The 233,324-nt window shown below is 43.6% G+C and overlaps 7 protein-coding genes across 18 annotated transcripts; 2 read left to right on the forward strand and 5 right to left on the reverse strand.

Moving 5' to 3' along the window:
• The first annotated feature begins 2,829 nt into the window (after positions 1-2,829).
• On the forward strand, positions 2,830-25,172 carry LENG8 (leukocyte receptor cluster member 8). 2 transcript variants are annotated; one of them, XM_020792725.3, is made up of 15 exons: positions 2,830-3,492; positions 10,112-10,289; positions 11,077-11,178; positions 11,687-11,800; positions 12,846-13,131; positions 14,427-14,568; positions 15,079-15,264; positions 15,864-16,187; positions 16,555-16,683; positions 16,852-17,140; positions 17,915-18,016; positions 18,319-18,387; positions 19,378-19,507; positions 20,593-20,800; positions 23,506-25,172. In XM_020792725.3, the coding sequence occupies exons 1-15, from the start codon at positions 3,455-3,457 to the stop codon at positions 23,666-23,668; spliced, it is 2,460 nt and encodes an 819-aa protein (XP_020648384.3). In that variant the 5' UTR covers positions 2,830-3,454; the 3' UTR covers positions 23,669-25,172. The 2 variants fall into 2 exon arrangements, with proteins under 2 accessions (XP_020648384.3, XP_020648385.3); XM_020792726.3 differs by lacking the exons at positions 19,378-19,507; positions 23,506-25,172 and having other exon boundaries at positions 20,593-21,506.
• LENG9 (leukocyte receptor cluster member 9) lies at positions 24,885-29,299 on the reverse strand. Its single transcript, XM_078377027.1, has 2 exons — positions 29,260-29,299; positions 24,885-28,426 (listed from the first exon to the last, which is right to left on the reverse strand). The coding sequence occupies exon 2, from the start codon at positions 28,401-28,403 to the stop codon at positions 26,856-26,858; it is 1,548 nt and encodes a 515-aa protein (XP_078233153.1). The 5' UTR covers positions 28,404-28,426; positions 29,260-29,299; the 3' UTR covers positions 24,885-26,855.
• A 9,080-nt stretch (positions 29,300-38,379) lies between these two features.
• CDC42EP5 (CDC42 effector protein 5) lies at positions 38,380-56,637 on the reverse strand. 2 transcript variants are annotated; one of them, XM_020792793.3, is made up of 3 exons: positions 56,515-56,637; positions 46,545-46,913; positions 38,380-40,951 (listed from the first exon to the last, which is right to left on the reverse strand). In XM_020792793.3, the coding sequence occupies exon 3, from the start codon at positions 40,949-40,951 to the stop codon at positions 40,250-40,252; it is 702 nt and encodes a 233-aa protein (XP_020648452.3). In that variant the 5' UTR covers positions 46,545-46,913; positions 56,515-56,637; the 3' UTR covers positions 38,380-40,249. The 2 variants fall into 2 exon arrangements, with proteins under 2 accessions (XP_020648452.3, XP_020648453.3); XM_020792794.3 differs by having other exon boundaries at positions 56,487-56,603.
• Positions 56,638-78,532: 21,895 nt separating this feature from the next.
• On the reverse strand, positions 78,533-126,478 carry EPS8L1 (EPS8 signaling adaptor L1). The gene is made up of 21 exons (XM_072976731.2): positions 124,127-126,478; positions 115,635-115,688; positions 114,654-114,697; positions 105,866-105,924; positions 104,338-104,499; positions 103,888-104,037; positions 103,655-103,737; positions 102,512-102,609; positions 101,443-101,495; positions 98,781-98,907; positions 98,039-98,127; positions 97,865-97,939; positions 96,684-96,832; positions 96,106-96,247; positions 94,686-94,714; positions 85,616-85,712; positions 84,593-84,757; positions 82,942-83,029; positions 82,066-82,237; positions 80,528-80,660; positions 78,533-80,031 (listed from the first exon to the last, which is right to left on the reverse strand). Exons 2-21 carry the CDS (start codon positions 115,649-115,651, stop codon positions 79,957-79,959), a joined length of 2,007 nt encoding a protein of 668 aa, XP_072832832.2. The 5' UTR covers positions 115,652-115,688; positions 124,127-126,478; the 3' UTR covers positions 78,533-79,956.
• A 3,221-nt stretch (positions 126,479-129,699) lies between these two features.
• On the reverse strand, positions 129,700-171,490 carry PPP1R12C (protein phosphatase 1 regulatory subunit 12C). Of its 8 annotated transcripts, none has more exons than XM_020792720.3 (23): positions 170,996-171,490; positions 156,333-156,463; positions 154,830-154,948; positions 153,819-153,978; positions 152,456-152,600; positions 150,724-150,798; positions 147,454-147,542; positions 146,145-146,287; positions 145,954-146,048; positions 142,704-142,892; positions 140,719-140,814; positions 140,083-140,177; positions 138,724-138,831; positions 137,880-137,970; positions 137,478-137,615; positions 136,305-136,395; positions 135,885-136,006; positions 135,657-135,715; positions 134,483-134,591; positions 134,243-134,347; positions 133,055-133,105; positions 132,505-132,555; positions 129,700-132,349 (listed from the first exon to the last, which is right to left on the reverse strand). In XM_020792720.3, exons 1-23 carry the CDS (start codon positions 171,383-171,385, stop codon positions 132,263-132,265), a joined length of 2,739 nt encoding a protein of 912 aa, XP_020648379.3. In that variant the 5' UTR covers positions 171,386-171,490; the 3' UTR covers positions 129,700-132,262. The 8 variants fall into 8 exon arrangements, with proteins under 8 accessions (XP_020648379.3, XP_072832833.2, XP_020648381.3 ...); XM_072976732.2 differs by having other exon boundaries at positions 137,472-137,615; XM_020792722.3 differs by lacking the exon at positions 138,724-138,831 and having other exon boundaries at positions 137,472-137,615.
• A 4,841-nt stretch (positions 171,491-176,331) lies between these two features.
• On the reverse strand, positions 176,332-200,820 carry TNNT1 (troponin T1, slow skeletal type). Of its 3 annotated transcripts, XM_073003655.2 has the most exons (11): positions 200,741-200,764; positions 195,474-195,506; positions 192,283-192,304; positions 191,461-191,521; positions 188,712-188,828; positions 185,681-185,758; positions 181,296-181,409; positions 180,061-180,170; positions 179,848-179,938; positions 177,112-177,152; positions 176,332-176,592 (listed from the first exon to the last, which is right to left on the reverse strand). In XM_073003655.2, the coding sequence occupies exons 5-11, from the start codon at positions 188,808-188,810 to the stop codon at positions 176,547-176,549; spliced, it is 579 nt and encodes a 192-aa protein (XP_072859756.2). In that variant the 5' UTR covers positions 188,811-188,828; positions 191,461-191,521; positions 192,283-192,304; positions 195,474-195,506; positions 200,741-200,764; the 3' UTR covers positions 176,332-176,546. The 3 variants fall into 3 exon arrangements, with proteins under 3 accessions (XP_072859756.2, XP_078233167.1, XP_078233166.1); XM_078377041.1 differs by lacking the exon at positions 195,474-195,506 and having other exon boundaries at positions 200,741-200,820; XM_078377040.1 differs by lacking the exons at positions 192,283-192,304; positions 195,474-195,506; positions 200,741-200,764 and having other exon boundaries at positions 191,461-192,253.
• A 22,025-nt stretch (positions 200,821-222,845) lies between these two features.
• FUT2 (fucosyltransferase 2 (H blood group)) lies at positions 222,846-229,255 on the forward strand. The gene is made up of 2 exons (XM_072976734.2): positions 222,846-224,418; positions 227,159-229,255. The coding sequence occupies exon 2, from the start codon at positions 227,179-227,181 to the stop codon at positions 228,271-228,273; it is 1,095 nt and encodes a 364-aa protein (XP_072832835.2). The 5' UTR covers positions 222,846-224,418; positions 227,159-227,178; the 3' UTR covers positions 228,274-229,255.
• Positions 229,256-233,324: the final 4,069 nt, after the last annotated feature.

A 233,324-nucleotide genomic window follows, 5' to 3' on the forward strand; every position in this document is an offset into this window, starting at 1 on the left:
ATTGAGCGGGGGCTGAGCAAAGTGTTTTGTGGTGTGTTCCCTCTACTACAAGTAGATCCTGGTAGGCTTACCAGCTCCAGTGGCAGTGCTACTACGGTAGGTTTAGGGGCAGTATGGGAAACTGTGTGTATGTTGAGGGGTTGATCCAGCCACCTGGCAGCACCAAAAGGTTCGTATTGTTTTGCTAATAATAGGGGATGAGAACCAGTGTGATGTAATGCATGAGAACAAGTGTGATGTAATGCATGAGAACCAGCGTGATGTAATGCACTTTTTCCATAGAGTGTTGGACTAGTTCTAAGGAGATCTGGTTTAAATCCTTGCTTAGTCATGGAAACTCAACTGTGGTGGCACTAATCCTATTATGGTCATTGTAAACCAGATGCAACTTGACAGCACATAACACATATAGAGTAGGCATTTGCAGGTTCTGGCAACTGACCAAAGATGCAAGATGCTAATGCTCCCCAAAGCTGTGCATGAGGGAAGCTCATTTTCCTTACAAGAGTAAGCAGCTTGTGGATTGGAAGGGACACAAGTTTTGTGGGGAGGTTGGACTGGGCACTGGTGGCATGGGAAGCGAGGCATAGATTCATCCCACCATAAGGAAAGTGCCTCATCCCAGAAAATTCTAGGAGCCACTGTCCCTCAGCTCAGATGATAAGTTGTTTATGGGCTTTAACAAAACACCCTTAATAGGATCCTTCTTGGCACCACTGTCTGCTACTTTTTGTCTTTCTCTAAGCCACTGGACATCCTCCAAGTGTTACTGGACTGAGCATTGACCATGCAGGTTAGGGCTGGTGTGGGCAGCAGTCCAGTGTCTGGAGTGCCACTTGTTGCCTTTAGAGATGGAAATGGCACATGTGCAAATACGTCCATTAAGACGTGGTCATCAGCAAAATCCTCACTACGGTACTTCATTAATTACATTCATAGCCTCATTTTCAGCCATGTTTGTCTCACAAAATAGCTCATGATTGTTTTTTCACACATCCAAAGGTAGCATCATCATTGACATATGTGGGGGTGTTACAAATTGCAGCCTGTTTTCAGTCCTAGGCAGCTGATAAGAATTCCCCATGTTCCAGGGACTTTCCTCTAGACTCTAGAGAAGGGGTAGGAGACACTGTAGAATACAGTAGATGGATTTGGGTTGGTTGATGACAAAGAAACGTTATGCCAGTCCTCTGCAGAAACCTCAAAAGATGCAGATAGCCATGGAAGAGGGTCTGCCTCATTTGAGATTGGCTAGACATTATGTGGCCCCCTGAAAAAGAAACAAACCCACCCATTCCTGAAGCGGTCCAAAATACAAGGTAAACCATCATCAGCTTGCACCCTTAATCTGACTGAGTTCAAGATCTATTGAAGTTTAGTTAGAGTGTTAAGATATGGGGGGAAAGATTGCATTTTGGAGTGATCATTGAGTGGTCTGGTGCACTGGTGCACTCTATTCCTCCGTGATCACACAGCGCATGAAGAACTGAATTCCAGTCCGATCAAACTGAATTGTGGCCAAACAAAATTCAGTTTGACCCTAGCCTTCCTCCAAAGGCAATGTACATGCTCATCATCCTCAAACAAACCCCCAAATGCTAACAACTTTAGGTTGGCAAAGGTGTCTGATTACCATTCCCATTATCCCTGGCAACCCAGCCAGTGCCACTCAATACTGGGTGCTGTAGTCACAACAACATCCAATGACTCAAAGTGGGGTTACACAGAATGACGGACTTAAGATCACATGGCATGTTTTGCCACCCAACAAAGACCTGAAACTACCGCAGCCGAGTCTCACCTTGCAATCCAATACTAACTACAGGGCTCTCTGCCTCTACTATTAATTTAAAATATTTTTACCCCGCCTTTATCCTTAAAAAAGACCCCAGGGAGTTTCCATCACTAAAAGGCAGTACCTCAAGGTAAAAACAGTATGTAAAGGATAAAACAAATGCCACACTAAAACACAGTAACCAAAAACACCACCAAAAGCAGTAAGGCACAGCCACCTATTTAAAAACTCCTCTCAGACCACCAATCATTAAGGGAAAGCCTGCCCGAAGAGGAAGGTCTTGTGGAATGCCAGCCCAGATGGGGTCAGCCTGACTTCCTGTGGGAGGGAGTTCCAAAGTCTGGGGGCAGCGACAGAGGAGGCCCTCTCCTGTGTCCCCACCAAGTGGCCCTGAGAAGGTGGTGAGATCGAGAGAAACGCCTCTCCGGGTGATCTTAGCGCCTGAGCAGGCTCATAAAGGGAGACCCGGACCTTGAGACAGCTTGGACCCAAGCCACCTAACCACTTGCTGTTGACACCACGCCGCTCCCTTGCAGAATTTGAGGGACAGATACAGCATCCAATGGCATAGCTGTCTTGTGCCGTTCCCCTCCATGACGTCATGGCGCCAGCCCTCGCGTCTCCTCTCTTCTCCCACCTCCCATTCTGACCTCACTCCGCCGCCGCGCGACCGGAAGGAAGGGAGGAGACTGGCTGGAACCAGACGGGGAAGGCTTGTTAGGCGGAGAAAAGTGGTCGGCCGCCATCTTGGAAGGCGGGAGAGGCGTCTGTTCTGGTTCGCCCTGTGCCAGTGGGTGGGATTCGGCCGACCTACGGCGTGCCCTGCTTCAGATTGCGGCGCCCTAAACTGCCGTCCCGTCGCCGCCGCAGCAGCCGCGGTGGAGCTGAAGCTGAGAGAGTTGCTCGCTCGATTTCATTAGGCTGAGGGGAAAAGAGGGAGGGAGGGGGGCGAGGAAGACCCGGATGTAAGTAGGCCGCGGGGAGCCCTTACCAGTTGCGGAGGAGCCAGGACGAGGGAGAGGAGAGCCGGAGTGTTTTTGTGGGGGGTGGAGGCGACGAAGCGGCGTTTGAAGGGGAAGAAGGCAAGGGAGGGTGGTTAGGGCTGTGGGGGGGGGGAGGGTCGTCGTAAATCAGAGGAGGAGTGTTTTTGGTGAACCTGGTACGTCAGGAGAAGGGGGGGGAATCAGGTCTGTATATACTTAGAAGTGGGTCTTTTTAATAGGAGAAAAGGACCTGCTCAGTGGTAGGGAGAAAACGTGGGTGAGGAAGATACAAGGCCGTAGGAAGGGGGCGGGGTGGCTAGAGTATTGAGCAGCTGCTGGCTCAAGGTTTTCTCCTTCAAAGGAATTCAGGGAGGAAACCCCTGACTGGAATTGCCTGCACTGTCTAGGAGTTTAGTTTCTTAAGATCCTGAGTTTCTACTGCGCTGGGTGAAAAGGGGCCACCCAGGAAGTGGGGATCTGAAGATGTGGCAAGGATGATCCCGCGAGGTGGCACTGCAGTTTGTTTCCCAGAGTGAGGTGTTCATGGTGGCCGGTTAACTTCCTTTGTTTGGCCTCTACCTGCGGAAGAAGAAGAAAGGCTTCTCGAGAAAGGGTTGCCCCTTAGAGCCCTCCCAGCCATTTGGCATCTACAGTTCCCAGTTCCATCGACACGAAGATGACTGCCAATATTGGAGACCAGCGTGCCTCAGAATGGTGATTGCAGTATTTTCTTTTAATGGGAGGGAGGGAGGGAGGGGGCTGTCTGAAGTAGAGCATAATGTTCCCTTTTGGGAGACATCTTATCTCCCACGTTTTAAGTGTGAACATTCTTCTGTGAAGTGATGTGGCACCAGCTATTTTTAAAAAAGAAACTTGTTGCAGGAGCCAGAGGGTTGCTCTTTGCATTGGTCACAGCTGATAATTGCTCAGGTTTAAAAGTGGAAATGAGGGATGGTAGACATAACTATGTTAATTACCTAAATCAACTAGATTATGATGTTGACATTTTATGGGAAATTCATAGGACCAATGGACAGAGGAGCTACTTATTGTGAGATTCATGTAGCTCTTAAAATAATTTCAGGTTATTACATCAGTATAGATTCTTTGAGGATTCCTTATCACACTGCCCATTTCATAGCCTAATCAGGAATGCTTTGTATTTTTTTCTCAGGATTCCTGGAATATTAGTATAAACTGGAGAATGGGTAGGGTTTCAAAATAAAATGACCATTCTAGTTTTTCAGATAATATTCAGTTTTCAATATATAGTTGACATTTTCATTCTTTCTTGGATCTACTTATTATTAGTTATTACTGGTTTTGTTCATAACAGCATTGTTTTTGTTAATGCTGTATTAGTTTGGCTGATATGATTTGAACCTAGGTCTTATAGGTCCTGACATAATATATTCTCTATTGGAATCACACTTTTTTAATCTGTAATGACTAGGTACCTGCTACTAATTGATACTGAATAATGTAGAATAACTAGACCAGGTTCATAAATCAAATGCCATTGCCTCTGACAATAAAATGTAGGTGTCCAAAATTCTTGTTTGGCTTTGACTTACCTAGCATCAGACAGAGGGGAAAAGTTAGGTTGGTTTTACTATGATTAGTTAATTTTGCAGAGCAGAGAAGTTGATGGGAGACTAGAAGTTAGGTTTTGTTTCTTCAAGGATGAACATCTTATATATTATTGAAGATTTGTGGTTGTCACAGCCATCTGAGACTCAGGATATTGTACTTGAGCCCACAAGAGAATATCTGAGAAATCAGGTTATCTAGTTCCACACATCCTTTATTGGGCAGGTGGAGTTTGACTCAAACATATTCCTGTAAGTCCAGATCTCTTGATTTTTTGTGTGTGTCCACCTTTGTTTAGTGCACAAGGGTTATATCTGGGATGGTCAGTCCAACAGTTTCTTAACCCTTCAGTCAGATTGCAAAAATTGCATTGAGTGATATCTGAGATATTTTCTGCCCCCATGGGAATTCTGAAGTTCTGGAGATAAATACATGGAATGATTTTGGGGTTACCAGGCTTAGTATTTCCTGAACCCACTAAGAATTCCAACCTCTAGTGAGGCCTGTGCACTGCTATCTAAAGTATGTCACTTCTGCTTCTTGTCATCGCACTTTACTATAAAACATAGCATGGTATATTTTTATGGCTTGATACCTTACATTGGCTGGGATGAAAAAGTAGCTCACTGGCTAAACACACTCAGTTTGTTGGGATCGTTTTTGTTGTATTTCCTCCTCTCTATTAAAAAAATGTACATGGCAAGAGAGTGAAATTTAGGGATTTTTTAGAGTTCCTCATGTGAGAGTGGTCTACAGAATTCACAGAGGTCTAGTTCTCTGAATTCTGCAGAAAAGCCTATTTCTGGAGTTGAAATACCGATCTCAGTAAGAATGTTTGTTACCTGTGATACCATAGGAAAATGTGGATGTTAGCAAAGATTGTACTGTTCGGCAGTTGGAAGTTGGAAGGAAAACACATTTAAAGCTAAGCATTGTTTTGAGACTGCTCAGGTTGAGGTCAGCATTTCAGCTGGTGATGTCATAATAGTGTGGATATGACCAACCTGTTACTGTTGCTCTGTTGACCACCAAGGTATTCAAGAGGAGACATTTGACAGGTCTGTTTTCAGGCCTCTGCTTCTTTAATCATCCAATGTTAGTGAGTATTGTATTTTTTTTTATTTGTCACCCCTGAAGAATAGAGCTGCCCTTGGACAAGTAAAAATAAAGCTTTGATTATATCATGTTGTTCAGTAGAATAGTTTATTTGTACTTTGTTCAAGTAGAATAATCTACTTATAGTTCAGTGATAAAAATCATTCTCCTGATTTTTTGGGGTTTTCCCGAGTTTGTAGTACTGAATTTCTTTTGTGTGTAAGCTCTCTTGAGAACTGTGACATACATATTATTTATAATTATTTTAGGATGCATTCTGTCTGTAGGATGCAAAGTGACTAAGAAGTCTAAAATAGGGAGGGGGAAGAGAAAAAGTTTAATATGTTATTTTAATCTTGCCTTTCATACAAGGTTTATCTTTCAAAGTTGTGTGAAAAGCCAGGAGCAAAAGGAGGCAGGCCTGCCCATCAGGCTTATGAACAGATGTAATGTACAAGAAAAAAGGAGTGGAAGGGAGAAATAGGTACAAAGTATTAACACTCAAGAAACCATTGATCAGTTGCATGGTGAAACATAGAAACGTAACAATGAATATGAGCGTAACAATGAATATATATATTCTCAATTTATATACCTTCCATCTGACTAGTAAGTTCACTCTGGGCAGTTCACAACAAAATAAAACATCAGTAACAACATTAAATCATAACATCAGAACAACAGAGAAATAAATAAATGTACCAATCAGTTAAACTTAAAAAGACAAAAACTCTTGAATGTTAAAGTTGCCTGCATATCATAATAACGACAGTTTCTGTGAAGCACACTTTATGTGCATGAACTTTGCTGAAGACAACCAAACAAACCACAGTTCATTTTCTCTATTCTGTTTCTCTCCCATTCTTTTTGTTAACAAATCAGGATCAAGATACTGTTCTGGGTTCATACATAATAATTATTTCATCCATTTATTTATTTAGAATATTTCTGCCCTACCTTTCTCCTTAAAAACAATCCTAGGCGACTTACATAATCAAAAGACAATATTTAAAATTATAAACAGTATATGTACAAATATTTTAAAAGAATCGAACAAATATCACTAAAATGGTAAATAAAATCAATACCAAAAACATATTTAAAGCAACAAGTCATAACATTCCATTAAAAACTCCTCTCAAACATCCAGTTACTAAGGAAAAGCTTGTCTGCAAAAAGGTCTTCATCTGTTTGCAGAAGGACAGCAAAGATGGGGCCAGCGTGGCCACCTGTGGGAGGCAGTTCCAGAGTCTGGGTGCAACAGCACAAAAGAGTTCCTCCCTTGTTCCCACCAACTGCACCTGTGAAAGTGGTGGGACACTGAGAAAGGCCTCCCATGGGCAGGCTCAAAAAGGGAGAAGCGGTCCTTGAGATTATTTTTGACTCAAGCTGTTTAGGGTATTATAGGTTAAAACCTGCACTTTAAATTGTGTCCAGAAACCAACTGCCAGTGATGGAACTGCTGCAACGGTTTATGTGATCCCTACTTTAAACACATGGGTTGTAACAGACTGACTAAAACTATGGTTTTGGATTATGATCTGAAGCTGGCTAACAAATATTTGATTGTGGGGATGTGTTCCAGCACAACAAGCCAGATTTCAGTAAACTGCATCCTGGTTATCTGTTATGTATATGTGAAAAACCAGCTGGTAAAAAATGTAATATGTAGTTTTATCATAGCATGAGATTTTGTGGAATAGAGTTCACATCATGTTAAAGCGGACTTACCTCGTTAAAACTTATACTACAATAAATAGATAATTCTTTAAAGTCCTCCAAAATACTATGTTGTAATAGATCTACGTATTATTAAAAATCTTGTAATAGATTAACATCATCTCCCCTCTCAAAAGATGATGGTTTGGCCTTTTTTTCCTCTCAACAGTAAGGTGTTTCTAAATGGAAAATGGATTATGTTGCTATGAATAGGTAAAGGTTCCCCTTGACAATTTTTGTCCAGTCGTGTCCGACTCTAGGGGGCGGCACTCATCCCGCTCTTCAAGCCATGGAGCCAGCGTTTTGTCCGAAGACAATCTTTCCGTGGTCACATGGCCAGTGTGATTTAGACACGGAACGCTGTTTACCTTCCCACCGAGATGGTACCTATTTATCTACTCACATTTGCATGCTTTCGAACCGCTAGGTTGGCGGGAGCTGGGACAAGCAACGGGCGCTCACTCCGTCGTGTGGATTCGATCTTACGACTGCTTGGTCTTCTGACCCTGCAGCACAGGCTTCTGCGGTTTAGCCCACAGCGCCACCACGTCCTTGTTATGAATAAAAGCCTTGAAATTTCTGGGTTGCAAGCTTGGCAAATGACCAGTCAAATATCAGGGTTACCAGTCATTTTAGCTTGTTGATATCAAGGAGTAGGGAGTTCCCCTTTTGTTAAACTCTATATCTTGTTAGTAAACCTTCTGTGGTCTACTGATTTTGGAACTTGAAAGCTTCCACAATAGCAGTTAACTAATTTGTTTTGGTAGGTAGTAGAAGCAGTGATCCTACTGAAGATTCAGGGTTTGTTGGGGGTGGGGATTTGCTAACAAGGAGAATGTTTTAAGAATGTATGGTCTTGATTCAATAAGAATTTGCAAATGCACTAACCAAATCTCTTTTGACTGATAAAATGTCCAAATTAGAGATGGGGATTTCGTGTTCATAAATGAATACGAAGCCTTGGCAGCACAAGTGGCTGGCCTGATTACCTCCTGCCCCCAGAACCTGCCAGTCCACTTACAGCGCATGGCCAGCATCATCAGCCCGCCAATCATGACAGTAGCCTGGCTGCCGCAGCCCCATCTCCCTGCTCACCCAGCCACTCTGGCAAGGGGGCAAGAGGACAAATCTTCCTGCTCAGCTGCAGAGCAGTGGACAAGGTTCCCCCTAAGCTGGGTGTTCATGCGTGCACACATGACTCTGCTTCCATCTGCGCAGCGGTCTCCCTCCACACAGTGGTCACATTGGGTTCCAGTGGCAACGGAACCCAGCGTGTGGGGGCGGAGTCATGCACACAGGGGCGAAGCTGCACATGCGAAAGGTGGAACACTGCCCAGCGAGACTTAACATTGGAGGGTACATTGGTGGTGGGGCAAGCAGGGAGACAGGGCTGCGGAAGCTCAGCTACTGCCACAGTTGGTGTACTGATGATGATGCCAGCCATGCATGCTGCACTGTAAATGGACTGACGGGCTCTGGGGACAGGAGGTAACTGGGTCGGCCACCTATGCCAGTGGGTTTGTATTTTTCTATGATTAGATACAAAACTCCTATCTCTAGTTCAAAGGGGTAGCTTTGGTGAATAAGAATTGTGTCCAGGAATCAAGTAGGACCACTACAAAATCTGATATTTGGAGTGAGGTTAGGTGGGCAGTAGATTATCGCTAATCACCAAAGACTTGTGAGTATGCAACTTGACTAATAGCTTTTATTGATAAAATTACAAAGCTAAATAAGAGGTACCATTAAAACAAAACAAATGCTGATGTATGTTGTATATGTTTACAGTGGTGCCCCCCATAACGAGCGATTCGTTTCACAATGAAATAGCGATGAGGTTTTTGCGATCGCAAAAGCGATAACATTGTGATGTTTTAGATGGTAAAACATCGCTTTGCCATGATCGGTAAGTGTTTCGCTTACCGATTTTCGCATAACGATGTTTTAAAAACAGCTGATCGGCAGTTCCAAAATGGCCACCAGGTAAAAAAATGGCCACCAGCAGTGTTTTCACGCCCTTTCCTCGCTTACCAGGCAGCAAAAATGGTGGCCGCATGGAGGATCTTCGCATAACGGTGAGTTTTAAGCCCATAGGAACGCATTGAAGGGGTTTCAATGCATTCCTGTGGGCTTTTTTGTTTCAGATAGCGACGATTCCGGATAGCGACGATTTTTCCGGAACGGATTATCGTTGCTATGCGGGGCACCACTGTATTTGCAAATAATTATGCTTGCAATTAAGATATTAATGGGCTCAAACATAGAAGAGATGCTAGGACAATTGGAACAGAGGCTTGCAGACACTCCATCTGAATGTAATCCATTTTAGCATTGCTGTTAGTCATAGTTAACCTGAAACATTGCGGAATCTCATTATTTCTGATCTGTCTGCCTTTGCTGCCTCTGATGATAAGATCTTTCAATTAACTCAATTGGTCTCTGTTGGTCTCAGAGTGAGTCAACTGCCTGGTTCTGTCTTACCTTCTGTTGTCATGGTCCTTTAGCGGCCTTGGATTCAGCATATCTGATGTTACACAGAGCTGAATCAGCTTTATCCTGCACCTTTAAAATCTGAATTCTGAAGCCCTTGGCGTATTACAATATGTCATGAGCTTCCTGGTAACACTTTTGGGCACAGTTCACTTGACTGGTCTTAGGTGCTTTCGGGTGTTCCTTATAAGATACATATGTGGCACATGTCTTACTGGCTGTTAAATAACAAGAGGATGATGCTCAGCTTGGACCTGACATCAAATCCTATTCAAAAATTACTCACTAAACAACTGGTGCTGCAAATTGCAAAAAAAGTTGATTCACTCAAGGAGAGGCAATAATTGGAAACATTACAAAAGGTAAATTTTATATTAATAATCAACAGAAATGTCTGAGCTTGGAAGTCACTAATACCTTCCCACTGTGGTGCTTGCAGGGTTCCTCAGTATACCTTGGGTAACGGAAGCACCAGAGAGAACGGAATGGATGGTCCAATGCATGAGAACCCTGAGTGGGAGAAGGCCCGTCAGGCCCTGGCTAGTATTAGCAAGGCCAGTGCTGCTGCCGCCTCTGGCAACAATAAAGGTGCCACCAATGGACAGGCTAATGCACAGGTGAGATGATGTGATGTTTCTTCACCTCCATTTTAATGTTCAGAAATTTCTTTGCCTCTTTAGTACTGTGCACACCTGCTTTTATTCATCTTTAGAAGTTATCTCCTTGCATGTCATCAAGAGCTCAATGCCTGTTCCAAAACTGTTTGAGGGAGGGCAACAAAAAACATATAGGCTGGAATTCTGTGGACACTCATTTGTGTGCATAAGACTAAAGATGTCACCAACTGTGGCTTTGTATCTTTAATTAAAAGTTTCCTATTCTCTGCACTGCCACCTCTGCCCCTTTCAGGTTCCAAGGCTCTCTAGGGATCCCTTTCAAACCAGGAAAGCTTTCGGGGAACCTCAGGAGGTGGAGCCTTTAGTGTCTGAAAAATTGCCCTCAGAGTTGTAAGGTTTTGTGAGAAGGGTACCGTAGTCTTAATGCTCAGGCTCCATGGGGGTGCCTCCCATAGAACTACCTGTCCCATGAAGCCTTGCAACTCCCAGGTAGCCTTTTTACTCCCAGGGCACACCAGAGCTGTTCCTTTCAGAGACAAAATGTTCAGAAAAGTATGCAGACAGGGTACACATTGAGGTATAGGAAACTCCTGTTTTGCTTTCTGTTCGTGGGCTCCATCTCCCAGGATTCTGAGCACGTTCTGGGAGCTGGAGTCCAAAAAAATGTAAAAGTCGCCTTGCTTCTAGGTTTGTTGGACATATAGCCAAGCTCCTTCCTTACTAGTAAAGTCAGATGGCTTGCCAAGTATCCTTTTATGACATGTATTTATTTTGTTTCTTTTTATAGTATTCAACCCAACAGGGGGAATCTCTCCAGCAGCAGCAACAGTACTACCAGTGGTATCAACAATATAGTTACCTCTATCCCTATAATTATTATTATCCTATGGTAAGTAACAGCAAATTGGCTGATCTCCTAGGTCCTCTCCCAGAATTGTCTCTTAGTCCTCAGTCAGGACGATGTCTCCATCAAGGACTCTAAAATTACACAGCATGAAGGAACTCTCAGATAGAGATGGATCCTACATGCCAGCTGGCCTTCATCTGTTCATCCCATGATCCCTATGCTTTAACAGAATTGTTGCACTTGCCCAGGAAGGTGTGCCATAAAAACAACCAGCTTTAGTTAATAGCTGTTGCATATGAGATAAACACAGGGTTTGAGAATAACATTGAGGCATGGCAAGCTGTCTCTAGACATCATGGTGGCTGAAAACATATTAAATAGAACGCATTGGTTGGGTGGAGAATGGAGCAAAGAAATAAGTCTATGGCCATTGTTAGTTATGCTGTGTATTTTCTAAAACATGGGGAAGGTCGCACCTTATACTTCTGAAGCTACAATTTTGTTAAATACCTCTGTACTAACCTGGCACTGTGGCATACCCTCTCCACAGAATGTATATCCTGGCTACAGCTCTTCTGGGCAATATGGTGTTCCAGGCTCTTACCCGTCTGCAGCACCTCAGCAGCCACCAGCTCCTGGACAGCACCAAGCAAGCATGAACCAAGTAATGATACCTGACTGATAGTTCCCTTGATATTTATCATACCCCCAAGTACCTTTTCCTTCTGTCAGTTAAGAGAAGGGAAAGCATAGTCATGTCAATCTGCACCAGTTCTGAAATATTTTCCAGAAAAACTCAATACCATCTTAGCATGTTCAAAATGAAGATGTTTGGTAGGTTACAGCACGCTTGTCAGGGGGGAAAATGTGTATTTCTACTAAAGAGAGGAAGTGGAAGCAATCCCTCTGACTTATCTTCATCTATATAAAGTTCTCTTATCTTTGAGTCCACTATATTGTGACTTATGACTTATGGGTGAGGTGCCACCTTCATTTGTTTATTTAATTTATGTGCCACTTTTTTCCCCAGACAGGAATTTGGAGCATCTCATAACTCAGTTTAAAAACATATACTTCCTTCAGAGATTTGTAGTCATAGTGCAATAGTTAATGACTGGGAACCAATGTTTATTTTAAATTGCGCACATGCTTGCTTGCCCAGAACTTCCTTGAAGTTGCGCATGGGCAGCCAGCAGCCAATTTTTTTATTTCCTGTTTTGAATGAAGCCCTGCCCCCCCCAAATGCACACAGAGCAAGGCTCCTGCTCAGTGGGACAGAAACATAGAGGGAAAGTTGCTGGGAACTGATGGGGAAGAACTGCTGTCACTCCAGAGGCTAAACAGAAGAGCTGCTGGATTCTGACATGGCTTCCTGGTTCTGAGAAAGATTAGGTAGTTGTAGGCATTCAGTCAGGAGAATGAGACTTCATGAGCACAGAGGGATGGGCAACATGTTGGCCATCTCACCGTTTTTAGATTTGTGATGGATTGGAAATTTAAGCTCTTGGAAATTAGTGCAGGACTGTGGCCTCTGTTAGACCTAGCTGGAGTGGATTGTGGTCAAAGATGATGGGAGGTGTGTAGCATTATCTGGAGACTCACAGGTTGCTCACTCCTGGCTTATTTTGAACCTTGCACTCATAATGATTCCCATGTTGCAGAGTGAACAGCAATACAAACCTCTTTTTTTATTTTTTATTTTTTTGCAGCCTCCAGTCCCCGGCATGGAAGATGGAGGGATGTCATATGCAAGCCAACAGCAGCAAATGCAAGTTTCAAATCCACCACAGTCACCTATGCAACATCCCTCCCATCCTTCCCAGCATAGCAACCATCCCATGGGCTCCTTGGGGCAGCAGCAGCAGCAGGGTGGACCTACCGGAGGACCACACTCCCAACAAAACCAGTCAAATGCCTCCTACAACCAGCAGCAGCATTCCTATCAGGAGGCGCCCAAGCCCAAGAAGGGGCAGCAGCTTTGGAACCGCATGAAACGTGAGTTTGTGGGTGCCTGAGGGAAGAGGATGGGAGCTGGATTCTTAGGGAAAGGGAAATAAGACTTGGTTACTAGGTAAGAAAGGTGGGAGTTTTATTACCAAGTGATGTTACCAGATACAGTCAAAGAATCCATTGTGCAAAAACGTCTTGTGGTCCCCTTTGACATGATTTTAAGCTGTGGCTGTAACCAGGAAACTTCTATTAGGGCTGGCTAAAACAAAGGCTGGAGAAAAGGTATCTCGTGAAATTCTTTGGTGGCAACTCCTTTGCTTGTCACTTCCCATTGTATTGGGAGTCCAGAGATATATCTGCCAGTTCACCATTAGTAGCCATGAATTTACCTCTGGAAGTAAACAGAGAAAACCTTTAATATAATTTGTGATAAGGAATATAAAGTTCTTAAGAGCACAGTTGATAGGCAGCACCATTTTTAAAGAATAGCAGATTTTGCTTCTTTTGAAATGGCACCTGGCTTTACACAAACGTGTGCCAACTGCCTATCATTCCTTTTTTTCTGAGCATAAAAGTGGAGATTTACTGAATTCACTTTTCTTCAAGAAAAAAGCGAGCTGTAGGAAATATTTGCTGCCAACCCAACCCAGGTTTACCAACCCCATTTTATGGATATTTACGGGCATTTGTGGGCATGGATGCTGAGCAGTGCAAGTAAAGGTCTGTTTCTTCAGTCAGGTTTTCCCAAAGCTAGGGTTGGTGACGTCTCCATCTGTATGGGTGATGGGTGCAAGTGATGCAGCTAGAAAAGGAAACTGGCAAGAAACGGATTACCTTCTGGTCTATGTGGAAATCATGTTCATTTGCACAAAAAGCTCTTTGGTACTCAACTTTGTTGTGTCTCTGTGCTCCTGGGCTGGCTTGGATCCAGCCTCTAAGATTTTCAAAAATGGGCAACATCCTCCTTTATATTGCTGAAGGAGGATTTCTTTTTTTCATCTTAAAAGAAAAAAAGTGATTTTTGTGGATGAATAATTTTACTCATTAGCTTCTCTTGTCCCCAATGGGTGGGAGCACTTCCTCCATTTATAAATTGTTTAAATAATCTTTTGTTTCATTGTTTTAATTAAAAAAAACTATTTCCTGTGCAGTTTTAAGAGTTGTACAGTAGCACTTCCTCAGTAGCAGATTGCAGCGTTTTGTTTGCCTATTTTGATTGTGCAACCGAAACTAGATAGATTTTGTATGGTGGCATTGATGGCCTTAGAAATTTCCTTTTCAGTTGGTAGATATCTGCTCCTGTCAGAGACGGAAGGCTTTAATACTTTTTTCCTAAACAGAAGCACCTGGATCTGGTGGTCTGAAATTCAACCTTCCGAAACGCCCCTTTGTGGTAACAAATCAGAACTTCAACTCATCAGAGCAACAGCAGCAACACAACTTTGGTTCACAACAGAATTCTGAAAAACGGCACAATCACAGGTGTGCATAACATCCTCAACATTGTTTGTGTTTTGGTGGTCAGTAAGTGACAAAATGAGGTGGGGGTGGGGATGGGACCTATTGTAGGTTATAGAACTCCCTTAGCTCTACCTGTTTTTCAGACACTTATTTGTATATGTGCCAGTCAGTTTCATAGTCTACTCTTTCTGAGAAGAAACTGGAAATCGAGTTTCAAGATAAAGTTTTCTGAGAGGAAGAACTGAATTCATGTATGAAAGTAGTTCTCAAACTGGGGTCCCCAGATGTTCTTGGACTGCAACTCCCAGAAATCCTGGCCAGCATAGCAAGTGGGAAGGTTTCTGGGAATTGCAGTCCAAGAATATCTGGGGACCCCAGTTTGAGAACCACTGTGCTAGAAGACGGTGCTTCCGCAAAATCTTATTATCTTCATTTATCCTTAATCACAGTAAAAAGCCTCACAAAAGCTGTTCACGTTTATGGGTATATGTTACTGGGGCCTTAAGAATATTAATAAATTTCTGCCTGCAGTTCTTCAACAGGTAAGCCGGAAGATTGGCCACAAGACATGAAAGAGTATGTTCAGCGCTGTTTCACTGCCTGTGAATCAGAGGAAGACAAAGATCGCACTGAGAAATTGCTCAAGGAAGTGTTGCAAGCCAGGTTGCAGGATGGCACTGCCTATACAATTGACTGGAGCAGAGAGCCACTTCCAGGGTGAGGATCTGTAGAGCTAGAAATGTAAACAAGGACTTCTGAATTAATTGTTTGAGGGTTGCCTTTGGTTATCATTGTTGTTTCTTTTATTGGATTTATGTTGTGTCCCAAACTTAGTCTGCTCCGACCCGTTTTATTTTCACAGTAACCCTGTGAAGAAAAATTAGGCAGGGAAGTTGTGTGGAGCTGGAGGTTAAACCAGTGAGACTCAGTGAACTCTGTCTCCAGTCTCAGCCCACCAGAATAGGAGATGTGTAGCCCTTTCCATGTTCTTGGATTGCAGGCTCCCATTGACTCTGCTGGTCTCAACTGCTGGGAAGTGCCGTTCCAAAACATCTGGAGACTGCAAGTTTCTATTCCCTGCTCATAACTGCTCCATGTAGGTTCTCTGTATGAGTGTGGGTTTGCAAACACTTAACTTTCCTGAGTAGAAAGTGTTAAGCTGGTATGAATGTGATCTAGTAGACAAGAGTTGGGGCACGTTTCTTTCTTTTTTTTTCTTGGCAGATTTCCCTTGAAGCAGATCAGGTTAGCACATAAGGAAAGAAGACTTGAGCAAACCCCTTGGACATAACCGTTCTATTGCTCTCTTACTGCAGCCTGGGCCGAGACAATGTGGCTGAAAGCCCCAAGAAGAAACAGCAGCGTTGGGAAATGTCTTCTCTCCATTCGGGACGCCCTTCTATGCAGTCCACCCTTTCCCAGCAGCAGCAACAGCAACGGAACAGCAGTGGCAGCTCTCAGCCTCAGCGGGGAGGAGGCAGTGGGGGAGCTGGGGCTGGTCGGGCTCGTGGGAACAGCTTCCCTACCAAGTTCGGAAACCGCAATGTCTTCATGAAGGAGAACAGCTCATCCTCAAGTGTTGACTCACGTTCCAGGTCTCGGTCCTCATCACGATCTCCCAGTCGGCACTTTCGACGAAGGTAAGCATATGAACTAGTAGTAGTAGTAGAAGAAGCAGTGGTGTGTATTCGGTGCCTCAGGTTTTCTGCAGTTGCATTTCAGGTGACTGCTGTTGGTGTGCATGAGGGAAGAAAATACAGGATCTGTACAGTATTGTAGTTTCGCTTGCATAATCTTGAGAGTCCTGCATTTTGGACTACAAGTAGAAGCTTCATTTTTTGAGAAGCAAAAACAAATTCTTGGAAAATCAGTTTGTGTTTTGTACTTTTGCACAATCAGTGTGATGGGCATTGCAGCTTTTAACTTAATTGATCATATTTCACAGTACAGTGAGGGTGATGTGAGTAATAGAAATAAAACCACTTTTTCCCCTCCACTCTCTAATAGTGATTCAGATTCAGACAGTTCCTATTCAGGCAACGAGTGTCGCTTGGGTGGCAGGAGAAATACCCAGAAGAACCGGGGCCGTGGAGGCCACATGGATAGAGGCCGGATGAGAGCCCAGCGAGGAAAGAGGCAAGTTGCTTGTGAAACGGGAGCTTTACTGTGATTTCTGGCTACTTGTGGAATCACAGAGTAGGGAATGAAAGACCTTTAGAATACGAGTAACTGGAGATAATCAACTAGACCTTTTTGAGGTGTGGTCTTCCTTCCCTAAATGATTTCTGAGTTATTTTTCTGCAGGCATGATCAAGGGCCTTCCAAGCGCAACCGGAAGCGGAACACTATGGACTATGAAGATCCTGAGAAGGAGTTCAAGAAAGAGCGTCGGGCAGCCCGATTCCAGCATGGCACTCACTCCAAAAAGCTGCGTCTGGAGCCCCTTATCTTGCAGATCAACAGTCTAGATACCTCTGGCTCTGATGGTCTCGATTGGAATGAGCTGAAGATTGTGGGCACCTCCCAGGAGATCACCAAACATTACCTGCGCCTTACATGCGCACCAGACCCCTCCACTGTTCGGCCAGTCTCTGTGAGTAGTTGTTGAGCAAAAGAGTCTTGTCCAGGCCTTTCTAGCATCTTTCTGCTCCAGGGACTCTTGGCCTTTTCAACTTCCGTTGTTTCATTCTGGAGAAGAGACAGGAATTGGAGTTATAGTGACATTAAAAAGTCCTACGAATGAAAATAAGCAGGCTGGCATCATGAACAACAGAGAGGCCTAAAGAAGAGACGGGAAATTAGACAAAATGATGCAAAACAAACACAGTACAGTCCCCACTTTTTTGTCTCATGCCATGTGCAAGGAAAGGGAATGTGTCCTTGTTACTCCACTTGGGCTCACATCCTAGCTCAGTCCATTGTTTCTGCTCTATAGGTAGGCCAAGTAGAAAGCCCTTTCACCACATGATTGCTAAGTAGCAGTTAAGGCAGATGATAGATTGAAGGGCCAGAGAAGTCTCCTTTATACGCAGTCTCATAAGAAAGTATTAAATATGCACTACTGTCAGTTGCTTTGAAGATTGTTTAGACATGGAAATTGCAGGATAAAAGAGAACTAAGAGAATTGCATACTGTTGAGAAAACATAATGTTAAAAATCAGTGACAGCAGACATTGCAGTCTTGATAAAGATGCCCTCATTCCATAACTCAGATGGAGATTGAATTCAGCATCCTTGTCCCTGTGGTGAGGATGTTTCCAGTTGATGAGTACCTGCTATTTTCCATTACTTGTGGTTTATAAATATCTTGGAATTTGGTTGGCATTTGCCAGGTGTCTCTAAATTGCTCTTTGCTTTTTCTTCCCAGGTGCTTAAAAAATCTTTGAACATGGTGAAATCCCACTGGAAGGAGAAGCAAGATTATGCTTATGCTTGTGAGCAGATGAAATCCATCCGGCAAGACCTCACGGTAAGCCTCTTTAGCTGTTGGAGAGCTGGACTAAGGAAGGATGCTGGTGGTAGGTGCTAGAGAAAAGATCTTTTAACTGAATTGCTGCTTGTGTGAGCAGAATCTTTAGTTGTTTGCTATTTACACAAAGGAGTTTTTAGGAAGTAGTTAAATCTTTCAGTTAGAACAGAGTTCTTTGTTTGCTTTATACATTCAATATTCTGTATAATTATGAAATATTTTGCCATCCTCGGCAAATATTGGCAGTTAGTATACACCGATTTAAGCTGCTGCTTGTTAACACTCGCTCTTGTCCTTTCTAGGTTCAGGGAATTCGTACAGAATTCACTGTGGAGGTCTATGAAACTCATGCCAGAATAGCACTAGAGAAGGTAAGCCCTAGCATGGTATAGAGTAAGAGGCAGTACTGAGGAGATATAAATAAACGTGTTCCAGTCCCTATTCAGCTAAAAACTTAGTTGTCACTGTTTTTCAGCTTAACCTATCATAAGGGTGTAAGGATAGTGTTGAGGGAGGACCATTTATGCTGTATGAGTTTGTTGGTGGAAAGGTGATACATTAATGTAGCAAATCCAGTGAAATAAATATTCAGTACATTTTCTGTGAAGATTCTGTCATAGAACTCAAGGCAGAATATGTCAGTTCCTTAGGTGGTCTTGTATACATGCATTGATGCAGAACTTTTCAACCTCAGTGAGGTTGCTTCATTACATGATTTCGGACCACCCCACTGGAAACTTTCTGATCACCATTCTAGAGGAAATGTCGTGGGTACCAGGCTGTCAGATTCATGAAAGCGTTTTGGAAACTGCTTTTGCTTTCTAGAAAGAAAGAAAAATGTTTCCAGTTTTTTTGAATTGTAGGGGAAATTTTTTTTACCAGTAATTCTATAGCGGGACGTGATGGCGCTGTGGGTTAAACCGCGGAAGCCTCTGTGCTGCGAGGTCAGAAGACCAGCAGTCGTAAGATCGAATCCACGCTACAGAGTGAGCTCCCGTCGCTTGTTCCAGCTCCTGCTGACCTAGCAGTTCAAAAGCATGTAAATGCTAGTAGATAAATAGGTACCGCCATGGTGGGAAGGAAACGGCGTTCTGTGTCTAGTCGTGCTGGCCATGTGGCCACAGAAACTGACTTCAGACAAACAGTGGCGCTACAGCTTGGAGATGGGGATGAGCACCACACCCTAGAGTCGGACACGACTGGATTAATTGTCAAGGGGAACCTTTACCTTACCAGTAATTCTCACCCAGAGACCAGGCAATGCTCGAGAGATGAGTGGCAGTTCTTTAGCTGGCTGTTGTAGCAGTATAGGTTTTATGACAATCAGAACATCTTTGGTGATGACAAGTTACCTTTTCCAGGGTGACCACGAGGAATTCAACCAGTGCCAGACACAGCTGAAGTCTCTGTATGCAGAGAACCTCCCTGGAAATGTTGGAGAATTTACTGCCTACCGCATCCTCTATTATATTTTCACCAAGAACTCAGGAGGCAAGTAGTGGGTCACAAGGGATGCAGAGTCTTTAATAGGTTCACCTAATCTGTCAGTGTTTCTTTAGTACTTTGGGACTGTGGCATTTTTCTCCAGGATTACTTTTTTATAGCCTCTCTGGGACTGGGGGAAAGATGCAAGTCACTACAGGTTGAAGTTAAGAGTAAGACAGATCAGGTACTCCCAGGCTATTCCGACAAATTTGAGTGCTCCCTCTTCATCATTGCCACTTGTGAGGAAAGTGTTAAACCTTTTAAGAATGTGGATTTCAATTTGCTATAAATCGGATGTGGAAAACCTCCAAGCATCCCAGTTTAGTCCTCTAGATGGCTATACGTCAGCTTAGCCATGGCACCAATTTTGGTGGTTTTCTGTCTTTTTATACAGTTACCCCCCATTCTAAAAAATTGAAATGCTTCTAAGACTTTTGTTCCAGGTATGTTTCTGATATGCTTGGTCCCATCATTTCACCTTTGATCACAACTATCGCTGCAGTGCAGTCTCTTGAGAACAGAATAAAGAAGTATTAAATAGAATTATTTAAAATGTAATTTTTATTTATTTATTTATTTTCCGGCTTTTACGCCACCCATCTAGATTCATCAAATCTACTCTGGGCAGCTTATAGTCCAAGTATAAAGCAAAAATTAAAACAATAATATCAAACAAGATAGAAATAGGCAAAGTCCGAGATGGTAAGACTCAAGAAACTAAAAAATGGAAGGGGGGAAGGTCTGCCTGAAGAACCAAGTCTTCAGCTTGTTCTTAAAACCTCCCAGCGAGGGTGCCAGGCAAATCTCAAGGGGCAAGAATGAAGCCCTTGTGTTGAAATAAGTTGCTTCTAAATTTAGAGAGGTTCCTTGTTGGGGGAAAGGTGGCTCTTATTCCCATTTCATTATATTCATAGATGGAAATGGTTTTGCTGATAGGCTGTGGCAAAGTGAGATAAGTTTGAATGTGGAAGTAGATCTTTAATATCTAAATATTGAAGCCAAAGGGAGCCGGCAATGAATGTAAGCAGGAAACAGAGCTACAGTGTGATTGTGTGTCTTGGTGACGGTTCTTTCTCTTCTCTCCCTTGCAGACATCACCACGGAACTGGCCTATTTGACCAAAGAGCTGAAAGCAGACCCCTGTGTGGCCCATGCCCTTGCCTTGCGAGCTGCCTGGGCTCTGTCCAATTATCACCGATTCTTCTGCTTATACCGCCAGGCGCCCTGCATGTCCGGTTACCTCATTGACAAATTTGCTGAACGGGAGAGGAAAACGGCCCTCAAAGCCATGATCAAAACGTATGTGAAGCTGAACCAGGCACCCCTTGGGGTGAGGGATGGGGAGATGCCTTACATCTTCACACTTTCCTCCCTGCTTTCACCGTATAAGGTGGCACAAAGAGGGAGATAAATATCCTGTAGATTGGGCTCAGTAAAATGGGATTATATTTCCGTAGCCTTAGAACAGAGGGCCCTGCCTTTGACAGGTAAGTAGTAGCGTTCTGTTAGATCCGCTTTTGAAGGCATGTCAGGCATATTTTGATTCATCTTGAGAGTCATGTGAGTTCATAAGGCTTTGATTCAGAAGCATCCTCTATTGATAGGAAATATAGTTGGTATTTTATTGTGTGAAGGAATAAAGAGCTATTAGCATAAGCAAAAATACCAATGTTGTCTTGCAAAGGAAACCTCAGAAATAATAATTACCTGAATAGGCCTTAGACAGTTTGTATTTTGCCCCCTCATTTTTATATTCAGTACTTACGAATAGGAAGACCGTCCCATCCCTGCCCACTTGCATTATCCTAGTGCATGGCTTGATCCATCTAAGGAGAACAGTCTTATGTTGTCAGCCTTTTGTACACTTATATCTTTTCTCCATTGGGACCCAGAGGCGTTAAGTGGATGGGCTTTTGAGCATCAGTGCATGTCTCTGCTGCATTCCCTCCTGTGAGAAATCAGCTTGGATGTGGATTCTGATGGGGATGAAGTGCTGGGCCCATGTCCCATTGAAAACAGTACAGTGTAAATAAACTGCATCTGTCCTTTAGCATCTATCCAGTTTATCCCACAGACATTTAAATCAGGGTTAGGGAACGTTTAACTGTCCAGACATATTAGGATTGAACTCACAGCAGCTCCAGCCAGCATGCCCAGTGAAAAGGGATGATAGCAGTTGTAATCGAAAACATCTGGAAGACCAAACTTTGTTTGTTCTAGCTTGAAAGGAATGAAGGAGTTTTCCCTTCATATTTTATTTATATTTATTTATTTATTTATTCAATTTCTACCCCGCCCCTCTAGACAAGGTCTACTCAGGGCGGCTTACAAGCTCTCCTGTCTCTTTAAGTCCCTTCTGCAATTCTGGTGCCTTGCATATTCAGGTGCAGATGAGGATGATAATATTAAGCATTTAAAACATGTAGATGTTTTACATAGATGTCGCCTAAAAGCTTTTTTTTTAATCTGCCTAAAAGCTTGCAAAATATTTAGGTACTTGGATTCATTTCCTGCGATAGTGTGGATCTGATGCCGGGGGGGGGGGGGGGAGTGACCTGGGGTAGGCCAAGAAGGGACCAGCAAACAGAAATAGAGCATCCAGAGAGGATGATAGGCAAGATGTCTGGAATAAGTTCTATTTTGTCTCATAAAAGATGCAGACAGGGGCCAGGTGTAGAGAACTGGGTCCATTGAGCAAAGCCACTTGTCCAAAAAGATGTCCAAATGCACAGGTTTTTTAGTTTCATTACTGATTCTTTCCCCAATCCTGTTTGTGCCGTAGGGTCACACCTGAAATGCTACATGTTCTAGATTGACAGTTACAAGTGTATCCCTCCTAGGGAGAAGTGGTACCTTCTCACTCTCCTGGTTCCAGTCCTGGTGCCATGCACTGATAGACTCCGGAGTAACTCATGCGTCATGACTAATTTGCTGTCTTGCTGGACGGCTCTATTCTATCCTACTTCCCTACCATGTTTCCCCGAAAATAAGACAGGGTCTTATATTAATTTTTGCTCCAAAAATGCAGTAGGGCTTATTTTCAGGAAATGTTTTACTTTACACTTATGTCATTTTCTAGTTGCTGCACAAGGGTGGAGGGCAGGGTTTCACTTAACTGGGGCTTATTTTTGGGGTAGGGCTTATATTACAAACATCCAGAAAAATCATACTAGGGCTTATTTTCAGGTTAGGTCTCATTTTCGGGGAGACAGGGTAAGCAGTAAAAGAATCTAGATTAAAGTGGTTTATGGTGCTGGTAAGTGCCAAGAGGAGCTAATCTTTCTTCAGCATTAAGTGAGACAAATAAATTCAACACCACTGTGCTGGAGTGTAGTAGGATGTTTAATTCGGAATGTGTCATTTCTGTGGGACCATGTTTGACTGTAGTTTTTAAGTCACTAATGGAAACAGCAGCCTTTCTGAGCCATCTTCTGAAGATAGAATACTTCAGTGGCGGCCCCCATCCCCAGGGTCTTAGCAGTTGTGGTATAAATGAACATTCAGATATTCCAGGCTGTCCGAAGTCTTTTTTTCATATACAGTGGACCCTCGACTTACGGAATTAATCCGAATTGGAACGGTGACTGCAGGTCGAAAAGTCTGTAGGTCGAGGCTCCATTGACCTACAATGCAGTGAAAACCGATTAATCCGTAACTGGCCGTTCTTGTTCCATTTTGGTTTTTTTTTCCAGTCTGTAGGTCGATTCTTCGGCTGCAAGTCGAACCTAAATTTTGCGGCCAGAAAAGTCTGTAAGTGGAGCTGTGTGTAAGTCGAGGGTCCATTGTATTAAGAGTGCATCTTGCAAAAATCCCCTCTAAACAAACAAGCAAAATATACTGTCCCTAAGTATCATGAACCTTGAGAAAACCCTAACATCTCATCTGGTGTCGTCATGTTGCCAGGATGACTAATTTTAGTGTATAAGGATTCTGTTTGTCGTCTTAACCTGTCTTTCATCTGTTGCCTTTTCCCATTCACCAGTGTCTCTTTTTATCTCCCTCAGTTTCCGCCCGGTGCTTCCCGTCTCCTACGTTGTGTCAGAGCTGGCCTTCGAGAGCGAGGAGGAGTGCCAAGCCTTCCTCGCAGCTCTCTCCCTTGCGTATACTAGTCCCGACGCCACCAAGATTGACTGCAAGCAGAGCTTGGCGGTCCTGGCCAATTTTTGAAAGCACCCTCCCCTGCCCTGTCCTACATGTACATATATATATATGTATTTGTATGTATATATGTATATAAAACCAGATTCAGTTAGCTGCCATGGCATTCTGGAGCCTAGTTCTGCCACTCCTCCCGCTGTCCACACTGCACACGGATAGAAGAGGGTAAGATCCATGGACATCAGATGGCATCTAAGACCACCAGACCCAGAGAAGAGCAGAGCCTTTAACAATTATGATTTTTTTTTTGTCAGCAGCGGGATAGGGCAGTGTGTGTGGGTAAACAGGTTGCGATCAACTGTGGTTTCTTCTTTGTGTCAAGATGCATGAGAAAACACAGCTGCAAAATGCCTTCTGTCAGAAATTGGTCAGAAATTGCTGAGATAAAGAGTTGGGGGATTTGTAAATGAATTTCTGGGAGATGTGGATTTACCTGCTGTCTCTTCTGTTAATCTTCACATTCACAAGTGTTCAGGAAACTAGAGTATTTTCTCACTAAACCACAAGATTATGTTGTCTATTTTTCAAAAATCACAGCACTATCTTTCCAGAGAAATAATTTTTTCGATTCAACTTGGCAAACTTCTCAGAAGGCAGCAGTCCTTGAGATCAAATGGTTCCATTGTGTAAATATGTGGAATATGATTTTGTACAGAAGCTGCAAATTGTAAATAATGCTAGAAAATTGTTGTTTTCTAAGAAAATCCCCTTGCTTTTCTACTTTTATAATGATGAGTTTAACAAGTGGTTTTCTCTGAAGATGAAAAATCCAGGTTGTTTTGTGTGCACTTACTGTGTTCTCCATTATGCTCCTCAAAAACTAACACTGTCTCAGTTTTTTCCTCTTCCGAGCTACGACCTGGTTCTGAAAAAGCACGAGAGAGATGCCACCTCTCCAGTTGAGCAAAAAACCAGCCTGAGGAGGAAGAGCAAAGCAAAATCTGCCTTCACCCATTTCGTACCAGTTCAAAGACTTTTTCCTATGCAAAGGAGAATGTAAAAGACTTTTAAATTAAACCTTATATGGATAAGGCAACATGAAGTGAAGAGAATCAAATTAAAGCAATAAGCAGTGGCCGTGGCATCAAATCAACACACAAGATGATCCTTGCAAACTCCTGCTTTTCCTATTGTGTTCTGGAGTTGTCATGCTAAGTTTTTTATTTATTTTTTTCTCCCTCTGTCCTCAGTTCTTTACAGGTAAATTCAGAAAATGCACCACCCCATTTTCACTTTTCTTCGTCACATTGTTTTGCTTTTGTTTTAAAGTTTTGGAAGATTGTCCAGTTGTCTTCTTTTCCTCTTTCTCTCTCCCCCTTTCCTGCCCTTAGTCTCTCTAGCTCTTATAACTCCCTCCCCTTCTTTGCTCTAACTCCTCTTTTCTTTCTTTTTGTTTTGGAACATGTGTAATTTTGGGATGTTTTGGCTTGGGCTGGATTTTTCAAAGACACCCTTTTCCTTTTCAGAAACCTCTGAATTTTTTTCCATTTGATTAAAAAGAATTTTAAAAGAATTTGAAAGATGCAATTCTGGTGTGATGCTGTTGAAGTTTCAGTAGAGATCAGACTATCTTAAGGAATGAAATAACAGAACTGAGTTGACTTAGTGGCCCAGGGAGATGGAGCAGCAACCTGGCTTCACTTCTTACCCGGTCCAATTTTGAGTAACCTACTCTGAAACTACGTAAGGTCTGTGCCCCTCATTCTAAAAGGAAGTAGAAAACCCACTGGATTTGAAGGCTGCTTATGATACCATTGGCCTTCTCAGCCACACTAGATGTTGTTCCAAGACTATTTAGAGCACGTTACCAGTCTCTCAAGACTGAAGGATGCCTACATGATATCATTGCTTTATTTGCTGATTTCCCCCCCCCCCCCTTATTATTTTTTTTAAAAATTGCCGTTTTGGCTCCAGCTTCTTTCTAGCTATCATCTTTTCTCCTCACATAGTTCCTTAGAACCTTCTGATAAGTGTTTTGGGATGGGGTGTGCATACATATTACTGCCAGCTTCTAGTTGAGTTTTTGCTATTCTTTACCCTTACACGCATTTCACAGGAAGAAGAGTTTTAAGTTCAAGCTGGATTGGTGTTTCCATTAGAGAAATATATTGCAAAAAGCTGATTTAGGCTTTGGGGCATCAGTATTTTAGGCCTGGATACTATGAGCTTCAATACTGTTACAGCTGCCTCAAGCAAACTACATGAGCAAGAGGAGCTGAAGTTTCTCCCACTTTCTAGTCAATCTAAGGAACTAAACTGGATCTTGAACTTGCTCTGAAACAGGAGCCTCCAGAAGTTATGTTCCATATTTGTAGGGATAATGCTTGGCTCTAAGACTAGCGCTGCTAACTGCACAGATACTCATTGAATTAGTATCTGGCAGCAGCGGTTGGGAGTTTTATTCCTCATGGTACTTTCCAGAAGAGCCAGTCTTTGTAGCCTTAGGCAAGCTGCACAGTCCTAATACGCTGCCCACACAAGGGTCTGGTAAAGTACTTAATACCTAGGAAACCATAGTGAAGGTCATCCAGAATGGATAGCACATAAACCAGATGAAACCAGGATTGTTCTGTCAGGCTTCTTAAACCTAATTTCCTGTTTATGAGTATGTCATTCATTTGCACAACTGAGACACTTTCAAAGAGCCATAGTAATGACCAGCATTTGGATCAGGTTTATCTTTATTAAGAAGTAGTGCTTCATTTTGTTACAGTACATCAAAAAGCAAAGGAATTTTAACTAAACCACATCCTTCCTCTGGGAATCTTGAACACATCTTTTTTTTTAAGGAGAGCACCCAATCAGCTTATTAAAGAGAATGCATAAAGTGGCTTCTGGTGCCCTTATTCTGAACTACACAGTTGTACTTCACTTTTATCTATGTACAGGTACAAAGAAGCTGCAGAAATTCTGAGGTGGCATAACTCCCATCTGACAGCTTCTATCTTGGTCGTTGTGTCGAAATACATTGCAGTTGTATACCTGCTGATTTTCATCCTCTTTGCTTAAATGTGCTTTGAGGCAGCCTGACCTTAGATTTTGGCTTCCACTACTAAAAACTTCCTCAAGCCAGAGCCAGTCCACCACATTTTCTGAGTTTTCTGCTGTTCACAATGATACATTCACTTTAAGCAGCTGACGTGCTTCAACAAGTGGATCTTGGCTTGTACACACTCTTACCCACTGATAAGGAATTTCAGTATAATTTTAATTTCAGTACTGTAGTGTATGCCCCATCAGTCCTGTGCTTTCCTGCCTCACATAAGCATAGTGCCTCTACTGCCTGTGTTCCTAAATTCTCAATACTAGGAATCCATGAGGAGTCTGTTGGCAGTTGTGGTGCTGCCTTTGCAGGTGGTATCTTCACAATTGTTAAGTGGAACTTCCCTGTGTGTGGAGGTTGAATTACAGTCAACCCTTTCTTGCTAAAGGCATTCTCCAAAGTTTGGGCCAGTAAATCCAGGTCAGGTACAGATGCTGGAGACATATAGAGCACATGTGAGTGAAAAGTCTCAACACTACAGAAAGAAAGAAGCAAGGCAGGGGGCAGCAGGCGCCGGGTGTTGGCTTGTAGCTCTTGGAGAGCCACAACAGCTTTGTAAATCTCTTCTGGAGTGTGTAAACGCATCAAGCCAAGGGTGAGATGGAGAGAAGCCAAAGGCACACAAAACTTGGCTAAATCTGGACGAACTCTACAGAGGGCCTCTTGGAAAAGTTTCACTGCTTTCCAGATCTCTGGGCTCGTAACCGGGATAGCTACAAAATGAGTGGGACGGCATCTGGGACGAGGAAAGTACATCTCTCTGCTTTCTAAAGCTATGCTTCCTTCCATCATCCCTGGGCCATCTTCCTCTGAGCTGTGTTCGATCACCTTTTCCTTGGTAGAAAAGCTATTTGCAACTGAGAGAACTTCCTCTTGTTCCATCCTGTTGCTCGCACCATTTTCACTTAGTATGGAGCATGCATCCCCAACCAATTTCAGATTTTGCATGGATTCCTCAATCTTGTTGACTACACCCACCTCTGCAGTTGTCCTATTCAGCTGCTTTTCTCCAGCTCTAACTGGATCGTTGCCATCCTCTGATCCACTGTATTCGGCCATAACTTGCCCTATACTTGCCAGTTCATCCGCCTTAGGACGGCTGTCATTTTCTTCCTTGATAGCTTGAGCTGCCTCCTCTTCTTCCTTCATCACGTCCAAGATGGTTCTTCCACTTCCTGTAGACCCAAAGATATCATCTGTGCGATTCCCTTTGTCCCACACTGTACGATCCCTATATTTAAAATACTGGATCCTATGTTTGGGGATAGCCAGTACAGCAGGCCCAGCTGAAGTTAGATCCTCCCATGAGAAAGCATTAAAAGGTTGCTCCACTATCCCCAAGAATCGGTCAAGGTAACCAACAGAGAAGTGTTCAGCAGGCACCTGGGCGTCCCAGAGCAAACGAGAGATAACATCCTCTGCCGTTTTCATGGCAGGCTTCTTGCTCGGCGAAAGCTGTGAGGAACGCTTGGAGGTGGGGTTACGATCTTCAAAATGATGGGCATCACCGTCACTGGAGTGATAGTTTCGGCAGCGGACACCAAACCGGCAACGTCCTTCCAGGAAAAAGCGACACGGGGGATTGATCTCGGCAGACACTTGCTCTGTTGGAAGTGAAGTAGGATCTGCCAGCGGTTCTACCAAGGTAGCACAACCCAGCCTAGTGAGGTCCTTTTCAGGGGATGGAAGCAATTCAGCCATTGGCTGAAAAAGGTGATTTCTCTCTGTGTGAGAAAAAACACAACAGAAGCATTGGTAGAATGTGCTATGAAATTGCTGCTGACTTAGGGCAACCCTATGAGTTCATAACCTGTGAAACAGCCCCTCCTGAACAGCTCAGGTCTTGCAAACTGCAAGCAACATTTATACACCGCAGATTCTCATAGGCTGTTCCAAACACAATGCAAAGCTGTTACTGCAGTGGTCCCCAACCTTGGTCCTCCAGATTTTCAACTCCCAGAAATCCTGGCCAGCAGAACTGGTGGTGAAGGCTTCTGGGAGTTGTAGTCCAAGAACATCTGGAAGCCCAAGTTTGGGGACTACTGTGTTACGGGACTTTAAAAGTATTTCTGGATTACTGGAAACGCCAGTTTAGATAGTATCGTACTGAAGAATTCAAATGATTCTGGTTTGAGAAGTCGGGGGATGGAGAGAAGCACAGAGGCCTGGTTCAAACTGACCCAACCCCAGAAAAAAAGGTCGTGCGAACAGGAGGAAAAAAAGTGAAATCGCGTGTTTCCACGGGACGAGCCACAACTTGGTTGCAAAATTCCTCCCCGTTATTTGAAACTGTCAAAGTAGACGAACGCAATTTGGGGCTGTTTAAACGTAGTTTTCCCTCCAGATCATCCACTCTTCCTTCCCACGACTAATCTGCGAGTCCCTTTTAGCACAAAGCACTAAACAGAAGGAACCGCAAGCCTTTTGCGCGATTCGGCATCAAACCCACCTTCGGACGAAAAATGTCTGAAGAAGAGGAGTAAGAAATTAAAGGGGGGGGAATAAATACTTGCCTTCCCTTGACACCCAACCGGCAACTCCTCTCCAACTAGGATACCTTTACGCACGCCTTCCCTTCCCGTGAACTGGACTTCCTGGACAGGCGAAGGAGGGAATTCCCAGAAACAATCGAAAGGCATTATGGGAGACCAGAGTCTCTGGCGACAGTTCCCCACCGGTGCCAGCAGAGGGCGGGCGTCTTTCAATTTCTTCCCCTCGTGTTGGATTAATGTTTCTGCACGGAGTTCGTAATACTGTACAGTAGTTTGGTATCCTTAAGTCTCAGGGATCCCTCTCATCTCAGTGATTCCCAAAGGAGGAGTGGAGGTGGGGGGGAAGAGGAGAAATACGGCAGAATTTCTCGAACTACAGCTCAGGTGTGACTGTTGGCTGCTGGTCTTGGGACTTCTAGGCCAAGAACATCAGTTGCCCCAAAATTCAGGAGCCACTCTTATCCAAGAACTTATGTTGCCGCATGATCATCACAAAATCATATTTGTCCCTTAGAAAGCGTATTCCTGTGTTCAAGAGACGTATTATTACAGTGTCAGCAGAGGACAGACTTGGTGCCCCTCTAGTCCACCAACTGTATGCATTTACAATAAAAGAGAGAGAGCTCCTCACAGGATTGCATATCTGGCTGCAGAGCTGGAGGTTGGGATTTCCGGTGTGTCTCCTTGACCGGGGTGGACTCAATGATCTCTGTAGGGCCCCTTCCAACAACATAGTTCTAAGTTCTAACGGGTGAACAGAAAGAAGCTTGCAATCTAGTGCTGATCGCTGCATGATTTACATGGAGCCCAGATAGCAGCATTGCCTCTAGTCCTTTTAATGAGGGCACAGGGGCAGCTGAGGCCCTTTGCGGTTGGTGGGACAGACGGCAGAGTGCCCAGGGGTCAGCAGAGCTCGTGGCAAAAAATGGATCCACAGAGGGCAGGCAGGCAAGCGTTCGTTCTCATTTGGACAGACATACGCACACCCCACGGGCAGAGGCCCTCTGCCAAAGAGGGCTGGGCAAATGGCTAGATGGAGGCTGAAACAGTACAGTGCCCCCATTTGCTCTAATGATCAGCTGTCATGGTTCAAGCTAAGGGAAAAATGCTGTTTCAAAGACCCTAATTACTGGGGTGGGTGGGTTAGGGAGGAGAGCACTAAGCGTAAATCTTTGTTGGGGGAAAAATGAGGCTAAAAACAATTTCCAGAGTCAAGCAGGAGCTTGTAGGCAGGCTGTGCTTAATTCTCAAAGCATGGCTGCCCTCCCACCCTTTGCTACTATTTTATACCTGGCTTTAGTGGGACCTTGTGATTCTAATAAAAGAAACAAGTAAATCTCATAAGCCTGCCCTCTCCAATCTGAATATGCATATACTTTTAATGGAGTTTATTGTGTGCTAGGACTTACCATTGTCACCAAGGTGGACTTCATTTTTGTGTGAAGGAAGTTGCCCCCAGGCATGGGTAGAGTGCCATGTCTTCATTATGAGTAATCCACGGCCAATTCCCACACTTTAGGTGTTAAGGAGAAAAGTCTGAACACAAACAGTACAGTTCCCAAACCGGTTTCAGCCCTGACACCTCCTGTTTGTTTGTTTTAAGGAAACCAACCAACACGTTTAAACAACCTGGTGAAGTGAAGCAGAAACACAGATAAATGCCAGGAAGATGGACACATGCCACGCTTGCAGGATCTGCCCTCCTTGGTCCACCAGAGGCAGCTACTTCTAGGCCCTCCCTCAAAATTAATTCTGATCCACACCTTGTGTCTTGGCGTATACCAGACAAACGGAAGATGGGAGATACAGTTCCTTCTTTGCGATTTTGCTAAGCTCATCTCTCATTGCCTCATACAATAAAATATTTTCAGATACTCGTACAGTGTGGGGAGAAAGGGCCCATGATTAGGGCGTGAATGACAAAATTGCCATCAGAACCTCTTGAACCAAGAAGTAAGGCAGGAGTGTGGCCAATGTTCCTCCTTGAAAGATTTTTTGATCAGCCTGGATCTCCCAAAATATTCTGTCCCTTTTGTCGGGCACCTGAAGTCTTCTGGCGTAAGTCAGCTTTGCCTTCCCACAATGCAGGAAAAGCTGACTGGTGTTGCCTGGTGGAGGCAGAAGCAACAAGACCCACACAAGTCCTTCTTAGACAAGCGGGCATCACCCGAGACTCTGTGGAGGCAATTCTAGGCCGCAGAACAGGTGGATTTGAAGCTTGGTGTTTGGTAAACAGCACTGCCATATTGCCTTTCCTACATCATACCTTTATTTTGTCTTCTGCCGATTGGGAAGGGGGGCTTAGGCTGAGCCAAACCTGCATGCTTCCTTGCTGAGGAAGAAACTTAAGACTCCCTCATGGAGAAACTCATACGGTCCGCCATATATGCGTTTTGGAGAAAGGAAGAAAATGAACAGATCAAGGTAAAAGTTCCCCTTGACATTTAGTCCAGTCGTGCCCAACTCTAAGGCGCGGTGCTCATCCCAGTTTCCAAGCTGTAGAGCCAGTGTTTGTCCGTAGACAGTTTCCATGGTCACATGACCAACACGACTAGACATGGAACGCCGTTACCTTCCCACCATGGTGGTGCCTATTTATCTACTTGCATTTGCATGCTTTCAAACAGCTAGGTTGGCAGGAGCTAATGACTCAGTTCAGAAATTAGGGGGTGTGTGGGTGAAACAGTGCTCATTTTGGGGGCAGGATGTTTCTTCCCACTCCTCAGCTGAGTTGTGGCAGTGGATGGGGGAGAGGGGCTGTGTTTACACTTGCACTTACCTATGCCTACATGAATTTACCTCTGCGTGTGTGAATATCTGCTCCACAGACAATCAACTACTACGCGTTCCACCCCACCAACCAGAAGGGTTATCGGCTGCCACTGAATCTACTCCCTAGGTATTTCAAGCCAACTTACTCTGCCCTTCATTCTCACAGGGCCTATTTGTTGCTGAAGAGGGCATTCCTTTTAATCAGCGTTAGTGCTGCAAGGTGCCAAATTTGAGTTGCCCCTTATTTTTTATTAACAAACGCAGAGCATGAAGGTGTGAAGTAGAGTGAGCACCTGAAAAAGAGAAAAAGGCAAGTTCCATGGAGGAAACAAACCATGAATGCTACATCTTCTTCACCAGAGACTTAACTAGCAATACTGGCACCTGAGGCAAGCAGTAATGTCTGAGGCATGAGACTACTCTTCACCAAGAAGAAAAGGTGTGGAATGTGGGGTCCCCCACAAACACACAAGGGAAAGGAAAGAAGGAAAGTGATTAAGGCTGAGAGGCACTGCTGTTTATTTTCCCAGCATTTGCCAGTGGATTCACTTCTAATGTTTGTGACCTCTACATCTTGGTGCTGTGGGGCAAAACCATAGTTGTCCTGCCCTAGTTATAAACTTATGCCCCATAACCATTAAGGGTAGAGGACCTCTGTTCTCTTGTTGAGGTGGCCCCTCTGCTGTGAAGAGTCTTCTCTCTCTATAAGTAGCTTTTAATCTTCCTTCATTCTTCTGGGTTCTAAAGAATCCATTCCATCCATTGTTATGAGCTGCTGATGTTGTATATTCAAGAACTGTCACTGTTACATACAGGATATAACTATATGAACCTACACACCTTACACAAAGACCACAGACCACCCACCACCTCCTTGCCTCTTCAGACTGAGAGAAAAGCAGCTGTTGGACTATCAAAGAGAAAAAAAGTTTATTCACAGTACATGGTGGCTGAATTGAACAGACAAGGTTCACAAGATCAATGTTGCTCAACCTCTAGTCTTCCTGATGTTTTGAACATTAGCTTCCAGGATCATTCTCCCATCCAGGCCATGGTTTATGGAACTTTAAGTTCAAAATAGGGAGAGCAACCAGTATGGTAAAAGGTCTGGAAATCAAATCCTATGGAGAATGGTTGAGGGAGATGGGTATCTTTAGCCTGGAAAAGACAGAGGTAATATGGTATCCATCTTCAAATAGATGAAGGGTGGCCATAAGGAAGATGGAGTAATTTTTTTTCTATCACTCCAAAGGGTAAGATCCAAAGTAATGGATCTAAATTATGAGAAGAGAGATTGGGAAGAACTTCTTGACAGTAAAATCTGTTCAACAGTAGAACAGACTACTCTACCTTGGAAGGTGATGAACTCCCTTCCATTGGTTTCAGACAGACAAATCTCAGGGATACGTTGTCCGTGGATTTCCTGCTTCAGCAGAGGGCTGGGCATAGATCCTTGGGGTCCATACCAGTTCTGCTATTCTATGGGTTTTACAGCTGGAGGACCAAACTGTTGAGAACGACTGAGATAGGGTATGTAAGCAGGCACATGAGTTAAAGCAGCAAATGGCAGGTCTAACACTCCATTTGGCCGCATGAACCTGAACCACAAATACTTAACAACGATCCTCAAAACTTCAGCCAGCTCTTACCAAAGTGTTGCGCTCTTGAGCCCCTTTGAATAAAGCTGAAGAGGTAGGGGAAAGAGGAGACTACGGGATGAACGTCTCGGACAGTCAGAAGGCCACAGCATCACCGCCTGCAGAGTAAAAACGACTCCATTCTGAAGGAATTTGTTATGAAAAAATGTGTGCAGTATCTCTAAATGAGAATTATTCTGTGGCCTGTAACAGACACAGAGAGATACACACTCTCCAGGGTAGTTTGAATCCAGGGCTGGAGACTTCACAACAATTTTGACAATAAGGGAAAGTGGGTGGGCAAGAACTCCCCCAGCTGGTGTGCTTCACAAGTTGCCTCTGCAATGGTTTCCTTCATCCTGTCAGGCCTGGACTGTGTCAGAGAGGGCCCCTGATCTGTTTATCCTCTGGCAGGAAATTCACAGCTGGGATTGACCGGCAAACAGAGGCACCAGATAAGGCTCCAGAGACACACACATACAGAGAGACATTACAGCTGGAGTCAATTGTGGGGGTAGGGAGAGTGATCAACCAATGTTTTCTCTTTGACCCAATCCCTGTAGCTGAGAAGTCAAGCCTCTGGCTTCCCATCTCCTGTGGCAAACACTGAAACGTGGCCTCAGCTCATTTTTTTTCTGGGCCAAAAGCAAAGCCTGCTTTCGTGTTCCAATCTGTTCTACTTTGCCCTCCTGCGGCTCAACATTCCCTCTCCCACAGGGAAGAGGAACTGGGTGGAAATCATTAGAGTAAATCTGGGGTTGCCGACGCCTCAGCTTCTCAATTCCCGAGATTTCAGGGTTGAAAAATCGGGAGACCATGAGCAAACAGGCCCTTATGTAATGACGGCAAAACAGCATGTGTATGAGTGAATGAGACAGATCATTCTCCTTATATAAATATGTTGTGCATATATCCCATAAATACCATAGCCTTGAAATAAACAATGATGTGCACCACATAGATACTTCCTGCTGAGCTCAGCTGCCATTTCGGAGAAGAAAGGAGATGGATGCCCAGACATTGAAGCCACCGAGCACAGGAAGACCAAATTTTCTTCTCTCTCAGTACTATTCATCTCAATATTTTGTCTCCCTGGCTGGAGACCGTAGCAATTCCCTGAATTTCAGCTAGTTCCTGGAGACCTGGCAACCTTAGCTAATTGGGGGGGGGGGGTGCACAATCAGCCTCCCCCCCTCCAGCCACCTCTGAACCCAGCAGCAGATCCATACAATACACTGCTCTTTAACAGTGGTGTCAATAACAATTCATAGGACTCACTGTCAAATCAGACTTAAGTCATTATCAGTGACTCAACTGGGGATTTTTTTCCCAATGAGTCAGACTTGACTCTTCACTCTGAACCCATTCATCCCCTCCTTTTTTCTGGGGGGAAAAAGCTTGTTTTGATAGGGACTCTGATTTGGAGCTTGGGACTCAAGGCCTGGTACTAAGATGCAGACTCAAACTTGAGACTCAGACCCAAAGATTTGCCAACATTCCTGCTCAGCAGCATGGGACAGTGGCTGAAATCCTGTTACTTAGCTTGGTAAGTTGAACTAGAACAGACTCATTGAATCAGTGGGGATTTGGTGAGTCAGAGCCTCTACAGAGGTGATTCAAATGAGCTTCTCCTAATTGCAATTTACTTCAGCACTGTAAACTAGAGTAGGTTCATTGGATCAGTGGAACTTGTGGAGGAGTAAACTCACCAAATCCCCAGAGATTCAGTGCAAATTACTACAGGATTTTAGCTCTTCAGCAGTATGTTCAATAAGTGAAAGGGCTCTTTAATTTCAGGAACTGAAACCATTAATTTTTCTAATGGTAAAACACCACAGCTAAGAGTGCATACATGATGCAACCACACCCTTTCAAGTTTTGACCGACTAAACTCAAAGCATGCACCTAATTAGATTGACTATCATCTGGATACTCCCACAGTGTAATCCACAGTGATTAAGCTCGTCCATGTGCTAGGTAGAGCAACATGCACAATCTCCATGAACACTGGAACATGTTCAGTAAGGCAATTCAGTACAATAGTTATTCACAATAAAAAGGAGGAAAGCTGTATGGTCCCTGTACACAATCTGAAGGAAATAGTGACACCTTCATTAGATTACTAAAAAAATCACGAACAGAAGCTAGCTTTCAGTCCATCCAGTCTTCATCAGGCTGCACACCACCAGGCTGTGGAGAGTGAAGGGAAAGCTTTAAAAACTGGATCTGATACGTGCTAGACAATGAGCTAGAAGTTATTCAGCATGACAATCAACCCCACAGGGGTGTAAATTGAAACCTATACTCCTGGCTTGAGTTTGTATAGCTGCCACTTGGAAAGTCATCTTTAACAAAGGGACATGGCATGAGCTTCCAGCCATGATCTTTGCGGCTTTCCTGTGTTTTTCTGCACTATTCACAGCCCCTGCTTGTGATTCTTCAGCGGTCTAACAAAGGTGTCTCCTACCCTTGCCTTCAGCCACAATCAAGTGTTATAAAGAAACATGGATGAGGAAGAAGGAACAAGGAGGGGAAGAAAAGACTAAGAAAAGCATCCAAAACTAATTGTCTTTTAATTACAAGAAATATCAAACACTTTTTGGTCACTGTACAAATATTTTTTCTAGTAGGATAAAATTAACATAATGTAGAGAAGGGGGGTTATATAGACATTTTCTTACACAGAAAACCATAAAATGAGCTATTACAAAATAATAAATGTACATATAGACCCATTGTGCAGCAGCACTGATCACAGGTAGCAAGAGATCTAAGGAATAGGCTTCAGACTTAAATCACAAGTGTGGATGAATAAATGAGATGACCATGGGAGGTTTTGTCCTTCCTCTAAAGAAATGGAGATCAGAATCCGGCCCTGATCTCTACTGCACTGGATCCCAGCGATGCCTCCTTAGAACAGCTTTAAAAAATATCAAGAGGCAAACATGGTCACTGCAGGAATTCATTTTTTTTCCAGCTTTCTCCTTTTGAAACCAGAGATAAACAGCTTCCACAGGGAGAGGGAAGGACAATTTGAGGTTATAAAATAACTTAGGATACATAGTGAGAAAAAACTTTAAAAAAAAAAAAACCACTTGACCACAGTACCCACAGCTCTCCATTTTGAAGATTCTCACTCATCATCCAACAGCCATTATCCTGACTCTTCCCAGATGCAGTGCCAACCTTTAGCCCCAACCTATGGCAGATGCCATTCTGAGGATATTCCTACTCCTGTTGTGGCTTCTTGACATTACACACATTGCTTGAACAATTATTTCTTCCTCTCAGGGTACCCAGTTAATTGCAATATAGAAAGGAAAGAATGGTTATCAGCACTTAACCCCTAAACCATGATTCACAAGAGTGAAGGCCTATCGGCGTTGATAAATAGTTGCCAAATGGGTTCAAAGTATACATTAGGGGCAGGATTTTTAAACACTTCTTGGACTACAAATCCCATAATTCTCCATTCTGGGAGTTACACCTGACAGATACCTAAATGGGGCTCATCTAGGAGACAGGCTGCGGGAAGACTTTTGAGGCTTAGCTTTGGCCAAGCTTCTGGTCCTTGCCCCAGTGCTTGCTGGGAACTTTCTTTCTAAACAAGAAGCTGAGTCGAGTCAGGCCTAGCTCAGAGCCTTCCAGTAGAGGCTTTTCTCCTAGGTGACCCACATAAGGCAGATCTCCCAGAAAGGAGAATTATGGAATTTGTAGTCCAACAAATTGGAAAAACCCCACACCTAGCAGATAAACTTTGTCTCCCCTTCTCTCTACTACTTCTTCTGGTGCCACTGCACACTCGCTGAATGAAGGCCAATGTCCTAAAGCAATCTTCAGCTATGGATGGTGGTTGTGCCACTAGCTGGCCCACATCTGGTTGTAAATCATGACTATTTTCTGAAGCAGCACTGAAATTACAGGACAGGACAAATGCATCCTGCTATCCTTACTTTAATGAAAATGTCCTTAGCTACCAGTTTTAGGAGTGAGGGTGGGGAGAGAGATTTCGCTAAAAGATGTGCGGCTGGTGGATCCAATGATTCTACTCCACGTCCTTCCTTGACATCTCAACGAAATGCCTCTAACTTGACTTACATGCTAAGCTCCCTCTCCTTTGGAGGTAAGGAGGACGTCCATTCCCTTAAGCTCATCCTCCTCCCTAGCAAAATACGTTACACACCAAGTCTCTCTTAAAAGGTCCCAGCCCACTCTTAGCCCACTTCCACACCAGCCGATACCATACATAAAAACTAATGTTATGCAGCAAGTCTTCCCACTGCACAGGGAATATATTCAGCTAATATTCAGCAATTCTGAAAATGCAACCTTTCCCCTTCTTGCCTCAACCAAAGGCCCAGGCAGCACTTACTACCTTTTTCCAGAAAAAGGAGCTGGCTGGGCTCCCTGATGAACCTTGTTTCTGCACTGGCCGTGGGAGAGCACTTTTCCTGTAAGGCTGCCTGACTTACAAGTACACCTTTCCCATTTTGATTCATGTAGCTGGAGTAAATATACACAATACAAGTAAAAACAAACAAACAATGAGTCACTTGGCCAAGAACCTCATTCATAAGCAGATACCTAAGAAATTAAAAACATTCCCCCCCCCCCAACTTTTAAGTCATATTGCCAAAACGAGGGATCTGGGCTACAAAGTAGTTACAGACTACACTATTTCAGGAGCGTGGCAGATCAACCCATTTACACCTAAGGAACCGGTGGCAGCAACACCAAGAGGAGCAGTAAGAGAGGTGATGGGAGACACGCTGATGATTTGGTGAAGAGACAGATTAATTCCCAACTCCCTACCACTGACCTCCTGATAAAATAAATTTCTGCCAACTGTGTCCATGCAAATCGGCTTAGGGAGTGTCCAGGACGCCTGGGGAGGAGTGTCATTTCAAACAAAGTGCAGAGAAAATAACTCAGGGGCAAAAGGACAGATTGTTAAGTTGATGGATGGGGTTCTGGAATCACAAGGTTTGAGGCAGGGAAAAAATTCTGTCAGCCAGTAAATTCTCCTTCAGTTATCACCATATCTGATCTACTACATTGTATTCTCCTTTGAAGTGCCTTATTTAGAAGGCTGTCCAGTTCTTGTATGATGGAGATGCAGTCTGTTAATGCGACCCCGTTCTATCTCCATAGATTCAACACAAGCTCAAATTAAAAAGATCAAAAATGCATGTTTTCTTTACCTAAGATTCCCAGTTTTGTTCTTTAAAAATATAAATCGGTCCCACCCCACACAAATGTCAAATGGGTTGGGATTCCAATCAACTTGCCCACATATACCTTTGCCAATATATACTGTCACCTACAGATAATTGTTACAATCATATGGATCCAGCTAAATAGTGATTTAAATTCTGTTCAACAGTCAATTCACATTATGTCTCTAAACATTCGTCTTTTAAGATGGTAATCCTGACCATCTTCTCTTTCTTGCCTGGCTCCTTAAGGTGGTATGCCTGGATGTTCCTATCCTCCTTTTGGCCCCAAATATTTCCTTCCTATCTGAAAAATGTCAGTGTCTTCCTCCAGTTACAGAGGCCTTGCAGTCCTGCCATTGAGTATACAGATAACATTGATGCAACAACTGAAGAGAAACAGAAATGATCAATGAATTGATATGCGGACAGACAGAAGGGTAGCAACTGAGAAGAGACTATCAGCAGGTGAAAAAAAGATGGTTAGACATTGCTGAATATTACAATACAATTAAGATGGGTAGGAAAGCAAAATGAAGATTGGGGAGGTAAATAGATAAATTGACAGATAAATAAAAATATCTACATATTCATTCTTCTCTGTCCATCTTAAGTCCATTTTTCTCCATCCACATTTAACCAACACTTGGTATCCTGACGGAGAAATACCAGCCCATGTGTTCTTCCACTTCTTTATCAAAGAAGAAACAAAAAGAAAGACATCTGCGAGTTTAGAGATGAAAATATATCAACTGAATAAAGAACAAAGTGTAAGTGAAAAAGAAACAACAGAAGTGTGGAAGGTGAAATGGAAAGAGAGGAAGTTTTCCATAGCATCAGTGACATTTCACTTTACTGATTCCAGATGGATGAACGAGCTTGAAATCAAGATCCATTTTTCAATACATTGAAGGATTTGCACAATCCCAGGTCTTGAAAGGAATATAAGAAATTGAGCGGGGAGGGGAGATGCACTGTTGAGGGCAAACACTGCAATCCAGTTTTTCAAAGGTAGCATTCCATAATGCATCCTATGACTTGTCCTCTAGATAAACAATCCTCTCGTTGCCAGTCTAGGACAGACCACCGTTCTCTTGGGGAAAACCCCAGAGTCTGACACATTGCTTTTCCGCACATGGAAAGGAAGACAGCAACATTTACACTGGAGGTGCAATCTGCCTGCCTCTGCCTATTTTCCTCTTGGATTCAACTATGAGAGATTTTAAGGTAAAAGGCTGCTTGGTAGGGCACAGACAAGCAGTGGGGGGTCAACCTGCAGTTATTTGCAGGTCAGTTTTGGCCTATGGGTTGCCAGCGGCTGACTGCTCTTGGACAGACAGACATTCTGTAGAAGAGGACATGGAGGGACACTGGAGAAGGAAGAAGAGAAACCAAAGAATGGTTTGAGAAGAAACCAGCACCACTCTTCCCTCCTATAGCCCAATCTCTTCATCCTGTTCATCCTCGAAACTGTAGCCCTGCCCTTCGTCCTCCTCCTCATCGTCGTCGTCCTCCTCTTCTTCTCCTCCTCCTCCTCCTCCTCTTCCTGCTTCTTGGTGGACTTGCTCCACTGGGCTTGAGCTTTCAACTCTCAGCCTTTCCTCTTCTTCTCCTTGGAGACTGTCCCAGTCTTTGTCCATCACTCCCAGCACATCCTCCAAGATGGAAGGCCCCAAGTCCAACTGGAAAGAGAGAAGGGATTCAGCATGTTCCAAAGCGGGGCTCTCCAAGGAGAACTTCTGCTGTAGACTCCAGTCTTCTCCGTTAGGGGACTTCTGAGGCTGCCACTCTGCCATCTCTGGGTGCTGCAACACCACAAAGCTGCCATCAGGGGTCGACGTTGCTGGGCTCTGAGTGACACCATTGCCATTACCAGGGGAAGCCAGCAGTCCAAAGTGACCACTAACCTCTCCAGGATTAGAGAGTGTCCCAGGAGACATGGCCACTTCAGGGGGAAGCCCGTTGGCCTTGGCTCCTCCATGGCTGCTAAGGAAAGATGTGTCGCCAAAAGCATCTCCACCACGGCCGATGTGCATCGTGTGCCGGAAGTCACCCAAGGGGGCACTGATCATGGCCCGATCCAAACGGGGGCGCTTCTTGGAGTGGGAAACAGGAGACTGTTTGAGGATAGGCATCTGCAGAAGAAGAGAGAGAGAGAGAGAGCAAGAGTGAAACCAAGAAGCAGAAAGGCAGAGAACACTTCCATTCCGGTCATCGTGGTCTGCCAACTGGACAGCTCAACTGGGCTTTGAGTCACAACCCCTGCCACCGATTTGTCATTTAACCTCAGACAAGTTACTACAATGGCTTAATTCCTATCTTACACAGTGGAAACAAGGATATATTTTATACGGCCACTGTGAAAATGCTGTTTGGAAACTGGAAACAAGGGAAAACATGCACCAGGCACTTCATGAATTATTGTCTACTAAGATGGTCAACTCCATCATCTCGAACGGCACCTGTTAATTAATATATTAATGACAGGATGTTTGCATGACCACTGGTGGCTTTAACACACCTGCTATCATCCATATTCTTTACTTTTGACCTTATAGCTTACAGTTTCTTCCCTTCCAATCATACATGAGTGTAAGTGTGCTTTCAACTTAGGATAACACTTTATGGATCTCCGGAAATAAACTACAGTCTATAAACCCTTATGTAATAATGAATCTGTCAGCCTTTAATATTTTTGCTGCTATGCCCTCTGGAAATAATATCAAATTGATAGTTATTTTTGAAGCTGACTTTCATCTTGATCAAGCTGACTTATCCCACTGTTCCTCCAAAAAGTTCAGGATGGTCAGCAAGGAGTTATAGCATGTTATCTATATACCAACCCTAGGAGATGGTTATGTCATGTGCCTGACTTATAGTGACACCAATAGGGCTTTTCTTGGAAATGACATATTTAAGTAGTGGCTTTACCAGTTTCTCACTCCCAGTGAGCTTTCACAGCTGAGCAGGGCTTCAAACACAGACCTTCTGAGTCCTTGTGTGTCATTCTATCTACTACTACTCCACGGTGGGCATGTGGGAGATAAGATTACATTTCCTTTCCTTTCCTTTCTTCCTTCCTCTTCCCTTCCCTTCTCCTTCCTTCCTTCCTTCTTCCCTTCTCCTTCCTTCCTTCCTTCCTTCCTTCCTTCCTTCTCCTTTTCTTCCTTCTTCCCTTCTCCTTCCTTCCTTCTCCTTCCCTTCTCCTTCCTTCCTTCCTCTTCCCTTCTCCTTTCCTTCTCCTTCCTTCATTCCTCTTCCCTTCTCCTTCCTTCTCCTACCTTCCTTCCTTTTCCCTCCTCCTTCCTTCCTTCCCTCCTCCCTTCTCCTTTCCTTCTCCTTCCTTCATTCCTCTTCCCTTCTCCTTCCTTTCTGGGAACCATAGATTCCTTTCCTTCCCCTGCCCCTGCTTTACTTGAAGGAGAGCACTCCTTGGAAGGCAACGTGCAACGTATATTATTTTGTCTACTTCAACAGCCACCCGTGCTTGTGTCCAGACCCCATCCCTCCTCACTTGGCTGAGAGGGATCCTTTGCTAATAAAGAAAGAACAGTACCCTAATTGCACCACTGAGGGGGCCGAGACAGGGTTCTTTCTATCACTCCCTGTATATTGGTCGACTCTGGAGAACTCTCTCTCCTGCTCAAGGTGCGATGATCTAACAACCAGAGATGATTCATGTTTTAATGGGAGGAAAGGAGCAGCATCAGGGTAGGAGGGAGAGTCTGGGCAGGCACGGGGCAGGGGAGGGGAAAGGAGTCTACTTACTTGGAAGGCATCAGGCTGCCTTCCCAGATCAGAAAGTGCTGATGGAAGTGGAAAAAAGGGACCCAGGCAAGTCAGCACAGCACAGGTACTGAGAGGAGGAGCGCCCCAGCATGTCAGGCAGCAGGGAAAGAACCCAAGGACTCCCGACTCCCAGCACCTATTCCTTCTACGCCACCAGACAAATACTCCCTTTTCTCAGGAAAACCGGAAGCTGTGGCTATCAATCTTGGCAGTTAATCCTCCAGATGCCAAAGCTATCCTCGGGATCTGGAAATCGAGAACTCTCCTCGCTCTTCTCCTCCCAATTTACGGACTTTAAAAGATTAAAAGAATGCCGTCCTTCGCAGCCCAGTCCTTGTCAGGGAGGTTCCAGTGGAGAATCAAACTCCCAACCTCCGACTCCACCACCAAGTATACAGCAAATAAATACAGTATTCCAAAAGATCATAAAAAATTTTTTAAGGAATGTTAAAAGGCAGCCCTTAACTGTTCTTTTATTTTCAGAAGGAAATGGTTTTTGAGGTTTGCCTCTTTACTTCACCAGCACTGTTTCACCAGAATTCTGTCATTATACTCTCTAACTGGTGGGGCATTCTGGAACTAAGCCAGTCGGAATCTGCTGCCCTGTCTTCTTATACAAATTGTTGGGTTTGTTTTGTTTTTTGCTAAGTACTTCTGAAAACCATCAGATTTTTTGGGGGGGGGGCTGGAAAACACAGACCATCTAACACAAAAGCAGCATTCAAGTCAAAGACAGTTGTGATAGTGATTGGTGAATCAAATGGCAGAGCAAATTTGATTAGATCGAATGGCCTCATTCTCTAGAGGGGGGAACAGCTGTATTATCCCGATCACTACATTCATCCATTCGTTCTTTCCGCTTAATCACTTGCCTTTACAAATGTAGAAGACTGTGGCCACTATTATACCAGTAAAAATCAAAGAATGAATGCAAGGTTTTGTGGAATAAAAATCCACTTCTTCAGGCAGGCTCTGGTCACTTGTGATTAGTGCAGAAAAATTATGAATGAATGTCCCAGACAAAATTAATTGTTTGTTTTTAGTGGTCTAATAAAGGTGTGACATTCTTCTACATGTGTATTGTGTGATGACCATACAGCTTCCTTTAGATGTCATCAACCTTTGTCATACACTTCTAACTACCATGATGCAAATGTGATTTCCAAACTTTTCAATACTAAGCATCATTTTTTATTTTCAAACACTCTCATCCTTGAGTCCCCCCCCAAAATATTTTAAATCCATTTTCAAAGTTAAATTAAAAATAAAAATGTACTTTTTTGTTGTTTTAAACTAAATTAAGCAAATAGTTTTTCTTGTCACAAAAAGTTAATAAAAAGTGTAGTTTTTTCTTAAGACATGGCAGAAATAAAACAACTTTGAAAACAGAAGGTCATCTAAGATGATACAAATCTTTTTTATTATAAAAATCTTCATCTCATGACTGAACTTCAGCCTATCTTCATATCCCTCAGTTTAGGAATGAGTCATTTTAGACTGTAAATCTCTTGGGGCAGAGGCCTAAATTCACTGCTTGTGTTCTTCTTTAAGGTAGCAGTAGCTGTAAGGCTGATGCATCATATTACTGTTGTTATTCATTTATAGTAACTCTAATAGGATTTCAAGGTAAGTGAGATATTTAAGGAGTGATTTTACCAGTTCCTTGCCCCCAGTGAGTTCCTATGGCTGAGCAGGGATTCGAACCCAGGCCTCCCAAGTCCTAGTCGTCACTCCATCCACTACACCACACTGGGTATTCTGCTGCATCACGCGCTTTCTATGAAATGCCCTTTGCTAAACACACAAAAGGGCCCCATTCCAAACAAGCACTAGCCTTTTTAAAGTATCACATTTATAGGGCCCTGTAAAAAAGAAGATACGTAATTGATAAAACAGAGTCAAAGCATGACTAAAGGGATTAAAAACAACCCCACTGTCCTACTGGACTGTAGAAGACAGTGGAAATATAAGAAGTACAGATTGTACGGTATGTAGGAGAGATTAGAAAGGGGAGGACAATATGGTCAATATAACCTTGTTTAGATATGTGTTCACGTTCTTTTGATCTGGAGTACAGAAATACCGTATGTGGAAAAGAAATAACAGCAAAGTCTTGGGACAGGCGCCAGCCATGCTGACTATCAGATTCTGGAAGCTATAGTACAAAAAAAGGCAGCATTTCCTACACTCTGGGGTTGGGTAGATGTAGAAATCCAGAAGGGGATAGACGTCAATGCATTAAAATGAGAGAGGGCAATGCCTGGCTCTCTGGAGGTCAGCGGACTGAAAATCTTGTTATCCCTCATCCTTGACTGGGTCAACTGGCGCAGTCCAACAGGCACCTGGAAAGCTACAACTGGCCTTTCTTTTTTAAAAAAAAAAAAGCTGATGGGGAAACACTCTGACATTAGGGGTATAAAACGGAAATGACCCCAGAGCTCTGTACGGATAGCTGAATCACTAACAAAAGAAAAAGATTGAGGACTAGAAACCAGAAAGCTGCTTTGAGCTTTGGAAGAGAATACCACAAGACTCCCTGTTGACAGCAGGACAACATCTAAAGGAAGCGCACAAGAGACCATGTGTAGCCAAAGCACACTGAGTGTACAAGAACTTTGCAAGAGATGGGGAACAGCTGAGACTACTGGGGTCTGACATAGTGTTGGCAGGGGCCCAGGCAGGCTTAATGCTACAGCCTTTGGGGCAATATATCTATTCCCTTTCCCCTGCATGCTTCCCTTCTCTGCGGATGACAGATACGGTTACAAGTCCCAGAGGACAATGACGGAATTTCCTTCCCCAAAAAATTGGAATGAACTCCTTTGAAACGGCTGGGATGTAGCTGGTGTGAAAAGGAAACGCTAGGAGGCTCGAGAGGGGTGGGGTACACTGGCTCTGCCCACCAACAGGGTAGAAAAACAGGGTGCATAGCGGGGACCCAGACACCTGGAGTCTTGGGAAGGGAAGGGAAATCAAGGCAGAGTTGAAATATGAGCGCCATCACAAGCTGGAGTAAGGAAAGCCAGGCTTTCGAGGAGCGTAAGGGAAGAGGATCAGATCAAATGGGATTACAGCACTTGAAAACGGGGTGGGTATCTGAAAATGTTGGCTCTCTGGCAAGGAGAAAGTTGCTGGTGGATCACAGTGAGGAGGAAGTGGGTGGAGGAATTAGGACCTGGAGCTGATGCACTTACTAGCAGAGGAGGGGGAGACAAATCCACAGGTGACCAACTTTCTTGATGGGCTATGGAAAGTCTGCCATGAACTCCAGGCAACCGTCTGTCTCAAACTAGAGATCTGTTTGCTTTAGCCACAGCCCACGCCCTCCCTTGTTTTCGGCTGACTGCTGTTTGATTTACGTCCATCCTTCCTTCCCCCCTCCCCCAAACACACCCTTTCTCATTGCGCCAAATGTGGTTACTTTCCCACCTCCTCCTGTCATCAGGCAGGTGAGAATGAACCGTCCACCAGCGTCCACGGTGCCTGACCCCAGCTTTCTAGGAGAAGCCCATCAAAAAAAGCCATTTGGCTTCCACATATTCTGTTCAAGCCCATTCCTCACCAACACAATCCAGGCAAAAACATCTCTCTCTCTCTCTCTCTTCTCTTGCTGTTCCAAGCAAGTCCTGACACCCTACATCCTGAACTGCGATATCCCCATTCCTTTACTAGATCACCCAGGAATCTCAATTTCCAGTCTCCCCTCTTTAGATCCACTAAAACTCACTCATCCTTTTGCAGAGAACCCGAGAATGTGGGTTCCTGGAACACGCCTGTCATCACGGGCTCCCTCCTGACTTGACAACACAATCCAGAGGGATCTGTCATTTGCCAAAAGACATGACTTCCCCCCCCCCACAGCACCCAAACAGGAGCTGCCTCCTCCTCCTCCTCCTCCTCAGTGCCACAAAAAGATGCCACGGAATCGGCAAAGCTTACCTTTGCAAAGCACACGCTCGGAGCTGCCTTTTCCCCCACGGCTCTAGGTGACTCACAGGAACGTCCCGTCGCCTCGCTTCCTGCTTTTGTAGTCGTCCCGATCCGCTGCTGCTGCCAGGAGGCTGCGCCAAGTGAAGCAAAGCGGCAGAACTGTACAACCTTCCTGGTACTACTTTTGTGCAAGCTCTGTCCAGGAAGTAGGCTGTCGGTTCTCAGAAATCCTTCGAAATGGTCCTCTTTTCCTCTCCTTTCATCTGTCTGCCTCTCGCGCTCCCTTCCTCCAACTCCCTCTCCTTCATCCACCTCTGGGTCACACGCTTCCACTCCTCCCCTTCTTGGGTGGCAGCCTGGAATGTTATTTATTTATACCTGCATTGAAAAACGTAAATGTCAGACTCTAAAGCAAAACCCAAGAAACCGCTGGTCTGAAAGACAAACAAGAGAAAGACGACCAGCCCCAAATGTGACAGCGAGCCTGGGATTCAGAAGCCAAGACCAATATTATCCCAAGAAAAGGAGAAAGGAAATCTGAACAAACGCAAGTGAACACACACACACAACCTTCCATTGCCTTATAAAGTTCACTGCATTCCTTGACTTCCGGAGTAGGTTGATGTATTTGGAAACCAAGCTTATAGCACAGAATAGGAGATGGGAGGTGAAGAGTGGAGAGCAGGAAAGAGAAAATATTAAAGCCTGTAGCTTTAAAATAGGAGTGGCACAGTCTGAGGATGAGGGAAATTTGAAGCGAAGGGTGGTAGAGAGAGGCAGAGAAAGAGGCTGAAGGAAACCAGAGGGTAGAGGGGAAGAAAGAACGCCGAGGGAGAGTCAGGGAGGGGTGCATTAGGATCCTGTATAAATGATGGGAGGAATGGACAAGATTATCCACAGGCATCATCCTAGCAGAGGGGCAGAGCTACACAAGTACTTTTGCATGACTTGCATGCATAGTGCACAACACACAGCACAACACCAGTGTGTCCACCTCTGTATTTATTAAAATAACAAATTAAGTATTTTGAAGGGGCAAACCAAAGACTCATAATAATGGCCCTTATTTGGAGGAGCCAATAGGTTTATGCCCAGAAGGGCACGTACAAACTTGACAATGTTGTGGTAGGGAGAGAAAGGCTGATCAGGAAGCTTTATATAGATATTTCGGAGAGGAAAATAGTAGTCAGCCATAGGTAAAATGAATTATAGTCAAGATCACCAAGCATCAATGACCTTTTCAGGGTTTTCCAGGTAGGGAATACTCAGAAGTGGTGTATCATTCTCTTTTTCTGGGCCTGCCCTAGGACTGTGCATGGACCTTACCCAAGGCCACACAGGCTGGCTCTTCTCCCTGGAGACACAGTGGGGAATTGGAACTCCCAGTCTTCGGCTCTGCAGCCAGCTACCTAAACCACTAAGCTATTTTAATAAGCATCACCAATTATCCAGCCAGCTGCATAACACAAGCATCCATTTAAAAGTGAAAACACTCCAAGTTAATTCACCAAATAAAAATACAGAACATTAAATGCACACACAAGAAGCAATTAAAATGGCATCATTTGAGGTAGCATTCAAGAAACAATAAAAAATATCAGAAATTGCTGAAACCATAACATGTATGTATAAAGAATACAGTTCAGCCTCAATTAAATGTTGGCTAACACATCCAGGTCTTTAAAGGCTGCTTACAAATCGTGAGGGAAGGAGACACTGGTTGATTTGCATAATTAAAATTTGAGTTCACCTAGCACCTCATTTACATCTTCTTGGAGCATAACAATGTGCAAAAACTACGGTACATCTACACAGGAGAAGAAAATATGGACAAGAGAAATTGGGGGGAGGGATGTCTTGCTCTGTCATATCAGTTTCCAAACCTTTTCCTGCAAGCAGAAAATCAGGGAGAGAACAATACTGAAACTGTTACTTCAGATCTGCAAGCTCTATTCTTGCATGGACCTCTCTTCACTCGGAGCAAGAAGGATGTCACATATCAGGGAGGAATGATCAAATTTATTTACTTACAGACTTTCTAATCTGGCCTATATCTGTAGATCTCGGGGCAAGATACAATCAGTCAAATCACATTAAATCAATCCAGAGCAATTCAAGTAATTCAGAACAAATAAAAACACTTTACAACAATTTAACCATTGAAAACAATATACAGCATTATCAGATTCAAAACCAAGCCATGACCTCACTATTTGCCAAATACAGTACAGTAATTGAGCAAACTGTGAGCTTTTTTACTTCCCACTGAAATAATGGCAACGGCAACACCAATTTGGCCTCCAAGGCAAAAGCATTCCACAGCCTGGCAGCTACAACTGAGTCAGCAAGTCATTCTGCACATGCTCAGAAGCACTCTCCTCTTTGCTATGCCCCATACTCACAAGACTAGTCAGAACTGAAAACAAATTCTACACCTATAAACTGTGGCATCTACACCCTACATGTAAGTTAGCAGTTTTGTTTGCTGGAACCTATGGAGAATAGAGGTATACTTACCTCCGAGCATGTAAAAAATGTACTTTGTTCACTAGCGTTTATACAATGAGGACAAAAGGTTTTAAGACCAGAGGATGGTTCATTCCAGGACCTTTCCTTTCTCTCTAAGCTTATCAATCATAGCCTCAGATCAAACTAGACATACATAGGGGACACATGGAGCCCAAGAGTATCAAAGAATCAGGGTCATGATGGGGATAAACAGAAAACGAGGAGGAGGATCAGGAGAAAGATGGGTGACCGAAGGGAGATAAATGAGTTGGAAGGGAAGGGATTATTGCATGCAAGACTGATGAGCTTAACCACATACAACCCTGAAGTTTGGGAGATAGCTCTATACTGTACTGGATGCAAGGGTGAAAGAGGCCATTGTCAGTGCCAGCATAAATCTCAGAGCCCAGCACTTTTTATCACTATTTATGAGGGTCAGGTTCAAAGCTTAGGCTTAGCAGTGGACAAATATATGTATATGTATATATATATGGGCAGAGGTGGGCAACCCTTCTTCTCCTCTGTTTCTTGTCCACCATCACCAGCATCCTGACGTTTTCCTTAACCCTAATCAAAGGGTGCCTTACCCATGGGTAGAGAGAGGATTTATGTTTCTGCATGCTAAGTAGTGCAACCTGGATACATTTAAACAACAGAACATAGTGGTAAAATTCTGAGAACAGACTACCTACCACTTCTGGATGTAAATACAGTATAAGAGAGAATGAATGGCTTTTTTGAATGCTACTGAAAGAAATGCAAGCAGCAAAGCAGAACAGAAACACAGACAATTGGAATTGGTCTATCTTACGGGTACTACTCAGAGTGAGGAGGTTAAGCCAATGGGGTAGCGAAAGGTTAAAGGAGTGGAGGTTGACACTACCAAGTAATATGAATGCCCAATAAAAGGCTATACAATAAGATGCTTTGGTCATCTAAACTGGATCTCAGGTTGAATGGCTCATTGTTCTGTCTTTCAGTTTGTTTTCTAAACAAGACTGTGGGAGCTGCAAAAATCTAGTCTAAAATATTGTCTAAAATATTGAGCCAGAATAAATAAAAAGTATTGGTATAAAACAACAAAAAAGGAAGGTATAGGCATACCAAATATAAAAAATTATTATTTGGCTAATCAGTTGAGGTTCATTGGGGAAATTATATATAACCCAGAAAGGTTAATTTGGTGGAAAATGGAATCATCAGAATTACAGGTGGATATTGAAAATCATCTATTTGGTATGATTAAGAAATATAAAATAAGTGAAATTAATAACCCGTTTTTAAAGATGATGTTAAACGTCTGGTACAAGTATAGAGAGAAGTTATGTCCGTTTAACTCTCCATTAGGATTAGTGACTGAAATAGAGAATTTTCCTGCCAATATGAAAGTTTATGCAGAATTATTTAAAGAAAAAAAGTGATTAGATTAAAAGATTGGTTGTATAAAATGAGATCAAAAAATCAAACGAAACAAATCCATCAAAATAAGAATATATCATGGTTGAATTATATGCAATTAGAAAGTTGGACTAATGAATGGGTAAAGCAGTATAATAAAGGTAGAGAATATATAAAATATGAACAATTTCTATTATCATTTGAAGATATTCAGATGACCGATTCAATAAAGGGTGCAGTGAGTAAAATTTATAGATTCTTGCTTGATCTAGAAGAAGAGATTGAGAAAGAAGGATTGAAGTTAGTGTGGGAACACGACTTAAGAAAAAGAATAAATGATGAAGAATGGAGGAAGATGTGGAAAATGAGGGTTTTACGATTTATGTTGGGGAGAATTAAGAGAATTTTTTCAAATTAGGTTTAAGATGGTATTTGACACTGACAAAATTGAATAAAATTAACGCTAGTTATCTGAATGTCTGTTGGAAATGTGAAAAGGAAATTGGTACATACTTTCATATGTGGTGGGAATGTGAAAAAGTACAAAGATTTTGGAAACAAATCTTTAAAGAACTAAATGACATATGTGAAAAAGATACAGAATTTAATCCTGAGATAGCTCTGTTATCAGTATTTGAGAAAGTGGAATATCATAAGATGAGCAGAGAAATTATTACCAATTTATTAACAGCAGCCAGATTAATAATAGCTAGGAACTAGAAATCAAACATTGCTATAAATGCTAACTTATAACTTAAAGGTTAAGAAAGGAGAGATAAAAAAGAATAATTTCTATGATATATAGAGCAGATTTCTTGAATATGTGCTAACATGAGGAAAAGGGAAAGCTTCAAATCAAGAATCAATGCAGATCTGGAGAAGAGGACAATAAAGGAAGAAGAATGAAGAAGATAAGAGGAAGGAGAGGATTACTGCAAGAGGTCCCGACTATGGTGGTGGAGAACACAGTTGATTTGTATTTTGGTTTATGTATTTTATGTTTATGTTGTAGTTTAAGAAAAAAAAATTAAAAAGAAATAGTAGTAGTAGTAGTAGTAGTAGTACTATTATTACTATTACTATTACTATTACTATTATTGCACTCTATACCAGAGCGCATTCCAATAGTTAAAAAGAGTTAAAAAACAACCATAACATAATTATAATAATAAAAACATACAGTAAGCAATTATCATTCAATAAAGTGCTTCCCACCCACCTACAAGTTAAATAGAATAATTTATGTTGTCTGGGTGCCTTTAAAAATGAAGTCCCAACTACAGCTATCACCTAAGAATAATGAAATCCTTCTCAAACAATCCTGGGATTGAGTACAGGACCGAGAAGGCATGAATTCCAGCTCTAATTGAATAAAGTCAATGCCATTTTCCACCCATGGACTTTTCGGCAATCAGGGTCTTAGCTGTTCAATTTGCTGTTATCTGAAATGTTTACTTACTATTCCCCCACACTCATCCATTGATGTGTCAGTTAAATGATGCACTGCAATGTGATTCATTGATTGGTTTCCATCTGCTGGTGATGGGCTAGAGGGAGAGACCTCAGTCAGAAAAGTCTCCACTGAGAGTTCCAAGACTTGGTCATAAGTCTAGGGTGGTGTAGTGGTGGCTGCTGGCCTAGAATTTAGGAGAGCTGGGTTCAAATTCCGACTCAGCTATGGAAATTGATTGGGGATACTGGCGATGTTAAAACTACTGCTCGAGCATCTCCTCTACCTTGAAAATCCTAAAAGAGTCACTGTAAGTTAGAAGCAAGTTGATAGTGCACCCTAATTGATTTGAGCTAAAACACACAACCTCTTAGCACAGGCCACGCTGGGCTACGATGATGAGGTTCAGAGGCTTAAACACTGGAAAGGGACAAAGTACCCTTTGTGTAGCAGGTTCCAAGTGTTGGAGATGGTAAGGGTGGGGGCAAAGCTACAATCCCTTTGACCCTCCGGAAGAACAATGAGGTCTAGTCCATCGATCCTCGGGGATATGTTATCAAAAAATCTTAGACGGACATTATGTTATGTAAAGAAGCACATGAGCTCTGTATATAGATATCATCAAGAATATGCAAAACACAGATTCAGCTTGGTTGTCTGTTCATTGTACAACATGACAGGAGTAGAGGTGCCATTCCTGATTCACACAAGCTACAATAAGGGACAGTGCAAGTTTTATCTGATGGTGCAAGGACAAGACTTGGAAAAGGTACTTTTAAAGTCTATAGTTCCTACAATCCCTCATTCATGCTAGCTTGAAGATTCTAAGAGTTGTAATTCAAAGAACTAGCTTTTTTTTTTCAAGCTTTGCTGGGGCAAGAGAAGTTTTATTCTGGCTGTAATGTCACGTAAGGAATGGGGAATCTAGGAATCAGGAAGAACCCAAAGCATCATCCCACAAGCTACTGTAGGCATGCAGAAAAGCGACAATTAGAGTATAGCTCCGAGGCTTCCACCTACACACACAATTCTTGCACTTCCACGAGATCACATATAATCTGCCTCACAAGTGAATGCTTTCATACAGCAAATGTGTCCAGTGATGGTAATGTCAAGCACAGGTTCTAGTAAACAAACCATAAAGTCCATCTTGTCCAGACATGGTAAGAAACTCATGAGCGAGATAGGAAAGGTCTTGTTGGATCCTACAATGAGAAGCAACACGTACTAGGCAATGGTGAAGCAGAAGGGGTTAAACAAGGATGTGCAATTCTTAGTCTTTTTTTAACAGAGCTGTTGAAGCAAGAGGGCCTAATAAGTAAATGAGGTGATAACGAGACTTTCAAGTTTGAATGTTTGCTGTGATTGATAAGCATCAATGAAGTCACAGAATGGGAAGAATCATCAAGCACATGCTGGACACCTCTCTTTTGTTCTCTGGTGGGAAACCCACTTCTTTCTACTAGTTAAAATGTAACACTTATTTGCAAAATTGTTTGCATTTCAAGTTAAAAGCTCCCAGGACACATGATTTCATCAGGCTGAGAGATTCCTTTTGTTGAAGTTCACCGTACGGGAAAAGCAAAATACGTACGGTACATACAGTCAGAAGTAAACACCAGTTCCAGTGGAGTTCAGTCTTGTTTACACATGTATAAGACTGCACTCATGGTGATCTCATGAAAACAGATATTATGCTATGTAGTGCTGTTCTGTTGTGTGTGTGTGTACATAAATGGCCATGCACAAAGCATCATGATGAGCTCTTGCATTTCAACATTAAAAAACACACTTGGGAGTGGGCCATAGAGAGGTATGGTGGGTCAGGTGTAGTGAAAAGCATGATCAACTATATTGTATGTTCCTAGATCCATCTTATTTGTTTGTGGAACTCTTTTAAGTGGCATGTTTACTGATGGAGTTACATAATTAGGAAATAACCTGGCCTTGGTTTTAACTCCCTCTTTAGCCAAAGATTTGTTAGCCTCTTTGAAATTTATCTTTAGACTTCAGTTTCCCCACCCTTAATGAGGGAGCTGATCACATCATAGGAAGACAGGATTCTCTAGAAAAGACAATAATGCTGGGAAAGGCTGAAGGAAGCAGGAAAAAGGAAGACCAAAATACTGTACAAGATGGGTTGGCTCCCTAAAGGAAGCTGCAGGCTTGAGTTTGCAAAAGCTGAGCAGGGCTGTTGAGGACCGGATATGCTGGTGATTCATGGGGTTGCTATAAGTAAACACCAGGTGACTTGAGAGCAGGTAACAAAAACAACATGATGGAGTAACAGGGGTCTTTTTCCTTACTCAGGTGTTAACTCTCCTGAAAAGAAAATGTATGTTCTTGACTTGTCCTAATGAGATGTCAGCATGGGAATGATGTGACTTATTTTATATTATAGTGCCCAGAATCTCCAGCCAGCATACTCAGTGCTTATACTGGCCTGAAGATTCTGGATTTTTAAAGTCAAAAAGGTGACTTTCAAAGATCAAAGATCACATAACTCGATATAATAATAATGTCCTGTGAAGTCCATTTTTACTTATGGCTACCCTTTTTAGGCTTTTCCAAGTAGAAAATACACAAAAGTGGTTTGTCATTCCCTTCTTCCGGGGCTGCCCTGGGCCAGGGTTATTAGTTAAATGGATAAATAGAACTTCTCCATTCAGAGGCACTCTATCTCTGAACACTAGGTTCTGGGAACAAACAGCAAGTGGCTGTTTCCTTGGTGAGCAGATTATGAGCTTCTGCAGGTATGTGTCGAAAACAGGCTGGTGGAGTATGAAAGTTCGATCAGATCCAACAGAATTCTCATAAACAGAAACGTCACAAGAGAAGGAATTCCGATTTCTCTGGGAAGGAAGCAGAGCAAAACGTCTAAGGAATAAAAGTATGCCTAGAATAAAAGTCAGCTAAAGAATGAGACAATCATTTTTAAATCCAGCAGAATTAATAACAACAGCCGCACCAACAAGGCAAAAAAAAAAAAAATCAATGAACTAGACTAGCAGGGACAAAAAAAGAGCACATGATACAGTTCAATCAGCAGACCTGCAACCAATGACAGAATTCTGATTTATATAACAAGTTGAGGATCCATGGCACCCTGCCCCCGCCAATTGCCCTGGAAATCTGGAACACGCTTCCAACACGCCTCATGCCACGTGATGCTCTAGGAACAGCACAGGCCTATCCCAAACAGGGTAGGTTTTGCCCCGGGAAGTGGACTGGCCTTGCCAAATGCAGATCAATGACACTGCAGGCGCACTGAAAAAAACGTTACAAGAGAATCTACCCCTTTGCATGCAATCGCAACACCAGGTCGTTAACATGCAACTGCAAACTTGGCCTACTTTCCCCACGAACAAAGCTTAATGTCTCCCTCGTTCATGAAGAAAGCCTTGCTCCTCTGCTAATCGCTGCTCATGACACAACAGTCTTGCATACAACAATCAGCACATGAATCGTGGTGGCCCATGTTGCGCCGCCATTTGAAAAAGCAGTGTGGCCCTTCCTGATACACAAAACCCCTTGCAAGAGTGTACAGTGTTGCTGTGCGCCACAATTCAAACTTTTGTCACATCTAGGGCTACTCTCAAGCCTTTTCCCTTAAAGCTGAAAATCCCACCTAGACCCTATGTAGCCCTAGAACAGCAGCTCCTTCTACTCAGGTTTTTTAAATGGGACACCCTTACTGCAGGAGTATAGTTGGTTCTATGGGGCCTGTGGGGTGCATTTGGCCACCCCAGCGCACATGCATGCACAGCATGTGAGCAAAATACAGCCCAGTCTGGCCAGTGTTTGGAAAAAATCTGTTTTTGAACTAAAACTCCCAACAGGGATGCTAGAAGCTGAACCTCCAAAAAAAAAAAAAAGGTAATTTCCCAAGCTGTAAACTAACATTTGTTTCTTCTTCTTCAAGTGGATGTCACCTCCCATTTCATTTTGCAGAATGAGGTCCTCTCCCCTTGGCTTCCAATTACCCATTTTGCTTGCTCATAGTTGGTCATCCTTAGGAAACAGACACTTCTAATCCACACTTCCTTTTCCAACCCAAGCAGGAGACCGGGAATTCCAGATGGCTCCCACCCCTTCTTCCTGTGATCTTTTAAGAACTTCAAGGTCCCAGTTCACACAACTACAGAAGACTCGATTCCCCGGCTTCCCTCACCACTACACGACACTCCCTTCTCAAAAGAACCCAGGTGTCCCGGTGACCAATCCTGGAAACAAGAGTTAGATCTTCTAAGAGGGACCCACTAGTAGTCCATAGTACCCTAGTGTAACCCAATTCAACAGACCCCAGGCTGTTCTTCTCGCAGACACGAGGAACCCCCGGTGTCCACACACCAGTTCAACACCGCCACTCGTCTCCCGGAAAAACCAGTAATTCTACCTTCCAAAAATCTTTTTTCAGCCATTAAAACCCTCGCCCGCTTCTAAACCACTCGGCAATACTACCGTCCTGGACAACACAGAACGCTTCTCTCTTGGATCCCACCCCAGCCGTCTCGCCCATGGCTCAAAAGACCCAATAATGCTGACATCCCCCAATTATTCCCTCCCTGAAAACAAGCCCATCCATGCCAACCCACCGCAATTCTGCCATCGGGGCGCCCATACCGCTTTTCCATCGCAGGGGTTGCGTAGCCAGGCGCGCCTCCGGCTCCCACTAACTTCACTCCCCTAACCAACTCCGCTCCCTTGTCTAGCAAACCAGTGGTTAAAAGGGTGGGGTGTGTCCGAGGCCCCGCCCATCTTTAATACTCCCCCCCCGCTCTGCCCCACCCCTCCGGTCGTTTTCTTAAAGAGACAGCAAGCCCAAATGTGGCGGAAAGAGTTACAAAGACATAACTCTTTTTTTAAGAAACATGGTTGTTGGGAGGGGAAAAACGACTTCACCTCGCGTGTGTATATAGACGGCGAGGATGTAAAGAAGGAAATGTGGGGAAAGGGAGGTATAAAAGCAACTGGATGCTGGAAATGGGAGTAGTTTCTCCGCCCCCCCCCCCCCGCCCCCAATGGCTAACCCAGCCCTAGGATGGAATTTCCTGAAAGTTTCTTTCCCAGAGAAAGTAATCAGTTCCAGATGGCAAGGGAGGCGGGAAGGGCTGGTGAAACAGATAGAGTGTGTGTGTGGGGGAACCTACGGAAGAGGCGTGTGGGGGGGGGATATAGGTTAAGAGAAGTGATCAGGGAAGGAAATAAAGAAAATGGGCCAGAGGCTGGTTGACTAAAACTGAAGAAATACAGCCGAAAGAACCAAGGAAAGAAGGCAAGATTTACTGCACAGGAGCCCACCATGCCATGCATGTTAGAGCTTTGGAGTTCAACTTTTTGGACTACAACTCCCAGTAACCCCTGACGTGCTGGCGGGGGGGGTTGGATTCTGGAAGTTATAGCCCAATAAAATAACACTTCCAGGCTCTGATGCCTTCTGCAGGCACGTACAGTACTTCACAGCGCGGCACAGGGGTTTTGCCGACAAGTGCCGCCCAACCCGTTTTGCAGCCTGAGGCGGAGCAGCCTGAGGCGCGTTTCCCCTCGCCCAAGTCCTGGCCGAGGTGTTCTGGCATGCGGGGTGGAAGTACAGCTTACCTCTCCCCATCCCTGGCATTAAAAGAAAAATACAATTATTAATGCCAAAGATTTGCGGCCCATAAATGAAACTTGGAACATGGCTGGCCTGAGGTGCCACGTCTCTTGGCTCAATGGCACGACCAGTCCTGCCAAGAAACGGCTATAATAGCCAACGGCTTCTTCCCCGTTCGGGAATATGCAGCGTTCCCCATGCATGTCATATTGTATTACATAATTACTACGTTACCATGTTATATCGCGCCTTTTAAAGCTATGAGGGGAGTTTAGAAGAAAACGCTCACGTCCAAGCCATGTGTTATAAATTAATTTCCACACAGATGTGGCACAGTTACTCTCACAAATGTATGGCGCAACAGCCTGCAGGAGGGAAGAAATGTGGCCAAGGGAGAAAAAAGGAAATTATGGGATATGGAAGGGAAAATGGAGGAAAAAGTGTGAAGTGGCAGGTAGAAAATGAAATGAGGAAGAACAGGGCAGGGAGGGAAAGAAGGCTAAGTAAATAAAAAAAATCCATGATTGTTTATTTATTTATCTTATCTTATTAATTACATTTCTGTAATAATAATCGCAGAACTGCAGAGCTGGACCCTATGGATCATCAAGTCAAACCCTTGTCAAGGAGGCACAGGGAAGAATCGAACTCTCAACTGCAGCCAGAGCCCTAAACCACTGAGATATCCAGCAATTATGTTGCCCATCTAGTAACCAGTGTGGCTAATAGCAGCAGCAACAACAGCAAAAACAGAACTACCCACCCTCAACCCACAAAGACATAAATAAGGAGATCCAAACAATAATAACAACAACTACCCAAAAACAAAATAAGGCAACTGTGAATCAAAATCAACATCCAATGCATGGATCCACAAGGATGTCAAGAGGGAAAGAAGCTTCTAAAACCCTCTTCAAACTACAGATTTTATGCTTTTCCTTAAGGCCAGAAGGGAAGGGGTTGTATATCATATTAAAAGATAAATGAGTTTATAATTTTAGGAGTCTGAAACTATAACATGGACTGTAGCTTTCTCATATGGTTACCACCCGTCACCCTACACTGAGTGACATTCTCTCTTTTCATATGGAAAATATAACTGCTATAGCTATCTACTGTTGACAGAGCTGTCTTCCATGAAGAAGGCCGTTTCAAGATGCCCAGCAACCTAACGGAGAGCTGCAAATTGATTGCTCTCTACCAAGCTTTGGATGTAAATCACTCTGCACCCATCATGTTCTTTTGGCACTGGAGACACAAATTCAAGCAAGCAGCACTCTCTCCCTTCCTCAAACATAACAAATTAAACAGCAATCATAACAACTTGCTGCTGCTCCACAACAAGCAAGATCTGTTGTCTCACTTTGATTCGCGGGAGGGCTGGAGAGGTCAATGAATTTGTTTAATGCTGCTCTGCCTAAAGCCGAAGATCAAAAGTGCATGTCTTGTTACTAAAGTCCATCATGCAACTATTCATTTTCTGTAAGTCAGTCCTTTCTTTGGTCTTGAAAATGTAAATGTGTCATTAGATAACCTCAAGTTCAAGTATTAGACTGGATGTGTATGTTCCGGACAGACCAAATGCGGTAGTAGCTCTCTAGACAACAAGGCTTTTGTGCCTCTGTTTAAGGCAGTGGTTCCAATGCTTGGGTCTCCAGATGTTCTTGGACTACAGCTCCCCAAAATCCTGGCTAGCACAGCTAGTGGTGAAGGCTTCTGGAAATTATAGTCCAAGAACATCTAGAGACCCAAGGTTGGGATCCACTGCTTTAAGCTGTGTCATGCAATCTGAGAATAAACCCCTAGCTCAGAGGCAGATAATAATAATAATAATAATAATAATAATAATAATAATAATAATAATAATAATAATAATAATAATAATAATAATAATAATAATAATAATAATAATAATAATAATTTATTGCCATTGTAAGTATATACACAGTATACCCATACAACGAAATTCACAGACACCCAGAGACCAGACACATGCACACACATAAAATTCCCCAAACACTCCCCACCCACTAAAAGTCCCCACTAAAAATACAAACATCTACACCGCAGGCTCCATACAAAGCAGATGGTGCTTTGTATGGAGAAAGCACAGTATTAAGTTCCAGCGGAGAAACTTTGGTTCCTCTAAATGATTTGGACTACAGTTCTCATCATCCCTTGTCATTGGCCATGCTGGCCAAAGCTTCTAGGAATTAAAGTCCAACACATCTGGAGGGCCAAATGCTTCTCCCATCCCTCATTTAAAAGGATTTTAGATTTGAAGGGCTAGCAGAGCCACTACCAGTTGGAGAAGGCAAGCCTGATCTTACTCAGCAGGTTGGTAATTCCTGTGCCCAGGTGCACTCTGTTAGCATGTTACTTTCTGGTTTTACCACTCCAAAAAAGAAGTCCACACCATCTGAAATGAGTGTCACAAGATCTTGCGCTGTGAGAGATAATGATCTACTTAATATTTATAAGTGCTTCTCCTTCTGCCACCACCTCACATGCAGAAAGCATTTCACATGCATTATTAACCTCACCACAATCCTTTGTGGTCACCGGATCTTAATACCCCTGTAGCACAGATGGAAGTACATGAGCAAAATCATGACTACTTTAATGCTGACAATGAAGATACTGAAATAGTTAGAGGTTTTGCATACTTTGGTTGAATCATCAATCCAAAGGGATACTTCAGCCAAGAAATCAGAAGACTGAGACTTGAAAGGGCAGCAATAAAGGGACTAGAAAAGATCATGAAGTGTAAGGATGTGTCACTGGAGATGAAGACCAAGATCATCCACACTCTTGTATTTCTGATTACCATGTATGGGTGTGAAAGCTGGCAGGAAAATAATGGATTCATAGGAGAGCTTTCATGATACCTCCGGACTGCCAGAAAGACAAACAAGTGGGTCCTACATCAAATCTAGCCTGAGCTATCTCTGGAGGCAAATACATGTTGAAACTGAGGCCGTCGTCTTTTGGGCACATGATGAGAAGATAGGATTCTCTGGAACAGACAATAATGCTGGGAAAGGTGGAAGGCAGCAGGAAAAGAGGAAGACCAAATCCAAGATGGATCGACTTCCTAAAGGAAGCCACGGGCTTGAGATTTCAAGAAATACGTTTGCAAGAAATGTTTTTGAGGACAGGACCTATCGGAGATCATTCATTCACGAGGTTGCCGTAAGTGGAGGGCGCCTTGACAACACATAACAACAACAGGTGTTTGCTGAGGAACAGTAGTTTGCTGTAAGGCCTTCATGGTACCTAAGTTAACTTTCCATTAGGGCAGTGGTCTCCAACCTTGGGCCTCCAGATGTTCTTGGACTACAACTCCCAGAAGCCTTCACCACCACCTCTGCTGTCCAGGATTTCTGGGAACTGAAGTCCAAGAACATCTGGAGGCCCAAGGTTGGGGACCACTGCGTTAGGGAACCCTGAGTTGTGATCTTCATATTGTGGATGTCCATGTGGTTGGAAGAGATGGACATCCCAGGGCAGAGTAGTTGCAGATTATTCAGAAGCAAGCACAGCACAAGTCACTCATTATAAGAGAAGGAAAATCATTGTCCAATGAAGGTTTTTTAAACGCAGGATCATTGTGTCAAGGAGAGGGAAAATTAATCCTTTCTTATGTCATTCCAAGCCGTAGTCACCCCTTTCCCCCCCCCATTTCCTATTTGTCCAGGGAGGAAAACACATGAACCCAAATATAAGCTTAGATCATTTTGTCCCTCGTTACATCAAATTAAAATGTCCCAAACACAATTAGTCTTTCCTCCCAAAGAAAGTTATCTATTTTGGGAGTGGTACTGTTTAAAACCTTAAAACCGGTCTTGAACATGAACTCAAAATTACCTGCCATCTTCACTCCAAACAGCATTTTTTAAAAGAGTTTATAAGTTTGCTCTAACCAAAGAATCTTGATGACAGGCCTGTTTATTTATTTCTGTTTATATCACACCTTTCCTTCAATGAGCTCAAGGCAACGTTCATGGCTCTCTCTCCTCATGCAATCGGTGAGTGAACTGCTTTGTAAATTTCACCGATGTCAAAGGGCCTACTCTAGTTGCAACTTACTACTGGATTTCAGCCACAGTATCCTCATAACACCCTGTGAGGTAACTAGGAATAAGATGAATCAATTACTGTGAGAGCATCTGGGGAATTGTATGGCTTAGTGGTGACATGAATCTGGTTCTCTTAACTGCCGATCCAATGCTGACAACAAGACTTTAAGATAAAGAGATTGATTGATTGATTGATTATTTACATTTAATTTAATTTATATGCCGCCCTCACTACCCAAAGGTCTCTGGGCGGCTTACAACAATTTAAATACAGTAAAAAAAGATAAAACAATTAAAATACACTAAGTGGGCTCTAATCCATGAAGCTGGTCCTTAAAGCACCACGGGAAGTTTGAAGTTTTCTGTAACAGAGAAAAACAGTACCTTTTTGGAAGTAGCTTTCCTTACAAATGCATTTCACTGCTATAGTGGGCCATTAAGATCAAACATACACTGTAAAAATGCTTCCAATTGGCCCAAATGGGGCTTTGCTTCTTTCTTTGCCAGACTTTGCCAAGAAAATTGTCAGATTCTTCCACACATTATTAATCCATTATTCTGCAAGCTTCAGTTGGAAGATCTGATTATACAACACATAGGGCATTCTTTAATTAACTTGAGATCTAGAACCTGATTAATGCGATTGTTCAGCAATTAAATCAACCCACCCTTGTTAAAGCAATCAATGTAAATTAAGCAAAAAGTTGTGCAAACCCCTCTAGGCTTATAGGTGAATTTCTTGCCTCCCCTGTTGTCTACAGTTCTATACTGTAAGCTCCTTGGGCTATACTCTCTTTTTTTCATAGTTGTCATTTACAATGCAGAACACTGATGAATCTGAAGAAAAGGAAAATCAAATGTGATATGTCAGCTGAGTCCATAAGCCTATGAAAACATGAAAATGATATATAACCTGAGCTTCTGGGATCAATTGAAGTAGCCATTGATCATGACTCTACATAAAGGTATATACCTGTAGTTCAGTGGAGGTCTGGCATCCATCCTTTTCCCCTTCACTGCCTAAATTATTTTTCATAGCAAGCTGAAAAACACCATACGGGAGTTAGAAAAAGCAATGTTTTCAACATATTCAATGATTTCATTCAAAAGAAGGCAGTTTCATGTAGTTATAACAGGGAAGTTGTATCTTGGTATCTTGATGATAGACAAACTACCTGTTTTAAATCAACAAGTAGATTATGAAACAATTCAGCTGAATACCGGAAGCAAGTACTGGCATAAGAATGGCACTTTAGCTCCATCTTTTTGTTTGCCATTAGCTGCTAGAAAGCCTTAGCAATGTTTGAGCTTGTTGTTTCAAATGACTGATGAATTTCGCTCTTATTCCTTTTCAGTTCCCAAGAGGTAATAACCCCTCCTAGCACTGCAGTCATTCAGCTACCCTTTCTTTTCTCACCCAGGAACTTTCAAAATAGCTGATAATCTCAACAATGTATAGTCTGGGTGTGTAGTGAGAACAGCTTTATATCTGAGATTCCAGAGCTTTTAGTACTACAGCACCCAGAATCCTTAACCAGCATAGCTGGACTACAACTCCCACGACCACCACACATTGGGGACATTCTGGAATTTATGATCCGAAAAAAGTAATTCTTCCAAACTATACTTGGGTGCTTTTTAACCAGCTTGTGATTGAAAACAGCATTCAAAAGCCATTAGAATCAGTTAGAAAAGTCAAAGTTGGAGTTGTGTGAGAATGAAAGGACCTCAAGAGACATCACAAGATTTACAGTTATTTTAATTTTGTTATGAAAATTCATTTTTGAATCAATAACTGCTTCATGTGTGTAAATAAAAGATGTGTAGAGGTTAAGGTTTAAACATCCCATCACCAGGACATGGTGGTCTGGGTTCAGGCAATATATGCTTATTCTAGAGTTCAAAAGTTAAGAGATCTTTAAGAGCAAAAAAATGGCTCAATCAGATGGGCGTTCATCCCACTGTTTAGTCTGTTGTGTGGATAGTTTGGTTTGCTCTTTTTTCCAGCAATCACACAATTTATCGTTGCAGTGAACTAAACTATCTCCAGAGCAGTTCTTCCTGCAAATTTCTAAGTCCCTGTTAAGGCTTCTGCTTGTTTTTTATGTGTGTAGGATTGCTCTGTTTTGGTCTGTTTCCAGCTTGTGTGATCACTGGTAATAAACCAAAAGCAAGCCTTCCCAAAGTCAAGACTCCTTCCAGTTTGAATTTTTCCAATATTATGAACTGGCTTAATAAGTGAGCCCACTTCAAGATATCAACAAATTGAACACTTCCTCTGCAGAGAGGCAAGGGAAGTGAAATTTCTTTTAAGACTCTGGTAGACTATCACTGAGATACTGAATCACTTAAAAAAAAAAAAGAAACATATCTATATATTTAGTCTGTGAAGAAAATATTATTTTTTAAGTGATGCAATGCCCATAAACTGCAATCCATGAAAGCTTATACTAAATATAACTTGTTGAGTCTTTAAGGCCTTTGTTTTCATAGCAAGTGTTCCAAGTAGTTTAATCCTGAAGCTAACGAACATGCAACCTGAGCTAGGCATTCCACATTACAAGAGCTCAAGAGCATGAGGAGAAAGTGTGAGGGAAAATTACAACGTTTGGTGCCATCTGGCTTAGATAAAATAGTGGGTGGTAGAGAGACATGACAGTAACATACAAAATTACTCCCAATGGGAAATAAGTGGATAAAGAGGACTTTTCTTTCCTCACTCAGTGAAGCTGAAGGTTTTCCTAGACAAAGGGATTCAAGAAGTCATCACACAGCATTTAGATCAACTGTAGAATATACTTCCACAAGATATGGCCAGCGACTTAGATGGTTTCAAAAGGGGGCTGGACAGATTCATAGAAGATAAGGCCGTTGCAATTAATCATTCTATATTACCTCCAGGATCAGAGGCTGATTGCTACTGAAGAGATTGCAGTGAAACAACAGCAGGAAACACACATTGTGTTCAGGATCTGTCATCTGGAGACCTGAATAGTTTTTTAGTTTAATCCAGCAGCGTTCTTATTAGGTCTGTTCCACAAAATGCTGAATTCTTTTTTTGCCTGTTCAGCAGCTTTCAACTTCTTGAGATTTCAAGGCCTGGGACTATGGGGCCAGTCCTTATGATGTCACAAAGGTAGGGCAAGCAAGAATCCAGAGGGGTGCCAAAACAGAGCAAAGGGGTTTCTAGGTAAATGTACCCAGACTCTAGCTGAAACCTGGGTAATCAGGCAATATGTCAGTCCATAACCAAAGAGGGAAGAACAACAACAACAACAAAAAAATGGCAGACAAGCAGGAGGCAAAAGTTGCCCAGCAGCTGCAGTAATTGATGCCATTCCCTCTAAGGCTCACATCCCACGTGGCCTTACCTACAGCACACAGGATGTGTGAGGAATTTTCAAGGCCTCACACGCTGCTGGACCTTGTGAAAGGCTTGTTCCCAACCAGTGGGAAAGTTTTCCTCACATGGCCTGTGCTGCTGTTGCTGAGACTTGTGCACCATGGAGGTTCATGGGTTACGGCACTGTTGCTCTCTGCACTCTTGATGTGTCATCAGCATACTGGAGACATAGGCACCTACTTTCTCTCATTTCTCAACTTTTTGGACATACTATTTGTGCTGATGTTGCATAAGCAACATAAATGTGCACACAAAGACCTTTACAGTAAGCCCTGCCACCGTCAGGGAATGGTTAAAGATGGGTGCCTGGATTTTAAAAAATACCTCACACTCAAAATCCAGATGTTGTTGCTTGTCCTGAGATTTCTCTTTCCACCTACAAACTCAGGAAAGAACAAGGATTCCCTGAAATTTCAGCCAGTATCCTGAGATCTCTCAGTCTTGTGACACTAATTCCATATGGTACCTGCTCTGTCCTGCTGAGAACTGAAGATGTGGGCCATTTTTTTCTGTAATAGCAGTTGCCCTTCTATAGTGTCTGGGTTGGCAAGAGAGGGGCAAGGCAGTGCCCTCACACAGCGGCTGGGTTTAGCCAGCACATCATCACCCTGCGGACCTCCAGGAGAGACTCTGCACCGTTCTCAGAGATTACAAAGCTTGGGAGTTGTTGTTTTTTTTTAAAAAAAGAAGACTACAACTCCCCAAATCCCCAGCTAGGAGGGTCAGCTGCCAAACTATCTTGTTGCAAACCCACTAGATCTCAAATTCTTATGAGACGACCCAGGAGCCCTGGATTTGAAGTCTCCCTTCTTTGAAATCCATTTCTCTCCCAGAGAAATCCAGGGTTTTTCTTAATAGTAGATTTTCTGTCAAGATACTGTCGACTGAGCTGGGGAGGGAATATTTTTTTTCACTTTCCCCCAGTAAATCAATTCCTTCCAAGCAAAACCGAAGGCAGGAAATGCATTGCAGGCTCCCCTAATCCCCCCCCCTCCGCCCCAAGGCCCACGGATTTCCTGAGCTAGGTCTTGGCGGGCCTGGGAAGGGCTATATATGAGGATTTGAAGTAAGAGATACAGAGCTTGTGATTTAACCCCTGCTCGCCTGGAACACTATGCTGTTCAAGGAAGGAAGAGGAGAGCATTAAGGCCAAGTGGGTAATATTGGACAGATACTTGAAACTGTTTCCTCACAGAGAAAGGGGAAATGGAACGGATTAAAGAAGCCATAGGAGAACCATTGGAAGATGCTTGTAAATTTCACAGGGAGGCAATCTTTTGGCTTGAGTCACACACTAGCTGGCAACTTCATGAGTCAGTATATACAAGCCCATAAAAGCCGAGCGAAGAACGGTGTAGTCCACAGAAAGGGGCCGGGTTCAGATCCCTGTGGAGCATAACTGGCTTGCACTGAGCCAGTTACAAGTCCTTGATCTAATATGCCTCACAGGGTTGTTGTGAGATGAAAACTGAGGAAGAAAGACAAGGAAAACTGGGCACACCAGCAAGAGTTCCTTGGAGGAAGGCAACAAAAAATGTGACTAGAGTATATTAAAAGTGTTTGTTAGTTTATCTGCCCCTCCCTGTATAATCTGGACCAGCCATTTTGGATGTAAGAGGAAGTCTGAGCCAACATTTGTAATGTTACTTGGGGCATTTATTAATACAATCAGCACCTTCAGCATAATTTATAAGTCTAACTGGGGACAGCTCTTCACTCTTGAAGGGCAATGTAGAAAAGGGCCTGTTTTCCTGGAAAGGAATAGCTGTTCCCAGAGTCACCCACAGGTCCTCCTATAGCAGACCTGGTCAAAGTGCAGCCCAAGGGCCACATACGGCCCGCAAGCCACTCCTGTCCGGCCTGCAGACAGTTTTGAACATCAAAACCATCTATAGCTTTTTGTCTAAAGTTGATCAGTTGCTTATATTTAATGTAAACTTGGTTCGGCCCCCGAACACAGTTCAGATTTTTCATGTGCCCCCCCATAGAAATTAATTGCCCACCCCTGTCCTATAGGAATGTGTCATTCTTCTTGTGTGATGAGAGAACCAGTCCCAGGAGACCCATGGTCTAACTGGGAAGGAGTGTCACATCAAACGTTGCGGTGAACCTTTCGTAGGCCATGAGTGACTCCTATAACCAGGGCCGGTATCTTAGCCTTTAACAATGCTTATTGTGTGGCTCTTGTGACGGTGTAGAGTAATGGTTATTGGTAGCTACTGCCCACCAGGGATGTTGGCAAGTCTTTGGATCCAAGTCTCAAGTCCAAGCCTTTGGTACCAAGCCCCAAGTTCTAAACTCCTATTAAAAACAAGGTGTTTCCCCAGGAAAAAGGGGAGGGGTCTGAGACATTGCAAAACAACAACAACAACAACAAGTCGAGTCACCAGTGCAACTTAAGTCCAGCTTGAGAGTCCCGCAATTAGAGAGCCGCCCCGAGTAGACAGAGTCTAGAGGGGCGGGGTAAAAATCTAATAAATAAATAAAATAAATAAATTACTGTCACCATCCCTGCTAATCACATTGTTATCCTGTCATTAGCAAGGACCATTATCAGGCCATTAGGCTGCTTGTCATAAATCCAGTGATGCTGAGGAGTGCAAAATATTTATGGTCAAAGACAGCAAACAAGTAAACCTATTTATGTTTATGTAAATCACACTTCCGTAGATCTTGTGAATCAACTCTTCTGTAATCAGCAGAGATCTTGTCAATCAATTCTTCTGTAAGTTCCATTGATTCAAATGGGTCTACTCTAATTGCAACCTACTAGCCTAATCATTGCCATACTAGAAGCCACGTACTATGTCTTCGCCAGCTACAGACTTCAGTTTTGTGTACCTTCCCTCTACGAAATCTGGTGTGATGATGAAAGGTGCTAACAACGGACATAGTCACAAGATCAGGGGCATAGACAACCACCTCCTTATGTGACCACAGCCACCACACAGTGAACTATTAAATGGGCAAGATAGTCACTAGTCGTAAAAAGCCAACAAGAAACCAAAGAAAGCTACTTCCGAGGGATTCTATTACCTGACTCACTTCCATTAATTTTTTTGTTGAAATCTTCTTTACCACTTAAAAATATATATACACACAACACTTGGCTGGATTTATCTAAGAAATATGGATGTTTCCTTTCCCCAGCAGATCCTACAATTAACTTGCATCAAAACGCTGTAATTGTGCAGATTTAAAAGCTCAGAACATGCTAGCCAAGTTGCTAGACCTGGTTTGGAGTCACATTAAGAAGCTGCTAGTGATTTTCAAATATGCTCCAGCTATCAACGCCCTTTCAAGGTGGTTTGTCAGCTGAAGCAGATGCCGCCATATTGTGAAGAATTGTGGAAAATATTCTAACTAGGCTGATTCCTTTCATTTTGCTGATTCCTAGGCAAATATTGTGATATTTGTATAGACTCAGATATTGTACAGCTATGCAGATATATATGTGAAAGAAATATCATCTTATTGTAAACAATGACACAACACAAATGTATACAAAGATATGTATTCTCTGCATCTATAAAATTCCCTGTAACTGTCTGCATTCCTATGGATTATAGATACTGAGAGAAAGGCATGCAGATAAATTCAATAAACAAATTGGAACAAGTTCAGAGGAGGGTGACAAGGATGGTCAGGGGGCTGGAAATCAAGCCTTATGAGGAAAGGCTGAAAGAACTGGGCATGTTTAGCTTTGAGAAAAGAAGACTGAGGAGTGATATGATAGCACTTTTCAAATATTTGAAAGGCTGTCATACAGAGGAGGGGCAAGATCTGCTATTGATCATCCCAGAATGCAGGACATGGAAAAATGAGCTCAAGTTAAAGGAAGCCAGATTTCGATTGAATATCAGGAAAAACATTGTAACTGTTCGAGCAGTACGACAGTGGAACCAGTTACCTCGGGAGTTGGTGAGTGCTCCAACACTGGAGGCATTCAAGAAAAACTTAAATAATCACCTGGCAGAGTAGACATGGTCTAGAGGGGCGGGGTAAAAATTAAATAAATAAATAAATAAATAAATAAATAAATAAATAAACAAACAAACAAACAAACAAATAAATAAATAAATAAATAAATAAATAAATAAATAAATAAATATGCTTTGATTGTGTTCCTGCATTGAGCAGGAGGTTGGACTTGATTGCCTTGTAGGCCCCTTACAACTTCACTTTTCTATGATTCTAAGATTCTATAAATGCATAATTCTGATTATATATGATAAACACAGGAAGCTATCTTACTGCTAGTCCATCCAGCCCAGCATTCTCTGTTCCAACCAGCATCGGTCCCCAGAATCTTTGGCAAAGAATTCCCCCAGTTTTGCTACTTGAGATGCTTTAACCAATGACCGAATTAAGATTCATTGCATATAGACCATGTATTCTTTCCCTGCTACACACCAAATGTGTCAGCCTGTGGCTTGCATTGTGCATGTGCATCTTGAGAGAATTCTGGTTTTTCTTATGATGTTTCTTGATGGACTTCCCTTTTCCCATTTCAACCTCCCCTACACCCAATTTCAGGTTCTCCTGTGAAGAGTTTGTGAAGAACTTTGTTTTCTGATTAGCCTGAAGTCCCTGTCCTTCGGCTGAATATTGGGGCAGGACAAGTCTTGTATTCTATGGCAATGATTCTCAGACTTCCGTGCTTCTGGTGTTTTGGACCTCAGCAACCAGAAACATCAGCTAGCATGGCTTGTCAGTTTTGGAAGCTGAAGTTGAAAGCATATGGATGGGCAAAATTTGAGAAGTACACTCCTTCAGCACATTTGTATTGTATACAGGACCAGGCAGTTCTGTCTGATCCCAGGCAGAACATGCTCAGTGTTCACTGCAGGAGCACATTGTTAGGGAACACTGGTTGTGAACAAAAAGAAGAGAGAGAAAAGACATGGACTTAAAGACTGGCTCACTGATTGTACTATAAGCTTTCCTTAACCAGGGACCACTTCATCAGATATTTCAGCACTTATCCGAAGAAGAAGAAGAAGAGAGAGAGAAAGATAAAGGGAGGAAAGGCCACAAAAATGGCAAGAGATATTGCCTCTGATAGTGATACATAATGTTTAAAGGTATGCAAGATAAGCTTAAACTGCTGACTCTTCACATCCACTAAAGCAACAACACAGTCTTCCTAGCTTTGCTGTGCTAATTTAACACTTCAAGAGGAGATCCATCTATTGATGGAAGCCTAAACCACCAGAATCTGATTTAATGATTAATTTTGGATGAATCATCTCCTGTTAGAGACTTCTTTTGAAGTTCCTTCATTAAAGAATAGCAACTTTCAGGTCAGTAGCAGAGTGGTTTGGGAGCAGGAAATGTTCTTCCACTGGTTTCTGTAGGCTGCCAATTCTGATACTAGATTTATGTCTGTTTATTCTTTCAAAAACTGGATGACCTATTTGTCTGAGGTACAGAAAGTAATGACAATAATTTGAGGGGAGCAGGAAAAGCTCTGTGGCCCCTTGAATCTTTTTTTTTAATCTGTCTTTCTCATGCCGTTTTAATGATGTATTATGCCGATGCATTTCATTTATGCATTTTATTAGTATCACCCATTGTTTTACTATAATTCTTTGGCTAACTCCCTGTTGCCTAGTGTAATAAGATGTATACAGCAAGCCCATTGAATCAGTGGGGATTTGGTGAGTCAACTCCTACTTAAGTTCCAATGATTCATATGGACCTACTCTAGTTGCGATTTACTACACTAAATTCGGTTGATACCAAGTAGGCCCACTAAATTCATGGACCTTAAGGACGAATTGACCACCAAATCTCCACTGATTCAGTGGACCTACTCTAATTACAACTTACTACATCAAACAACAGGATTTCAGGCTTTGTATTTTTAATCTGGCAACTGTTCTGTGGGGCTAACAATGGGATACATATTTTTTCAAAACAATGTACAGTATGATTCTCTAAGGATGCTGTTGTGGTGGATTTCCTTTATTGGGAATCTATCACAATCTATTCCAAATCTAGGATTCTATATGAAAATAATAAAATAATTCGTATTTCGGAGCATTGAGCTAGTAAATAGTACCTCTGGTGATATTACAGGTAATATTGTAATTGTGAATGTTCACTACATTTATCTTGTATACGTGTACATTTTTAAATTGAACTGCAGTAGTCTATACTCTTGGGAGTACTGCTTCTTGGGAGGAAAGCAATGACAAACCTAACAGCATCTTAAAAAACAGAGACATCACCTTGCCAACAAAAGTACACATAGTCAAAGCTATGGTTTTTCTTGTAGTGATGTACGGAAGTGTGAGCTGGACCATAAAGAAAGCTGACCACAGAAGAATTGATGCTTTTGAATTGTGCTGCTGGAGGAGGCTCTTGAGAATCCCCTGGACTGCAAGGAGAACAAACCTATCCATTCTAAAGGAAATCAACCTTGAGTGATCACTGGAAGGACAGATCCTGAAGCTGAGGTTCCAATACTTTGGCCATCTCGTGAGAAGAGAAGACTCCCTGGAAAAGACCCTGATGTTGGGAAAGTGTGAAGGCAAGAGGAGAAGAGGACGACAGACGATGAGATGGTTGGACAGTGTCATTGAAGCTACCAACATGAATTTGACCCAACTCCGGGAGGCAGTGGGAGACAGGAGGGCCTGGCGTGCTCCGGTACATGGGGTCACGAAGAGTCGGACACGACTAAATGACTAAACAGCAACAAGTCTACGTATACTCATGTTGATAGAAATGTGCCGATGAACTTGCAGAGAGGTGCATGATCACACATACTCACCACATACTCTAATGCACCATGCTTGCGATCACATTTGACTCCCATTGGAAAGCCTGACATGTCTACATTTTAATGCACAACATCTCTTTCTCACTAACACCAAATGTGTCACACATGCAATGAAGTGGGCACTAGCTCACACAAATGTGTACAACTATACATCTGTGGGACTTTAAGGTACTCTTAGGCTGCAGAGCTTCTTTTTTCTTTAAACCGCCCTCTCCGGAAGTGATAAATAAGCCGTCTTTCAGGAAAATCAGACAGATATAATTGCTGTCTTTTTGAACAGGAACACCTGACAAAACATTTCGGCAAGTGCAGGGTTTTTAGGGGATACTGTTCGGGATCAGCTGTACAAGAGCAACAGCTAGACGTAAAACCCCATCTTTGTCACAGGGGTGGACAGAGGTTGAGAAACCCCCACTACTGCTGTCCTGATCTCTATGTAGATCTCTTTGGTAGCACAAAGTATATGATAAGGCTTTAATAAGCAGAGAGACAATAGAGGACTGGGAGGGCAAACTGGTTTCTTACTGTCCAGACAGCAGATCAGTTTATGACCAGTGATCAACAATGGTTCCTACCAAGACAGGTAGGCACCTGGAGGAAATGCCCACTCTTTAGAGCAGTGAGTTCTAATTTGCAAACTTCAGCCCATGTAGGAGGGGGAAAAGAGGAAGATTCACCTTTGTTTAGGAATGGAAACCATTGCTTTTTAAACGTACAAATCCCAGATTCCACAGTCAGTACTTTGGTGTCTGTTGGATTTGGGGACTTATAGTCCGACACCACCCCTGCCCCATCTCTACTTTAGCCTCCTTTTACCAACGATAGAATGGAAACAATGATAGTTCTCACGATAGTTATTAAAGTCCGTATACGAGGCAGCCAAGCACTCTGCAAATTAAAAGCATTATATGTAAATACCTTCACACAATGAGGGGCAGGGTATTGTTGATGGGAGATAAGTGGGTTCTTAAGGTGAGAGATAGAAACTGGGGTTTTTTGTGATTTTTTTTTTTTTTGGTAGGAATAGAGAATAACAGTGACATGGGAATGGTGCACAGAAAAAGACACAGTGCAACCTCTGGTGTCTCTGAGAAGGGAACCACCACCGTTGACTAGAAAAGAGTAGCGCATGGCCCCAAGATGTGCCTCCCACCATTCCTTTGGCTTGCACTCTTGGGTCAGGCTGGAGCTGATGGGATCCTATTTCAGAATGAAAACAGAGCCACTACAAATGTTTTTGGTTAAACACAAGCTTGCTGGCTGGTGCCAAAGGGCTCTGAAAAAGCAGCTGCTGCCTTTCCCTGGAGGCCTGAGTGAGATGCAGCGAGTGGTCGGGGGAGGCAGGAAGGAGGCTGCTTGAAGGATGTGCGCACACGCATCCAGTATTGCTTAACCTTGTCAAAAGTACATGGCCCACATGTGTGTGAGTGCATGCAAACAAGCTGTGATTTCTTTCTTTGGGCTTGTAAACTTGATTTATTCCTTGATTGCTGAATCAAAGGGCTGTGCTGAAACCTCTGATTCAGGGATCGGCTAGAGCTGGCGCCTCTTCAGAGGCTCAGCTGGTTCTCCCAAATGCCAAAGGCAAAGAGAGGGAGGAAGGGCTATGCTCACAAGACTTGCAGGCTGCTCGCTTTGTAGGGGGGAAGGAAATGGTGCCCCAGAAGGGCTGCTTGGAACATAGGAAGCTGTCAGACCATTCAAGTCTTGTTCAGTGCTGCCAGAGGTTTTGTAGAGTTTCACACAATCTATCCCGAGTCCACCCCTATCAAGATAGAAACTGGAACCTTTTGCAGGTAACACATGAACTCTACCATAAACGATGTTCCATTCCTCTAAGAAAAAGAGTTTTGGGGGTACACAGCATTCAGACATGCAACACTCCCTGATACACCCAATCTGCATTAAGGGCTGACAGCAAAGGCCAGCCGCTTTGGGACGTTGGTGAGACCTGCTCCTCCTCCTCCTCCTCCTTCCTATTGTTTCTTGCTTCCTTCAAAGATGTGATCTGCGACTGGTTGGACAAAGTAGACTCCTTGATGGTCTCTTCTTCTTCCTTGGGAGTGTGTGAATTAGGCTCAGAGAGAAAGAGGCACTCACCGGTCATTGTTCTGCCTCCCTCCAAGCCCAAGCAAGAAGTTGTAAGTGCGGATTAGCCAAGCAGCATCTCGAATGTTACCTGTAATTAAAAGCCAGACTTCCTTAATTGTAGGAAGCATTTTACTGTCACTATTCTCGCCTTCTGTATCTTGCGTGTGTGAGTTTGTTTTGTTTTGTGATTGGTGTTTGGGAACTAAACATGAACGCCATTTGCAAATCTGGCTTTTCAGACGTGAAAGTCTGCCTGAATCACATAGCTTGAGAACCCTGATGTGATTTCTCTCTTAATGAGATCCGGTAGCTAATCAAAAGTGACTCTTCTTTGCAATCATGTTATCTCTAGACCTCTGCTCTTCATAAAGGTGGCAAAGCAGAGTCCCACTTTTGATTATTCTTCCTTGCATAGCAGAACGTCCTCTATTTAGAAAACAAATGCGTCAAAGCGATTACCAGACGAGAACCCTGCTCCTTGAGGTGCAATTTTCTGTGGGCCAATTTGGAGGAGAGAGCAGAGAGGGAGGAGAATGCAGAAGAAACACCGTCCTGAAGTTCAAGCAGCTACGCTTGACGCACAACTGCCTCTGGGGACATCACATGCCTATTTAGGCAGACAGAGGATGGAATGATGAGGTTGCTGGCTTTCTTTCTCAGTCCTACCCTATTCCTGGCACCTTGTGTGGCTGCTTTTTTTCTCTCTCTCTCTGACTGCACAGAGAATGCAAATGGTTGTGAAACATATAGCAACAGGCGGGTCCCTGGAAGGGTGTGGGGATGTGTGGCAATGTACGGAATTTGGGGGCAGGACTGGTAGTTTTTCACGAGGGATTGAATAATCCAACCCCATCCCAACACCCTTAATTTACCGTGTTTCCCCCAAAATTAGACAGGGTCTTATATTAATTTTTGCTCCAAAAAATGTATTAGGACTTATTTTCAATTTTTATGTACAATGATCTACATTTATTCAAATACAGGCATGTCATCTTCTTCTGGTTGCTGCACACGGGTGGAGAGCGGGGTCTCACTTAACTGGGGATTATTTTTAGGGTAGGGCTTATATTACAAGTATCCTGAAAAATCATACTAGGGGTTATTTTCAGGTTAGGTCTTATTTTCAGGGAAACGGTAACACAGTGAGTACCCTCTCAAGCACTCAGCAATGTATCTCTCGCTACCTTTGGCCACTTTGCAATGCCTCCCAGGCTCTTGGGGACCCACTGCCACACAGCTGTGTATATATATCAGTGTGCCAGGTTGTGTTACGACAGAATCACACATCCCTTCCCTCCCTTTCCTCTGCCCGGCCTGTTGTAGTTGGCAGCTCCAACCCACACTGGGAGCCGCCCTCCGAAGCAGGCCGAGACTTGCTCTGACACGATCTGGGCCCTTTTTGTCAGGAATTAGAAGAATCTGCTCCATAAACACTGCTCACCACAACACTCCTGTTGCAAAATAACAAAAATCCCTCCCCTCCAACCAACCCATCCCAAACAAACAACTTGGTTCATCTGCCATCTGAGAGAAACGAAGGCTGACGAAGTCACAGCCCTCTCTCAGAAGTGGGTAGATTTGTGGGGAAGGTTGTCTTGATCACGAGTGAAGAGCCACTGAGGAAACTAAAAGGACAGGCAGGACACAGGGAGAGCGACCCAAAAGTGGAGCTAGTGCTGGTCACAAAGCAACTGTAAAAACGCCAGGTTAAATGGAAATTTGGGTGCTGGTTAAGGAACGTGTGTGATGGCGTTGCCAGACATAAAATTTAGAGCCTTTTGCATATAAAGCAGGAACATTCCCTCTCTGCCCCGTGACCTGTCCCTAATAATAATTATCGTCTGCTGTGAAGTCAGTTCTGACTTATGGCAACCCTTTTCAGGATTTTTCAGGTGGAGAATACTCAGAAGTGGTTTACCTTCCCCTTCTTCTGGGGTCAGCTCTGATTTTGAGCAGCCTGCCCATGGAGACACAGGCTGGTTCTTCCCCTAGGAGGCACTGGGGGGAATCGAACTCTCCACCTCTGGCTCTGCAGCCAGATACCTAAACCACTGAGCTATGCTGGGAGATAGTGGATGAAGTGGGAGGCCACAGTTCGGTTCCTGATTTAAAAACCAAGTGTGCTTTAACAGCCCCATCTCTCCAATGAACTGTTTCCCATCATACAAGGTAAATACAGGCCAATAGCATCACCTACTAACAATTACTTTTAAACAAACGTTTAAAAACTATACAAACAGTATCAGATCAAATCCTTTCAGTTAATCCTGATGCCAAACTGCTTTGGGTGGTTTTAAAAGACCAGCAGTATACTGTATAAATATTTTAAATTATCAACCCAACTGTTTCCCTCTTATCCCACACCTTTATTGCTGGCAAAAAAAATCCCCATCAAACTTAATCTGTCTGTGATTGTGCAAAGGAAAGCACATTATTAATTGCTTCACAGCATACAATATGTGCAAACATGTGACAAGGCAGACTAAGGTTTAAATATATTTATTTACAGATTTTTAAAATATGACAAACAATTCCCCCAGGGATGTCAAGCATGTAAGCCATGGCCACATTCACCTTCCGTCATGTGCCCATCACCACCACAGAAAAGCATCTGGGCGTCTCAGGAAGTTAAAGTTAAATAAAATCAGCATTCAGATTTGCAAGTGTTATTATGTGCATAGTAATGTGAACTCTCTTGTCATATGAATATAGAAAGTTGCCTGATATTGAGTCCTTTTTCTGCCTCATGTAGTATTGTCAGCTTCTCAGTGCTGGTAGCTCTCTGAGGTTGCAGGAAGGATTCTGACCTAGCCGTAGCTGGAGATTATGTTCCCTCATCCAAGTACCAACCAGGTCTGACCTTGCTTAGCTTTTGAAATCAGATGGTTTTGTTTTGTGCACAGTAGTACAGGTAAAAGGCTTAGCTAATCCAGTGTTTTGTTCCACAGTGGCCAAACAGTTGGCTATGGGCCGCCCACAAGCAAGACATAAAGGGTACATCAGCACCTCCCTTCCAATTCTCTAATAACTGATATACAGAGGCATACTGCCTCTGTATATGGTTGGAAATAACATACAAGGACCTGAACTAAGGGGCATTAATAATGTTGTTATAACTGTCACTTCTGATGTATGCCAATCCTATGAATTAATGGTCTCGAAAAAGTCCTATTATTAATGGTCCTGGTCAGGTCCTGCAAATTAAAAGCCATGGTTTCCTTCATTGAATCAAGTCACATTTTAGATCTTTCTCTTTTCCTTCTGCCTTTCCCTTTAATAATCTTATCTTCCATAGATTCTTTGAATCATAACGATTTCCAAAACAATCCAAAGCTAGAGACCCTTAAAACAGCACTGCATTAAAGGACTTTAAAAAAGAGTTGTTCCACCACTATAATATGGTTTGCTAAAACAATTGGTTCTTAGACTTATTTATACAGCTGTTAAGTGTGGAAGATTAGTTTGTGATTCTTATACAATCCACATGGAAGTATTGTGGCTATCACAGACTTCATACAGACTATATTTTCCATGTTTTAGAGTGATCTTTAAAATTTTCTTTTCTCCTTTGCAGGATTGTTAAAACTATTCAGAAAACCACATTGGTCCCAAAGACCATTAATTAATGACCCCCTACTACAAGGAAACATTCAAACTTCGTAGGCTCCTGCAGGCAAAAAAACAATGAAAATATCATTCTGTTTCTAATAAAACAATGGTGGAAGCCAATGTTAAATTAACATAAATATGCTTAAAATAAATATTGCTTTACAATAGATTTCTTTTGGAAGAACAGCTTTGGATGATTGGGCCAATTTTTTTCTTGAAAAACAATTTTGAGGCACTAATCTAAGGTAAACAATCTGGGGAGAACTGCTGGCAACATTCTACTTAAAATTAAACATCAGTAAGTTCAAATGGAAATGGCTTATGAATTATGGCACTCAACAGCATTGTATGTTACTCAACTATTCAACTATTTTTTTTAAGCAAATTGTGTGAAAATTTGTTAGGAATTGATCCACCAGTTAAATTTCTAACTTTAATCACAATCCCAACCCTAATTCTACCTGAAACAAATCCACCACAACGGGAAAACATCACAATGCTTCCAAACAAACTTTTAGAAAGTAGAAATACCACATTTTCTTGCACAAGACTTCTTGAGAGCAGCTGAATTAGTTCTGTTCATAGAGTTCTATAAAACATACACCCAGAGATGGAAAGGCCAAAGCAATTAAAATCTGGCAATGTTTGTAAGTATGCAACAAAGACAGGAAGATAAAAATAGGACATCAATCTTGGTTTGTTTCAGAGGTTGCCATGCCATCTGGTGCCCAAAAGTGGTATCACTGAACAGTCTCACCTGTGCCATGTGGTGAATATGCAGCCTTTTAGGTTTTGAGGGTCATAGAATCACAGAATAATAGAGTTGGAAAGGGCTTACAAGGCCGTTGAGTCCAACCCCCCCGCTCAGTGCAGGGATCCCAATCAAAGTAGATCTGACAGAAAGCTGTCCAATTTTCTCTAGAACACTCCCCATTGTAACTGGTTCCATTTATTCCAACAGTTAGGAGGTTTGTTGTTGTGGGTTTTTCGGGCTCTTTGGCCGTGTTCTGAAGGTTGTTCTTCCTGACGTTTTGCCAGTCTCTGTGGCCGGCATCTTCAGAGGACTGGACAGAGTTCCTACTCCAGTCCTCTGAAGATGCCGGCCACAGAGACTGGTGAAACGTCAGGAAGAACAATCTTCAGAACACGGCCAAAGAGCCCGAAAAACCCACAACAACCATTAGATCCCGGCCGTGAAAGCCTTCAAGAATACAGTTAGGAGGTTTTTCCTGATATTCAACCAAAATGTGGCTTCCCGTAAGTTGAGACCATTTTTACATGTTTTGTACTCTGGAATGATCAAAAAGAGATCCTGCCTCTCCTCTGCATGACAGATCTTTCAAGTAAAATACAAATGTAAGAATAGGTGACACCTTAATAGACCACTAAAAAACCATCATACAATATGCGAGCTTTCATGGATCGAACACTATTTCATCAGGCTTGTATCAGTGTCAAAAACTTTAAAAGTCCACAAAAGTTCATGGCATGATGGATTTAAAGTGTTTAAAAAGTGCTATTATATTTTGCCCTCCGTCTTCTTTTCTCAAGGCTAAACACACCCAATTTTTCAATCTTTCCTCATAGGGCTTGGTTTCCAGTCCCTGAATAGTCAAGGAGCTGTGGTACCACAACGTACCAGGTTGGCCACATATTCCCTACCACTTTTGTGCTGAGCACAAGGTATAAAGCTGTCAGTTGGTAGCCTGATGTTGTGAGTGTTGTTCTGCGGGTCCCGTGTCACTTCTGCAGGAGGAAACGTTATTCCTGAGATACAGTACTTTATCTTTGCACCCAGCTCTTCCTTCACAATACTCTAGTAAGGACTGCTGGAGACATTTGAAATTTGCATTACTTGCAAGCTGTAAATTCAGCCAGAGGACATAGATTCAGAAATTGAACTACAACCCCTATGATACAGTGCAATATACATATGAGCAAAAATGATTGCTTTAAGATAGATTTATGGCTACAGAATTCAGAATGCAATGCAGCTGAAGATCCAAGGGCATATATAGCAATATGCGGATTCAGATCTAACTCAATAATTGAATATTGACGATAATACAAAATGTTGGATTTCATGTTTTCTTCCATGTGAGAGACCTATGGGCAATTCCAATAAAGGCGAACATTTCTCACTAAAGAATGAAAATAAGTGCACTACAAATACTCATCCTTGTAAAGGGACAGAAGGGTGCCACATGTCCATTCTCCTTTTGATGCAGGTGGGAATGAAGGCATCTTAGAGTTAAATGGGAAATGTGGGGAATTAAAGATGCAACACAAAGAGGGACATTTCTTTAGAAGATATTAGACGTGAAAAATATCTACTTAACATCTATTCAAACAAACATTCCTGTACAAATTGGATTTGGGTGAGTGCAGGGAGGAGGCGAGGCTGCATTTGATGATGACGATGACCACGACAAGCCTATAATCCTGCAGTTCAACATTTCTTCAGCAGAGGGCATTCCCATATCAGAACTTGAAGAATGCTCCTCTATCCATTCAAACCTTCCAGTTTCTTTTTTTGTTTCTCCATCACAGCTTCTAGCTCTGATATCTTCCCAGCATCCTGGAATAGAATAATAAATATTAACTATTGTCTTGATGTCAAGAATTCCACACTCACCCAATTGCCTTTTTGTTATCTCTCAAATAATTCTAATGTTTTAGGAAAATCAGAATTATTGCAGTCTGGCTTGATCCCAACTAGCCTTCCCAGCCTCACCGAATCGTTGTTCTAGCCCTCTAGACTTCCAAGGGAAGTTGGGAGTCTTGGCTTTTATCAATAATAATCATGTGCCATCAAATCAATGCTGACTTATGGCAAACCTTTTCATGGTTTTCAACGTAGAGAGTATTCAGAAGTGGTTTACCATTCCCTTCTTCTGGGGTTGCCCTGGGAGTGTACAGCTTGCCCAAAGACACATGGGCTCGCTCTACTCACAGGAAGAGAATCCAAATCCCAACTTCTGGCTCCACAGGCAGATACCTGAACCGCTGAACTATTTTAATAAACATCACCAATTTCCCATTTCTTAAGAGAGAGTTCTGTTCTTTTCCTGTACCTCCAGAAGCGCTTTCTGGACAGTGACCTGGCTATAGACTCGAACTCCTTCCTCAGGGCTGACAGCTTTAAACTCACTCTTCTTCAGGGAAAAGAGCTGAGCTCCACTTAGAATTCCAAAGGCTTGCACAGTCCTGCAGGGAATTTAAAACAACAACAACAGGTAGATTGATAGGTCATAGGAAGAAAGAGGATTTCTGAGATTTACCCTCATAAAACTTTAAATGTGGAACAGATATGAAACTGATTTATACAAAACAAAGTACAGTGGTGCCTTGCAAGACAATGTTAATTCATTCCATGAAAAACGTCGCCTTGTGAAAACATTGTCTTGCGAAACGTAGTTCCCCATTGGAATGCACTGAAATCTATTTAATACATTCCAATGGGGGAAAATCGTCATCTTGTGAAAATCATCCATAGAAAACATCGTCTTGCGAAGCGTCACAGCGATCGCAAAAACCAATTGTCTTGCGGATTAATCATCCTGCGAGGCAATTGTCTTGTGAGGCACCACTGTATATAGATCTAATTTGCACTGATCTGTAGACAGGGGATTCAATATACATGCAAATAGCATGACTTTACTAACTTTGAAAATAAATCACTGCCATCATCACACTTTCCTCCGCCTCCATTTTTAAAACATTTTGGGACCTTATTTCCTGAAACCTTACACAGATTTTTGTGTCTTTTGGGGGGTCCTGATAAAGGTATTATGTTTACAATATGGAAGCAGAAAACCTGAAACAACATTTAGAATCTATGATAGGGAAACAACAACCAATCAGATAGTCTGGCATCTCAAGGACTCCAAACACTGATGTTGGCCAATGAAGGAGTAGGAAGCCACTTCTACAGCTCAAAATTGTAGAGCTTGGGCACTATTGCCTGCTTTCTCTAGCACGGAGTGTTTATTGGTCAACTAGATAACTTAATCAAGATGGGTTTGCTGCCCCATGTTTCAAATTTAGTTAGCCTTAATCCAGAATCTAGAACTCACAGCTAAATATGGGCCGATGGCAAAATACTACAACCTCTAGTTGTTTGGGAAAGCCACAACTCTTTTATATGTTGGCCAATCAAACAGTTTCTCATAAAATGTCTGATGCTTGCTGGCTGGGAAAACTGGGTAAGATGATTGACTGGTGTTCCACATGAATCCTAAAACATTAATGCCAGCCAGGAAAGCCAAGAAACTGGCTTGGTAGATGATGTTGTGCTGTCATGTCACTTCCAATTTATGGTGATAGTGACAGAATTTCAGAGGTCTGTGAGATGTTCAAGGAGTGTTTACCATTGTTACCCTCCAGTGAGTTTCCATGGCCAAGCAAGAATTTGAACTCAGACCTCCAGCTTCCTAGTCCGACCTCTTATCCACTATTCTACACTAGCTCCCGCTTTAGCAGAAAGATATCAAGGAAAATATGCTGGGACTTATTGCTAACACAGAAATCATCTTAAAGGGCCACAAAGGTCAACATCTGGTAGAATATACCAGATGGGCGGGATATAAATTGAATAAACAAACAAACTCACAATGGGCTGAACCCTTTGGCTTCTAGCCAGGCCCGGACTTGAGCGGAATCCGAATCATATTCCAAAGGCACATTGGTGTCTGGAGTACGCTGGATGTGAAGATTTTTGCCCCGACTCGCCGTTCCATTAGCCAGCCTCAGAGCAAGCTCCTCATTGACAGTGTTGAAGCGCTCTGTTGAGGGAGGAAGCAATGTTATGTATGACAATAATTGCTTGATCCTTGGGAGCATTTTCACAGACAGGCAGACAAGTCACCCTTAATGTCTAATAGAGCAGTCTCAAATGGCTAGTTCTGTAGTTTAAAACTTCAGCCATATTACTCCCAGAGAATACTGTAATACACTATAATGAGGACTTCGACAGCTTAGAAATGCTATTTTGGCACCACTGCTCCCACAATTCCCCCAAAATACATTTTTCAAGCTCTACTTTGAAATACTGAAAATGACTGTCTTGTAATGATGCCTTGGATTCTTTTTAAGGAGGTAATGTAAAGGGTAAAGGCTATTTTTAAGGAGAAAAGCAAGGTAAAAATAATTTTTAAAAATGAAGTAAATAAATACTGCTGCGCTGCTAAGTAGGATTTGACAATTTAAAATATGGGACGTAGAGAGCTCTGTTCTAGAGGCAGGAGACACAAGCCTTTTCTAGTAGCAGCGTGATCAGCTCACTGATTTTTCCCCATTGATCTTTCTCCAATCCAATATCTTTGCGTTTGGACCCTTACCACAGCTACAAGATTCAACAGGCCAAACAATGACATCATCTGCTGTGTGCTGAGGTCTGTTCCAGATCGTGGGACCAGTTTCCAGACTAAAGCTTGCAGTGACACTCCTTTCAATGGCTCTGCAACCTTGTAGAGGAAAAGGGACTTACCTCGGTCACTCAGGTCCTCCGTGCTAGCCCAGTGTCTGCCATTTGCAGGCAGACCTTTGACCTTTGGTGGTGGCTGGGGTGGTGTTTTCTAAGGAGAGGTGGAAGGAAGCAGAGTTAACAGTTTGGCCTTGGGAATAGCCCATCTCCTTGTAGGGTAAGTCACAAGAAGTGTGTTACCCTACTGTGTCTGCATGGACTTCCCGTCATCCTCTAGGCTGGCTGGATTTTGACATGGAAGGGGAAAAACCTTACAAAATTTTAGGCCTGATCCTTTTGACAAGTGACACTAAAACTCTCTACAACCACCTTAGGATCCCCCACCGTGAAAGCATTTGAGAATACATTGACACTGAAATTGATTTTGATTTTGCTTCTTACATTTCCATCACTTGTAAGTCTGAATTCAAAAACTGCTTCAGTGGGAGTGGATATTTGATTTTAAATCCATTTCTTTCCCCCTTCTATCTTTCTGAGCTGCCTCAGACTAGAAAAGGGAAAGCTTCTAGAACTGACATCCTCTGATAAGAATCAGATAAGAATCTGAATCTGATAAGTAAAATCATGTAAATGGTGGTGGCAAATTGCCACTAATTAATGCATTGTCAACCCTTTCCTGGTTGCATGCCTGCTGTGTTATTTGGTCCATAGCCAGGAATACAAGCTGCAACTTTTTAATTAGTGGCAAGTCACCAACACAGTTTATGTAATTCCATTTATTGATGTAAGTCCCTAACAGGATTCTGGCCATTGATCTTGCATTATGAAAACATAAGATTTGTTTTCCTGCGATTACACCAAAGAATTCATCTGGCCCAGCAACAGTCAAGAGTTTTTGAGAAGCTAATAAACAGAGTATGGAGGCAACAGCCACCTCTTTTTGTCTATCTCCAACACCTGGTCATCAAAGTCACAAGTGGGTCTGCAACAAAATGTTGAAGCACAAAATGCCTGTCTACTGCCCAAGCTGTTCAGCTATGTCCTCTTCCACAATGCTCCCTTTACATTGTTCTATTCACTCAGGTTTCTTTCTGTCACCTCAATCAACATCCTACAACCCCTGAGCACCTTCAGTCCTCACTGGGCGTTGGGGGGATTCCTACCCACGTAGGACTCATCTCTCCATCAGAATTGGTTGGTGCGTTCCCCCCACTTACAAACCTCACTTTGCTCATACCAACCTTTTTGCAGTTGGGTGGTGCCATTTTGGTGACATAAGCCACGGCACTTTTGCCTAAACACAAAAGCACTATAATAATACTACGTGTCAGTAAAACAGCCGTTGATAGCTCTGTGATTTAGCCTACTGCCCTCATTTAACTTTATCTGCATGTATGGTTATTTGATTTCATTAGCTAACCCCAAATTCTAATGATACGAATATGTTTAAACAGGAAAATGTCCCCCCCCCCCCATCATTTGCAAGTTTAAAAAATTGCCCTATTGCTAAATATAACTGATTTTAGAGTACTTCCTTTGTCAGTTGTTTTAGGCTGCTTTCATTGCTATTCTTGTCATATTACATAATGAAAATTTTCATGTTAAACATCTTTGGAAACGTCATCGGAAAAACAGTATTTTTAAAAAAGGAAGCAAGAAAGCAGGCAAGCAATAAAATAAAATAAAAAGATTTCTTCACTGGTGTTCCACTCACTTTGTTAATCACAGGACTGATTCCATTGATCTGGTCATTTCTTTTGTGGTTCTGAGTACTCAAATTCTCTTCAGTCTGAAATGGGCTAAGAATATTATAGGGGACATAGCCCACTTGACCATAACGGTTTTGAACTTTCCACCATTTCTTGCTGTCATCCAAAACCTACCGGCAAAGAAAAAGGAAAATGCCCACTGAAAAGCAGAAACAAAATTCCCCCAAGTTTTCATGTGCGTGAATTTATAGCCTTTTAGAACCGTCAAGAGAAGCTCTGTTTCAGCTTAATATATTATTCTACAACTGTTCACAAGCCCACAATGTCTTTAAAAAGGTAAAGGTTCCCCTTGACATTTAGTCCAGTCGTGTCCGATTCTAGGGTGCGGTGCTCATCCCTGTTTCCAAGCCATAGAGCCAGCGTTTGTCCGAAGACAGTTTCCGTGTTCACATGGCCAGCACGACTAGACACGGAACGCCGTTACCTTCCTACTGAGGTGGTACCTATTTATCTACTTGCATTTACATGCTTTTGAACTGCTAGGTTGGCGAGAGCTGGGACAAGCGATGGGAGCTCACTCTGTCGCGTGGATTCGATCTTACGACTGCTGGTCTTCTGACCCTGCAGCACAGAGTCTTCTGCGGTTTTAACTCGCAGCGCCACCATGTCCCTAACACAATGTCTTTAGTAACAATGTCTTTAGTAGACTTCTAACTCATGCATATTTCTTTGATTATTTTGGACTCGTCCGTGGCCTATGGGGGAAGGAAAATATTGGGACTTATAATTTACAAACACTGCCCTGCTTGTTTCTCAGGGAAGATTCTGACTCAGCACTGTTAAGCAGGCAATTAATTGTGTGCCCTAATTCCTTCACCATGATTGGAAAGGTACTTTTATTAACTACAATTCCCAGAAGCTAATAGCTATACTGGCTGAGCATTTTTAGGAATTGTCGTTCCCAAAGGCCTACAGTTCCAAACTCTCTGGTAACATCTAGTCAAGTTTCTTTGAGGACTTCATCTCACCTCCAAAATGTCTGCTTGAAGCACTGATAGTTCATTGCTGTTTCTGGCTGTGAAGTCATGGGTACAGATGGCTAGTTTGCTGTCAGGATGCTTGTCTCTGTCCAAAGAGAGAGGGAAGAAAAGGCGCATTGCATTATAGGCGGAGCAACATGATTTCTAGGTTTCTTAGAACATCAGTGAAGGCTAAGAGCCATAGAAATGGTCATTCATCAAGCTATGTCCTCTCAACATCTTGCTACATTTAACTTTCACTTTTGCCCTTTACTGTTCCCAAAATGAGATTTATTCTGGAAATGCATACTCATAATCTTTATATAGTACTATAATCATTCATTTTAATACATTACTTAATATCATTATTTTAATACAGGGCTGCAATGTTTAGTTGGTTAATCAAATAGATAAATCCAATAAAACATTACTGATCAACAAAGAAGGGGTCTCTGCATATATTAATTTTTTAAATACTGTATTCATTTTATACATAACTTCTTATAAAAACTACAGTTGGCAAATGCCATCTAAAAAGCATTCCTTTTTTTATGATATAAAAAGGGGCTCTGCTTTTTAAAGATGCTGTTTCTGCCACACATATATGTGCAGTCCAAAATGTGTTTTTTCTAAAACAATTGGATCTCCTGTTTGCCAGTTTATGCAGCTTTAATCAATTAATCAACTAGAACAGTGGTTCTTAACGTGGGCGATAATGCCCCCCAGGGGGCGATTTCATTTTTTCAGGGGGGCGGTAGAACGAAAAGGGGCGGTGTGGGGGCGCTGGAGCAGAAGGGGGGCGGTAGGGGGGCGCTGGAGCAAGCCAAACCTGTGAAGATGGCTGCAGCCTTTTTACAGTGTGCATGAATATATATTTTCCTCCAATCTTAATTTAGTTTCAGAGTTTTTGTCTTGAAATTTCTAGTTCCTGCATTGCAGTTTGTTTTTATGCCCTTTTAATATTTCTTTTTGTGTCTTAAAATTCGCTTGCAACTAAATAATTAAATGTTACTTTTGGGGGGTATTTCATTTTCTTGGAATTGAATTTTGTTTTCAGGGGTCATTGGATTTAAGTGTCTTAAATAAATAAATAAATAAATAAATAAATAAATAAATAAATAAATAAATAAATAAATAAATAATAAGAAAGATATCATCACCACGGAGGAGGGGGCGATGATAACTTCCTCAATGGCTCAAGGGGGCATTTCTTTCAAAAAGGTTAAGAACCACTGAACTAGAACACATACAATTACAGTAATCAACTAGCACTACTTCCACGTTAGCATTCCTTTGCTTTTCCAAAATTGGTTGGAAGCAAAATTTAATTTTTTTTAAAAAAAAGTGAAATAGTGCTATTTCACACACACACACAAAAAGAAAGGGTAGAAATGAGTAATAGAAGCCCTCACTTTTGCTTGTGGAACAGTAACTGACCAATTCATCAATAATGTCCTAGGTCTGCTAAATAGATAGCAATGAGAGGCAGAACTGAATTCTATTTAAAAGCACTGTGGCCTTGATCAGCCTCAACAGGGTTTGCCCTGCCTGTTTTTGATTTGCTGGAACTCTGAGTATATTATACAGTACATGAAACCACTGTGACAAATTAAGTTTGGAGGAGGAAAGCCCTGGAGGACAGGAAAAAAAACAACGGACAAATTCCAGATTAAGTAGGAAAGCAACATACAGTAATATGCTTTTAATTGGGTGATAGCCCTCATTGAATCACTACAGTACATTGTTAGTTAATTAGTCATTGAGGGCTAGTCAGGCTGCAAGTACTTGCTCAAGAACTTTTGTTTCAGGATACACTAGTTTGGTTAGGTTACTCTGTTAGTATAATAGGGAAAGGAAAAAAAGATAGAATCGTGTCTAATAATGAATGTTAGCTTTTGTTCCGTTAGCACCTCAGACTTCCTTCAATATCTCATAGAAACACCTAAACAAAGCCTTGACAATATGCCAGGTTACTAAAATTAATATCTTTTTAAACCAGTGAACAAAAGGTTAGACAATTTATCAAACGCAAATGCTTAGCCATCAACAGCCCTAGTTTGCGTTCCTTTTACCAAATAAAGGATACAGCAAGGGCTACCTTCAGAGAATACTGCGAACCTGCCTGCTTCTTAACACTGACAGTGGATAATGCAGGTTGTTAAATGAGTACAGTGGTGCCTCGCAAGACGATGTTAATTCGTTCTGCAAAAATCGCTGTTAAGCAAAAACATTGTCTTGCAAAACACATTTTGCCATTGAAATGCATTGAAAACCTGATAAAGAGAAAATTGCCATAGGAAACATTGTTAAGCAAAACGCGGTTCCCAAGCGAAGACAGCCATCTAACGAAACAGAGACCATTAAAAGACTCGTATAGCAAAGCAAGACCAGGTTGTCAAAAACACCGTAAAGCGAAAAACAGGGACATAAAATTTAACCGTCTTGCGAGGCAAGGTCCCTAACATCATAAAGCAAAAATCGCCCATAGGAAACATTGTTAAACAAAGTGCAAGATCGCTCCAAAAACCTCATCGTAAAGCGAATTCATCGTCATGCGAAGCAATCGTCTTGCGAGGCATCACTGTACACACATTCTGAGGAGAAACAATGCGATACTGAAGGAAGGGCCAGATAGTGGCCAGGAATTGACAGTATACCAGACCACACCAAAGATAACTTTCATGTCCCTCGAAAGCTCCTGCTGCTCTAGTTTGCATTTCTCCTCACAGCTGGACTTTATGAAATCCCCAGACGGGATGCAGATTTTGCCAAAGAGTTCAGAGAAAGACAAGAGATGGAGAAGAAAAGAAATTAGAGCTGTTCATCTTCCACACCCCACGAAATCCTACCTTAGCTGGCTGCCTAGTGTTCCCCTCTCGGCTCTCTTCTGGGCGCCATCTTTCTTTAAACCGCTGTCCTCTTGTTTTCTTCCTGTTATGTCTCCTTTCTGTGCCCATCACCAGAGCATCTAACCTGCACCCTCCCGCTATTTGCTTTCTGCAACAGCTACACTGGTGCCTGCATCCCATTCCACCTGGGTCCCTTGCCAAGAATTTAATCTTCCTGCTCTAACCCACCAGATCTCTTTGTTTTAATCCCAGTAAAACCAAGAACCCCATTGCCTGGTTCCTTGCCTACATTATATAGCTCCCCTTTCTTTCACCTTAGCTCCCAAATGCTACTGCTCTCATTTGTTCCCATGGTCTGGGTTAGAAAACCTAGGCCTCCTGATTCTCTCTTCCCATGGTTTATTTATTGGTGGGGTCTGACTGTTTTTGTTTAGTTAGCTCCCTGCCTGTAACTCCTTGTGAAAAGTTCAGCTTGCCTTCTTGCACAGCTCACTTGACATGTTACTGTGTTCTTTCAGTCACTTTGCTATTCCGTATTAAGAACTCGCTGTGCGCTGTTCCACTTAACACAACGTAATCACAGCCTCTTACGCTTGTGTGCTGTTCTTTCCAGCTGTGTTCACATGAACATAAATGAAAAGAGGTGATCTTGAAAGGCCTGTGATGGGAAGGGCCAAAAGTACCTCACCTGTTCAGTGAAGTTATGTGGGCACGTCCTAGAGCACTTCGCCTCTGCTTCTGAAAGGGTATGAATCCATATTCTCTGCGCTATCTCTAATGCATTCTGGAAGAGGAGATTGGCCCTTACGGCTATAATATTTAGTTCATCTTAAAACAGAAGCCTTCGCTTTTGGCTTCTCTTTATTTTAACTGCTCAGTGAAGGAACTGAGAAGCATGTAGTAACAGCTGAAGGCGTACTTGGTGGAGAGATGGGTCGCCTCCAGTCATGTAATTAATCCCAGTTTTACTAATAGTAAATCCTAGAAAAACTTCAAAGCATTGATGAGGGAGAATAGTTGTGGAGCTGTCATACCATTGGCTCCGGTGCCCAATGAGCAAGTCACCCAGCCTTACACGAGCCTCTATAAAACCGGTATCGTTCTTGAAAAGCTTGGCTCCATGTTACATTTTGAGGTATGCCCTAACGCATGAGAAATTTGCCTGCTGAGCATTCCGAAGGCTTCCCCACTGACAGGCAGAGAAAACTTGAAAGGATAGGATAAGAGTAGTGCAATGGTAAAGAAAAAGCTGCTAGCTGTCTCTGCTCTTCTAAAGCTGCCAATTTTTCCTAGAGGGGAAATTGCAGAGAAAATTAGAGATGTTCACTGTGAATAGCAGAGAAGAGAAAAGAGAGATCTGCTCGCTCTCACTCTCGCTCCCTGTAAGATTGTAGAATTTCCTCATGTGGCAAATAGAATGTGTTGCAAGATTCTAATCTCAAATTTTGTATGGTTTTATGAAAGTACAGTGTCCAGGGTCTTTTGGGGAACACCATAGTACTGGATATACTTGGCACAGATATAGTTTTGCCCATTTACTGAAAGTTTTCCAGGCACAGAGAGCCATGATTGATTGATTGATTGATTGATTGATTGATTGGTTGGTTGGTTGGTTGGTTGGTTGGTTGGTTGGTTGGTTGGTTGGTTGGTGGGTGGGTGGGTTGGTGGGTGGGTTGGTGGGTTGGTGGGTTGGTGGGTTGGTGGGTTGGGTTGGGTTGGGTTGGGTTGGTTTGGTTGGTTTGGTTGGTTTGGTTGGTTGGTTGGTTGGTTGGATTTTTACCCCGCCCCTGTAGACCATGTCTACTCAGCCCGGCTAATGATCCTGACCCTTTATGGGAATATGTGACTTCTCTGTGTAAATACCACATATAAAATACTTGAGGAAATCTTCCCTAAGTAATAATAATAATAAAAAATAGGGAAGTCACTAGCCTACATTATTTCATTGACAGATTGGGACATCACTCTGCTTTGTCTTCCTCATCCACATAGTCTTGCCTCAAATCCAGAATATCTAGTTCAGCTAGGGGAAAAAGGCATCTGGTTTAATTCATTTTAAGAACAATGAAAGAATCCAGTCCCTCCCTGACAGAGTATCTGTCAGTGGTCAGTATTTCCTTGTTTCAGAGTTTCACATTTCTGTGTTTCCACATGCATCTATGGGAAAGTGACTTTTTACGTATTCTATTCAAGATATTTGCTGTTGGCACATTTTTTTTTGTTGGATTACTTATTCAAAATCATTGAGTATGTCACTGTGGGCGCATCTATACTGTTGTTGTTGTTTAGTCATTTAGTTATGTCCAAATCTTCGTGACACCATGAACCAGAGCACACCAGGGCCTCCTGTCTTCCACTGCCTCCTGAAGTGGGTCAAACTGATGTTCAGTAACACTGGCCAACCATCTCATCCTCTGTTGTCCCCTTCTCCTCTTGCCTTCACACTTTCCCAACATCAAGGTCTTTTCCAGGGAGTCTTCTTTTCTCGTGAGATGGCCAAAGTATTGGAGCCTCAGCTTCAGGATCTGTCCTTCCAGTGAACACTCAGGGTTCATTTCCTTTAAAATGGATAGGTTTGTTCTCCTTGCAGTCCAGGGGACTCTCAAGAGCCTCCTCCAGCACAACAATTCAAAAGCATAAATTCTTTGGCAGTCAGCCTTCTTTATGGTCCAACTCTCACTTCCATTCATCACTATTGGAAAAACCAGAGCTTTGATTATGCGGATCTTTGTCGGCAAGGTGAGGTCTCTGCTTTTTAAGGTGCTGTCTAGGATTGTCATTGCTTTCCTCCCAAGAAGCAGGCATCTTTTAATTTCGTGGCTGCTGTCCCCATCTGCAGTGATCATGGAGCCCAAGAAAGTAAAATCTGTCACTGCCTCCATATCTTCCCCTTCTATTTGCCAGGAGGTGATGGGACCAGCGGCCATGATCTTAGTTTTTTTTGATGTTGACCTTCAGACCATTTTTTACACTCTCCTCTTTCACCCTCATTACAAGGTTCTTTAATTCCTCCTCACTTTCTGCCATCAGAGTGAAATCATCTGCATATCTGAGGTTGTTGATATTTCTTCTGGCAATCTTAATTCCGGTTTGGGATTCATCCTGCCCAGCCTTTCACATGATGTATTCTGCATATAAGTTAAATAAGCAGGGGTACTATATACAGCCTTGTCATACTCCTTTCCCAATTTTGAACCAATCAGTTGTTCCATATCCAGTTCTAACTGTTGCTTCCTGTCCCACATATAGATTTCTCAGGAGATAGATAAGGTGGTCAGGCAGTCCCATTTCTTTAAGGACTTGCCATAGTTTGTTGTGGTCCACACAGTCAAAGGCTTTTGCGTAGTCAATGAAGCACAAGTAGATGTTTTTCTGGAACTCTCTAGCTTTCTCCATAATCCAGCACATCTATACTAAATCTATACTATATAATTTCCTTCCTCTAGAATGCTGTGAAGCAAACGATAAATTAGGGATCACTAACAATTCTCACTCCCCTCATCAAACTACTTTTTTTAGTAAAGGTAAAGGTTCCCCTTGACATTTTAGTCAGTCGTGTTCGACTCTAGAGGGCGGTGCTCATCCCTGTTTCCAAGCCGTAGAGCCAGTGTTTGTCTGAAGACAGTTTCCATTGTCACATGGCCAGTGTGACTTAGACCCAGAACGCTGTTTACCTTCCCACCGAGGTGGTACTTATTTATCTACTTGCATTTACATGCTTTTGAACTGCTAGGTTGGCAAGGAGCTGGGACAAAGTGGGTTCGATCTTATGACTGCTGGTCTTCTGACCCTGCAACACACAAAGGCTTCTGCGGTTTAGCCCGCAGTGCCACCACGTCCCAGTTTTTTTAGTATTATTTAGCATATACCATAATTGTTAAAATAGGGTTTGCAGTGTAAATCTACCCACTCATCTTGTCTGCCATCCCAGGATGATTGTAAGGACAAACCCACTGAATTAAAGAGTGCTACAGAATAGATTAAATGCACAATATTTGGTTTGAGATTAAGAGGCTAGATTATTTCCTTTCTGTCTGCAGTAGCTTTTTAAAATTCTGGACAAGGATTAATCCTCATGGGGCATTATGGACCATGGATTTACAGAAGCATGGGAATATGGAGGAATGTCAACAACTTCCAGAAGCTATGTCAGAGTCCATACATCCATAGATCTGAATACTGTATATTCTTCAATGACTTCTTAATATATGTACTATTTTAAAATAGTAGTTTCCCCCAGAACTGAGGACTAAGAACATTATTCTTAAAAATAGATGAAACATGAAAGTTCTGATTTGGAATTGTATAGCAACTGTGAATTTCCACCTTCAGAGGTTCTCATCGTTTGATGTGATGATGAGTAAGGGATTACCTAGCACAAAAGCTTGTGGGTTTGGATTCCAAGTAATATTGTTAATGTCTTTGTTCCGTAGCAAAAGGCTGGTGTTGAGATTTTGATATGAAAATGTATTAAATGTTAAATGTAAAATGGCTGATTTTACCTGAGACACTGTACTGATTGTATTCAGGTGTGGGTATCAAGGATTAAGACTTAATGTTGTACAGCTGTGTACATGATGAAACATTGTGTAACAGAAAATGAAGTAATGTATTTTCTGATTGGTCACAGAACTGTACATAAGTCATGTGTATAAAATGAACGTCTTTATCTGCTGTAAGTCAGATCACTTTTTCCTATGCTGTGTGGTGCTTCATGTCATGTTATACTGCCAGAGGAATGTCCATTCTCCATGTATATATGTAAATAGACTAATTTGTTGGTTTTACTCTCTCAGTGTCATAGTGTCGTCAAGTATCTCTGCTAACCAATATCTCCTTACTCTGCTGATGTTACGAGAATACACGTTATAATCAAAATTCTCAACACTACTCTAAGCACCCCTTTTCTCCCTCACACCAGGACCCCACCCCTGTTTCTTTAGCAAACCACCACCCTTCCCCAGCTTGCCCCTGGCATCCCACCACCTCACTCTTTAACACTTATCACTGACCTCACCACCGGACCCAGCTGTTCTCAGAGCAAAAAGACAGAGAGAAAACAGGAAAAAATTCAAAGGGGGGGGGGGAAGCAATGCAGAGTTGATGTGAGTTTCCCATTAACAAATGACCCCATGGTTGACCCCTGCCCAAGGAAGGCCCTTCCCCATCCCACTCAATACTTTTCAGTATAGCCCAATATTTTTCATAAACAAAGTTGGCCCAACCTCATCCCCTCCTCCAAAATTCTCATTAGGAGCCCTGCAATATTAGGACCTCCTATAATCAGAATCTTTGCCCGGCCCCTGTGGTGGGTCAAGTACTGTGAATGTTTCATGCACAACATGGCTCCAATGCTATCAGCCACTGCCTGGATTGAGGATCCTATGTCAATGCTAGCTGAGCATTACTAAGCAACAGCCTCTGTGGTGGCTTAGCAGGAGGAATTGCCTTCTGCTGGAGCTGATGGTCCAGTGGCTCCAAATCCCTCCACCTGCTATGCCAGAAGCTGGAGTGGAATGGCTTCCATCTTTTAAAGAGGAGAGGCCACCACTTGGTAGGGCAGGAGTTTTGCATATGAAGAAAGTCCCAACTTTAACCACTGCTTTCTTCTCCTAAAAGGTTTTCATACAGCAGGGTTGAATTGGGAGGGATGCTGCCATTTGCAAAATAAACAACACTGAGCCAGAAAAGATCAGTGGTTCAGTTCAATATAAATTGCATTTTATATCTCCATAAACCCCTTCCTGCAATATTGGGATTCTTGCACCTTTTACAGGTATTTTCTATTGTAAAACAGTTATTTTAAAGGTGTTTTTCCCCCTCTCTCTTCAAGGGGCCCAGAAAGTGTACACATGTATTTTTTTTAGGTAGATAAGTGTGGGAGAGGCCTGGACTTGAGCCAGTAAAGGCAGCAGCCCTGTATGAACAGCTGATGTTCTCTGACCCCTAGTGCTGTGAGGCAGGAAAGGGATAGCACCTGTCAGATTCTGAAATCTGTGAAAAATATTTCTATTACTTTAAAAAAAAAGGGGGGGAGCAACTTCGCAAGCCTCTGACTTTGCCAATGCTTTCTCATCTCTCAAGTCCACTCCCCACCTCTCCTTTCTCACTGTCTCTCAGACCCTAACTTCCAAAATTCTTTTCCACCTTCTCTTCATCTCCCGAGACACCCCACATCCAATACATCCCCAAATGCCAATCAATAGTATGAAATCTAGAGAGAGACTTACCCATTGGCTGCAATGGTGGCAGCTGATTGCTGTTAAAAATTAAAAAAAAATGGGAAGGGAAGGAAATGAGAAATAATTAATGATCAATACCCTACAGATAACTTAGTTTAATATTGCATTCAAGGCTGTGTGCTTCCCACTTCTCACCCGCAACTAATTAGCAGTAGGTCATATTGGTCAAAGTCACAAACAGCCTCTAGATCAGAGTTGGGCACCTCCAGATGTTGTTGGATGGTAACTCCCATAACTCATCTCCACTGTCTATTCTGCCTAGGGCTGATGGGAGTTGTAGTCCAACAACATCTTGACAAATTGCTCACTCCAGTCCTAGATGTACTCTAGCACTGGCTTACTAACCAGAGTGAACACTGAGATCAATTTTGATGTACTGTCAAGGATGTCAAATGTTGATTAGTGAACCCAGATTCACATCCTGAAACTTCCCTGGAAATTTTAGCCAAATCTAATTTATATATGGACTTTGTTACCAGAAGCTATGAAGTAGACCAGTATCTAGTAGTATTGTTCTAGTAGTATTAGACACATTTAGGGCAAAGTCTCTATTAGTGGTATGACAGCAAACTAGTTATTGGGTTTGGGGTTTTCGTCTTTCCTACTTTGGGAGTTTCCTAGAAGCATCTAATTAGGTACAGCATGATGGGTTAAGTGAACCTCTGCTCGCACTCAACATAGAAAGCTGTTACATACTCAAAAGTCATTTGAAGTAGGTCAGGGCATAAGTGGAAGAGAGACTTTTGGATGCCATTTGAGCTCTAGGTAGGTAGGTAGGTAGGTAGGTAGGTAGGTAGGTAGGTAGGTAGGTAGGTAGGTAGGTAGGTAGGTAGGTATTTGCTGCCTTTCGCCCTATAAGCGAGCCTTTGAAGAAGGGCTGAAACACAAATGTGATGGCTGATAAACGCACACACACACACACAGAGAGAGAGAGAGAGAGAGAGTTTGCCCATATTTGATGGATACCACTATAATGGTTAGATACTCCTACAACTGCTCTGGTGCCATTCTATGAATCCTAGGATTTCTAGTTTGGGGAGATATTTATTATTTTTCCTGAGAAAGGCCCAGTAAGTAAAGATCAAACTTTTGCGAGGAGCAGAACCTGCCAAATCCAACAGCTTGTTCATACTTTTTCATACAATTGATTTCACTACATTCTTATTACTTATTATTGCCAAATAAAAAAAAACAAAAACAAGGGAACAAATGGACTGAAGCCAGTGTTTGAGGAATCAAACAGCACCGTCTTAGTTGAAAGTACACCAAGAGTTTCTTTAAGTAAGCCATGCTATTTGTTGCAGGGGAAAAAGAACCAAAGAATAATGGAAATTTTGCCATAGGTCCATTTGCCTTCAGTGGAGGTTTGCATCTGTTTGCCCTGCCTATGCTCCCCATCAACCCTCACCTGGGCACGGCGTTCCTCATGCCGGTGTTGTAACTCCACAGGATCTTCCCAAGGTTGCCCAGAAACGTCCAGGCGGAGGGGCTCCCAGCGACTCCGGAAAGTAGGGGTGTAGGGGGCTGCATAATCCCTGGGGAAGTCCAATCTGGGTGGCCAAGGAAGGGCAAGTAATAGAGGGAGCCGAGACACAAATGGGAGAAAAGAATGACATTGCAATAATTAGATGAAATTATAGGATCCTTCTGTCACATACTGCAATTGCAGAGTTCACCTGCATGTTTCTGAGTAAAGTTTCTAAACCACCTGATTAATTTACATCAAGCAGATCAATGCTGAGCCATTAGGAGGAGGTTTAATTTGCCAAAAGCATGACAAAGATCTTAGAATTCAAATTAAAATATCCTTTTTTAAAATTGATGCTGTGAGCCACTTTTGGCACAGTGACCTATTCAGTACTTCGCTCTTAGGATCAGATCACCAAGCTTGCAAGGAGTTTGTTTTAAAGACTATCCTATTACTATAGAGGGATAAAAATGAGAAAAAAGCCAAGATAATAGCCCAAGACCCTTCCTTCTCCCTACCTTGGCCTGATCCAGTTGTCACCCAGTGAATGCCACAGCTCAGCCTCCTGTTCCCCTAAGCAGCCTCGCATCAGTGTCACTGCCTCCAAAGTCAGCATGGGATTGCGCACCTCAGAAGCAAACTCTGGTCCCCCGGAAGACTCCACAATCTGAAATGGGATTAACAAATTCAAACCCAGAACACTTGGTTCTCCAAGCAACTTGCATTTCCTCACATCTCTTAGAATCATTTGATAGAGAGAGAAGAGCCACATGGTACCAGATTTTAATGGATAATACTACATGGTTCTACAACTCAAGGAATCATATCATTAAATGCTCCTTGAGAAGAAGACCTCTCCTTGCATATAGTGATCTAGCCTGCCAAGAAAAAGTCTGCCAGGCCAGCCTTCCCATTGACACACTAGTTTTCTGGGTGCGAGAAATCGGAACCCCCCCACCTGGTATGCTTCTATCCACATCTGCCATCTAAATGACACAACTCAGGAGACACTATAGTCTGTCACTTTGCTGCTTGTTTAAATACTCAGTTCTTGTTTGCCTTACACTTGTCTGAAGAAGATAGATCAGTTCTAGATCAGCAGCTTCCATCTTGAATGGTTACACCAAACTGGATTGTCAAACTGAGGCGCCTGCACTGGTGCATCAGATCTACAGTGGCTGCCTCCAATCTTGTGATGAGTCCAGCTTAGCAAGTCACACTGAGACATTACAGTATATAGATCAGGAGTTGCCAATATGGTTGTCTTGATAAGGCTCTGTTGGGAGGTCCCTTTACTACCCTTATGGTGTTTTAGCCTTTGACTGTTGGTCCAGTTGTACTTTGGCCATGCCAGCTGACCTCTGGGCATGCAACTGTCAATTATCTGCTGTCAGATTTCCTGCTGACTTCCTTTGGCCTTTGTCAGGGCTGCAATGGGGATATTGGGTATCCTGCAAATTAGATTTTTTCCAATATCTGTTTTACTTGGATGTCGAGACAGAAGGGTACCCAGTATGGTGCAGTGGATAGAGAAATCCCTACTTGGTCATGGAAAATCACTCCTTAACTATCTCACCTATCTTGAAAATCCTCTTAGGTTTCCTATAAATTGGATGTGACTTATGGCATCACATGCCACAACTCGAACAGCTGCCCGGGAACCCCCACTTCTACAGTGTACCTTCAACGCACCACTTACCATCTTCAGTGGATTGAAGAGGAAATGTATCAGCTCTTCTGAGGTCGGATTTGTGATGTTAGACTTCAGCCTTGCCTGGATGGTGGGTCAAAAAAAAAAAATAGAACTCAGTTGTTAGCATGAGACAAGCAGATGTCTGCTTTTTTGTGTGGGGGAAGTGCACTCGACACCTACCAGAAGGCTGAAGGAATATTTGATCTTAGCCAAAGTGTCTTCAAACTCCTCCTGGCTAGGAGGTCGAGCTCGAATAGTCAGGAGTCCCTCTGAAAAAGAAAACAATAGTGAAATGGGCTATTCCTGCAAGCTGCTGAAGAGATCCTGCCTCACAGTCCAGAATCTGTTCCGGATTGTAGATGACCTATTTGTGCTAGCTGCAACGGTGGCAATTTTCCATGCAGGTGCAAGAGCTGCTTGTGACTATTCAGGCCGGTCCTCATACGATACCCTGTCTTTAGAGGATATTTGTATGAGAAACGAAGTGAAAGCTGTAAGAGGATTTGCTGGAATCCCACTTCTCAGACTGGAATCCATTTAGGATTCTGAAGGCTTTGGTGCTGGGTTCCAGTGGCATCGATGTTTCAACTCACAGCACAAGTGGGGGGGGGGGGAATGAAACAAAAAGACCTCTCACAGTTCTTTAGCAATCCTGGCCATTTTATTAAGCTATACCAGTATACATATAAGGCCGTGTGAATCTGAAAAATTATTATGCCTGGAAATCTTTCAAAGCCATAATGGAACCTTCTAGAAGATTCTGGTAAATTCTAGAATTGATCTGAGGGTAGAACTAGAACTTGATGCCAGATTGTGATTGAGGAAGAATTCACGCCTAGTTGTTAGACCTGTACCCTAGATGGGTATATCTCTGTTTCTCAGTTGTATAGCCTCCTGGAGTAGGCCTGTACCCAGTTCTCACCTCCTGGTTGTCGGAGGCGCCCTCTTGCGGAGCGCTTGCGGTGAGCCAGCACACGGAAAGCTTCAGCACATTTCTGCAGCTTCCCTACAAAGGCTTCTATATCATCAAAAACATGGTTCAACAGTTCCTGTCACATTCAGACACAGAGAGAGAAAGAGATAAGATTCAGATTATCCAGTATATCAGGATCATGCCCATGTGACAACCATTCAGCGAGACTTAACATTATAGTCCTTATATATCTACTCTGAAGTAAACACTGTGGCATTCATTTCTTGGTAAATGTGTCTAGGACTGCAGTCACAATGTGTGGAGCAAGAGTTTATAGACACCGTATATATTTATGCACGATACTTATGTGCAGCTGATTTATCATTATGGGAAATGGTGATTTATCATCTGTATAGGCTCAGTGTATTATAATTATGTATTTATTCTCATTTGTTCTCGCCTCACCACTCCAAATAGAATAAACAAGGAAAAGAAATAAAATAACGTTGTAAAAAGGCCCTTGATCTAGTGTTGTCCAAAAGCCCTCACTGCTACCTAAAACACATGCCAGGACAGGGGGCAGTAGGGAGCAAGAAGGATGTAATTAGGCACATTTCCACTTTTCTTGATCAACCCTTTGAGTGGACAAAACCTGCCATCCATTCTCTGAATGAGAAGACAAAGGTCAGAAGCAGACATTAGTCATAGTCCACTAATGAAACAAATCAACATTGTTGAGAGGTGACTGAGGGTGTGACTACATTGACAAATAACGTCAGAAATCCTCCAGGATTGGGATGGTATGATTTGCATTATTTTCCGTGATGTCACTACATGAAATAAAAATCAATGTGTATCAGCCCAGAGTCCCTCAGCCAAATCTGTACTTTTTCCTGTGCTGTTGGGGCTTCTACTTTTTTGGAACTTAATGCCTTCACATCAGTTCAAATGGTGTGATCGATTGCTTGAGCCAATATGAAAGGGTTTGCAACCATTTATTTATTTATTTATTTATTTATTTATTTATTTATTTATTTATTTATTTATTTATTTATTTATTTATTTATTTATTTATTTATTTATTTATTTATTTATTTATATCCCGCCTATCTAGCCAACTCAGGGCCACACTAGGCTGCTAAAATCATCAAATAATTAAAATATACATATATAAAACAGCAAATAATAAAAACTTAGAAAGATAGAAACCAAATAGAGAGGAAAAGAAAAGGAGAATCAGGGATTGTCTGGAGGAAAGGCCTGCCAAAACAGCCATGTCTTTAACTGCTTCTTAAAGATACCCAGTGAGGGAGCCCCGCCAATCCCAGGAGGTAGATTGTTCCAGAGGCGAGGAGCCACTCCCGAGAAGGCCCGATTTCTTGTCTTCTCCTTCTGGACATCCCTCGGCGTTAGGCTCCTCAGCCTCACCTCCTGGCTCGCTCGAGTGACACGGGTAGAACTTGGTGGGAGTAGGCGTTCCGCCAGATATCGAGGCCCTAAACCGTTTAGGGCTTGGTACGTAAGCGTCAACACTTTGAAGTCGATGTGGAATCGGATGGGCAGCCAATGCAATGCGGCCAGAGTGGGCGAGATATGTTGGAATTTTCTCACTCCACTGAGTAATCTGGCCACCGCATTCTGCACCACCTGTAGTTTCTGCAGCAGCCTCAAAGGAAGCTCCACGTAGAGCGCGTTACAGTGGAAGTTAAAGCCATTGTAGTTAAAGCCATTCTGGACAGCTCAAACTGCAGTGAGATTGGGAAGGTAGTGGGGAAACTGCTGTTGGAATCCTCTCTGCCCCACACCTAATGCTTGGGTCTGCTTTCCTCTTCTTTTTGCTTCCCATTTTGCTTGCTTGCTTGCTTGCTTGCTTGCTTGCTTGCTTGCTTGTCTGTCTGTCTGTCTGTTCCTTCCATCCATCTATCCCTCCATCCATCTATTGCTGGGTCAGCTGAGAGACCAAAGGGAGAAAAAGGGAGCTCCACTCTAACTGCCTCCTGCAAATCTGGACAGCCAGAGGAGCACAGAGCTACCTTGAGAAACTAGAAACAAAACTGAAGTGAAAACTTTCTACTTTCTCTCTGCCAATCCTTTCTTTTTTTTTCTCTTTGGTCACCTATCTGGCCTAACATTCATACAGAAAGTCCTTAAAAGGAATGCACGAAGGAAGGAGCAGACCCAAGTAGCAGGAGTGGGAAGGAAAGGATTCAGATAGTTAACAAGCTGCAAACAAGGCTGATTTCCTCCCTCTCTTTGCTGACTCCTATGTTCAGCTGAAGCAAATTAACGCAGGAAAACTAGACTACCCAGCTGTGAATTCCCAGCAGATCCACTGGCATTTACATGTCAAGAATGAATGTGAAATTTATTTTTGGAGTTGGGCTTTTTGAAAATATATCCAGATATGCCAAGGAACAACCAATGGGTTCTGTGCCTTGAATTGCTGTCAACAGGTAGAAAAACAACAGGTATAACTCATCCCATACCAGCATTGGCTCCTTGCAGTTTTTGATGGCACAGATGGTATGTCAGGAACAAAATGGTAGCCGTCCCCATTCAGCATGTACAAATGTGATATGGACAAATGCCCCTTGGCAATAACTTCGACCTTGAATAAACCTAACCTGATTTTAAAGCCATTTGATTTGTCATTCCCCACCAGTTAACTCACCACATCTTGCTCAACGTGGATGAAAGTCAAGTCAGGTTTGCCTGCCAAGATGTCTGCAAATAAAAAAGATCATGAGTTTAGTGCATTGTTAACCATACTATAACCCAGAAATTATATCTGCCCCTAAAAACCCCATGGCAGGAAATGATGATGTAGTCATGGTTTCTTTTTTTCCTCTTCCCCTTATCCCACCCCTCGATCTCTGCTTTGGCCTCATATATATATGAGCCATGGATGGTTTTTATTTCCCCTCATTGGAAAAGAGGAAGAAGGAAGAAGAGTTGAATAAGAAGACCTATGTTTGCAGAGATGTTAAGAGACTACAGGCAAAATCCCCAGATTTTTTTAAGTTTTTATTCTTTTTGCAACTTAAATAGAAAATGGAGTAAGGTTTCTTGCATTCTTCTCCATGAGGGGGACGAGATGCAGAGAGATGCAATGTTCCACATGCTTTTTTTCCCTTCAAGAGTACAGTGGGGTCTCGACTTACGAACTTAATCCATATTGGAAGGCAGTTCTCAGGTCGAAAAGTTCTGAAATCGAATCTGCATTTCCCATAGGAATGCATTGAAAACCATTTAATCCGTATCTGCTCTTTTCGTCCATAGAAACTAATGGGAAGCTGCTATTCCGCCTTCTGCCACTAGAGGGAGATAATTTTTTCTTTTTTCCTTTTAACTTAAGATGACTTAGCTTTAAAAAAGGGGGGGAAAAGAGTTCGTAACTCGAATCTAAGTTCGTAAGTCGAGTCCATATATTCCTATGAGAGCGGTTCGTAAGTCGAAACGTTCGTATGTCGAGCCGTTCGTAAGTCGAGACCCCACTGTACGTCTTTCACAATTCCATTAACCCCTGAAGCTAGTCAAGCTTCCATGATCATACAGAGTTGCTTTAAACTGAGTTAGATCAATTGTTTGTTCGTTCATTCATTTTATTATCCGGAGATGCCAAAAGTCTGGCACCTACAGTACATAGGGATTTTCTGCTACACCAGTCCCCAAAGGCACTCCTGCCTAAGGGATGTATTGCAGCAGGCCTGGACTGAAAATCATGGTCCCTAGAATCTCACCCTTATTTGTTTGTGCTGGTACGATGATCTTTGTCCTGGAAGGTACCTTTTTAGGAAGCTGCCGGGATGTGTCCTGAGCTTTTTCTGTCTGGTTAGCTCTGTAGAGGTGAGATATGAAACAAGAGGCTGAGCCAAGGAATGAATGAAGGACTCATCCTGTCATGCAGTACAGTCTGTTCTAGATCTTTACAACCTTCATCCAGACAAGAGAAAAATCTTGATTCTCACTACCTGAGAAGAATCTGGTGGCTTTTTAAAAAATCTGGACATAATGGCATGCCTTTAGAAGCAGGCAGTGAGGCAGATAGGACGAACTTTTGACAGCCTTTTTGAATTATGAGACAAACAGTAACTTTTTCCCATGACAGGCATCCCTTCGCCTGTTTAATTTAAAAACCTGTAGGTTAATTTGCTCTCAAAAGCATGGCTTAAAAAAAAAAACACCACACCATTATTCCAAGGATGAAACTCCAACACAAACCCCCACATTTTCTGTTCTGTGGATGACCTCCATAAGAGGTCATAAGGAGTCTGAGCTTCCAGAATTTTAAGAAAAAGGCTCCCCCTCAAAGATTGCAAAGCCCAAACAGACATGTACAAGAGAATAGAGCCCTTCAGATAACCAGGCCTCCAGTCAGAGAGGGCTTTATAGGTCATAATTAGCACTTCTGATTAATTAAACTGTGCCCAGATCAGTAGCTACTAAAGATATATATTGTAACAAGAAAGTTGTGTGTTTCCTATAACTGGCCCTGGTCAACAGTTTGACTGCAATATGGTGGGCCAGCTGCAATTTCAAGATTGCTCCCTGTGAAAACATCTGCATGTATAGCACATCAGAATGATCTACGAACAGGATGTAAGTATGCATCACCGTGGTCTCATCAGGTATATCCAGCAATTTGCATGATTAATAAACTAGCCTCAGATGTGCAAATTCATTCCTTGCCACTGGCCTTCAGGCTGAGGGCTGGATCCAGGAGTCCATTGAAACTGTTCTTCTTTATAGCTACATCTACTTAAATGATACAATCACTGGGATTTAAGTATATATTTTTTTGCTTGTGATCAACATTTACTTTGGCTCCCATATGCTTTCCTGCCCCTTTGACTCCATGCAGGTGGGGCTGCTGGCTAATTCACCTGAGTAATTCCTTCCGCTTGGCATTTCCCCCTGACTTGAAGTCCAGCAAAGCACTGTTAATATCCTGCTGAATCAGTTCTGCCTAGAAAACAGAGGAGAAATCAGATTAAAAACTCATCTCTCACACGCACATGCCTCAAAAACGCTTAAGGTTAGTTTCCCATAGCTGACAAAACATCGAACATAAGAACACCATAGGATCATTTCCCAAACAATGTCTAGGTTTCCTTACCCCGGCATGGTCACACTCAAAGAAGTGGACATCAGGTTTGAGCTGACTGGGTTCCTGGCACACAAGAAGAAGCAAGGGTTGCGTCCGTGACTCAGGTCTGACAGCCTCACAGCGAAGAACAGCTGCTAGTCCATAGTTCTCCAGTTCCTCCTGTAGGGGGAGACAAAGTCACCAAATGCCACTTTAAACCATCCATTCGGAGCCTCGATAAAGACGAGGAATTAGGACACAGGACTCTAGACCAGTCGTTCTCAAACTTGAGTTCCCCAGATGTTCTTGGACTGCAACTCCCAGAAATCCTGCCCAGCACAGCAAGTGGTGAAGGCTTCTGCGAACTGCAGTCCAAGAACATCTGGGGACCCCATTTTAAGAACCACTGCTCTAGACAAACCTCCCCTTTTTAAATTCTTACTAGCCCCCAGGTATTGCAGTTCTTATGTGCTTTTCTACCTTTGAGTTTACGTCAAGGAGTTTGACGGCCGAGCCATTGACTTGAAGCAACATTTCCTGAACCCAGATCTTCCCTTGGGCATCCATGATGGACAGTTTCCTGGTGGCATCCTCTACAGATGCCAAGTCGTCCTCTTCTCCAATGGAGAAAGTCACCAAGTGCTGAAGAACAGAGGAGGAAGAGAGTTATGGAGACATGTATCCCTTACTTACTTTCTCTCAGTCTCTTTCATTCTTTGCAAACATTTATGAAGGAAACTTAGAAGCTAACTAAGCATGTTTTAATAAGGAGGTAAGTGATGAAGGACAATGTTTCCTGAGAAACAGACATTGTTTTTTATTGAGCTTGCCTTATATGTGCAGCAATCGGAAGAAAGAAAAAATAAATGGTTATAAAACGATCTGGCAACCAGCTGAAGTTTTACAGGTGGTGGGCATCAATGGGCTTTTTTAGTCACAGCAACCTTTCTAGGTGCCTTCCTCAGTGACACTCGTCTTGCGCTATCTGTATTGACTTTGGTTCCAAGCAAACACATTTTCATCTTTCTTGGCCTTCCTGACTGAACGTGACTCCAACTTCTGTTTTTCATTTTACTGTGAGTTTATATTGCTAATTTTTTACTGTTTAAACAAAGAATATTCTAGAAAACTCCTGGCTGGATAGCTCAGTGGTTTAGGTATTTGGCTGTGGAATCAGAGATTTGTTGTCTGATTCCCCTCTGTGAGTAGAGGCAGCCTGTGTGGCCTCAAGCAAGCTAAAAAGTCCCAAAAGAAGGGAATGGTGACCCATGTCTTCATGTTCTCTCCCTGAAAAGAGTCACCATAAGTCAGAATTGACCCCACCAAGCTCCAAAAGGTTTCAAATAATTAAGTAATAGTCCTAGGCAGTAATTAAGTAATAGTCCTAAGGCGATTCTCTCGGAACCTCCCTAAAATGGGCTACAAGTCAACCTCAGTGCAGGACACACTATGTAATTGCTTTGGTTTGGAAGGTGGCCAAGTTGTTGACTGTTTTAATGATAAAAGAAAGAGGAGGGAGTAAGGGAAAGAAAACCAGGTATAAAAAAAATTGACATGTATAATAAGTAAGTAAGTCACTATAGCACAGATGTGAACACCAGCTTGTAGCTTAGGACTGAGAGGGAAGCCCCTTGATCAGAGAGTGTAGTAATGTGTGTGTAAAGGTAAATTACCACTGTGGAACTGTCCCCAAAATTCACAGTGACACATAGAGTTTTCCAGTCAGATATGGAGCACTTTCCTCTAAATTCAAAACAGTTTGGAAACAACCTCCAAACACCTCTCCCCATCACCGCCCCTTACACAAAAAAAGTATACGTAGTTTGAAAAGTTGTTGGATGTTTTTGGCTCTCATGCTGAGATTCTTTCACTCAGCACAGCCAATATCTCTGCTGGCTTGGGGATTCTGTGATTTGCAGTCTTTAAAAAGAAAATTTCCATGCCCTGAAGTCTTGGCACTTGTTCCCTCTTGAGTATCCCTCAAAATTAAATGTTGGTGAAAACCTACATGGACAGCATACTGGGACACATCTGCCATTATGATGTTGGAATATTTCTTCCTCTGCTCTGCAGAAAGAGAGAAAACATGGTTAATGGAGAAGAATTTAGCTTTTGAATGTTGAAACCGGAAATCAGAGGCTGCATTTAGGATTAACCCCGAATTTGTTAGAACACTGGTTTCTTAGGGATGTGGTAGGTTTCTGGTGGATGTCACTAACAGATGGACCAGCTCAACACACAAGGTTTCTTATTATGTCCAGGTCCTTTGGCTAGTCAGGAAGGAAACAACAGGTTTGGATATGGTAAGTAAAGTACAGATGAGAAGTATGTGGTTTATTAGTGACCGATTCATGGTTGCAGTGGGATAAATCAGGTGGTGTGTAGCAAAGACAGTGCTTCATCTCCAGCAAGCCAGTATTTTTAAAAGATAATATAGATACATTTATAGCTCACCGTCTTTCTGGTAAAGCTCATACGCAGGACAGGCAAAAATTAAATAAATGAAACGAACAGGTTACTTACCTGTAAACATGGTTCTTTAAGTGGATTCTCTATGAATACACACTGATGGGTTAAACAGCGCCTGCGCTGGTTCCTCTCGGAATTTTCCAGAGCTATAAGGGAAAAGATACAATGTTTGAGTTGCCCTGCACTGCGCAAGTGCAGCCCGCCAAAAATCCCCAGTTCCATGTGCCCGCACATAGAGAGAGTTGGAACTCAGTTAACAGTGACGGACACGTGGGGAGGTTGGGCGGGTCGTGTGTATTCATAGAGAATCCACTTAAAGAACCATGTTTACAGGTAAGTAACCTGTTCTTCTTTAACGTGGTTCTCTATGAATCCACACTGATGGGTGACTACCAAGCTACTTACAGGATGGTGGGCCGTCACTGCAGCAGTGATGTAAGGATAGCCCTCCCGAATCTGGTCTCATTCTTGGCCCTGAGGTCCAGTCTGTAGTGCTTAATGAATGTGGATACAGTGGACCAAGTAGCTGCTCTACATATGTCGGGGATGTCTACCCCACGCAGCAGGGCCGTGGATGTAGCAACAGCTCGTGTGGAATGAGCACGCAGGTTTTCAGGGGGAGGTTTGTGATGCAACTCATATGCCAGCGAAATGGTGGAAACCAACCATCTGGAGAGGGTCGACGTCGAAGCAGCAGTCCCTTTACGTTGGCCATAGTAACACAAGAACAGTCTCTGGACCTTTCTGAAGTCCTTGGTCCTGGAGATATAAAAGGACAACGCACGACGAACGTCCAAACAGTGGAGCGTGCGTTCAACATCTGAAGAGGGTTCTGAAAAAAGAGTAGGCAGCAACAGAGGTTGGTTGACATGAAAGTCTGACACCACCTTGGGGAGGAAAGAAATATCTGGGTGCAACACCACCTTGTCCTTGAAAAATTGGAGGTAAGGGGAATCAGCCCGGAGAGCCGCCAATTCACTAGCCCTACGGGCAGAAGTGATGGCCACAAGAAACAAAGTTTTGAGGGACAAAAACTTCAGGTCACAGGTAGCCATTGGCTCAAAGGGGGGACGAACCAGTGAGTGTAGTACTGTCTGTAAAGACCACTGAGGTAATGGTCTTCGCACAGGGGGTCTCATGTTGGTCAGACCTCTGAAGAAAGCTTTCACCGTTGGATGGGAAAACCATTTGGAGGATTGAGATCCCTTGGGTTGGAAAGATATAATGGCTGAGGTGTATACCTTTAAGGTAGACTTAGATAAACCAAGATCGAACAGGTGTCTGAGATACAGTAGCAATGTAGATAAAGAGACGGGAGATGCTTGTAAACCCCGCTCCGTAGCGAATTTGAGAAAGCCTTGCCACTTGTGTTGATAGAGGCGGATGGTAGAAGGCTTCCTTGCCTTGTCAAGAACTTCCATTATTGACGGGATATCCTCCACGCTGTCAATTGGAGGGAGTCGAGGTCGGGATGGAAGATCGACCCCGAGTCCTGAGTTATTAGGTGAGGAATGAGAGGAAGCTTGACCTTGTCGATTGCTGTCCGCAGAAGTAGAGAGAACCAAGGTTGTCTGGGCCACCAAGGTGCAATCAAGATTGCTTCTGCTTGCAACTGGAGGGCTCTGACTACTGACCTCTGAACCAATGGAATGGGAGGAAACAGGTAGAGAAGGCCCTTGTGCCAAGGGATCATGAAAGCATCTCCCAATGATCCTGGGCCCCGTCCTGCCCTGGATGCATAGCGGAGACATTTCTTGTTGGAGTGCTTGGCGAATATGTCGATTGTCGGAGTTCCCCACTTGTGGCAGAGTTCCTGAAAGATCTCTGAGTCCAGTTCCCATTCGTGACTTTGAGTGGGACGGCGACTGAGCTCGTCTGCAACGATGTTGTCTGTGGTGGCTATGTGGATGGCTACCGGGTAGATTTGCTCCTGGTAGCACCACTCCCAGAGATGTATTGACAGGAACAAAAGGGACTTTGATCTTGTTCCTCCCTGCTTGTTCACATAAAACATCGCTGTGGTGTTGTCCCTGACGAGCTGAATCGCCCTGCCTCTCACTAAAGGTAGGAAGGACCTCAAAGCCTTTATGATGGCTAGCAGCTCCAGGTGGTTGATGTGCAAGCCCTTCTCCTGAGGGGACCACAGGGCATTGATTTGATGCCCCTGGCAATGGGCGCCCCATCCGAGTGGACTCGTGTCCGTAGTGACTTGAGTTGTCAAATGAAGAGGACGGAAGGGACGGCCCACCAAAAGGTGAGGTGGGAAAGTCCACCACTGAAGCTGTTGTGCCAGCTCCGGGGTGACAGTAAGAAGCTTGTTTGGACCGTCGAGGAGTGGATTGAAGAGGGACAGCAGCCAGATTTGAAGTGAACGCATCTTGAGGCGAGCATGGGACAAGGTCGCCATCGTAGAAGCCATGAGGCCCAGTAGATGTTGTGCAAGGCGTGCTTTTACTCTTGCCCCTGGCCTGAATTTCTTTATGGCTTTGTGCAACTTTCTGATGCGTTCTGGAGGCATGAACATCCGAGCGTGCACAGAGTCTAGCCTCGCTCCGATGTAGTCCACCACTTGAGATGGATTCAGCTTGGACTTTTCGTGATTCACGGTAAGACCTAGTGATTGTAACGTTTGGAGAACATACTGAGTGTCCTTTAAGGCCTGATGTTTTGAGGTCGAGACAATCAGCCAGTCGTCGATGTAGGGAAACACCTGGATCCCCTGGAGGCGCAGGTATGCTGCCACGGGAGCCATGCACTTGGTGAAAGTCCTGGGTGCTGTGGAAAGGCCGAAGGGTAAGGCCACAAACTGAAAAATGGTGTTGTTGAAGAGTAGACGCAGATATTTCCTGTGGCTCTTGTGTATGGTGACATGGAAATATGCGTCTTTTAGATCCAGGACCACAAACCAGTCTCCTTGCCTCAGAAGATGAAGAATGGATTCTAGAGTCACCATCTTGAACTTGCGTGGTTTGAGAAACTTGTTGAGGCTTCTCAGATCGAGGATGGGACGGAGTCCCCCGTCCTTCTTTGGTACCAGAAAGTATCGGGAGTAAAAACCGTCGAGGACATCCTCTGATGACACCTTCTGGATAGCCCCTTTCTGAAGGAGAGTCAGGATTTCCTCCTCTAGGATCGGATCGAATGATGTAGGGTTGACCTGTCCTAGAGGAGGCAACCTTATAAACTCCAGGCGGTAACCGGAGGTGATAATGTTGAGAACCTAGATGTCGTTGGTGATGAGAGTCCAGTTGTGAAGGTAAGGAGAGAGGCGGGTGGTGTGGGAGGGTGACGGTGGAATGGCCAGGGAGTCAAAGGTACTGTTTCTGTTTTCTTCCAGGTGCTTTGAAGGACTGCCTCTTACGGGACGGTTGGGATCTGAAAGCAGCAGATGAAGAGGAAGAAGCTTGAGGCGGGCGTTGGGAAGAATTGCCTCCATAAGGACGGTAGGTACTGGTGGAAGGCTGTTGGTAAGACTGGGTGGTGTACTTTGGACGCCACTGAGGTTTGGATTGTCTAGGTGGAGGTTGGACAGAATAGGACTTGGCCGTTTTCTTACTTTTATGTAAGTTTTCCAGGTTCTCATCAGTACTCTGGCTGAAGAGGCCTGTGGCATCAAAAGGTAGATTTTCTACTCGAGTCTTAATGTCCTCAACAATGTTGGCTGAGCGCAGCCAAGCATGCCTTCTCAGAGTGATAAGGGAAGCAAAATTCTTGGACGTGGCCTCTGCTACATGGCGGGCGGCAAGTCGTTGGTATTTAGATACCGTGAGAGCTTCCGCATGAGTATCCAGACAAAGCTGTCTGATGTCGTCTGGAGCCATTTGAAGGGCTGGAAGAACCCTGGACCAAAGTTGTTTTTGGTAGGCACCCATAGCCACCAAATAATTCACTGCACGCAGGGTAAATGTGGTCATAGAGTACATTCGACGTGCCAGAATCTCTAACTTCCTGCCCTCCTTGTTGGTTGGAGTAGGATGACCTTTTGCAGGAGTCTTAGTGGAGCTAGACTCCACTATTAAAGAGTTGGGTGCAGGATGCATGACCAGGAAAGAGGTGTTATCACCATGGATCCTATAGAGATTTTCGGTTCTTTTCGAAATCGAGGTAGCATTGGCCGGGTGGTCCCAGAATTCCTTAATAAGATCCATCAGTTCAGGTATGAAAGACAAACTGACTGGATGCGTTCGCTCGGCCTCAATATCCCCGAAGATGAGATTTTCTTCTCTTCTCGGGGACTGTTCAATTGCAAGCTTCAAAGCCTGCGCCATGCGGCCAACCATTTGGGTGTAGGAAGAAAAATCTTCCGACGGAGAGGATGGTTTTAAGTTCGCTGCTTCTGGGGGTAAAGGTTCCCCCGGGATCGGAACTTCTAAGGACACCTCTGACTCGGTGTCGTCGTCCGCACCGGAAGATTCCTCTCCTGGATGCTCCTCCTCTGAGTGGTATGGAGAGGATGGAGGACGAGGTACTTTCGGCCCCGAAGGTGTCTTTTTCGGGGCTGGAGGACACTCCTCTGCAGGTCGTCGTGGCGCGACAGGCGGTGCAGTCGGGGCATCCTTCGGCGTCGTAGGCTTCCCGGAGCCCGTTTCCGAAGGTCTATTCGGGGACGGGGTTCGACGCGGAGAATGTGACCGAGAGGATGACGAATAGGAGTACTTAGATCTCTTTCTCCTATGTCTCCTATCTCTCGAGGTGGAAGAAGACTCAGTAGAAGAATCCCTTCTTCGCCGTCTCCGGTGGGACCTCTTCCGACCCCGACTGTATTCTGAGTCGGACGGTGAGGAGTCCCTTCGGCGTCGGTGGCCTTGACGGTGCCTGCGTCGATGACGGGGCTTTTTCGGCAATGGTTCGTCGTCGGCAGAGTGTGAAGCTGGGCGTCGAGGGACTGGATCTTCGACCGGCTTGATAGGTCGACCCCGTGGGGGGGGAGAAGATGCCGATCGACCCGACTCCGAAAGAAGTGAAGGAGATCGGGTGGTACGCCCGGTAAGTATTGGGCTGAGCGGCATGCTGTCGGCGCCGGCAACGAGCTTGTCGAGCTGGCTAACCGTAGGCGATTTTCCCAAATCCACCGGAGGCGGTTGGCGAGGTGGAATGGGGGCGCCTAAGTCGGAGACCGAATCTCGGTCCCGAGAAGACTCCTCAAGAAATGGAGAAGGGACCGAAGCCGAGACAGGTGGGACGACCAGGGTAATCTCCTTGGTCTTCGCCTTAGTCTTCGACGCAGCCTTGGACGGACCCTTCTTCGTTGGTGCCGAAGTTGAAGAAGAAGGAACATCAGAGGAAGGCTTTTTTCCTGTAGGCAATTTCTTGGATTTCGCTTTGGAAACCTTCGTGGACACCTCCTTGGATGTCGAAGGAGGGGAAGAGGAGACCAAAGTCACCGATGAACGAACGGTGGAGACCGACTGAACAGATTCCATATCTGACGGTTGTGAAGCTGAGAGAGTGCGGTTCCAGAGAAAATACTTGAGACGTTGCTGACGAGATTTTAGGGTCACCTTGGTGAATTCCTTGCAATGCTTGCAAGTGGTGGGCGAATGGGTCTCGCCCAGACAGAAAAGACAGAGGGAATGATGGTCCTGGAAGGGGAGCTTCCCAGAGCAAGCAGAACAGCGGCGGAAAGGTCCCTTTTTCGCTGACATAAGCTAAGCGGTGAACGAACGGTAGAGAAAGTCAGTAATTGAAGAAATCCTGCTGGCGCGTGGCGCCTCAGCAGGAGGTAATAGGCCTCAATCAGGATCAAGCGGGAAGTGAAAGTACTTGCAAGAAGCACGCCGGAGGCAACGGAAGGTCAGCCGGTCCGAATTCAGGGCAACGGAGATGCGGATAGACGATAGGCAAGCCAGGTCAAGTCCAAAAAATCCGAAAATAGCGAAAGGAGAGTAAAATCTCAAGAGCTCTAACCGAGAGGTTCCAACTCCGCGGGCGGATAAATGGAACTGGGGATTTTTGGCGGGCTGCACTTGCGCAGTGCAGGGCAACTCAAACATTGTATCTTTTCCCTCATAGCTCTGGAAAATTCCGAGAGGAACCAGCGCAGGCGCTGTTTAACCCATCAGTGTGGATTCATAGAGAACCACGTTAAAGAATTTTCATTTAATCAGCATGTCAAGGACAAACTGCAACTAAGAAGAACAGAAACACGACGAAAAGATACATATGCATGTACACCTATTGGACAGAATCTTCTTGTTGTTCATGTAAGGTGTGTGTAACTTGCCACAGCTAATTGCAGCTAACTGGTTAAGTCCTGGAGTGCAGGATGGTCGTGTGTCTTGTCACAATCCTGAATATCTAACCATGGTGAGTCCAGGTGCCTTGTCAATTAGCTGTATTTAATCAACTTTACATGAATACCAATAGGATTCTGGCCACTATAGTACAGTGTTAGATTTGTGCACCGCATATCTGAGTGGTAAGAACCTTCAGAGTTTTACCTCAGAATAGGCTTCCTTAGTTTGTGGTAAATGAAGATTCAACAGGTGCTAAGCATTCATAGCGTTAGTTCCCTAGCAGGTTCCTGTATACATTTATTTACTCTATGTTCACCCGTTCCCCTCAGCACAAACATTTATCTAACTTCTAGAGCAAACAGGAGAACCAGGACTGCGTTCTACCCACTTTTCAGACCCAATTCCTGCTATTATCTCTACTTACAGAAATTAGACTCAAGAATTATGATGCTGAGGAGAGATCCTGTGGGGCATCTTGGGCCATAATATAATAAGATATAATGACATATACAAACATTCTGATTCATAATTATTTAGTTTAAAGGACTTCATATCATCATCCAGGAACTTATTCATCCTGAGAAAGATCTTTCTTTCTTCCTTTCTTTCGAGTAATTGCCTAGCCCAAGGCAGGCAGAGAAATGTAATTATTGCCTCTCCCTGGGGAAACCAGTTTAGCTTGTGAGGGTTACTCACACACACCCTTCTCCTTTCCACTGACTGCTCCCTCAGGCTCAGCACCCTGAACATCACTGTCTTTTAAATTTACCAAACCAACACTTGCAGGGTTTCGTGTGTGAGAGAAGAGTATGTGATTCTGAAAGATCAATAGGTTTATTGGCTTTAATCTGTGGCAGAGGAACAGAGGTGGATGATGGAAGTCAGAGATTCTTGCTTGAACAACTCACAACCTATCTACATTTCTCAAAACACCCACAATATGTAGGGTTTTAATTTTAGCTGACTCAAGTCATGTGGTTTTTGATTTTTTCTGCATTCCTAATGAGTAATTGAATGATTCTTTTTAAAACTGACTTTAAGATGCACAATTGCATAAGTCAGTTAAGAAGACAGTGTCCTAAAATAAAAAGACCTCTTGTTTTAACTCACTTCCTTAAAAAATAAATACAAGTCAGAGAAAAATATACACTTTGGAATTCATTGTGTGACTGTGACACCCAACACGGATTTTAACACAGGTCAAATCTCAGGGTTTTTTTGGCTGTGTGACCAGGCCCTCAGTCGTTGGCTGCTTAAAAGAAAAACACTTTTAACTTCATAACATACACTAAGAATCAAACAGAAGAAAGCATCTCAGAATCACTAGTCTTGCAGAAGCCATTCTGAAATTGCCAACTTAATTTGGCAAAGAATGTTAATATTATTCCACACAGCTCTACAAATATACCTATGACAGCCAGTGTAGTGTAGTGTTGTGGATAGAGTGCAGGGATTAGAATTCAGGAGATCTGAATTCATATTCCTCTCATCCCCACTGGTCATGGAAAGTCCATGGGGAGGGGAAGTGATGATGGCAAATCCTTCTTTGAGCATCTGACACACCTCAAAAACTCTTATTAGCGTCACCATAAACCAGAAGTGATTTAATGACCCATAGCACATACATGCATATACTGTACCATATAATTTCCAGGTTTTACAAGTTTTAAAAAAGATGGATTTCTCCTGTCAAAGAGTTTACAATTTGTGGGTTTAGAATTCATCACAGAAAGGGGAGTGAGGGAAAGAGAAGGTAAATCAAAGGATGATTGGGCAATTATTAGATTGGGCAATTATTAGAACTATGGGCAATTATTAGTCAGAGGTATAAGGAATTAACCACAGTAGAGGGTTTCATGAGGAAACCTGAGGAGGAGAGAAAGGGATAGCTCATGTTATTTTTTAGGGGGTGGAAGAAAGGAACAATTCTGAGCATAAGAAGCAACAGCAAAGGATGGAAAGGGTGGAGTGATTTATAGGATAGGAGATGGCAGATTTGCAGGACAAACTAGGGTTTCTGTTCAGTTTTGAGTTACCACCACTCAAGTTGTAAGGAATCTTCTTGTCCTATTCCCATAATCCCACACTCACCATATATGGCTCTGGCACTGGGTTTAGGAACATCACCAACTAGGCTGTGAGACAAAATGGGCAAATCAGCCAACAACAACAGCAAGAAAAATAACCCTCAAAGTCCATTTCCCAGAACTCTGCCCTTCCTTCTTAGAGCTTATGAGGCCCTCCGGCTCCTTTGAAAATCTTGGAGGCAGTATTATCTTACCCTCAGCTTGTGCAATAATTCGCAAAGACTCACAGTTCTTTAAGGGAACAGTAGTACTAATTAATGCTGCTTAATGCTCATTTAGTCCCTAAGCATGATTGCATAGTCATATCAACACAATGTGGTTCCTATTCAGAGAATTGTTATAGCAATCTGCGGGCCCACTCAGCTGGTTGCAGAGCAATATTCAGCTGCTGCTAGAAGGTGGAAAAGTTACTTTTTTGGACCACAGCTCTCAGAGGCCTTCAGCCAATATTGCTAGTGAACAGGCTGGCTGGGATATTCTGAGAGTTGCAATCACAAAAAGGAACTTCAGATAGTCCCCCCAATGGCCCTTGTGTGATGTAAGTCCTGATAGGAGAACATCCTGGCACAGGAACATATGAAAGAGTTTCATACCAAGCCAATCACTGCCCCATATAGTTCATGATCCTCAACATTGGCTGTCAGTACTCCAGGTCTCATTTGTTCCGAAATCTTTCCCAGTCATGCCTGGTGTGATTGAATAAAAGACCTTTTCCATGCAAACCATATGCACTAAAAACCAGGGCCTTCGTGATAAGCAGGGAGAGAGTGGACCAGGAGTGTCTATAAAACTGCAAGGAGCTTGCTCAGCTCTCTTGTGAAGCATTGGTAAAGAACCTTTAACCTTAGATGCAACTTTAAGCATGGAGACCCTCCCTTGTACTATATGGACTGCTATGTTTTTGTGGTAGAGGGAAGTCCTGCTTCTGTGACCTAAGGCACTTGAGAGGCTTGTTATGGATTTATAATATAGTACTCAATCTCACCTTCCAGAGTCACTCATGGTGTCGAGCAGCCTTATCTGAGAGTCACTGCACAACCTGGTTAAAAAGAAGAATAGAAAAATCATTGGTGTCTGCAAATATTTGGAGGCAGACAAGCGATGACAAACCTTGACAGCATCTTAATAAGCAGAGATATCACCTTGCCAGCAAAAGTCCGAATAGTCAAAGCTATGTTTTTTCCTGTAGTGATGTATGGAAGTGAGAGCTGGACCATAAAGAAAGCTGACCGCCGAAGAATTGATGCCTTTCAACTGTGCTGCTGAAGGAGGCTCTTGAGAGTCCCCAGGACTGCAAGGAGAACAAACCTATCCATTCTAAAGGAAATCAACCTTGAGTGATCACTGGAAGGACAGATCCTGAAGCTGAGGCTCCAATACTTTGGCCATCTCATGAGAAGAGAGGACTCCCTGGAAAAGACCTTGATGTTAGGAAAGTGCGAGGGCAAGAGGAGAAGGGGACGACAGAGGATGAGATGGCTGGACAGTGTCTGCGAAGCAACCAACATGAAATTGACAGAACTCCGGGAGGCAGTGGAAGATAGGAGGGCCTGGCGTGCTCTGGTCCATGGGGTCACGAAGAGTCGGACACGACTAAATGACTAAACGAACGAACGAATGCATCGTTTGTGTTTAAAGCAACTTTTCAGCCTCGGGTCTTCAACTCTCACAGTCATGCTGCCCTGGAGATGATGGGGTGTGTGAAATACCTCTGAAGAGAACCAAACTGTGCAAGACCACTCTAAAACACGGACTTCTAGAAATAGTTTCTGTATTTGTGAAAAATCTGGCAAGTTGCCCAAAACAATGGCAGCAGAACTTCAGATTTCAAGGAGTATTTCCCTTCCTGGTATCTTTTTTTCAAAAAAAGTTCCTTCTTTGCTGCTTTACCTCGAGAGATGTTTCCTAAACAATATTACTGGCAGATTTCTAGTTGGATAAAAACTGACATTGCTGGATCAGAGAGGGGGAAAATGCTTTGCCCAGTGTCTCTGACTCTCTTGCATGCAACATTTGCATAACTTGACATCCAAGGACCACCGTGACCCGTGCCTTAGCCATTCCCATAAAACTAGCTCCTCACGTGCTGGGAAAAATGGGTCTTCAGTTGTTGGAGGAAGGATAAAAGGGAGAGGGCCAGCCTAATCTCCCAAGGGTTCCATAGTCTGGAAGCAGCCAGAGAAGGGCCTCTCTTGTGTCTCCATCAACCGTGCCTACACTGGCAACGGGACCAAGACAAGGGCCTCCTGTGTAGATAATCCCAGCAACTTTGTGCCATAGGTTAAGTTGAGAGATAGCGGTTGGCCCAGTGGCACCCAGTCAGCTTCAAGAGTGAATGGACTGAAACCTAGATCTTTCATGCATCCTAGTCAAAGCATTGCTTTACACCACATAGCTTTTTTAGACCCACCAGAGAATCTATGATAGCTATAATCAATTATCTCTGCCTTACACCCCATTTCTGAATCCTGGCATTGCCTCTTCTTGATGAAGCCCATTGGACAGTTACAACTATACCAGTTCAAGAGCAGTAAACAGGTACATTTCCTCTCACGCTCCTTTGAGTGCATGTAATGGTGGAAGTGTAGATTCTGATCTGTAACATGGACAGCTAAAGGGTATACGATTGCGCTTTAGCACCATGGACAGCCTCTTTTTTTCCCTGGTGCCCTACAATTAAATTGTTGAGATGCGCTGGATGTCCTTCCATTAATGAAGCAGAGCTGGGGAAGATATGGCCTTCCAGATGCTGTTGGGCTGAAGCGCCAATCAATCTTTTATACTGAATATACTGCCTAGGGCAAATGGAAATTTTTGCTTAGTGATCTAGAAGGCCATGCATTTCCCAACCTTGTTGTAAATGGACTAGGAAGGAAGGAAGGAAGGAAGGAAGGAAGGAAGGAAGGAAGGAAGGAAGGAAGGAAGGAAGGAAGGAAGGAAGGAAGGAAGGAAGGAAGGAAGGAAGGAAGGAAGGAAGGAAGGAAGGAAGGAAGGAAGGAAGGAAGGAAGGAAGGAAGGAAGGAAGGAAGGAAGGAAAAGAAAAACTCTTTGCCAACAAGCCTGATTCCAGAAACTAGTGAAAGTTCTCAACTTTTTAACCACAGTATCTCTTCCAGCTGTGTCTGTAATAGAGGGGGAATGGTTTTTTCGTTTTTTGTTTTTTTGTGTGTTTTTTTTGCAATTAGCTCCTGATGACATTTACTATCATGTCATCACTATCAAGCCACAGGTTAAATACAGAGCAGCAATGGCTCATGGAAAAAGTTGGCAACTCAAAAGTATGTAATAGAGAGGGGGAGAGGGGGAATTTTTATCACATAATTACTGGTGGGAAAGCGGATGTGTTAAAATGGGTGGATAGCCTTTGCATCTCAAAAACATATGGGACTACAGCTCCCATCAACCACACCCAGCACAACCAATAATAATCGGCTATGGGCTTCCTAGTACAAAACCTCTAGTGGTTCAAAGTTTCCACACCCACATACACACACATTGCAATGCACCGATGAGTATTGAAATAGGAATGGGTCATTATCCCAGATTGTGTACAGTATAGGGCTGTGCGCTTCTGCCCAAGGAGTGAAGAAAATAAAAATGATTTGGCCCAACTCCCTTCCAAGAGTCCCTGATTCCTTTCACCTAGCAAGCTTGCTTTGTTTATTAAAGGCGGGATTCTGCTTTCTTCTCTGCCCAGTCAAGTGTCTATAATTTCTGAAACTGAGCCAGCATTTCCTTGCTTTGGACAGCCTACCTACCTACCTACCTATCTATCCACCTACCTACCTCAAACAGTATTGGAGAGAAGCAAGTCTCCATGTTGGCAGATCTCTCTCTAAGATCTGCCAACATGTCTTAGCCATGGGTATGCTAATTATTTTCATTTCCATCCAGTTTGAGCACTAAGGATGATTCATGTGAGACAATATTGACTCTGTTTGATAGGTCAGATCTTAGTCGCTGCACGATACCTTACCGGTTGAGGGATGAGAAACTACTGCTTAAATCTGAGGTGGGCAATGCATAGTTCTCCAGCTTTCCTTGGCCTGCAAACCCCCATAAGCCAGCATAGCCAATGGTGAAAAATGCTGGGAAATGAAATCCAGTGAGGTCAGAAGAGACTGCTCATTTTCCAGTTTCATTTATGATTCCTTCTCTGTAGTTGTCCACCCCATCACTTAAGTGTGTTTTTAGGGGTGGCCGTATGTTTAATATTGGCATCGTTCTTGGCTATATTTTTTAATACTGACACCGTTTAACTGTTTTAAAGATGGAAAAGCAACCACTGATGCTTCATCTTCAACAACAAAGAAGCCACACCTGATGATTTTCTGACTGCCATGCAGCTGTTTTAAAAAACCTAAGGTGATGATTCTATGGCAGCAGCTTTAGGAGTTCTGGACCATACTAACCAATGGCTAGAGCTGCTCCAAGAAATCTCTTCACTGCTCAAAACTCAACTCCCCTAAAAGAAGAAATTCCTTAAATCTTATAAGTGCCTGATTTTCATCACATAGCTTACTTATGAACACACACACACCCAAAGTTTGCTTTGCCTTGCAATTGGTCGCAGGGAGTTAAAACCAGGAAAGGCTCAAAGGCTCATATGTGGTGGGAATGTGAAAACGTACAAAGATTTTGGAAACAAATTTTTAAAGAATTACGCTACATATGTGAAGAAGATACAGTGGGGTCTTGACTTAAGAACGGCTCGAGTTAAGAACATTTTGACTTAAGAACCGCTCTCATAGGAAAATATTGACTTGACTTAAGTACTTAGATTTGAGTTAAGAACTGAAAAAAAAACCATGTGGGAGGCAGGGAAAGTGCAAAATTTGAACTTTCAGTTAACTGTTGGCCAGTGAAAAGGGTGCCTGTCTGCTTCCTCACTCCTCCCAGCGTTTAGAGAGTGGATTGGGAGACAGTCTTCGGACTGCCTGGTCCTGTACTGCCTGGACTGTATTTTCCCTGCCTTCCCTGAACCTTTCTTGACCTAAGAAAAAAAGAAACAAAATATCCCCCTTTAGTGGTCGAAGGCGGAATAGCAGCTTCCCATTAGTTTCTATGGACGGAAAAGAGCAGATACGGATCAAATGGTTTTCAATGCATTCCTATGGGAAATGCAGATTTGACTTGAGAACATTTTGACTTGAGAACCGCCTTCCAATACGGATTAAGTTCTCAAGTCAAGACCCCACTGTATAGAATTTAATCCTGAGATTGCTTTCTTATCAATATTTGAGAATGTGGGATATGATAAGATGACTAAAGAATTAATAACCAATTTATTAACAGCGGCTAGATTGATAACAGCTAGGCAATGGAAATTAAAATCTGAATTTCAAATTGAAGATTGGTATAAGGAAATATGGAATATAGCTATAAATGATAAATTAACTTGTAGTTTAAAAGACAGGGCAGTTAAAAAAATATTTGTTATGAAATATGGGGCAGAATTTTGGAATATGTGTTAATAAGAGGAAAAGGGAAAGCTCCAAATCAAGAATCAATGCAGTTCTGAAGAAGAGGACAATAGAAGAAGAAGCAGAAGAAGAATAATACAGGTAGAGGAAGAAGATTACAGCAAGAGGTCCCGTTTATGGTGGTGAGGAGCACAGTTAAATTGTATTTTAGTTTATGTTTATGTGTATGTTATAATTATAGAAAATAAAAAATATTTTAAAAAAACCAGGAAAGGTTAGTAGTCTTGAAACACTAAGGTCTTTTCATTTTTCATAATGGGGTACTAACTGTAATGTCTAATTTGACCCTGTCTAACATCGCAGTTATTATACAAATGTTTAACTGTCTCCAGATACTACAGCGTTTCTAGGCAAATGGGTCCCCATTAGCTCCCCTTGTAAAACTTAAGTCATACACTGGATTGTTACACCCAAATATTGGCTCTTAGCCACTCCTGTTAGTCATTTGTTTATTGCAAAAACTTCTACATTCTGCCTCTTGATGCAGAAGGGCACAAGCAACATACACTCCAACTGTCCCCATTTTCTGGACTCTGTCCCTTGTAAATAGTAACACAGCTATGCATCAGTTGAAGGTCTTGCAACTCAGCACCCAGAGAAAGTCATGTGATGTGAGGTGTGGCAAACAAGCCTGAAGTCATCATATGGACCTATAAGAGCCAACCTGAACTTAATGGGGCTTGTGGCACTTTGCACATGTTTCTCTTTTCTCTTTCCTTCCTTTAGATTTTGTAGTTGGTAGTTTAAAATACGTCATCCTTTTACAACAAAATGGCAGCTATTCCCAAGTCAATATGTTAGCAGCATCAAAGCCACAGAAACTGTATTTGTGTGTCATGGCGGTGGATGTTCTGTGAGTTTCATGTATATATGCATACGTATATTTCTGTGTATTTAAATTTAATTTGTGTTGGAAAACAGATTTGTCTTTTGTTTGTTTTGCTGGTACACACCAAAACTGCAGAATTAGTTGCCAATTATGAGGTGGCAGATGAAGGGGAAGAAGAGAAATTTTATTTGTGACGCACTTGGCCATTACAATCTCCCAGGTCCTCCCCTGCCAAGATGGTTAAGTCCAAGTTGGAAAATTACCTAGTCACACCTTATTTTTCACCTTTTGGAAGTGCCTTATGAAATATTTATCATTGTGACTTCCTTGAACCACAATTCGTTCTCCATTTCCAGGATTCTAGCACTAAACGACCTCCCTGGGGCTAAACAACAGCTATGAAGTCAATGGTTGGTGTTCTAAAAAAAGGCAAATGGGACACTGCCACACCTAAAGTTCAAGGCTCCTTTTGTTCCCCCTGAGCATCAGTCTTCTGTCTCTCACCCTGGCTTCATCCCCATGGGCTTCTGTGCTTTCCACCCTGTCAACCACTACACATACATACATACATACGTTTTTATTGAATAAGTCAACAGACTGTTTCAATATTACATAGCAAAACATATAAATAAATCTATAAAATATTAATAAACAAGTATAAATGTGCATAATAATTACCTTTAAAACAACTATTTAAAACAAACCCCATTGACTCTCCAGGTAACCTCTTAGTGGTTATACCTAAGTAGTGAACCTCTTTAAAGAGTGGCATACCTCAACTAAGCAGACCCCTTACTGACTTCTTGTTTCCTTAGGATTGCTGCTTTTACAGCAAAAATTGCCACTTTGTGAGTTAAATGGGAGTTAACCCCTTGCAGTAAATAAGTCAAATTACTCCATCAGCCGCAGCCCCGTCAAACACTCCAAATAGAGTGTTAAGTAGCATATAATTGACAATGTAATAGATAATGTGCCAGATTTTCAATTATTGCTGTCTCACAAATACACAGTCTATCTTCTATGGGAATGCCCTAATATCGGCTTTGTAACATCTTTGTCTCCATTAGCTCAAAGTGGAGATGGGTAAACGCCATGCGAAGATCTTTTTTCATTGGAAAGAGCATGAATTTTTTTCCTTGAAAAATGGTTTTAGACCTCGCTAGCCATTTCATAGATTGCACTGAAGATAAGGCCGCCATAGCTGCTTGAGCTCTGATGTCAAACACTCTTTGTCTGAATGCATTTTCGCTGTTAGAATTACTTAAACTAATGGCCTCAACACTCAAGCCCTGGTTAGAAAGCATTTGAGAAAAATTCGCAAACCAGGCTTTTATTGTGGGCTTAACCATTTGTTCAATTAAACAGATCTTGGGTAACCTGTCATCGCACATCTGGCATAGCTTAATCCAATGGTTAAAAATTCATCAACCGCTACACAGACCCCCACCATTGAGGTCCTTCATAATAATTTTTTTAGCAGGAAACTGGTGTGAGACCTTGACGTGGTTGCAGAACACAGTGTGCCTCAAATTTCCATGTCTGTTTTTCCCCCTTCCAAGTAAAAGTGGCCTGTTTAGCAATGTTTGTTATGAAGAAAACGTGGTATGACACAGTATACTTTAGCCTGGTGCAGGGCGGAGTAGATCCTGTTTTCCATGTGCACGCATGATAGCACATGTATGTGAACCATTGCAAACAATGCTGTTTTACAGACTATCACTGTTGCATCATCCTACCTTCAGCAACATACGTGTTGAACATATGTGCGCATTCCAGGCAGGGAAGGCTTTAGCCAGAGATTATCCTCAATCTAGGAGGTTGACAAAGGTGCCATTCCGAAATATCAGAGGGTATGCAATAGTAAAGAAGTTCAAGGTGATTGTACATTTAAAATGCAATTTTAAAAATCCAGGAAGTTCTCATGATCTTCCTGAGAGAAAGAGTATATTAATTTCGAAGAAAGAAAATCTATAAGAGCCCCAGTTGTCCTCCAAAAAGTCTTTGGAAAGGAGCCTTAACAACCATATTGTAGTTCAAACCTGCCTAAACTTTTGTCCATCTCATGACCTTGCCATGCCCTCAAGTCCTTCAAGTGACTTTTGTTAACATCAGCAAGAAAGCCTTTTCTGAACATGCGAACAGTTTTCTGTCATTCCATGGCACTTGGCTAAAGAGACTCTTCATGATTTAAAAACAGAAATACCGATAAAATAAAACAAATGCCCCTTTTTGTCTGTATAAAGTCCAGAAGACCTTCCCATTGTGAAACTGGGACTTTTGGATTAATGGACTGGACCTGCCGCATGACCACTGAGACAATTTTCCTGAGGAGACTTAAGCAGTGAGGGAACTGTGGGGATGGTGAAAGAAGTGACTGACAAACGGAGAGAAGTAGCCATGTTAGTCTAGCTACATAAAACAAGTTCTAATGTACCTTCAAGGGCCTCAGTAGATATCAAGGCTACTTAGCATGCCACAGGTATTAACCTCAATTTGATAAGCCGTGACCTCTGCCTCAGGAACATCTCCTAGCATTCATATGATAGCCATGTCCATCTGCCCTACGGCTGTTGCCCTGGCTAGATCTGCTAATTAAAGTAATCAATTGCTTGAGACCCCATTCCTGTGTTAATAAACCATTGCCACTTTGCTCATTATCTATATTGACACCTGGGCATGGAGGGATCTGTCTGCCTGTCAGCCAAGAATTTGCACTTCAGTGTCCGAAGAAGTACATTTTGATCCACAAAAATTCATACCAAAATAAAATTATTGGGTTTTTAATGTGTTACAATAATTGTTCTATAAGACAGATAAAACTTTATTACGGTCAAAAGTCCAGCCACAAATAAAATATATAAATATACAGAAATATACAAAAATGTTGGGATCGAATGCAAAGCAATAGTTGGTTTTCTATTAATTTTCATTTGCCAACAAGATAACCTCAAGAAGCTTCACCAGGACTTGCACCAAGCACTGACCCTCTGAGAGGTATATATATATAGGTATGTATAGATGTTATATATACAGTATATTGGTATAGGGGAACTTACGTCCTTTTGGTGAAACCCACAAGAGGCTTCGTCCTTTCTTGAACCTCCAGAGACCCAGCCTGCCTGTTCCCCTCCCACAAATCTTGTCATAATTTTTGGTTTACCCTACCAGGGAATAATTGTATTCTTGCAGCTCCTTCGTCTCAGCCCCCTCTCATCTCTCCTTGGAACGCAGAGCCGGTGGCCTCCAGCTGGACAAGCAGAAATTGCAAACTAACTGGGTTGTAGCTTGAGACAACCAGTCCTTCCACAAACGAGCCTGCCAGATGAGCCACACCCCTTGCATACCTGGGCAGGTAGCAGTAACTCAGTTGATGCAGTTTTTTAATAATCTCTCTCTCTCTCATACATGGGTAAATGCACACAAACTGTAGCTGAAACGAAACTCACTCAGGCTAGGAAAAAATGTGCTTGGGCTTTTTCTCAAGGGAATTGACTCTACTCATTAGGAATAAACAAGGCCACCCCCTATTTTACATGAAGTTACATTTCATCTTTCCACCAAAACAATGAAGTAATGAATAATAATAAACTTTTGGATGCTTTTTTTAAAAAAGGGACTTATTGCCATCTTGTACCAGCTTATGCCTGTGCTTTTTCTGACTGAGGCATAAAGAAAATCTTGCCACAGGGACTGGCGATGGAATGCCACTTCTGGGCCTTTTTGAGAGAACCACTTTAGGGGTAAGTGGAGCATAGATCATTGGGGCGGGGGGGGGAAGGTGCATTTCATTTTTTTGTTTGTTTTATTTTGTTTTAATTATGAGCTGAAATTATTGACTGCTAGTGGGAAAGATGTTCTTAAAGGAAAATAGGCAGCTGGAGAGGAGCCACTGTGTTTCCCTGAAATTAAGATGGTCTTACATTATTTTTTGCTCCAAAAAAAAAGCATTTGGGCTTATTTTCAGGTGATTTATTCCCCATGTACAATCTACATTTATTCAAATACAGTAATGTCATCTTCTTCTGGTTGCTGCACAAGGCTGGAGGGCGGGGTTTCACGTAACTGGGGCTCATTTTGGGGGTAGGGCTTATATTACGAGCATCCTGAAAAATCATACTAGGGTTTATTTTCAGGTTAGGTCTTATTTTCAGGGAAACAGGCTAATTATGCAAGGAACACTTTGCCCCTGAGCAAGCTGGGTACTCATTTTCAGGTTAGGTCTTATTTTGGGGAAAACAGGGTAGGACAGAACAGAGAGAGAGAGAGAGAGAGAGAGAGAGACGTAACATAGAAGTTAGTTTTGTTCTTATGGAGGTATGAACACAAGAGTGTTGTTTACTCCTGCCTTTGTTGTGTTTAAGAGTGCCTGAGTAGCTGAAATACCTTTATTTAGGGTAGGAAGCCATAACTCAAGTAGGCCTATTTGAATCAAGGGCACTTACAGAGGAGTTGACTCATCAAAGCTCCACTGATTCAATGGGCCAATTCTAGTACAATTTACTGTACTAAGTAGCAAGATTTCAGCCAGTGGATCTACTCTCCCTGTTGAATGTCAAATGTCAGTCTTTTTACATGTGAAGTAATCCTTTTAAGCAAAATCTGAAACAGAGTCTAAAGGTCAGGCAATGATCTTCTAAGTAGGAAGTGATACAGAATGGGTTGTTTCAGGGAAGGCTAGAAAGCCCTGCCTTGTAGGTTCCTCCTCCACAGTGAAAGTGATCTAGAGTGTCCATACTCAGAGGCTGAACTCCCATTAGAACAATGGTTCTTAGCTTCTAGCTCTCCAGAGGTTTTGTCCTTCAACTTCCAGGAGCACCCAGCTAGCATAGAAGGTAATGTGCAAAGTTTCTGGAAAGCTAAAGGGTGAGAACAACATTAGATCATAATGCACACAGGTTTTTGGCGTTGATATCTTCCTCTGGCTGTTCCAGGTAAACCAGTCTACCTGTGTGTATGGGCAGAAGCAAGCTGCCGTGGCGAAAGAGTACATGGCTCGCCTTCAAACCCTACATTCATTTAACAATCAGTCTGGCTGTGTTTGCAGAAGGGAGGTAGGAAACACACCTGAAAAAGCAGTGCCAATTTCTTTCAATCTCCGTTGGAAACAACGAATGTATGTCTTCAGGCAACCAGTCACCAAAGGTCCTAAGCTGAGCTGTTGGAATGTGATACAGACCGTTGTTGACAAAAAGCTAGGTTAGTAGCTTTTCAGGAGGTATCTGGGAAGTGTCCATATTATAATTCCAGAGCTATGATGGAAAGGGCTAAGATCAACACAGTGTACGTGCTGCCTATATATGTCCACATAGCTCTTGAAACACTCTCTGGGTGGTTTACAATTTAATTGTGCAGGCTACATATTGCTCTCCCCGCCCCCTACAAGTTGTGTACTCAATTTACTGGCCTCTGAAGGATGGAAGGCTGAGTCAACCTTGAGTTGGCTACCTGCATCCGTTGGGATCGAACACTAGCCATGAGCCCAGTTTTGACTGTAGTATTGCAATTTAACCATTGCAATTTAACCACGAGCACAGTTTTGACTGTAGTATTGCAATTTAACCATTGCAATTTAACCACGAGCCGAGTTTTGACTGTAGTATTGCATTTTAACCACTGCACCACGAGGCTTCTTTTCAGACGCAGACACACTAAATAAATTCTTTATATATATTTTTTTTTAAAGTTGCTAACAGTTCCTAAAGCACCCGTCTGTATTCACCTACCAGAGAGATTGTAATCTGTTGACTTACTTCTAAAGACTTTAGGTCTCAGCAGGAATGATGCTGTTCAGGTGTGCCCTTCTCTCCCACCCAGTTTCAGGTGTTAATACAACAGGTGGTTTAAAAACCAGCCAACCAACAAGCAGCATTCATACTGCTTGCTCTGATGGTTCACATTGTTACCTGACACTGTGGTACAATCATTTCCAGCCTGGTCTCATCATTCACACTGACAGGATCTGTTCTCTGAAGGGAGAGGCGTCTTGAGAGGTTGGGTGGGGAAATGTTTCATAAAGGTAGTCAAGAGGAAACTGCCCGATATCAAGTCAGACTATTTAGTCATTTAGCCCAATAGTGTACTCCAACCAGCAGCGTGCTTCCACATTCTATGGCCAGCTTGGCCACCAAGCAAAGTGAGGTGGGCAGCTCACGTAGATGTTGGTCTCCCAACAAGCAATAGCTCTTCTGGTTTGTGTGACTGATGTGAGGCAGGTAGAGTATGGAAGCCCTGTGGCAAAGATGCAGAGCCATAAACAGGCTTCACTGGCTAGGTGGGGCTTCAGCAAACAAGAGCGAGAAAACTTGTTTCCTCATAAAACACCCAAACTTTTATAAATCTCTTACCAAGCCCATATGTCTGTGTACATTTTAGCGCCTCTGGGCTTGCTTGCGTAGGAAACAAGCAGGAAGGACAAGAAGAGTTATTTTTAAACTCAGCACTGTTAGCCCACTTGTGCTGCAACCGTCCTGTCAACGCTGTAGCTTGCAGGCAGTAGAGAGAGACTTTGTGCATTTCATATCGTACAAGAAAGATTCTGGAGCTACAGTCTGAAAATTTCAATAAGTGCAGAAGTGGGATAGAAAATCTACCAGGGTGGGGGAGTAGATTTTCTATCCCGCTTCTGACTACAGTGGCTGCCTTTCCCCCCCTTAGATTAAGAGACCCTAAAGTAAGGGAAAGAAATATAATGCTACAGATTAAAAGCCCTTCCCACCCCCATTATTTTGTGTGCATTGGTTGAGAGGAGCATTTGTTTGTTGCATGTGTATACTTCAAGCAGTAGAGAGGTCTCTCCCCCTTATCCCATTCAATCCGCATAACAATCTTGTGAGGTAGGGCAAGGGCTCCCGAGGTCACCCAGTGAGTTTCAGAGCCAGTTGGGGACTTGAACCCAAATCTCCAAAACAATCAAGATCAGATCTCTAGGTGGGGATGGTGCATCCCTACTGCGAAATGAAAAACCACAGGCTTTTATGGAGATAGTGAAGAAAGGAAGTTGTATGAACACCTCCCTTGTGTCTAGAGAGACACTCAGAGGCGATGCATCCTCATTGTTTCAACTTATATACTCCCCCGTAGTGCTAAAGCACTCTCTGAGCAATTTACAACATACCCTGTTTCCCCGAAAATAAAACAGGGTCTTATATTAATTTTTGTTCAAAAAAATGCATTAGGACTTATTTTCAGGGGATGCTTTATTTTTTCATGTACAGTGGTGCCTCGCAAGACCATTGCTTTGCATAACGACAAATTCGTTTTACAATGAGGTTTTCGGAGCGATCTTGTGCTTCGTTTAACAATGTTTCCTATGGGCGATTTTCACTTTACGATGTTAGGGACCTTGCCTCGCAAGACGGTAAAATTTTAGGTCCCTGTTTTTCGCTTTACGATTTTTTGACAGTTTGGTCTTGCTTCGCTATACGAGTCTTTTAATGATCTCTGTTTCCTTAGATGGCTGTCTTCGCTTGGGAACCGCGTTTCGCTTAACGATGTTTCCTATGGCAATTTTTGCTTTACGATGACAATCTGTTCCCATTGGAACGGATTATCAGGTTTTCAACGCATTTCAATGGGAAAACGTGTTTCGCAAGACAATGTTTTCGCTTAACAGCGATTTTCGCGGAACGAATTAACATCGTCTTGCGAGGCACCACTGTACAACAATCTACATTTATTCAAATACAGTCATGTCATCTTCTTCTAGTTGCTGCACAGTGGAGGGCGGGGTTTCACTTAACTAGGGCTTATTTCTGGGGCAGGGCTTATATTACGAGCATCCTGAAAAATCATACTAGGGCTTATTTTCAGGTTAGATCTTATTTTCAGGGAAACAGGGTAATTATGCAAGAAACATTTTGCCCCTGAGCAAGCTGGGTACTCATTTTATTGACCTTGGCAGGATGGAAGGCTGAGCTAACCTTGAGCCGGCTACCTGAACCTGTCAGGATCAAACTCAGGTTGTGAGCAGAGGTTTGACTGCAGTACTGCAGCTTCACCACTGCACCAGAGGGCTTGCTCCTTATTGGATGGCACCTTGCTTTGACATCATTACAGTTCCTGAAGGCTGGGTTTGACTTGAGAGAGGGGGAAAAGACAGAAGGGTGGTGCAAAGGCCACCTTTAATTTTAGTCTGAAGAGAAGGTCAAGAACATTGTGAGTCATCCCCGAAGTCAGATTCTAATCCAATGAACTACCTTTTGTTTGCCCTAGGAATGCACAGAAAGAAGAGTTATCCAACCTTTATCACAAAGGTCTTGGCTTAACAAACTGCATGATAGTGGAACATCTTCCTAGGGTTTTAATTCAATAGATGGCTGATCAAAACACTGGGGCAAAAAGATAAAGAGAGGCTTGGGCCTAGTGAGGGAGAAGCTGCCTCAACCAGAGGCCCTCAGTGACAACGCATTAGAGAAAAATAGGTGTAGAGCAAGGATAGATGGGTATAACAGATATGAACTGAAACTAAGACTCCTTGGTTTTCTGAAACACTGTTGGAGAATCTCCTGAACTTCCAAAACAGGGCACTTGTGTGAGTTTAATATACACTATCCACTACAACAGGGGTTCAAAACCTTTGGCCATCCAGACGTTTTGGTCTACAACTCCTAAGTGGGTGATTCAGTCCAAAACACTTAAAAAGCTAAACATTCCTTATTCTTGTAGTAAGCTAACTCAAAAGCCTTAATGAAACAATGATATATAAGACAGTGTGTGGGGAAAAAATCACAGTCGAGGACCAATTTTTAATTTTTTTAATTATATTCAAACATGGTAATTTCAATTCCCTGTTCTTTAAAACAAATGCAGCTGAGCTGCTGAATAAACAAGTACAATATAGAGACTTCTTTGGAAAAAAAAATACTCATGCGATATTGCACATTTAAGTTTTTCTGCATTTCTTCTTGTTTTTGTTGGCGATGCAGCCATATAGAAAATACTTCTGTTATGTACAGATATGTTTGGGGAGGAAAATTCACAGGCCAGGGTAGGCAGAAGGAAGAAGAACGGGGCAAGGGTGGAGGTGAGATAAAAGGGAAAACATGGCAGAAAGGAAGGGACTATTTATTTTGGCAGAGGAATCTTGGCTCATGATAGCGCAGGAAAAACACACACATACACACACACACACACGCACAAAAGACAGGGTTTTCAGGGTAGTACTTTGGACCCGTTTCTCTTGGAATTACTTCTAGCCCTCAGTTTCACTTGGAAGTACTTCTAGCCCTCAGTTTTAACTTTGAAAATATTTGATTGTGTGCGTGCAGGAAGAGGAATGTAGGAGGAGAGCCATAAAGCTAAACCCAGGTATCCTCTAGGAAAGCAGCAGAGTCCAGGGGAACGGAAAACAAATGGTGAAGCAGGCACAGCTCCGGGAGGAGGAGGAGGAGGAGGAGGAGGAGGAGGAGGACGAGGAGGGGAGGGGAGCTGGCAACTCTGCCAGAATCAAAGGTGAACTTTGGGCACGGCCTCCGTTATCCAATCCAGACCCCGGGGTTACGAGTGTTTGGGCAACCTCACAGCCGGGCTGGGCCTAAGCTTGTGGGCCCTCATGTACAGAGGAGAGGAAGAGGCAAAGAGATCCCAGCCTTTGGATCTAACCTCAGGCCCGATGCAGCCGAGAAAGCGCCGGAGGGCAGGACGAACTTTGGAAACTCCAGGTTGGGAGGAGGGATGAAACCACCCTGACACCGGAATACCGGGATGCAGAGGGAAGTGAAGAACGGAAGCGAAGGGCAATCCCTCCACTGTTCAAAAGGCAGGGGAAAGGAGTCCCTGCAGCTGCACCTCTTCAACGGGCTCCTCTCACTCCAGCTATGGCACTTCTTCTTGACAGTAAACAGTATCCTGGCTCCCATACATTTCAACACCTACCTACCTCCCGCCCTCCCCCCCAGTGACACTTCCATGTCCCTCTAGCTCTTGAGAGCCAAAGGGTAGACAATCCCTAGACCATTTAAAAAACAAGTAACCGTCACTTTCACCTCCTTTCTAATCAAACCGTTAGCAAGGCCTCTGTCTGTGCAGCCTACAGCAAAGCTGCCTCTCACACATTCACAAGTCTCCCTCCACCCACTTCCCCGCCACCTGTTCCATTTTCAACCCACTTGCTTAAATCTTCCAAGGCCCAGGCTGTCATGCCAGCCTAGGCAAGAAAAGGAGGGGGGTGTACAATCTTTTTGGCCTGGAGGGCAGCTCCTGGAGTGGGTTGGGGGAGGCTGCACACATCTGTACACACATACCTCAACATGCACATGCACATCATACCTCCCCCATACATACATTTCAGCACATTCCTAGACCCCAAGATCACCTTCACCTTTCACTACTAGCTGTGGATTAAACAGGGATCTAAGAAGCCCAGAGCAAATCCCACTCCTTCCACCTGCAAGCTGAGCCATCAATTCAGGCTGTGGGGAGAAAGGAAGGAGGGTCTCACCAGCCGAGGCAAGGGGAGGGTGGCATACAGAGAACGTCCAAGTCCTACGGGGCATGCCTCTCTGCTACAAAACCTACTTGCTAAATGCCACCTCCCACCCTGTGACTCAGAGTCCTGTGCCCTCTTGCAGAACCTATGCATCTATCAAAGCACCAGTCTGTTATAGAGGATGTGTAAGTCCTGGACCGAGTCCACTTTAGCCCGACCCAATGGAATGATCAGCGTTGGGATGCTGCTGCTCCTGGGTTGCGGAGTTCGAAGCCAGCATGTCCAATGGAAGCGATGGACAGCATCCTCTGCCTACTAGGAAGAAAAATCCTGCAAATGCCAATGGCGCCTGTTAACCCGACACTCCCCTCGCCCTCAGATGTCCAGCCTTTTCTTCCAAGCGGTCATATGACTCAGCGGCCTCACCCTTCTCCTAATATCACAAAAAATGAGCCGCAGCCCCATTCCTGTGAGCTCCCGGGAAGAGCGACTCTCGTCATCCACACACCCCTTGTTCACTGGAGGAAAAGCAACAAGCAAAGAACATCACTTTAAGAAAGCCACAAAATAAATACTGTCTCTGGAAAGGAAATTTTTAACAAGGAGGGGTAAGGAGGGGGGGAAAGGGAGGGGCGCAAGACATTGTTTTGGGAGACAAAATTGGCCTTCTTTAAGAAAAGGAGGGTCGGGGAAACCCACTGATTGGCTGAGACTTGGGAGAGCCCACATCTGGAGTGTATGGAGGTTGAGAGGGCCTTGGCCCACTCCTAACCTCAAATATTCCTCCTGTCCTCTGTGAGGATCTGATAAACAAGAAGAGGTGTGGAGTAAGGCCCCTGCTTCACAGAGGAATCAGGAGGCCGTGGCAGCAATGGTCATTTGGAGAGTTTGCTGATCACGCGGATTAGAGCGGCGTTTTCATCTTTGAGACGTTGGTTGTCAGCCTTCAAATCTGATAGAGCCTGCAGGGAAGAAGGTAAACAGAACACCAAATCCCAATGCATCTGATACTGATATTTGGTACAGTTCTTAATTCCCACCCTTCCTGAACCAGGCAGCCTGTGAGCTGAGCCATCAGGATGAGACCCAAGGGTTCATTCAACCAGAGGAGTCTTACCTTCAACTCTTCCTCAAGTTCTGCTGCTTTTCTCTCCAAAGCTCGGCGTTCCTAGTGGAGAAGGAACAAGGATATGAAAGAAAGACAAGAGTTTTAGTAGTGTCTTCATGCCACACTTTAAAAACAGAGAAGTCTCTACAGGACAAAGATGGGATAGCTTCGATTGAGTATGGATCGGAAGCGCAGTGGCTCATCTGAATGTATCAGATTTACAAAGCTGAGTACAAAATTGTGCACCCTTACCAGATAAGGCATCCAACACACCCCATTGCTTTTAAAAACAGAGTCATGTCTTGCTAGGTCAGATTAATGATTATCTAAAGCATCATTTCCCCCCCAGGAATCGCAGCAATTCAGATGTTACGTGGGCAGGCAGCACACCCGCATGGACACACAGCTGTTGTACGCCACAAGGTTTAATCCTTCAGGCCAACGGACAACAACAGCAGCTTCTTCTTACCATCCTATTTCACTTTAACAGGAGGCATTTAAAAAATCTCATAATTTTTGTGATGCAAGGGAATTAAAAGAGAAAGTGGAGGGTACTTACGAATCTCTCAAGCTCTAGCAGGGCCGGCCGCTCAGCGAAACGCTCTTGCCTCTACAGGTGAACAAGAAACCATGTGAGATGCACAATGGGGCTGAACTAGGGGTGGGAAAAGTACTTAACAGGAGTGGGGAGAGTGTCCACGGTTGGCCAGTGCCTTTGCTGAAAAGGGTCCCCTTGTTTCTGGTGACCTGTCCGGGCTCAGAAAGTAGATAAGACTCTGAGCATAGCCCCTGCTAGAGATCATAAGTGCACAGAAAGGCCTGATAATCTTGCTCCCAGGCCAGTGAGCCTATAGAGTGCATGTCAATGTGATCTGCACATATCAGAGCCCGGGGAAGATGGAACAGTATAGCAGGTTGGGGAGGGGAAGGGAAAAGCCAATAGAAACAGCATCCTTCCTAACAGTATCTAGCACAGCAACCTCCCCATTGGGTTCACGCCTTGTTGAAGCGCAGAGATTTAAACCAGAAATCTCTGGATAGATAACAGATCATACTCTTGAGCCACTGAACAGGCTTATGCCGGCTCATACCCTGTAACTTGGCAGGAGCAAAGGGGAATCTCAATATAAAATATGTCACATCTGAGGTGTCTGTTCTCCCTCTTACACAGATTTATTTCACACATCATAAGCCATACTGTTGCTTTAATCATGAATTATCTCACTGATGACCACACAAACTTTCATTTTCTATTTAATTCTCTTTGTCAGGGTCTGTCTGGGAACAAACCATGGTTCTGGGTTCAGACAAAGTGACAAGTCGTGGTTTGAATAGACAGAGTTCATAAGCCACCAACAAACAAGCCACCATTGTTGATTTCCTGGCACCAATTTGCACAAAAATTACATGCCGTCAAGTTGTTCTGGTCTATGGCAGGATTTTTAAGATAGAGAGTACTCAGAAGTGGTTTATCCTTGCTGCCTCCTAGAGGTGCCATTGGATTGTGTACCTTGCCCAAGGCTACACAGGCTGGTTCTCCACTTGGGACATGCAGTAGGGAACTGAACTCCCCACTCCCTGGCTCTGCATCCAGATACCTAACTCATTTGAGCTGTCCCGCCAGATATCCTAAACAAAGCATAATTTATCAACTGACAACCTGACTTGTCTTTGTACACAAATCCACCAGGGTCTCTCCCAAGCTGGCAACCTTCATCCCCTAACAAGCGCCTGCCTTGGTCCATACCTGGGTCACTCTTTCCAGCTCCAGTTTGATCTGGGTCAACTGTAGCTGTGCTTCTTGTAGTTGCTCCTTCAGCTTTTCGTTTTCAATTACAAGATCTTCATACAACTGAGGGACACACAAAATATGAAATGAAAAAAACAAAAACGCACTGGCATCACCAACATCTGCCTATCGTTGTTGCTTTTCCTTCCCACAGCCTCCCTCCATAAGGTCAAAGGAGCACCAGGTCAAATCACTAACTTTCTTGTAATAATGATCCGGTTCTTCTTTGCAGCTCAAGGAGGCGCTGTTCCGTCTCTGGCAGCTGTAGGATGCCATCCGGTTTGGCAAGACACTATTTAAGTGTTCACTGAAAATACCAGGGAGATCAGGGTCACAGAAATCACCCACTGGTGCCCCCTCACACTCAGTAATTGAGGTGAACCCTCCTCCTATAAAGCTTTAATAAGAACACTGAAAGCGGAAGATTGACGATTAGATGCATTAGAAATGGCCTGTTTGGGCATGTGAAGTTACTGGGATACTGAAGTACAGTGGTCGCTCGACGTACGACCGTCCCTACTTATGATCATTTCGAGTTGCAACCAGCTCCAGCCGCAAAATTTTGCTTCGACTTGCAACTAGGAAAAGGCAGGGGGGAAAAGGCGGGAAATTCAAACCGTCGGTGGTGAAGAGGCTGCTTCTTTGTAGCTCTTTTGCCCCAACGGTTAAGGGAAGGGATGCAGCGGTGGGGGGAGGTGGCAGCGGGGGCGTTACTGCACCTAATGGTGAGATCCGGGGCCTTGGCGCAGAGGGTCCCCCGATCCCAGCTCCCGGAGGGAGGGTCCTCCCCCGCCGCCGCCTCCTCCTTCCTGGCTCAGTGCTTGGCCCCGCAGGGACAGATCCCCTTCTTCTCCGCCGGCCTCGCCGTTGAAGCGCCCAGTGCTCTTCTCTGCTCTGATGTTTATTTTGGGGTTTTGTTTTGTTTTTTTGTGATTTTTTTTTTTTGCAGTTCCAGTGTGGGACTTGCTCCAATGTTTATTTTTGGGTTTTGTTTTGTTTTTTGCAGCCCCAGCATGTTCCTCGGGGGCTTGCAGTGTTTTGTTTTTATTTTATTTTATTGGTATTTTTTTAAACACTGGAATGAATTAATCGCGTTCCCATGCATTTCAATGGGAAACGGTGCTTCGACTTACGACCATTTTGACTTACGTCCATCTTCTGGAATGAATTATGGTCGTAAGTCGAGGCACCACTGTATTGGTTCCAAATGTGCAATTCAAGAGTACCAAACTTCCTTGGGGATAGCATGTATATCTCCTCTCAGTCAGGAGATCAGCTGCCCCTTGGAAAGCAACCTACGGATCCATATACCTGACCTTTATCCTATCTTCACATTCCAGGTTAAGTGATGAACCCCGAAAGGGAGATATACCTGCCATGTCCGGACAGATCTTCGTTGTTGACTTGTTCAACATCGTCGTCATCCTCGCCCTGGAAGAAAGGAAGTTTAGTGTTTATGGTCTCTCCTGTATTATCTACACAGACTATTTCAGAACCAAGTTCTCAACAGCATGTATGCACAGCATCCCTCCTGATGCACATGCCCCACCATGCCTTCCTTCTGCCCCATCAATCTGTTTTAAACCCATGTCCCATTCACCTCAGAGTTCCCTCCCAGCCCAGTGATGCGTCTTTCCCGCCGGCCTTTCCTACGGTCCCGAATAGCCAGTCTGTTCCGGAGCTCCGAATCTATCTCTGAGCCAGTCTCATCAGTCTCGGAGCCTGCAAGGCCGAGAAAATAAGATGTACAGCTTTGATGAACGCAAGATCTAATTGTACGAGGACAGCTATAATGTCCACCATGAAGCCTATAAGACACTTGGCATAAGATTTCCTTGGCATGGCACAGTGACAAACTTATGAAAATAAAAGAAAATAAAACTGGGTCACAATAATAAACGAAATAAAGGAAGCTGTGACAGTAGAAAAATTACTTTAATAAGCCCTAAGTTAAAAATGAGATACAGGGAAACAAGTGGCAAAGAAAGTATGAAATATCTGCCTGAATGTTGCTTTTTACCTTTTCTTGGCTGTGAATTCACCACTAATGGATTTACAGTATATACTGAAGAACCGTCTGAACTTGGGAGCCGAAATCTCCTAGAAGAATCCTGAATGAGGTGTTGAGGTAAAATTAGGAAAAACAAGAAGGGAGATTATATTCTGGGTTTATTTATTACATCTATATACTACCCAAATGCCCTCAGGGCAATTTACAAAGATAAAACCTAAGACAAAGATTAAAAGATAAAACCTAAAAGAACAACCTTCTCAGTAATACAGCTGATTTCAATATTAATTTAGCAAGCTATTTAAAAGGTAGGAACAGAGCTGATAATGAAAAAAAAAACCCAAACAAACAAACACCCTAAACATTAAATGCCTACAAAAAGAGGAAGGCCTTAGGCTGATGTCTAAATCATCTATCTATCTATCTATCTATCTATCTATCTATCTATCTATCTATCTATCTATCTATCTATCTATCTATCTATCTATCTATCTATCTATCTATCTATCTATCTATCTATCTATCTATCTATCTATCTATCTATCTATCTGATTTATATACCGCCCATCCAGAATGTGTCTACTCTGGACAGTTGAAATGCAGACCTGGAAGGGACCCTACGGTCTATCAAGTCCAGCCCCTGTAAGGGAAGGCATCACTGGGGAATCAAACGCCCAACCTCTGGCTCTGCAGAACTATCCAGCATTCTCGCATATTTATTCCCACATAATGAAGTACGTGAGAATTCCTCTAGGTTCAATAAAGCAGATCTGTTTCGTTGTGAGCTGCACTGAATCTTGGAGCGTCTGAAAATAATTGAGTGATGGTGCCGGCACACCGTGCAATGTGCCAAAAATTAACAGATTTTTCAAGTGGATCACTGCTACCACCAAACACAATAAATTCCTAATCTTCGAGATAAATGCACCTCCTTCCTGAAATGAGAGATGAGGATGGACGCTGCTCATAGCAGGCAGGGACCTTTTTGATGCCTTTTAATTTTTATTGGTAAACTGTCCCGGAAGGAGAGCATACATCCCCATCCGAGATTTGACCATGACCCATTTCATGGACCAATCTGCCTTGATCATCCTTTTTTCCTCTGTGTTAATCGCAAGTTCCTCTGCTGGCGAGAAGCCCCTTTCCCCCCCTCCACCCACCCCAACTGCCTGCCACCTCTACCGTAGTCTCCTGGGATTGCTGCTCTCCATCTTTGTCCCGGTTCTCCTCTTCCTTGCTCCGCTGCTCTGACGCAGTTTTGGAATCCCCGGCCCGGCCCATGGTCTTCTCAGCCTCCTTGAGATCTGTGAGGGTAACACCCTTGAAGCAGAAGGGGGGTGTTGGGAGAGGGTGGGAGGGAGAGGAGGTACATGGAAAATGGGTCAAATGGGGAAGCACAGTGCCACCTAGAGGTTACTGCTGGCATGGCTGCAGCCTAACCTCACGGAACCCATTTCCGAGTCTCCAAATGAGTCCAGAAAGGTGCTGTCGGCATCCCTTTGCACCCCTAGCCTCCCCTCTGAGATTGCTTAGAATTGCCTACAAGCTGAGCTACTAGGCTTCACTCCTATACTGACCCCTCACCTGCGTGGACCTTCTGGACTGTCGCATGAGTCTGGAGCGGGCCTTCCTCTGGGATTCCGACTCTTCGTCTCTCACCGGTGTCTGATATGACCTGGAAGGGGATAAAAAGAGCCGGCTGGATCGCACACAGAGAGTTCCCTTCTCGGCTTCCACAGATTTCTAGGTGAGGGGGTCCCTCTGACAGATTGCCAGCCACCGCAGGCCTTTGTCTGCGATAGTTGGCCTTGGTGATGGGAAGAAACAACTTTTGGGTTTTTTGCAATGGTTAGGGATGGTTCTCCACCTCTTGACACCTTCGCCCCACTCTTCCTCACCACCCATGACGTCCTTTCCTTAGCCAGCAAAACAATGAGTCAGGAATGAAGAGACATACTAAGGATAGACGGGGGAAACCACCTGCCCACAACAGCTTTACTTCTGCCACCACATCCTTCCTCAGATGCCCCCCCCTCCCCACATCACTTTGTCGCAGGAAAGACGACAGCCAGCAGGTGAGTATGCAACGTTCTGCAGCAGGCTGAAGACTCTGCACAGAACGTCCTTCCTGATTATACCGGAATTGGCTGTCGATTTTTAAAGCAAAAGGGTTTGAGAATGGCTCTTTGAACAAAGGCTTGCCCTCTCCCCAGAAGGCCAAGAGGCAGCTGGCTTTGCAATGACACCGAAAGTTAACAGAAACAGAAGTTCGTAGAAATGTGAGACGCAACCGCAGAGAACAGGGGTTTGGGGGGGGGGCGGCAGGGGGAGAACTGCCTCCTCAGGCGCCCAGAGGGGCCACTGCTTTGACACCTCGAAGGAGCTCTAGTAAATCCTAACTTTCTGCCCTGCCCCGGCCAACCCTCACCTTCGGTGGTCCCGGGGATCCATGCTAGAGCTGATGGCAGTGGAAGAGAGGGGCTGGTGTGGGGCAAAAACTGTATCTATCTTCATCTGAAGACCACCTTCTAAGTTTCTGTGGGGAGGGAGCAAGGAGAGAAAGGAGAAAGAGAGAAAGAGAGAGAGAGAGAGCGCACTCGCAAGAGAGTGTTTAGCGGGAAGCCCTTACAAGGTCTTTCTTCTCTGGAAAACGTTATTCTCCAGCCCCTCCCCCCCCAGCTGATCTGAACTCAGGCTTTTAATCCCACACTTGTACGTCATGCCTCCTCCCCTCTTTTGCTTACCTGGACTACATGCATCACTCCCTTCCCGTCCCCTTTTAGCACCATCCACAATGGGATCAAGCCACTCTGTCGACATTTCCTTTAGGCCTTTTCAGTATAATGCTGTCAGTGGGTGATCCCTTTTAAAATTATTTACCGCATGTCTGATGCACAGATGACGTTGCAGAAAAAAGGGGGGGTTGCCCCCCTCAATTCTGCAAGGCAAACCTTTCATTAATCCTGTTTCATGGGTTCAGCAGAGAGGCTGAAGGACACAAAATCATGACTCCTGCATATTGGCCGGATTGTTGACACTTCCATTCGTAAGAGTTCAATAACGACTTAAGGAGAGCACCCTGTTAGAGCAAATTAAGTGCTCTATAAATCCACTTCAGGCATTTTCTTACAAAGCCTTTCTGTTAGCCTCAGATTACAGATGGTGAAAAGGGAACAGAATTACCGACTTGCTTAAGAGCATCAGTAGTGTTCACATCTGTCCTGTAGGTTGAACCAGGGGCACCGGGATATGAACCCATACTGCAAATGTCAGATATGGGCTGAGGAGTTTGCAGGAGGGGCAGGAGGCAGTAGCAATTTCTGGAGGCTTTCCATGCTACTCTCATATGTGCCACGACTCTACAAGTTCCACATTCACGATCCGATGCTTCTGGTCTGGACAATCTCAAACCTTAAGCATAACACAGGACACTCTCGGCTCCCCAACCAATGAGGCTCCCATATCTTAACCTGGGGTGGGCAGCCTGTGGCTTCCAAAGGTGATCCCAGCCAATATGGCTCACAAACAGAGAGGACAAGAGGTGTAGTCCAACTTTATCTTGAGGGCCACAAAACAGCCACTCCCACTTTCACCCACAAACAAAGAATATCAGAATGTATTCGCCTTCACCTTACAACCTTCAGGTGCTATCAGCAACTCATCAGCTTCAGAATTATCAGCAAGGCTAAATACACTGGTCACAAAGATAACATTGAGGGGAGATCTGCAATCTTGTGTCTGGGGATTCTGCTACACCATGCTGGTGCACCAGCGGCAAATGACTCACGTGCGCCGGGGATCTCGGTGGGGTTCTGTATCTGGGAGGGCAAATATCCGTCGAGTAGGGGTGGGGGTTACCCGAGCCAGGCGTGGTTCTTTGCTCTGTTAAAAGGAAAAGGAATAGCAGAAAAATCTGCTCGTGATCAATACTGTGACATTGTCAAGACACTGTCTGGCCAGGAGGGGGAGCTGTTCAGAGGCCAGCTGGAGACCTGGGACTTCTCGTTCAGCGCATTGTTGTGGGCAGTATCTAAACGAGGGATGCCTTGAGGTACCTCCCAGTCTATATCAGGAGTACTCCTCTACCCAAGGGGCCTGGTATCTCGCACTTTATCAATGCTCACCTGCATAAAGTACCTACAGCCCATAATCAACAAGGCCAAGGGAGTCTAGAAAAAAGGTACGCCAGGGCAGAGTTAAGGGGAAAACCAAACTAAAGGACTGAATAAAAGGACATTCAAGCACAATGTGTCAGGACCATGCACGATACACATGGGTCTTGTCCCACGCAAACCCCACAGCTCTCCAGCTAAGCTCCGCACGCCTCAGCAAGCTAGCAACCAAAAAGTGGTTAAAAAAAAAAGTCACAAGCTACCAAGCAAGGGTACTCCAGCCACACCCTCTGATGGGCAGAGGCTCCTACCGGGTCACCAGCTGGCTCAGAAGCTGCACTCCTATTGGCTAACCCTGGGCCAATGGGATTCTTGTTCCACTTCTGTAAGAGCTCCCGGATGTCTTGCTGCAGGTATATATGGACAGTGGCGGGGAAAGGGTGGACAGGGAGGGAGAGAGAGAGAGAAAGAAAAAGAGGGCAAAGCAGAGACAAACTTGTGGCAAAACCCAACCTTCAAATCCCATTTTGAGAAGCCACCCTTCTCCCATGGTGTGAGACACCTCCCAACATGGCAGGCTCTGTTCCCAGAAAAATGGACTCCGCAGGTCAAGATGAAACAAAGATTTAAAAAAAAAACACCAAGGGGGGGAAAGGATGTAAAACGCTTTTCTTCCTCCAAAATTCTGCAGATCTCCTAAGACCCCACTACCTTTTCTCCTTCCTTTGCTCCTCCAGTAGCATGCCCTGGCCTCCTCCTCTTCCTCCTATTATCATCACAACATGAAACGTGCTAGGACTGACGTCCGCCGGCTCTCCGATTCAAATGTACTGTTCCACCCCCTAACAATCCTCTTAAGTCTCCTGAAGCATCAAGGGTGGCTCCCGGAGAGTCAGTGATAAGGCGGAAAGCATTGGGCAGCTTGCTCAGAGAAACCCTTTGTCTCCTATCACAGCTACCGAGGCTTTACAAAGGAGTCTCTCCAGTCAACACCAGTGTGCCTAAGAGTTTATGCAGCGGCCACTGCCTTAATCACATTCTGCTCTGCCACCTGAGATTAGGGACCAAAGCTTCCACGGGTCAAAGGCTGCAAGGCCACAGAAGGGTTATCGCATCCCAAAAAGAGATCTAAAATCATTGCCTTAAGGCAGTGAGACAAGCACCCGGGTCCCTTCCTTCATGTGCGACCAGATTCCCATCAGACCGAAGATGGATGGCCAACAAGCAGGAAAGCTGCAAAATTCCATCCACTTACTGGAACAACACTTGCTCTTGAGCCCTGCACTATTTCAAATGCTGTGCCAAGTTCCACCAATTAAGCAGAAACATTCCACCAACAATGGTGCTTTCAATTAATCAAGCCACTGGTCCATGTGGTTTGCATCATCTCCTTAAACTGCCAGGGACTCACTAGGGCATCAGACAGAGAAGGGCCCATTAACTAGCCCTGCTTCCTAGATCTCTTTTTCCAAGGGGACACCCCAGGAACTTTCTGCTTCTGATGTCCACCATCTGCTCGCTATCCTCATCTGCATTTATTCTGCCTACTCTGTGGAACCGCAAAATGCTATGCAAAACTACTCTGTCCTCTGAATGCTTCTTCTCCAGTGGATTTCAAGATTTATCCAAGTGTTGGAAAGAAAATCTGTATAGCTCTAAGCGCTGGAAGCCTGCTCCTATAAAGAAAAGATCTGGTGCTACATCTCCACTTACAAAGAGTGACTGCCAAATGACTGGGCTGCATACCACCCTGGCTGATCAATAAAGCAATGCAACATAAAGCTTGGCACGGCCCGAGGACATCCACGTCTAATGCCCTGTCCTCAGAAATTAAAAAATGGTCCAGATAATGGAACACTCTACTCACTCTGCTCTTCTCTGCCATTTTTAAAAGGTGTCAGGTTTCTTTTTGCCCTGTTTTCCCCAAGCCATTGATAACAGAATCCGGAATTATCTTTCTTATTTTCAGCTGCTGCCTACAGGACTGATTCGCCCGTTTAGGGGATTTTCCTTTGACCTCACTTGGCTCCATTTCAAATCTGATTTAAAACTTGTGCCGTTTTAATACTGATGCAGAAACTACCAAAGAGGGAGAACCGCAGTAGAGGCAGAAATCTTAAATGAAACAAAAAGCAGCCTCAAATGTGCACATTGTGGAGGTTCTTCCCCCTCTTCACTCCCAGTGTGATACTCCCAGCTTCTCTGCATCCTCTCAAGAGAAGCTCAACCCCCAACGAAGTTTTGTCCAAGCATGTTGAGGTTTCTCTCAACAAAAGCTGCCTCTGCCCGAGTTTACCTTTTCCTCTGTATCCAGCCGGGGACTGGATGCCGAACGCTTGATGCCGCCACCCTCCTTGACTGCTCCATCATCCAACTTGGCATCCTGCAGCACCCCAAAGCTGCTTGTCTTACGGAGGCTCTGTCTCCAGACGGCGGGGGCTGCCACGTCTTCGGGCTCCATGGCACGGCTAGAGCCTCCAGAAAACTATTGGGGTAAGAGTGGAAGGGGATGGGGGGGAAGGAAGACACCAAAAAGAAGAAAAGGGGGGGAGAGGAAGAGGAAGGAAGCGGGAGTCAGGACAGACGAAGGGAACTTTTAACTCGGAGCAATGGAATTGGAGCAGACAAAGGGATAGCCAGGCTATGAAGAGGAATTCGGGCTGGCACCCAGTAGCTACGATTCCTTGGCCAGAATGCAAGCACAAACTACTAGCACACTCATTCTTTACGAGGAGGGCTAGAATGAGATATACAATTCCTCAGAACAATGTATCTCTCTTTGGTAATAGGGAAAGGAGGTGAGACCAGTAGGGACGATAACTGGAAAGCGCTCCGAAACAAGCAAAATCTATGAGCACAACATGGCTGTGGAGAAAGAGAATTAGGCCTCTTCAAGCAGTCTCTTGAGGGAGAAGGGTATCAGATTTAAAAACAAAAAAAGCAGGAGCATTCCAAGTTTTTGCTACCTGGGGCACAGGTTAGCTTTTCGAAACAGGTGCTGTGGAGGAAGTCAAAGCTACCTGGGCGCTGTTGAGCAGGCTGCTTTAGGGCACGGGCCAAAACGCAGCGAGATGCGGCTGCCCCGTGTTCCCCTCCCCTCCCCTCCAGCGTTCTTGCCAACTCCACATTCCAAAGCAGAACAGCCGATGCTCTGACAAGCGGGCAAGTCCAGAGATTGGAACAATGTCAAAGCTGAGGTCACGCCAGGTGAGGAGGCCTGGAGAGCAGCCTCTTCAAAACGACATGCTACTCAGGAAGCTGCAAAGCCTCGAGACATTTGCATCAGCATCCCCTGCTGTGGACTGTCTGGACCGTAGCCTTTTTGACAGCACATTCCCTCTCTTCCAACATTAAAAAAAAATTCCCCCCCTTACTGGCCAGGGTTTCTCCAGTCCACCCAGGCGCGTGGATACATGTATGCAGAGTGCCAAGCTTGCAACCCACGGGCCCTGGTAGCACCTCTTCCAATCTGGCAGTCCCATCAGCGAACCAAGGAGCAATGTCCCAGGGGGCCCTTGAAGCAGCATTTAGGCTAAGGGTGGGAAATCTTTGACTTACCAAATATTTGGGATTACACTTCATATGCAGAAAAAAATGACATATTCCCTAGCTCCATTCATGGGTAACTCCATGGCCCCTGTAGGATCACACTGACGGTCTAGCATACTGCCCTGTTTCACCTAGCAGCCAAACAGATACTTGCATAATCCTCCCAGTATAGCAAATAAAATGAGCCCATGGTTACCTCTGAGTGCTTCTCTCTATCTGAATGCTGCTGTTTCTAACCATAAAAGCGGCAGCCAGAAATAAGGCTGAAGAGGCCTAAGGCAGCCAAGAGCAGACTAATATTCACCTGATATTTGCATTAAAACAGACTTCCCCAATCCGGTGCCTGCAAACCATATCTTGGACTACAACTCCCACCAGCAACAGACATAATTGCTACTGGTTAGGGGGAAAAGATCAAAGTAACTCTAAACAAAGCCACGGATTCATTCTGTAATAGAATATTCAGACAAGAAGGCATCAAAGCCCTCTATCCCACAACACACCTACGCTGGTGCTGCTGCTGCTGCTGCTGGGGTAAAGAAATGCACATCCATGAAATGTTCTTTTCCCCTCTCCCGTATCTGCACAGGACACTCACTGTGGCTTTTTGCCCCTTTTGCGGTACCAGAATGATCCCCGTTTTGCGCAAGCTTTGTCTCCACATAGAAGGCCCCACGGGGCTGGGGATGGGCAACACAGGGGTGACAAAGGCAAACTGTGGCTGGAGCAGTTGGGTGAGTGGAAGGAGAAAGCATGGAGGAAGAGGAGAAGGAGGCACAGTCAGCAGCAGATGGAAAGCACGGGTGGAAACATGAAAAGAAAGGGGCGAGGCAACAGAAAACAAAACAAAACAAGCCCAAGTATTTCACACAAGGCTGACAGAAATGACATGCAGTGAAAAGGATGATTACTCAGGCATTGGATCGGAGTTAGAGAGAGCATGTGTGGTTGAAGTCCAGCGAGCAGAACCCTCTTAACTAGTTTGAGAAGCCTCTCCACAGTACAATCTCAAAACTCATTAATGCCAGCATCTCGAAGAGGAGAAAGGTCAACTTGGCCCCACCCCAGGAGAGCCGCAAGCAACAACTGGTTAATCAAGCATGCAAGATGGAAGGTACTGGGCGTGTTAGGAACCGAGAAGTTATAAAGATGAACTCAGCACATGTTTGCATGGCAAAGGAGGGGGTTTGCTTAAGGATCTGTGAAAAGCCCACGACGGAGACAGATAACACCTCTACAGTGAAGACAGTCCTTGAGTGATAACCTTCACCAAATATAGAGACAAGGTTTTGCAGTTTTCTGCTGTTCCTATATTTAAATCTTTCCATAAAATCTAAGAGTTCTGGCTTTCAGGACAAACAGTTGTGCCAACTTTGCATGTAAGTCTTCACTCTTCCACCTCTCAAGTGAACTCTGCTACACAGTTAAGAATTGCAATGAATTAAGACTGATAAAATGGGGCCAAACATTCAGGCTTGGTCTACATATACAACAGAGTAATGTGGGCTAGAATGTTGGGGACCAAGGCTTCAGCTGTGTCTACTTCCTACTATGCTAAATTTTGTACTTGTGGACATTTCCTATAGAAAATTAAGCCTTCTAAAATGGTACGCTCTGCTTTGTCATCTAATCGTGCTGTATATGGGTCCAAATCCATACATCAGAGAAAAATCTGGGTATCTGAACCAATGTGTAAGACCTACGCCCTCTAAGTGGAATAATCGGAGAACAAATGAAAACGCATCTCAAATGCTCCCCACAATTAGCTTGCCACCTCTCCTCCCCTCAAGCTCTGACAAAGGCTGGATACAAGGAAGGCACAGTTGTTGGTTGATTTCAATGGGAGGTCAGTAGCTCTACTTGTTACCCCCAGACCTATTCTGTAGCAAGGAACTGGAACGACCGGGATGAGACCAAAGACTAAGTCACCACCTGCTTTCCCTTCTCACCTCCTGACAACCAAGAAGTGGTGTTGCAGCAGACAAGACAAGCCTTACCTTCTGCCCTGTGGGAGTAGGGGACAGGGGACTGACCGGGGTCACAGAGACGCCATTCACGGTACTGCTGTCCGTTGGGGGAACAGTCTTCGTCTCTGTAAGGGGTAAAATTATGTTAGCATCCGCTGGGCTCATCTCAGCTGGGGACCAAGGAAGACCACTGCCCACCACCATGTAGACCTGCCGCCTACCAGTGGAACTGGGAGTCTCCTCGCCCTCCGAGGCCGAACTCGTCTCCTCCTCGCCAACTGCAATGGTATCCAAGGTCTTGCGTTCCTTTGATTGGTCCTGGACAGAAATCTTCTCCTTGCTGCTCATACGACATACGGAGCTCCTAAGAGGAGCAAAGGAAGACAGGAGAAGAAGCTTAAAGGAGAAGATGGATGGAAAAGGGTAGTTTGCACACCCCACACCACCTCGCTGAGACAAAAATCAATGACAGGCAAATCCAAGACAAGTCAGTTCTGGGGGTGGGTCGGTGCAGGGCTGGCAAATTCAGCAATGCTGAAAACCCCATAGTTCCAACTGCCCCCCATCTCCCTACTTCTCATCAGATTCTGTCCCAATATCTACTGAAACAAGCAGAATGTAAAGATTGCACAGATCCCAGTTGGCATCTTCTGCTAAACCAGTTTGGGCTTACCATGACCACTTGACCATTACCAGGACACATCGTTGTACCAATTCCACCTGCAGTAGTTATGTGCAGATGCTTACTCTGTTTGTAGAACTACTGTGCTCAAGTAATGTTTCCTGCCACACCATGTGAATTCTACAGTTTTGCTTTCACACCGTTTCAGATGCTGCGAATTAATCAAAGCCTAAGGGCTTGTTCACAAGTGTCCAATTCTGGGCACAGAGGCAACAGAGCGATCATGACAGCATTGCATATATCATTCAGTGTGCAGTATGTATTGGGAAGATATATCTACATATTCTCCACTTTACAGATTTAGAACACAGACGTGGCATAGGATGTATGGCTTTGCACTCCATTTGCACATCTGAGCATGCATGGGATGGCCCACAACTTGCTCAACCCAACTTAAAACCTCAGTCAACTGGATGAGAGGAAATGGAACACAGGATTTCTGATCCTGTGCATGTTTATGAGGCAACAAGACACTAGAAATTTGAACTGATTTGGCATACAACTACAAACAGCTGGGTCGTCCCACCTGACACCTGCAATTTGCAACAGGAAACATTTCTGTAGCAAACTGGCTTGTCAAATTTGCTACGCACCAAATAAACATCTCTCTCCAAACTTGTTTTGCAACTTAACACGAAACAGAGACAGGCGCACAGGGGTAGGGCCAGGTTTCCTACCACTGAGCCTACACTGCCCATGTTAAGCTGGCCATATAGTTGATTCAAAGCTGGTCCCTCTGGATTCTCCTGGGAAACTGCTCTGCATGGCAAGGACTGTGGCCAGGGGTTTGAGAACACAACTGGTGAGCGAATGGCAGGGAACGTAAGAAATGTACAGTCCCCACTCACCTTCGGTGCTTGGTCGTGCAGGATGGAGGCTGTTCCAAGCTGGTGTCAATCACAGCCTGCCTCAGGTGCGCTTCCTTCTTGCTGCGTAACTAAAGGGTGTCGGAGGGAGAGAAGAAGGGTCAAGCTCTTCCATCAAAGGAATGGCAAGGCAAACACCATGCAGAAGAACCGTGCTCTAGAAAAATGCTCTAGAAGCCCTTCTGATGAGATTCCCTGGAGCAACAGCACTGCACCATGGCTACTGCCTTTTCCATAGAACTCACTACACCGAGATCAGCAGCCGCAGCTGAAATCTGATGGGGCTAGGAGAATAATACTGCACGGCCGCTGAGTTGAACAAGGTTATGAACCATCTGGAAAAAAAAAGGCACAGATGCACCCACGGTGGGCATCTTAAAATTGTTTCAGTACAGCCAATAAGCAACAGAATATTCTAGCCTATTTCTTACGGTGGTGACAAGCAGAGAGGTCTTCACTTGGAGCATCACAAATGGCCATGCCGGGCTCATCCAGTTCAGCATCCTGTCTCCCACAGTACGCAGGTCAGCTGCTTCTCAGACGCCCACAAGCTGGGCCAGAAGGCAACATCATCTTCTCCAAATGCCCAGCCTCGAAGGACAGAGGAAGATTCTGCCTCTGCTGAGTCTGACTCGTAGCCACTAACAGACTTATCCCTCCATTAATTTGTCTAATCCCCTTTCAAAGCCATGCAAAAGCCATTGGCTGTCCCCACATCTTAAGTACTCAGCTCCATAAGCTAATTATGCATTGTGTGAAGTACAGACTTAGTTTTGAACATCTTGCCTCTTACGTTTTATGGTGTGTCCCCAAGCTAGGAAAAACAAGCATCCCTTTCTAGTCTCTGTTTACACAACATGTACTATTTTTTATGAATACAATGCATTTCCTTCCAACTCTAAATCATATCCAAGGAGTTAATTTTTCCTCATAGAAAAAGGTGTTGTAATCCCGTAGTCATCTCAGTGTCATGGGCATCTTCTGTTAACATCCCTTTTATCCAGAGGAGGCCGCTTCTGCCCTCTTTATGAATCACACAGCATGGTTCTCACAGGAAAACAGCCAGAGTCAAATCATAAAGAAACCAAAACACACACACACATCCCTTTAGGCCTTCAAAAGGACTTTGGGGCTGATCTGCTTTCAGTCCCAGGCTGGAAAGAGCACAGAGCTGGCAGGCTTTCTTTCTTTCCCTGGGAATCAAGGCTCCCTCATCATTTTGCCCAGAGCAAATGAAGGAGGAGGCCCGCGCGGGCTTTCCCCTTCAACAGGCGCCTCGGGGCAGCCCACCCCTGTGCCTTCAGGACTGGCAAAACTCAAATCAAGTTGACAGGCAGCTGGCCTCACACTCTGCCCTCACGCCCTGAGGGGCACCATCATTTCTCTCTCCTTGCTGCTCTTCTGGCTGCTGGAACACAACATCAGGGGAATGTGAAAAAGTCAGCCGGCTTAAGCACCCCCCCAGTGTTTTGTGTCCAAACAAAAAAAAAAAGGCAGTGAAAAATGATCTGCATTGGGGGGGGGTTTGACACCAGCATTTCACTCATGCCTCCTGATTAGCAGACACAATTACATCCTGCAAACAGAGGCGGCTGCTTGCTTTATGTGCCAGGTACAGACTCCACAAAGTTGGCTCCCCGTTAGCCCTGAATGATGGGAGCTTTAGTGCAAAGTACACACAGACCTGGAGGAGCCCAGACAATTAAAGACGTTCAGGACCCTCCTAATTAATTAAAAATCCGCGAAGTGACTTAGGATGATTGTTTTAAAAGAAAACAAAAACAGGCCCCTCAAATTTAGCAAACGTAAACATAACCTCTTTAAAAGTAGGAAATAATGTCAAACAGAGGCTAAGTCAGTAATGGTAAATAAAGACCCAGAGAGCAGTAAATGGCAAGTAATTATTAGATGCCTGGATATGTAACAAATTTTGAGCTGGCGCCCCAAGTGCATCAGAGGAGGCGCCAGGGCAGAAACCCCAGGGTTATATTTCAAAAGTGGAGTTTCTGCCCTCCCTCAACACACACTTTTGTTGTTTAGTCGTTAATACTTTCCCCTATAACCACTGACTGAGTTTCTACTGATGAGAACCTTCTGAACTATCATCCCATAGCAAATCCCCCAGTAAAATGACATCCAATAGAGTGATACCATTCATAACGTAACTTTCTATGTAAATATAATTTAACATATAGTAGTAATGCCATGCTTAACACTTCACACCTATTTGGTATTACAAAACCCACAGATTAGTCTATTTACTGTTAACATGTTTATTATCTATGGTACATGCAGTAGTAAATGGCATGTCATATTTGCAGGAGGACATGGGGATTCAGAGAAGGATAGTTCTTCATAGTTGCAATGAAAACCCTGCATCTACCTATATTATTTCTCCATTCCACTGGTGTTAATAATTCAGAATATCAGGCAAAATCCAAAGAAACAAAACAAAGCAAAACAAAACAAAAATAGGTGGCACCTCAAAGACTATTATATTTAATTTGAGCTTTCGTGAACAAGTCCACTTTATCAGACATATGAAAAAGGGAAAAGAAATGAAACAATATATTCGCGAAGGCTTGAAACAAAACTTTAAAAAAAACAATACTTTTTAAAAAATGAAACAATACTTTAAAAAAAAATCAGAAAGACCAAGCTAAGCAATCCCTAAAGGAAACCATACAGAACACAATCTAAAAACAATAAAAGGAAATAAAAATCTATAATAATGCAAGATCAGCCTGTGGCTGAAAGCAATTTCAATCAGATGAGTCTTTCAAAATTGTGACTGTTAGGTCAGAGGGTCTGATGCCTGAACATCTCCTTAAGAGCCCTACAGAACTTTATAGACCATAAGGGAAAAAAAATCAGAAGCCTGTGTTCAGGACAGCTGGCATTTATCCCAGAAAAAAAGGTTAATTCCAGAATGAAATCAGAGAGCCATTTCCAATCATGTCAACAGTCATCCGACTTTCCACACACATAAAAAGGTGCCACCCCAGAAAAGCCCCTGTCTCTTAGTTTACTCCAAAGGAGATTCTCACCACCCCAACACTTCAAACAACACGGTGAAGCATTCCTGCAGAACAACCTCTGTCCTAATAAAGCCTCCAAGATCTGAAGGATTTCAGGTGCCAGGGTCCTGTAATGCAGCTGGGGGGAAAGACAAAACAAAACAAAACAAAACAAAAAAAAAAAAAAAAAAAACCAAGAGAGAGAGAGAGAGAAGGAGAGAGAGGAATGACTCACATCATTTTGCTTCCGCTGCAGTTCTTCAAGTAGAGCCAAAGTGTCCTCATCTGCAAGGTCACAGGGACGCTGGCCCTGGGATAGAGTGGGGGAAAGGACATGGGTTAAGAGGGGCTCCACCAGAATTGCCTCAAAGCTTCACTATAGAGGGCAGTGGTCCCCAACCTTTTTTTTCTGAGTCGCAGATCGGTTGTCGCAAGGAGTGGGGCGCACTCGCGCACATGCATGAACGAGTGGGGCACTCGTGCGTGCAGGTGGTGGGTGGGTGGGAGTGCATGAGAGGGGGGGGAGATATGTCTCCATGGCCCGGTCCTGCCATGGACCGGCACCGGGCTGTGGACCAGCGGTTGGGGACCCCTGATTTAGGAGAAGAAAAGGGGGAAATACAATGGGTACAGGAGCTTCTTCCTAATACCATTACAATGTATTTTGAGTCATCAACTGTCCCTGCTCCAAATTCATTGAACCACTGAAGAAATGGACACCAAAGGCTTTCTAGGTACATGCACCTCTGCCTTGCACTAGGTTGCAACCTCTCAGAATCTAATAACTGCTATTTTGAATGAAAAAGCAATAAACTAAGTATAAATGGGAGGCTGTTTATATTCTGAGAAAAGTGCTGGCTATTGCTCATGGTATAGCCCCTCCACACGAAGATAGGGGATAAGCCTACGGCCATTTCAGAACACTTTCCTTCACCATATCTTAAACTCTTCAAACTCACTTTTTGGGGGGGGGGCTGTATGTGCTCTACAACCATTTCCACATTTTCATCTTCCCCATTTCTTTGACCCTTCAGGTTTTGCAGCCTTTAATAAATTAAGTACGTAGAATGATCTAAAGCAGTGGTTCCCAACCTTGGGTCCCCAGATGTTATTGGACTATTAAGTCCCAGAAATCCTGGCTACCACAGCTAGTGGCAAAGACTTCTGGGAGTTTTTAGTCCAAAAAGATGTGAGGATCCAAGGTTGGGAACCACTGCTTTAGAGGTACAGTATGTGCACAAGGAACAAAAAAATGAGAGTGGAGGTAAGAAAAATGGAGGGACTTAAGAACTTTTCACAGTATGGGAAGAAAATTAAGTCACTTAAGTAGGTAGAATGAACTAGAGCAGTGGTTCCCAACTTTGGGTACCCAGATATTATTTTGGACTAAAACTCCCAGAAGCCTTCACCACTAGCTATGCTGCTGGGATTTCTGGGATTTGTAGTCTAAGAACATCTGGGGACACAAGGTTGGGAAGCACTGATCTAGAGCAAGTGGAATAGGCTCACCCGATCAACAGAACTTACAGAGAAGTTCACTCACCAAACCCCCACTAATTCAATGAGCCAACTCTAGTTGCGACTCACCACAAGCAACAGGATTTCAGCCCCCAGTTAACACTTATAAAAAAACAAAAGATGGTAAGCAGAATTTTAAAAGCAGTGGGAATGCCATTTCTGCACCATTCATCTGACTTCCTCCATTTCTGCAGCAGTACCCGTCATATACATTTGTCAGATTTAACCTACTGCCTGAATTGAGCCATTAACATTTCTTTAATTAGGCAGCGGGCCTAGTCTCCCACTCTTTCCCTACAAAACGCAAAGGTTTGTGAACATCCTAAGCTGCCTTAGAAAGAGCTGACTGGCCGGGCGCTCTCTGCTGCCTTTGGTAGAGAAGAGTCCTCCCCTGCTAGATGGGACCCTTCCCTCACTGGCCATCCCACAGGCCTGCCCTTTGTGCTCACCACATTGTTGAGTGCCTCCATATCACAGAAGTGCTCAGCCAGAAGGCGGCAGGCCTCCTCCACTCCCCAGTGAGCTGCTGCATGGAGGGGAGCCCAGCCATCTTTATCCCGAACATTGGGGTCATAGCCAGCTTGCAAGAGCAGCCTATATTGGGAAAAGAGGAGGCAATGTTAGGGCTTCTGGGAACCCACCCTGCCTCTAAGATAAAGGTACTGGGTTGCAACAGATGCACTGGTGGACCAGAGTAAGAAAGAGCAAAAAGTCAGAGCTCCAGGATCTTGCAAAGGGAAGAGAAGTACAGTGACCCTAATGGGACACAGAACACCCCAGTTATGGAAGAGTTAGGTTTTGATGCAGGTCTTCGCTGAACGTTTTTTTTTGGGGGGGGGGGAGTTCATACCTTGAATGATGTGTTAAAGATTTCTCAGGACAGGAAACAAAGCCGGTTAGGGGAAAACAAGGAAGAATGGGAATAAAAAACTCAATTTCTTTCAGAGGCAAAGCGAGCAGCGTGGGTTTGAGAAATGCTGGGCATGCTGGAACTCAACCCACCCCCGTTTTATCTTCCCCGTTTTTTGTTTGGAGGACAGGGGGGTACAGGTGGTGAGAGCTGTAGAGAAGATGTGCACTTCGTATTCCTATCCAGGGAACATCATCAACATCAGAATACAAACACTGCAGAAGTTGTCCCGCTGGCCCTTCCCCACCTCCTCCTGCAGCCGACCTGCACGGAGTCCAGTAAGTGGACCAGACTAGTTCCAGGGGGCGGGGGGGGGGGGGATGGACCATGGTGGCTGCTGTGCCACTGGGCTTCCCATTTGTATCCTCTTCATACGAATATGAAGCACACATCTCTAGTTAGGAGCCTGGAGTTTGAATTCTCATTGTTTGGTCAAAAGTATTAACAGCGGGGCAGGACAGGGACTGAACAGACCTTAGCCTGCACCTTCTCTAAGGGTTTGTCTGTGCTTGTGCAGTGATTGGCAAGATGGGGCGGAGTCTGGAAACCAACCCCCATATGCACTTAAGCATCCAAAGGGGGACTTTTACAGGGAGTGATGCAATTACTCTGGGCTGGGAGGTGAATAAGGCAAGTACCTAAACCTGTTGAGGAAGATAAAAATCTAGCATCTGTTCCATGGTCCTAGCTGCTTTAGTGACCTTGGACTGAATTAGACAAAAGAAATGAAACTAGAATCCTGCTCTACAGTGGGGTTTCTCAAAGTATGGGTTGTAAGTTTCTTATCCTGTCTTCCATTCTAAAGCATGATTTCCTAATGAATGGGGTATAAAGTATTTTTAACCCTCAGAATGGTTGTATTAGGGGGACTCAGACAACAGGATACAACCCCAGCCTCTCACCTCATAACTTCGATGTAGCCTTTGGCAGCTGCCACATGGAGGGCGGTGGCCCCTGTTTTGGGGTGTGACTCATCAGATATTTTGCCAGCATTCAGCCATTGTCGAGCATCACGAAGCATTACTTCCTCCTCCTCTCGCTTGGCTACTTCCACATCTACCCCTGAAAGTAGAGGAAAGTGTCATGTGAAGTATAAAATCTGAATGGCTATAGTAGTTACACAGTAGAGCAGTCGCTGAATCCACCTTCTCCCATGGAGCTGTAATAGTCTCAAAGGAGGACATCTCCTTTTTTTTTTACCCCTGACCCTTAAGAGTCAGCTTACGGTCATAATCGATTTAAGGAAAAATTGTGAAATTGTGTAAAATGAGTTATCTGCTAAGGAAGAGATTAGTGTACAGTATTTCCATGGTTCCTCCATGCAAGTGCTCTTGTTCTTTCACCTCCAATGGGTTTAAAGACAAAATTAATTATGCACATTAAACAAATGGATGTCCTTTTCCCAGAATTCATCAAATTACTTTGGTAAAGGATTTTTATCATCCTATCATTCTCTTAACACAGTTTTGGTGAGTCTGGGAGGCTGCTCGATACTTTCACCTGTAGAATCATCTGAATACAAGAGAATCACATGGGCCGTCATCACAATCCTGAGGTCTATACCTTGATAGATTAATACAATTTTTAAAATGAAAACTTCTGAAGATAAACCCATCATGTAGCACCAGCGCCAAGGGCTATGATTGGGAACAGGGTGGACCTGATTTAAATCAAATTGATTTATTAAAATTTAAAAAAATAGAATCTGATTTTTGATTATTCAAATTTCAAAAATTGGATTTTTTTAAATGATTTGAATTAAAAAAACCATTGATTTCCCCCCTCCCACCCTGGTTGGGAATACAGTACTGGGCAAACCTTGAATGGCTTCAGTGTTACAAAAGAATAGCATCTTAAGGAGGAGACGTGGAAATGCATTTCTTTAAACTCATGGCTGCCAGTTCTCTCCTTACCTCTCTTTGCAATCTCCGACCGCAGTAAGGTCTCCATATTGTCAGCTTCGGCAATGTCCAATGGCACATCTCCGTCGCTGTTCACCGCAGCAATGTTGGCACCGTGATCCAAGAGGTATCTGGGCCAGACAGTGAAGCCCAGGGTCAGACCCTTGGGCTCAATTAGCCCTACATCAGGCCTCCCACCTCTGCAATCCTGGATTACACCAAATGCATCCATCTAACAGGGTCATCAGACCTCTATTTCTGTCAGGCTCCACCTAGCGGACCTATGTTCTTGGGGGGAACCTAGCAGGACCACTGAGGGCTGAGATCTTTAGAGCTAACATACTACCTCACATTCCCAGACAATAAGCTTCTCTTGCTAAAAGACTGCAAGAAAGGATGGCCAAATTTTTAAAGATACAAACTGCTACTTATTTTCTTGACCTCCAAGACACCCTCTGCCCCCAGCCAGGAACTTCCTCCTCAAAACAGCCGTGAGCAAAAGAAAAAGAAGAAAAAGAAAAAATAGAGGAACAGTTTTAGCGTTAGTGGCAGGACTGTTGCACAACCAGAAATAAAAGAAGTCCTGATGGAAGTAACAGAATCATGAGATCTGGAAATCAGTCTTCTAGTAGCTTCTGCCCGCTTGGTGCTATTTTCACTTCCATTTGCAGAAAGGGTAAGTAATGCAGCCACTGTGACCTCCATCCTCGAAGCCTGAGGCATCTGCTTTCCTGCTCCCATGGCACTCCCATGTTGTAAAGAGAACAATCGCATAGGACTGGACCAACACTATCCAAACTGCATTGCCACGTAAGAGAGCTAAGCTCCAGCCTGAACCTGGCTACCTTTGAGCAGCCTGTTCTGATATCCTGAAGCTTCATTTGAGATGGGAAAGTGGCCACCAATGAGGTCCTGTTGGCTAGTGAGACAAAATAGGGAGCTCTGGTTACAAACTCCATTGGTCTCTTTCCCCGTAACTAGAAAGCAAAATAATCTGCAGCCAAAGCCACTAACACCCAGTAACTTCTTGCTGGGCAGAGCATAGAGGGGCATGAGTGGCAACCAGGATCCTTTATACCTGGGAAAACCAGGGTGGCACTCAATCAGCAACTACAGCACAGATTATGAAATTGTGGTCCTCCAGGGGTCGATGAAGTACCACTTCTATCACCACTGGCTGGGCTAGCAGGGGTTGATGCTTATTAAAAGCACCTGCAGCACCCCATTCCTGAACTAGGATACTGCAGCAGGCATAGGCTATGTCACGGCCACTCATTCGCAGGTGAAAACTGGCAGCGGCCCTCTAGGAGTTTCAAGGTTTGCTTACATTCCAGCTGGAATGTCCAAGGTAAAGAACTCTGGGAATTGAAGTCCCAAATACCTGCAGATCCAAAGTTAAGAGCTACTGGCTGAGAATGGGCCTGTGGCTCTAACAGTGCTAGGGCAAAGGCGCGACAGTCACAATGGCAGTACATCTTCCTGGGGAGCCAATACCCACCACCTCCCCACACTCACTGTGCGATCTCGATATAGCCACAGGAAGCAGCCACATGAAGCGGAGTCCATCCTTCATTGTCGGCTTGGTTCACATCAGCTCCACTGGCCACCAGAAATTCAACCACTTCCATGTTCTCATCAATGCAGGCCTGGAAGAGGCAGAACAGCTCCGATTAAAGAGAATCGTACAGTTGGAATGAGTTTGAAAGATAATTTTAACTCCAACCCCATGATAATGCAGAAATTCACATCTAAAGCGCCCCTCATGGGTGGTCCCTAACCACTATGAGCCTTGTGGCACAGTGGTTAAACTGCAGTACTGCAGCCACCTAGGGTGGTCTTTTAGACCAGATGGATGGGGTGTAAATCAAATCAATCAATCAATACTCTAGTCAAAACTCTGTTCACAACCAGGGTTTAATTCCAGGTAGCTGGCTTTAGGTCCACTCAGCTTTCTATCCATCCAAGTAGGTAAAATGAGTACCCAGCTTGCTTGAGGGGGGAGGGAATGTGTAGCTAATCTAATTAAAATTTGCAAACTGCCTAGAGAATGCTTTAAGTGCTATAGGGTGCTATATAAGCACCATGATTCGCTTTTTTTATTTGTGCGTGTTTTTACTCTGTTTAAAAACACTTTGAAGGAAAGATCCCACTACTTTCTAAAGTAATTTATAAATAATTTATTCCACTACTGAAAAGATTTTACAATCAGGAACTTTCTCCTAACATCTAGCCCATGTCTCCTGCAAGGCTCACATCCCTAATTTTCTCTCCTTCGTTTATTTATTTAAAACATTTCTACTCCACTTTTCCCTTAAAGAGTGATGTAAGGGGGCTTACATCATTGAAAGATAACAATTAAAACAAACAAAACAAAAGAGTATACAAAGGCATTAAACATCATTTAAACCTAAGGCTAAAAACAAAAGCCTTAGGGTTAAATCTTTAAGGACTCGGTGGCGCTGCGGGATAAACCACAGAAGCCTCTGTGCTGCAAGGTCAGAAGACCTGCAGTCGTAAGATCGAATCCAAGCTACGGAGTGAGCCCCCATCGCTTGTCCCAGCTCCCGCCAACCTAGCGGTTCAAAAGCATGTAAAATGTGAGTAGATAAATAGGTACCACCTCGGTGGGAAGTTAACAGCGTTCCGTGTCTAGTCATGCTGGCCTCGTGACCACGGAAACTGTCTTTGGACAAATGCTGGCTCTACGGCTTGGAAACGGGGATGAGCACCGCCCCCTAGAGTCAGACACGACTGGACTAAATGTCAAGGGGAACCTTTACCTTTTACAAATATTTAAAGGAATAAACAGATACCACTCTGACAAATGGTAAACAAAAGGAATACTAAACACACTTTCAAAGCACAGCAATCCATTTGAAACCCCCACTCAGGTTAGCCACTGAGTGAGGGAAAGCCTGCCTGAAGAGAAAGGTCTTCGCCTGCTTGCAGAAGGACCGCTAAGATGGGGCCAGCCTGGCCTCCTGTGGGTGGGAATTTGGAAGTCTGGGAGTGGTGACAGAGAAAGCCTTCTCCTGTATCCCCCACCAAACAGACCTGTGAAAGTGGTGGGACTGAGTGAAAGGCCTCTCCTGATGATCAATGACACATGGACTCACCCCCAACCTCTGGGAAAGGTAAGCACCTCCAAATCTCTCACCCAATACCAACACCCTCCACTCTTTTTTCAGTGGCACAAAGCAGTGCCCCATCAACCTGTGTCATGCAAGACTGACAACAGCACAAGCTACTTAAATCCTCTGTTAAAAAACAAAGAAATGCCACAATCTTCAAAGAACTGTGGAATGAATTCAGTGCATGTAGACATCGGAGGTAGGTAGGTATACTTTATTATGGTCAAAGACCAGTAAAGACATCGGAGGTCCTGAAAATAAGATTCCAAGTGAAAAAGAAAGAAAGGAAAACTGAGAAGGAAGCAGATTTAAGGTAACATCAAGAAAAGCTTCCTAAAGATAAGAGGATTGCCACTTAGGAACATACTGCTCCAGGAAGTCACAGAACAAATTCCTAGAGGTTTTCAAAAGCAAATGCTGAATAACAGAGATAGAAACTCATGTTTAATGGGGCTCCTCCTGACCGTCTAATCATTATCATTATGACTGAATTTCTGTATGCTTCAGGACCAGGTGTAATTCTTACAAAGGCTGACATTTGTCACCAAGAATAGAAAGCCCAGTGTAGTTCTACATTCGTCTAGCTACTCAGGAGAAAATCCTACTGCAATATTTTTGGGGGCTGAAAAGCTTAGATCAGGTCCACGTAACAGATTCCAAGCTTCATATAGTCTCTTTATATCTTAACACTGATCTGAGATGACAGAAAAAGCCAAAAGTGAATGGAGAATCCCCCTGAGCTGCATCTGTCCTAGAGGCTGGAGATGCTCTATCCTTGAAGTAAAGACAAGATCTGAACCAAGGACTAGCTTTAAGCACAGTCTCTCACCTGCTACACCTGCTCTGCTAGATAGACTTTGCTTCAGCTGCAGGGCTGTATGGTTGGTTTTTCAGTGGACACAAGCCAAGACTTGAATTTTTTTTGTCTCTACTCTATTTAGGGGGTGGTGCAAGTCATCACAGGGTGAGGCAAGGAAAAGCAAGATGTCACAAAGTGACAGACAATGGCTGAAGCTGAAGAGGGACGACAACCGCTTAACTTGTTGGACAACCCTAAGTGGCACTGCTACACCACACCCAAAAGTCAAACCCTTCCTTGTTGCTACCTCCAAACTAGCGAACAGCAGTCTGAGCTTGATCTCCAGTCCAGGAGCGCAAGCCACAATTTTGAGAACAAGCATTCCTCACAGGTTCGTGCTTTGGATGCAACAAACAGCACATGATGGTTTTTAATTTGGATCAGAAAGAAATCTAGGTGGGTTGTGATCCCTCTCGAGAGAAAATAGTTGAAATGTATAGGCAGACTACGGTTAGAAGTACTTAACCTGGGCCATGTCAGGGGAGGATTGCACAGATGCAAAACTCTGTATAAACAGAGTCAGCATTATATAAAAACCAACAACCAGTTAAGTGACAAAGATTCAGTGTGAACAATTTATTTATTTATTACCCCATTATTGCACAGCACTATTCTGGATGCTTAACAATATAAAACCCAACAGGATGAAACAAAATAAAATAATACAATCGTAAACATAGAATGAAAGGCAGCATTAAGTGACAATGGCACAGTGTATCCAAATCAGGGAGAAGGACATGAGGCCAAAATTTCAGGTGATGGGGAGGGAGGGGTCCAGACACTGATCAACCAAGACATTGGCCCTACTGCATTGAAAGCTGGTACCACTGCAGAGAAGGCCATATTTTGCATCAATGATTTTTCTGACTTCCTTTGGTAGTGGATATCCAAGGAGCAGAGCCTGGAAGGGATCTGGTAGTGCAGGAGGGCGATATTGGGAAAAGACGCTCCAACAAGTAAAAAGGTCCCAAACCATGGAAGGATTTACAGGTGAGCATCCAAACCTTGACCTTGATCCAGGATGTTACAGATAACCAGTGCAGGCGAGCCGGGAAAAGGGAGATGTGATCAAACTAACTTTACAAAGAATGCAAAGAAATGCCCCGATTTTAAAAAATATATATACACCAGATTCGCAGAGATCTTCCATTCCATTATGCACACCAGATGAGCTGCGAGATACCAGATGTGCCAAGAACTTGAGAGTCGCAGGAGACCTGCAGTCTCTATGAAGTCTTCGTTGCAAGGGATGGGGTGGGGGGCAGGAAGGGAGAAGATCTGGGCCAGAAAAGCTTTGATGTCTCTTCCCTTGCCAAGAATATGCAGCTGTGCTACTTTTCGGCTTCCAGAAAGAAAGAAAAAAGACGTCAGAACTCAAGACAGCAGTTTCTGCTAGATTTCATCTGCCTTTAATAACAGGCTTCAGATTTGTAGCCAAGAGACCACAGAGAATAAAACTGGTTCAGGCGACAGGCGACAGCAATGTGGGTGTATTGTACTGAGTGCACTTGGAATAAAAATTTGGGACATCTTTAGTTCTCTTCAATGGAGATTCACTTTTTTGGGAGGGCAGGAAGAGTCACTGAGTCATATGGAGCTGCCTTATACATTGTCAGAAGCTCACTCACCCAGTATGGTTCGTTTATTGCAACATTTATATCCACCTTTTTCCAAAGAAGCTCACAAGGCGGTGTACCTGACTGCCTTCTACCCCTTCATCTCTTTACAACAGCCTGTAAGTCTGGTTGGCTGAGAGAGAGAGAGGCATTGGGCCAAGGTCATCCAGTGAATTTCAATGGAGACCAGAAACTCTGAAATCCTGCCCAGTGCTCTAACCACTAAACTATAGTACCTACAGTTTTCTGGGATCCCAGGCAGAGATCTCCACTACACTCTGCAACTGAAACCTTACTTGTAAAATAGATATCTGTGGTAGCCTGTGAGCTACCTCTGACCTTTCTCCTTACCTCCTTACGTGGGGCTACTTTTGAGGCTGCTGCGGAAACTACAGATGGTGCAGAATGCAGCGGCCAAATTACTTAGTGAAGTGAAAAAATACCAACATATCTCGCCCACTCTGGCCGCATTGCATTGGCTGCCCATCCGATTCCGCATCGACTTCAAAGTGTTGATGCTTACGTATAAAGGCCTAAACGGTTTAGGGCCTCGATACATGGCGGAACGCCTAGTCCCACCAAGATCTACCCGTGTCACTCGTGCGAGCCAGGAGGTGAGGCTGAGGAGCCTAACACCGAGGGAGGCCCGGAAGGAAAAGACAAGAAATCGGGCCTTCTCGGCAGTGGCTCCTAGCCTCTGGAACAATCTACCTCCCGAGATTCGCGGGGCTCCCTCGCTGGGTATCTTTAAGAATCAATTAAAGACATGGATGTTTCGTCAGGCCTTCCCATCAGATAATTCCTGATGCCCTTTTTTCCTCTTTTATTGTTTTTTTCTGCCTTGTGTAATGTAATTTGAATTGTTTATATATTTTTATTGTCTCATTTTATGATTGTTAGCGGCCTAGAGTGGTCCTGACCCGACCAGATAGGCAGGATATTAAATAAATAAATAAATAAATAAATAAATAAATAAATAAATAAATAAATAAATAAATAAATAAATTACCTTAATTTTGTTTGATCCGCTAGCGGCTAGCATGTGAAATCACTAGGGAGACGCCATCTAAATTTGTCCAAGAATTCTCCAGGAAGAATTATGGGAGCTGCAGTCCACAAGCATACACGTTCAGATACCTAAGACAAACTACATTTCACTCACCTGGAACAGCCTAGCTCACCGGCTCCATGGCTTGTTCTAGGCCTACGTCCTGTAGTTAATGTACAGAACAGGAAGCTGCTGTGATGCTTCCTTCTCATCATACGTCTTCAGAAACTGCCCCCCCTGTAGAGCCCCAAAGGCAAAATTACACTCCCAGGAAGCACTACGGCAGTTTTTGTAACTACAGAATGTAGGCCCAAAATAAGAAAGGAAGCATTTCAGCTGGCCCCTGCTACAAGTGAACAAAATGTAGGTGTCTTAAGGTGTCTGCAGGCACAGGTCTGTGGGCTGAAAATCCGCCTGCGGAATTCTTGGATTCTGGAAGTTGAAATCCAATAAATAAATAAATAAATAAATAAATAAATAAATAAATAAATAAATAAATAAATAAATAAATAAATAAATACAAATCCCAATGTAGCATTCCCTAGAAATCACACAAATCTATAAAAAATCACATTATATATGCTGATGTTTTCAAAGTGACTTGGTCCTCAAATCTGTTTCCCCAGGTCTTTACAGTTTCAGACCTGTCACCTGCAGTGATGCCAGACACTGAAGTAAGCACTTCCTATACACATATGAACATCCATGCCACTCTAAAACAGAACAGTACACCCTCCAAGCACAAAAGAATGCTGGAAAATCCTGTGCCAATAAATCAGAATTTTTTGATCGCTACAGATTAGGCCAACTAAACGCATTAGGTCAACTAAATGCATTCATTTGTATGATGCCATTATGCAAATCTGAAACATATTTGCTTATGCTGCAAATGTATTCAGCCTTCAGCGAACCACTGTGGGGGACGACAAGAGAAAGTACACAAGGTGGTGAATCCTGTTCACTTGACTAATTGGAAATCTGAGATTATACTGGAGCTAGGCCGTATGTTCAAAGCATTCATTTCTAGGCCCAAGGACTAGAAACTTGCTTTTTGGAAAAACAAACAACTAACTTCTAGATGCTGTGGTTTTGCAGTCCTTTGGAACTGCCGAATACAAGCAGCTTTGTTATTGTACTATGTCTGGTCTTGAATCAGACGCATTGTGTTCTCAGGGAGATTGAATAAATTCACTCTTTTCTCCTGAACTTTCTCAAAGGAACCCAAGACAGTTTACGGAGTTTCTCCTCTATCTTCTGTTGAGCCTCACAACAACCACAAGACGTACTCTAGAGACGGGGACAACAACACACTCAGGATCAACTGAGTAGATTTCTTGATTAACTCATGACCTGAGCCTGCATCTCTCCCAGTTGAAGTCACACACCATGACCCCACCCTGGCTGCTCTCCCATGGATAAGCAGAGCAGCTATGTGAAATGGAGGTGTCTAGACAGTACACATATGTGCCTCAAAAGGGAGTAGCAGCCTAGCAGGTTAGCTTCACTAGAGGGCAAATACTGGCTTCCAATTTTCCAGGTGACCCAATAAATAAATAAAAAAAACCCTCTACATTTAAAGTGTTACATAGGGTACATTCTGGTGCACTATAGTTGTCATTACACCTGCACCAGACATGAGCCTGGATGTCTCTGAAGAGGAAAGGACTTGATTTCTCCCTTAAACTTGTTCATGCATCCAATAGATCCAATACGAACAGTGATTGCATAGAATGCTACAAAAGGGAGTCCATATCCCCATCTTGGCGTGGTTGGGGTGGTGGGAGGCATGGAGAAAGATGCCAGCTGTTTCACTCAACCAGCTGAGCACTGATATTAATAGCTTCTGCTTGGAATGCAAAGATTTCATTTTCCACAAACAAAAGCAACCGGCTAGTGTTGGCTTCAGCTCCTTGGAAACATTCCCCAGCTGAGTATGCAGTAAGAGCACTTCACTTCTCCTTGTTAGGCTATGCTTCCTTCCAGGGAACCCAGGAGCCTGGGATCTGACCTTCTTCCCAGCTCTGCACCTCTGCTAGATGGTGAAAGATGGGCTGGAGTTGAAGAAGGGCCAGGCTGGCCCAAGATGTGTGGCACATGTGCCCCGAGCTTCTCCTGTCCACATCAGGTCCTCTCCTATCAGCAGAACTGTCTACCTGAGAAGGTGCATTCTTTGGAAATCAGTGGGGAAGACATGGGGAGGCAAATGGAGTTGCCTGCTCCAAAAACTGTACTTTCTAAACATACATTATTCCCTTGACAAAAAGATGTTTACTGCCTAAAATATCACAGGTCTTTCGAATTCAGAACATAACATTTGTATTCCTTTTTGCCCAGCTGGCTGGATAGCTCAGTGGTTTAGGTACCTGGCTGCAGAGCCAAAGGTTAGGAGTTCGATTCCCAACTGTGACTCCTATGAGTAGAACCAGCCTGTGTGGTCTTGGGCAAACTGCACAGTCCCCGAGCACCCCCAGAAGAAGGGAATGGTAAACCACTTCTGCGTATTTTCTACCTGGAAAAGCCTGAAAAAGGTCACCATAAGCCAGAACCGATTTGATGACACACCATGATAATGATTCCTGAATAAAACTATCTACCATTCTTCCAACAAAATTATCTTTCTCCTGTTCTTCTACCATTCTTCGATCATGCCAGAAGACAATGCTAGATAGCTCAGTGGTTTAGATATCTGCCTGCAAAAACAGAATCTGGGAGTTCAGTTCCATTGTGCCTCTATGAGAAGGGCTGGACTAGATGATCCATAGGATCCCTTCCAGCTCTGCAGTTCTAAGCTGATGATCATGCTTCCAAATATTGATCGCTAACCAATGAGAGTCACAAGGTAAGCCATTTAAGCCATGCTATCTATTCAGTGGCATAAACGTCAATAAGAAAATTGTCTCGTTTTTACTTCTTGGCAAAATATTTGGTCTTTGCCCATCCCGAATAGGATAACACCTTAAACTAAATGGGCATCCTCTAGTCCTCCTAATGTTTGATCTACTGCTCCAACCAACCTCGCTCAGTATGGCCAATGGCAAGTGGTGGTTGCAATCCAAAACATCTGGAGAACCAAAGGTTCCCAATCTTGATTTTAAAACAACAACCTACAGTCCCATGCTTGTTTATTTTCAACGATACCTTGGAAACGGGTACTGTCCCCCCAGCTCCCAGGCTTTTTACAGATTCAGGGAAAACATTCTTGAAAACGGTCTCACACTACAACATGTTCCTTGCTCTTCACAAAACATGTTGTTCTACTGGCCATTCTAAATTTTGCCCTGGCCAACAGCCAGAGGGGCAACCTGGCAGAGGATAAACACCCAGGTATTCTGGGAACAGAAGCCTGAAGTCAAACAGGGAGACAGCTGGAAGACATGGCTCAATGCCATCCAGAATCCTGGGATAACAACTCAGTGGATCCAAGCTGCTCATCTCTGTAGGTCCACATGATTCAACTCAGAGGGGTAGGGTGATCATATTTACCCGACAATGAGCAACCAGTGGCTGTGTGTTTAACAAACGGAGAGCTTCTTGTATATGTAGAGTGCTGCATCTCCACACATCAGTGCTAGTCATTGCTGTGCGACATAAATGTTTCACAAGCAATTGATTTGGGAGGGTTTGGAAGAAAGAACAGTTTTTGCACATACCCCTAGTCAATGGTACCTGAAAACATCAACCATATTTCATAATTCTCTCTTCTCCAGAGAAAATGCATCTAAGAACGTTGACAAAGGAAAAGTTCCAAGATGCCCGGACATAGACATGCAATGTCCGAACCCTCCAAGTTAGCCAAGGGACTAGCAAGAAAAGATTGGCATTTTCTGTCTATCAAGATTGTGGCAGGGCCATTTGCTTTGCTATTGTTCCACTTTGTGTGTGTCGTGCTCAAAGCAGTAGCATATATAATTCATACCCCCATTTTATTTTTTCTAAAATTATTATATCTATTAATTGTATTTCGTTCCCACTGTACCATGAAATAAACTAGGCTGGAGAGATAATGAGTGGCCTACAGTTACCCTGTAAAGAATGATCCGTGGACCGTCAAGAACCACGGAAACGCTCAGCAAATTTAATGGCTAAAGCTTAATCTGAACCTGGATCTCCTCAACTCAAGTGTAACACTAACCACTGGATCAAACAGCCTGCCCTTCTTAACCACTGCACACCAGCATTACTTAGGGCAGCTTGTGCTTTTAAAAATTCATTTCCAAAGAGTCCAAATCCCACCTTGGGAAAAGCTAAATTCCTCAACCGATATAAATTACAGAGGTACAAACTGCACAGATGTTCAGTTCGTGCGTCATTTACCTGCTTCAGCTGCCCAGAGGGAGAGGCAAAGAGCTACATAAACACTGAACTAAACCAAGGAATTTCTTCTCAACCTGCCTACTAGTTGATGAAACTTCTTTTTTAGAATGCAGTCTCAGCGCCCACAATTTCGTAACTGTAGAATACAAAAGCCCTCAACCATCACCAGCGTTTTAGAAGCCTTACCCTCCATTAATTTCTACAAAACTCTGTATTTCTACTTCACTGCCAGTGTCCCCCCAAGTTATTCATTGGTAATCTCAACTAAGACACTTCCCACCCACGCTGTTGCTTGGAAAATGTCTCCCGTAAGCCTTGAAAAGACCTATTATCTTAGTATCTTCTCCCATTATGTCTCTTAACGTCCAACGCAACACCCCTCACCCAGGAAGAAGCCCCTCTTTGCAAATCTCCATAGTCTCTCAAGCCAAAATTAGACAGTCAGGTTTTTGGTGGGAGGATGAGGACCAGGGCAAGAAGCCAAGCAAAAGCAAGAAAATGAAGTAATGGAAAATCAACCAGGAGTGTATTTGTGAGATGGAAAGGGGAGGAGCAGAGAGGGGATAGCAGCCCTAGAGGCTCCTAATGCGAAACCCATGAAAGGGACATTTATCTCAAGGTTCTACAATATTCCTTGCAAAGCCACATCACATCTAGTGGCTGGATACATTCAGCAGGAACTGTGAGCGATCCAGAGCTCCAGGTTGTTCTACGCTGAATGGTCCTTGGCTTCACCAAACACAAGCAACTTGTTTTTGAGCCTTTTCAACTGTTTCTCCTTCTTCAGCGTATAGATTAAGAGGCTACCAGTCCACACAAAACATGTCCCAACCCTCTATACATCCTCCTATCTATGAATGACTTACTCCATTCTAATTATGCAGGCCTGCTGAAACCCTGAGTCTCTCCCGCTCAAACTGGCCCTGAATGGTGGTCGTCTAGTCGTGTCCGACTCTTCGTGACCTCATGGACCAGAGCACGCCAGGCCCTCCTATCTTCCACTGCCTTGCCCGGAGTTGTGTCAAATTCATGTTGGTTGCTTCGATGACACTGTCGAACCATCTCATCCTCTGTTGTCCCCTTCTCCTCTTGCCTTCACACTTTCCCAACATCAAGGTCTTTTCCAAGGAGTCTTCTCTTCTCATGAGATGGCCAAAGTATTGGAGCCTCAGCTTCAGGATCTGTCCTTCCAGTGAGCACTCAGGGTTGATTTCCTTCAAAATGGATAGGTTTGTTCTCCTTGCAGTCCAGGGGACTCTCAAGAGTCTCCTCCAGCACCACAATTCAAAAGCATCAATTCTTCGGCGGTCAGCTTTCTTTATGGTCCAGCTCTCACTTCCATACTGTACATCACTACAGGAAAAACCATAGTTTTGACTATTTGGACTTTTGTTGGCAAGGTGATGTCTCTGCTTTTTAAGAATGGTGGTACCAGCAGCCAAATCTACACTGAGCAATTCCACGGGTTGTGAGATCTAAGGGATGCCAATGTCCTCTCCATCTCACAAGACTGCTATGACAATGAAGCAAGGACTCTAAAAACATCCCAGTGAGGTCCTAGGCAAGACATCCATGTTGAGATTAAAATGCTAGAGTGGGGTTTTAGAACGAGAGAGTTATTGTGAGAAACAGATGACACAAGCTTGTTGGGGCTGGGAGACTTCTTTTACACACTCAAAGATCATAGGTGTAGTGAGCAGATAAATTGGGCTCACAAGTTGCTATTTATTTGCCTTGGCTACACAGAAAGGCAGTCTAGGAATGAGGGGCAAATCACCGACCACAGGAGGCGAATTGAAAAAAAAGAAGAAAACCGCAGATTCATCAGTACACACAAAGACACCAGAGTCTTCTAGTATTGGTTCACTATCCGTCCGTCCGTCTGTCCATCCATCGGCTGCTAACCCATGAATGCACTTAAGTTTAAAACCCATTGAGCAAAGTGGAAAATATTTCCAAATAAACATGAAAAGAATTCCACTGCATAACTTGGTTGACATGTATCAACTAGAAATGGGCACAAACCCATTCAGCAGAGTTCGTTTTGTGGCTGAACAGCTGATACACAGTTCAGAGCCCTGCCCCCTCTAGCAGGCGCCCACTCAGCAGCAGCACCCTACTCTGCCTCCTCTGGGCAATGCTGGAACTCACTGCAGATCAGCTATTCAGCCAGGAAACGAACCGAGCCAAACCACCGATTGACACTCATCTCTAGTATCAAGCAAACAACTACTTGGTAATTCAAACCATGCCTTGGAGGCTGCACTGTCCCTCTGCCATTTGAGATTTCCTTCCTTCCTTGTATTCTGATTCAGGCAAACCAAATTTGCCATGGTGCCTGAAAATGGGAACCACAGTTTGGCCAGAGCAGAAAAAAAGAGAGCAAACAAGGGAAGATAGAAGCATGCAAGTCCTAAACAGCGGCTTGTTGGCCGCATAATCTGGCCATTATAAACTAAGTAATTTGCTAATCGTGCATGCTTCTTGAATTGATTTATGCTTGCCAAGTTAACACAAAATGGTAAGCCATCACATATGAATGTGGGCTAGTGTACATGGCCTGCCTGGTTTTGCCAGCTAAAAAGGATCATTTAGGCAAAGTGCAACTTACAAAACAGTGATTCTCAACCTTGGGTCCCCAGATGTTTCTGGACTACAGTTACCAGAAATCCTGACCAGTGCAGCTAATGGTAAAGGCTTTGGGGAGTTTCAGTCCAAGAACACCTGGGGACCCAATGTCTGCAATCACTGCTACAAAATGCTGCTGGACTCAAATTGTAGCATTCCCCACTACTGGCCATGTTGCCTAATGCTGATGGGAGCCACAATCCAAAAACATCTGGACACTACCCCCACTCCAGTAGTTGAGCAAGTGGAAAACCAACCTGAAACAGAAAGCTTACTGTGATACCAGTATCCTGGTCTGTTGTGCCCTCTATAAATCAGAAATCATTCCACCTTGTATGAAGGTAACAAACCAGGATCCCAGCTTTGAAAATCCAAGTGCCCCTTCTTTTTATGGTTGGTTCTGCACCTAATGCCAGCAGGAGGAACTCAGCTAGAGCAATAGGCTACACACACCAACATGCAGCTTGTGTGGAGAAAACCTGTCTCATCCTTGTGTGTGAATGCAACCAATATCAATCACACAGAAAACAGAGTTATAAGCAGCTGTCATGAACAAGAATCAACTTCAGAACACTAGGAAGGGCAAGGAAAAAAAATCAGTTCCATCCCCCAGATGCTTTTAATCAGTGTGCTTCAAATGACAAACAGATATGCATGGTCAGGAAGGAATACTGTGGGCTGTTGATTTGTGTAGACTTATTTTCAGTGTTAAATTGAAACTTCAGATTGCCCAAAATTCTGCTGTTATTATGGGCCCCTAGAAAAGGTCATCTGAACTCTAGTGCAGGCCCCCAATTTTGTTTCTAATTCATCTTTTTCCATGGTTAAACCAGAATGGAATTGGGCACAAATCTTTCCTGAACAGCCCCTACTCAGAAAGTAATTTACTCAGTAACTGGGATATCAGATACTCCCCTCCTGCAAGGAAATCTCTAGCTTCACCTTGGGAAGCCATCCCTATTGATCCACGGATCTCTGGTAACACAGAACCAGCATTCCATCTCCCAGAAGCAGGTGGACACTGATAGTTCAACCTTTGCACTCAGAAATGATTTCTCTCACCACAAATGAAAAGTAGAATCATATTCCAGAATTGTTCATTACAAACTTGTGGGCAAATACAATCTGCTACAAACTCCAATTACCATTAAAGGCTTTCAATAAGAAGGCCTGGAAATAATTTTATTCAGGAACTTGGAAGGACGGCTGTTGGCCAACACAAGTGAATATTCAAGCAGGACCCTGTGTCTGCATCACAGCATTAATTAGGAGCAATAAATCTGTTGTTTAAGGGAGCAATATGGGACAGAGTGATAAAGAGGTGCTTCACGCCTGTCCTGAGAACCCCTTCCAATATGAACGCAAGTCATGCAGTTACAGGCCTTCCAATACACTAAGGTTTACTGCACAGTGTGTTCCTCTGCTGAATTAAAGCCTGCCAGCCATATCAAGCTGGGTGATCATCAAAACTTCGTTTCAGTTTTCAATGTGCATATGATGTATTTTTGGCACTTCTGATCCTGAAGCATCACTCAGCTTAGAATGACAGCAAGCTCGCAGCTCAGAACAACAACCCCCAGTATACCAACTCCCAGCCGCTTGCCTCATTTGTAACAGCATCTAAATCGGCAGATGTATTTGGACCCAGCTATTCTGTAGTGCTCAGAGGCAACCTCACCTTTCGTACAAGATGATGGCTCAGTGATGTGAAGGCAAAGCATCTCTCGTATTTTCACAGCCACGTTTTGCACAATGCACCCCCAGAAGTGAGCTTTGGTATTTGTGATACTGGGTTCAATCCAGAATGCAATCATACTTGGGCAGAAATCCAGTAGTAAATCGCAACTGGGGTAGCAGAATTTGAACCAATGGAACTTACAGAGGAGCTGACGCATCAAATCCCCTTTGATTCAATGGACCTATTATTCTAACTGCTACTTACTACAGTACTAATATCAGTCCCTAATTAGACAACTGAAATCAAAAGGACATACAAGGCGGTGGTACGCACCTTTTAATTGAAATAATATCAACTGTGAGTCCTGATGGCAATCTTTAGAGTATCTATGTTAATTGTATTTTAATCGTTTTATCTTTTATTGTATTTTAATTGTTGCAAGCCACCCAGAGACCTTTGGGTAGAGTGAACAGCATATAAGTTAAGTAAATAAATAAATAAATAAACAAACATGTTCCACCGATGCTAACTGTGGACTTTATGCACCCCTTTAACCACACCACGTCTTAGTACAGAGGGCAAGGTTTTTTTTCTCTGCAAGCACAGAAGTTCCTTCCTTTTAGAGATACATAAAGCCAAGCCAGGGGAAAAAGAAAAAAAAAACCCGGGACACGGATCCCAGCCCTGAAAGGCGGACACCCTCAAAGGCAACCTTCTCTTTGCACGCACTTCCACGCGGAGTCCTGGAATGAATGTTCACACGTACATTGGCCAGAGAGGCGAAGGAGAAAAGGAAGCGGGGAGGAAGAAGCCAAAAGGAGATCGCCCGCGGATCGGGGGAACGAACGGGGGTGCCCAGCCTGGCTCGAAGCCCCCCCGGGGGTGGTGGTGGTGGGGGATCTACCTGGTGGAGAGCGCTGATGCCATCCGCGTTGGTCCCATTCACCGCCCCGGGGTCGGCGTCCAGCATCTCCCGCGCCGCTTCCAACTCGGCCCCGGCGCAGCACGCCAGGAACTCGGCGGCCGCGTCGAAACGAACCGCCCGAGGGCGGCGGCGGCGGCGCCCGCCGGAGCCCATTCCGCTCGCAGGCACGGTCTCATTCTCCGCAACTGTTCCCGCCTCCGGTTGCCCCGGAGAGGGCGACGGCGCGGAGCCGGCCGGAGGCGGGACCGGGCAAAGGGAAGCGGCTTCGGCGGTAGCGGCGGCTTCGGCCTCTGCCCAGGCTCGGAGCTGTTCCCGCCGCCGGGCCCGGGCTCCCTCCCCCTCCGAGAGGGACAGCAGCGGCGCCGCCATTTTCTACCTCCTCCTCCTCCTGTCGCCGCCGCCGCCAGCCCGGCTGGGCGGCCCTCCCGGCCCAGCTCTACCTTGGGCTGAAAAGCAGCGGGAGGGGGGAGGGAGGGGGGAGGGAGAGGAGGAGGAGGAACAACGCCTCTGGGCTTCCGTATCGGATCGGACAGGCGGGCGGGGGGGAGGGAGGAGAAGCGGAGGAAAAGGCGGGGCTTGGCATGATGGGAAATGAAGTCCCTCCAGTCGTTTGCCTCGTCAACATAGAGAAAAGAATAGAGTGGTACGAAGACTCAGTTTCTGTGCAGACGCAGATCCCCTCGTGAATTTACAGGGGAGAAGAGCAGCGTTTCTGCACTTGTCTTATTTATGTGCTGAATATCCTTCTTAAATTGGAAAAATAGGTTAGTTATTGGACCGGAATTACATCTCTTATCAGTGCAATAGTGTGCTCCTTTTTTATCGTTTCTGAAATAGGAATGTTTGCTGCACGGCATGATGAGTCGTGAAGTCTGGATCTTTTCCCCCCTTTAATTTTGCCCCAAAACTGCAATGGAGGGATAACGGACAAAGGAAATAGGAGCAGGTCTGTGGTTTCTACACTGAGTCAATCCATCTCATGATAGATTTTCCTCTTTCCCGACTACTTCTCACTTTTCCTGGTTCTATTGTCTTTCCCAGTGCCCATAGAGATACTGTTGTCTCTTTCGTACAAGCACTCAGTACGAACTATTTTCCCAGGCTAGCTTCCCATGATCGTGTCAGATTGACATCTCTAGGTATGTTGAGCACCCATTGCCTGGACGCCGAAATAGAAATCCAGTTCCATTTTATAACAGAAGTAGCTACAAAGACTTGAAGGAGGGTTTGTGTGATTGTGTTCTTGTTGCTCTATAAGGTTTGTATATCTATGGTTTTTTACTTTTAAAAAAATAGCTGAGAAGAAATTCAGAAGAAGTGGGGTAGACTTCAGTGGGTAGTCAGGGGAAAAAGAGGAGCAAACCCCATAAAATCTGAATTCTTATTAGTACATGTCATCTAATACCCTTTTCGAGGATCTGGACAACAGAAATACTAGCTAAACCAGCCTCCCACGCCCTGTTGCCCTGCAGATGTGCTCGCTACAACCCCATGCCCCAGCCAAAGAGAAAATGGCAAATCTTTGGCACACCAGATGTTTTGAACTTCAGATCCCAGAATCCCCAGGCTGTACTGCCAATGAGAAAGGCCTGTGGGAATTGTAGTCCAAAAAACCCTAGTAATCCGGGGGGGGGGGGGTCACTGAGTTTCAAATTCCCTTTCTTCTGTGAAGCCTTTGACTGAATCTCATCGGCTGCATCCACAACCATCATCACTGCCTCTGCCTAGACTTGTCTTTCCTCTTGCTGGTACTGTTCAATCATTAATTTCTGATTGTAAGCTCCATGGGAACAGAGACCTCTGAGACCCCACATAGTCAGAATGGGTAGTATTGGTCCAGTTGTATTTATTTTGTAACTTTTCTACACCCCCCGTATGCTCAAGACACTGTCTTTCTCAGCTCCTTTACCTCTGTGATTTAAGAAATAATTCAAACATCCTTGAAATGTACAGACATTGTCACTTCTCAAAGACACAGTGGACAAAGTGTGGCCTTTGAGGCGCATGAGGCATGAAGGGCATTCCCCAGCATCTTTCTTTAGAGATTATTCCTTTTGGCTTAAAAGACCCCTGGTACTCTTTGAGGGGCACAGAGAGCAATTATTTTGCTGCATTTTCACTCCGCACAACCTGTTTCAGGCTCTTGCATGTGTTTTTCCAAACTGGAAGTGACTCTTGCACTTACAACTTGGGAAAATAAAAACGGCACAAACACCTTCCTGTCCAGGCCTGCACTGCAACTTGGACATGGGGACAAAGCCTGAAGTAGAGTCAGAGGAGGATTTGTACAGAGGTACTATATGTGGATTTGACTGTAGTTCCCAGAATTCTGTGCTGCATGGGGAAATCTGGGAGCTGCAGTCCAAGATCACAAATCTATGTAACTGGAATAATTGTAATGATGAAAACACTGCAGTAGATGGCACTGCAGTGCTGTTATACCTCATAGGCTCAGCCAAGTTTGAGGTCTGAAGAGAATGACAAAACAGCTGAAGACCGATGTTACAGAAAAGAAAATGGGAAACTAAGCTAGGATTTCACCTAGATCTGTTGTCTGTTAGGTGTAGGGATGGATTATTGATTTTTCTCTCAGTTTCTCTCTTTTTTTTCCAAGCAGAAATTTGTTTAAAATGGAGACTTATTTCCACCAGTTTCAGCTTATCCCAGCTTCATATTTTTCCAGTCCTTAATTTAATTCACTCAAACACAAAGGATCATTTTTAGTTTCCATGAAAATTTTAAATTGTGGGTAATTTTTTCCTGCAACATTCATTTTTATATTCACATTTCTTTAATAAGCATCTATGAAAGTAAATTTCTGAAATAATTTATTTTTCAATGTTATTTTGTTGAACACCCGTATGTATGTATGTATGTATGTATGTATGTATGTATGTATGTATGTATGTATGTATGTATGTATGTATGTATGTATGTATGTATGTATGTATGTATGTACAGTATATCACAGAAGTGAGTACACCCCTTCACATTCCATAAATATTTTAGTACGTACATATTTTAATGTAACAACACTGAAGAAATGACACTTGGCTACAATGTAAAGCAGTGAGTATACAGCTTGTATAATAGTATAAATGTGCTGTCCCCTCAAAATAATGCAACACACAGCCATTAATATCTAAACCGCTGGCAACAAAAGTGAGTACACCCCTAAGTGACAATGTCCAAATTGGGCACAAAATTGCCTATGTTTTGTGTGGCCACCATTATTTTCCAGCACTGCCTTAACCCTCTTGGGCATAGAGTTCACCAGAGCTTCACAGGTTGCCACTGGAGTCCTCTTCCACACCTCCATGACGACATCACAGAGCTGGTGGATGTTAGAGACCTTGCGCACCTCCACTTTCCGTTTCAGGATGCCCCACAGATGCTCAGTAGGGTTTAGGTCTGGAGACATGCTCGGCCAGCCCATCACCTTTACCCTCAGCTTCTTTAGCAAAGCAGTGGTCGCTTTGGAGGTGTGTTTGGGGTCGTTATGTTGGAATACCGTCCTGCGGCCCAGTCTCTGAAGGGAATGGATTATGCTCTGCTTCAATATGTCACAGTACATGTTGGCATTCATGCTTCCCTTAATGAACTGTAGCTCCTCAGTGCCGGCAGCACTTATGCAGCCCCAGACCATGACACTCCCACCACCATGCTTGACTGTAGGAACAACACCTGGTTGCCGCCATGCAGGCTTGACACCATCTGAACCGAATAAGTTTATATTGGTCTCATCAGACCACAGCACATGATTCCAGAAATCCATGCCCTTAGTCTGCTTGTCTGCAGCAAAAGCAAAGTGTGCTGCTTATATACTGCCCCATAGCACTCTCTGGGTGGTTTACAAGTTAATTATGCAGGCTACACATTGCAAACCGTATGCAAACCATATGCAGGATTTCTTGTGCATCATCTTTAGAAGAGGCTTCCTTCTGGGACGACAGCCCTGGAGACCAATTTGATGCAGTGTGCGGCGTATTGTCAGAGCACTGACAGGCTGACCCCACTCCCACCTCTTCAATCTCTGCAGCAATGCTGGCAGCACTCATACATCTATTTCCCAAAGCCAACCTCTGGATATAACGCTGAGCACGGGCACTCGACTTCTTTGGTCGACCATGGCAAGGCCAGTTCTGAGTGGAACCTGTCCTGTTAAATCGCTGTATGGTCTTGGCCACTGTGCTGCAGCTCAGTTTCAGGGTTTTGACAATCTTCTTATAGCCTAGAGTCAGACCATCTTTATGTAGAGCAAAAATTCGTTTTTTCAGATCCTCAGATAGTTCATTATCATGAGGTGCCATGTGGAACTTCCAGTGACCAGTCTGAGAGAGTGAGAGCGATAACACCTGCTCCCCCTTCACACCTGAGACTTGTGACATTAACGGGTCTCATGACACCACGGAGGGAAAATGGCTACTTGGGCCCAATTTGGACATTGTCACTTAGCGTTGTGCTCACTTTGGTTGCCAGCAATTTAGACATTAATGGCAGTGTGTTGCATTCTTTTGAGGGGACAGCATATTTACACTGTTATACAAGCTGTATACTTACTGCTTTACATTGTAGCCAAGTGTCATTTCTTCAGTATTGTCACATGAAAAGATACACTAAAATATTTATGGAATGTGAGGGGGTGTACTCACTTCTGTGATATTCTCTCTCTCTCTCTCTCTCTCTCTGTGTGTGTGTGTGTGTGTGTGTGTGTGAGTGAGTGAGTGAGCGAGCGAGCGAGCGAGCGAGTGAGTGAGTGAGTGAGTGAGTGAGTGAGTGAGTGAGTGAGTGATCCTCAGTTCCAACTTATGGTGACCCTTTCCAGGGTTTTTGACGTGGAGAATACACAGACGTGGTTTACCATTCCCTTCTCCTGGGACTGTGCAGCTTGCCCATGGCTACACAGGCTGGATCTCATTGCAGGAGGCAAAGTGGGGAACTGAACTCCCAACCTCTGGCTTCACAACCACTGAGCTTTCCAGACAGCATGGATGTTTCCTTAATGCACCCATTTTAGTAAGAGCAACTTCTTGATTGGAAAAGCCGACTGCAAAATTTGAAGTGCGGATCTGGAAGGGTTACCAAATTTTGCTTTTTGGGTGGTCCAAAAATACAGAATTACATAAGAGTACATTAAGATGTCAACCAAACTAATTTCTCCTTCATCCCTAAGAAGACATACTCAGATTCTGTTCATCTCTTCCTTTCTGATGGTATCTACTCATCTGCCTGTTAATTTATCTTCCATTCTTTGCCAATTCACTATGTCTGTGTGCCTATTAATAGAAAAGAATGCATTTTATGAAGAGATTCCATGCAGGGAGAGGTTGGTTTATTGTGTGCAGCTTATGTCACATAATATGTTACAGGCACGCATAACAGGAAGTGGGAAGACAACACAGAGCAGGGTAATCGGCTTTGAACATAAAAGAAGAGGGTGGAAGCATGGGAAGGGAGTCAGTGGTTACTTCAGCTGCCACTAAGGCCTCCAGATTTGGGAGCATCGTTCTTCTTTTTTCTTTCTTTTTTCTTATTTCCAGCGGCCACCCAGTCTGGCTTTTCCGGCTCCTTTTTTGCTGCAAAGGAGAGATGTGCATTTTAAAACATTAACTATTTTAGGGTTTTCAGGGAGGGGGTAATAAATACAGACAGTGACATGTAGGAAACTGTACTCAGCTCCATAAGCTTGTTTCTTTTATTTATTTATTTATTTATTTGTTTGTTTATTTATTTATTTATTTATTCATTCATTCATTCATTCGAATTGTATACCGCCCATCTGGCTACCAAGGTGAAAACCCCAGTCTCTGAATTTGGAACACTTCTAAGTCTGGAATATTACTTTTTGAATGGGGAGAAACTGTTCAGTGCATCTAAGTTTTGGATGGGGCCAACTGGTTAGGTTTCATTGACAAGACTTTCATTCGAGTCACTGAAGAGAAGAAACTCAAATATCCATTTCCAAAGCATGGAAATAGCTGGGTTGGTAAAATTAAAGTGGTGCCTCTTCCATTCCAATTCTAGCATCCAGTCCCTAAATCAATTCTACTTCCTGTTTCAACATAGCAGAAATATACGTTTCACAATTTACTCACAATTTCTGGGCGTGGCTGATACGGTTGTAAAGAACATTGATCTGGAGAAGGGAGAAAAACATTCAAGGGGGAAAAATCAGCATTAATTATCCTTGGAAAAAGTTTTTCTCTGTGGAAATCCTTTTTTTAAAATGCTTTTCATAATTCTTGGTATATATTCTGCTTCATTGTTATGGCCAGCTAATTTAATTTAGTCACAATTTTTGATGAAGTTTTATTACTCTCAGTCACAAAGGCTTAATGGGTCAAGGCCATGTTTTCATAACTTGCTATGAGTGTTCATATTAACTCCAATATATATAAAGTCTCCATTATCATCACATGTTGCTGACTCAGAAAACCCTGATACGTGAGGATTATACCCAGAAGTCCTCACACTTGCCAAAATCCTGTTGCTTAGTAAATTGCACTGAAGTAGGCCCAATGAATCAATGAGGATTTGGTGAGCCGACTCCGCTATGAGTTCTATTGATTCAAGTGGACCTATTCTTAACTATGACTTACTTTAGTATAGTAAGTCACAATTACAGTAGGTCCATATGAATCAACAGAACATACAGAGGAGCTGACTTATTAAACCTGATTGATTCAATGGGCCTATCCTAGTGAGATTTACTACTCTACGCAACAGGAGTTTGATCACTAACTCTCACCTTGTTGTGGCAGCCATATCATCAAGTTGGGGAACAGAGGGGAGAAGAAAAGTGGGGCTTTTTCTACCCTTGCCTGCCAGAACAACTATGTCTTCCCCCCCCCCCAAGGCACTTGGAAAAGTTAACTATTTTGGACTACAGCTCCAAAAAGACTCCATCTGCTGCCTGGGGTTTTTGACAGCAGTAGTCCGGAACAGCAGCTTTCTGTCTTCCTCATATGAGACAATGAAGGTCTACTTGCACGAAACCCCAGAGCCCCAAACACAAACCGAGAGCCAGCTGTACACAGAGAGAATAGGCACGTATTGACCGCGAGGAAAGAGACTTGTACTCACTGACCATTCATTATGCATAGTTAACCAAACAAGTATGGAGAATGTGTTTTGGTGAGAGTCATTTTATACACATGCATGTAGGGCAAAAAAATATATACGTAAGCATTTGTCCATTTGGCTGGCTGGGCACTTTATACGTGCACCCTGTCCACCTGACCAGTTACAGCATGTGATGCACTATGTAGTTCATGAATTCCTGCACAATGTCCTGTGGCACTTGGTGACTAGGCACGCCGAGGCCAAAACAACACACTCCAGAAAATCCTGGCAGAATCTACAAAAACTCCTGCAGTAGGGCTTAGCGCATGAGGCAGTTTAAAAATGGTGCCCAATCCACATTCTTGTGCTCTGGGTTTTGTATATACCCCTCAATTTTTAATAAACAAACAAACAAATAAATAAATAAATAACTTTTGTTTGTTTGTTTGTTTGTTTGTTTGTTTGTTTGTTTGTTTAACTTATATGCCGCCCACTCTACCCAAAGGTCTCTGGACGGCTTACAATAAGAAAGGGCTTCAGAACAGAGAATGAGGGGCAGTGAGGCAATGCTAGCAGAATGGAGTGGCCTGCTACTAGCAGACATGTGTTACAAGCATGCCAGTAAATACTAGAGATAGGGGTATTCGTATACAAAGTATGAACATCCCCGCACAGGTGGCGCTAACGAGGGTCCTGCCCCATGGGGCCGGATGGTCCACTTACCGATCCACCGTGGACGCGGACAATGCGATTCTACCAATGGCTCCATAGTGCACGATCCGCTCACCACTCCTGGCGGGAGGTGGAAGGACAAGCCTCACTGCAAGGTCGAAGAGTGGTGAGTGGATCGTGCGCTGCAGAGCCATTGGTAGAATTGTGCCATCCACGACCATAGCCGATTGGTGAGTGGACCATCCGGCCCCATGGGGCTGGACCCTCATTAACGCCACCTATGTGGAGATATTCGTATATGAATAACCCCATCTCTAGTAAATACTTCTATTCTTGGTTATTGCAAAGAGGTAGTTCCAGCAGGCATTCTCCATTGGGCCTATGAATGTGCCCAATTATCACTGTCGATGTGCACAGCCCATTCAACTAACATCAACCATATCAGAGAGGGAGAGGGAGAGAGAGAGAGAAATCAGCCTCCCCCGGCCTGACTGGGAAATGATCACTATGATGGGAGCTGTGGTTCAAGACACCTAAAGAGTACAATATTGAGGAAGGATAGTTTCTTAAGGATAATTAATTCTACTCCAGAGGAGTCAGAGAAAACAGGCATTAGGTGTCCAAGCATATACAGTGGGGTCTTGACTTGAGAACTTAATCCGTATTGGAAGTCGGTTCTCAAGTCAAAAAGTCTGTAAGTCAAGTCTCCATTGACCTACAGTGCATTGAAAACCGATTAATCCCGTAACAGACCGTTTTTGTTCCATTTTGGTTTTTTTTTCTGGTCTGTAAGTCAAATCTCAGTCTGCAAGTCAAACCTAAATTTTGCGGCCAGAGAAGTCTGTAACTCAAAAAGTCTGTAAGTCAAGCCGTCTGTAAGTCAAGGGTCCACTGTATACAGATAGGAAGGTAATTCTGGTTATATACACTGTACATATATAGACAGTATGTATTAAATTTGAGCATGGGCATGTTGATTTTCTGGCCTTTTCTGAACGCAGGTAGTTTCCGACTTGACATCTCTCTTTAAAATGTGATCCATCCCACTTAGGATGCAGGAATTAAAAGGAAAAGCTTTTGCTTTCTCTCCTTCTTACCTCATACTTCTGACGTTTGAATTTCTCCATCAAGTCAAACTTCTCCGATTCCAGGTGTTCAATCCAGTTATGCATTTCCTTGGCTTTTTCCCTGAACAGTGAAAAACTGTGTTGAGGTTTCCTCTGATGAAGGCATCCTTCTCTCACTAGAAGATTAACCCTCCCATCCTTCCCAGGTAGAAAGCTCAAACAGAGCTCTGTTGCATGTCTAACCTCAACTGCTGTTCATTCATGTTCTCGATGTTAAGTGGTTTCCTCCGTTCAGCCAAGATCCGGATCTTCATCTCACGGCCTGTCTGCCTCTTGCCGCGTTTTTGCTCCGCCTAAGAAGGGAATTGTCAAAGAGTAAGGAGATGGAACCAGGTATGGCTGCTTTTATAGTGTGGTGAGATGGGTGGAATGGGATGAAATATTAATGGAGAAGTTCTCAGGGTCAAACTAGACAACACCCTTTGTTTTTAAAAGATGCAGTACCTCAAATGGTGAAAGATACCTGCTTACCATTTGAGGTAAATCATGAATCTGTTATAGTATGGCATTTTCCTCAAAAATGTATGTTGTATTTATTATGATATGTCTTGTGATTGGTAATTGGAAGGTAAAAATGGTCTTAATTTACAAGTCTAGTTGTTGAAGCATCCATCTCTGAGGAAATCCCATTGTTGAATGGAAAATGAGATGTCTAGTTTGATTAAGGCAGTGAGATGGTGGCTTTTAAAAAAAATTAATAGGATTCATTAGCCTGTCTCAAGGGCTCTAGGTAGCTAAAATCAGCAAGAAAAGGACGTAAATTCAGTATGTTTATAGGTGAGGTAGCCTCATGTGAGCTAGAAGAATAAATGCAACTGGCAAGGAGAGTAGAAACGATGGATGGAATTGCATCTAGATGCCTTATGCTGGTTTGTTTAAACTGCCTTTCCCAATCTGGTACCCTTCTGAATTTTTTGACTACAATTTCAAGCATTGCTGGTCATTGGCCATGTTGGCTGGGGCTGCTGGGAGCTGAAGTCTAAAAGATAGGTGGGGGGGTTCTCCATTTCTGGAATGTGGATCTAGCCAAGTGGTTCCCAGACTTGGGTAACTCAGTTATTCTTGGCCTGTAATTCAATAAAAGCCTTCACACACACACCGCAGCTGTACTGGCAGGAGTTTCTGGGAGCTGCAGTCCAGCAAGCACCTGGATTAGGAGCCACTGGTCTAGCCCATTATTTTCTGAAAAGGGTCACTATAAGTCAGAATTGAGTTGACAGCACATGATGATATGCTGACCACCTACATTTCCAAATTTACTACGACACTACTGAATGTGACACATTTTCTACAAGAAGGATTCCCTATCTCAAAATAATGGGTACTTGTGTGGAACATCATCAGGTTGATGGGAATGGAGGGAAAGATTGTGACTTCTCAAAGAATTATGTTCCTCTTATTTTTTCCAAGTAGCTTACCTTTACCAAATATCCACCAAAATGAGCTCCCATGTTGGAGAGGACTTTTTTCTTCTTGGCATCATCTTCAGCTCTTTTCTTAGCCTCTTCCTCTTCCTTCCTCATTTTTTCTTCCTGTATAGAACAATAAGGTAGAATCTATGATCCAGAGCTAGGATGAAGAAAACATTATCTCTACCACCACCCACAGGAGAAGAACAGTTGGGATGCTTATTTATGCCTGGAAAATTCACATTCTAGAGACGTGAGGAATACAGTATATCTATTCAAATATTGCTCTGAAACCCTTTAATCCAAACCCTACAGACGAATGTGGTTTGGAACAAAACAACCCAACCATTTTTCGAAGTACGATATAAACTCTGGCAGCTCAAATGTATCAAACTATGAAATCTACATTTTGAGGGGAAAAATAGCATCTAAATAAGCATACTGAATGAAAATTATTGAAGTAAGTATTGAAATATATAGTAAAATGTATATTTTGAGAAAAAAGGTGCATCCGGATATTAAGCAAAAATGCAAGTTTCAGTAAGTGCCAAAATACTTCTTGGAAAACATATCAAAATATTCCAATAAAAGATAATTAAAACTGTAAATTAATAATGAAAATGGAAGAAAAATATGGTTAAAACATGTAGACAGACATATAAACTCTATATAAACATTCATTCCTGTGCTGACTAAAAGTATGCAAATATACATGAACCAGATTCCTGTGGTGATAAGCGGTATCATTTGGCAATGTGAATTGCCATTAACTAATGAAGTGCCAGTCACATCGCTAAGGACATGGCTGTTGAGCATGAGCCCATGCCTCATACCATAATTGGTGCTGTGTTAGTTGGTGACAATTTACCATAGTGAGTTATAAAATATAATTTATGGACACATAAACCACCAACAGGGAAGGACGAGGAGGTTCATAAGCCATCTCTTGACCAGCAAAGACAACTTGGTTGTTGATGAAACAGCGTTCTTTTGTCCTTACAAGTCTTCCTGCTGCAGCCGTGCAAGTTAGAGATTTGATAAAACATATATAAACAACGGAGATTTCCAGACTATGGCAGACCTACATTTTTGGGGCCCAGAAGCTTGAACTGTTATGGGGGGGGGCCTTCACAACCAGCAACAAGGCCTGGGTAACCACTGTTGTTTTCTTCAATGGGGTTGATCCATAATAGATCACCACAATTTTTTTTTAAAAAAAGGTGTACTAAAATTGGTTGTTGTGGGTTTTTCGGGCTCTTTGGCCGTGTTCTGAAGGTTGTTCTTCCTAACGTTTTGCCAGTCTCTGTGGCCGGCATCTTCAGAGGACAGCACTAAAATTGCTTCTGCCCCACCCACAGGATTAGGGGCTCTGAATCTTAAATTTCAATAATTTTATACTAGATCCACCTCTTTCTCCAGGTGGTTAAGTCCCATAAACACCATGATCTGTGACAGGGTGTTTAAAAGCACCCAGGCATAGATTTCCCCTAAACCAAAGAAACATTTGCTAAGCATGATTTTTGTGGCCAGAATCCAACGGAAGTATTATGCCACGATAAATCCATTGGCATACATTTCAGTGGCAATTTGACACTAGAGGGGGAAATGATATCTGCATTTGCTGTGGCGTGCCAAGTCACACGCCTTGTGTTGTAAGAGGAAAGGCAAATGCGGACTTCTAAACTAGCAGCAGTCCGTCACTGGGATTCACTTTGATGGCCTTGTACTGGTGTAACAGGATACAGGTCACTCCTCCAAGACCACTGAAAACAGGTAGAGCTAGAGAGTATCTTAAATGCCATTCAACTCTATAATTCTATGACCAAGTGATAGGGCCCAGTAGAAGCCACATCACAGCCCACTGATGCTCCTTACCAATGACAAGACAGAGAGAAACCTGCTTCTCTATTTTGGGAGACAGTGTACTGTTATTTTGTGGAGGTCGGGATTATCAACAGCTGTTAGCCAGATGGAATGGCTAAAACTGTTGGTGTTGAGAGATTGCTGGAATGCTGATGATGTTTAGAGGCAGCAGACCTCTGACTACCGGATGGGAAAGACAACAATTATCCATTGTGTCCTTCTCATGATCTTTCCAAGTATGTTTGACTAGCCCCGGTTGGTGGCAAATATGAGGTTTAGATGAAGATTTATTTATTTATTTATTTATTTATTTATTTATTTATTTATTTATTTATTTATTTATTCATTCATTCATTCATTCATTCATTCATTCATTCATTCATTCATTCATTTAGATCCAGCAAGGCAGTTCTTGCACATGTTCCAGGAGAGAAAGCTGTTGATCTATAAGAAGAGATCCCAGAGAGATCCATTTACTGGCACAGGAGGGGATTTACAGATATAGCCTGCAGTGATGACTTTCTTTGAAACACACATGGCCATCTTCCTTTTCTTTTCTCACTGTAGAAAGGGTGGATAATTTCCAAGAGATGGAGGGAGGCTAAAACCTGCTGTTGGTATGACAATAAAGTTGGGCGGTGCAGAGGCACAAAAAAGCCACAATCCCCTCTGAAAGGAAAGTATATGGGGAACGTACACCTTGTAGTAAAACAGAATTCACTTCTGGGAGGCATCTGGTAGCATGATTCTGCTTTGAAATAAGGCCTGCACAGCTGTGCCCACTATGCAACTTGTTTTCAAAGGAAATCATAACCTTTGGCAATGATGTAGTAAATTTGGCAGGATAGCAGCCATGGAAGCTGTTGCAAAAATGAGTGGAGGTCCAAAGAACTGGGTATTTTTAGCATTGAAAAAAGAAGACTGAGGGGACAGAGATGATAACACTTTTCAAATACTTGAACGGCTGTCATACAGAGGAGAGGCAGGATCTGTTCTCAATTATCCCTGAGTGCAGGACACGCAATAATGGGCTCAAGTTACAGAAAGCCAGATTTTGGTTGAATATCAGGAAAAGCTTCTTAACTGTTAGAGCAGTATGACAATGGAACCAAATACCTCAGGAGTTGGTGAGTGTGCCAGTGCTGGAGGCATTCAAGAGAAAATTGGACAACCGTCTGTCAGATCTGCTTTGATATGTATTAGAGATGGGGGTATTTGTATACAGATATGAATATCCCCATGCAGCTGGACTTAACAAGGGGCCTGCCCCTGTGGTCGTGTCACATTCCTAGGGGATTCAGCAAGCGAAAGTCCAATAAGCCAGTCCAAGGTCAGAAGTCCAGAAGATACAAAACAGATGCCAAATTGTCAAAGCCAAACCACAAACCGTAGTCAGAAGTCAGAGTCCAAAAGCCAAGGGTCAAGAGAGCAAGGTTCAAGACAAGTAGGAGCATGGAAGTGAGCCAAAGAATTGACTTGTTGCTTCCACAAGCTTTCAAGCCTCTGGGTACAAATTAGATAGCAGCAACAATCATCTAATTCCTAGAAACATTCGATCCTGTTAAAACTCAGGGCTGGTCAACCTGATGTTCCTGTGGGAAAGATTCATGTGAGCCTCAAACCTTTGTGTTGTGAGTCTCTGCTGAAGCGTATCTCTCACTCTGGCTAGTGGGGGAGGAGAATCTGGCGGTGATTCAGCTGTCTGTGACACTAATTGTCCAGCATCTTCCTCAGCTGTAATTAACCCCTCAGATTCCAGATCTTCTTTGGCTGAACTCATGACAGGCCGGCCCGTCCACTTACGTGTCCACCGGTGGTGGCAGCCTCACTCATCCTTCCAATCGCTCCAGGAGCTCCACTCTCTTCCTGCTCGCTTGGCCACTACAGGCAGTGGGAGGGAGGACAAGTCTCCCTGCATGGCTGCTGAGTCGCTAGCCAAGCAGGGAAAGAGTGGAGCTCTGGGAATGTTTGGAAGGATGAGTAAGGCTGCCACCACCGGCGGATCCGTGAGTGGACAGGCCAGCAGTAGGGGGCGGTCCTTGTTAAGTCCCTAATATCCCTATACAGGGATATTCATATTCGTATACGAATATCCCCATCTCTAATATGTATTCTTGCACTGAGCAGGAGGTTGGACTCGATGGCTTTATAGGTCACTTCCAACTCAAATTTTCTGTGTTTCTATGAAATGTAACCCATGGGTTGTGAGTCCAACCAGACTGGCCCAAGACATTCAGCTGTCTGAGGTGAAGACAAGCTTCAGCAATGGCAAGGGGACAGGTAGGGCATATGGTGCCCACTCCCTCTCCTTCATCACTTTATGCTGCTCCGTACTCGTTAGCAACTGCTGCTCAAGGCAACCACCTCATTTTTCCTAACAATAGACACAGGAATTCTGTCCTGCCAACTAAAGATCAGTGAAAGTTCTCAGATTTCTACTGATCCTCTTTCTCTTCTTTTCCTGATGAAATGTCTGAAGCTTCCTTCATGAGCCAGCATTTAAATCTCCTCATGAATATGACAACACTCACAGCAAGTTTGGCCTGCCGCTCCCGTTCCTTCTCAGTGCGGACCCGCTGTTGTTCGGCACGTTCTGCCCGCCGGCTTTCCTGCCAAAGACACAAAATACATCTCAGACCCTCACCACACCCAATGAAATTACCACCAAGGATGGTTAAAGCCAAATAAACAGCAATATACATTTTACCCCTTCCTCTGAACAAACCTGTCACCACTTCCTCTTGCCGTGTGGAACAGCTGAGTATTTAAGGACTTCTCTACAGTGGTTCATAGGTTGGAAAAGTTGTGGGGTGTTTTTTTTACTACAACTCCCAGAATTCCTCAACTGTGGTAGTGCTAGAGGGAGGAGAGGAAGGGGAACAAGGTTCCTGTATCTTTAATGCTTGTGTAGAAGAGGAAAGTTAGTAGAATCATGGAATCATATCATAGAATCATCGTAGGGCTGGAAGGGACCTTGGAGGTCTTCTAGTTCAACTCCCTGCCCAGGCAGGAGACCTCTTACCATCCTGGACCTCATACCATCTTGGACAGATGGCTGTCCAATCTTTTCTTGAAAACCTCCAGCAATGGGGCAACCACACCATCGGGAAGCAAGTTGTTCCACCGCTTAATGGTTCCCACTGTCAGGAAATTCCTCCCTCTGACAAGTTTCCACCCATTGGTTCTTGTCCTACCCTCAGGTGCAATGGAGAATAAACTGATGCCCTCTTCCCTGTGACAACCCTTCAGATATTGGAAGACTGCTATCATGTCTCCCCTCAGTCTTCTCTTCATTAAGCTAAATGCCAGGTGTGGCTTGTATTAACAACTGCACATGCTAAAGCTTCCTCTTCTGAGCATCTATTAAAGTTATAGGGACCTTTGCCCTCTTTTTTGTCAAGTCACCTCAGCCGATGTCCATGTTAGAAAGCATTCCAGGAGCCTTAGTTCAGAAAAAGAAAGGGAGGGAAAGGATTTTTTTTTTCTAATTCCAGGGTTGTGCAACAAGACTTTTTCGTAAACATCAGACCTTCTACCCCACCTGACACCATTTTCTGATTCTCATATAACATGAAAGCAAAACTTCTCTCACCCTGTTTTGGATTCAGTTTGTGCCAATGCCACAAAGCTACCATAAGGTGGGAGTAAAGAACACGATTTTTCTTAATTTGAGGAATCTTGTTTGGCTGTGATTGGGTTTTTTTTAAATTGTGTAGGCAATTTGTGGAGTGAATATTGGGTAAAAATGCTATCAAAGATTCCCTATTTTTTCCCCTCTAGGTTCAGGCCATGAGGTGTTAAGGTAGCCTATCTGTAAATCCAGAAGTATTCTCTTTTCTAACATGCTCAGATTTGATGGTATCTCTTTGTCAATCAAAGGCAAGTCAGGTAGGCCATGATATTCAGACTTAGAAGTATTTGGACACTGGTTGTTCCAACCTCTTGGTCAAGATGGCAGACTTATGGCTTCTGAATCTTGCACATTCTCTTCAGGTATCTGAGGAATTTTGACCAGGGCAGGTGGTAGAACAACAACAACTATGATCTCTCTTGTGTCTGGGATGTGGAGAAAACCAATCAGAGGAGGAGAGGGGAAATGGAGCATTAAAGCCAAAGGCATTGGGCTACCTGTTCTTGTGATATCAAGTGAGCATGACCTCCTAACGCAGCTTATATATGGTAGGCTTCCACCTTTCTGTGTACATTGTACTACTTTTTATCAACCAGTGTGGATTATTTTCTCATCCAAACATTTTGTTCTTCATGTTCTAAACACCTGGAAAATGTCATAATATTTCTATTTTGAAAGATACACCCCACATGCAGGACCAGTTGAACATGTTTTACCTTTCTTTTGAAATTCCTTCTCTATCATTCTCAGATGACTATCTATACCCTCCATGTGTCAACTGTGAAGAATATAGGCCTCTCAAAGCCTCTTTCAACCATCCCTTAGCTGTTTTTGCAATACCATAGTTAATATTTAATTTTTCCAAATATCACATTCTTCTGTCTGGGCCAAACAAACTGAAATGATGAAGAAACATGATCAAATCTCCAATTGTCTATTTGCCCCCCTCAAAAAAAAAAAAGCAACTTTGCCTACTTATAAGTTGTTCTTATTTGGGCAAATAGCGCTTGAAAGAAGAATTTTCATTGTGAAAATAACACAGAAAATATCCTCCACCAACACGATGATCCATATGAAAATGTGGACTTCCATGCTTGCTGTTTGGAAACATATAATGAGATGGGAGGTTTCATCATCCGCCTTCATTGTCTCATCCTGATAGGCCTTTAAGTGGATACGTTCTGATTGGCCTTTAAGTGGATACCACTGATTGGCCTTTAAGTGGATGCATTAGAAGTGGCTAATGTAAGGGTGAAAGTGAACTGTAGTCCCCACACTGTCTGGTTTCAAATGAATCAACCAATGTCATGAACCAGCTGGTAATGCTTGCTGGGTTGTTGTTGCTTTGGAGGGAGAGTTGTAGTCAAAAAATTCTAATGTATTTTCAAGCTCTGAACAACTCAATAATTACGAAAGTCATAGTCCAGAATGTCATTGGGTTACCTAACTCCTGCTGTAGGTTTTAGCTCATGGGAAGAGGAATTGATGAGATAAATTCTACTGCTTGGTGTAATTATTGATCAAAACAGGCATCAAGAAATACTGCTGCCACTTCTGCAACCAGATATGAATGTTCTGTTTTCTGAAAAATATTTATGAAGGGCTTTCAATTCAAATAGCAACCCTTGATCATTATGTCAATGAGCCTTGCATTTTGGGTCCCAGTGATTTCTCACCACACCCTATTCCTCCTTCCAATAGCTATCTGCTTCCTGCAGTATCCATGAACACTTTTCAGTGGAATGCAATACCCCCATTTCTGTAATCCTGTAGATATTTATGCAAAATGTAAAACCAGTGTGAGTTGCATTCAGATGCAAATACTGCAAAATGAGCAGGACCAGCTCATTCAAGATATTCAACTGGCAACATCTCTCACAATGGATAGACCCCAGCCGTGCTCCCACAATCCCTTGCTGCTTGGAACTCACAATTCGTTGCATGAGACCAACAAGTTCTTCCTCTTCTTTTTTCCTTTGCTCAAAGTGTACATCAATGAGGGTCTGCAATTCCAGCAGATCTTTCTCCATACGCTTGCGGTGGATGTCCTGCCCGTCAATCAGAGAGAGAATGAGAGATGTTAGCTCCCAGATGCATTGTCCTAAAAGATTCTAGGGCAGACTCTGAGAACATTGCTATGTAGTGTTGAATAAAGGAGGTGGGTGGGGGAGGAGAATCATCTGTCAAAACATGTACATGACTCTTCAGTGTAAAGGAGACTCCTTTGAGTTCATGTGTGGCAGTAGGGATGGGACTCTCAGGTTAAATGAAATACGAAATACATGAAAGAGGCCCTTTATTTTATTTTTGAAATCTTTTCCAAGAGGGAGCCTCTGCAATATGAAAGATTCAGGATTCTGAAAGAAAGGGTAATGGAAATTATGGATTCATTTCACGTATCATATTATCCTGCGTCTTTGGCCTTTAAATTTATTGAGATTTGGAGGGATTTCCCCTCATTTCTTTCATTGTTGCCAGAGTTCCCTGTCTGCCTGCCGTTAACCTGGTGGACTAGTGCCTGCAGTGGATTAAAGCCATCAAAGTGGAAGAAGGGACAGCTGCCTCCACTGTCTCCCATATTTGGGGGTTGGAAAAATTTAATATTTCCCTTAGTGAGTGTGTACATGTTTTATTTTGATTATGAGAATAATGGTGTGTTGTTACTTCTCCCTTCTGATACAGCAAAGGAGATTAAATAAGGTGAGGCCTCCTTATTGAACACAGGGATACAGTTAGATTCCAACCAAAGAGCCCTAGAGTTGGAGTTCAAAGATGTATTCTCTTCTGTGCCTGGACGTACGCAGAGGGTGGAACATCAAATATGTACTCCCTCAGGAGTAGTGGTGAGAGCTACTAGTACAACATAGCCTCATCATTTAAGAAGCGTCATCGAAGAAGAAGTGGAAGAGATGTTAAAATTGGGGGTCATAGAACCATCTTCAAGTCCCTGGCATAGTTACCCAGTGCTAGTACCTAAACCAGATGGGAGTACACGTTTTTGTATAGATTTCAGGTGGTTGAATTCAGTATCGAAATTTGATGCATATCCCATGCCTAAAATGGATTTAACAAAAGGATATTGGCCGATTCTGTTGTGGGAGGCAGACAAGGAAAATAGCACTTTCACCTCACTAAGGCGGCTATTTCAGTTTACCCACATGCCCTTTGGGCTGCCTGGAGCAGTTGCGACCTTCCAAAGATTGATGGACACAGTACTGGCACCAGTCAAAGAGAATGCAGTGAGTTACATAGACAACATAGTTGCTCCATTACAGTGGTTAAATCAGATGAAGGAGTCCAATCCCCAATTGACGAGATGGTATTTTTCTCTCCAACTGTATTCTTTTGTGATTAGACATAGAAAAGGGGGAGCCCACATTAATGCAGACTATTGTTCCCAACAGGGAGAATGGGAAGTCGAAGAAGAAATCCAGATGACACACATGGAGGGGGGGAATGTGTGAGGCTGGGAGTACTTCCAAAGACACTCCACAGAGTGTACCATCCATCTCTACCAGCAGAAAGATTGAGAAAAAAATTAATAAACATTGTGGGAGAGTTTCAGGAGTTGCATTTAGAATCACATACACAGAGGGCGTCATTTTGGCAAGAAAGGAGAAAGATATAAAAGAAGGGGAAGAAAGAAGGGAGGACAGTTCAAAGATAGAGGAGGAAGAAGTTTGTTGGGTGCAGAAGGAAAGAATAGAAAAGGAAGATGATTTAGTGGAAATAATAAATAATACAAGGGTAGAATTCAAAGCCCCAAGGGAATATGTAGAGAAGGAGTGGAGAAGACAAGTATATAGTAAGCCACCTTATTGGGGTAAGACTGAAGAAAGAAAGAGGCAAAAGAACTATAAAGCCTGGGAACAAAGAGAGGCTCAGAGGAGATAACAACAGTGATGTATGGAGAACCCTGGGAGACCCCGTGGGGCCAGTCCCTTCTGACTGAGATTGAGGCAGAGTCCAGGCAAAAAGGTTTGGGAGCCACAGGTGGTCTGGGTTTTCCACCACCAGCAGTGATGTTAAGTGACTTTGTATCTGATAGATTGGGCACTACCCCCAAGTGGAACTCTGGAGTTGAAGTTCTTCACCCCTACCGTAAAAAGGGGAATTGATGTGTTTTGAGAAGGTTAAGAGTTAAGACTTGTTATTAAAACCAGAAACGGAAAGTATGAACATGGAAGAAGCAGAGAAATTGTTAACCAATAAACCTGTTTTATTAGAAGACTTTGGTGTGCAGACTTCTTCTTTAAGACAACCGGTGTCAGCAGAGGTTAAAGGCATGGGACAGGATCACATGATTTCTCTTTCTTATCTGTATTATTTCCTGATGATGAATTGCTGAGGGTCCTGGGTATGGTGGTATGATTATACATGTTGACTTTAAAGTACTCCTAGTGCATGGATAGGTCTGTGGATGACTGATTTTTCTTTCTCTTGAACTGCTGTTGTTGCCCTCTTTTATAGTAAACAATGTCTGTTGCCTAGTCGCTATGTTTTTGAACTAGTTTTGAGGTAGGACTAAATTGGGTCTAAGCAACAGGATTATAGCAGTACTTCCTATGGTGAACAAATAGGGCTAGCGTAGCTCATTTCCATGAGAAAAATATAGTTCTTTGGAGAAATTTGGGAGTTTTGTAAAACAGACACAAATATTTAACAAAGTCTAATACTCACATCGAAATCCACTCTCTCTCCCTCGGGGATTTTTGGAGGCGCCAACTGTGGAACTACCGGCCTTTGTGTGGACAAACGCAGACGAGAAAAGAAACACATACTGAATAGTTAGCTTCAGAAAATGCTTGGTGAAAGGAAAAACACCTGCACGTGTTTAGATAGCTCTATTCGCTCTGTCCTTAAATCAGACTTATTTAATAAGCAATTAGAACTGAAATGAATTGATCAGAATGTGGAGGAAAATAACTCTTCTTCAAGGTGTCTCATCTGAATGCAAATTTTGTATTCGGTTAGCATAACCTTTTTGTTTTCATGGTTCCTCTGCCTTTAATAACTGCCTAGTGGAAAAAATGATTGAAGAGTTACCTGATGGCTGTGAGGTAAATTAATGAATTGTTCAACTTATAAAGAAATGGGAGCTTGCAAAGAAAATCTTTTGGCAACTCTTAATTTTGCATGCAAACTTCTCCCTTTTTTTCAGTAGCCAAAATCCTATTGCTCAGTATAGTCAATACTGTTAGAGTAGGCCCACTGAATCAGTGGGAATTTGGTGTGTCAACTCCTCTGCATGTTCCATTGTTTCAAATGGGCCTATTCTAACCATGACTTACTATGCAGAAGTACATCCTAGTTAGAGCAGGCCCATTTCAATCAGGGGAGCTTACTGAAGAGTTGACTCACCAAATCCCCATTGATGCAATGGTCTTACTCTTGATGAGGTTTACTACTCTAAGCAACAGGATTTTGGCCAGTGAGAATTTCTGAGTCCAGTATTTTCATGTACATCACACCTCCATGGATTTAATGCCTCCCGTAACTTACCTTGGTCGTGGTCGCTCTTCCTCTGTAAAAAAAACAAAAGCCACAGAAAGACCATTAAATTAAGGCCAAAAGGGAAGTGTTGGAGAACTGTGCATAGGTGACAGGATTGGAGTCAGGGAAAATGCTCAGGAGAACACACACCCTTCCCTTTTTGCTTTGTGGCAAATGATGGAATGGGGGCATGTGCCATGTTGACAGTGATACCTTATAAATGAAATAGAATTCTGAACAGCCATAACAAGAAGGAGCAAGATAAGAACAAGGGAGCAAGTTATAGCAAAAATAAGCAGCTATAGCAGCTCGTGCTGAAATTTCTTTCAAATCTCCACATTTAGTTAAAGAAGGCTGGGCTTCATCCTGTCAAAATTTCAGGATGGTGCTCATAGGAAATATATGTATCATAAAAATTACAGTATTACTGAAATTTGCCTATTACATAATTTATTTGGGGAAGTTACAAAAGTGGATATTTTTCAATTATGTACAAAGTCTGCTTACTCCTTGTTTATCTTTGTGTTCCTTCTAGGTAAGTTACAATAAAAATAAGTTTAAAAATAATAACAGTAATAAGATGGCAAATAAAAACAGCCTAAGGCCTCTTGAAGTCAATCAGTATATAGTGAGAGTGGTGATACTATTTGCTTCTGCTATATTTTATGGTGGCATTTTATTCTTTCACTCTGGCCAGAGAGAAGAGCCCTCATAAAATGTTGGGGCGATCCTCATCCTCAATCTGTTTCTGTTGTGCTCTATTAATCTTATACGCTTGCTTGCTCCCAGTCATTGTAGGGTTAATCCAGCAGGCAGTTTTTTATTTTGATTTTATATTTGAATTGTATTCAGTTTCTTGTATATCATTTCACATTATTTCTTGAGGTGGAGCAATGTGTCAAAGAAAGAAATACCTTTGGATCAGGAACTCTACCTGCCCCACAAAGGAAGAGGACATCATCTATATAGGTAGGGCTCGCACTTAAACCTATTGAAGTCAATAGATTTAAGCTTAGCTGGACAAAGTGCAGCCCTCTTCAGCTGAACTGTTCCTTCAAGCATCCCTCAATGTTTAAGGTGTTTCAAAGACATGTACTTTGAAGCAGTATATGATAGTATCACTTTTTGATATTAGAACTCCCAGAATTTCTGAGGGCAGTGGTTTGAAAAAAAAAACTTTCCGAAGCTCTAGACAGGTAAATGTTCCAGAATCAGCCTAGAAGAATTTGAGTTTGGAATCTACCCTGTTGCTCCTAAAATAAGACCTAACCTGAAAATAAGCTGTAGCATGATTTTTCAAGACACTCGTAATATAAAATAAGCCCCAGTTAAGTGAAACCCCACCCTCCACTATTGTGCAGCAACCAGAAGAAGATGACATGACTGTGTTTGAATAAATGCAGATTGCTGTACATGAAAAAAAATAAGACATCCCCTGAAAATAAGCCCTAATGCATTTTTGGAGCAAAAAATAATATAAGACCGTGTCTTATTTTCAGGGAAACAAGTAACCTGAATCTTAATGCAGTGGGTGGGTAAGTCCAGACAGACATCAAGCGAAAGACACTTCCCGGGATCTGACACAGTTTTGGGTCACAGGCATGTCTATAGGTACTAGAAAATATCTATGATCCCTCTCTGGGCTTAGATATGTTGCTTTCCTTATAGACATGAGAGGTGTATACATGTTCTTAGCATAGATACATAGGGAGAACACACTACTGTACACTACTTGCATGTATCCAGAACATGTGTAGCACACAAACAGCATGAGGGGCCCATAGATATATCTATATAAAATACATCTAAAAGGCCTTTTCTGTTAGGAACCTGTGCACTCCTCTTTTTAGGACATCTGGATATGTGAGAAGAAATCATGGATAAAAAACAGAATTTTGGAGTGGTGAAGGACCCCAAGGTTAATCTAATCCAATTTATTCACTATACTGTAGCAGCCCCTGGAGAGCTGTTTACATGAAGGTAAAGAAAACAAGGCTACAGCTGACTTTAGACTAGACTCATGAGGAAAGCAGGAGATTGCAAGTAAGCATATTATGCCAAATATTCTTGTTGTCACATCTCTGCTATCTTTGGCTTGCTCATCCACCTATTTTCATAAGCCCACTTGTCCATTCTCCATCCAGTGGTCACTTTCTAAAAAGATCTACCATCGGGAAGCTGCATTTTATAACAGCAAAGCCTTTTCTCCTTCAGGCCATCTATCATATATTATAAATAGCCTTTCATTCAATCCTGAAATCCATCAGTGTTCCAAAGATCTGATTCAAGCATACTTTTGAGCAGTGATACCTACTTGGAAATGAAAACTCTGCTCACTTCCTGATGACCAATCACAAAACAAAGCCAGCCAGTATGCCAGCTATGGGAGGTGTGAAAAGCTCCTGCTATGAAAACCGAATGTTTCCATTGTTTAAGAAATTACCTCTTCTAATGACAGGCTGCCTATGACATATATTTTGGTGCCAGCTGCCAGATTTTTGAAGGAGTTGCTCATTCAGTAGTCTAGGAAACACACACTATGCTCATTCTTAGAAGCACTCTTGTCTATGTTACTCTTTTTATACTACATTACTTGGAATATAAATAGGAGCTTTATACACTTGCTTGGGAGCATGTCCCACTGCATTTAATAGAGTATGTTTTTTAGCAGATGTGTAATTTTCTGCTTGGGTAACAGCCTATCCTCCATATTATTTTACCCAGGCTTCGTGCTCTGGAAAGGACACTCATGCAGAGCACGTTACCATAGTCTCTCGAGACTGAAGGATGCCTAAGAAGAAATAGGACTGCATTGTTAGAGTTGCAATTTGTTTCTGATTTGAAGCAGCAACTCCTTAACTATCATTAAAACCACAGCATTTTCAAATTTAAAAATGAACATCTTTAAAAATTAATAAAAGAAACATATGGAGATTTTAAAATAAGGAGAAGACTTTTTAAAAGGGCATCTTCCACGCTATGGTTGTATAACCATTGCATGTACAGACCAGGCCATGTTGACTTGTGGATTTATTTATCAGCCTGTCCGCCAGCCACCTGAAACTATAGCTCAGTTTGTTTCAGTGTGCCAGGCTTCACAGGAGTAGAGAAAGCATGACGCCTCCCTTACGCTTGTCTTCCTACTCGGATGTTTCCCCCTCTCCCTCCCGGGGGAAGAGTGGAGTGAAGGAGAAATATACCTGGCTCAGGAGCTGACTCAGGTTCTTCAGCCACTGCAAGCAACACACATGACAAGATCAGGGAACAGGGAACAGACAGGGAGTGAGAGGGGAGATGGGCAGGAAGAGAGATGGAAATTGTCAGATAGGGAGCAAATCCAGGAGAGAAAGGAAAAGGCAGTTAAGGCGATCCACCCACAGCAGTGTCCCACAACCTGACAACTTTCAGGTGTGTAGCACTACAGACCCCATTTTCCACAGCTAGCATGGGCATTGCCCATGGCTTTGGATCATGGGAGTTCTAGCACAAGACACTGGCTGGTGCTAGCCGGGGACAGGCTGATCTACCTGATGAGGATAAAAGGGACAAGGTCATTAAAAACACTACTCAGTAGCCAAGGAAAGGTAATCCAGTCATCACATCAGCCTCTGCATTGGGAGCAGTCAGTACCGGCCCAACCCCACTTATTTCAGTCTAATACACCGACGACTTGAATTGTATACTGTACTTGAAAACACGGAGGTTGACTTAAAGTGTTTTGTAACAACACAGTGGAGCCTTGCGATTCTGTAAGATGGAAGAATCAAACTTGCTTCCCTGCAATAGATTTTGAATAACAGAAGTTGCGTTCCGCGCGCCCCCCCCCGACTTTTCTGTCATAAACGAAAGTTCCGTACCTCTGCTGAATGAGGGACCTAATGCATAAAGTACATGCTTCAGGGCACAGAGTTCACATGCAAGCCAGGTCAGGCCAAGACTGAGGGACCAGACACTGCACAGTTATTGCATGTTTTCCTCTATTTTTAAAAAAGGAGTTCTTGTTATTGTTGTAAGAAAAAAAAAACAGAACAGTGAGAAAACATAGTAGGGTTACACATGGAAAACAACAATGTCATCTGGACTCCCATTTCTAATCCAGTTCTGTGTTTGAGGCAGGGCTATTCCAGATTCAGAAATCTTTATCTAGAAACAGGCCTCAAAGCTTAACTGGATGACCAAAAAAACCCCTGTACGGTAGTTATCAGGGAAAAAAACTTGCAGTGGCAGGCTTTTTGCCCTTCACTCGTAGGGAGGAATCAAAAGATTGGCTAGGACAATCCACTGAATTACACCATAAAGTGCAGCTCTTGTTATGATAAAGCTATAGACAGCAAATCAATTTATATGTACTAAATAGGATACATTCACTGAATCAGTGGAACTAAGTTTGATTTTTCCAAGTTCGCATTGATCCAATGGGTCTACTTGGTTTGAGACTAACAATTGGACCGAGGCCCATATTATTTGCTTCTGCATAGTCCTTCCTCCTTCCAAAGGACACATATTCTATATTTTTCTGAGAGAATAAGGCTGTTGTTTCGCCCTGCGTTGCTGTTTCGTCGGCATTTCTTTTTTCCCTTTCTTAGATTAGGGGCTCCTTTTCTGAGTTCCCCACCCAATGAAGGGTTACATAATGAAGATGATATGGCCATGTATTCAATTAAATTCCCTTGCGTGATGGTATCACTGAAGGCAAGTTGCTGTCACTCTGAAGAAAGGAAATGGTTTGGTCCACTTCTCTCTTCTGCTTTCCATTCGGATTGAGAACACACAGATCCATAGAATTAGAAGAGACCCCAAGGTTAATCTAGTTCCATCCTCTTCTAATGCAGGAAATCCACAGCTAAAGCAGCAACGACAAATGGCTATCTAATCGTTGTTTTAAAGAAGCCAGCAAAGGCAAATCCAACTCTGTCAGAGGTAATCTTTTCTACTGTCAAACAGCTCTTAACAGAAAGTTCTCCCCTCCCTTTAGTTCAAATCTCATCTTCCAGTTGGAACTCTGGAGTAGCAGAAAACAAGTCCCATCTTCCATGTAACACAACCCTTCAAATATTGGAGGATGAATATCATATCACTTCTCAGTGTTTCGTTCTCTGGGGTAAACATATCCAAGTCCCTCAATTATCCTACAGAGGTTTTAATTTTCAGAATGTTTATCAGCTTTGCCACCCTCCTCTGGACATGTTCCAGTATTTTGGTGTCCTGTTAGAACTGTGGAGCTCATAGCTAAATCCGAAACTCCGGCTGAGGGCTAAGTAAAGCAGAAGCATAGTGACACCAGCAACAGGAGCCATAATTTTTGCTTTTATCTGAAACCTCAATATACTTCCTGCCCTGTTTATTCCATCTCCCTGCAGAAACAAATTCCTAAAGCAGTAGTACCTAACCTTGGGTCCCCAGATGTTCTTGGACTACAACTCCCAGAAATCCTGGCCAGAACAACTAGTGGCAAAGGCTTCTGGGAGTTTCTCGAAGAATATCTGGGAGCCCAAGGTTGGGAACCACTGCCTTAAAGGGTACCATTTTCAGAGGTCTCAATAATGTGTTATCGAATTCAGTCCTACATTTTGACTTGGACTCTGCTCTAATTTAAAATGATTTGCATGATGAAGAATTAGTACAAAAGAGGAATAGTTACTTTTGGGGGTGGGGTGCAATTATATGACTAGAACATTTTAGGACTTGGCTAGAAAGGAAATTGGAAGCTCTGAGGTTTTGCACGAGTACAAGAAGAGAAAATTGTTGGTTTTAATGGCAAAATTGGCTGTTGTTATCAAGATCTGGAGCCTGAGAAAGAAAGGAAGGAAGGAAGGAAGGAAGGAAGGAAGGAAGGAAGGAAGGAAGGAAGGAAGGAAGGAAGGAAGGAAGGAAGGAAGGAAGGAAGGAAGGAAGGAAGGAAGGAAGGAAGGAAGGAAGGAAGGAAGGGAAAAAGAAAGAAGGAAGGAAGGAAGGAAGGAAAGAAAGAGAGAGAGAAAGAAAGAGAGAAGGAAGGAAGGAAGGAAGGAAGGAAGGAAGGAAGGAAGGAAGGAAGGAAGGAAGGAAGGAAGGAAAAGAAAGAAAGAAAGAAAGAAAAAGAAAGAAAGAAAGAAAGAAAGAAAGAAAGAAAGAAAGAAAGAAAGAAAGAAAGAAAGAAAGAAAGAAAGAAAGAAAGAAAAGGAGATGAAGTTATGTTATCAGCTTCAAATCCCTGAGAGGAAATAGAGACCATAAACGTTAAGCTTCTTGAAGTAATACAGTCACAGAAATTTTTCCCAATCCAGTGACCCTTTATGTATGTTGGGCAAATATTCCAGTATCCCCAGAAAAACATTGCAGAGGGTAGGAGCTGTAGCCTGAAGCATAAAGTTTATTTGTTTGTTTTATATATATGCTTCCTTTCTGCTGATAAGGGGACTCAAGTTGGGGGAGACTTTATTATTTATTTATTATTTGAATTTATATCCCGCACCATCTGGCAACCAGATTACTCTGGGTGGTTAATAACAATATAAGAAGCGGAAAAGCCATAATAAAAATAAGTTAATACATAACAAACCAGAAATTAAAACAGATGGCAGTAAGGTGGTGGAAAGGGTGATGGAGAGGATAGCAAAAAGAATGGTAAAAAGGGAGGGCAAGATCCTAGTGCTCTGGGAAAGCCTGGCAGAAAAGTCAGGTCTTCAATGCTCTTTTGAATTCGTCCAGCAAGAGGGCCAGACGAATCTCAGTCGGCAGGTTGTTCCATAGGTAGGGGACAACCACCGAGAAGGCCCGGTTTCTAGTTCTTTACCTCCGGGCCTCCTTCAGGGTCAAGGCCCTCAACCGCCCTGCCTGTGAGGAACGGGTAATACAGACAGATCTGGATGGGAGCAGGCATTCTGATAAGTATCTAGGTCCTAAACCATTTAGGGCTTTAAATGTTATCATCATAACCTTGAAGTTAATGCAGAAACAAACTGGTAGCGAATGAAGGGCAGCCAGAGTGGAGGAAATGTGCTGAAATTTCTTCACCCCAGTTATTAATCTGGCCGCTGAATTCCGGACCAGTTGAAGTCTCTGCATCAACCTGAAGGGTAGCCCCACGTAGAGAGCACTGCAGTAGTCCATTCTTGAGATTACGGGGGCATGAATCAGCATTGTGAGCACCCCCACATCTAGCTCAGCAATCCTGCAGAGGCGGAAATGGGCTACCCAGACCACAGATCCCACCTGGGTTTCCATGGTGAGATCCGGGTCCAGGCAGACGCCCAAGCTGCGAACCTCCGTCTTCATGGGAAGAGTCACTCTCCCAAAGGAGAAGGAGTTTCCCAACCCACTAATGCCAGGGCCAACCACGTGCAAGATTTCTGTCTTTTCTGGATTCAACCTCAGTCCATTTGCCCTCATCCACCCCAGAATGGTGCCCAAACAGCGTTCAAGGGATGGAACAGCATCCACTGCAGTTGGAGAAAAGGAGAGGCAGAGCTGGGTGTCATCAGCGTACTGATGACACTGAGCCCCACAACTCCGGATGACCTCACCCAACGGCCTCATATAGATATTAAATAATATTGGCGAGATGATCGACCCCTGCGGAACCCTGCAATTGAGGATCCGTAGGGTGGAAGTCATCTCACCAAGCTGCACTCTTTGGGGATGGTCCTCCAAGAAGGAATGGAGCCACGCCAATGTGAGACCACCAATTCCCAACTTGGAGCCACCCCAGGAGGATACCATGGTTGACAGCATCAAAGGCCACTGAGCTATCGAGAAGGACCAACAAGGGCATATTGCCCCTGCCGGCCTCCCTCAGGAGGTCATCCTGCAAGGCAACCAATGCTGTTTCCGTACCATGCCATGGCCTGAAGCCCAACTGGAATGGATCAAGGGCATCAGTTTCCTCCAGGAGGGACTGGAGCTGATCAGCCATCACAACTTTGGTTATCAAGGAATTGCATGCCTGCATGACAGAGAATTTTTTTTAAAAAAGGTATTACTCAGTGTGGGAAGAAGTAAAAATAAACCTATGGGAAAAAGCAAGTCTGAGTTCCTGTGATCCTTCCTAAGATGAAAATGAGAAGGAAGAAAAACGTTGGTTAAAACCAAGGTACAGAGAGAGAGAAACCACATCTATCCTATTCCAGTTCATACTACCTCACTTCTCTCCCAGAGACCCACTGCTTTTGTTCCTACTCCTCTAAATCTTGCTGGGAATGCCTCACTCCCTTTAGGGAGAAGGAAAACATGGGAGACGTAGGGATAAGCATATTCTTGGTTCTCCACCATGCAAACCACCAATGAACCAGAAATGGTGATATTAGCCACCATGCAAGCTACCATGACTTTGTGTAGTCCACAAAAGTAACATTCCCCGCTTCTAGGTTCTCACGGGGATTCTGCTTGCTTTCCCATCTTGGCTTGCTTAATACCAAAATTCTGTTTCTGATGGAACTTTAGAAAAAGGGGGGGGGGTTTAGAGGAGTGGAATAGACACGTGGCATCTCACCTTCTTCTTCTCCATGTTGTTCTTCTTCTTTAAAAGAGAGAGAGAGAGAGAGAAAGGAAAAAACAGAGTGAGACAAAGTTAAGTTCTTGATTTAGTAGGAGATGGGTGGCTCAACAGATACTGGTTGTTTATTGGTTGCCAATGACTGAAGATTGAAGAAGGGTCTTCAGAAGACATCAGACTAGGAGATGTTGCCAATATTGGCCTGCCTTTTTGAAACAGGACTTTTTTCCATGAACAGATGAAATTGATGCTAGAGCAATAGAAAATTGAAAATAGAAATAGAAATGATGGAGACTTGGGGAGATTCAAGAAAGGACATGCACTGCCTCTTCATGCTGTAGATCTCCAACGTCTGTGAATCTAAAAAGCGCAGAAGAAAAATAACAAGTCATCTTAAGGACAAAAATGGTGGTACAGGATTTGTCCTTTTAAAAAAAGAATGAATATTAAGTGTGAAGGTAAAAAGAACAAGAGAAAAGAGGGGAAGCAAATTAGAGGAGGGGCCAGATCAGGGTCTGAGTTGCTTAATGGAGAATGAGGGAAATCTGTGATGTACACATGCATTTATCTAACTAATTACAATGGCATTTGCCATTCTTTGGGAAAGCCAACCAGAAAAAACAGTCTATCTATACCAAATGTCAGAAATACATATGCACCAGCCTTCTTCAAGCTGGACTCCAATGTGTTGTATTACTACTGTATATATCCATCATGAAAATTGCCATTGTGGGAGGGATGGTGGAGGTTATAAGATCTCAAGTGCACTCGCTTGTGAAAGGCTATAGTGCTTAATCAGAGAGGATAGGAAAGAACTCCTGAAAGAAATAGTGAGTACGGTTGAGATATTCCTTACCTTCCTGCTGCTCTCTGATGGGTGGGAAATGGATGGGCAAAGGGAGAGAAAGAGAAAAAGAAATGAGCATATGAGTTATGTATCGATCCAGTTCTGCAGACAGGACTGCAATATAAAATTATTTTGGAAATATACTTGAATCCAGATTATTGGCCATGGCTTTCTTCGAAATTAGGAAGGTCTTCCTCTTTTCCTGTTAGCCATTATAGGCTAATGTCCCGTGCCAAGAAGTAGTCTGCATTTTGAAAAAAGTGCTTATGTTGCAAAGCAGCATCATATTTCCAGGAATTAAATAATTCCTGTTTCAGTCCCATGGCTCACTCAACTCACAGTTACACAATAATACTGATTTCAGGTGAGCTGGGTGAGTGCCAGAATCAAAGCAAGAAGTCTTTAATTATCAGCAGTCATGTCCTTTCAAATGCTGCCATTGTTCTCATGCAGGATAACAGCAGCGTTAAAGAACAAGATTTGGGCCAGTTTTAATAGGTAGCTGAGCACCTTCTTGAAAGCAACTTAGTTACTTTTACTTGCTTCTTTAACAGAAACATGGGAAACCTCTGTGGCACAAGACACACTCTCCTCCTATTCACTTCATTCTTGTCTCAACACCCATAAAAGAGCATGAGGCACCAGTATAAAGAACAGTATCAGCCTGCACTTGAACACTAGGATATTCCTCCATCAGTTAGGAAGCCTACTAACTATAAAAGTAACTAGAAGTTAGAATTATGTTGCACAAGGAGTGAAGTTTTCCATTAAGTTGTAATGGTGTTACTGGGAAAAATAATTGCAATAGCTTGAATCCAGTATTGGAGTGAACACATTTACTGTGTGACACACATATATGTTGACTCACTATATTCTCATTAATTCAGGGGCCTAATCCAGTCTAGACGAACAACTGGATTAGACCAATTATAAGTAATGAATTACTTCGAAGCTCTGCATAGAAAGCCCTGTTGTGAGGTGCTTTTTGAATTATAGGAAATTCAAAAAGGCAGCTATTTGAGAAATGATTTTTTTTCTTTCCCATTCATCTACACTAAAAACAAACCCTAGTAGTTCATTGCAATTAAGATATGAAGTACAATTAAATGTCACTTCAAAGAAAGGGCAGTGACTCAATGAAGCTTGTTAAAAATCTAAAGCCACAACATTTCATGTAACTCTGTTTTTGAATCTAAACTACCAGGATTTTTAATTTAATTTAATTTAAAAATTCTTCTTTTCCTCAAAAATATTTTGGAGATCAAATACCCTCAAGGTAGGTATTGAAATCCATATGTTAAAAAGTGTTCATATTTGAAATAGCAGCTTTGAATTTTGGAAAGGAGTCCAATTTCACATATACAGTATATCTCAGCAATTCATAGTTTGATTCTAGATAGAGTCAGGTTCTCATCCACCTCATATTAAATCAGAAGACAGGCAACTTCCAAAATTCAAAGCTGCTATTTCAGATATGAACACTTTCTAACATGTGGCTTTCAATACCTACCTTGAGAGAGGCAATCAAACCTTCAGTACTGTAGCTAAGCAAAGCAGAAAGCTTCTGTATAGCTCAGAAGGGAGTCTGACCCCACTGGGCCTTCTTGACAGGGGCTGAATTTGATAATCCTGGAGATACATTCCAGCTTTGCAGTTCTACAATTACTATTATCATTAATAACAATAATAATAATATGAGCTATCTTAATATATTGTGCTATCCTAGCCACACATCCAACAATACCTAGAACTAAGAGTACCACCAATAAATCACAGACGAAAGATTTAAAATTTGAGTTTGCTTGAATCCCCACAGTACCCTCAAGAATGTATGATTGCCCATCTGTGTCCACCGTGCAGCCCACAGTTACTTTACTTACTCCTCATACTCAACTTCCTCCTCAGACATGGTGACAGGTATTGACGCTTCACCTGGAACGCAGAAAAGAAACAACAGGATTTGTTGACAGTGCACATTGTGATTTCTGGAATTTTGTTCCACAACAGCAGATGTCTAAAGAAACTTGTCATTTTTAAAGAAACCCCTTAAATATAGCTATCTTTTAGTGGATTAAATGTGGTGTGCTTGTCTTTTTTGTTTTGTTTTAAGAAACACATTTCAGAGGCATCCAGTTAGGCCAAAAATTAAACAGGAGATGATGGCACGCTTGACTCGGATGGCGCGCTTAACCCATTCCAGATTGCCTCCCCAATCCCCTGGAGAGTCCGTCCTAATCCCATGTGGAAGTCCTTTCCCTTTTAGGGTATGAATCACAAGTGTGGGCAGTGGGCAGACAAAGAAGGATTGTGATCAAAAGCAGGCGGCATGGTACGTAGGAGCAGGGTTAGAGGGGATAATAGTTCCCTGTCTCCCATCATAATCTATTTTTAACTCTCATCACTGAAAAACCAGTGTGGATGGCAACACAAGTCCTTTCCCCATGTAGGCAGCTGAGATTCCCATCTGGGCATCCTGGAACACAGAGTTTAAGAACTTGATCTTTTGGAAGTTCAAATATAATGCAATGCTTTGCGATAAGGAATCCGGTATGGATTATCAAGCCTTTTCTTTTACTATGGGACGTTGGCACACATGAGGCTTAAATAAATTCATGCGTGTCTTTATTTACTAAAGTTGGCTGGATATTTCAGTGGTTTAGGTATCTGGCTGCAGTGCCAGAGGCTGAAAGTTCAGTTCCCCACTGTGACTTCTGCGAGAACAGCCAGCCTGTGTAGCCTTGGGCAAGCTGCACAATCCCAGGATGCCCCCAGAAGAAGGAGATGGGAAACCACTTCTGAGTATTCTCTACCAGGAAAACACTGAAAAATAAGGGTCACCAGAAGGCAGAATTAACTTGATGGTACATGATGATGATGATGATGATGATGATGATGATTTACAAAATATGTATCCTGCCCTTTCTCCCTGGGGCTCAGCACAATGTAAAGGGTCCTTTTTCCCTTTCCCACTGGGATGGCTACATGATAAGAGGAATAGGTTTCCTGGACCTTGAACAGTTGTGTAGAAATGCTAGTGACTAATGATGCCCCCCCGCCCATTAGAGAGCCAGTGTAGTATAGTGGTGAGCACCTTGGGCAACAGCTCAGGAGATGTGGATTCAAATCCCCACTTGGCCATGCACCTCTTGGGATGATCTTGAACCAATCAGAATGTTTCAGCCTGGCCAACCTCAGGAGGTTGGTGTGGATATAAAAGAGGGTGGAAGGTGAGCCTTGTAAGCTACCTTGAGCTCATTGAAAGAGATATCAATGCAACAAAGAACCGAGCAATTTTTTTCATCACACAACAACCCTGTTAGGCTGAGATCATGTAAGTGGCCCAAAGTAAGCCGCAAACTTTCATGGCCATGTGAGATTTGTACCTAGGCAGGTCTGCTCCTAACTGCTACACCACGTTGGCTATTTACTTTATAAGTAAGCCGTCTCACTGCTTTGCTGACAATGAGGTTGTTTACAATACGTTTAAATAGTCCACCACCAACAGTTTTGATATAAAGAGGTCAAATCGTTATGTACAAAAGTCTGTGATACAATATTTAAATGTTTGTTTTTTGCAGCTTCTGTCCAAAGCAAATCTTGCAGGAAGGAGATAAAGTAATCTTGTGCCATATACTACGCTAAATCACACAGACATGTTGTGTGCAGACCTCATACAAATGCCATCATCACACTCCAAATAGTCAAAAAATTGATAAGGAGAGTCATTGCCAAGCTGGTACGCCATGGAACTTCCAGAAGTTCACACAGCTCAACCAGGATGTGGAACAGGAAGAATCTGGTATTATGGGTATAATCTATTTTCAGAGGGTTTGGACTGATTACTTCTGGGGATGTACAAAGGTTGCTACCTTCGTTAGTTTGGCCGTTGTTTTTAGTCAGCAGTGACCAGCAAGATGGTAGTGATTTTCCAGTTGAAATGGCAACTATATACTGGCTGAAATCCTGTTGCTCAGCATAGTAAATCACACCAGAGTAAGTCTATTGAATCCATGGGCATCTGGTAAGTCAACTCCTCTGTAAGTTAACTTGATTCTAATGGACCTACTCTAGTTATGACCAACTATGCTAAAGTAAGTTGCAAGTAGAGTAGGCCCATTTGAATCAAGAGAACTTACAAAGGCATTGACTCACCAAATCCCCACCAACTCAATTTGCCTTCCTTGGTGCAACTTACTACACTAAGCAACAGGATTTCAGCTACAGTACTGTGTGCATTTGTCGCACTGCATCACTGTGCTAAACAAAACATTATAGATACCTTGCAGGGTTCAATTATAAATGCCTTACACATACATGCACTGAAATGAAAATCCCATCTTGTACCACTCTTTTTAACTAGCTGGATTGCATAAAGTGGCCACTCACCCATTTGAAGGGCCACTAGAAGGCAGTTTTCCTTCTGACGTTGTTCGCTGTTTGAAAGACTATTCTAACCAGGTATGAGTTAAGGAACTACAAGAAAGGAGTTCAGGTGTTTGAGTAGCTCAGTGAGTTGACATACAGTATCTGGTTCCAGGGCCAGTGGTTGGGAGTTCAACACTCCAGTGTAACTTCCAGGAGAAAAACTAGCCTGTGTAGCCTTGGGCAAGCTACACAGTCCCAGAGTACCACCAGAAGAAAGGAATAGTAACTTTTGAGTATTTTTTTTCTCACAGGAAACCCCAGTAAGGTCACCCTAAGTTGGAAGTCACTTGATGGCACATGATTGTTACTAATTAAGAAATCAGGGAATTTCAAGATGAGCATCCTGATTTTGCAGCACTTGAACAGCAGAATCTTGTAGACACATTGTCTTCTACTCTAATGTGGAGCATTGTTATTTTTTTTACACATGATGGGAGAGGCTTAATGTACCTGTCCATATAAGTTAGCATATGCAATAATTTTCTGCAAATCAATTCCTGTTTAGCCCTGTTACTGCTGGATGTCCTCTATTTTAAGGGGGTTAACATGGCCACCCTAAGTAGTGAATAGTGTTTAAAAGTTGCAAATAGTGATACCATCTGAATTTGCTGTGATTACGTAAGAAAAAGCCATTGAAGTTCTTGGGGGAAAATCAGTTTATTCCACGGCACAAGGACACAACCTAATCATATGTAACTCTTGTATCCCAAGTCCTTATTTAAGGAAGTTTTACAAAATTTGTTAATGTTTATCCCAAGGAAGTGCTTAAAACTTCACAGTTCGTAATTTTTAGGAGATAAGAGTTAATGTAAAACAATAATGGCCCTCAACAACTGCTTCTGTTTTTTTTTTTTGTTTTTTGTTTTGCTTCTGTTTTACAAGTACAGTATAAGCCGGTACAAGATATAATGATTATTAAGTGGCTTTGAAAAGAAAGGATTGGATAAATCTCATGCTTGTAATTTCTAGTTACCTTTTGGAGCCGCAACTCCCAGGATTCCCCAGGCAGCATAGGGGACTCTGGGAGTTGTAGTCCAAAAACACAAATCTGCAAACCTCTTTTTGCAACTCTTTCCCCAATAACAAAGGTAGAACAATGACACAACATTACAGTGGTAACTTAGTGAGGGACTATTTTACCTCTTTTTGTGCTTTATCAATAATTTTTATTTTATATGGTTTCACTAAATCATGGAGGTGAAATGTCATGTAGCTCAACTGATGATGCCTTGTCTTAGGGAGGGGCCCCAGTTTAATGGCAGAGCATACCTCAAGGTATGGTTGAAAAAGATTTTCGCATGCAACTGTGTTAACCTACTATTGGCAAGGGCCAATACAACTGAGCTAAATGTCCTGGTGATCTGAATGGATACATAAGCCAATTTCCTCTGTTTCTTGTCCTAGGCCACATAGTTAGTTAAGGTGATAATGAGGTGGAGGGGAGGGGAGAAGGTTTTGTGTCACAGGACAGAAGGATTGTAGCAGCTTCTTCCCATGATGGAACCTTTCTTTCCAGGCCTCATGATATTGGGAGAGAAGGGGGCAATGGGAAGCCTTGTTTTTAAGACAGCCATGAGGTGGCTGGGGATATGATATGATCAAACTTGGAAACAAGTGATTGTATGCCTATCAAGTTTATTTAGACCCCTGCCCAACACGTTCCCTATAAAATTCAAGCAGTGGTGGAGTCCGCCACTAAGTTAGACTTCCATTCTCCATTCCAGGTTGTTGGCTTTTGATAGAAGCCTATGATGCTAGGGTCTCTACAAAGGAGCATGTAGGGGCATGAATTTTCCATCCACCCCATGTCCTTTGGGGTTTGGTTTAACACAGCCAAGGTTATGAAGAGAGAGCATTTTGTGTTTGCATTTCTGAGCAGCTGTCGTAAAAGGTCACAGATATTTTCGAAGTCTCCTCCTATTGTTTCTCAGTGTCTCATTTATGTTGACTCCATACTATTTCTTTAAATAACTTTGACTAGTTTAGGGTGGCATCTTTTGCAATCTGGTGCCAATCTTAGACCATCGCTTCCCATATATCTCCAGTACATCTCTTAATGGGACCCACTACCATGCCAGTCAACCTTATTTACCTAATGGAAACTTAAAAAAGAACGAATATATCACATTTTTAGAAGTGCAGATATAATTTTCAATGAAGTTTTTTTTTCTTTCTTTCCTAATATATGGGAAGCTAATCTAAGTTAGCACATCTTTCTTGGGCAAAGATCCCTGAATTGCTTTATTACTGTGTTTCCCCGAAAATAAGACGGGGCCTTATTTTAATTTTTGCTCCAAAAACACATCAGGGCTTATTTTCAGGGGTTGTTGTATTTTATATTATATATGTTGTATTTTATATTCATGTCATCTTCTGGTTGCTGCACAAGGGTGGGGTTTCACTTAACTAAGGCTTATTTTTGGGATAGGGTTTATATTACGAGCATCCTAAAAAAATCATACTAGGGCTTATTTTCAGGTTAGGTCTTATTTTCGAGGAAACAGAGTATTTTGTTGAATCACACTCCTGTCTGGAAGAATACACTGCTATTTCTTTTGCCAACTTCCTTGTTAGCAAGATATGGGAAATGTTCAGCAAGATACAGTATCTTGTTCATACATCCTGCTTTAATATGATAGACCAAACTGCAGGATTCTTATCCATGACCTTCACTACTTTACTTAGGAGTTATGAAGGTCAAACCCTTGAAAGAGCCAAATGGCCTTTCTGAAACCAACCAGGCTTAGGTTAATTCAATGGCAGTGCAATCCCAAACTTTTTTTACTGCTAGAATTAATACGGTAATTTAGTAATCTCGTGCCGTTAAATCAATTATGACTTACGGTGACCCTTTCCAAGGTTGTCTAGGTACAGAGCCCTCAGAAGTGGTTTACTATTCCCTTCTGCTGGGAGCACCTTGGGACTATGTGGCTTGCTCAAGGCTACACAGGCTAGTTGTCCTCCGGAAAGGTATAGTGAGGAATCAAACTCCCAACCTCTGGCTCTGCAGCTGGATACATAACACACTGAGCTATCTAGTCAACTACTAGTCCCACTAAATCTTATGGAACTTGCTTCTTGCAAATTGCGGACAGAACCCAACCTGAACATAGTAAATGCATCTGGTTTTGGAAGCTAAGCAGGGTCAGGGCTGGTTAGTACTTGGAAGGGAGACCACTGGGAAATTCCAGAGATCTCCAGGTAGGGTTAGGAAAAAGAGCACACCCTGGAATCCTCGCAAGCAGCTGCCAGTTAGTGTTGCCAGTATGAGACTGGATGGTGTGACTCTTTGTAAGGCAACTTTGTATGCTTTTTTTAAATTGCAGGCTCAGCCTAAAATAGTCGTCCCCAACCAGATTCCCTTCACCATGTTGGACCATATTTTCTATCATCCCAACAGAGCAGCCAGTAGCTGTGTTGACTAGCAGTGATGGGAGTCATGATTCAGCATCTTTGGAAAAGCACCAGGTTTGGAAATTCTGGCCTAGAACAAGGAACCAGAAAAGAAGGGAAAGACTTCTGAAAAACAATACTTAGCATTTTGGTGGCGTTTCAGATTGTTCCAAGCACTTTGCTCCATTCATTACACCAGTACATCTTACAACAGTCCTGTAAGGTAGGCCATGGGAGGGATTGTTGCCTTGCAGCTATATGATACCATTAATAGCAGGACAGCACAGATATGCCATATTATAGTCTGAATGACTAAAACATTTAACATAGATTAGCTTTGCAAGCATTGCTATTCTCTTATAAAAGGTAGATCATTACCTTCTTCTTGCAGCATTCACTCAGAGACTGTGGCTTGCCTCCAGTCAACTACAAGAGACACATTTCTAAAGACACTATTCCTCCATCTATTGCATCTGGAGCCAATCTGCTATTTCCTTCTATTACAATATTTATCTTGCAGTCACGGAGTGCAATCATATTTTCGAATGAAGCCCGTAGTTACTTCCTTATGGCCAGTTCCAAAGCAAAACCAATTTGAGTTGCAAAATTAACAAGCAATGATCTCATGCTGGGGCAATCAGACATCTTTGCTAATTTCCAATGCACCGTCTGTAGGTCACGCAGAGAACTCTGGTCAGGGGGCAATTTTAAAAAAAATTACAGGAAATAGGAATAAAATCCAGTTGGCAGGGTTCTTTGACCCCTGAACTTCCCATTAGCTGCTGCCAAAGAGGGTTAAAGTATGGAATCGTACAGCACAAATGACTTGATAGAAAGACATTTCTTCTGTATTCATAAACCCACACTTGGCATTCTGAGCTGTAACGAGCACATGGATCAATTGCTATCATCTCCAATCCACCCCTTCCTGGTGCATGGGTGCAACACCAGTCCCCAGAACAAAGGAGGAGGAAGAGCCCTCTGAAAGGAAGTTTGTACTTTTAAAAAAAGTATTTCTATATGAGAGGTGTTGCATTTTATCTTCCAAATATCCACTAATGGAGACTCAGTGTGATATCACGGACAGAGCAGTGTTTCCCATCCTGGGGGTCATGAACCCCAAGGGGCTCACAAAGTGTTTTGTGGGAGGTCGGAGGTCACCTTACACGTAGCCCTTGTTAAATAGTTTCTTTGTTGACCTTTTAGAGCAGAGCAGGGCGTAGTGCATATGCATCTGTATGAGAAAGAGGCCCTTTGGGTGGAGAAAAAAGCCTTTAATTTCTGAGAAGGGATGACTTTACCCTGTGAAAAATGCCTTTTTATGCCAATATGACAGGGATGTGGCTATTATCAAAAGGGATTGTGACTCAAAAAAAAGGTTGGGAATCACTGGGATAGAGAGAGAGAGAGGGAGACTAGGACTTGGTAGGCCCGGGTTTGAATCTCCACTCAACCATGGAAACTCACTGAGGAATGGAACTGGTAAAACCACCCCTTACTCATTTTGTTTAACTTGAAAATCCCCCTAGGATCACTATAAGTCACTTCTGGATTGAAGGCACAGAGCAGCAGCAGCAACAACATTCATTAACATATCCACCTCCAGATCTCGGTGCCCGCTACATATTGGCACCCTGGTACATGCATCTGTAGTTGCTCCATCCTCTACAGCCTTGCAGAGGGAGGTCTTCACAAAACATTTAAAAATCTCTTCTTTCTAAATGTTCACCCTTATGCACCCCCTCTGTGGGGATCACCCCAGTCACCACCTCCCCAAGAGAAGCACTTCTGCTCCCTCATACGGACATGTTTGTCTTACCTGGAGACTGAAAATTCAGAGGTCTCTCTTTCCCCTGAGCTGGCGCCGCCGACTACTCCAGGAGCAGGAGGTGGGCGGGAGATGGTGAGGTCTTATAATGAGGTAACCAGACACCCCTGTCTTCTCCACTCCCACTCCCCTCAATTGGCAGATGTGATGTGCTGAGAGAGGAAAGGGACCGGGTTGTATCTGAGCATTCCTGAAACAACATATTCATGGTCTCAAACGAAGGAAAGAAGCTGGTGTGTAGCTGGTGTGTCCTCTTGTTACAAGCTGGGTGTTGGCCCTGGAAACTCTTTTTAGATATGCAGTTAAATGGACATATGTATGGGGAGGGCATGGATGGAAGAAGAACATCAATCAATGTGGCCAAAGGGTCTGAGGACCAGGGACAATGGGTCTCTAATGCAACACATCAGGATCTCATTAGGTCGAGCAAATATTTTTTTAATAAAATAGACACAGGTGAGGGACAAAACATGTTGTCACAGTATGGATCCCCTCCAAACGTGAAGGTCGGAAAAGGGTAATTTAAAATGTCCCCACAAAAACATCCTAACCATCCTCTGGTTCAAGCATCGCATGCTCCTGCTGAATGTGCTGAACCTCCATGCCCAGTGGCAGTATCTCGGAACAGAGAAACAGCTGCTGTGAGGCACCAACAAAGGAGTGGTCTTGTCTTCTTCCCTAGTTTGGGGCCGTCTGGAGGCACTTGATGGGTCCTTGTGACACACAGGATGATGGATGAGATGAGCCATTGGTCAGATCTGTCAGGGTCTAAATGCCCCATACTTTCCATTTAACCTATTGAGGAGCAATCATGTGGTTTCAATTTAAAAAAAAAGGAGAGAAGAAAGGGGAACCAATAAAAGAATCCAAAGATTCAGCCCTCTGCTCACTCTCAAATCTGCACGCTAAACATACAACAGATAGGTAATAGCTAAAAATGACTGTGTAACTCATCACATCAGGCTACTGACTTTCCATCCGGCATGATCCAGGAGGTTATTCAATATTGATATAATACTGGAAAGTAAAACCCTGAACAAAGTAATAAAACACTGGCAAACACAATAAAACCTTCAGTAAAAGTGGAGTTTAAGAAAGGAAGCAGAAGCAAAACACCACCTTACATACAGTATATATATATACATTTATAGTAACACATCTTTGTGGACTCACAACTCACTGCCTCAAATGTAGGTCATATATTGAACTGAGAATAATAAATGCCAAAAGATGCAAACGAGAACAGAGCTCCTAATACATTTAGTAGTTATGTGAAGACAGATGGTATTTGTTGTTATGGGGGGGGCAAGCTGCAGGATTATGGGATTTGTAGTCCAAAACATCAGGGAGACAGTGAATTTGGGGAGATTTTATACGTACACTGACACTCTGCCCTCTCCGATCCTTATTTACTCATCTGTGGGTCTGATATATTGTGTCAGGATTTGGCCCATACTGCCCTGGGAGCTGCAGGAGGGCCAAGTGTTTGCAGGCTCAGGCCCTGAACCTGCTGGGCCACTCCTGAGGCTCGCCTGGAGGCCTGGAGGGAAGGCTTATTTATAAGGAGTGGTTCTCCCAGAACTTGCCTCAGGAACCAAGGTCTCTGGCCATTCTGTGGTATTGGTCCTGCCTTGCTTGCCAGCTCCTGCCTTGTTGTTCCTGCCCTGTCTGCTTACCCTGTTGTTCCTGCCTTGCCTCCCCTTGCGTCCCTGCTGCCTTGATCCTGTTCCTCCTGGCTTTGACCCCCTGGACTGACCACAATTTGCATCATCCTTCTGCTTGACTGCTGTTTGGACTCAAAACCTTAGCTGGCTGGTCTTTGCTCGGGCTGTGGGGTTGTTTCTAACTTGTTCCTGTGGTCTCGCTCTGGACTGGGTCCTGGTGTCTTTTCTACTGAACCCTGACATATTGCAGTTATCTGGAGCTGGCTAGACAGTTCAGTGGTTTAAGTATCTGGCTGTAGAGCCAGAGACGGGGAGTTCGATTCCCCACTGTGCCTCTTGGGGAAGAACTAGCCTGTGCAGCCACGGGCAGGCTGCACATAACAAGTCAGAACTGAGGTGAAAGCGCAGAAGTATTATTTTTCTATAGACTCTAACTTGCTTCTGAAGGTAGGGCTGGCCAACATCGACCAAATGAAGCAATTGTCTCGAGGGATAAATGCTGAGGTAGGGAAGAGTAGTGTGGACAGTTTCCCCATTGTTCCTGCTGAGCCCCAACTTCGTACCTGGAGGTCACCAGGCTGTGTTAAAGATGATGAAGAACCAGGGAACTGAGGTAAACAGAACCATGTGTGGTCTGACACCAAATGGGTGGGTGGGGGGCTGCTTTGAGGCGGGCAAAGGAATGCCCCCATTCCAGCTCTCCTTTTATGGCACCCACCCTCTGAAGGTCATGTCCTTAGTTGTGGATAATGGTGCAACAGACTTTGCTGTAGCTGCAATGTCCTTGTGTAACAAAGTCCCATCATACACGGAGAGGTTTCTATTTGGAGTCCCTCGGCAAGAATGAGAGGAACTGGAAAGCATCAGCCAAGCAGAGAATAGAAACAACAACGCGATGTGACACTCTTCGCCTCCTTCCATTGTTTCCAAGCTGAAATTCCGATGAAACAAGAGCCAGCGTCCCAGCTGCTCAGAGGATGATAAACTTAGCCTGGTAGTTGGAGGCAAAAGGCACTGTGTCTGTTTGATGATGTTGGGGGGTGGGGAGGGAGTGCTGATTGTGGTGGACAGGACTCTAAGCTGGGGAAGATGATTGGTTGGGGCCGAGAGTCAAACTAGACATTTAGGGAATCCTCATTCCCTGCTATTTGCCCAGTCTTCTCACAAACAAGCAGTTCAGACTTGCATATTAAGCTGGGGTTAAAGCTCTGTGGGTTGGAGCACCAAGCTGTAGAGCCAGAGGCTGTAAATCTGAATCTCACTGTGCCTCCATATCCAATCACAAAACAAAGTACACTGAAGTGCAAGATGCAAGGATGAGAAAGGCTTGCACTAGGATACCCAAACCTCATTTGCCTCTTGGGATTGCGTGAACTGGTTAGTGAGATTAAAGAGCTGGTTAATGTTTGCCTGTCTTAATGAAGGGGCTATGCTAGCCATGTCTAAGCTGAGGTTCTTCTGATGGGTTGTCTATAACAGTGGTTCTCAACGTGGGCGATAATGCCCCCCAGGGGGCGATTTCATTTTTCAGGGGGGCGGTAGAACGAAAAGGGGCGGTGTGGGGGCGCTGGAGCAGAAGGGGGGCGGTAGGGGGGTGCTGGAGCAAGCCAAACCTGCTAAGATGGCTGCAGCCTTTTTACAGTGTGCATGAATATATATTTGCCTCCAATCTTAATTTAGTTTCAGAGTTTTTGTCTTTTTAGTTCCTGTATTGTGGTTTGTTTTTATGCCCTTTTTATATTTCTTTTTGCGTCTTAAAATTCGCTTGCAACTAAATCATTAAATGTTACTTTTTTGGGGCATTTCATTTTCTTGGAATTGAATTTTGTTTTCAGGGGTCATTGGATTTAAGTGTCATAAATAAATAAATAAATAAATAAATAAATAAATAAATAAGAAGGATATCATCACTGCGGGGAGGGGGGCGATGATAACTTCCTCAATGTCTCAAGGGGGCGTTTCTTTCAAAAAGGTTAAGAACCACTGGTCTATAACAGTGGTTTTTAACCTTGGGTTACCCAGGTGTTTTTGGACTGCAACTCCCAGAAGCCTTCACCACCAGCTGTGCCGGCTGGGGTTTCTGGGAGTTGCAGTTCAAAAAACACCTGAGTAACCCAAGGTTAAGAACCACTGGTCTATAACTCCATTCATCCTAAGCAGCAATATGATCTTTCTTTCTTTCCCTCACACTTAATCCTTGTGTAATAGAGCCATCACTGACATTGTATTTTCCCTCAGACAGTTGCAGAAAAAATGTAAGGGACAACAACAGCCACTCTTTGTGGCCTTCATGGATCTTGCAAAGGCCTTTGATTTAGCAGGGACGGCCTTTTTAAAATACTTCCCAAGACTGGATGTCCACCTCGGTTCCTTAACATCATCAGGTCCTTTCATCAAGCAATGAAGGGCACTGTAGTTTTTGATGGCTCAACATCAGATCCCTTTGACATCTGAAGTGGAGTGAAACAGGGCTGTTTCCTCGCGCTGACCCTATCTGGGATCCTTTTTTTGCTATCATGCTGAAGCACGCCTTTGGAACTGCAGCAGAAGGCGTCTATCTTCGGACTAGATCAGATGGAAAGCTCTTTAATCTCTCTAGATTGAGAGAGAAGCCCAAAGTCCAGCTGAAATGCATGCGGGACTTCCTCTTCGCCAATGATGCAGCTGTTGTTGCCCATTCTGCTGAAGACCTCCAACAACTCATGAATCGTTTTAGTAAGGCCTGTGGAGGCTTTGGATTTACAATCGGCCTGAAGAAAAAACAAGTCATGGGCCAGGGCATGGACTCGCCTCCCTCTATTACCATCTCTACACAAGAATTGGAGGTTGTTCAATACTGACATAAACCAAGCATGGTAATAACCACAAAACAACTTCGTTTAGTGAAGGTACATTAACTGTGAAAAATTACTCATTCGGGCACCCATTGTGAGACATGTCACATGGCCTTGCTGCACTATTGCAACACTCATTGTTGGAAAATCTTCCTTCTTTCCCTATTGTTTTTTCTTCTCTTCTTTTATGTCATTTGCTGAGTGACTGATATTGACAGTGTTAGAATGTCTGTTGTTAGTCCTTCCCCCAATAGGCCCAGGAAACCACTGAATTTAAATTGCCATGGTGCTACAAAGTGGGTGATAATGAAGGAAAAATCCAGAATATTTGTAGTCTGTGAATTGAAACTGCTTGTGGGTGTGTATATCTTTACTTTTGCTGACACAGTGCTTACTGGTATGCTACCCTGTAGACATCCTTCAGTCTTGAGAGACTGTGGTATCGAGCTCTGTATGGAGGACTTGGAACAGCGTCTAGTATGGCTGAGAAGGCCAATTTGAGAGTGACAATCCCTTCCACACTGAAGATAAATACAATCTGTCCCCTATCCAGCTCCCTGATTTTGCTGGTTTCGGGACTGCCTCTTTGCCTCAGCCTGCTGAACAAATGTCTCTTCAAATTGGGAGAGGCCATGATGAATCGCCTGCCTCCAGGCTGAATGCTCAGATGTCAGGGTTTCCCATCTGTTGAGGTCCATTCCTAAGGCCTTCAGATCCCGCTTGCAGATATCCTTCTATCACAGCTGTGGTCACCCTGTGAGGTGCTTTCCCTGCACTAATTCTCCATACAGGAGATCTTTTGGAATCTGACCATCAGCCATTCTCACAACAAAATATTGGCAGGCCTTACTAAAACGATTCAGAAGTTGTTGGAGGTTTTCGGCAGAATAGGCAACAACAAATGGGCGGGGTATAAATCAAATGAATGAATAAATAAATAAACAAAGGCTACTTTGATGCCTATTGATAAGAATATTCTGATAAAAGGCCGAGGAACATCTGGTTCAATGCCTTTTTGAAAAGAAAAACAAGCTCTTCATTATTAAAGGCTACTGAGGCAACATTTCCATTTCCTATTAGATAAGGTTCAGACAAGACAGTAATGTCCTTTAACGGCTCCAACTGTTTATTAGATATCACATAACAAAGAATTCAGAGTGTGAGACTGGGAACTGAGAGATCTTACAAGATGATCTTGGGCCATTGTTGCTTCCTTGGCCTATCCTCGCTGAGAAGATCAACAGCATATCCCCAGAAGTTCCATTTATGAGCAGCAACAGCTCACAACATGGTGACATTATCCTGGGGCAGCCATTTCTCCCCCTGAGAGACCAGAAGCAGTGATTTTTAGGTGAGGTGATGGTTCCATGGGGATTTGAGTATGTTAACAAACTCTGACCTGAAATAATCATACAGGAGAGGGAGCTGAAATTTCTGGGCATGCTTATTATCTCTGTTTTTTTATAGCGGCTTCTGTAGTAGCTTGCTCTGGAAATCTAAATGAAAGTGGTTGATGATGCTGTGCAGAGCAATGACTCACAAGCTTGAACTGTATCTTCTTGACCGCTGTCTGCATTAGCTGTACCTTCTGGGAGCTATAATCCACCTGATGTCTACACCGGTGGTTCCCAGCCTTGGGTAACATAGGTATTCTTGGACTGCAACTCCCAGAAACCCTAGCCAGCACAATTGATGTCTCTGCCCCCCCCCAAACCTCCAAGGGCTATCTTTATCATATCTGGGTGGTCTCAGCAGCCATGTTGCAATACCCCCCCCAGCTTTCTAGTTCTAAACGAGCATCTTTGTTTGTTTGAAGGTTGTCAGGAAGTCTAATTAGATGTTGGTCTGTACCAGACCCACCCAAAGCCTGTTTGGGCATCGCCCCATCACCCCATCGCCCGGCTTCTGATTTCAGAGCATCTATTTCTGACAGCCCCACAGATTAATCACCATTAGTAGCACCAGGCTTGGATCCTTTTCTCTTGTTGGTGCTACTGATTCCCCGAGAGCCAGATTATTCCCCCCCCCCGCCTGTCCGGGCGTCTCCCGTACCAAGATGGACAACAACAGCAACAACAGCGCATATAACAAGCCCAGTGGCTCAGCAACACTGCAGTTTAACCTGCAGCGCCACTGTATACCTTTCTGCCAACTTCCCCAGTCCTTGATGGGTCCACTCCAAAAGTCTACGTTGCTGGCTACATGACAACTTTCCGAGTCCCGTAGCTCCTTCCACTTCCAAAAGGCCAGCATGCTCATTCCAACTTCCTCAGGCTTGATTCTCAAATGCTGCTTGCTGACTTCAGCGTCCTACCCTCCTCGGGCATCCCCGTGCCAAGAGGGCCAGGTTCAGCCCCACCCAAACCTGAACAATGTGCTTTCCTCCCCTCCTGAGGTGTGGTGTGTGTGACATGTCCCTCCCTCTCTCCAGGATCAGTATCCGCTGATTCATTTATTCTGAAAGATCTCAGGAAAGCATGTCATATTTCATGATTCCAGCCTCCTTGGGCTTCATTCCAATTATACATGCCTGTTCATTCCGGCCTCCTAGCCTTCTCTATTGCCCCAGAAGGCTGGCAGAAGCTGGGTGAAAAGCAACGGGACATACCTCACCCCGTCGCACAGATTCAAACTGCAGTGCTGATCTTCTGATGGACAAGCCCAGTGGCTCAGTGGTTTAACCCGCAGTGCCACAGTCTATGTTGCTGCGATGTGCAACCTGTGTGGGCGTTCCCCCCCCCTCACCAAGCATCAATTCCAGCCTCCTTGCTGGCCCCAAATCCTGCATCCGTGTCCAGCTGCCTTGGGCTTGCCTGCTGCTGATTCTGTGCCAAGAATCGGGCCAAGGGCCTTGCAAATCTTGACTGCTGGGTGAAGATTCCTCATCGGGGAAATTTCTTTCCGCCCAACCTGCCTGTCTGCTTATTTAAAGGGCTACATTAGTGCTCCAAAGTCCACTTGGGCCTCATTCCTAATTCCTTGCTGTCCATTTCAGCTTGCTACTGCCTTAGGTAGGCAGAACCTGGAACAAACTACGGGAGCTCAGTTCACCCCGTTGCATTGATTTGATCTTCTGCTCGAGAAGCCCAGCAGCCCTGTGGATTAACCAACATTATGGTAGTAGCACCACCACCCTATTCATCTGTTGTTGTTGTGCAATCTCAGTTGTCTCTTGGGGGCAAACCTAACTATGCAGGCAAATGTGATGTTCCCAAAGAAGGCAAGAGTCTGTCTGGGCATCCAAGCACCACCCAAGCCTGTCTGGGCATCCTCTGTGACAAAGAGGGCCTGTCTCAGGCCCATGCAAAATTGGCAGACTGCTCATTCCAGCTTCCTAGCTATTCTACAGCCGCAATAGATAGGCAGAACTTGGAACAAACTACGGGAGCTCAGCTCACCAGCGGCCCCGTGGATTAACCACCGTTACGTTAGGAGCACCTTGGACCCTATTCATCTGCTGATGTTGCTGCAGTTGTGCAACCTCAGTTGCCTCCTGGCGGCAAACTGAATTACCTTTGCACTGAATAAGACAAGAGTCTTCTTTCCTTTTACTTCCTTCATTTTGCCTCTTCCTCTTCCTTTTCCTTTGCTCCTCCAAGCCTGTCCGGGCATCCTTGTGCCAAGGGGGCTGGGCTCTGCCCCACCCAATGCCCGTCCGGCCATCCCATGCCAACATGGTGCTCCAAAGTCCACTTCGGCTTCTGCCTGAGTAGGTTGGAACAAGCCCAGTGGCTCAGAAGTAGCAGTTTAACTCAGTAGGTAGGCAGAAGCAGGAACAAGGGACAAGAGCTCAGGTCACCCCATTGCATGGATTCGAACTGCTGATCTTCCGACGCCACCCTGATTAACCGCCGTTGTTAGAACCTTGCAGTCAGACCCTATTCTCCTGCTGTTGCTGCTGCTGACACCTCAATTGCCTCCTGGGGACAAACTTAAGTAACTTTGCAAATGCGATGTTGCAGAAGAAGACGAAGACCAGGGTCTCCTGCGGCTGCCTTTTGCCTCGGTGCCCCAATGGGGCCCAAAAACCTGCTTTCCGGCTGCGAACTTCCTCAGTGCCTGATGGGGCAAAAAGTCAGCAACGTTGCTTGCTGGCCATTTGAACAGTTTTCTAATCCTGCAGCTCCTTCCACTTGGGCTACATTCCAAAAGGTCTCTCTGTTCTGCCCCACCCAAAGCCTGTTCAGGCATCACCACATCACCTCATTGCACAGCTTCAGATTGCAGAGCTGATCTGATCTGTTTCTGACAGCACTGTGGCCCCATGGATTAACCACTGTTAGTAGCACCGACCCTGTTCAACTGATGGTGCTGATGGCGCTGTTGGAAGCAAGCAGCCTCTGTTACCTCCTTGGGGAGGGGGGAGAACCTTTCCTTTGCAGGCAAATCCGATGTTGCTGAAGAAGACCAGTCACCAGAGTCTCCTGCAGCTGCCTTTTGCCTCAGTGCCCTGATGGGGCCAAAAACCTTTCCAGCTGCCAACTTACCTCTGCCCCGATGGGGCCCAAAAACCTGCCCAGGTATCGCCCCATCGCATGGCTTGAGACTGCAGATTTTATCTTGTGCCAACAAAAACCACCATCCCCTTTCTTCATCAATACTAAAACAAACAACACTATCGCACGTCTTCAGGTTGCAGAGTTGATGGTCTGGTTTTCCAAAGCTGTCTTCCTGGCTTCCCCCTGCCAAGAGGGCCGGGCAGACCCAAGCCCTTCCTGGTAGTCAAAACAGCATACTTGACTAAATAATTAATTCTTTCTGGAGGCTTTTGTTTCATATGCCACCTTGATGGCAAACACCACCCTCTTGCTCATCGGTGTTGAAGATTTCTGCCACTGCACACCCAATGGGGAAATTCTACTTTGCTGTCAATTGCCTTGGTGCTCAATGCCTACTAAGACATGCTTTCCCGCCTACTTTGGAGCTAACTACTTCAATGCCTGATGCGGCAGCACACTCTGCTTTCAGTCCCATGCCAACTCAGTAGGTAGGCAGAAGTTGGAAAAAACTACCCAAACGAATTAGCTCAGCTCACTAGTGGCCCCACAGATTAACCATCCAAGCCTGTTCAGGCGTCGCCCTATTGCACGGCTTCAGATTGCAGACCTGATCTGGTTTTTCAACCCATGCCAAGACAGCCGGCCAGCCCAAGCCCCTCAACACCTCTGAGGGCTATCTTTGTTGGCAACACTTTGCCAAGACTTTGTTGCCAACACAGTCTACGTTGCTGCCGCGAGCTTCCTCATGGGGTGAGCATGACTAGATATGCAACGCCGACGCCATTAGTGGGACCTTCCCAATGAGGTGGAGCAATTCATCTGATGGTGTTATTGTTGCTTGCCTCCTTTTGTTTTCAAAAATAAACAACACACCTCCACGGCCACCTTTTGCTAATCCCCAACCAGGCCTGTCCAGGCATCACCCCTTAATCCAATGCACAGCTTCAGTTTGCGGTCCTGATCGGGCTCCAAAAGCCCCACGGCCCCGTGGATTAACCACCGCTAGATTAACCGAGGGAGCAGCACATGGCACTTTGCTGCTGCCATCTACCTCAGAGCCCCGATGGGGCCAAAAGAGCCTGCTTTCCAGCTGCCATGTGCCTGAGTGCACGACAATACCTCCTTCCCTTCAGTCCTCCTGAGGGCAAACTCTACTTCACTGGCAAATGTAATGCTGTGCTGAGCTGAAGACACACTCGATGCCTCATGCATGCCTCTGCCAAAGGGACCTCTCATTCTGCTGGGGTAAATATACGTAACTCCCTCAATGCCATGGGCTTTGCTGTGTGGTAAACTCTCCCGGGGGGACCCAATTTGTGGGTGAATAACTTGGAGTTCCGATATCCAGTCTTCAACAAAGTTGGCAGGCGTGTTAGGGAAAGACATAGGAAGCTACGTTGTGATTCTGGAGTCTCTAAGTACCTGGGGGAACTTTCCTGGGGTGGTCCTCTTTGTGACTATATAACTTGGGGCTCCATGATCTAATGTTCACTAAACTTTCAGGCATTGTAGAAAAGCGTCTGAGGAAGCTTCCCTACATATTTGGTGTCTCTAGGTCATCGGGGGCCAGTGTTATAGCCATTTAGAGCACAGATGTAACCTTGATGAATAACAGATCAAAACAAATCACCATTTTTTTATTTGTCCCCCTCTCTAGTCACAACACTCATTGCCTGAACAATAAACACACTGTGGAGAGAGAAAAACTCTGTGGAAGCCAATTCTTATGAAACGATTGGGCAGAATATTGACTGAATGCTTTGCCTTATATCTGCACTTTTACAAGAGCTAGACTCTGGGGACTTGACGCCAATGGAGATTCGAGGTCTATCCACACTGGTTGAAATTATGTGAGACTGATACAATTCTGTGTTGCAGATATGACTTTACTCTCTGTTTAAAAAAGCTGGGACTCCAGATCAGCTAAGGATTTAAACAGGTGCCGGGTGGTGTGGGTTGAGTACAGGTAACACTCAGCCCATTGTACAATATGGCAACGACATCCTTTCTCTTGCTCTCCTCACTAACTCTTTGAGCCTTTCCCTCTCCTCTACATAAAAATAGTACATAACTTCCTTTTAAAAAAATATCTTACACGTCAGTCAATTCAGATATCCTTCTCTGTTTGACCGAGGTCAAGAAAGAACAAGTCTTGCATGGCAAAGCAAATAATAAAACTAGCGGGAAGTGTACTGAGTCTTGCCCAATTATCTTGGACTGCCCCAGATAGGACCCTTCCCTCTGGAGTGCTAGATAATGATTCACTATGGACAGGTGAGGGACACTGAGCTGGAAATTCATTTTGTTGTGCGCATGTGTCATGTGTACAATAAGCCCAGGTGAGAGAGGAGTAACGTATACCTACCTACCCCTGACGTTCATGAAAAATACAACTTGAGAAGACAGTGGAATGGATGAGAAGAACTAGAAAGCAAGGTAAGCCTGGAGTGTCTATCTTGGTTGCACAAGTGGGGAATGACAGGTGGTACATATTGATTGATTGATTGATTGATTAACTGATTTCATTTTTATACTGCCCATCTGGCCAAGGCCACTCTGGGAAAAGAGAGATGCAAAATATGCTAGATTTAGAGCATATATATATATTTGGTTAAATGTAGGAGGTTTCTTTGGTGGGGGCCAAGGAATCATACAGTGCAACTGCTACCGCCTGGGAAAAGAGAGATGCAAAATATGCTAGATTTAGAGGGGCTGATTAGGTGTTTAATGATTTCTGCTGGGACAAATTATAAGGAATCCTGATCTATCAGAAAGAGCTGTAGTTGGGTTATGAGAAACTCCTGCCTTCCTTTCTTGGGTCTCGATGAGACCTTCCATCCACCCCAAACTGGGACTCCTAATTCCTCCTGCTGCAGGAGATTGCGGCTCTCCCCTCACGTTTCCCACAGAGGCTCCACACTACATGGTTAATAATGAATTCGCTTTATTCCTCCACATCGGAGTAATATAAGGACCATTTGGCTAAGCTGGGCAAAAGAGCTGTCTAGCCTGCCACCATTTCTTCTGGTGATCAGCCATCGGGCCATCGGCAGAAATTTAAGACAATAGACGCCACCCCTCTCTACCTCCCCGTAACTGGTACTGAGCAACATATTACATCTGCTGAGCACAAAGACTATTGTTAGTGGTCATGACCGAAAGCCATTGGTCGATTTATTCTATGCAGACAATTGCTTTGCCTGTTGTTTGAATCAATTCATAGTGTACCTGTTGATTTAATGGTTGGTTGGTTGTTTTTTGCTTGAATTACGGCAAGGGAAAAAAGGAGGAAAAATCTGCCTTGTAGCTTGTTTCTCTATATATCTTGCTATAAGCCACTTAACTCCCATCAGCGAAGGGCCCTTAACTTTTAGTATAACTCCCAGTCTATTGCGAGAAATGAGATAGGGCAGCAGTAATTGTTGGTGCGCGTTGGTAAAGTACTTAACATTTTATCTCTACTCACGTATACTCTAGCTGTGTTCTTGAAATCAGAGTCAGGACGGAGATTTTTACTGCCAGTGAAAATCTTGGATCGACATCATTTAATATTCCTTTCAACTCTATGATTTAAATAGCTATAATTTATTTAAATTTTTTTGCTGATTTTTAATAGACAAAGCAATTTGTTAACAATTTCATTAAATAAGGAGCAGCAGTGGTAGAATAAACACTAACGTTTCTGGTCCTTATTAAGTTTTGATAATATAGAGAATGAGTGTCTAACAGATCTTTCTAAAGCCTAATAAATCTTTCTCAAGATGTGTGTTCCATACATATAGTGAGGTTTACCCGGAGAGGTCTTCTGGCTCTGGTATGTTATGAAGCGCTGTTGTTATTTCATAAAGGTTTTCATTACTCTGATTATGCCATGCACTCTTAATTCATTTGCAAGTTTCTTCATCAAGGCGTCCAAGTGTACTCAGTGTGATAGAGATGTTCTCATTGTTTCTTCTAGTTTCTCCGGGATGCTGCTATTTCCAAACTTGACATGATGCAGAAAAACCACGGATGATTTTCATGTTTCAGGGTTCCATTACTTTTACTGAATACAGCGAGCAAACCCAACGTTGGCAACATCTCAGCGTCTCGCTTTGTAATTTTCGTCGCCTCCTTGAAGACTTTTTTTCCTTTCCGAAATCATTGGATCAGGTTACAGTTATCAGCAAGTGCCAGCAAATCTATGTATGTGTGTGTGTGTTTTTTAACCCTCTCATTCTCCCCAAAAGGGATCCAAGGCAGCTCCTTTGTGCCAACAACCTCTTTGCACTTTGAAGCTTGTCAGTCAACCAGCTGTTATGCAGATGCTATTTCCTTTGTAGTATAATCTTAGGAAGCTTACTTAAAAAGCAGCCCTGCTTTGATTAAGAAGACATACTCATGAGTCAAACCATGTACCTTGGGCAGGTGGGTGTTATGTGCCATCAAAGCAGAATTGATTTACAGCTACCTGAATTGGGCTTTCAAGGTAAGGGAGATATTTAAGGAGTGGTTTTACCAGTTCCATCCCTGCCCATGATTTTCCATGGCCTAGCACGTATTTGAACTCAGGTCTCCTCAGTCCGCTAGTATCCAAATATGTACATCTGTACAATTCAAGGATGACTCTGATATAAAATTGATACACAAAATGACCCCGCCCAATCTAAAAAGAGACTAGATCAGCACTCACATCTGGTGCATCTCATAAATATGCACTCGGTTTATGCACCCTATGCAACTTACTTCTTAGTGGAAATGGCTCACTTCTGTGGGATGGACTTCTCAGTTGCTGATGGGTGCCATATTTCCCCCCCCCCAATAGCTTCAATAGTAGGGTTGCCTGATTTCATTGCTGTGGCTGGAGTCACAGGGAATTGTCATAGCAGAATGACCGATCCCAGGCCAAGCAGCATTAGAAAAGGAGAATGTGTGAATTATTCATTTTATTTATTTTACAGTGGCACCTCGCTAGACAGTTACCCCGCATGACAGTTTTTTCGCTAGACATTGACTTTTTGTGATCGCTATAGCGATTCGCAAAACAGTGATTCCTATGGATGGAATTTCGCTGGACGATGTTTGGTCCCTGCTTCGCAAACCAATTTTCGCTAGACAACGATTTTGACAGCTCCCTCTGCACTCGCAAAACTGGTGTTTTCGGGATCTAAGCTTCGCCAGACAACTATTTAAACAGCTGATCGGCAGTTCGCAAAGCGGCTTTCCTATGGCCAATCTTCGCTAGACAACGACAATTCTTCCCCATTGGAACGCATTAAACAAGTTTCAACGCATTCCAATGGGGAAATGCTTTTCGCTAGACAATGATTTCGCTAAACAGCAATTTCAGTGGAACGGATTATCATCATCTAGCGAGGCACCACTGTATTTTATTGGATTTCTACCCCGCCCATCTAGACCAAAGTTCTACTCTGGGGGGCAATTTCAGTAGTTCAGGATATAAGGTGTCTTTAAAGTCCAGGCACTCATCCCCAACTGGCACAAATTGTTAGCACACATTTAAGCTTTTTTCCCTCCCAACCTTGCTTGCCTCACCTCCATGACATTACAAGAACCCACCCCTGCCTGTGATAACCTGGTATCATGTTTCGGCCCCTGAAATCTCACAGAACGAGGGGCTGCTAATAATGCTATTTGAAGATGACGGCAGATTGTGTTGCTCTGGTTCTGAGGGCTTCACGACGACACTGCTTGATGAAGTGGAATCATCATGAAGCCAAACGAGGGGAAAGCATTGATTTTTGCACTAATTATGGAGCTGTCTGGCAGGAAATGGCTCCAAGTAGCAACTGGGATTCCAGGAAATACAGCCACTGATCAGCCATGTTATTTTTATTTTTTAACCTGACACGGCCAACTCTTTTACAACTACAATGGTTATTAAATCATGCTGTAGGTGGATGTTTTACTGGCTTATTTTATTCATACTGGGGTTTTTTTCCCGCCCTCTGGAGCTCAGGATGACATACACAGGTGATGCATCAGCAGCTTTTAATCCAGAAACCAACTGGAAAACATTTTGCTGCCTATAGAACAGTAGCAAAGGGAATCCTTACATGACCAAAGGCAAAAGGGATAGTACGTTTGGACAGTCAAAGTATTCTGACACCTGAAGCAGAAAGCATAACAAGTGGCTTAGCAGTAAAAAAATATGAACATAAGATATTAAGTAGCCAACAATTTGCTACCATTTTATGCTCTCAAAAACCTACTGCAAGAGGCAGGCATCTCATTCAAATTAATTAACTAATTATTTTGAAATATCCATACTTTACAAGGGGACCCAATTTGACTTACAACATTAAAACATACAATGCTAAAAAAAAGCAGACCTATTTTTAGGAGCCTCCTTTTAGGCAACCAGTCCCTGAGGAAATGCCTGCCTGAACAGAAGAATCTTGGCCTGCTTGTTGAAGGACAGCAAAGAGGGGTCCAGCCTGGTGTCCTGTGGGAGGGAGTTCCACAGCTTGAGGGCAGCAAGAGAGAAAGCCCTCTCTTATGTCTGCACCAAATGCACCTGTGAGGGTGGCGAGACCAAGAGAAAGGCCTCTTCCGATGATTTTAAAAGTCAGCCAGGCTCAGAAAGGGAGATGCTGTCTTCAGGTTGTTTGGACCCAACGGGAGGGCCGGCTCTGACTGACCAACCCAAGCTTGCTGAACTGAGACAATATTGTTCCCTTGTGGGCTTTGAGACCATACTCTAAATCTAGTACAAGTGCCATTCCCCACAGTTTTGTATCAGTATCAGCTTTCTTTACTCGAGATGCAACCATACACATACCTACCTGGGGAAATTTCCACTGACCGCAGCAAGCATCACTTCTCAGCATACTTGCAAATGTCTGTGCTGTTGCCCTCTGTTCGCTACAAGGGAGGAGGGCGGATCGCTACTTGTCTTTTCATTGCATCTTTGCTCTTCTTCTAGGCACTCCTTCTTGTACAACCATGAATCTCCCAGAAGGACGTACCTTTGAGAAAGCCTCTTGTTTATATGTCTTGTACTTCTTTGGTCTCATCTCTGTTTCCACATTCTTGCACTTGTACGACAAGATTCCCTCCCAATTCCAGAGAGTCAAGTTCAAGAACACATCTGGCGGCTCCTTTATGGAACACACCAGCTTATTGCACAGGACCACTAAGGCAGCTGATCGTGGCATATGGACCGTGAACTCCATTGGACGGTTGGGGAACCAGATGGGAGAATATGCCACCCTCTATGCCTTAGCAAAACTTAATGGACACCAAGCTTTCATCCTTCCAGCCATGCACAAATATCTGTCACCGATATTCCGCATCACGCTGCCTGTCATCCCTGCTGAGGTGGTGTCCAAGATCCGGTGGAGAAACTACGGTGTGCATGACTGGATGTCAGAGGAATATCGCCACATCAAGGGCAAATATGTCCGGTTGACTGGCTACCCTTGTTCTTACACCTTTTACCACCATATCCGCCAGGAGATACTTCGGGAATTCACCTTCCACGACCATATCAAGGAAGAGGCCAATCAATACCTTCGAGGCCTCAGAGGAGAAGGCCGTGAGGTGACATATGTTGGAGTCCACGTCCGGAGAGGGGATTACGTCTGGGTAATGCCCAGGACTTGGAAAGGTGTGGTGGCCGATAGGGGCTACTTGGAGAAAGCCATGAATTACTTCAGAGGGAAATACCAAAATCCCATTTTCGTGGTGACCAGCAATGGGATGCAGTGGTGTAAAGAAAACATTAATGCCTCCAGAGGGGATGTTTACTTTGCTGGGGATGGGCGGGAGTCTTCTCCAGGGAGGGATTTTGCTCTCCTTGCTCATTGCAACCACACCATAATGACCATCGGGACTTTTGGCATCTGGATTGGGTATCTGGTAGGTGGGGAGACTGTCTACTTGGCCAACTACACCCTACCAGATTCTCCCTTCCTCAGGGTCTTCAGGCCTTCAGCAGCCTTCTTACCTGAATGGATTGGGATCCCAGCAGACCTTTCCCCTCTGCTGCCCAAAAAGGAGCCTGCTGAAGCTCATGCCCCAACCGAGGCAGCTGGTTAAGTGCAAACACAGTCTGAGGTCAAACCTGGATTTGCTGACCAGTGGTGAGCATGATCCAAAGATAGGCCATAAAAAGAAGGCAGCTTGTGACATGGATACTGGAAATAGTAGAAAAGTCAGAATGAATGGTTTAAGTAGCCTAGGCCTTCAGATGAAACCCAAAAGTAGCTGCAAGCGTTTACATCAAAGCTAGTTTTCCTGGTCTTGAAGGAAACACTTAGGCAGCCCCCTTATTCCTGAGGTGCCTCATGTGGTTCAGTTGCAAGTTAGAGTATATTCAGATAGACATCTGTCCCCCTGATTGGTGCACTGCTGGCATGGATTGGCCCCCTTTTTTCCCCCAGTGTCCACGTGACAAGTGGCCCACAAGGCAGCCCAACCTGCACCTTTTAAAGCCCCTGTCAAAGCCGCCTACTTTTTTTTGGTGCAGGTTGGTGTGCTCTAGTTTACTCTGTTCCTACTACATGCAATTGAAGGGAACGGACTAAAATCAAGTATTGCAGCTGTCAAAGCTGCCAAGGCTCCTTCCAGTTTGAATTCCCGTATCATGAAGTGGTTAATAAACAAGTCACTTTGGGAGATCAGCAAATTGAACACTTAAGAAAGCAAAGAAAGACACGTCATTCCTTCCAGCAAGTGCACAGCTGGAAAACAAAGTGCAAACAGAGAGGTGTGCATGGATCTCTAGCAGCATGTTAAGAGTCTCTTCTATTTTTACAGGCACACAGAGATCCTGTTTGGGAAGTCTCTTGTTCAGAAACATACACTCTTTCCCTTTTTTTATTTGCTTGGCACCTTTCAAGCAATCCCCATCTCTTCTTCTTTGCGTGTGTGTGTTTGCGCACACACGCACGCACGAGCATGTGTGTGTGTGTGTGTGTGTGTGTGTGTGTGTGTGTGTGTGTGTGTACAATACAAGGTGCAAAAGGGGAGGATCCCTTTCTTTTGTTTCCATTGGTGAGATCAGGATGGGTGGCTGGCAAATTGCTCACCCCGTTTTCTGCATGTCCCTGCTCCTTTCTCTCTGCTTTCCCTCCCCCTCCCCAAAATTGGTGTAGCCAAACAGGAACACAAAAGGCAGATGTGTGCATGGTTTTGACTGGCTGTTCTCCCCCCTTGCACTCCCATGTGTAGCTTGCCCCTCTCTCTCTTTATGCTATTTGGACATGAGGATCAGACTAAATTGCATATTGTTTCCCTCTATCAACTGAACCAGCCCTACTTAGACCACATCAGCCTACACCAAAAGGGCCAGTCTGGATATGTCCTGACCCCAGTACTGGCAATGGGATAAGCTTCCCCTACTGTCTCACTGGATTAGCAAGAGCAAGGCTGGCTGCATAACGCCTTTAAAATTTATTTGCCAATCTTGCTAGCTTTTATATTGTGTGTGTGAATGTGTGTATATGTGCACACGTGCACCATTTATTTATGTATTTATTTAATGGCTGTATATTTCATTGTAAAGATGAAAATCTCAGGGTTGTACCTCACAAAAACAGCATAGTTCAGTTACAAAACAATTCCACAAAGTGAAACTAACCAGAAGACAAAGACCCAGAGCCCAACAGGTTGGAGTCAAGGCATGGTGGTTGTATCCTGTCAACGTTCAGAAGCCATAGGTTAGAATAGGTAGCTGTTCACTGGTGTCATTGATGGGAAGGTCAATCCATGTTAAGGAATGATGGGGAGAAAGTATGGCAACTGTGAAGAAAACGATCTGTTAACATATAGAGAGAAATATCTCATTACAACTTCATGGGGTGTCAGGAACAAGAAAAATATATTAATTCTCCAGAATTAGTCAAATACTAATTTTATTCTCTTGAGAGAATGAAAACGATAAAAGTTCTTGCGATTCCTTTATTAGTAACGCATTGCGTCGTGCTGTATGTTTCCCCAGAATTGTTGCCTCATCTGGCAGATTTATATGCACATGCTTAGGCATAAAATGCCAAAAGTGCAGACAGGAATAATTACCTCAGCAGTGTTTGGTCAGAAACCATTGCTGGATGATAACAGAGATATCACAGGTATCCTGCTAAACTCCAGAAATCACATGTTGCAGTAGGTCCCTGTTCATTGGTGTAACGAGTGTGGTCCACAGGATTTATAAGCTGATTATGAACACACGTGAGAGTCCCCTCTGTTAGAGGATTTTTCTCTGTTTCCTCACCACACTCACACCCTAATTGCCATTTGGATTGCCTAGCTGACTTGGTTCCTTCCACAGGAATGTCATGCAGCCTTTCACCCCAGTGGATTAGGATCATAACTGGATCTTCACTTCCTCCACAGAGGATCAAGGGAACCACTTCATTTACAGTTGATCGGGCTACAAGGTGTTGTTTGGACAGAAGAAGCATGCCAAATGGCACATTGCTCCTCCCCACAACTTCAACCAATTCTTTATAGCCCAATTCACTCCACACCCAGACCAGCCGGACTGGACAGGCTTTTAGTAAACCTAGTCAGCATAGCCAGATGCCTTGAATAACGTGGGAGAATGAAAAGAGAGGCAACAGTGACAGCAGTAGCGGCAGTAGCAAGACCAAGGGCCAAACTATACATTACGGATAGCCCAACTTTAGAAGCTGAAATAAGCTAAAGCTTCAGAAACATGATTGATACACACCATCTTGATTCAGCAGTCATAGTGAAAAGCAAAGCCAGCATTTAGATTGTTGTTGTTTAGTCGTTATGTCATGTCCAACTCTTCGTGACCCCATGGACCAGAGCATGCCAGGCCCTCCTATCTTCCACTGCCTCACGGAGTTGGGTCAAATTCATATTGGCAGCTTCGATGACACTGTCCAACCATCTCCTCCTCTGTCGTCCCCTTCTCCTCTTGCCCTCACACTTTCCCAACATCAGGGGCTTTTCCAGGGAGTCCTCTCTTCTCATGAGATGGCCAAAGTATTGGAGCCTCAGCTTCAGGATCTGTCCTTCCAGTGAGCACTCAGGGTTGATTTCCTTCAGAATGGATAGGTTTGTTCTCCTTGCAGTTCAGGGGACTCTCAATTCTTCTGAGGTCAGCCTTCTTTATGATCCAGCTTTCACTTCCATACATCGCTACTAGAAAAACCATAGCTTTGACTATGCGGACCTTTGTCAGCAGGGTGATGTCTCTGCTTTTTAAGATGCTGCCTAGGTTTGTCATCGCTTTCCTCCTAAGAAACAGACGTCTTTTAATTTGGTAGCTGCTGTCACCATCTGCAGTGATCATGGAGCCCAAGGTTTGGGGGTTTTTTTGTTTTTTTGTTTTTGTTTTGTTTTTGATGTTGAGCTTCAGACTATTTTTGGCCCTCTCCTCTTTCACCCTCATTAAGAGGTTTGTTAATTCCTCCTCATTTTCTGCCATCAGAGTGGTATCATCTGCATATCGGAGGTTGTTAATATTTCTTCTGGCAATCTTAATTCTGGTTTGGGATTCCTCCAGTCCAGCCTTTCGCATGATGTATTCTGCATATAAGTTAAATAAGCAGGTAGACAATATACAGCCTTGTTGTACTCCTTTCCCAATTTTGAACCAATCAGTTGTTTCATATCCAGTTCTAACTGTTGCTTCCTGTCCCATATATAGATTTCTCAGGAGACAGATAAGGTGCTCAGGCACTCCCATTTCTTTAAGAACTTGCCATAGTTTGTTGTGGTCGACACATTCAAGGCTTTTTCGTAGTCAATGAAGCAGAAGTAGATGTTTTTCTAATATACATTTAGGTGCAGGAGAGCAATCACAAAACAAGCTAATTTGGCAAAATGTGGGAAGTGTGAAAAATGCCTGCTGTAACAATCACAAATCTTTCTGCCTTTTAAGGAACTGCCACTTCTAATGACTGGTATAATGTATAATTTGGCCCTTCAGCCAAATTATACATTATACCAGTTTCAAATATCTTTTTTTTTCCAAGAAAGAGGAAAATAAGTCTTTAAAAAGAGTTGAAGCTGTTGCTGGACTACAGTTTCCGGTGCAAAACCTGAGACTAACATGCCTGCCCTTGTAATGGCACAGGGCGCGAGTTCTTCTTATGTCACTGTCATAAGCCCTGCTGGAACAATATAAAAAGACAGTGTGGCTCTCCTGCACAACCTTCTAAATAAATATTATGTGTGCAACATCTACAGACACCTTTGCACTGGTCCAGTGCCCATAGAGTGTAAGGTGGAGACGGTTCTCCACTATTAAAGCACATCTTTCGTCTCTTGTAAAATTCCAGAGTCTAATCAAAGCAAATGCAGTAAAAGCAAATGTGACATCTCACACCCTCAAAGCTCAGTTTGGGGGTGAGCCGCCTGGAGCTTGATAAATGAGTTTTCAGTGGATTGGAGTATGAGTGTAAGGTAATTACAAAAAGGTTGTGATAAGAGTGGAGAGCTGGCAAGGTATCTTACATGGAACAATGCTAACATGGCAAGTGTGCCAGGATTCCTATTTATAGATAAGTAGAGAGATTTTAATTCAGAGCAGATCTTTTGCTAGAAGGCAGGGAAAGATTGTAACAGGCCCAATTTAAGTCTCTTATCCACAAAGTTTAGACAACACAAACCTACGCATATATACATGGAAAAAAGGCCTGCCTTTGATTCCAAAAACATCTGCATGCTCAGCCTAGACTGGGTGAAAATAGAGTAGAACCACAAATCCATGTTGGATCAGTTCCAAGCCCACTCCACCCACCCTGGATGGTGAAAAATGCCAATTATGGCAAATACTTTACATAGCATGGTCTCTGGGTCCCTCCAGTGGCCAGTTCTGGCAACGTCATCTTTAGAAATACATATTTCTTGGATTTTAATACAGAGTTTTAAAATTTTTCAGATCATGGATAAGTGAATCTGCAGATACTGATCCCTCTGATATAGGGGTCCTACTATAAACAAAGTGTCAGAAATAGTGCAGCATCATTAGGGAATTTTTTTAAAAAAAACCAAAATGAAACAAAAAGCTACAATAAAAAGGGGAGTTTGTGAACAAGAGAGAAATAACAGACACACCACCAAGGTGTACAGTGGTTTTGGAAGGCTGTAGAACACAATGAGAAGCAACGAAG

This window comes from Pogona vitticeps, chromosome 6 (assembly GCF_051106095.1).
Source record: "Pogona vitticeps strain Pit_001003342236 chromosome 6, PviZW2.1, whole genome shotgun sequence".
NCBI classification, from domain to species: Eukaryota; Metazoa; Chordata; class Lepidosauria; order Squamata; family Agamidae; genus Pogona; species Pogona vitticeps.

Excerpts from the sequence above, each read along its gene's own strand:
- LENG8 (XM_020792725.3), top strand. The coding sequence starts at position 3,455 with ATGACTGCCAATATTGGAGACCAGCGTGCCTCAGAATG. Across the intron at positions 16,684-16,851 it reads AGAGCCCAGCGAGGAAAGAG|GCATGATCAAGGGCCTTCCA; the intron begins GCAAGTTGCTTG and ends ATTTTTCTGCAG. Across the intron at positions 18,388-19,377 it reads CCAGAATAGCACTAGAGAAG|GGTGACCACGAGGAATTCAA; the intron begins GTAAGCCCTAGC and ends TACCTTTTCCAG.
- LENG9 (XM_078377027.1), bottom strand. The coding sequence starts at position 28,403 with ATGGCTGAATTGCTTCCATCCCCTGAAAAGGACCTCACTAGGCTGGGT.
- CDC42EP5 (XM_020792793.3), bottom strand. The coding sequence starts at position 40,951 with ATGCCTATCCTCAAACAGTCTCCTGTTTCCCACTCCAAGAAGCGCCCC.
- EPS8L1 (XM_072976731.2), bottom strand. Across the intron at positions 105,925-114,653 it reads CAGTGCCAGAGCCATATATG|AGCAGAGGAAGAAATATTCC; the intron begins GTGAGTGTGGGA and ends CTCTTTCTGCAG. Across the intron at positions 80,032-80,527 it reads TCCAGAAAGCGCTTCTGGAG|GATGCTGGGAAGATATCAGA; the intron begins GTACAGGAAAAG and ends ATTCTATTCCAG.
- PPP1R12C (XM_072976732.2), bottom strand. The coding sequence starts at position 171,385 with ATGGCGGCGCCGCTGCTGTCCCTCTCGGAGGGGGAGGGAGCCCGGGCC. Across the intron at positions 154,949-156,332 it reads GGCTATATCGAGATCGCACA|ATACCTCTTGGATCACGGTG; the intron begins GTGAGTGTGGGG and ends TGTCTGGCCCAG. Across the intron at positions 150,799-152,455 it reads TGGAGGCACTCAACAATGTG|GGCCAGCGTCCCTGTGACCT; the intron begins GTGAGCACAAAG and ends ACTCTATCCCAG.
- TNNT1 (XM_078377040.1), bottom strand. The coding sequence starts at position 191,559 with ATGTGTTTCTTTTCTCGTCTGCGTTTGTCCACACAAAGGCCGGTAGTT. Across the intron at positions 188,829-191,460 it reads GAGAGAGAGTGGATTTCGAT|GACATCCACCGCAAGCGTAT; the intron begins GTGAGTATTAGA and ends ATTGACGGGCAG. Across the intron at positions 181,410-185,680 it reads AGCGGCAGGCCAAACTTGCT|GAAGAAAAAATGAGGAAGGA; the intron begins GTGAGTGTTGTC and ends TGTTCTATACAG.
- FUT2 (XM_072976734.2), top strand. The coding sequence starts at position 227,179 with ATGAATCTCCCAGAAGGACGTACCTTTGAGAAAGCCTCTTGTTTATAT.